We start from the raw sequence: 288,358 nt of genomic DNA on the forward strand, positions 1-288,358 counted from the left end.
AATAATAATAAAAGAAAATGAAGCCTGCTTTGAAATGCCCATCATTTTCTTTCATAATCTGACATAAACGTGTTTTTGTGGAATTCAGGCTCAAGTAGTTCCTGGGTATGTGATGATGAGTAATCTATTTATGGTATAGCCCAAACCATGAGAGACCTCTAGAGGACTGGAACAACAGCACACCTTTACCAAGAGCCACGTCACTGCTGCTGAATCATTGTAGGAACAGCAATGAACATTCGGCTCGAGGGTGAACAAAACATTAGATCAACTGATGGATGAGACGGTCTTTGCGTGGAAGAACATGACATTAGACAAGCTGTCACTCTTTGAGCTGTCAAACGATTGTGTAAATGTCAGTGCACTAAATGGAGCCTGTAGGTGCATTGTGGAGATAATATTGGTCATAATATATGATCTTAAGATCATTTATTATCATTTATTCTGTGGTGTTGCAATAAAGACAAGCATCCAAATGTAATTCTTTTGAACAAAGAAGTCCAGTATCTTTATTTCGTATGATCATAAATGATGCAGTGGCATGTCAACCAAGCATTGATAAATAAACACTGACAAAAATGAGTTCTTGTTTACGGTGCACTGTGACAACCAAAAAAAAAAAAAAAGGGTCATTCCACACATTTATGTTTTCCTCCAATATAGTCCATATTCAACAGAACATGAAGGTTTTCCAGCTTTGGGATGAGGAAGGGGGACGTGGGGAACGCAGCGATCCACCCAAAAGCCTCAAGAGTAGCTTGACGTCTTGCTGCCGACGTCATCCTCCTGCGTTCCCATACTCTAAAAGTGGAAACAGACCCAAATGAATGCTGGAATCACAACCTGGTTATAAAAGCTTTGATTCATTAACTTGTTCAAACTGGTACCTTTTGCACAAACTGGGGGTTAACGGTGATTTCTTGATCCATGGACTTTAGTTTTTCATCCAATTCTATACATTTCAGCATCTGCTTAAGAGTCAAAAACAGATAACAGTGTTTAAATATCTGCTAACACTACAAAATAACGTTCATCAACAAACAGAATATGATGCATAACATCAGTTGGGCATAAACGTATTAGTTTGCATTTAAAGTTTATCTCAAGTAGTGCAGAATCTGACATTTCTTCATATACATTACATTTGCAATAATAAAATAAAAATATAAGATTATATTAAAATAGAAAACCGCTGTGATAATTGTCATTGTAAAATTACACAACTATTTTTACTGTATTTTTGCAATAAATTCAGCTCAGTGAGCATGAAACATTAAAAAAGCTTAGATTTTTTAAAAATGAAATGCATATTTATGTGAATCAAACTAGTGTGTGTATATATTTGTTGAGCATTATATAATGGACTGATGTTTGTTATGCATGTTATTAAATTGTCTCTCAAATGTCCTTGAAAGAAATTATTAAGGAGATGAGAAAAATAATGAGGGTGTAAATATAGATTGCAAGTTCTCTGGTGGTATTTTAAGCTTCATGGTACTGTTCTCTTCCACATCAGCAGTGAATTAAGAAAAGCACTGTTTTATGATTACAAACCTCTTGGTCAATTTTGTGGAGCATTGCAGGGTTGTTGTATTTCTCAGGGTTGTCATGGAAACAGACCATGCCGTCTTTCTGGTTGATACTTGCATAAATCTCTCCATCCTCAATCTGGGAGATGAAAAAGGAAAGATTTGAGCACCAACAATCCTTAAATATTAAACAAATATGAAGCAGAGCATGCAAGACAAATTGATTAAATTAAATATTTCCAGTAGTCACCACAACAATTTCAGTGAAAGTCCAGTGATTCTCAACAGGAAATAATACAAATACTAGAAAAAAGATACTTTGTATTATTTTAAGTTAACACAGGGTTATATATGGAAGCTTGTTTCTGCCACAGAATAAAAAAAAAAGAAAGACTTTTTCCTGAATCCTGACTTTTTATCTCACAATTCTGACTTTTTTACTCTTGCAACTACGAGTTTATAACAGGATTATTATTATTGTTAACTAAAACTAAAACTATTAAAAAATTTTCTGTTAACTGAAATGAAGCCGAAATTTAAAAAAAAAAAAAGGACAAACAAACAAAAAATGAGAATGTTGAAGCACTAAAATTATTATACTGGAAATAAACTAAAATGAAGTTTTAAATGAAATGCATATTTATGTGAATCAAACTTGTGTTTCTATGTATATTATATTATATTATATTATATTATATTATATATTATATTATATAGGAAAGTATTCACACTAGGGCTGGGCGATGTATCGAATGCTTGTGTCACGCGCATTTCTTCAGTAAAGCCGGTTCCCTGATTACCGCTAAATCGCCATCACCTGCTTTCAAATGAAGCGGCATTTAATAAACAGAGCCGCGTTCAATATCGACGGCGATACATATTGATATTGAACGCGATATTGCGTGTCTTATCAGTGATCTACGGCTCTGTTTATTAAATGCTGCTTCATTTGAAAGCAGGTGATGGCAATTTAGCGGTAATCAGGGAACCGGCTTTACTGAAGAAATGCGCGTGACAAAAGCATTCGATACATCGCCCAGCCCTAATTCAGACCCCCTTCAATTTTTCACTCTTTGTTATATTGCAGCCATTTGCTAAAATCATTTAAGTTCATTTTTTCCTCATTAATGTACACACAGCACCCCATTTTGACAGAAAAACACAGAATTGTTGACATTTTTGCAGATTTATTAAAAAAGAAAAACTGAAATATCACATGGTCCTAAGTATTCAGACCCTTTGCTGTGACACTCATATATTTAACTCAGGTGCTGTCCATTTCTTCTGATCATCCTTGAGATGGTTCTACACCTTCATTTGAGTCCAGCTGTGTTTGATTATACTGATTGGACTTGATTAGGAAAGCCACACACCTGTCTATATAAGACCTTACAGCTCACAGTGCATGTCAGAGCAAATGAGAATCATGAGGTCAAAGGAACTGCCTGAAGAGCTCAGAGACAGAATTGTGGCAAGGCACAGATCTGGCCAAGGTTACAAAAACATTTCTGCTGCACTTAAGGTTCCTAAGAGCACAGTGGCCTCCATAATCCTTAAATGGAAGACGTTTGGGATGACCACAACCCTTCCTAGAGCTGGCCGTCCGGCCAAACTGAGCTATCGGGGGAGAAGAGCCTTGGTGAGAGAGGTAAAGAAGAACCCAAAGATCACTGTGGCTGAGCTCCAGAGATGCAGTCGGGAGATGGGAGAAAGTTGTAGAAAGTCAACCATCACTGCAGCCCTCCACCAGTCGGGGCTTTATGGCAGAGTGGCCCGACGGAAGCCTCTCCTCAGTGCAAGACACATGAAAGCCTGCATGGAGTTTGCCAAGATGGTGAGAAATAAGATTCTCTGGTCTGATGAGATCAAGATAGAACTTTTTGGCCTTAATTCTAAGCGGTATGTGTGGAGAAAACCAGGCACTGCTCATCACCTGTCCAATACAGTCCCAACAGTGAAGCATGGTGGTGGCAGCATCATGCTGTGGGGGTGTTTTTCAGCTGCAGGGACAGGACGACTGGTTGCAATCGAGGGAAAGATGAATGCGGCCAAGTACAGGGATATCCTGGACGAAAACCTTCTCCAGAGTGCTCAGGACCTCAGACTGGGCCGAAGATTTACCTTCCATCAAGACAATGATCCTAAGCACACAGCTAAAATAACGAAGGAGTGGCTGTTCTTGAATGGCCCAGCCAGAGCCCTGACTTAAACCCAATTGAGCATCTCTGGAGAGACCTAAAAATGGCTGTCCACCAACGTTTACCATCCAGCCTGACAGAACTGGAGAGGATCTGCAAGGAGGAATGGCAGAGGATCCCCAAATTCAGGTGTGACAAACTTGTTGCATCTTTCCCAAAAAGACTCGTGGCTGTATTAGATCAAAAGGGTGCTTCTACTAAATACTGAGAAAAGGGTCTGAATACTTAGGTACATGTGATATTTCAGTTTTTCTTTTTTAATAAATCTGCAAAAATGTCAACAATTCTGTGTTTTTCTGTCAATATGGGGTGCTTTGTGTACATTAATGAGGAAAAAAATAAAGTAAAATGATTTTAGCAAATGGCTGCAATATAACAGTGAAAGAGTGAAAAATTGAAGGGGGTCTGAATACTTTCCGTACCCACTGTATATATATATATATGTGTGTGTGTGTGTGTGTGATGTGTAGACTATTATTTGTTGCGCATTATATAATGGATTGATATTTGTTATGCATGTTGTTAATTTTTCTCTTAAATATCCTTAAAAGAAATGATTAAGGAGATGAGATAAATTAAAAAATGAAATATAAGTTGAAAAACTTTAACAGAAAATTAGAATGCTGAAGCACTAAAATTAATAACTGGAAATAACTAAAACTAAAATAAAAGAATAAATTAAACCTAAATAGCAATATTTAAAAATAATAATAAAATGACAAAGGCAAAGGCATGTTAACCCTTAAATGCATACCTCGGGTCTTTAGTGACCCGGGACGTCATTCACTACCCTCCTCCTCATTCATTTTTTAAAGTTAGACATCAACCTTCTTGGTATTCCTCAATCAATTCATTATAAAGAATATAACAAGAAAAAAATCATAAAATTATAAAAGAATGCCTATTTTTGTATTCATTTTTTGTCAAAATTGTATAGGGTCGCTAACGACCCGAGGTGTGTATGAGTGTACATATATTTTTTCTTCACAACAATAATTAAAACTTAGATGATGGAATAAGTGGAATTCACCTTTATTCCACAAGGTGGCAATGTCTGATACACAATGCTGAAGTGATGACTCATTCAGACAGAAAACGAAAGAATCAGAAAAACATGAAATTGCTCAGCGATTTACTGCAGAACAAGTACTGAACGCAATCAAATATGACTGTAACTGTTACTGGATGGATCTGGTGAAGCTGTTAGCGATCGAAATATTGATTTTGAAGATGTTGAAAATTATATAGTTTTGAGAATACGTTTGAGATCACGAATGGGCTCATGTTCGTGACCTCAAACATTAAACTAGCCCATTATTTGCCGAATTTACTGGGAAATGAGCTCTGACGAGGACAGTGATGATGGCATAAAACATCTGCTCAAACTGAGCCCTTTCAAGCTCCAAAAGGTAACAAAATATGCTTTATTTTATTCTTCTGTAATTGTTAATATCAGAGTTTTATTTTATCGCGACAGGTAGACATATTCTGTGGTGGAAACAAACTTCCGTAGTTATAGAGCAGCTGCACATTCCTCAGTTGCTTAAACATAACTTATTCTTATTAGGCTTTTTAATTGAATGCATATTTACACATTATCAAAAACTATTTTGTGACTGATTAATAATGCTATTGCAAAAATGACATTTTTCAAAGTTCCCACTGGCAAAGATTACAAAATAAACACATCTGATTGGGAGCTGTGTGTGTTGAGGCGGATTTCCTACCATATGTAGGACGTATTTCTCGGCTTCTTGAGCGCCGGACAGCTGAACTCGACTTGCCATGTCTTGTAAGGATAATGTCAAGAATGTCTGTCAATCACAAGAACAGAGATCACCGTTTCCGTTTATCAGCACATCTGCAATTCTAATCAGATTTGCAAAACATAAAATACATCTGATTATGGCAACTTCAGACCTTGGTTAGCCTCTGAATGTTCTTCTTGTAGAGTGAGGACAGGCATTGTTTGACCAGGCCGGTGTTGTTGTCTCGTGCGAACGTCTCGCTGTGTTTGTTGACCAGAAGGCGCAGCTCTGCGGGGTTGTTGGTGGCGTACACCTGAGCCAGCTCGTGGTAAGCATTACTGAGGGGCTTTACATCACAAACACACAAAAGATGATTAGCTTATGGGGCCTTTAAAGTGCTCTCATGAACACAGTCCAAGTCCAGAGTAAGAGCAGAAACACCACATCACATGTCGAGGCAGAAAGGCTTACCTTGATGAATCGGCCCACGATCTGAGACGTGTATTTGGGAAGCTGCTGGACTTTGCCGTGAAGGATGAGGGAAACCAGGATGTACTTCTTGTAAGCTTCTAACATGATGTGACTGACAGCCATTGCTGGAGTGGTTATTGCCTGAGGATAAGACAGAAAGACTCTCCTAAAAGGGGACATATCATGCTTTTCCCATATTTAAGTGCAAAATTGGGTCCCGGTGCATCTACCAACCCAGAAAATGTGAAAAAGGACAACACGGTAACTTTGTTTTGGTAAGCCTTTCTCTGCAAGCATGTGAACAAACTCACACCCAAATAGGGGCAAATTTGTCAAGCTATAATAAATGATCTGTGGGGTATTTTGAGCTGAAACTTCACAGATGCATTCTGGGGACACCAGAGACTTATATTACATCTTGTGAAAAGGGGCATATTAGGTGCTAGAAGAGTAGAATAGACAATTATTTACTGGGAAATTAGACATGATGAGCAAAATATACTGGATATTTACAATATGTTCATAATTTTCATGAATTTTAATGTGCTTTTTTATTTGGTCATCAAATTTGGTTCATCTCAACGAATCAATTCTGATTCATTAGAGCAATCATTCAATGATTTTTATGAAGTTTGCATGTGGCTTGTAATAAAATGTTTTAGTATGTAGAAACTCAAAATGATTAAATGTCAGTGTACTAACATATGCATCGTTGATGTAAACTATATGACTCGCGATATAGTTTTATCCAAGACTCAGCTTACCGTATTTAGAAAGTATAATTCACCCAAAAATGTAAATTCTGCCATCATGTACTGACCCTCATGTCGTTTCAAACCTATAAGATTTTCATTCAACTTCCAAACACAAATGAAGAGATCTGAGAGATTTCTATCCCTCCATTTAAAGTCAATTCCCCTAAAACTTAAAAGGTCATAAAGGCAGCGTAAAAATAATAAATCGAGCGGTCTAATCCGAATTCAAATCTTCTGAGGAGACACGATTGCTTCATATGATGAACAGATTTGCAGACGTGCGTGACACATGAAAACGACATGAGGGGGAGTAAATGAAGAGAGAATTTTAATTTTTGGATGAACTAAAAGTTTGGGAATAGTCATTTTGACACGTTTTGCGATTAGAACTGATTATCTGAAGCGCTGGAACGGCTCACCTCAAAGTGAAATTTACAGACATAATTTACAGCAGCACTCCTCAAAGTGAAAGCATCATTTAAATCACCATATCACGTTTTTAGTTTTGGTAGTATGATGATTCAAAGTGTTACAGATTAAACGAACACCTGCATTGAAAGCGCAAGTGTATTGCGTTAGAAAAAATGAAAGTTTACAGAGTTTCAGTAACAGCACTACAATAAACTACTATATTTATTGTTGAATATAATTTATAATAATGCAATGGGCCAATATTTTTGGGTCCTGATAATGCCGAATGTCTGATTCTACGTATCGTATAATTCTGTATTTTCAGGTTCAGAATCATGAATATTTTTATTACGGTGTCATCATTTGTTTTACTGCTTTAAGAAGTTCTCAGGTTTCTACGGAAGAGGATTAGGGCCAAGCAATAATAAAAAATTAAAACCATCTCGAGATTAAAGTTGTTAAATTTCAAGAAAAAACTTGAGATAAAATGTTGAGAATAAAGTCACAATTTAATGAGTTTTTTTTCTCGTAATTTAATGACTTTATTCTCAACATTTTATCTCGACTTTTTTCTCGAAATTTAACGACATTTTTCTCATAATTTAACGAATTTGTTCTTGTAATTTAACAACTTTTTTCTCGTAATTTAACAACTTTTTTCTCGTAATTGAATGACTTTTTTCTCGTAATTTAATGACTTTTTTTTCTCGTAATTTAATGACTTTTTTTCGTAATTTAATGACTTTTTTCTCAACATTTTATCTTGACTTTTTTCTCGAAATGTAACATTTTTCTCATAATTTAACGAATTTGTTCTCGTAATTGAACGACTTTTTTCTCGTAATTTAATGACTTTTTTCTCGTAATTTAATGACTTTTTTCTCGTAATTTAATGACTTTTTTCTCGTAATTTAATGACTTTTTTCGTAATTTAATGACTTTTTTCTCAACATTTTATCTCGACTTTTTTCTCGAAATGTAACATTTTTCTCATAATTTAACGAATTTGTTCTCGTAATTGAACGACTTTTTTCTCGTAATTTAACGACTTTTTTCTCGTAATTTAATGACTTTTTTCTCGTAATTTAATGACTTTTTTCTCGTAATTTAATGACTTTTTTCTCAACATTTTATCTCGACTTTTTTCTCGAAATGTAACATTTTTCTCATAATTTAACAAATTTGTTCTCATAATTTAACAACTTTTTTCTCGTAATTTAACGACTTTTTTCTTGTAATTTAATGACTTTTTTCTCAACATTTTATCTCGACTTTTTTCTCGAAATGTAACATTTTTCTCATAATTTAACGACATTTTTCTCATAATTTAATGACTTTTTTCTCGTAATTGAATGACTTTTTTCTCGTAATTGAATGACTTTTTTCTCGTAATTTAATGACTTTTTTCTCAACATTTTATCTCGACTTTTTTCTCGAAATGTTACATTTTTCTCATAATTTAACGAATTTGTTCTCGTAATTTAATGACTTTTCTCGTAATTTAATGACTTTTTTCTCGTAATTTAATGACTTTTCTCAACATTTTATCTCGACTTTTTTCTCGAAATGTAACATTTTTCTCACAATTTAACAAATTTGTTCTCGTAATTGAACGACTTTTTTCTCGTAATTTAACGACTTTTTTCTCGTAATTTAATGACTTTTTTCTCGTAATTTAATGACTTTTTTCTCAACATTTTATCTCGACTTTTTTCTCGAAATGTAACATTTTTCTCATAATTTAACGAATTTGTTCTCGTAATTGAACGACTTTTTTCTCGTAATTTAACGACTTTTTTCTCGTAATTTAATGACTTTTTTCTCGTAATTTAATGACTTTTTTCTCAACATTTTATCTCGACTTTTTTCTCGAAATGTAACATTTTTCTCATAATTTAACAAATTTGTTCTCATAATTTAACAACTTTTTTCTCGTAATTTAACGACTTTTTTCTTGTAATTTAATGACTTTTTTCTCGTAATTTAATGACTTTTTTCTCAACATTTTATCTCGACTTTTTTCTCGAAATGTAACATTTTTCTCATAATTTAACGACATTTTTCTCATAATTTAATGACTTTTTTCTCGTAATTGAATGACTTTTTTCTCGTAATTGAATGACTTTTTTCTCGTAATTTAATGACTTTTTTCTCAACATTTTATCTCGACTTTTTTCTCGAAATGTTACATTTTTCTCATAATTTAACGAATTTGTTCTCGTAATTTAATGACTTTTCTCGTAATTTAATGACTTTTTTCTCGTAATTTAATGACTTTTCTCAACATTTTATCTCGACTTTTTTCTCGAAATGTAACATTTTTCTCACAATTTAACAAATTTGTTCTCATAATTTAACGACTTTTTTCTCGTAATTTAACGACTTTTTTCTTGTAATTTAATGACTTTTTTCTCGTAATTTAATGACTTTTTTCTCAACATTTTATCTCGACTTTTTTCTCGAAATGTAACATTTTTCTCATAATTTAACGAATTTGTTCTCGTAATTGAACGACTTTTTTCTCGTAATTTAATGACTTTATTCTCAACATTTTATCTCAACTTTTTTCTCGAAATTTAACAACATTTTTCTCATAATTTAACGAATTTGTTCTCGTAATTTAACGCCTTTTTTTCTCAAAATTTAACAACTTTAATCTCGAGATGGTTTTATTTTTTTATTATTTCTTGGCCCTAATCCTCTTCCGTAGGTTTCAGCTATCCTAATTCTAATGTTATGTTAAAATTCTGTTTTATTGTGCAGTGACACACCTAGTCAATACAAATTAAATCTTGAAATATTGTCAATTCTTTTTTAAGTTGTATGTACAACAAAGTTAATGAAAATGAAGAAATAAATGTTTTAGTAGTTATTTGAACTTCAGTTTTATTTTTTAATTTTGTTCAAAATATCTTGATATGTATCGTATAATGAGCTGAGTGTACCGCACAGCAGAACCCCCAAAAAATGCATGCAAAAGACAAAGACTGTACAAAAAAAAAAAAAAATGAATACCTGTTCAAAAAAATACAGTGCCCGTTCAAAGTTCTTCAGACCCGTGTAGATCATGCCTCCATAGTAGTAATAACATAGAAAGTGCTTTGCATCGTACGCTCCGTTCTCCTTGCAAATATCCATCATGTCCAGCTCCAGGAACGGGACTGCAGGTTTGAAGCACTTAGCTAATAGGCATAACTGTAAATACAGAGCAGAATCATTAATTGCACAGTAAACATCAAATGATCTGAAAGTGTCTGTTTAACCCTCTGGAATTCATCACTAACGGTCCACCATCCTCTGCACTCAAAACTATTTTTTTCATTAAATTTATTAATTCACTTTATTTTATATTTATTCTTTATATTTATTTTTTATTTTTTATGGCACTATGGTAATATTTCCCTCTTAATTAGGCACCATTTACTTCTATATAAAATAATACCAAAAGACTAATCAAAGGGGCGGTTCCCTGGACAGAGATTAGAGGGTTAGTTCACCCAAAAATGAAATTTCTGTCATTAATTACTCACCCTCATGTCGTTCCACACCCCTAAGACCTTCATTCATCTTCAGAACACAAATTAAGATATTTTTGATGAAATCTGTTTTTTATCTCCCATAGAAAGCAACAAAATTACCACATTCAAGGTCCAGAAAGGTACTAAAGACATTGTTACAACAGTCATGTGACTGCAGTGGTTCAACCTTAATGTTATGAAGCAACGAGAATACTTTTTGTGCACAAAAACAAAACAAAAATAACCACTTTATTCAACAATCTCTTCCCTGTCAGTCTCCTACGCAGGTGATGCAGTAACGCAGTGAAGCTTCTGTGTTTACGTCTGAAAGATGGCTCAGTATTGGCCAAAGCTGATCACGTGATCAGCAGGATGCATGTGTTTGAGTCAGCCAATAATGAGTCGGCGTTCTGACGTAGAACCTGGATGCGCTGGATGTACACAACGTATGAAAATGACACAGAAGAGAAGAGATTGTTGAATAACGATGTTATTTTTGTTTAGTTTTTTGTGCACAAAAAGTATTCTCGTCTCTTCATAACATTAAGGTTGAACCACTGCAGTCACATGACTGTTTTAAGGATGTCTTTAGTTCCTTTCTGGACCTTGAAAGTCTTGATTTTATTGCTGTCTATGGACGAGTCACATACCTCTCGGATTTCATCAAAATATCTTCATCTGTGTTCTGAAGATGAACGAAGGTCTTACGGGTGTGGAACGACATGAGAGTGAGTAATTAATGACAAATTTTTTGGTGAACTAACTCTTTAAAACATCCCTGTAATATCATTACCACAGCATAATATGTGTTTACTGTTGACTCTGCTTACTACACTCCAGCTTACAACAGCTCCTCAATTGCATCTTTAATTATCTATATACATGTAACGACACAAAAACTGATTCCGACTCACCTGACACAGGTCTGCGTGCACTGAGGTAAGCTGGTTTGTGTTCATCTGCATCTTGTCTATGGCCTGTTTAAGTATACTTATCCCGCGCAAGGGCTGTGAAGAACAAGAAACTTAACATCACTCTTGTAATTTAAAGATAACAACTCCAAAATGACAGAAAGACTTGCCTGTTTTCTTTCTACCAGGGCATTTGTCAACTGGTGGCACAAACCAGCAACTGAAAGTAGAAAAAAACTTTAAAAGAGGAACACAAAACAAAACAGTGTGATGAAAACCCTGCATTTAACTTTATAGTGTTTACGTACATGTGTCTGTGGCGTATCGGATGTGCTCTCCGTTGCAGGTGCTGATGAAGAGTTGGACTTGGGAAAACAAGGTCTCAAAATCAGGGATGTTTGGCATGGAAAACTTCACAAACCTGCAAGGCAGTTAAAAGACACAGTGACTCTTTCAGATGGCCAAAAAACACTTCATGAACTCTCAGTTTAAAGGTGCAGTATGTAATAATTCTGTCCGCTAGAGGCCTATTCAAAACAAAAGCGTAGCTTGATGACGCCAAGTTTGAGAGAGGAATCTTGGGACATGTGGTTTCTACCTAAACGGACGGTGCAAAAGAACAGGGATTGGAGTCGGGAAGAAATCATGTTCATGGATGCGATTATTAACGTTACTGTAGTATGAAGCAGAGCAGGAGCGAGTGTTGTGGAGCTGAACGAGGAGCTGGAGCGATTGTGCAACACAAAACTTTATTATGACACAGTCGTCGGCGCCGCTTCTGCTTTTCCGGTCATGAGTATGAGGTAACGCAGCTCTGTTTATCATATTACTTACATTTAAGTGTGTTAAAAATGATGTTATAACATTACTCTGTGCGTTCGCTCAGCGGCTGCTATGAGACACTGTTACACACTGCAGTAAGATCGATTTTACAATGTCATATTAAATACGCTGGATGTCTTGTGTTGATAAATGGCATGCAATTAATTTGAAAAGGTATTGTATGATGAAGAAAATTATGTATTACTGTTACTAAAAATCAAGCTGCATCTGATTATGCTATGTTAGCTACTTGACAAAATAGTGTTTTTCAGGCATGGTAAAGTATGGTACTCGCAAAAAATCAAGAAAATTAGATTTAAACAATAAGACTAAACGTGTTGAGCTATATAACAATTAGTTTTCTGTCTATAAATATATCAAAACAGTTGTCTATTAAAACGTGTAATATATTAAAACGTCTTTGGTGTTTTCATGGCTTCTACCAAGGATAACGCGGGTATGACGCAATTGACATGCGACTCCTCACACGTCCCGGAGCCTTGGTTAAAATTGCAATTTTCTCACGATTTACAAATAGTTGGAAACATTTGGGATATTTTAAGTACTTAAGTGAACAAAATATATAACACTGGCCTAGTGGTTTTTGGATATTTTACTGCAAAAATATTACATATTGCACCTTTAATGGGACTAAAGGATTAGTTCACTTCAGAATTCAAATCTGATAATTTACTCACCCCCATGTCATCCAAGATGTTCAGGTCTTTCTTTCTTCAGTCGAAAAGAAATTAAGGTTTTTAAGGAAAACATTCCAGGATTTTTCTCCATATAGTGGACTTCACTGGGGTTCAACGGGTTGAAGGTCCAAATGTCAGTTTCAGTGCAGCTTCAAAGAGCTCTACATGATCCCAGACGAGGAATAAGAGTCTTATCTAGAGAAATGATTGGTAATTTTCTAAAAAAATAAATAAAAATGATACACTTTTTAACCACAAATGCTCATCTTGCACTGCTCTGTGATGCCCCACGCATTACGTAATCATGTTGGAAAGGTCACGCATCCATCCAACTTCAAAATCGTCCAACATCGTTGTTTTACCTTTTTTTTTGTAAAGGCCGTTCGCTTTATAGACACTTGACCTTTCCAACATGATTACGTAATGCGTGGAGCATCACAGAGCAGAGCATGATGATTATTTGTGTTTAAAAAGTATATCATTTTTTATTTTTTTTTAGAAAATGACCAATGGTTTCTCTAGATGAGACTCTTATTCCTCGTCTGGGATCATGTAGAGCTCTTTGAAGCTGCACTGAAACTGACATTTGGACCCCAGTGAAATCCACTACATGGAGAAAAATCCTAGAATGTTTTCCTCAAAAAGTTCATTTTGACTGAAAAAAGGAAGACATGAACATCTTGGATGACATGAGGGTTTGTAAATTATCAGGAAATTTTAATTCTGAAGTGAACTAATCCTTCAACAAGTCACTGACTTACAGAACAGCTAAAACACCAAGCGAGTGCTCTTGGATGTCCAACGCCCCAAGAACAGTGTCCAAATGGGAGAGATTCTTGGCCAGAAGCTCCCCGCTTTTATTGATCAGCTCACATAGTTGAGTCATCTGACCTGAGAAGAACAAGAGACATTAATATGCATGAAAACATGATATTCGAAACTATTCTAAAGTAAGTCCATTTACAATAAATCAGCATCGCATTCTGATGTATCGGTCATAATATTGATTTATTATTTTAAATAAATAGTTTAATAAAGAGTTTCTTTGACTTTATTGGGAATTGCATATTTATTAAAATCTGACCAGAATTTCTGAAAAAAGAGAAACATGTTTTCAACCTAATGACAGCATAAGAAATAAACAATTTAGCCCCCCCCCACTTGGCTAAGAACTTTCTACTATAAAAGCTGTTGATTTTATATCCATGTCAATGTCATCAGAGAACAAATTACGGGTTTGTAATTGTTATTTTATGCCATATTTTATAAATGACTCAGCTAACATGACACGTCTAGTCATTTCATTAATATAAAAGCTAAGCGGTAATAACGTGCAAATATTCCGCAGCGTTTAGATTTTTTATTACACGTTGGACGAACAGAATAAGACACACAAATAGCATGTGTTACTGTCTGAAATATAAACAACTAGCATGCTATCACGCTAACAGCTATTAGCAATTTAGCTAGTTAGCCCACATCCGTTATTCTGAGAGTTCACGAGCCGCGCAAATGTCCGTACCTTGAGCGGAAAGTTGCCGCACATTATTCACGAACTGCTCCAGAGCTGAAGCCATAGTTTTTGCGATTTTGGGAGGATGTTTTTCATTCAAATGTCAGAAGCTGCTTTCCTGTAAAGAAGGGACGGGCCCTCAGCCGCCAACAGTAATCAAATATCGCGAGGTTTGAGTGACAGCTCAGATTCCACGAGATTTCAGGCAAGGGATCGCTCCACTGGAAAACAAACTCCATAGCAGAGATACTTTTTAGAGATTTCACTTCACAAACACATAACTATTATTTATTTAGAGCAAAATGTGTTATTTACAACAAAAGGTCGCAGGATTCAGTCTTTGAAAAGTGACATGTATCTTTAAGAAATAAAAGGAAAATATCATTATTTTTTCTTCCGGTGCAAAACAGCAAAGATATTCTCTGACTGGAGAGATGATCATCTTCTCACCTTCCGAGCAACATATTTAGGGAATAGGTTAAAATCTCTGTTACACAACAATTTAATGTATTATAGGTTAAAGTCCAGATATTTTCCATCATTTTAGAGAAAAATGTAGGATAAAAAAATAAATAAAAAAAATTAAGCTAATATTTATTTCATGTATAGGTTTGGATATGATATGTGACATAATTTAAAACATATTAATTGTATTATTTACATACTTAAGATTGTATGTACATTTTGTAGGATTTCCAAAAGAGCCCACATTAAAAATTCTGTCATCCTTGTTTCTAGATTTTTAAAAAGTCTTTGTTATATAGTAATAAGCCATGAACCAAACCAACCAGCTACAAAATGAATCAAAACACTTTGATTTGAACCAAAAAAACAGACAAACATGATATAATGGCTTTAATGAGTTAAAGAACTACAATCCCATGAAGCACTGCACGTGACGTAATGAAACTATTCATTTAAATGTGTTGACTGTGTATATAGAAACAGTGCATTTTACGTTTATTACAAAATGTACAAATATTTAAGCAGTTTTAGTGCTTCATGGGGTCACGCGGCTTGATTATTTTGATTCCCTGATGTTGACTTTTTTTGCGGAATCATGGGTAATGTAGTTCTTCAGCAGACATTCACTGTTAAACATTATTAAAATCTATATTTATAAGTTGAAATAATGCGGACAGATACCATTAAATTAAAAACCTCGTAGCTTACAGTAGGTATTTCTCGGTTTATAATTTTCGTTAAAAAAAAAATGTCACTTCCGGAAGCCGACTGCGAGATCTCTCTTCTCGCGAATAGCTTCGGTTTGCTCGGTGACAGTGTAGCGCAAAAATAGTCTTAAGCATGATTTTGAAGACGTAAACAAAGTGCTCTGATTTAAACGACACACACTACTGTATTGATTTCGCAAACACTTCTCGTTTGACATTTGCACAGCTGTAAACAAATGCAGATACGGGAGATCAACACTGCAATTCAACACCAGCGACTGCTGGAAAAGCATGAGACCCTCTGACCCCTCAGAAACTAACAAAAGACTCCGCAACAAAGTCACACAATGTGCAAAACAATAGAGAGCCAACAGAATGAGATGTGCTAACAATCAGCATCACTCTGCTGCAAAACAGCACTCGAGTTAATGCACACTGCCAAGTGACTACAGTGGATTTAGACGATTATAAGGAGGTTTACGATGACTTTATTGCCGAGGATCGTACGGTGGCTCGAGAGAGGCTCTGTCTCATTGCACCTTCACTATCAAAGCAGCGCAAACATGTGCACGAAGAACAGAAGACTGAGGGTTCTGGTGGACATGGACGGTGTCATCGCCGACTTCGAGGGAGGTTTTTTAAAGAAGTTCAAGGCGAGGTATCCGAAAGAGCCCTTCATATCCTTAGAGGACAGAAGAGGATTCTGGGTGTCCACACAGTATGGAGACATGAGAAGTGACCTGTGTGTAAGTGTGACAGAATATGAAATAATAATAGACAGTTTGCTGAAATGGAACCTTAAAGGATTAGTTCACTTTCAAATTAAAATGTCCTGATAATTTACTCACTCCCATGTCATCCAAGATGTTCATGTCTTTCTTTCTTCAGTCGAAAAGAAATTAAGGTTTTTGATGAAAACATTTCAGGATTTTTCTCCATATAGTGGACTTCAATGGCCTCCATGGGGTTGAAGGTCAAAATTACAGTTTCATTGCAGCTTTAAAGCATTCTACACAATCCCAGATGAGGAATAAGAGTGTTATCTAGAGAAACCATTTCTCATTTTCTAAAAAGAAGAAAAAATGAAAATAAAAAATTATATACGTTTTAACCATAAATGCTCATTTTGAACTAGCTCTTCTTCTTCTCTATTAGAATTTCGGCAGTGTAGACACTGCTAAGTGTATTACTGCCCTCCACAGGTCAAAGTTTGAACTAATTGTTATATACTTGCACTAGCATATTGTATATGACAATTTAGTTCAAACTTTGACCTGTGGAGGGCAGTAACTTAGCACTGCCGGAATTCAAATAGAGAAGAAGAAGAGAGCTAGTTCAAGATGAGCATTTATGGTTAAAACGTATATAATTTTAATTTTTTTTTTTTTTAGAAAATGAGTGATGGTTTCTCTAGATAAGACCCTTATTCCTCGTCTGGGATGATGTAGAATGCTTTGAAACTGCACTGAAACTGTAATTTTGACCTTTTGGGGTCCATTGAAGTCCACTATATGGAGAAAAATCCTGGAATATTTTCATTAAAAAACTTAATTTCTTTTTGAATGAAGAAAGAAAGACCTGAACATCTTGGATGACATGGGGGTGAGTAAATTATCAGGAAATTTTACATTTGAAAGTGAACTAATCCTTTAAATAATAGTTACAACTTTTTAGTATGTTATTAAACTTTAACTAAGAAACTAGTATTAATAAATGCTTTATAAGTAGTCTGCCGTCAGTGCTGTGGGCGGAGCTAAAGAGTCACGAGCGCATGCAGCTTCTGCGTGGAGATCACATGCTAGCTGCGATGTCATTATAAATAAAAAGGGAACAAAAACTTTCATGTTGTTTACATTATATGCACTTGTGCACCGATTGCCAACAAAACACAGACATCTGATGCAGCTTTACTCACTGCCGCTTCCCTGATTACTGCGAAGTCGCCATCACCTGCTTTCAAATGGAGCGGCATTTAATACACAGAACCATAGATCACTGACAAGCTACGCAATATCGCGTTCATATCGCAGATGAATCGCCTTCGATAATGAACGCGAAATTGCGTGGCTTGTCAGTGAACTACGGCTCTGTCTATTAAATGCCGCTCCATTTGAAAGCAGGTGATGGCGATATAGCGGTAATCAGGGAACCGGCTTTACTGACGAAATGCGCGTGACAATCGCATGCGATATATCGCCCAGCCCTATTTACAAAGTATTCATCACCGAATTCCCGGGAACAAACAAACATAAATGTGCAACTCTGTTGCTGCTCGGAAAAACAATCTTCATCCTCTGTTCCATTAACGCTGGTTCTTTAGGAAGCTGAAAAAGGTCATCTTTCCCTCGCATCCAAAAACACATTCCTTTGTTTACAGGAGCTGCGTCTCATTTTGGAGGCTGCATCCTTCAGAGGTCCCATTTGAAGGCTGCATACTTCATCAAGGATGTCATATTAAAGAAAAGTAACCATAATAAAATTGACTAATATTCATTGTGAGGTGTGAAGTACTGTAATTTCTTTCTTACGTTGCAATCTAACGGTTATTTTTCTTAAATGAGACCGATGATGTATGCAGCCTTCAAAGCGTGCAGCCCCTGAATTGGGACACAGCCATTGTTGAAAAATCTCTCAGCTTCCGTATCCCGAACGAAGTGTGTTGATGGGCGTGCTCTTGCTCTTGCTCTTGCTCTGGGTGATGCGTGTGTTTGTGTGTGTGTGTGTGTGCGTGTGTGTGTGCGCATGGTTATCAGGGAAAAGTGCCTATACAAGGAATTCTGCTTTCTTTTGACGTCATACAGGACACACTAATAATTCAGAATGCATGAAATAGCATTACACCCCCCCCCCCCTTTAACTAATGAAGCCTTATTTCACTAAGTGTTACTGAATAATAAAAAATAATCACAACATTCTCAGTCATTATAGGGAAAGTTATAGTCCAGATTAAAATGTAAAAATGTTTAAGTTTGAAAATAAATAGCCTTTTAAGTCTTTAACTATTACGTATTTGGTGCTGTGATGAACAATAATGCAAATACAAAAAAACTAAATGGCTATTTGAGGCATTTTAGATACTGTTCAATAGCACAGTTGATTTGTTTATGGGGTTTCAGGGGTAACCGCTGCATTTCGGCTGTTCCATCAGCGCCCTCTGCTGTCAGAGAGTGAACGTGCACTTTCATTCAGCGCGTCTCATGTGTTTCTCGTGCACATTGGGCTTGTTTACATCAGTGCATGTCTCCCTTTGACACAGAATACAGCGGTGTTGTGCATTTTATATGGCTGATGGGGAAGTATTCTTAAAATGTGTTATAAAACTTTTAATAATTCGTAATAAATAATTACTCACAGTATTTTGAAGTGCCCACGGTAACAATATAGTGCATCGTATTACCGAATATTGGCACATATCTACATGCTCATCAGATATGTCTGTGATTGTCTGCAGATAAATGCTCCCATTTTCAAAGCGCTTTCATATTCAAACACTTCCATGCATTGATCATTGTAGCCAATCACAGACATATCTGATGAGCGTGTGAACACAAAGGCCAATCAGAGGTGTTTACGAATCCGCTCAAGCCCAAAGTATCACATTTGTAAAATTTTAGTACTGACTTGGTATTGCGGTCGGTACTGCACTAAATATACGCAACTAAAATATATATATATATATAATGTATATATATATATATATATAATTTATATATCATGTATATATAAATCAGCATATATTCAACATATATAAATGATGAAAACATTTTTTTACAACTTATAATCAAAGTTTGCACTGACTGCAGGACAAGGCCATCAGCATTTGGGAGTCAAAAAACTTCTTCATGGACCTGGAGCCTCTTCCTGGAGGTGTGGAGGCGGTGAAGGAGATGTCCAAGATGGAGAAGTAAGTTCAGCCAGATGTTTGGCATCTCTAAACGATTCCAGTCAGTGTCTGGGTTTATATACATACATACTTTATGTCAACTAATTATGTGATTCCTTTCATTTGTTGCTCTGGGTGACAATCGGGGTAAACAGCAGTCGAAAATGAAAGAATGTCTCTGATTCCCTACATCACCGTATTATAAATCACCACCCTCCAGAAGAACTTGCATAATAGACTGATAAGCACGGCTAGTAATAATAATCTCCCTTGAGTAAATGTTTGTCTGGATATTGCTAGCTGTAAAATGACTCTTGCTTAGTTTCTCTTTTCTTCACCCAGTACAGATGTCTTCATTTGCACCAGTCCAATAAAGCATTACAGCTACTGCCCGTATGAAAAGGTAAGATTCTCTTAAACTGAGGTTGAGCTACATTTCTAGATGCATGTTGGTCTGTTGGTTTAGCAGTGTGTGTACAGTCAGTGGGGTCCAAAAGTCTTCAGGATCAGTGACGTTTTTTTTTTTTTTTTTAGAAATAATAGTAAATTATGCATATTACATGCAAACCAATCCCTAAACTTATAGTAAGTACATGATGCTAAGCACTGTAACAAGGACACGTTAAAATAAAGTGACCCATTTTTTTTTCTATATGTATAATTATATATATATATATATATATATATATTTATAAATATATATATATATATATATATATATATATATATATATATATAAATAAATAAATAATATAAATTTATTAAAGGATTAGTTCACTTTAGAATTCAAATTTCTTGATAATTTACTCACCTCCATGTCATCCAAGATGTTTATGTCTTTCTTTCTTCAGTCAAAAAGAAATGAAGGTTTTTGAGGAAAACATTCCAGGATTTTTCTCCATATAGTGGACTTCACTGGGGTTCAACAGGTTGAAGGTTCAAATGTCAGTTTCAGTGCAGCTTCAAAGATCCCAGACGAGGAATAATGGCCATTTTCTAAAAAAATAAACATTTAAATACTTACAAATGCTCATCTTGCACTGCTCTGTGATGCGCCACGCATTGCATAATCACATTGTAAAGGTCACGAGTGGCATGACGTAGGCGGAAGTACCGCGGTAGGGTGAAAATCTCCATCTCATTTTCTCCTCCAACTTCAAAATCGTCCAACATCATTGTTTTACCTTTTTTTGTAAAGGCCGTTTGACTTAGTCTTTGCACGTTCGCTTTGTAGACACTTCCGCCTACGTCACGCATGTGACCTTTCCAATGTGATTACGTCATGCGTGGAGCATCACAGAGAAGTGCAAGACGAGCATTTGTGGTTAAAAAGTATTTAAATGTTTATTTTTTTAGAAAATGGCCAATGGTAGATAAGATAAGACTCTTATTCCTCGTCTGGGATCATGTAGAGCTCTTTGAAGCTGCACTGAAACTGACATTTGGACCTTCAACCCGTTGAACCCCAGTGAAGTCCACTATATGGAGAAAAATCCTGGAATGTTTTCCTCAAAAACCTTAATTTCTATTCAACTGAAGAAAGAAAGACATGAAAACAAGACATGAGGGTGTGTAAATTATCAGGAAATCCTTTAATGTTTTCGAAATGCATTTAATACAGTGACTTGAACACCTGATGATCAAAAATTCAAATTATTTTGATATTTTTCACAGTAGTTGTGATACAACTATCTATCAACTGTATCATAATAAAGAAATTTTAAACAAAAATCTTTAGTTATTCTTCTATTATTTTTTAGAATTTAGAGGAAAAATAGTGCAAACCTAAAACCTAAAAAAAGACCTAAAATAGTGCAAAATCAGAATTTTTTCTTTTTTTTTAACATAACTTTTCTTGAAATTTGAAATGTTTTCAAAATCCTACAACTTTACTTACTTGTTATATATATATATATATATATATATATATATATATATATATATATATATATATATATATATATATATATATATATATATATATATATATATACAGTACAGTCCAAAAGTTTGGAACCACTAAGATTTTTAATGTTTTTAAAAGAAGTTTCGTCTGCTCACCAAGGCTACATTAATTTAATAAAAAATACAGTAAAAACAGTAATATTGTGAAATTTTATTAAAATTTAAAATATCTGTTTTCTATTTGAATATATTTGACAAAGTAATTTATTCCTGTGATCAAAGCTGAATTTTCAGCATCATTACTCCAGTCTTCAGTGTCACATGATCCTTCAGAAATCATTCTAATATGATGATCTGCTGCTCAAGAAACATTTAATGTGTACAATTGTACAAAATATTTGTGTACAATATTTTTTTTCAGGATTATTTGATGAATAGAAAGTTCAAAAGAACAGTGTTTATCTGAAATCTAATCTTTTGTAACATTATAAATGTCTTTACTGCCACTTTTGATTGATTTAATGCATCCTTGCTGAATAAAAGTATTCATTTCTTTAATTTCTTTTAAAAAAAATAAAAATAAAATTCTTACTGACCCCAAACTTTTGAACGGTAGTGTATAATGCTACAGAAGCTTTGTATTTCAGATAAATGCTGTTCTTTTGAACTTTCTATTCATCAAGGAATCCTGAAAAAAAAAAAAGTACACAACTGTTTTCAACATTGAAAATAATCATAAATGTTTATTGAGCAGCAAATCAGCATATTAGAATGATTTCTGAAGGATCATGTGACACTGAAGACTGGAGTAACGATGCTGAAAATTCAGCTTTGCATCACAGGAATAAATTACTTTGTCAAATATATTTAAATAGTACACAGTTATTTTAAATTGTAATAATATTTCACAATATTACTGTTTTTACTGTATTTTTAATGAAATAAATGTAGCTTTGGTGAGCAGATGAAACTTCTTTTAAAAACATTAAAAATCTTAGTGGTTCCAAACTTTTGGACTGTACTGTATATATATGTGTATGTGTGTGTGTGTATGTATGTATATGTATATATGCATAGTTTGTCATCTTCACTATAAGAATAATTATTGGTAAATAAATAAATATTCAAATTATATTAATACACATACAGTTTTCATCTTCTCTATAAGAATAAGTGAGATTATTAGTAAATAAATAATCCATACATTAAGGATTTAAAAATAAATGAGATATAATATCCTTTTCTCAAAATCCTATAACTGTCTATTTATTTACAAGTTTAATATACATAAATTATATTTATATCCTGTTTTTAACAAACTCTGGTAATGCAACTGCATCACTGCATCATCAGAGTCTGTATTTCAGCCCATTTTCTCCCTGTTTCCATGGTTTCCTCCACTGAAGTGTGTTTGTCCACAGTACGCATGGGTAGAGAAACATCTGGGCCCAGAGTTCCTGGAGCAGATCATCCTGACCAGAGACAAGACCATAGTGACCGGAGACATCCTCATAGACGACAAACCTGATATCCTGGGTGAGTAAGAGCCGCCGGTCCAGGTCAGTATCACACGTAATGCTGAGCTTTGCGGGAACCACACATGTGTTTTCCCGTTGAAGGTGTGGAGCCCAATCCCTCCTGGGAACATGTCCTCTTCACTGCCTGCCACAACAAGCACCTTCCAGCGAACCCCTCGCAGCGGCGGCTGCTGTCCTGGGCTGATGACTGGAGGGCGGTGCTGGCCAGCAAACGCCAGTGAGAGATGACAGAACATCCCATCATACGGCAGGGAAACGAGCTGATTTGTGCTTTGATGGGTAAACAGTTCCTGTATCAGCCCTCATATTCAGTATTACTCTGTAAAAGCGTTGATTGATTTTGCAGGCGACGAGAAACAAACTGTGTTTTTATGTAAAATCACAAAACAGATTTAGTTTTTCATGCAAGACTTTTAGCATCAGTGTATTGTTCATTGTGCATCCACTGATTATCATCGTTTACATCAAGCATAAACTGCCTTTCTTTACAAAGGGGATTGATCTACAAGGGGAGAATATTTAAATACTATTTCCGCTCCTGTCTGATCGCACATATGCACACATGAACATGAAAACACTCTGAAAAATGCTGGGTTAAAAACAAACCAAGTTGGGTTGAAAATGGACAAACCCTGCAAATAGGTTGTTTTAACCCAGCGGTTGGGTTAAATGTTTTAGTTTTATTTAACTCAACTATTGTTTAAAAATTACCGTATTGCTTGCTTAAAATGAAGCTAAAGCATATTGGAAATGAACATTTATTAGTTTAATGAATAATAATTTAATTGCTTATTAATAAATGTTCAACTTTTGATTATTATTGTTTCCTCTATTCTGTCTGATTTTTAATTTCCAAGCTATTTTGGGTTCATTTTTTAGCCAGACATATGGTAATTTTTAAACAATAGTTGGGTTACATAAAACTGTCCAACAGGTTTGGCAAACATTTAACCCAACCGCTGGGTTAAAACAACCCAAATTGGGTTGAAAATAGACAAACCCAGCAATTGGGTTGTTTTAACCTAGTGAAATGGACCCCAAAAATGTTGGAAATTAACATTTATTAATATGTATAATAAATGAATAATAATTAAACAATAAACATTTATTAAATTTCTTATTAATAAATGTTCATCTTTTGATTACTATTGTTTCTTCTAGTAATTATGTGTCTGATTTTTAATTTTCAACATATTTTGGGTTCATTTTAAGCTAGACATGTAGAATTTTTAAACAATAGTTGAGTTAAATAAAACTACCCAGCATGTTGGGCAAACATTTAACTGTTTGCTGGGTTAAAACAACCCAACTGCTCTCCATTTTCAACCCAAATTGGGTTGTTTTTAACCCAGCATTTTTTAGAGTGAAGCATGTAATGATTTTTTTCACTGGTTCACTGTTAACATGAATGCATGTTTAATTTATTATGAAGTATAGTTTTAATTCAGGGAGAACACAATTACTCGACAGAACGAGACAGGTTTGTTTGTGTATCGTTACATTTCATAGGCTAAATTTGTTGTGAGTGTCACTGGTTGAGGAGACGTGAATGCCAGAGCACTGCATGTTGAGCTCATGTACTGTAATCAGACTCTCTGAAGGCTTATTACCACTCTTGACACTAGAGGTCGCTATGAGCACATGGAATTATTATAATGCCTCAGTAACATGTTGCTTTTTAATTTCGGTTAACTCTTTAATAGTTTGGAATGAATCTCTTAATAAACTTTTTTTATGCCTTGAGGATAGGTGTTTGGTTTATGGCTTTGGAAAGCGCGTTAACTTTGGGTGTCATGGATGAGAAAAGTTTGGGGTCTGTAAGATTCACAATTAAATTGACAGTAAAGCATTACAAAAGATTTCTATTTCAAATAAACGCTGCTCTTTTGAACATCCTATTCATAGAAGAATCCTGAAAAATAAAATGTATCACTGTTTCCACATAATAAGAAGCAGCACAACTGTTTTCAACATTTATAATCAGCATATTAGAATGGTTTCTGAAGGATCATGTGACACTGAAGATGCTGTAATGATGCTGAAAATCCAGCTTTGATCACAGGAATAAATTACATTTTAACATATATTTGCATTGAAATCAGTTATTTTAAATTGTAATAATATTTTCCAATTTTTACTGTATTTTGATCTATTTTTCCTGATTATTATTAATGTTGAAAACAGTTGTTCTGCTTCGTATTTGTGTGAAAACAGTGAAATAGAATCTTTTGTAACATTATAAATGCCTTTACTGTCACTTTAGATCAATTTAATGCATCTTTGCTGAATAAAAGTATTAATTGAGCAGAAGCGCAGATTAAATATTTGCAATTGCAGATGTGGGAGAAGTCTATTACTGTAGACCAAAACGTTTGAAACATTACTTACTGACTCAGTGACTGTATAATATTAAAACGGGTTTATCATGCATTTATAAGAACAAACAAACAAAACATAGCTAATCTCTTGTAGATGACATTTCATCGTGATGAATGGATGTTTAAAGTTCACTGCTCTTGATAATCACAGTCCCTCAAGCCGAGCTGATAATGGCGTGATTCATTCATTTCAGTTCATCATGAAAGTGAACAGGAGATCATGAGATTGTCAAGTACAGTGTAACTGATTTGTACACAGCTGCAATGAAGTCCAAAAGAGGTTAGGGAGGAAAAAACACTGTTTGCAGATTGTTACTATATCTTTTTATAAGTTAAACCTATCAGAGTTATATGATAGGGACTGGCAGCGCAGTGTAGAAATGTGCAGAATATCTCTTAAACTGAAGACACTCATATATGCATGTTCTTTCTTTATCCAATGATGATTCCATTAACTAGTTTGAAAGGTGTTGCATTAAGGGTTAAAGTTCACCGAGTTCACATGATCTCTTCCTGAAGGCTGAACTATTAATCCGGAGACCGTGAGAGATCGTTTCGGTTCTTGAGTGATGTTTGCCTCAGAAGAACATTAGTCACACTTTTTGTCTGTGCTTTCTTTTTTTACCTTTATACATCACAAAGTATTTTTTTTTTTTGTCATGCTTTGTGCCATGAAATTTAGAAGTAGATATGAATTAATTTGTAAACGTTCATTCAAAAATGAAGTTAACACAAGATTAATGATCAACAACTGGTGCTAGTGTCTCTTCACTGCGGTGAATATTCTGGACCTCGTCTTTGGCATGAATAAATAGCCATGAACACCAAAGCTATTGCCAAAGCATTGTGTTTTCATCATTATACAGTGTGTCTTTAGAAGTAGTTAGAGTTAATTTAGAGGTTTTTTTTTTTTTTTTTTTTTTATGTAAACAAGGACTTTTAACAGTTATCAAAAAGGTTTCAAAGCTTCTCCTCCTGCAGGAGTGTTTAAAGTTACATACATATTTATTAACAAGCGCCAAATGCAAGTAAAAATCTGTGTAGGCGAGGATATGAAACGGTGTCATGAGAAATCGAGTCCCCCCAGGAATCGGGTCTCCTTTAGGACCCAGGCGTTAATGCCTGATCAAAAGTTACACTCTAAAAAATGCTGGGTTAAAAACAACCCAAGTTGGATTGAAAATGGACAAACCCAGCAATTGGGTTGTTTTAACCCAGTGGTTGGGTTAAATGTTTGCCCAACCTGCTGGGTAGTTTTATTTAACTCAACTGTTGTATACAAATTACTGTATTGCTCGCTTAAAATAAACCCAAAATATGCTGGAAATTAACATTTATTAATATGTTTAATAAATGAGCATTTATTAATAAAATGATGAATAATAAACAATAAAAAATTATTAAATTGCTTATTAATAAATGTATACCTTTTGATTATTATTTTTGCCTCTAATAATTATGTGTCTGATTTTTAATTTCTCACCTATTTTGGATTCATTTTAAGCCAGACATATAGTCATTTTTAATCAGTAGTTGGGTTAAATAAAACTACCCAACATTTAACCCAACCACTTGGTTAAAACAACCCAATTGCTGGGTTTGTCCATTTTCAACCCAATTTAACTCAACATTTTTTAGAGTGTATTATTGTGATGTCTTGACTAATTATAACCTATTTCACTATTGCACTAAGTGCACAAACAACATGCTTGAAATTATTGCATAATAAAACAAAATGGAAACACAACCATGCTTTTTCATAAGGGTGAGGATTGTTGCAATGTGGTATAGTATCCGATAATAATTTTGTAATAAATTAATTATCATGCTAAGTACACACAAACATCATAATTTTAAACATGTAATTGGGAACTATATTGGAAGCAAAAAAACATACATAATATAATATAAGCTGTAGATGTATGACTAAAAACAGTAAGAACGAGAAATGCTTGATTTCACAACCTATAGCTTCAATTTAAAAGACATGAATGGTTATTATAATGCATATTAAACTATATAAATCATAACATGATTTTGCAGGAATTATAATCAGGTGCTAAAAATACTACCCATTAAAAGTCTGCTGAACCAATGGGATCACTCGGGTTCCTAAAGGAGACCTGATTCCTGGGGGGGACTCGATTTCACACCACACCGGTAACATTTTTACGAATTCCAACAATGCAATATTATGAGAAAATAAACGTGAACAAATGTAAACGACGCTCAGGACAGTTGACTGGCATCATCATAAGAGTTTAAACCTTGCAAACTGAAATATTCAAGCACAAGAAGATGCAAAAGGAAACTCGCACCAGAAAATCTGTGTCAGCTTGCGAATACTGAATTGAGTTCTCTTTCACGTTTTCTTGTGCTTGAACAGACATATTCAACAAAATTATGTCAAAATGCCAGTTATGTCTTAGGGGCTGTTTACATGACACTGTTTTCAACTAAAAACAGAAAACTGTTGATGTGTTTTGGCCATTTATTTAAACTACAGTAGTGTTTTGGGTGCCTGAAAATGCAAACATTTGGAAAAAAAAACTTTCAAATGAAACGTTTTTGAAAACAATACCATTATTATCTCTGTGTAAACAACAAAAACTCAGATCTGTGAAAACAGTGACGCCATCTACATTTGTGTTTAGTCTATAGGCATGCGTGTTTGGCATGAGTGTTCTGTAAAAGATTGTGTAAGTGCGCAGGCGCGTAGTCTTTTTTAAGTGACATCAACTACTGACCTGGCATGCTTCATACAGCGTTTTTAGTCATTTTCGCAGATCGGTGTGAATGGGGATCTTTTTGATATTTTTTGATACTTTTTGTCATCTGTACAAAGAAAAAACTTTCCCATTTTTAGTACATCGTTGTCGTGTAAACCTATCCTCAAGTGAACGTAAAGGGTTGGGAAAGAAAACGCATGTGTAACAGTATATTGCATCTGTGCATTAGCTCTTAAAGTGACAGCAGCCTAATATTATTATTTTTTTTTTTTTTGAATAACATTAAAAAAACAAATAAGAATTAATCTTTCACAGCTGGTTGAAAAAATATACATATTCTTAAGTCACCAGTCTTTGGCAGTTGTGGCAAAAAGTTAGTTTTAGGCCCTGTATAGGCTATATCAACGACCAGAGAAGTCGTAGAAATTCAGTGCTCAAAACTTTTGGGATCACTAAAAGTCCACAAGGGAAACCACAAGACATTGTGTTCAATTATCTGTGAAAAGAGAATGTATATTGTCACTCATCTTGTTATTGATTGTTGTATGATTCAGGTGCTCTACAGTCATATGGATGTCACGATGTTGTGTTTAAGTTTTGGAGGACTATATATAATCACATATGTTTTAATAAAGAATGACACTTCAAACCAAGGGCTTGTGTTTTTTATTTGAAACATCTGTGACAATGTGACTTCAGTTTCATTTCTAAGAAAGCTTTTAAAAAGCAAGTTTTTAATTGCCAAAATCTCTACTATGTTGTCATTTTTATAGATTAAGTTAATTGCAATGCTTTTTTGGGTTATATAGCATATATAACCCATAAAGCATTATGTAAATTCTTTTTTTTTTTTTTTTTCAGCTAGTTGTCCAACATTTCTCAATTTCATTTAACTTGATTTACTAAAATAACTAAAACTATAAATTAAATAAAAATTATAAAAATTATATAGTTAAATATAGTTATATTATATAGTTATATAGTTATATAGTTAAAATAAATAAAAAATAAAATTAAAATTGAAAATATAAAAACTTATTCAAAATATTAATAAAAAAGTCATAATTTTGGGTTTTGAAAAGTGAATCTCATGCTTAAATCCCCTTTATCCCTGTCGAAATACAACATTTAAATGGAAAATTTAAAAAATAATAACCCTTATCAAAATATTAATAAAAACTATAATATTATCTCAATAATATGATATAACACTTGTTTATTAGCTTTAAATTGCACGTAAATCATCTTAATCATTAAATTAGATGTAATAAAAATATAAATATAGTATGATATAAAAATGCATTTTTTCTAATTAATCCTGGTGTAAATGATCCCTGCTGGGGAATCGGAGCAGGAAGTGAGGTCATAACCTTAGACTGCTGAGAGCGGCATGTGGAAGTGCAGTTATCCTAGTTTGCCTTTCAAAATTAGGACAGTTTTGTTTAAAATGATTATCATGGAGGATAAGCAGCAGAAGGAACGTCTCCTTGTCTTGCTCTGAGAGGCTCTTTCCAGGAGTCTCACGATTCATTGAAGGCACTTTCTTTCTTCACAGCAACAGCCGTAAGTTTGTATATGTCCAGGCTATTAATAATACCTTCACACACAATCATGATTGTTTTCCTGGAACAGATAGAGAAAGTGCATGCGTCTGTTTTTGTTCCTCGCTAGAAGGAATAATACATGCAGATATTGAAAAACGTCAACATGAAGCGACATTCATAACCCATTAAACTCTTACATACCAAAATGGAGCTAAAACATACATGTGATTTGCAATGGCATTAAAAAAGGATGAAAAGTTAGAGCAAGTCGAGCAAGTTGCATTTAAAAAAAATGATTTGAAATAATGTGCACCGATAAATCATACCAGTAACATGCATAAAGAAATTGAATCGGGTCCATTTTTATACAGTTTGTTAACTTATGAAAGCTTTAATGTCATGACATTTAAAGAGACACTTATGTGATTGTTTTTATACTGCAGCTGCCTGACTAAAAAGATGCAGATGCATTTTCTTTCTTTCTTGACTGAATTTTAAAGAACTCTTTATGCCAAAAAGATTCTATATAAGGAAAAATGTCTTAAATGGTTGCATAATACTTTCATGTTTAACTGGTTATTTCAGGTTTTCTAATGTTTACAAGCTGTTGAATTCATAAAACTTAATTAAAATTGAAAATTATAACTAAATCCTTTTGGGAACCCCTGAACGCTTTAGGATTATATATATGTATATAGGACCTTTTTTTTCCCTTAAAGGATTAGTTCACTTCAGAATTCAAATTTCCTGATAATTTACTCACCTCCATATCATCCAAGATGTTTATGTCTTTCTTTCTTCAGTGGAAAAGAAATTAAGGTTTTTAAGGAAAACATTCCAGGATTTTTCTCCATATAGTGGACTTCACTGGGGTTCAACGGGTTGAAGGTCCAAATGTCAGTTTCAGTGCAGCTTCAAAGAGCTCTACATGATCCCAGACGAGGAATAAGAGTCTAATCTAGAGAAACCATCGGACATTTTCTAAAAAAATAAAAATGTATATACTTTTCAACCACAAATGCTCATCTTGCAATGCTCTGTGATGCTCCACGCATGACGTAATCATGTTGTAAAGGTCACGTGTGACGTAGGTGGAAGTACCGCGGTAGGGCAAAAAACTCATTTTCTGCTCCAACTTCAAAATCGTCCAACATACTTTTTTTGTAAAGGCCGTTTGACCTAATCTTTGCACGTTCGCTTTGTAGACACTGGATCTTGACTTCCGGCTATGCCGGAACGCGTGACCTTTCCAACATGATTGTAATGCGTGTCGCATCTCAGAGCAAAATTATTATTATTTTTTTTAGAAAATGTCTAATGGTTTCTCTAGATAAGACTCTTATTTCTCATCTGGGATCATGTGAAGCTGCACTGAAACTGACATTTGGACCTTCAACCCGTTGAACTCCATTGAAGTCCACTATAAGGAGAAACATCATGGAATGTTTTCCTCAGAAACCCTAATTTATTTTCCTCTGAAGAAAGAAAGACATAAACATCTTGGATGACATGGAGGAGAGTAAATGATCAGGAAATCTTCATTCAGTAATGAACTAATCCTTTAAGCTAAAGATGGAAACACCAGCAATCACTTGCTGCATAGTTTGCCAGAGAAAGACAGGATTGTGGAGGCCGAATGCGTCACAGTTCTGAGAAATCCCTGTGGCGTTATGAAATGTAGGAATCTGCGTAAGAGTGTTCTGGCAAAGACTTCACTGGACTTTCCTGCTGGATAGAACTCTTTTGTTTTTATACTGCTTTATCATGTCTCAACGTATACTTGGCCACAAATTTTTAATAAAAAATCATAAAAACATAAAACAAAAACATAAACAATTTTTTTGTTTTTGAAAAATGAAGGCTCTTCTGTTCACCAAGGCTGTATTTATTTGATCAAAAATACTGTAAAATGTGAAATATTATTACAATTTCAAGTAGTTGTTTTCTAAGTGAATATATTGCAAACTCTAATTTATTTCTGTGATCAAAGCTGAATTTTCAGCATCATTACTCCAGTCTTCAGTGTCACATGATCCTTCAGAAATCATTCTAATATGATGATTTGATGCTCAAGAAACATTTATGATTATTATCAATGTTGAAAACAGTTGTGCTGTTTCAGATTTTTGTGGAAACCGTGATACATGTCCATTCAAAAGTTTGTGGTAAATTAATATAAATTACAATATTATATTCACATAGAAAACAGCTGTTTTTAATCATAATAATATTTAAGTTTTTTTCCAGTATTTTTGATGAAATAAATACAGCTTTAGTGAGCATAAGACTTCTTTCAAAAAAAAAAAAAAAAAAAAAAATATATATATATATATATATATATATATATATATATATATATATATATATATATATATATATATATATATATATATATATATATATATATATATATATATATATATAAGAGCATGTCTGTCTCTGTTTTCTTGCTCTGGAGTTTGCAGAAATTAAAGGATTAGTTCACTTCTGAATGAAAATTTCCTGATAATTTATTCACCCCCATGTCATCCAAAATGTTCATGTCTTTCTTTCTTCAGTTGAAAATAAATGAAGGTTTTTGATGAAAACATTCCAGGATTTTTCTCCTTATAGTTGACTTCACTGGACTCCAGACGGTTGAAGGTCAAAATTACAGTTTCAGTGCAGCTTCAAAGGGCTTTAAATGATACCAGACGAGACATTTTATTTGAAAGTGGACTTATTCTTTAACCTGGACAGCAAAAAAAATCAGTTCACTATAGAAGAAAAGCCTGCAGGAACAAGAGAAAAATAAACATCAGCTTGTTACTTTCCAAGCATTTCTTTTCCCCCTTCTTTTTGTTTATGTTCTCTGTCTGTTTGTCTGGTTTACGACAGAATGGGATTCTGTTTCCAAGAGCTGACCAATCAGAGCGCTGCAGGCATCTGTCACATGACACACACACACCTGTGCACACAGCTCTCAGTTTCCAGAGCAGAGCTTCTCTAGGATGCTGATAAGAGAATCCCTATAATCGTTTACTGAAAACCAAACTAATTACTGACTCATATCCTCGGAAACCATGATAACCACGCTGATGTTAGCCGAGTAGGCTAATGGATCCCGTCTGAGGACATCATTTGGATTTGTTTGGGAACTGTAAGTGTCAATACTGACCATCAAACTTCCACATAAATCCAATCAGCTTCCATATTTTTTTCCTGAGAAACAAAGTGACTCAGTCTGCATACATAATAACTCAGCAAGTTTCAAGTGCACCTTTCCAGGAAACGGGCATACCTGTGCGCAAATACTACAGTAATGCAAGCAAATAAACCATAAAATGTGCACAATAAATCATGATGTTAGACACACACAGCCTGGCGAGACCTACGGTAAATACAAAATAACAGGACAGACGGATCAAATCGATCCTCATTGGCTGTGCGGGAAATCGAGTCTCGATTTTATTGTTTTGTTTTGGTTTTTTGTATCATTGAGATACTATTGTAGTTTTTATTAATACTTTGAATTTGTTTTTATTTACTGTTTTCAATTTAATTTGTTAATCTATTTTGTGTTTTTGTCAGTTATTATTATTATTAAATATGTCTTTTTTATTAATTGTTATTTCAGTTTTTAAGTTGTTTTACTACATCAGCTTAAACTAAATAAAAATAAAAAATGTTGCCTTGACAACTAGCTGAAATTAAAAAAATGTATATTTTATTTTATTTCAGTTTTACTTTTATATTTTCTGTTTTCATTTACATTTTAGTTACAATTTTAGTCATTTTGTGTTGTTTTTGTCATTCTTAATGTATAGTTTTCATTGATTATTTTTATTTCAGTTCTTATTTAGTACATCAATGTAAAATTAAATGAAAACCAGCTGAAATAAAATAAATAATAATTATTATTTTTTTAGTCAAATTTTATTATATTTTTAAGGGTTCTTTTAAGTAGTTTTACATTTTATTTAAAGTATTGAATCTCTTCGCAGATTTAGTTATAATCCCCATATCAATTCACACAAAAAGCAATAACCCAGTTTAGCACAATGTGATTTTTTGTTATTTCAAAGCAGCGATTCTGAAAACTTGGCAACTTCATTTAGCAAACATGACAGTCATGCTGGTTCTTTGAAAGCCAGAGGATTTTTCCATGTTTCCAATTGTTATTAATCAATGGCCTTTTCAGGATGCTCACTGTGGAAATTGTTCCCATAATAAATTATGTGGGTGAAAGAAGTTAGGTTAACATGAGAACACAGTCGGGTCATTCTTGGAAAACACTTTTCATTTGAGATGATTTATGGAGGAAAGCATCATAACAATATAAAGGGGAATGAGGAAACAAAACAAAAACAGAGACACTGAAGATATACAGTGGTGCTCAGAATTATTGGCACCCTTGGTAAATATATATGACCAAAGATGACTGTAAAAATAAATCTGCGTTGTTTATCCTTTTGATCTTTAACTCATAAAATGAGCAAAAATCTAACCTTTCATTGAAGGAAAAGAATTGAAAGTGGAGGGAAAATCACATTATGAAATAAATGTTTTTCTCCAAAACACGTTAGCCACAATTATTGCCACCCTTTTATTCAATACTTTTTGCAACCTGCTTTTGCCAAGATAACAGCTCTGAGTCTTCTTCTATGACGCCTGATGAGTTTGGAGAACACCTGAGAAGAGATCAGAGATCATTCCTTCATACAGAATCTCTCCAGATCCTTCAGATTCCAGCGCCATGTTGGTGCTTCTTCTCTTCAGTTCATTCCACTCATTTTCTTTAGGGTTCAGGTCAGGGAACTGGGAAGACCATGGCAGAAGCTTCATTTTGTGCTCCCATTTTTGTGTTGATTTTGATGTTTGTTTTGGGTCATTGTCCTGATGGAAGATCCAACCACAGCCCATTATTGGATTTTCTAGCAGGTTTTGATTTTTTATCTGTTGGTATTTCATAGAATCCATGATGCCATGTATCTGTCCAGGACCTCCAGCACAAAAATAGGCCCTCAGCATTATAGATCCAGCAGTATATTTAACCGTGGGCATGGGGCACTTTTTATCCATATGTGCATATGTGCATATGTGTTTTTAGTTTCATCTGACCATATAAGCATTGAACCATAGACCACTGTATAGTTCCAGTCGTGTCTGACAACTGAATATGCCGGAGATTGTTTCTGGATGAGAGCAGAGGATCACCGAACAACTTGTGGTAATGTAGGTGCTGTTTGTTAGGCTTTCTGAGACTCAAGACTCAACTAATCTCTGCAATTCTCCAGCTGTGATCCTTGGAGAGTCTTTGGCCACTCAAACTTTCCTCCTCACCGCGCATTAGGACGATTTAGACACATGTCCTCTTTCAGGCAGATTTGTAACATCTTTAGTTGATTGGAACTTCTCAATTATTGCCCTGATGGTGGAAATGGGGATTTTCAATGCTTCAGCTATTTTCTTACAGACACTTTCTATTTTTTGAAGCTCAACAATCTTTTGCTGCACATCAGAACTATATTCTGTGGATTTACTCATTGTGATGAATGATTAAGGGAATTTGGCCTTTGTGTTTCCTCATGTCTATAGTCTTGTGGAACAGGAGGTTATGGCTGGACAATTTCCTGTTCATGATCACCCTGGTGTGATAAAAAAAAATTATAAATACAAATGGGAATATACTTCAGAGATATTTTCTAGGGGTGCCAATAATTGTGGCCAACGTGTTTTGGAGAAAAACATTTATTTCATAATGTGATTTTCCCTCCACTTTCAATTCTTTTCCTTCAATGAAAGGTTAGAGTTTTGCTAATTTTATGAATTAAAGATCAAAAGGATAAACAATGTAGATTTATTTTTACAGTCATCTTTGTTCATATTTACCAAGGGTGCCAATAATTCTGGCCACAACTGTATTTTGGGTCTTTGAAAAGAAATAAACTGTATTTTTCAACTGTAATATATGATGACTTTATCAATGTGTATTGAGCTAATGTCTTTTCCTCTAAAAGCAACAGCGAAGCTACAAGTTTAACACTGGAAGTAAGTTGTTTGTCAAATACCTTTAACCTGAAGTGTAACAAAGGCACCATTACAGTTTTTTACAGACGCTAGGACACATTTCTCAATACTTAGGTCACTTTTGCAAAACTCTTCACACAGTTCTCATAACCAACTTTCATTTTGGCAAAGCAGTTCATTTCACATTCAAAATGCACTACAACTACCAAAACACTTTATTCAGATCTCAAATCAACTCATTCTTCCAGAACACTAGCAAAGGTTGACAGCTGACAAACACACTTTGTCACCCACAAAACAATGACCTAAAAAACACTAACAACATGTAGCATTATACAACGTTTTCTTGTGTAAAACAAGGACACATTTCTTTTTATAATTCACTGCAATATATGTTACTGGAATGAATCAGACATGATGCAGAATTCATCAATATTTTATGTTGTTTATTTATTTTTATAATTTTTTATAATTCCAAAATACAAGAATTTGTATACACACCATCCACTGATACAGATACAATTCAATTGTTTTTATAGCATTTAATTTTAAGATTTAAAATATATTTCACTACAATAGTCTTATTCAGTTTTGTATGATGTTATTGTTTTGAACATAAGTTTAACAGTTTTGAAAACAGTATGTAAGCGTGTGCAAATTGGCCTGTACGTACACAGAGTTTTGGCATTTGTTGTGTCTGAGTGAGAAAAGAATTCATGAAATTTGAGAGATGTAGTCATTGAATGCATTTTGTGCCAAAGCAATGATAATTAATCCTCAGTTTAGCCCACATAGACTTCTGTTGTGCTCACTGTGTGAAGAGTTTTGCAAAAGTGACCTAAGAATTGAGAAATGTGTCCTAGCGTCTGTAAAAAACTGTAATCATGATTTATCACACTAGATAATGTTTGCAAATTTCAAATTGGCTCTTAAATCCCTTCCGGAAATGGTGTTGTGACAGCTTGTAAAAACGTTTATTGCACAGCTGTTTACGCACTGAGAAAAACTTCAATTCACACCAACAAATCAAACCTGCATTGAGTTCTCAGTATAACATCTAAAAACAGGTTAATCAGTAACAATGAAAATGTGTACAGTATGGGAAAATGCTACAGTAAACAGTCCTGCCACTTTAATGTGATATTTTGGTGCAAAAACATATTTGTCTTGTTCAAAAAAGCAACTGTAATCCGGTTTAAACAGATGTTAAATGCATTGAAATAGCTCTACACATTGTACTTTTTTGATAACACTTTTTTTTAAAACACTCTATCTATCTATCTATCTATCTATCTATCTATCTATCTATCTATCTATCTATCTATCTATCTATCTATCTATCTATCTATCTATCTATCTATCTATCTATCTATCTATCTATCCATCCATCCATCCATCCATCCATCCATCCATCCATCCATCCATCCATCCATCCATCCATCCATCCATCCATCCATCCATCCATCCATCCATCCATCCATCCATCCATCTATCTATCTATCTATCTATCTATCTATCTATCTATCTATCTATCTATCTATCTATCTATCTATCTATCTATCTATCTATCTATCTATCTATCTATCTATCTATCTATCTATCTATCTATCTTTCCAATGAACAGTTGTATTTTTATTAACTAATGTTAACAAAGATTAATAAATATGGTAATCTTTTGCTCATTGTTATTTGTTGTTACTTAATGCATTAACTAATATGACCATATTACATTAGTTAACATTACTAACAATAAAAAAACACTTATTTATTAATCAAGTAATGTAATTTCAACATTTATTAATTCATTATTAAAATCAAAAGCTGTATCTGTTAAATGGGACCTACAGTATAATGCCCCTTTAACAAGGTCTCTGGTGTCTCCAGAATGTGAAGTTTCAGCTCAAAATCCCCCACAGATCATTTATTATAGCTTGTCAAATTTGCCCCTATTTGGCTGTGAGCAAAAACACGGCATTTTTGTGTGTGTCCCTTTAAATGCAAATGAGCTGCTGCTCCCGCCCCCTTTCCAGAAGAGGGTGGAGCTTTAACAGCTCAACAACAACAAAGCTGGAGAATCTCACGCAGCCAAAATGATGAAAGTGTTCAGCCTTCAAACCGGAGTCGACACTGATGGAAGAAGTTACAACTTTTAGACGTTTCTGAATGGTTAGTGGATAAACTGATGTAGTTGCTGTGGAGTTGATTCAACTCATCCACTAGCATGTGTCGTCATGTTCATCTTTTGTGTTGAATTGACCCTCGTTTGTGAAGCAGTCCGGCGTAAAATGACGGCATGACAACAACACTCTACTACAACAACTCTTCCTCTTCTCTAAAGCAGCCCAACATGGCCCCGCCCCCTTTGTTGAGTGTTCTCGGGGGCGGGGTTTATGTAAATTTTAGGATTAGTGATGTCACCAACCCAGGTAGAAGCTCGTTGTATTCCCTACCAGCCGTTTGTTGTAGTCCTTAAACAGTGATTTCTGTAAAAGAAAATATCTCCCTTTGCATTGAACTTTGAGTGTCATGATGCAGATGTTGTTTATGATCAAACAGCAACATTACACACTAACTAAAGTTAAAAAAAGTGAAATCATAATAAACCACCCCTTAAGATTATTTGAACTAACAATGAATAGCTGTATTTTTATTATCTAACATTAACAATGATTAATAAATACTGTACTGCTCATGTATTTAATAGATGCAAAAGTGCTGCTTGTTAGTTGTTGTTAATTAACGCATTACCTAATGGGATCTTATTGTAAAGTGTTAACCTTTGGTGAACTGGTCACTAAAACATCAGACAGGACATGCAAATAAATGTTGTTCTCAGCGAGTGTGAATCCCCCCCTCTTGTGTTTACAGGTTCTGTTGTCACGGCTGTCAGCGCCGGACGATTTGTCTCACGCTGGAAGGATGTCACAAACACAGAGTGAGACTCATGAAAGATGGAGTGCACTTCTAATGCTGTCATTTGTTCATTGAAAGGCAATGAGTAAATCATGCATAGGCTGTAAACTAATAAACTTGAGAGGAGATTTGATCAAAGGAGCAGTTGCTTTGCATAATAAGCTGTTGGTGTGTCTGATTGGAAGAGGAGCACAGCTCCTGAAACCAGGCAGATTTTCGAGAGCAGCAAGAAAATTATGAATATGAAAGTGTGTGTATGTGTGTGTGGCACATGCACATGTTCAGAGGGGATTTTTCACCACTATTACTCTGTTTCATGTTCTATAATAACTTCCAAAGGCACGTTTCTCTTCTGCCTGGCGCATGACTCAGTATGTCACTGTAATTCGTAACTGCTTGTGTTATTTCATGCTTTTGAATAATAAAATTTGACCTCGGATTGACACGTTCACGTAACGTGGAGTATTTTCACTCCATCTCTCCCTGCAGGCCGAGGCCCTCATGCACATGCATTCATGTGTCGCTGTGTCGTGATTCAAGCTTCGCTGTAGACATTTTCAATGAAACAACATTTGTCTTTTGCTTTTGTTATTTATGACATTAAAATCCATTGATCCACATAAGTAGATCTTTTAGAAGTGCAGGATACATTTTAATATGGAAGCTTTAGTTATGGTAACACTTTATTTTACAGTGTCCTCGTTACATAAGTTACATGTACTTACTATAGTAATAACAGTAAATTATGCATAATTATATGCAACTAACCCTAAACCAAACCCTAACCCTAATTATATACAAAGTACATGTTGTTAATTTCTATTACGCAGTACTTAAATGTTTAATTACACTGTAACAAGTAGTAATAAGTGTAACCCTTTATTTTAAGGTGTCTGTGTTACAGTGTAATTATACATTTAAGTACTGAATAATAATAAACTAAAAAAATAAATAAAAATAAATAAAAACTAAAACTAAAAAAAAAAAAACATAATCTGGACAATTATAATTATGACAAAAAAAATTAAATTCTCATTTTGACTTTTTGTCATAATTTCGACTTTTTATGTCATAATTTAGACCTTTTAAGTCTCAATTTTGACTATTAGTCATAATTAGTCAAAATTTCAATTTAGTATGTCATAATTTTGGTTTAGTATGTCATAATTTTGGTTTAGTATGTCAGAATTTTAAACTAAGTAATCATTTTGACTTCTTAATCTCATAATTTAGAAATCTGAGATCATAATTTCAACTTAGTATGTCATAATTTTGACTTTTTATGTCATAATTTAGACCTTTTAAGTCTCAATTTTGACTATTAGTCATAATTAGTCAAAATTTCAATTTAGTATGTCATAATTTTGGTTTATTATGTCATAATTTTAAATTAAGTAATCATTTTGACTTCTTAATCTTATAATTTAGAATTCTGAGGTCATAATTATGATTTATCAGAGCATTTTTTTTTTTTTTTCATATGTGGCAGAAATGGGCTTCCATATAAACAAAAAAAGTAATTGGGACTTTTTATCTCACACTTTTTTTTCCCTCACTGTTGTCAATTTATATCTCACAATTTTGACCTTTTGTGTTGATTCTCTCACAAAAGAAAAAAAAAAGTTAATTGCACAGAGATATAGGCCCCTATTTTAACGATCTAAGCACATGGTCTGAAGCTCATGGCACAGGTGCACTTAAGGCCTGTCCGAGTCCTCTTTTGCTGGTTTAATGATGAAAAAATGGTTGCCGCGCCTGGCGCATGGTCCAAAAGGATTGTCCCTATTCTCTTAACCCTCTGGCCTTCTTCGGTCATTTCTGACCGAAAGATTTTATATTTTGAATTGTTAAAAATCGTATCTTTGTCGGAATGAGATGACACTTGGTGACTTTTGTAGCATTACCAATATGAACACACAAAAAAATCAAGGACATGATTCGGACATGTTAAGGCATCGTAAAAAAAATAGTCACACTTACCTTCTTTTCGGTCAAAAATGACCGACATAGGAAATGAATGGGAAATACGAAAAAATACAACAACTCAGAGAATCTTTTGTTGGTACAAACTACAAATCAGACACTGTGCAGAAACAAAGTGTGCAGCACTGAAGGGGGACACTCTGAAATGCCAAGAGTGCAAAATAGACACAAACACCCCCCCACCCCCCTCCCCCCACACACATATATATGAACCAGCACGACTATAAGACAGAGCAAGTTTATGCAAATGTGTGAAATAAAAGCAAAAATTCAGCCACAAAGCAGTAAAAAATGAACTGCAAGAAAGGGGTTACACTCTAAAACACCAAGAGTACAAAATAGAAACACCCACTCACTTACACACATTCACAGACAAACACACACACAACACACCATTATACACATACAAATGAACCAGTGTGGCTGTAATAGTATGGTAAAATTGAGCCAAAACTCAAATAAGAGGATGAAATCAGATCAAACACAGATTTTTTTAAGCTGTTATAAAACACACCTGTTCATTTTTGTTATTTTTTATTGAATTTTGATGTTACGTGTAACAAAATGGCGCCCTGTATGTTCAGGTTTGACTGTAGTAAAATTAATGCAAAAACCGATGCTTCAAATCAACATAAAAAAAAAAAAATCTAAACCGTGACAAAAAGTAGTCTTTGAGAATGTCTAAGTTTAAATCCATATCCAAAACTTAATAAAAATAAGTGTTTGTGTCCAAAAACCACTAGAGAATTTTATATAGAGCTCTATGGGAATCTAGTGGTTACGACATGGCATTGCATAAGTTTTTCTTTTTTTACTCTCACCAAATGGCACTAATCTACCTTCAAAAAAATTTATTTTAAATGCCTTGTCTCTATTTTAACATGGAATACTGCTTTAATTGAAAAATAATTTAAAAATATGTAAAAAAAAAAAATTCTATTATTTTCAATGGGGAAAAATAGTTAATAAAAATTGTATAAATATTGCATAGTATCATAAAATACCCTCAAAATTTTATATAATAATCAAAAAATATTATAGAACAAGAATATATTACATTGGTTTTCCTGAGGAACAAAAAAGTTACTTTCCAAGGCTTCGGTCACTTTTGACCGTAAAGAAGGTAAGAGTGACACCTAAACGAAGAGGGCCAGAGGGTTAATGAGTCATGTGTTTTGGGCATATTGTGCATAAACCAATCAGAGTTATGAGTTAATGAGTTATGATAGGATCCATAATTTCAGATTTGTGAGATAAAAAGTCGCAATTACCATTTTCCATGGCAAAAATAAGCTTCCATATTTTAAACTGTGAAATGGATTTTTTCACTGTCTTCTGCCTTTAAAGAGTGAACAGTCACATGACAAATGTTCTCAGAAACAGAGTGCACATGAGTGAGTCGTGTATTGCAGAGTTCCTGTCACTGAGATGCTAATGGATAGCTTTCTCCTGCTATTATAGTACTTGATTTTCATAGTACTATATCTGCTGTCATCATCATGTGGCCAGATTATTAACCAGTCACTAATACACACACACAGATAGATAGATAGATAGATAGATAGATAGATAGATAGATAGATAGATAGATAGATAGATAGATAGATAGATAGATAGATAGATAGATAGATAGATAGATAGATAGATAGATAGATAGATAGATAGATAGATAGATAGATAGATAGAACAGGTAAGTTTGGATAGATAGATAGATAGATAGATAGATAGATAGATAGATAGATAGATAGATAGATAGATAGATAGATAGATAGATAGATAGATAGATAGATAGATAGATAGATAGATAGATAGATAGAACAGGTAAGTTTGGATAGATAGATAGATAGATAGATAGATAGATAGATAGATAGATAGATAGATAGATAGATAGATAGATAGATAGATAGATAGATAGATAGATAGATAGATAGATAGATAGATAGATAGATAGATAGATAGATAGATAGATAGATAGATAGATAGATAGATAGAAAGAAAAGGGAAACTTGGCAAATGTAAGGTCATCTATAGAGGATGATCTGGCCTTGAGTCATGTTTGTGTGTTTGCGGTCAGAAACGTCGGTCCCACTTTATATTAAGTGGCCTTTATTACTTATGTACTTACATAATAATTAAGTAAAATGTACTTATTGGGTTCCTATTGAATTGTAAGGCACTTCTGCTGCTATTGAGGTGGATACAGGTAAGGTTAGGGAAAGCTGTTTATAGGTATCTATAGGTTTATAGGGGTAAGGGTTAAGAGATGGGTCAAAAGTGATGTAATTACAGAAATTAATTAATTACAGATGTAATTACATGCATGTGTTTTTAAAATTTAAGTACAATGCAAAAACATGTATGTACACAATAAGTGCATTGTATCAAATGATTAATTTAAATGTAAGTACATAGTAGTTAAGGCCGCTTAATATAAAGTGGGACCGAAGTGTCTCTTATTGCAATAAAACAACACACACTCACACTCACACGGGGACACATCGTGGTTTACTCATGCTAAACATCCTGAATGAAACAAGAACACTTCTAAATAAATAATCCCTCGGAATAATAACGCTGTTCGATTAACCAGTGAAACACAGACACAGAAAAACAAATGAATGAGCCTGTCATGTTATAGCGGAGGCGAGCGTATGACAATGATCTGAATGACTTTCTATTCAGAATGATTATTTGTTTACCTCATGAAAATATTATTACACTTCGATAATAATAGTGTCTGTATTGAGAAATCAGGCAGCGGAACTTTCCAGAGGCGAGAAACGGGGGGGGGAAAGCATAAATTATGCAGAAGGGAAACCACTGTAGGCGGAAATGTGAAGAAATAAAGTCAATACATTTATGCTGTTGAGCTGCTGATGAGCTGTTATTTTGTTTATGTGTGTTCTGTCCTGGATAATGCGTATGACTTGAATGAGCAGATTGCAGATTGATCACAGTGACATCACAGCAGAGGCGTCACATGCGTGTACATTCACACATGTGTTTGGCATGTTTATATACAGACTGATCAAATATTACTACCATATGTCTGTATAATAACTCCCAGAGGCATGGAACAAACGTAACCATCCACAAACTTACAGATAGATGAGGGAGGAAAGCCCTGTTGACTCATCCTCATACCGTCCTACTCTCTGTTCTTAATACAGCCCATGATTTCATAATGTGTACGCAGACACCTGTGATGGAGTCCAAGCATCACTGAGATCAAAGAGACATCACTGCTGACGATAATCTGATCAAATCCTCTGACAAACATTTTCAGATGAAGCAAATATCTGAGGCTGATTCAGATATTGCGGCAATTGCTTTTCTTTTGAATTTATTTGCTTCAGACTAAGTTAAAGCTTCAATTTTAGACACTGTCGCACGCAGATGGGATGATGGCACAAGGCGAAGTCAGAAAAAGATGCATTATTCATATAATGTAGATGAAGTGAGTCGTGTGAACTTCAAATCTTAAAGTTACCATGAAATCAAAATTGTAGCACTTATTATAAATGATTTATCTGTGCACATCATTATTGTTCCTCGTAATCTTGAATCAGAATAACTTCGCCTCCCTCTTGCAGCGTGACGAGGGCGGGGCAACCTGTCACTCACATGAGATCCACCAATAGCAAACCACAACCGTCCAATCAATTCCCAACAGACAAAATCAAGTCCCGCCCTACATTTGTTCTTGTTTGAGAAGCAGTTTCACTCAGATATATGTCACTATATAATATCACAATCCATTTCATGCTGACTTTAAAAACCTGCAGATAATATAATATTACTGAAATAAAAGGCCACATACTGTAAATTGAGCTCTCAGGACATAAAAATCTCTCTCATCCTGTGAATGCAGCACCAGCACTAATAGCTCTATTTTCACGTCAAATGATAAACAGGGGTTTTATTTATAGAACATATTCCTCTAAAACTGAAACCATGGTTATTTTGCTAAAAATAAATACCTTTCCTAGGATTCTCTGCTTATTAACTTGAAAAAAAAAACTTACCATGCGCTGAATTTCTTGCTTTCAATTTACAAAATACCCTGACATGCCCTCTGTCTGTCCACTAGTCCTTAAGACTCTGAATAGAAATAAATAACAAATAGATGAAACCTGATACACTGAAAAGGGTGAATCAACCCTGTCATTTATATAAAGGGATTTTTATATTGGTCTAAAGTCCTGGTTTCTGGTTTAAACCTCTTTTGTTCAATTTGTTTAAAAGCAAATGACACTTCCATATAGAAATACAAACAGTTTTGTTTAAATATTATTTTGGATTGAGTGTGGATGTGCAGAAAACAAACTGACTGGTTTTACTGTATGTATAAATTATTTTAGGCTTATTTATTTATTTATCTTATTTTTACCAGTACATAAGTTCGTACATAACAGAAAATATGAAGCATACTTCACAAAAAACATCACAATAAACATTAAGGTCTTTTGAAGTTGTCTTTAAACTTCGCTATTCTCTTTAAGTAAATAAACTAAATTAAACATTCAATAACAAAACGTTTTTAGTTTTATCTTGAAAATTCTGCTTTCATATTACTGCTAATTTAGCTTTTGTTTATAGTGAAATTAAGCTGTAAAAAGACCCAACATTTTATAATGGCCCACATTAAATAACATGGCTTGACTCTTATCTAAAGAAAATATATTCATTGTATATGGTCTTCATATGTATCTTTTGTCTTTGGGAAAATAAATATTTTTTATTAATATTAAATCAATATATATATATACAATTTATACATTTGTTCAAAATATTTTTATTTTATTTCATGTGAAATAAAGAAACAAAATGTATTATGTATATGGTCTTTATAATAAATATAATTTTTTACTTTGTGTGAATGTTTTTGTCTTTGGGAAAATAAATATTTTTTACTAAATTTAAATAAATAAATACATATATACAGCCTTTATTTATTTATTCTTTTAGGTTTGTATATATCTATATCTATCTATCTATCTATCTATCTATCTATCTATCTATCTATCTATCTATCTATCTATCTATCTATCTATCTATCTATCTATCTATCTATCTATCTATCTATCTATCTATCTATCTATCTATCTATCTATCTATCTATCTATCTATCTATCTATCTATCTATCTATCTATCTATCTATCTATCTATCTATATATGTGTGTGTGTGTGTGTATGTATGTATGTTTTTGTAAAAAAAAAAAAAATATCCAAAATATCTTTCTCTTTTTTTTCCATTTTGTGCAAAATAAAGAAAATATATTCATTATGTATTTGGTCTTAATAATAAATATTAAATCAAAAATTAAGGTTTAAAACCTACCTACCTAAATAAATAAATAAATAAATAAATGAATGAATGAATGAATATAGGCTGTAAAATATGTATTTTGTAAAAATAAATAAATAAATAAATAAAAATCTTTTTTTTTCCCCATTTCTTTAGGGCAGTGCTTCTTAAATAAAGCAATAGACCCTCATGCTCAAAAACCAAGAAAAAAATGTGCATAATAAATTTCTGATCTCATAAAACAAAACCAGTCCTGAAACAAAACCACTTGAAAACTACTTTCCTAAGCAGCGTTGATTCCATATGTCGGCTAATGACATCAAACACTTAAAAATGTATTTTATTCATTGCTGATGCCACATCAAGACCAGCATATCATGAGTTAAGGCCAGTGTTAAGGTGTAAAATGCAATACTCATCCAGAAGATTCCCGGTGATAATGAACTGCATGAACGAATGTGGATTTACTAATGGAACAATATGAGAGTGGGAAAGACAAATCAAGTCACATGGATCTATAAGCCAAAAGTTGCTTGTATGTTCTATATATAGCCTAGCTCTATTTTTAGCTTCTGATAAGGTGCTTTTTCACATCCAGAAATAGCAAGCAATCTCATTCACACTGAGACGAAGATGGAAAAAGAACATTAGCTTCATCACAAAGCCTTCCGGGTGCGTATATATCACTCCAGTGACCCTTCAAACAAACAACAACACACGTTTGCCGCACAACAAGGCCTGCACATTACTAAAGCACCGTCATTTAAAACATGTTGCTGCTGGTTAGGCGAGTTCACCGAATGTTTGTTGCGTCTTTCATTCATCATATATTCTTTAAGTTGTTTACATGTGTTGATCCGGTTCATTGCAATCCGGCCTGTTTTGAATTAAGAACTTAATCATTGTATATATCACAGTACATATTTAATTCATGCCATCCTATTTCTAAACTAACTCATGGATGAGTGAATGCAAATGAAAGAGCTTATAATGTACATCAAGGGAAGTTTTATTTGATTGTTATATTTATGGAGTGTGAGATGATGTGTTTGTTAAAGCAAATACACTAGAATAACTTATGATTTGATAAAAATACAAGTAACTAAATGAAAATGTTCTGATGGCAATAATAAGATGATTAATTGCCTGAGGTCTGTGTTCACTATGTTCTGTTTATGCAGAGATTCACAATGAGGCTTTGTCCTAATTTAACAAAACCAAGAGATGCTTTTTGAACAGTTGTGCTGAGATCTGTTTGTTTATTCGGTTACAACGACCCAACATGTTCCATCTAGGCACTTTTTTGATGTGGAAAAAAAAGTAAAAAAAAAACAAACAAAAAAAACAAAACAATAAATAATAATAATAAAAAAAAACAGACCTGTGTGCAATTCTATTAAAAAATAGTTATATAAAAAATAATAATAATTATATTAAAAAATATATAATGAAAAATTACACAATAAAAGCTAGGCCAGCGATTTAACAAAATATAATATAACAATTAAATAATACAAAAATAAGACTTAAAAAAAAAATTAAATAATAATTATTCAGTAAACCCAAATGCTCAAAATAGTTAATTGGTTTGAGTAGGACAAACTTAAACTAAACAAATTTAATGAACTGTTATGAGTATTTAGAATTTTATTTTTCTTTCAAGTTCACAGAACTGACATTTTTTTTAAGTAAACGGAACTGTTTCATTATTTTGAGTTTTATTAACTTATTTCTTTTAATTTAGACAAACTTAAGTTTAACACTAATAAAAATATTTACATTGGGGTTGCATAATAATTTTAAGTTAAATGTACTAGTGTACTCAAACATTTCAAGTTAAGAACAATTAAAATGTATGAGTACAAAATAAAAATCTGTCATTTCTGCTCACTTAAACTTTGAATTTCTTAGCTTAAAAATTTTGAGGCAACTAATTGCCAACTTATTCGGCTTTACAGTGTGCTTTAAATTTTTTGAGTTGCATTAAATTAATGTTTATTTGTAATTTAAAGTTATTATTTTAAGTATATTCACAATAGAACATAGATAACATAACAAATGTTTAAACTAAGAAAGTTTTCAATTTTTTGCACAAAATAAGCTCATTTCAAATTTGATGCCTGCTACAGGTCTAAAAATAGTTGGCACGGGGGCAACAAATGGCTGAAAAATCAAGAAATTTTGAAAAGATTCAGCTGGGAGAACATCTAGCAACTAATTAAGTTAATTGATATCAGGTCTATAACATGATTAGCTTTAAAAGGGATGTCTAAGAGAGGCAGAGTCTCTCAGAAGTAAAGTTGGACAGAGGCTCTCCATGAGTAAAAAGATTGTGGAATACTTTAAAAACATCAAAAGATTCAGAGAAACTCGAGGAATCTCTGTGCGTAAAGGACAAGGCCGAAGACCTTTATTGGATGCCCGTGGTCTTCGGGCCCTCAGACGACACTGATTGTGTCACTGACATTACTAAATGGGCCCAGGAATACTTCCAGAAACCACTGTCTGTAAACACAATCCGCCGTGCCATCTGCAGATGCCAACTAAAACTCTATCATGCAAAAAGGAAGCCATATGTGAACATGGTCCAGAAGTGCCGTCGTGTCCTGTGGGCCAAGGCTCATTTAAAATGGACTGTTTCAAAGTGGAAAAGTGTTCTATGGTCAGACGAGTCCAAATTTGACATTCTTGTTGGAAATCATGGACACCATGTCCTCCGGGCTAAATGTCTATTTCAGGGAAGGCCTTGTGTATTTCAGCAGGACAAAGCATCCCAACTATTTTGAGACCTATAGCAGGCATCAAATTTGAAATGAGCCCATTTTGTGCATAAAATTGTAAAATTTCTCAGTTTAAACATTTGTTATGTTATCTATGTTCAATTGTGAATAAAATATTGGCTTATGTGATTAGAAAGTGTTTTAGTTTTCATTTTATTCAAAATTATATATATATATATATATATATATATATATATATATATATATATATATATATATATATATATATATATATATATATATATATATAGGTGCTGGTCATATAATTAGAATATCATGAAAAAGTTCATTTTTTTATTGTAAATTATTTATAAAAAATAAACTTTCATTTATACTAGATTCCCTACATGTAAAGTAAAACATTTCAAAAGTGGTTCCCAACCACATTCCTGGAGTATCCCCAACACTGCACATTTTGCATGTCTCCTTGATCAAGCACACCTGAATCAAGTCATCAATTCATTAGCAGAGACTCCAAGACCAGAAATGGGTGAGTCAGACAAAGGAGACATGGAAAATGTGCAGTGTTGGGGGTACTCCAGGAATGTGGTTGGGAACCACTGGATTAGAGCATACAGCTAATGTAAGTCCAAAATCCAGTATCTCAAAATATTAGAATATTTACATTTGAGTTTCATTAAATGAGCATCCCTACAGTATAAATTCCGGATATCTCTTGCTCTTTGAAACCACACTAATGGGGAAGACTGCTGACTTGGCAATGGTCCAGGAGACAATCATCGACACCCTCCACAACGAGAGTAATCACAGATGGTCATTACTGAATGTGGTGGCTGTTTACAGAGTGATGTATCAAAGCATATTAAATGCAAAGTTGACTAGAAGGAAGAAATTGGGTAGGCAAAGGTGCACAAGCAACAGGGATGACCACAAGCTTGAGAATACTGTCAAGTAAAGCCGATTCAAACACTTGGGAGAGCTTCACAATGAGTAGAATGAAGCCGGAGTCAGCGCATCAAGAGTCACCACACTCAGACATCTTCAGGAAAAGGACTACCAAGCCACTTCTGAAACAGAAACAACATCAGAAGCATCTTACCTGGGCTAAGGAGAAAAAGAACAGAGTGAACAATGGTCGAAAGTCCTCTTTTCAGATAAAAGTAAATTTTGCATTTCATGTTGAAATCATAGTCCCAGAGTCTGAAGGAAGACTGGAGAGGCACAGAATCCAAGCTGCTTGAAGTCTAGTGGGAAGTTTCTGAAGTCAGTAATGATTTAGGGTGCCGTGACATCTGCTGGTGTTGGTCCATTGTGTTTTATCAAGTGCAAAGTCAATGCAACCATCTTCCAGGAGATTTTGGAGCACTTTATGCTTCCATCTGCTGACAAGCTTTATGGAGATGCTGATTTCCTTTTCCAGCAGGACTTTAGCACCTGCCCACAGTGCAAAAACCACTTCCAAGTGGTTTGCTGACCATGATATTACTGTGCTTTATTGGCCAGCCAACATGCCTGACCCCTGAATCTATGGGATATTTTCAAGAGAAAGATGAGAAACAGTCGATCCAACAATATACAGATGATCTGAAGGCTCAATAGTGCCTCAGCAGTGCCACAGGCTGATCACTTCCATGCCACACTTCACTGATGCTGTAATCTGTGCTAGGAGCAAGTCATTTGCTGTAATATGTGCTGCCGACCAAGTATTGAGTGTACAAATGAACATACTTTAAAGAACTTGAACTTATCTGTTTTGCAAATCCATTTTTTGATTGATCTCAGGAAATATTCTAATATTTTGAGATACTGGATTTTGGACTTTCATGAGCTGTACGCTCTAATCATCAAAATTAAAAAAAATTTTTTTTTTGAAATGTTTTACTTTACATGTAGCGAATCTAGAATATATGAAAGTTTTAAAAATAATTAATAATTTTTTCACGATATTCTAATTATATGACCAGCATCTGTGTGTGTGTGTGTGTTTATATATATATATATATATATATATATAAAACAGAAATGTTTTAAATGTTAAAAAATACATTTGATTTTTTATTTTAAAATATTTAAAAAAATAAAAGCAAAATTTTAAGAATCTGAGCATTTCAAGGATGTGTTCCAGCCTCTGTTAAAGTCAGTCTGTGTGCTGATTGAGTCTTATCTGAGAAGTCTTGATTACGGAGGACTCGGCATTCCCGTGCGGCAGAACTCTATCCGAGTCACGCTTACAGCAGAGCGCTGACGCCAAAACAAACCCTCCGCCCCCTCTCACACGCACACACACACACACACACACACACACACACACACACACACACACACACACACACACACACACACACACACACACACACACACACACACACACACACACACACACACACACACACACACACACACACACACACACACACACACACACACACATCCATTTGTGACTCAAAAAAGGGCTTTAGCTGAATGTGCGCAGTCATGGTATCAGTCTGTGTGAATGTAAAGTGCTGCACAAGTCAAGTGTCCTGCTCAAGACTCTCTCATGATGATCAAAGCTGAGACACTTCAAAGCTCAAGATCTGGAGACGCTCGCTTCACTTTAGTGCCCTTCATCTGGAGCTGATTAAGGGTTTTGAGTATGATGACACCATATACTGTATATAGGCTAAATATAGGCTACACTAAATAAGTCTAATAATTACCACACTATCATATAATTAAAGCGATTTGAGTCTGAGGCCCTGTTTCCACCTGGTATTAAGATGTGTTTTGGATCACAAGTGGACAAGGCAGACACATACCTGTTCACACCTGGTGTTTTAATCTCTTTTGTCCACTTTCAACCACTTCTGTCCTGATTTCTTCAAGGGGAGGGTCTATAGATGGGTAAAAGTATGCTTCAGATGTTTTGATCGAACGGACAAAATAAGCTCACGCAATTTACATATGAAAAACAAAAATATTTCAGTTTATATAATCATTAGTAATTTCTGTGTCAAGCCAACCTTAACAGTTTGAGCAGCACATTTCAGAGTGTTTGTGCAACTTCAGAATAAATAATCAAATAATATATGAAATGACCCCTGCAAGATGGTCTCAGTATCTGCGTCTGCCGCGCTCACAGATCGACAGTACTGAGAGCTGATCATAGCTATTATCAAAGACTGTTCCTGCTGCATAATTGCTCGTTACAGAGACATGGATGATTCACAGGGCTAATTGTGGTTCCTGTTGACAAACTCGCTCTCTTAGACACAGACTGATGTATTTTACAGGTCTGATTTCACACTGGGCAGAGCTTCCCCTTGTGAAAAAGAAGTGTGCTTAATGGTATTGAATGCGCACTTTTAGGACACTGTTAAAGTTTGTAATTCAAATCTTAAAAGTCTACTTTAAAAAATAAATAATACTGGGCTACACTTTATTTTAAGGTGTCAGTATTACAGTGTAATTATAAATTTAAGTACTGAGTAATTATAATTAACTACATGTACTATAGGGTTAGGGTTAGGATTAGGGCTTGGTTTATGTAATTATGCACAATTTAAACAATATGTAACAATGACACTGTAAAATAAAGTGTTACCAAATATTTCTAATGAAACTTGTATGCCACCTATTTAAATATAATGTGTAATTGTGTAATAAACTACATGTACTTACTATGGGTTAGTATTAGGGTTTGGTTAATTGCATGTAATTATGCATAATGTATAGTTTTTACTACAGTAACTACATGTAAAGTGTAACAAGAACACTGTAAAATAATGTGTTACTGTACTTAATTGTAATTTTAACTGTAGCGTTATTTGACATAACATTTAAAGTAAATGTATATTAAATGTGCTAAATTGCAATTTTGTAATTACTCATTTGTAATAAATTAAATACACAAGTTTCGGTTACACATACATATGTTACATGTAGTTACTATTATAATAACTATAAATTGTGCATAATTACATGCAAGGAACCCTAAACCAAACCAAACCCTCATCCTAACCCTATAGTAAGTACATGTTATTTAATATTACTCAGTACTTAAATGTATAACTGCAGTGTAACAAAGACACCTTAAAATAAAGTGTAACCCACTATTTTAAGGTGTCCGCAATTAACTCATCCTAACCCTAACCCTATAGTAAGTACATGTAGTTACGGACACCTTAAAATAAAGTGTAACAAGATGTTTCATAACACACATTAGTACACTTTAAAGTGCATTTTGTAATAATGTCAAATCAAACAATTTAGCAATTGTAACAATTTAAGTACATTGTTTTTAAAGAAGCATTCTTATTTTGATGAGTTGACTAATATACTAAAACACATGTAAAATACATTTATGTGTGATAATAATTAACTACATGTACTTACTATAGGGTTAGGGTTAAGAATAGGGTTGGTTTAGGATTAGTTGCATGTAATTATGCACAATTTATAGTAATTACTATAGTAACTAAATGTAACCTGTAACAATGATACTGTAAAATAAAGTGTGCAAATATTTTGATTGAAAATTATATGTGATGTATTTAAATACAATGTGTAATTGTGTGATTAACTACATATACTTACTATAGGGTTATTATTAGGGTTGGTTTAGGGTTAGTTGCATGCAATTATGCATAAAATATAGTTATTATACAGTAACTACATGTAACAAGACCACTGTTACCGTATTTGATTGTAATTTTAACAGTATATTATTTGATATCACATAATATATTTTAAATGTGCTAAATTGCAATTTTGTAATTGCATATTTTTAATTATTTAAATACATGACATAAGTTTCCATATAAATATTTGGTAACTCTTTATTTTATAGCGTTCTTGTTGTATGTTACATTTAGTTACGGCTCTTATTACTATAAGTTGTGCATAATTACATGCAACCCTAAACCAAACCCTCAACCTAACCCTATAGTAAGTACATGTAGTTAATTATAATTACTCAGAAATTAAATGTATAATTACACTCTAACACAGACACCTCAAAACAAAGTGTGATCAAATATTTATTTTATTATAAATCCTTGTCAGTACATTCAGCAGTACACTTTAACCATATTGCAAAAACAATTTACAAAGATTTACTTAAGTTTTATAATTGGGTCATAAAAAACACTCAGCTAATTGCATTTAATATACATGTAAACTGTGATGCATTTTAACTCCATTGTAAAATATCATGCAATTGAGTGTCCTAAAACATTACATTCAGTTCGTGCTTAATATATTCTAGCCGATGATATGTGTCTGGTTATGTCAAGCTGTTGTTTGACCCAAATGAGCTTTTATTAATGGATGTAGGTTAATTATATTTGTTTTTTAAACACTCAGTGTGTGTGTGTGTGTGTGTGTGTGTGTGTGTGTGTGTGGGTGGGTGGGTGGAGGACGGGGGAGTCGACAATCTGTTGCACCAAGGGAAGGTTAGTAAGGGAAAGCAGCCTGTGCTTCAATTCTCTGGGTCATTAGATAAGTGACCGGCCTCCAACTGTCCATGATAACACACACACACACACACACACACACACACACACACACACACACACACACACACACTGATTCTCTCCTTCACTGTCTGGAGGAATAGATAATCATGTGAAACCAGAATGCAACTCTGGTTTGAAACATTAATTTTTGTGTACTTACTTTAGTGTAATAAATCAGCAAAGTAAATATGTATTCTTCTGCTGGCCCTTAAGCCACACCTTAAAGGCACAGTTCACCCAAAACTGACAATTCTGTCATCATCTACTTAAACCTGTATGAGTTTCTTTCTTCTATTGAACATAATAGAAGATATTTTGAAGAATGTGTGCAACCAAACAGCTGATGTTCCCTATAGTCTTTTTTCCATACTATGGAAGTCAATGGAGTCCATCAAATGTTTGGTTATGCATTTTCTTCAAAATACCTTCTTTTATGTTTTGGGTGAACTATCCCTTTAAGTACAGTCGGTTACATATCTGCCACTCCCATGATTGTAGTCTATTCAATTTCTTTTGTTTTGTAGATGCAGCAAAAATCTCATATCAGCATGAGAAAGTCTATCAGGCTCAAAGTTTTCTTTTTTTTTTCTTCCTGGTTTAGTGACATCACAAATGTACCCCCCAAGCTATAATAAATGATCTGTGGGGTATTTTGAGCTGAATCTTCACACACACATTCTGGGGACACCAGAGACTTATATTACATCTTGTGAAAAGGGGCGTTATAGGTCCACTTTAATTTACAATCAGTTATTGAGAGTGATGAATGAACTGTAAAGTAACCACAGTCATGATTTTTAACACCTCTTTTGATTACTTGAACTAACAAAAATCACTAAAATGCATTAAAAACTGCATTTATTTACAGTAGGATAACTAATGCCAGCCTGCAAATGCTTTCTGGATGATCATAATTTCCAAGCGTAGGTTGAGATGACTTTAATTCTTTTGCTATGTCAAAGAATGACGTGCAGGTCAATGCGACCATTTAAAACATCTATCTGTCCTGGATATTAAGCATGCCGAAAAGCAATAATTCTGGGCTCGTTTATAGCGAGGTGGATAGTATACGTCTGTTGATTTCTTATAGGACACGATAAGTGCTCTGTGACTAAAATGGAACTGAATTGGTTGGCAAGTCACATCATTTGACGTCCTCTGTATACGTACACATGAGTCACATGGAGCGACATGCTCATATTCATGTCCCCTCTCTCTTCTCAGAAATGCTTGATAAAAAATGATTGCTGTTGGTGATGTCACTTGTCTTGAGGATTCATTCAGACGGTGCCTCTAAACACGGATGATTCAATAATACTCAATAGGCCTATTCTTAGTTTTGCATTGTATTTATAGCTTAATAATAGCGTTTAGACGCCCAGCCTGTCCTCGACTAGACAAACAAATGCAAATATAGCATGAAATAATCCAATTTATTTGCGATACCATCGACCATTTCAATCAGACAAGCACATGGACAGGCCCACACACGTTTCACGTGGAGAAACCCTCCCTCTGAACACTGTTACATAAGAGTTTGCAAAGAAAGACAGATGTGCAAGAGGAGCGGAGAACAAATTGGGAACATTAATAAAAAAGGCACGCGATGAAACAGTAACAAGACTTCACAAAGTCCTGATTTTGCATTTTTCATGATTGAAAAGATTAATTTTTCCATTATATTTTAATGTAAATGATTTTCAACGTCTCTTTTGAATCTTTATTTGAGGAAAGAAACCAAAATAGTTTGCAGTTTTAACATATACGACATCTTAAACTAAAAGTTTCTGTGTGTTTCTCACCTGGTCTCATTGATTAACATTAGTTAATGCATTAACTAATCATGAGCAATATGTGTTTTATTAATCTTTAACAAAATGGATGTTCAATGTTAGTTCACAGTGCATAAACTAATGTTAACATATACAACTTTTGATTTTAAAGGGGCCATGACACGAGAAGACAAAATTGCTATATAAGAGGTCTTTCACTCTAAAAAATGCTGGGTTAAAAACAACCCAAGTTGGGTTGAAAATGGACAAACCCAGCAATTGGGTTGTTTTAACCCAGCTGTTGGGTTAAGTTTTATTTAACTCAACTATTGTTTAAAAATTACTGTATTATTTAATTAAAATTAACCCAAAGTATGTTGGAAATGAACATTTATTAATGTTCAATAAATAATTATTAAACAATAAACATTAATTAAATTGCTTAATAATAAATTTATATTAATAAACTATTAAATTTATATTAATAAAATATTAAAGCTTATTAATAAACATTCACCTTTTGTCTATTATTGTAGCATCTAATTGCATCTGGTTTTTAATTTCCCAACTATTTTGGGTTCATTTTAAGCTAGCCATATAGCAATTTTTAAATAATAGTTGGTTTAAATAAAACTACCCAGCAGGTTGGGCAAACATTTAACCCAACCGCTAGGTTAAAACAACCCAATCGCTGGGTTTGTCCATTTTACAACCCAACTTGGGTTGTTTTTAACCCAGCATTTTTTAGAGTGTTGTATCATTATTACATCCTGCAAGTTTCATAACTTAAAACATCCTCATCATCAATGAAAAAGCATTTACATAATCAAGCTGTAAAAAGCCTTGTTTGGAACAGAGGTGTCATGTGATGTCATGTGGCACAAGCATTTGCATATGACTGCCTCTGGAGCAAGACAACCACGCCTTCTTTTACATCATCGCATCGTTGGCCCCGCCCACTGGTGTTCATTCGATGAGCAGCAAGTGGATCTAAAGAAGTTAAAAATTATGTCAAATTTGTTGTTCCTGGCTGTGGAAAAACAAATTTTGCATGAGCTGCCGAAGGATACTGATGTCAGAGAAAAATGGATTCGGTTTATTTTTAACGAACATCCTAGTCACGTCAGTGCTGACTTGCATGTTTGTACTATACATTTTACAGGCGACTGTTTTGAGAACAAGTCGCAATATGAGACTGGCTTTGCCCAAAAACTTTTGCTCAAAGATCAGGAATCAACTGTTCTGGAATCAGCAAACTGTAAGTAATGTATATTTTTAAACCGGTAATGAGAGTTATATTCATAATGAATAATCCTGGTATTTTTACTTCAAAGAACGCTCTTTTTATAATGGCTGAATCTGTCGATCACGCAGCGCGAGTTTATCTTGTCAATTGCCAAAACTCCCATAATAGTGACACTCTTACAGTACACAACGAATCTCTTACTGTATTTACATCATGTTTGCATTGTTAGTTATGGTGAAAGCTTTTCGAGACAGTGCCGAAATTGTGTTGCAATGATTCACGCGATCAACAGACTGTCATCTGCTCAATGCTCATCACTGCAACCTTTCATGTGATGGAATAGATCTAAACATAATGCAATTATCAACAATTTTTCACGATTCGTTAATCTCGACAGCTGTAATAGTAAAAATGTGGTAAAAGTATTTGAAAGGATTCCACATGTAATACTTATTTCAATTGCAAAGTCAGCCAATCACAGCAGTGGGCGTTTACACTGCAGTCTCACAGCAGACACGCCCCTTAAAACAGAGCACTCAAATCAGGGTAGGAAAAATGCCTTTTATTTCTAAATTATGTCAATTTTTGATGTAAAAATCATGCTAACATTATAAGTGCACCACAGAAAACATAAAATAATTACAAAATATCCAGTTCATGACCCCTTTAATAATGTTGAACACAAAAGAAGATATTTTGAAGAATGTTTGTAACCAAAAAGTTGATGGACCCTATTGATTTCCATAGTATATAAAAATATACTATGGAGCGTCTGACTGAACATGAGTGTCTGGTTTGCAGTCGAAGGCTTCAGTTTGTCAATGGTAATGATTGGAGAGGGTTTGATCGCCTCGTCTCTCTCCTCGTGCGAGAACACGAGAGTCACACGCCCTTCAACACATCAGCACACGACTCGCCTCGCTCTGCTTCTTTATTCTCCTTCTCTATGGGCTTGTGCACCTGATAACCTGTTTGACAATTTCAACCATCACAAAGAGAGGTAAAAAGATACTATTAATCAGTATAGATGAACAGAACAGTGACTAACCTGACTGGCCAAAGTACTGAAATCCTTACTTAAAGTATGCACTGTTCAAAAGTTTGGGGTTGATATTATTTATTTTAATGTTTTAATCTCTTTTGCTCACCAAGGCTGCATTTATTTAATCAAAAATACTGTACAAAAAAATTGCAAAATATTTTTACAATTTAAATATCTGGTTTCGATGTGAATATATAGTAAACTGTAATTTATTCTTGTGATCAAAAAGCTGATTTTTCAGCATCATTACTCCAGTCTTCTAATATATCATTCTAATATGCTGATCTGAGGCTCAAGAAACATTTATGATTATTATCAGTGTTGTAAACAGTTGTTCTGCTTCATATTTTTGTGGAAACTGTGATATATTATTTATTTTAGGATTTGTTGACAAATATAACCTTCAAAAGAACAGCATTTATTTGAAATATAAATCTTATGTAACATTATTATCAAGGTAACACTTTAGTTTAGGGTCCAATTCTCACTATTAACTAGTTGCTTATTAACATGTATATTACATTACGTATTAAGCACATATTAACGCCTTCTTCTGCATGACTTTATTCTACATCCTTTAATCCTACCACTTAAACCCAAATTTAACATCTACCTTAATAAGCAGTAATTAGGAGTTTATTAATGAAAAATTCATAGTTGATAGTGAAAATTGGCCCTTAAATATCTGGTTTTAATGTGAATATATAGTAAAGTGTAATTTATTCCATGTGATCAAAGCTGAATTTTCAACATTTTCAGCATAAAGTGTGACCTTACTGACCTCAAACTTAGTGTAATTTTTTAAGGGACTTTCATCGTTACCTCTTGCATACATACATGTGCTTCATTTCAAATACACACACTCTCAGCTGCAAGAAGACCTGGAAAAATTTCTCGATTACAGTGCCAGACACTGAAAGTCTGCTCACACACGTCATGGAGAAGCAAAAGGAGAGTCTGAATACAATCAGACAGTGTGTGCTGTAAAGGTGCCTGTGAAGGCTGGCATGTCCGTTGGCCCTATCTGGCACAACACAGATCCAATTTATTGTCTCTTAATGGAAATTATGGAGAAAAGCTCCGGAATCTGGCTTGGGTGAGTGAGTGCTTATGTAACAGATAGTAATTACCCTGCTGGAAAAACAGCAGCACAAGTGTGTGTTGAGCTCAGGATGCTGGTGTCCATTTTTTGCTGGTGATCTAAATTTCTTAATGCATTTCTCAAATATTATTCAAGTAAATCCATAAAAAAATCCATGCATATCCATCCTATAATCAGCATTAAAACCCATGCTGGTCTTTTAGGCAGGAGTGTGTGCTCAGACCCACAAATTAACACTTACTGACTGCCAAATGTGAGTAAAAATTGGCTTTGGAAAGTCAATAAAATGGCAGTAACGTAATGAAGATTTAAGCTGAATTGCAAGAATGATTATCTCACTCTTTTACTTAAGTTAGTGACTAAATCAATACTGCAGGAAACATGACAGTGTTGGTGGTAACACAAGTAATTAGATTTCTTTTTTGATGTAATGATTAAAGTAACACATTACTTATATATATATATATATATATATATATATATATATATATATATATATATATATATATATATATATATATATATATATACAGCTATGGAAAAAATTAAGAGACCACTCCAAGTTCAGAAATCAATCTTATTTTTTTTAATTTTCATTTTTGGTTGAACTATCCCTTTTATCCAATGCACTTATGTTGGATCAGTTTAACTTCTAAACCATCATAGTCAACAAAAATTTGTACAACTATTCCAAAGCACTGTGTTGAAACTTTGGATGCATATTCATGACCTTACATGAGAAAAAGCCACTAAATGTCAAGAAGAAACTAAAGTTTTAAGCAAATGTCAGTCAAACTGAACTGCAACACAAGAGCTGTGTTATTTTAATATCATTGAGAATGCTAATATAGTTTTAGTTTTCATCTGATGATAATAACCCTGAACAATAGGAGGATTAAATACACCAGAAGAGGGCAAGTGTGTCATCCGGGTTTTAAACTGCATAAACCAGTGCATTACAGACTGCACAAGTTCGTCAAAGATTGACAGGTGCCGTTAATGGAACAAATGGTCACTAATGTGGTCACTATGTTTAGCTGACCTGTCAAGACCACAGTTTTCTTGGACCTAAAGGGTCAGGAAGCGGATGTTACAAACCACTGGAGTGTGAAACTGCAAAGGTAGAACATTTCATAAGAGAGAAAAAAAATCACAGTGACTAGACAGAACAACTTGTATTTTGTCTCATTTATATCACGATGACCTGACCTGAGACTCAGCCCACACTTACAAACATTAATTGGCAAGATGAGAGTATACACGTGGGGTCTTATGAACTTTTTGGCAATACACATTGCACTAAATTATTAATATGGTTGTAATTCCATTTGTATTGCGTAACAGTCATTTTCCAATAAACAAAATTCTTTCCTCAAGGTTTCCTGTGTTCCTATTGACTGGAAAATCTCCCAATAGATTTTTCTCGGGCGGTTTCAACAGAACAGAGTCTCTCCCTCCAAAACAAAAGACCAGCATGATGTGATAATCTAGGCGTGAACTAAAAGAGTTTAACTCAAATGTCACTGAAGTCAAAAGAGAAGGACAATATCAGTACAGTACAGTCTGTATCATCAACTTTTCATGCTACTGACACTCCCTTGAGCTTGAACTTTTGCAGCAAGATTCATTGACAAACTAATTTACAGTTTACCATTAAAAAAAAAAAAAAAAAAAAAATATATATATATATATATATATATATATATATATATATATATATATATATATATATATATAGTTTTAAGAGAAAATTGATGTAAATGCTTTTATAAAATTATAAGCTTTTGCAATTCTGCTTTTAAATCCTCATACAAGTGGCCACATTCACTTCCATTGTAACTTTGATTTTTATTTCTGCCTTTTTTGTTGTTGTTAAAGAAAGCAAGTATTCATTTGTAGCACGACAACACACTATAACTGGCCTTCAAACAGTGTATGATGTACATGATTTTATCATCTCAGCATGACTTGATCTTCTCAATGGCCTAACAAGCAAACAGACTAAAGTATCGATTGTGCGTTTCAGCGGAATGGATCGGACAGAATACTGCAATGAGGAAACGTGATTGGCAAACAATGTGCTTCCATCAAAACATCCTGTTAATGACCACCCAGTGTGTGCCAGCAGTGTGAGAAATAATGGAGGCGGCTCGTGATTAATGAATAATAACTGATGGACCACGTGCTGCAGAGGGATGGTAACTGTCCGGTCAGAACAGTCAAGCTGTTCAAGCATGTCAGAGCTGAACAAATAAAACAACACCTTACTGACAGGATGTGCACACACACACACACACATACATAGACACACACACACATGCATAGACATGCACACACTCAAACACAAATGCACAGACACACTCAGACAACCACACACACGCACAGACAGACACATACATGCATAAACATGCACACACCAAAACACACACACGCAGACACACACACTCACTCACTCACTCACTCTCACACACACACACACACACACACACACACAGAGACACACACACACAGGCACACACATGCACATTCTCAGAACGTTCTTTAATAGAATGTTGATTGGAATGTTTTTTTTTTCTGAAATGTTTTAGTTTGTCTAACATTTTTTAAATGTTACTTGTTTCGGAATGTTCAGAGAACATTCAAAAGTAACATTTCCATAAAGTTTGAGGAATGTTCCCTTAACGTTCATATAACCAAGAAAAAACATTTTTAAAACATTCAAAAAACTGGATGTTTTGAACGTTAAGGGAAGATTCAGAAATAACATTTTTATACAAAATGTTCTTAGAATATTTATTGTTAGCTGGGCTAAGAATTTTGGTTAGAATTTTTTAAAAACCTTTTAACATTCTTAAATTAGATCTTAAATTTAATCCAAAAATAATCAATTTCAGATTTTAGATCAGGTTGGGGCAAGTTGTCACATGTTTTATATGTTGCACTCAATTAAGTATGATTTCTGTTATATTTTTGTATACGACTTCATTTTATTGTTGCAGTTTCATTAATTGTTTTGTTACATTATTGTTTTAATGTTTAATGTTTATATTTAACATTAAGTGATCTTAATTTTTTATATTCACTGAGAAAAATAGATGATAACAGAAAATATTTTAAATATGGTTGTACAACAAGTAAGTATGCAAAGTATGTTTAATAAATACATTTTGAAAACAACACACATATTCTTAAGCTTATTCTACAGCCTGTTTGGAAATTGTTTTTCTTGATTGTCAGGAGCTTTTCCTAGAATTCCTCATACAGCATCTAAACAACAATCACTTTCAGCTGCACACAATAACTACCAGGCATTCTGAGTAATGCAAACAATCAAGACTAAGATTAAAAGCTAATTTTAGAAAATCATGTTTACACTAATCACTATAAGATAAATGTGTGTTTTCATTTGACCACAAATTCAGTTAAATGTTATTGTGCCATGAATAAATGTCTGCTTCATATGTGTTGATTAGAGTGAAACAGACTTACGTAACAAAGAAACGAAAAAACATGTTTGTCATCTTTTATTAGTTAAGCATAATAAAATGAAAGCAGGATACTAAACAAGGCCTGCAAACTGAATTTAAATCCTTCTTTCTCATGCATACTAAAACATTTCAAAATACTTTATTGTGTGGTCTGTTTGTCCAAGCATTCGATGCTGCATTAAAGAGCAGGGAAATTTACCAAAAAGGCAGAAGTATTAAATATACCTCAAGTTATAAAGGTGATAAAATATATAGTTTTAAATTGACTATTTATGCTATTCATTTTAATTCTTTAGCAGCCCAAATATTTATGTTCTTTCCTGTTTTGCAAATTTAAAATGTTTCTAGATGTCAGGTCACTGCAAAAGATGTATTAGAACATTAATAATCATGCATGCATATTCAAATAGTAGAAGTCACATGCTGATTGATGCACAGCACTGTGAATGTTTGAGAAGGTATAAAGACGCTGGTGCGGTTTCTAGGAACCCATGAGAAACTGACATGAAAAACAAAACGTTTATAAGGATACAATGGCCATAGATCTGCCATATGCACAAAACTACAATACACTGACAAAAGGTGTACAATTAACTTTTTCATAGCATTCATATCTGGGACACAGGTTATGAAAATCAATAATACAGAAATGCCAATGCAAATATTTCCAAATCTACAGGAATGTGGTTTCAGGAATTAGCCTATCATGAGGCCATTTAGTGTGAATAAACATATTGAGAACAAAAGGGCAGAGGGTGATGATGGTTAACAGAGGACAAAAAAACAACAACAAAAAAAAAAACATTTATCAATACATGTAATAGATATTAGATTTCCTGGAATGTTGTATGTATTGTATTTTCCTTCCTTATCAGATGACCAAGACATAAATAAACCAATAAGTATCCTTTTAAAAAATTTGATCAAATAATAAGAGATGTTTCTTTCTATAGACCCAGTAATGCTGTCTGGACTTAAATGTACAATCATGTGTTGAGCATTTTAGCTTTAAGTTTGAGGTCAGTAATTGACAAGTACTAGATAAACTAGATGAGTCATTCCATGAAACCGGTACAATTTGGACTTACACATTTTTAGATTTTTTACCAAAATGTATTACTTTTCTGAACACCCCAAAACAATAAAAGCAATATTTAACTTTCAGAACAACATATTTTCCCATCTCAGGCATCAAATCCCTATTATTATTGTTCATTATTTTAAGTTATGGACACTATGGGAGCTCTCTGAATATTATTATAAAATGTATTTGTGATCAAATCAACATTTTCCTCTTAATCAGATGTCCCTCACACTAATTCAGTAACTGCAAATATAAAAGTTACAAAAAATCTCACACTTTTGCATTACTAAAGCCTGAAATGGAAACTTTTTGTGACAGAAACCTCATCATTTTTGATTAATCAAAGGCTTAACTTCAGAATTTGAACTAAAATCAGTTTTCTTATGATTGCTCTGAACATTTCAGTTCAGAACCAACTTTAAGTTACTTTTTCATAAACTTAACAAAAAAATAATAATAAAAATGTAGGTGTGACAGGGTTGTGATTTTTTTGCCCATTGGCCACTGCTCTAAATCTAGTGAATAATTAAGATATATTAAGAAATAGATAATATATTAGAGCACATGGCATGCATGATATTAAGAAATCATGAATAATGTTGAAATAACAAAGATAATTTTCTCAAGTAATAGTTTTCTATCCTTAATTGATGTAACGGGGTTGAGTCTTTAAGCTCGACAAACACAATTTCACAACATAATTTAGTTATAATTATTAAAGAAGGTGGTAACTTGCTCACAGTGTTGTTCAGAAGACTTCTATGATGTCACTTCCTATTAATGGTGTCACATAAGTATCAGTTCATTATGGTTTATGTAACGGGGTTGAGGGGTTACTGAGGTACGGAACTACATAATGTGATTTTAATGAATAGGCTAATCATGAATTTACTTAGAAAAAAACATTACAGTACCAGCAAAAAAGCACAGATGATATGGGAATGGATAAAAGTATGGACTTTTTTCTCATTTTATTATGCATATCACAAGTACACTTTCATAGAAGGCCTTGAGGGACATTTACAAAATAGGTGGTGTCAGCTCAAAAAACTAAATAATTTCTAATATGAAGATAAAATGTATGTCATGTTTTTAAACAGTATTAAAGGGAGACATTTCAATTAATACAAAAAGCTTTTAAAAATATGTTTTGGTGGCCCAATAGATAAAATACACAGAAAAAAGTCAGAGGGACTCAAATCATACCGGTTTTGTGGAATGACTCAGATATTAGAGCCGAATTGTTATGGGCGAGTTAGATTAGGCTATTACTGCTAAACGCACAGTGTGCCATAGATCAGGCAGTTTTCAATCTTTTAGTGCTACAGACCCATTTTATACTGTGAATATGTATGTTATAAATATGGAAAATATTATTTATAAAATATTTAGTTGACACTGTGTTATATTTACTACTTTGTTTCTACTCACTGTAGTAGCTAGCCTACTGTATTATTTATGTAAATCGTTTATTGTATTGTTTTGTTAACTCTTCCATGACCCCAGTTTAAACCCCAGCTTAGACGAATAGAAACATCATATTGACAGACAAATGTATAGATATATAATTTTATAGATAGATAAAAAGAGTAATCATCATTACGTTGTTTACACAGAGACGCAGACGCACGCTGATGACGTAACAACCTCTCAGCGCAAACATGGCGACTGCGGTACCGGTGGTAGAAGAGGCTGAAGATTACTCCTTTTTACCCATTATTCACGACGTAATAAAATGGTAAGAAGTAATCATTCTTCTGTTTTATGTTTTAAGGAACAGAATGATCATGTCGCGATGTTGGTTTCGTTCAAATCCGGGAATATCTCGGGATGTTCGCTTTACTATCTGCTCTCTGTAAACAACATCAGTTTAATGTTGCGCAATATTAACGGCCTGTCTGCATCCACCTGTCAATAGCATGGATAAGGAAAGTCCAGACGTACATCAGGAGCTGAACAAACTGAAGACGAAGATTCAGGAGGCTCGGGAGCAGATCTCAGCCATGCCGGGGATCGACATGAGTCCTGCGCTGCAGGAGAGCAGACTGCAGACCCTCAGAGAGCAGGTCCAGACCAAGAACCAGCTTCTGCAGAAATACAAGAGCCTGTGCATGTTTGACATCCCCAAACCTTCATGAGAGGACGCATGGATGAACACACGGACACTTGTTTACACCGGAAGAGGCGACAGTGATTCAGCCACGTTATTTTTGTAATTTTTGTGTATATATATATATTGTTTTTACTTTGGGCATAGCATTTGCAAAATCATGTGTTTTGTGTCGGTGAATGGTTACTGTGTACTTTGTCATAGTTTGTGCATTAAATTCAATCACTTCTTCGATAGAGGTTTTTACTTGCACTTAAAAATGAAACCATTTATTTACCAGACCTGAGACAGTATTGTCTTAAACCGGATAAATGACTGAAATAACAAGCAATTTTGCTTGAAATCAACATAAGACAGTTTTTAGAAGGTATATATATATTATATGGAATATTTATACACAAGATGAACTTTAACGTTAAGTTCAGATAAAACATTTTTTATAATTAATTTACATTTTTTATAATTTTAATTAAATAAATTTTTATAATTGTCGTTTTTATAATTATTTATTTTTTAAATATATACTCTGATACAATATTGGGGCCTCATTTCAAGCCATAATAGATTAGTTCATTACAAGCCATGCTTGCTTGGTGTCAAGTGTGCTCAACATACAAATGACAATTTTCTGTGCACCATAGAAGGTATTTTGAGATTTTTCTGCATTTTTAAAGAATATATCTTGAATATTTATCCTTGATGGACTTGCAGTAGGTAGATATTAGGAGAATTATATTTTAATGTGCTCATATTGAGGCCTAATTTCAAGCAAGATGAATAAATTGTAAGCTGTGTTTTCTTGGTGTCTAGAGTGTGCACAGCATACAAATGTCAAAACTTGAGCATCCTAGAAGGTATTATCAGATTACTGCTTCTTTAAATGCATATATCCGGAATATTTATATTCAAGATGAGCTTTAGGGGCAAGTTTAGATAAAAAAATTTTTTTTTAATACTCTGTGTTCTGAATTATTAGGCAAGTTGATTTTCTGATCATTTTTTTCCAGGCACATCTTGCAAATTCCAAATCACATCAATCTTAATAACTACTATTAATTTTGTATTTAATCATTTATAAGTGATATATAATTGTTCATGAAGGCTGGAAATGAAAAACGCCTTATATTCAGGTGTGCAGAATTATTAGGTAGGTTTTCTTTTACAGATAAAATGAGCCAAAAAAGAGATTTAACTCATTTAATAAAAATTTATTAAATGCTTAAGAGAAGGATGCAATACGTGCGACACCGTTTTCCAGAACTGAAACCTACCTGGTGTCAGGATCTCAGAGACTTAAGTTAGGTAAAGAATCCTAAAAAATGACCCGCACTTAATAAGAATCACAAGCTGAAGCGTTGTGAAATACTAAAGGGTTCCTGATGGTTTCACACTTATTTCTTAATTCTTTTGCAGTTAACGTGTCTTTTCTTCTCCACCTATTTTAATCAGACCCAGCTGACCCAATGAGCATTTCACTGTCCAGTGGTCTTGCCTTAACTGCAGTTTCTAGTATTGCATTAGTATAGCATCCTTCCCATGAGCATTCAATAATGTTTGACTTTTCAGTCTGAGTTAAATCTCTTTTTTGGCTCATTTTTATCGAAAAAATACTAAATAATTATAAGGAATCTTTTATTTCCAGCCTTCATGAACAATGATATATCACTAATAAATGATTAAATACAAAATTAATAGTAATTATTAAGATTAATGTGGTTTGGAATTGGTAAGACGTGCCTGGAAAAAAAAAAAAAAAAAAAGATCAGAAAATCAACTTTCCGAATAATTATGCATGCAGACACAATATTGAGGCCTCGTTCCAAGCCAAATTAGTTAATTACAAGCTGTGCTTGCTTGGCACCAACTGTGCACAACATACAAATGACAATTATTTGGGCCTCTTAGAAGGTATTTTGAGATTTTAAGAATATATCTGGAATATTTATCCTCGATGGGCTTTAGCAGATAGATGAAACCATATTTTTCAGACTCAGACAGTATTGGAGCCTCATTGCAAGCCATAATAGATCAAATACAAGTGGTTTTTGCTGGAGTGAAGTGTGCATACAAAAATGACAATAGTTTGTGCATCCTAGAATTTTTTTTTCTTTAGATTACTACATTTGAAATATATTTGGAATATTTATACTCATACAAAACTATATTTTTGATCATCCTAAGGTATTTTTTAGGTTATTCTGCAGTTTTGAAGCATATATACTCAAGGTGGGCTTTAGCTTCAAGCTTTCAGATAGAAGAGAGTACATTTTAAATGTCCTAAATTAGGCAGATTTTATTTTTTTATTTTATTTTTTTTGCTTGGCATCAACTTTGAGTAGAAGTTATTTCCAGATTAGTGCAGTTTTAAATGATATCTGGACTATATTAGATGTAGCTACTAGTTTTCAGTTGTAGGTCTGTAAGAACATATATAAATGTGTTTGGCTACTTGAAAAGTAACGAGGAAACGTGCATATTCTTGACAAAAAAATTGTTTATTTTTCCACGTGTTCAATTCAACAATGACATAGAAGAATAAATATACATTAATTGACAATAAAAAATTGTTCCAAATGCAATAAAACATTCAAGTTGATTTATTTGTGATAAAGTTTAACCAAAAAAAAAAAAAAAAAAATGTAAACAGCTGACATTGCAACTCCCTTCAGCACCCAAAAAGGCAAATGTTCTAACAAAGCACATTTTTTAAGCATGGAGCTGATACTTGTAAGCCACATCACAGAGCGCTCAGACTGAACAGAACAAAGTCCATATTCTGTACAGGAGATCTCGCGAGCATTACATGCGCTTCCACGTCGCGAGGTGAGAGCTCAAGCCGATGACTGACTTCAACCGCCGGCGCGAACGCGCTCCTTTCGGAGTCACCGCAATAGGCACAACAACAGTGTGCGTCTCATAATGACCGCAGCAGTGCTTTGGACGACTCGGTTTTAGCTAATGATGCATCGCTCTTTGTCCTTGGTCTGTCCGCCTCCTATCGCCTTCTCTTTGATGTACATCAAGTCACTGTGTACGCTCGGTCGGCGCGCGAAAGGCGCAACGATGCCGTACGCGTCGCCGTCCTTCACCTTCTTGTTTCTTAGAGACTTTTTGTGCAGAATGTCACAATACTGCACGGAAACCTTGCGGTGGAGGTCCGGGCTCATCTCGTTGGGTAGCTTGGCGAGAGCAAAGAGTCTCTGAAACATCAGGTCGACGTTCGTGTTCCTCTTGGCGGAGATCTCGAAGTACGCGCACTGCTCGTCTCCGGCGATCAGCTGCTCGATCTCCTCGCGCTGAACCTCGCGGTAGAACTCGCGGTCGCCCTTGTTCCCGCAGATGACCAGAGGCACGTCCACGTTCTCTTTGGTCTTGTTTTTAAGGCAGGACTTGGTCTCGTAGATCTGCTGTTTGAGCCGCTGCACCTCGTGAAACGACTCGCGGTTGTCCAGACTGAACACCAGGATGAAAACGTCACCTGTAGCCAAAAGAGTAGAGGGAATGATTAGAAATGCAGACTACTGTTTAGTTAGAAAAAATAAATAAAAATTAAAGGTTCTTTATTTGCATGTAAATCCATTCCAAAAAGTTCTTTAGATTTTTTTAAAAATGTTCAAAAAATTATTTTTTAGAACTCTTCACAAGGTTCTTTATGGAAACAAAAAATGCTTATTCTATGGCATCGCTGTTAATACACTGAGTTTTATTTTATGGGATTATATAGTCTGATATTTACCTGTCAGAATAGACAGTCTCCTCATAGCTGGGAACGGATGATTCCCTGAAGTATCCAAAATGTCCAGCTGATACACATCTCCTTTGATGCTGTAGAGTTTCCTGTGAAAGTCCTCTATGGTCGGCGTGTATTGCTCCTCAAAGCGTCCGTTCAGAAAGCGGGACACTATCGCCGTTTTCCCAACTTTTGTGGATCCGAGAATGACCATCCTGTAGCAGTTCTTCGCAGGGATGTCAAACTCATTCTCTGAAGGACTCATTTTCTTAATCATGTTTTTTTGCGCGTGTGGTTTTGAGTCTGACTGGTAAAGAATAGCTGGTTGTTTCTTAGTTTGCAGTTGCTGCTTCTGAACCTTTTAACGATGGAGAGCGGCTATTTAAACGCGCTCGCGCTCCTCCTCCCGTGCGCGTCACCGCTGAGTGACTGATGCGTCAGTTTGTGTGGATCAGAGCTTTCTGGTGCAGCTAATACCAGGAACATTTGCTGAGAGGAAAAGTACTTTCACGCCGTGTATCAAGTTACCTATTAAAAAAAAAAAACAATATGTAATTTAACTGTAAAGTACTGTAAATTTTGTTTTGTAGAGGTCAGTATGCACAGGCTATTTGTACTGTAAATATGTTTAAAATAATGCTTTTATGTCATAGGCATATATGTACTGTAAAATATTGTCAAAATGATGATTTTATGTCATAGGCATATTTGTACTTTAAAAATATTGTTTTATTATTTTTTATTACTTCGAAGAATTCCCTTCACGAAGCACCACATTTGCTCAGATTTCTTTTTATTGCTCAGTTGTGTATACATTGAGGTGTTTCACGCTAATGTTTATGTTATTTAGCCTCTGATAGTAGGCCTATTTAGTGTTATTAGTGACCACATAGACTAGGTCATGTGACTTTCCATTGTATTAGTTATTTATCACTACATTTCACAGTAACAACTGAGATTTAATAGTTCGAATAGGTTGTTTACTACGCCTAATTCATTGAAATATAAAATAGGATTGTAACATCAAATTTTTGGCATGTTCTGCTGCTTTTCCCCCCCTTTAAATGCATCAATCTTTTAAACTAAAGCTTTAATGTGCAGTATAGTGATGGTATTGATACTTGGTTCTGTATTGCTAATGTTTACACTTGATCACAAATTTGGAAACGGAAAGAGGCGAAATGGCTGGATTGAAATAATTTTGATCCGAATGTGAGAGTATTACTAAAAACAAAAAAGAGATTTCGATATGGTCCAGTGCTTGTACGGGAGCTCATGTTTTCTTTTACAGGCTGCAGTCTATCTAGTACAGAAGCGCGCGCCCGCGCAACGCCACACCGCGGCGCAAGTGTTGATCTGAGGAACGCCAGCACGACGCATTTATACCAGCGCACTCTGGAATGCTTGATTCTGATTGGCTGACAGACGTTTTAGGGCGTCGTTGATTATCTTTTTTTTTTTTTTTTCCTCCAGGTCTTGACCGCATTAAAGTTTCAAATCATGTCAGCTGTTTCAAAGAGCCTTAAAATATATCACAGCAGAAGAGCTAGAAAAAAAAAAAAAAAAACACAAAACACAAAGGCACTGGTTAAGCAAATGCATATGACAACCTGTCAGGTAAAATGAACAAATGTAGTCCAAAATTAATTTTAAAACGTTTCCTCTCCTCTTTCTAAATCATTAAAATACCTTTGCTATACTAAAAAGCATTAATTTTGTAGTGAGGCAGGTTTCTTTGAAGTATTGCATAGACTTATACCTTAAATGATCTGGTAACACTTTACAATATGGTTGCATTTGTTAACATTAACGCAAACTAACAATGAAAAAAAAAAAAAAACATCTAAAACATCTTAGTTTATGTTAATTTCAACATTATTAAAATCAAAAGTTGTATCTGGTAATATAGCTAATGGACCTGAGCTAACATGAGCAACAATAATTAAATCATGTAACAAATATATTGCTGATATTGTTACTGAAATTAATGCTTCTGTGTTTCGGATATTACCTTTCATGTAGTGTGTAAAACAGCTGTTTGTGAATATAAAAGCTCTGCAAAGTGTCAAATATCAAAGTGCTGAGAAATGGAGTCGCTATAGGCCTAAGTATTCATCGACCTTTTTTATGCACATTTTGGGATATTGTATCAAAAACTGCTGGATGGAAACACCAAGATGCACATACATTCTAAAAACGCGCATTAAAATGTATGTGCTCGTTTGATTCAGAAAAAAGGTTTTATCCAATTAGAAAAAAATGTTTTTCCTCAGATTTTGAGCATTTGTCAGCAATTTCACAAAATCTGGAAGCGAGTGAAAATCGGGGCTAAATTCGTGCAGTGTGAACTCAGCAATAAGGAATAAATTCCTCGCTGCACATAGAAAAAACGTGTCTGTTATGGGGCGGCATAAAGCCCAAAATATACTTCACTTTTAATGCCTACGCGAGGGTCAGCGTACAGTGTGCGTAATGCGAATTTCATCATCAGAGCAGTACGCGTGTACTGTACACTCACTGCCGGATTTTTGTAAATGTGTGCTCAGGTCGCACATGCACATTTATTTTATTTTTTTTTGCAGTATTTAGTTCATCCACATGGTGGCAACCATGCCCTGGGGGCGTCGATTCACAAGGCAGTCGAAGAAAACCTGCATAAACAGAACAGAGCGGAACACATGCAAATCTTACATGACTGCATTCTGAAACAATATATTTCACAGAAATGCATTTATTGTGTTTTGTCTGTGTGCTCTGAGGAGCAAGTACTGTATTATAGCCTATTATTATACACAAAACATAGTTTTCTTAGAGATATTTAGCACCAGTTTATCAGGAACACATGGACTAATTGGATGGAAACGATGCTTTATTAAAATCACAATTTTGAATGGAAACATAGCTAATAGCTGGGTTTCCATCCAAACCTAGAGCGAGTAATTTTAAAGTTCAAAAAAAAGAAAAAAAAATTGATTTCCTAAATTGTGCGCAAAATTTACTATTTGTTCCCTCGATTTGCTAAATTGTGCATGATTTACTATTTTGTTCCCTTGATTTTCTAAATTGTTCGCACAATTTACTATTTCATTCTTTCGATTTGCTGAATTGTGCACGAGATTTACTATTTAAATCCCTCAATTTGCTAAATTGTGCGCGCGATTTACTATTTTGTTCCCTCAATTTACAAAATCGTACGCGCAATTTACTATTTAGTTCCCTCAATTTGCTAAATCGTGTGTGCAATTTACTATTTAGTTCCCTCAATTTGCTAAATCGTACGCGCAATTTACTATTTAGTTCCCTCGATTTGCTAAATCGTACGCGCAATTTACTATTTAGTTCCCTCGATTTGCTAAATCGTACGCGCAATTTACTATTTAGTTCCCTCAATTTGCTAAATCGTACGCGCAATTTACTATTTAGTTCCCTCGATTTGCTAAATCGTACGCGCAATTTACTATTTAGTTCCCTCAATTTGCTAAATTGTACGCGCAATTTACTATTTAGTTCCCTCGATTTGCTAAATCGTACGCGCAATTTACTATTCAGTTCCCTCGATTTGCTAAATTGTGTGCGCAATTTACTATTTTGTTCCCTCAATTTACAAAATCGTACGCGCAATTTACTATTTAGTTCCCTCAATTTGCTAAATCGTGTGTGCAATTTACTATTTAGTTCCCTCAATTTGCTAAATCGTACGCGCAATTTACTATTTAGTTCCCTCGATTTGCTAAATCGTACGCGCAATTTACTATTTAGTTCCCTCAATTTGCTAAATCGTACGCGCAATTTACTATTTAGTTCCCTCGATTTGCTAAATCGTACGCGCAATTTACTATTTAGTTCCCTCAATTTGCTAAATCGTACGCGCAATTTACTATTTAGTTCCCTCGATTTGCTAAATCGTACGCGCAATTTACTATTCAGTTCCCTCAATTTGCTAAATTGTGTGGGCAATTTACTATTTAGTTCCCTCAATTTGTTCAATCGTGCTTGCATTACTATTTAGTTCCCTCGATTTGCTAAATCGTACGCGCAATTTACTATTTCGTTCCCTTGATTTGCTAAATCGTACGCGCAATTTACTATTTAGTTCCCTCAATTTGCTAAATCGTACGCGCAATTTACTATTTAGTTCCCTCGATTTGCTAAATCGTACGGGCAATTTACTATTCAGTTCCCTCAATTTGCTAAATTGTGTGCGCAATTTACTATTTAGTTCCCTCAATTTGTTCAATCGTGCTTGCATTACTATTTAGTTCCCTCGATTTGCTAAATCGTACGCGCAATTTACTATTTCGTTCCCTTGATTTGCTAAATCGTACGCGCAATTTACTATTTCGTTCCCTTGATTTGCTAAATCGTGCATGCAATTTACTATTTAGTTCCCTCGATTTGCTAAATTGAGCGCATAACTTAGCCTACTATTTTTGCATGAAATTTGCAGGGCTCCATACCTCTCCCATTATTCCTAAAACTAGTCGTCAGTAAGTCCAGTCTCACTTTCAGTTACATAACTGAAAGTAAACTTAAATACCCTTTTCATTTAATGAGAAACGGGTAGTCTTTTAAACTCAAAATTTCTTGTCAAGGCAACTTAAGATTGTTTAGCATTTAACAAGCATGTTTTTTTCATTTTCTTGGATTTTCAAAGCTAACTACAATAATTTAATAAGAGTGGCCACTTAATTTGATCAAGCTGCAATGCATGCAGGGAACAGGCAGAACACTGTTCAATGTAAAATTGTTTGTTCAGATAACTTTCCAAATTGAGTTAGAACAAGTTTTGGACAAATACTTGAGAATCTAAAAAAGGTAAACAAAACAGCTTTTGTTAGCAACATGCTTAGAGCATTCTTGATTAGATTACACAAGATAAGATAACTTGCTCATCCTAAATATTTGTTCAAGCTACATTGTAAATCTGAAAGAGTTTGATTCGTCTTGTTCATGTCAAGAAGATGCTGTTTTCTGTGCTGTGAATCCAGTTTGATGCGCTTCAAATAGAAATAGGAATTCAAATTCAGATATGCTAATGGACCTTTTCGTTCAATCAGAGCAGAGGAGGCTCATGGGAAGGCGGGGTTTAGAGAGACTGAGAACTGATGCTGCAGTGCATATTATGAGAAAATTACCCAGGTCCTGTTCATTTAGTGGTCACACTCAGCTCCTTCGCAGCCAAAAGTGACCGCAGCCTTGAAATGTAACTTTTTTTTTTTTCAGGAAAAAAACAATGTAATTTATTTTTGTTCAATAATATTTTTTGATTATTTTTTAGAATTTTAAGGGTATTTTATGATACAATGCAATATTTATAACATTTTTATTATCTATTTCTCCCCATTGAAAATAATACTTTTTTTTTGTAATACAGGGTATTTTAAATTAAATTAAAGCAGTATTCCATGTTAAAATAGAAACAAGGCATTTGAAATCCAATTTTTAAAGGTAGATTAGTGCCATCTGATGGGAGTAAACTTATGTAATGCCATGGTGTAACACTAGATTCCTAGTTCTATAAAACGTGGCTTATAAATTCTCTAGTGGTTTTTTAGACATAAATACTTATTTTTATTAAGTTGTGGATTTATACTTAAGCCGAGGACACACTTAACAATTGTAAGGCCGATTATGAATGTAAGTTGATACTGTTGTTTCAGCTAACGTTAAATGTGTGCATGGCTTTAGACATTCTCAAAGACTACTTTTTGTCAAGGTTTAGATTTGTCTTTGTTTGAAATGCTGATTTGAAGTGTCTGTTTTGAACTCTCGACATTTTATAGTGTCACCCCTTCATTTCTGCACAGTGGTTGATTTGTAGTTTGTACCACCAAAAGATTCTCTGATTTTTCACATTTCCCATTCATTTCCTCTGTCTTTCATTTTTGAATGTGAAGGAGCCAAGTGTGACTTTTTTTTTTGACCCTTTAACATATCCAAATCATGTCCATGATGTTTTTTGTGTGTTAACTAATGCGACAAAGGTCACCAAGTTTCATCCCATTCCGGTGAAGCAAAAAAATAAAAAAATTCAAAACATTAAATTTCTGAAGAGGCCCAGAGAGTTAAAGTGTTTTTGACCTTGGATGCATGTCTATTACCTATTTTATAGGAGACACCAAAACAAAATCAGGACCTTTTAAAATAGCACAATAAGGCACTTTAACTAATGGGACCTTATTCTGAAGTGTTACCTATAATCTACTTTGTAGGAACAGAATGTTTGAGAATCATGAACATTTAAAGCATTTATTTTAATGGAAAATTATCCTCGCATCTCAAAACCCTGGTCCTGTCCTGACAGAGCTCTTTATCTTTTGTAGTTGTTTTCTTCACATACAGCCACAGGTCACATATTAAGGATATCATTAAGAGCATTATACAGACTAGCGAAACAGCCTTGAAGCTGAAAGTTTCAGAGCGTGAAATGACAATTCGATGCAACAGTAGAGCAACTGAAAAAGCAGGTGATTATAATGAGCTTTTCTTTGAAACAGGAGTGACAAAAAACCAAAGGAGCATAAAAACCTGGTATGGAAATGCACACAGCTTCGGCTCATTACAGGAGTGAAACAAAAGTGTGGAGAGAGAGAAATACCAGCATGCATCTGCCATCGTTTCCATCGCCCTCAAAGACTTGGCCTTAAACAGCAGCGATGGTTCTGTTTCAAAGTACAGAATGGATGAAAGTCAATGCACGACACACAGAAGAAGGGCCATAAATGAGAGAAAGAGAGAAAAAACCTGTGCAAATAGGACCCCTATAAACCAACACACTTTCTGGATGTCCATGATGAGCACTGAGTGTTAATGACATTTACAACCAGAGAGAACTCTGAATATTTCTACAACGCGACATTCAAATGATGCGTCCAAAAGCCTGTGGAGTGCTGCACTCATCTTTCATTTCTCATCAGAGAGGGTTTAGGTATGCTGTTTCATACTCAACAATGAAGTTTCAAATCTTTGTGTATAGATAAAGGGCATTTTCAAGTTGAATGCTGAAGATGAGTATTTTGAGGGTTTATCTGGACTCCTCTTAAAATGTATAAATTGAGGAGCAAATCAGCAGGATCATGTGACACAGAAGACTGGAGTAATGATGCTGAAAATGCAGCTTTGATCACAGAAATAAATTACATTTTAACATACATTCAAGAAAATGTCTGATGGTTTCTCTAGATTAGACTCTTATTCCTCGTCTGGGATCATGTAGAGCTCTTTGAAGCTGCACTGAAACTGACATTTGGACCTTCAACCCGTTGAACCCCAGTGAAGTCCACTATATGGAGAAAAATCCTGGAATGTTTTCCTCAGAAACCTTCATTTCTTTTTGACTGAAGAAAGACATAAACATCTTGGATGACATGGGGGTGAGGAAAAATCAGGAAATTTTAATTCTGAAGTGAACTAATCCTTATCCTTTATTATCATATAGAAAAAATATTATACACAATGATGTTATGGACTAAAATAGGTTAAGTCATGATTCAGAGTTAATGGTTTTAAATGCATTGCAATTGAGTTTAAAATTGCTTTTCCCAGGAACTTGACTTGATAAGTGGTCTGAATAAGGCTAAATGACTAATAAAATATGTAGGAGCCTGCAGCGGTCATTATTACAGTCCTGCACAATCAAACGTTCAGACCTGAGCCCTGACATTTATGATGACCCTGAGAGGTTTGATTGTTAGTATGCATTTATGCATGTATGTCAATGTCGCTGTAATTTAATCCATAAGAGTTTATTAGAGGATGAGGGCAAAGTGTGCGTAAGGAGAGAGAGAGAGAGATGAATGCGAGTGCAAGAAAGTGTCAGTGCAGTCATATAACTGACCTTTACTGTCTGTATAACACTCTTATAGAAAAGCAGTAGCTGCATGGAAAAAGACCCACCTGGATATGCTTTTGTAACATGTTATTTTTATTTAAATACACTTTATTAAAATCATAAAATAAAAATAAAAAATAGAAGAAATGTAGAAGAATAGAAGAATTGTAATGCTAGCCCCGCCCACTGGTGTGTCAGTGAGATGAGGAGGAGAGAAGAGCGATGCAGGACTAAAATAACATTACCTTTCAAAGGATCCTAATGCAGGAATATGCTTATTTATTTTCAACAATGTGAATGTCTCAGTTGAGCTTTATTTATTTGTATTCGGTTCATTTCACTCTGGATTCTTTGGTAAATCAATCGCATTTCGGCGCAGGCTTTGCAAACAGACTTTTACAATATGGACTCGACAGTAATGCAACAACATGTCAGTAACTGTGTTCATTCTAATGCCTGATCTGATATAAATGATTCATGTACAGTCAGATGATCTTTGTCTGTGTGTCAGTAAATCAAACCAGCGACTAAACGCTCAACTTCATGTTAATTCTCCTAGGAGGATGAAAATAATCTGTTTTTTAATTTAAACGGTGATTAAATTATATATAGAAAGTGATCAAAGAACGCTCCCTTTACAATCGCTGGAGCTGTCAATCAAACAGCGTGAGTTTATCAGTGACTGAGACCAGAACTCCTGCTTTAAATCAACGAATCTCTTAGTTACATCCAGTTTGCACTGTTAGTTATGATGAAAGCATTCGTTAGTGTGCAGAAATTGAGTTGCAATGACGAGATCACTGCTTTCATGTCTGTGATTGGCTACAATGTTCATCACTGCAACCTTTCATGCCACGATCTAAATATAATGCCATAGATCTAAATGTAATGCAACACTTTTCACGATTAGTTAAACTTGAGAGCTGCAATAGTAAAAATGTGCTGAAAGTTTTCGAGAGTAATACTTAGCTATTTCAAATGGAAAGATGTCAGCCAATCACAGTGGGCGTTTACACTGAAGTCTCACAGCAGACACGCCCCTTAAAACAGAGTGTTCAAACCAGAGGACTAAAATTAGGGTAGGAAAAATGCCTTTTATTTCTAAATTATGACCATTTTTGATGTAAAAAGCATACTAACGTTATAAGTGCACCCCAGGAAACATAAAACAACGCAGTTCATGACCCCTTTAACAGTGAGAATTACACCCTAAACTAAAGTGTTATCCCTATTTTTAATTTTTAATTAGTACTCTAAAGTATGCTAAAGTGTATTTCATTTTCACAAGGTATAACACAAAACAAGTTATCAAAATTCAGATGAAGGTTATTATATAATAATTCTGTGAGTTGCTCATTAAAATGATTCAAACTATGCAGGTCTTTGTGAGTCATTTTGATCGATTCATCTTAAAACCGGCTAATTTCTGCATGAATCTGCACTGGTCTTGCGGTTCGTTTTTGTGTGAAGCCAGTAAAAAACAATGCAAAAGAAGATTGTTTAGCCTTTAACACTTTGCAATGACTGCAAGTTCACAACTCGGGTGAAATATGCTTTGTTTTGTCATGGCGTGGGAGACTGAGCAGCACAGGAAACTCTATCGTATCTAGACATCCTCTGAGCTGAATGATGAGGAGGACTCAGAGGTCAAATATTATAGTTTACATGAATGAACAGGAACTGGAACAGAGGAAGAGAAAAGTTATTACAGCATAAATTAAAGAAGAAACAAAGCATAAAATTGGATGCATTTCTATTCCTCAAGCCTATAGATAAGCCAGTCCAGTTCATAAAAGAACCAAAAACAAACCGTAAGACAACACAGAGCGGGTTTGGCAGGAAACCCGATAACTACAACATTAAATATTGTTGCATGCAAATGGATATATTATACGGATCCCTTTTCTTCCATTGTATATAACAAGAAATTCAGAAAACGATTTTTGGCACAGAGCGCAAATAAATGGATTGATTACTTTGTTTTTTGAAACACAGTCTGATCTGGAGCCTGTGTTATGTAACATCTCCATGTGTAATATTTTCTTAGAGAGATTGTCAAGCAGAGATATGACGTCTGAGATCTGCACGAGGTTCAAGCAGATTGATTCGGTTGTGTTATCATGCTGACGACGTCAAATAGCAGACGGCTCATGGGATCCTTTAGGACTAAAGCAACCCCAAAATCTTTGAGTCTGTTTTTGTGTAACAATAGACCTTTGGCTTGGTCAAGAGGTAAAAGGTTGACTGGTTAACATGTCAAACCATGAGGTTACACTTTATTTAGACATTCTAATAACTATAAGTAACTTTGAAACTACATGTCAACTAACTCAGAGTATTAGTAGACTGACAGTTTAAGGTTAGTAGAATTAGTTTACATGTACTTGCAAAGCTACTTATAGTCAGTATCTGTTGGGAGCATCAAAATAAAGTGTCAGCAGATATTAATCAGACAGTCTACTAATACACTAATGACTGCTAGTTGTCATGTACTTGCAAAGTTACTTATAGTTAGTAGTGGACCTTCAAAAGTGTTGCACGCCTGCTAGTGCATGCTTTAACTACACCAGTCCACTGCCAAAAAAGCTGTAAACTACATGTATTATATAGAAACAATTCTTACAACACAGAACTAATTTCTGTGTAAATGTTTATAAATGTGTTCTTAGTATAAACAACATAAGCATGGAAACGCCATATACACATCGTTTTTATAGGCCTAAATGGGTCAAGTGTTTCAGAATTAAGTTTTCAGTCTTAAACAGTGTTGGGAGTAATGCATTACAATGTAATTCCTTTTTTTCGAGTAACTAGTATAGTAATGCATTACTTTTAAATTTACAACAACATATCTGAATTACTTAGTCAAATAAGTAACGCAAGTTACATTGTTTTGTAGTTCTAGACTAAATGTGAGCATGCATGCCATTTACTCATCTCACTTGCACTACAACTGATTCAGAATTCCTCAAAATGAATAAAAACAGTGAAATGCAAACTCAGAATATTACACAAACTTGCAATTATTAAATATGTTAAATAACACAAATGGGTCATTCCATGTCAACTCAATCAGAGTTGTTAATGTTTTTTTTTCTGTAGATATAAACATAAATAGTGATAAAAACCAAAATATTAAATGTCACAGATGTATATTTACTGAGTAATCCACTATTTTGTAGAGACAGGTCAAAATGACCATTTTCACCTGAGATTTGGAGCCAAATTAGAGCGGTATAAAAATGACTTTAGAAAGATGGAGCATCATTATTTTATTTTCACACAGCGATTGGTAGGTCTATTAGTAAAATCTGTTGACTTTATCAATCTTTGTTTCATTATATGCAGTGACAGTTCAAAAATGGCAAAAAGCACTTCTGTTTTTTTGCCTCAAGTTTGCATGCCTGTAACTCAAGAAGTATTAAAGATATCTTAATATCCTTTTAGATTCTGGTTATTGACAAACTTTCCTTTTGATATCTTCATTTCGAAGGCCCTCAATGGCTTATTCCCAGAGATATGGAGATCTTAATGTGGCTCCGTGAGTAAACTGGTAAATTGTGAACATTTTCAGTGGTCAAAAACCAAATGTGGATCACTTTGCAGACAGCTGATTTTATTTTAAAGAATTATAAAGCTTATACTTTTTGCATTTAAAGAGGAATATCTGAAGAATAAATAATGTTTAAACTAGAAATGTATCTTGTTTCCCTCTATCAAAAGAATGACATAAAACATAACTCTCTGAGTAGCATTTTTTTGTGCTTTTTGCCTCAAGTTTGCATGCCTGTAACTCAAGAAGTATTAAAAATATCTTAATATTTTAGATTTTGGTTCTTGAAAAACATTCCTTTTGATATCTACATTTTAAAGGCCCTCAATGGTTCAATCCCAGAGATATGGAGATCTTAATGTGGCTCCATGAGTAAATTGGTAAATTGTGAACATTTTCAGTGATCAAAAACCAAATGTGGGTAACTTTGCAGACAGCTGATTTTATTTTAAAGAGGAATATCTAAAGAAAGTTCAAATTAAAAATATATCTAACTTTTCTATAAGCTCAATATGTGAATGTATGTCCAGATTGTTGAATTTTACCCATTTTCAACGGTCAAGAACCAAATGTAGGTAACTACAGCTGATGTAGGTAAAAACAGCTGATAGTTAAAGTGTTTAAAGAAGATTTAAGATTTAAAGAAGATCTTCATTTTTAAGGCCCTATATGGTTTAATCTCATAGATGTCAATGCGGTAATGTGTAGTTACGATGCTGCGTATTTGAAATCTTGGTAGCTTCGCTGTTAAAATGAACAAAATCCCATATTCTAAATATCCCTAAAACTGATTCATATATAGATTCTTATAAATACACTTATGAGATTAAGTTAATTAACTATTTTCAGTGGATTTTTGTTACTCAAGAGGGTTATGTTTTATGCAATTCTTTTGATAGAGGGAAACAAGATACATTTCTAGTTTTATTTTTCAGATATTCCTCTTTAAATGCAAAAAGTATAAGCTGTGTGCAAAGTGATCCACATTTGGTTTTTGATCACTGAAAATGTTCACAATTTACCAATTTACTCTTGGAGCCACATTAAGATCTCCATATCTCTGGGATTAAGCCATTGAGGGCCTTCGAAATGAAGATATCAAAAGGAAAGTTTTCAAGAACCAGAATTTAAAAGGATATTAAGATATCTTTAATACTTCTTGAGTTACAGGCATGCAAACTTGAGATAAAAAAAAAAAAAAAAAAAAAAACATAAAAAGTGTTTTTTGCCATTTTTTTTTTTTTTTAATCTAAAGTGAAAATTGTGATTGAGTTCAAAATACTGGATTACTCAGTAAATATGCATCTGTGACATTTAATATTTTGGCTTTAATTACTATTTAGGTAAATTTGGTGAATTAGGTAAAAAAAAGGTGAATTATTGAAATATTAATTTATATTCTCAGGTGGTATTCTATATCACGCTAACAGAAATGTCTGGGAATCCCTGATCTGTTAGAGTAAGAAGGAAAAGGAAGAAGAATGTTTTCATACTGAAAGACAAAACAGGAAGCATCCATTTATTTCACCTTTGGAAAGAAAAACCTGAATCCTCACATTAAACAGATCAAAGTACATTCAATCTCTGAAAATGAATCAAATGGACCCGAAAACAGCTGCTTTCAGTCTGGACGTGCATTAGGAATGGATTGAGGAAATAAAAACAACCATTTATGGTTACGATACATGATGTCAATGAAGAGCAAACTACAGATTACAATTGAAGATTGTCATTGCATTCACAGTTTGCATTTAAAAGAAAAGTTTAAACATTGCGGTAGTGTTAAAGATCTATGTGCTATATATCCACCGGTCTGCAGCCAGGAGCTTGCAGTGTCAGCAGCGCTCCTGCGGATCGGGAATCTGGGTGTCATCTTTACACAAGCGCGCTCCGTCTTTATTTGTGCTTGCAGCGCTGGCTCCTCTGCCGATAGATCTCCTCAGTGAACGGTCTGCAAACATGACGAGGTGAACACACACACACATCATAAATCTCAAGGAGCGTACCAGCCTGTGCCTGACACCCTGTGTGTGTGTGTGTGTGTGTGTGTAAGAGATGGCAGAAATAGGGCAGAAAATAAGGCCTGCAACTCTTAGTCAATGATGACACTACTAATTGTCAGTGAAATGAGGGGCTTAACCATCATAAAATGTTAAGAAAACATATGCGCAGTTTTATGGTCTACTCATTAGGCTATATAAACATTTTTAATGTTTTTGAAAGAGTCTCTTCTGCTCATCAAGCCTGTATTTATTGATCAAAAAAAAAAAAAAAAAAAAAAAAAAAAAAATATATATATATATATATATATATATATATATATATATATATATATATATATATATATATAATTACAATTTAAAATAATGGTTTTCTAATTTAATACACTTTAAAATATTTTCAGCATCATTACTCCAGTCTTCAGTGTCACGTGTTCCTTCAGAATTCATTCTGATATGATGATTTAATATCAATGTTGGAAACAGTTGTGCTGGTTAATAATTTTTAGAACTTGTGATACTTTTCCAGGATTCCTTAATGAATAAAGATTTTCAAAATAAAAGTAAAACAACAACAAAAACACTTTTTATCACACATCCTTGCTGAATAAAAGTAGTAATGTCTTTCAAAAAGAAAGGAAAAAAATGACTGACTCCAAACCTTTGAAAGGTATTATAACGGTGTATATTGTTACAAAAGATTTCCTTTTTAACCTTTTAAAATAAGTGCTTAATAAAACTTTTTATTCATCAAATAATCCTGAAAAGAGTATCACGGGTTATAAAGAAATATTAAGCAGCACAACCACATCAATAATCAATCATCATATTAGAAAGATTTCTGAAGGATCATGTGACTGAAACCTGGAGTAATGATGCTGACAAATGCTGATAATAAATTATATTTTAAAGTATATTAAAACAGAAAACCATTATTTTAAATTGTAATAATATTACTGTTTTTTTCTGTATTTTTAAGAGACTTATTTCAAAAACATTAAAAATATTAATGTTTATATATATATATATATATATATATATATATATATATATATATATATATATATATATATATATATATATATATATATATAAAGATTTGGGACATAATAGTCTAAATACAGTTTTTAATGTTACATACATTAAGTTAAAAATTAAACACATTATTTAAAAATAAAATAAATAATAATAATAATAATAAAATAGAATAAAAAATAAAAATAAAAAGTGTTATAGAAAGTTCCAAATGATGCTACTACCTTTTAAAAAGAATGCATATATAGTTTTTTATTCATTTTATTTCAGTTTTAGTTTTAGTTATTTTAGTACATCAACTTAAAATAAATGGAAATGAGAAATATGTTTTAATTTTTAATATTTGATTTGATTTGAGTTAAGGTTTATTGTTTTAGTTAACTCTAATTATTCTGATTTGTACACTCTAAAAAATGCTGGGTTAAAAACAACCCAAGTTGGGTTAAATATGGACAAACCCAGTGATTGGGTTGTTTTAACTCAGTGGTTGGGTTAAATGTTTGACCCAACCTGCTGGGTAGTTTTATTTAACTCAACTATTGTTTAAAAATGACTATATGGCTAGCTTAAAATGAGCCCAAAATATGTTGGAGATTAAAAATCAGACACATAATTACTAGAGGCAACAATAATATCAAAAGGTGAACATTCATTAAAAAGCAATTTAATACATGTTTATTATTTAATTATTATTAATTAAACATATTAATAAATGTTAATTTCGTTTTTGGGTTCATTTTAAGTGATCAATAAAGTAATTTTTAAACATTAGTTGAGTTAAATAAATCTACCCAGCAGGTTGGGTTTAAGATTCAACCCAACAGCTGGGTCAAAACAACCCAATCGCTGGGTTTGTCCATTTTTAACCCAACTTGGGTTGTTTTTAACCAAGCATTTTTTAGAGTGTACCTCCATCTGTATTTTTATCAAATGTGTGGATCCACTCATGAGGAAATCACAGAACAGATTTTCATTGGCTGGTTTTTCTTTCACTTTCTGGTTTAAAGCGGTGTTGGCGCCCTGTGATTATGTGGGAGACAGAGTTCTGTCTAATTTAGCGCATTAGACAGCTCATTCTGCTCTCCTATCATTATCGGTCTGTATGCTCAGACCAGACTGCTAAGAAGCTGTTGTTGTTTTAGTTTTAGTGTTATTAAAGTTCAGTTCTGTGACAGCCTCCTGTCGCCATAGAGACTTTACAGTGTTTTAGTCCCACGTTTATTCCTGTCTAAAAAAAAAAAAGGAAAGGGAAAAAAATGTATTCCCATCACTATAGAAGTTGGCAGGTTTTCTGCTTAACCTTTTTATTGTTGAGTGGGCTGACCTTTCTTCCATCAATTTAGTGCATCTCAGACTGGGTGTGTGCCAATAGCATGCATTTTACTCCATATCTGCACTGCTTTCATTCAAACTTTACACTAGAATTTTAATAAATTCACTAACTTAAATCCCCCTAAACTGCTTGTTATGCTTTTATGGAATTATTTATATTTAAAATGTTTGATTTAACCAATAAAAGCTATTTCAATTCAAGTTGGAGACAGAAGAGACCAAATTAATTGTTATTATTACTGTTATTATCTTAAAAAATATTTCTTGATTTTATGACATCTTTAAAACAATCTGTAGCTTTCAAAAAAAAAAAAAAAAAAAAAAAAAAAACATTGTAAAAAATGTTTATTGAAACTAAGCTGCATAAATGGCTTCTTAAACACTTCTGTAAGGTTTTTCATATGTCTGAACTCATGACCACACATTGATTTGAGCTGATTTTTGAATTAAGAAGGAAAAAACTGTATATTTGAGCAGCACATTTGTGTGGGTTGTAATTCAGACTTTGCAAAAACACTGTTTTTGAAGGATAAACTTTATCCATTTTAAACTTTATCCATTTTATTTTTAACATAATACTGTGTGTGGCCATTTGCAACTTGAATGCGGTCATTCACTTCCAGCTATTTTCTCTGTACAGAAGCAATCCGTTATGCTTCTTGATACTGCAAACTGGTATTTGCCAAATTAATTATCATATCATAAACAAACTGGTTTGTAGTGCAAATAGTTTTTCTACAAGTAATTTCCCTATAGCGGCTAATGAATCAGAAGTGTCCCTACACTGGCTTCCCATAAAATGGATTTTTAAATTTTGCCCTGTGTTTATCTGGTCTTGCACCTCAGTATCTTTGTGTCATTCTTGTCCCTTACTCTCCTACGAAAGTACTTAGGTCATCTGACCAACTTCTGTTGAAAGACCCTCGTTGTTGAATTGAAGGGGGATCATGTATTTGCTAAACTCTGGAACAAGTCGTTGGACAGTTTTAAATCTGCTTTAAAAGCACATTTCTATTCCTTAGTTTTGACTAAGTTTTAAATATAGATATAAGATTTTAGAGTTGGGTATTTATTGTTTTTTATAAACATTATATTATGTTAATGCACTTTGGTTTAACTGGTTGATTTTAAAAGGTTGAGTTGAGCTTTAAGACAAATCTCACCATTTCATGACACAGAACAAATGGATTATGAGTGAAAACTGATACTGATAACACACTTACCCTTCATATGCAATAGCTACTGTGTAGGACACGCCCACCACTGCGGTCAGGACCACCCCTATAGGACTGGCATTCCTAGTGCAAAGAGAAAAACACACCACATATTCACTTAAGGTAAGACACAACAGACTGAGCCAGCGGTTCTTAACCGGTTTGGCCACAGGACCCAAATTTTCCCACAGTCATTAAACCACGACCCAAATTTTTAGGAATTTGAACCAAGCAAATTTATAACACACACACAAGTACCAAGTATGAGCCACCACAGTCATCAAAAATACTGAATTTTGGCTTAAGGTTACAGAAACCAGTTACCATGCTAAATACACAATACCAAGGCAGGAACCATGTCTTGAACATTGGGGGAGCCAATTTTTTATTTTTTTTTTATAAAGCAGAAATAAAAAACAGTGAAGGAAATTCTAGGTCCAGTTGGGAAAAAATCTATTTGCAAATAATATTTGCATTAAAATATGCACATCTAGTTTTATTTGTATGCCTAATATGTCGAAAACGTAAAAGTGTCTCATCACACTCAGGAATTACATGAATCATGAAAATGAATATTTACAATTCACAATTCAGCATATTTGAGAAAAAAGTCGAGTAGTTTGCATCACTGATGTTACTGTCGGTCTTTCAACATTTCGGTCCCACTTTATATTAATTGGCCTTAACTACTATGTACTTACATTTAAATTAATCATTTGACACAATGCACTTATTGTGTACATACATGGTTTTACAATGTACTTATATTTTAAAAACACCTGCATATAATTACATCTGTAATTAATTTCTGTAATTACATTTATAATTACACTGTTTACCCATCCTTTACACCTTACCCCTACCCTTAAACCTACCCATACCATCAAAGCTTTCCCTAACCTTACCTGTACCCCAGCTCAATAGCTGCAAATGTGTTTTGCAATGGGGGTATTTGGCCATTTCTAATTATTTGGGGGGACTCGCTGCATTTTTAGAATGCCATGTCATGAGCGAGACGCTGTAAAAGACAAGAGACGCGAGCGCAACGGTCAAATGCGTCTGTCTAGTGCGTTTATGTAGAAAAACTATGGAAAAATGCATTCTGTCTGACAGAAGAGCAAAGTCTTTGAAGAACAGTCAACAGCTTTCATGCACGTCTTTCAAAATAAAAGTCTTGCATCAGAAAAAACTTTTAGAAATAAGTTTTGTTGTTGTTTCTTTGACTACACACTCCACGATCAAACCTTCCAGCTGAGAAACAATGGGCTAAACCATTGTCTTTTCATGCACTGGTCAATTTTGAGATTTTGGGTTATTTTGGGCTTCTTTAGTGGAAAGTCTTTACTTTACTGCACTTTATCTATTTGCATCTGTGGATTTTAATTACAATAAATGCCTTCAAAAGCGTTTTTTTTCAAGCACTGATTTGGAAATTTTCAGTAGCATGATGTTCAATTACACCAAACTTTACAGTTTTATGAACATTTTATTTTTAAAAACATGGTGAACATTTATTTTTTCTTGATTACATTATATTTCATTTACACCTCCCATATTTTGTTTTTTATGTTTTGCTGTCCTTGTGGAAAAAGTTAAAAGTGCACTGTATTAGACTTTATGCAACTTACTGAATGTAATCAATATTATAAAAGCATTGACTGTATCAACATTAAATAATAAAAATGGCTTGTTACCTAGCATATTTTGGTCTCAGTCTCACCTGACCTGATTTCTACTATTGTTGAGCATAAAATACTGTCAATTACTGCTCATATTGTTGTATTCTCCTCTCTTCTGAATTCATGAAAGCACCTTTTGATAAAAAACGTAACTGAAAACCATTTGTACGTCAATGCAACAACTGCAGTGATAATGTAATACGACCAGACAAATGCTTGACAGAAAGGCCAGTGTCACACATTTTTTGTCAACCAAAGGTGCCATCATAAGAAAAAATCTGAAAAGATGCAAAGGAAACATGAAGAAAATACATTTTAGGTGTAATTATTTGCACCTTAAGGCCATAAACAACAAGTCATAAACATGATGCAAAGGTTTTTAAAAATACGCTGCGTTCAAATATTTGAGGAAGGATAGATTTTTAAATTGTTTTTGAAAGAAGTCTCTTCTGCTCACCAAGCCTGCATTTATTTGATCAAAAATACAGTAAAAATTGTGAAATATTATTCCAATTTAAAATAGCTGTTTTCTATGTGAATATATGTTAAAATGTAATTTATTCCTGTGATCAAAGCTGAATTTTCAGCATCATTACTCCAGTCTTCAGTGTCACATGATCCTTCAGAAATCATATTAATATGATGATTTGATGCTCGAAAAGATACATTTCTTTTTTTTTTCTTCTGGATTCTTTGATGAATAGAAACAGAATTTATTTGAAATAGAAGTACACAATCAATTTAATGCAAAGTATTACTTTCTTTCAAGAAAAAGAAATCTTACTTACCATATTTTTGTGTGAATTGAGATCAGAAATTGAATCAACAGATATATACAAGAAACTAATAATTAGAAAAAGGACTATTTCAGTAGCATGTGTAGTTTGGAAGATATATCCATGTTCAAATGTCATATAGAGGCTTGAATGACTTTGGTAAAGCGATGGTACTTCTGACTTGATTGTGAATCAGATTTTACCTTTAACTGCACAGAGACGTCATTATGTGTGAATGAGGAGCTCAGCGTGAGTTCTAGATCATTACACTCATCCTCGAGGACTTTGCACATTTAAGATCTGAATTATGTATCGAGTGCTGACACTGAAAGGCAACATGCATGAAAAATGAAATTTCCATTGAGTCTGACTATTAGCCTGAAGTAGTGCAAGAGCTGTCGTCATTCAGCAGGTCAGTATGTAATGGCACAGACTGTTATTTCATTCTGCTGATAAAGGCAAGAGATTGAGAAAGCATGAATAGCATATTGTGTTTGATGGATTGACTTTAAGGACGTCAAACAAGGAATCAGAATATGTGTTGCGTTGCTTTTATGCAACAAAATACACTAGATGACCTCACCTTTATAAACATTTAACTGAATGTATTCACCATGAACCAATAAACACTTTGCACACATTAATACCGAATTTTGTCCAGTCTTTACTATCTCTTTTATAATATAATGAATATAACATGAATTGCCACCCAAATTTAATAAAATTAACGAGCTTCTAAGTAACAAATCAAACACTTACTATCAAAACACACGTAATTATCTATATAAAATGTTTGAATTAACAATAAAGTCTTGTGACTTCTCTTCTTGTGACTTCTACTCTTCTTGGTGAAAACCTTTACTGGATGCCCGTGGTCTTCGGGCCCTCAGACAACACTGCATCACTCATCTGCATGATTGTGTCACTGACATTACTAAATGGGCCCAGGAATACTTCTAGAAACCACTGTCGGTAAACACAATCCGCCGTGCCATCTGCAGATGCCAACTAAACCTTTATCATGCAAAAAGAAAGCCTTATGTGAACATGGTCCAGATGCGCCTTCATGTCCTGTGGGCCAAGGCTCATTTAAAATGGACTGTTTCAAAGTTAATAAGTGTTCTATGGTCTGACGAGTCCAAATTTGACATTCTTGTTGGAAATCATGGAGACCATGTCCTCCGGGCTAAAGAGGAGGAAGACCTTCCAGCATGTCATTAGCGTTCAAAAGCCAGCATCTCTGATGGTATGGGGGTGCATAAGTGCATACATTATGGGCAGCTTGCATGTTTTGGAAGGCACTATGAATGCTGAAAGGTATATCAAAGTTTCCAGATGACGTCTATTTCAGGGAAGGCCAATGTGTACTTCAGCAGGACAATGTAAAAGCACATACTGCAGCTATTACAACAGCATGGCTTCATCATAGAAGAGTCCGGGTGCTGAATTGGCCTGCCTGCAGTCCAGATCTTTCACCTATAGAGAACATTTGGCACATCATTAAACAAAAGACGACCACAAACTCTTCAGCAGATGGACACCTATATCAGGCACGAATGGGACCAAATTCCATCACCAAAACTCCAGAAACTCATAACCTTGATGCCCAGATGTCTTCAAACTGTTTTGAAAAAAAGATGAGATGCTACACCATGGTAAACATGCCCCCGTCCCAACTATTTTGAGACCTATAGCAGGCATCAAATTTAAAATGAGCTCATTTTGTGCATAAAATTGTAAAATTGTTTAAACATTTTTTATGTTATCTATGTTTTATTGTGAATAAAATATTGGCTCATGTGATCTGAAAGTCTTTTAGTTTTCATTTCATTCGAATTTAAAAAATGTCCCAACATTTCCAGAATTCTCCTCGCAGGTGGCTGGATGTCTGAGAATAATGGGAATTACAACAATAACTAAACTAAACAAAACAAAACTAACTAAATAAATAAGAATAATAAAATTATACAAAATGTACAGTTGTTTCTTTTGATTATTGGGTGAAATGAAGAAAAGAATCTGTCTCTCCCTGACAGATTCTTATCCTCGGAGAGGCGACACCTCTCACATCCTCTTAATTATTAGCTAAAACTGATGAAGCACAAACAATGTGACCTGGTTAAAGTTCCCTTCTGTAATCAGATCATTTGAGTTGTACTCTTCACATTTACGGTCTGAAATTCAATCAACTTTGTAGTTTGTTCTTCATACTTATGTCCCTTGAGACAAATTTCTTGCCATTGAGAGTCTGATGAAACAGACAGAGTGGTGTCTAATTCACCCTAGTTATTTGCAATGAAATGTGAATTATTAAAAAGCAGAAAATGATTCATTAGTGAAGACATGTATATAAACAAGCATGAAAATAGCCTATGACTTGATTTTAATAATTAATAGGACTCACGTGCAGAGTTGGAAGAAGAATCTGTTTCACTTTTAAATATAACAACGAAACTCATATTCTTTTCAGCTTAACCTTACATTTCCCCTAATAGAGAGTTAACTTATTCAAAAGAATGGATATGGCATGATTTTACTTTTTCCTTTAACTCATTTCAAATGCAAGCTTTTTTATGCAATGTTAAAGAGCACCGAAGAGCATTATATAACCTTCTGGGAAATATTCATTAAACTGAATATGTCGGTAATAACATTTGACTTTGTGTGCCCTTTAATAAATGACTACCTACATGCTCTTCACAAGCATCTGATTTGAGTCATTTGGCTTAATCACATTCTTTCGGCCAATCACAACCGGACTATCTAATTAAAACAGTGATGTCAAGTTCCTTCGTCTCAATGCTTGTGCCGCTGGGCGCAGTAGAACATGATATAGATACGGTCATTATGAAAATGGCTGCCTTCATTGCAAAAAGAAAGTCAGTCTCAACACAGCTGAAGCCTCATATAGGGAATAATATATACTGGAGGGAAACTGGGTTAATGTGGTGGGAGATGAAGCTTCTGCCATCATTTACTCATCCTCATGTCGGCCCAAACCTTGATGACTTTCATAACAGCGATCTAATGCTGAGAAACGGATCACAGTCGATGAGCTGAACTAGAAGTGGATCATCAAGATGAATCATGAATGAATCATTTGAACCAGTTTTGTGAACTGGATCAGCTGAAATTGTTTTTTTTTTTCAACAATTGCACATCGCCTGTCAGTCTGTTTATCACAGACTGTTCGTCCTTGTTCACTGTACACTACATACAATATATAAGATATGCAATTCAAATACTTAATATTTTTGAGTGTATATAATTGCATTGTGATCTATGTGATTATGAGAGTGAGTGAATAATGACAGTTTTCATTTTTGGATGAACTTTTCCTTTAGACTAATATGAGAGAGTAGAGCAAACCAGGGCTGCAGAAAGGAAGTGACAGAAATCTAAATATACTGATCTTAGCTTCTAAGTCACTCCTTTCTTCTTTCTCTACAGATGTCTCCAATGCCAAAACCACAAACTATCACACTAAAATTAACAATTCTAATGATTCCTGCACACTTTTCAAAACCTTCTCTTCTCTTCTTTGCCCTCCTCCCCTCCCTCCCTCCCACATCAACTCTTACAGATGATGACTTTGCCACATTTTTCACACATAAAAAAAACACACAAATTCTCCCCTCCTTCTCCATGCTCTCTGAGGCAGATGTTTCCAAACTCATCCTTTCCAATCACCCTACTACCTGTCCGCTTGACCCTATCCCGACTCATCATCTTCATCTCCTCCTCAACTGTACCTGCACTCACTCACATTATCAATTCTTCTCTTCACACTGGTACATTTCTCACAGCTTTTAAGCAGGCTAGGATTACCCCACTGCTTTAAAAACCCACTCTGAATCCAGTACTTTTAGAAAACTACAGACCGGTATCCCTTCTTCCATTCATTGCAAAGACACTTGAGAGAGTTGTGTTCAACCAACTGTCTACTTTCCTCACACAGAACAACCTCCTTGATAACAACCAGTCTGGCTTCAAGAGTGGCCACTCAACTGAGACTGCCCTGCTCTCAGTTACTGAAGCCTCAAAATCATCAGTACTCATCTTGCTGGATCTGTCTGCTGCTTTTGAAAAGTTATCCACCAGATCCTTCCGTCAACCCTCATGTCGAAGGGCATCTCGGGAACCACACTCCAGTGGTTCAAGTCTTACCTCTCAGGTAGGTCCTTCAGGGTATCTTGGAGACGTGAGGTGTCCAAGTAAAATCATCTTGCTACTGGGGTACCTCAGGGCTCCGTGCTTGGACCGCTTCTCTTTTCCATCTACATGTCATCACTAGGATCTGTCATTCAGGAACATGGTTTCTCCTATCACTGTTATGCTGATGACACACAACTCTACCTCTCATTCCAACCAGATGATCCGATGGTTTCTGGTTACATTGCAGCCTGCCTGACAGCCATATCTTCATGGATGAAGGACCACCACCTTCAGCTCAATCTTGCAAAAACGGAACTACTTGTGGTCAGTGCCAATCCAACACTTCATCATAACCTTTCCATTCAACTTGGGTCGTCAACCATTACTGCTTTCGGGACAGCCAGGAACCTTGGAGTGGTGATGGATGATCGTTTAAGCTTCACAGATCATATCTCTACAACGGCCCAGTCCTGCAGATTTGCCTTGTATAACATTAGGAAGATTAGACCCTTCCTATCAGAGCATTCAACACAAATTCTTGTCCAAGCTCTTGTTTTATCCAGACTGGACTATTGTAATGCTGTCTTGGCAGGCCTTCCAGCATGCACTGTCAAGCCTCTACAACTGATCCAGAATGCTACAGCAAGACGGGTCTTTAATGAGCCGAAGAGAGCACGTCACTCCTCTCTTCATCAGTCTGCATTGGCTGCCAATAGCTGCTCTGGGGCCGTATTCACAAAACATCTTAAGGCAGTGTTTCTAAACCCTTGTCCTGAAGGACCCCCAACACTGCAGGTTTTGTCTTTCTCCCTAATTAAACACACCTGATTCAACTCATCAGCTCATTAGAAGAAACTCCACCACCTGAAATGAGTGTGTCAGACAGAGGAGACTTTCAAAATATGCAGTGTTGGGGGTCCTCCAGGACCAGGGTTGAGAAACACTGTCTTAAGGCTAAAAGTAGCTCCTAACTTGCCGAATTAGGAGAAGCTCTTAAAAATAATGGGCGTGTCAGTCCTAATTTTAGGAGGGAGTCCTAAATTTTTGCTCTAAGAGTATTTCACAAAGCATTTTAGCGATAAAACTAGCTCCTAAATCTGTGAAACGTTAGTAGTCAAGAGGACTCCTAAATCACTAAGACCAAATCACAAATAGTCCTAATCCACTCAAATACACTGTACACCATTGAGGCAATAGAGGATAGAGCCTTGGGTGCCGCAACTTTTCTTCATAAATGCAACATATTTTGATTTATAGATTTAAATTAGGATGAGACGCCAAGGGTACTGAGGGCTCCGAGATGCAAACATCCAAGAGGCGGTCCACAATTCACTGTATAGTTTAATTGGTGATACTGAGCCTACATTTTAAAACCTTTATTTGAATATGGCAACATTTTTATTAAAAATATTTATTTGAATAGGGCAACAATTGTATTTTAAAACCTTTATTTTAATATGGATGCATGACACCTCATTCTACAATATTTCTATGATTAAATCGCTGACTCCTCCCCATCAGCCAATCACTGTGTGTATACTCCATAGCAACGAGGTCAACCCCGCCCTTACTCTTAGCTTAAGACTTCAGTCTATTCCTTAGTAAAAGTTGGTCTCAGCAGCTTTGTGAATAGGTTTTAAGAGAAAACTCTTAGCTAAGAACTTTTACTGCTATTTAGGAGAACTCTTAGTGGTAAGATAAAATGTTTTGTGAATACGGCCCCTGATGTTTGCCTACAGCAACAACCACTGGCTCTGCACCACTATACCTGAACTCACTAGACTTATGCGCCCTCCAGGAGCTTGCGTTCTGCAAGTGAACGACGCCTTGTGGTGCCATCACAAAGGGGCACAAAATCACTCTCACGGACCTTCTCCTGGTCTGTTCCCGGCTGGTGGAATGAGCTGTCATGCTCCATCCGAGCAGCGGAGCCTTTAGCCATTTTCAAATAACTGCTAAAGACATATCTTTCTCGTCAACACTTGACCCAGTAATAGTAGCACTTACTTTTTATTTATATTTTACTTTACTTTTTTCAATTTCTTATTTCTTTCTCCATCTACTTATATAAAAACTTGCTACGAGCACTTTGCTAAAACTGACCTGACACGGCACTTACATACCATTGTACTCATGTCAATTTGATTGCTTCTACTATTCTCATATGTAAGTCACTTTGGAGAAAAGCGTCTGCTAAATGACTAAATGAAATTGTTCTTTTCAACATTTCAACATCATCTTTTATAATTCTTGTGCACACTGACCCACTTCGTAAGCACCGGATGCAGATATACAGACCGGTTTTCAGGAAAAGAGTCATACAGACACACTCACAGGGCTGTAAAATAACTACCAAAATTGCTTTAAATGGCCTCCTGATACTCGTCCTCATGTCCGTTCACAAACGCACGTAGAAGTTACCTAACAAATGGCTCTTCTGCATCACTAGAGGACAGAGGAAGGAAGTTAATTTGATGCAGATTGGTGTCCGATCTCTAGCACGTCAACACCTGCATCTCTGCTCAGGTTATGTTGTGCTTGGAGGCAAACAGGCAGAATCTGCAGACTTTTTCAAGTTTTAAGAGCTGATTTTGGGGCTATTTTTCTGCCCCCAAATTTTCACTTTAATATTTTGTAATTTGATGGGATTTCGTTGTATTAAACAATATTTACTTGTAGATTATTCACAATTTCCTTTTAAAATAATAAATAAAATGACTAAACACCATGGGTCTCATTCATGAAACAAGAGCAGAACGAATTTTTGTGTAAATCGTGTGTAAAGTGGTTCTGGCGTAAATTTTCGGATTCATTAAAATGTTCGTATTTTCCAAATGTTAGTTGGTATGAAAGAAATCTACACCTGCTCCCAGTCACGCGTAAATAGTGCGTTTAACATCCGAATGTTTTGCTCATTAATAAGGCTGCATTTTAATTCACCTTAATAAGGTACATATTTACAGCATTTTGAAAAAAAAATATTATATATAGTAATCACATACGTTTTTTCTTTTTACTTTTGTTGTGAGAGCCAGTAATAAGCTGCGTTCACGTCACCTTGTATTTACCGCTATCTTGAAATGACGTTATATTTGGAGCTGTTCACGTCCTTTTGGTCCTTGGACTGGAAATTATGGGTTTCATGGCACCACTATCAACGCCTAATAAATCAATCTACAGCGGTCAGGTGGTATAGTGGCCACATGTTACATGTGGGAGCTTTCAGAAAACTCCCAGCTTACAAACTGTAATTACGAACTCTACGAGGACGTGAACGCTTTTTACAAGCTAGAATCTTGTAACTACAGGAATTACGAGGCCGCGTGAACGCACCTATAGCATCTGCAAACGGAGCACTTTAATCAAATAATGAATTGATTTCAATAGGGCTGGGCAAACTATGGAACTTGTTTCCTATAAAATGGCCAAAATCCTTCATTTGGTGTCATAATATGATGCCCATATATAGTTGTCAGTCGGATTTAATGGGCGGGATTTATGGTAATTGAGAATGAGCGTCCCATTTACGACTGATTGGAATTCATTAACACACACACACATTTCACTATCACTTCTGACGTTTACGAAGTATTTGTGAATCAGGAGGAGAGTTTTCGGGAAAGTCTGTTTACGCGCAAATCACTCACATATTTACTCGTATATTTACGAATGTTTCATGAATGAGACACCATGAGTGTAACTTTTAAACTACAATAAACTACATTTGTTTCATTAATATTTTGTATGAAACAATATTTACTTATTCACAATTTTCATTTAGAATAAAAATATCAAAACCCCATACGTTTTTATTTTATTCACAATAGAACATAGATAACATAACAAATGTTTAAATTGAGAAATTTTCCACTTTTATCCATTAAATGAGCTCATTTCAAATTCGATGCCTGCTACAGGTCTCAAAATAGTTGGCACAGGGGCAACAAATGGCTGAAAAAGCAAGAATTTTGAAAAGATTCAGCTGGGAGAACATCTAGCAACTAATGCATCTCACTGCGGAGACTGCAAGCCAGGCCTTCTTATCCAACATCAGTGCCTGACCTCACAAATGCACTTCTAGAAGAATGGTCAAAAATGCCCATAAACACACTCCACCTTACCACCGTGTGGAAAGCCTTCCCAGAAGAGTTGAAGCTGCTATAGCTGCAAAGGGTGGGCTAACTCCATATTAAACCCTACGGATTAAGAATGGGATGTCGTTAAAGTTCATGAGTACGTAAAGGCAGGCGTCCCAAAACTTTTGGCAATATAGTGTAAGTGAATTTAGTATATTTGTTTTTGATAAGATTTTCACTTTGATATTCTGTATTTTTAGGGGATTTCATGATACTAAATATTTATTTCTAAATTATTCACCATTTACATTTAAAATTATATATGAGAAAAAGCACATTTTATACTATTTTTTCAATTGATTAATTTAAAATTTCATATCATTCTGATAAATAAAATAATTAAAACTTGAAAATTTTCAGTCTAAATGGACTAAACAACAGTATCATTTATATATCCCTGGGTCTGTAGCTAAAGGCATATTTAATCCGACCAAAATGAGTATGAAAGGGATGAATATATTATGTCCAGCAGGATGCTGTGAGTGACAGCTGCTGAAACCTGACAGGGCTTTCAGCAAAGGTCTGTGGACACAGATTGCATCGCTCACGCTCCACTGAAAACACAAAGCAAAATGCATCTCACTGCGTCACAGTTACTGATACACATCTACTGACAAACAGATGCAATTTGAATTGCTTTATTGGAAAAAAAAAGGTCTTGCAACCTCTTGTTCTTAAACAAAGAAATATTCCTCTCAGTTTCAGATAAGACGTTGAGTCTCCTTCAGGACAAAATCCTACAACTGCTGGACGCTGTTACCTGAGATCCCAGCTGGCACAAAACACTACACATTATCTCCATATTTCAGATTATTAGTCTAATACTCAAGACAAATGCTGTTCCAAAAGTTATATTCCTCATGGATGGTGTATAAATTTACAGTATATGTACATCAGTGTGAGGAAAATCAGGGGAAACGTGGAGAAAGATGATAAATATAAATCAAAATAAATTTATATAATGAATGCATGCAAAACCCCTGAAAATTAATAATTAAAGACAGCCAAATAATACTATTAAAATTCATGAAAGCATGATCAGAAAATTATGAAAATAAAGATTTGATGGCCAATCAAAAACATACATTATTCCTACATTTTCTAAATTCAACTGGCATTAGCAGGTGTTAAAAAGTTTTTAATGAATTAAAAACTTTTTTGCATGATATTATTTGATAGAATAGTCAAATATAAACAAAAATAATATCAAATAATGTATAACATTTTACAGTAAGGTCCCATAACATTAGTTACAACCAACATTAGTTACAGACAGTATTTATTAATCTTTTTTAATATTAGAGATACAAATACAACTATTAAATTTAGTTTAAATAAGTTAACATATTGAACGGATGCTAACAACCTTGAAATGAATAATAACAACAAAATATGATCTAATAATATGAAATAATATAAAATTCAGGGCAACAACATTAAAACAATTACGATTTGATGGCTACAAATGAAATATTAATGATCAATACATTTTCTGAATCCACCTAGCATTGGCAGGTGTGTCAACAAAACAATATTGGATAACATTAGTAGGTAAGTAAACAATTTCTCCCAACATAATTATTTAAAAGCGTTAGGATGTAAAAGTGTGTGTGAAGGCACCTTCATTAAGCGTGGGCTTAAGAGGTACTCTCATCTGACATTTCATGGAAAGTAGCAAGTTTCTTTTCACTAATGCATGTGAATGCAGAAGTACAAACAGGAGAACATGATCTTCAGTTCACCTGTACATGTGGATGGATGATTAGCACAGAAAATAAACAGTACAGAGTGTTCATGTGCTCAAATAAAACTGATCATGGACACTGCAGACGACTCAGATTTGGTTTAAAAATCCAGTCATTAGGACTGACTATACACATTATTGCTTCTATTATGCAGCTGATCGTGTGTTTTAGTACTTTTCTGGCATGGTTGCATGATGTAGGCTTTTAGCACATTGCCAAACTGAGATTTCAGGGGAGAGCTGATGGAAAGTGGGAAATTTATGCTCTGCTTATGTACAGCCCTGATGCTGGAGGGCATGAGCTTCTTCATTTCCTGCGACCGCAGCACCTGCATCCCTGCACAGCTCTGGCTGCATGCTGTACTCTGATGACATCAGCCGATTTACCAACTATTGTTACTTTCTCAGCCACTATTCTTGACCACTATGCCGCATGGAGTATGACGTCAGATCTGTGTCTGGACCAGGATGATGAAATAAACCACCTGCACTGCCAATGAAATCTGATCTCAAATCTGACAGAAATGGGCTTCATATGGGATTCGTGAAAACAGGATTTTTTCCACTGAGAGTGAAAAGACTCACTGTTAAAAATTATTTTTCATTGTAGAACTCCAGAAATAATTCCAGGGATAATGGATAATTTCTGCAAATTAGCGTGGGAGCGCAATTCCACAAATGCATCGATGGGAGTGGCAAGTTTTATGCATGATCTACTGCTGAAGCACAAATTAAAGATCATAAACGCAGTCAAATCATTTACATAATGACCAAATCTACTAAGAGCAATGCAAATTAGCGTTGGAACGCAAATAAGCAGAGCCGATGCTCTCATCAGGTGCGGGTCGACACAGGCGCAGCTTGTAATCTGGCAAACACTTACACACATACATTCATATTATATATATATATATATATATATATATATATATATATATATATATATATATATATATATATATATATATACACAGTGGGTACGGAAAGTATTCAGACCCCTTCAATTTTTCACTCTTTGTTATATTGCAGCCATTTGCTAAAATCATTTAAGTTCATTTTTTTCCTCATTAATGTACACACAGCACCCCATATTGACAGAAAAACACAGAATTGTTGACATTTTTGCAGATTTATTAAAAAAGAAAAACTGAAATATCACATGGTCCTAAGTATTCAGACCCTTTGCTCAGTATTTAGTAGAAGCACCCTTTTGATCGAATACAGCCACGAGTCTTTTTGGGAAAGATGCAACAAGTTTGTCACACCTGGATTTGGGGATCCTCTGCCATTCCTCCTCGCAGATCCTCTCCAGTTCTGTCAGGCTGGATGGTAAACGTTGGTGGACAGCCATTTTTAGGTCTCTCCAGAGATGCTCAATTGGGTTTAAGTCAGGGCTCTGGCTGGGCCATTCAAGAACAGTCACAGAGTTGCTGTGAAGCCACTCCATTATTTTAGCTGTGTGCTTAGGGTCATTGTTTTGTTGGAAGGTAAACCTTTGGCCCAGTCTGAGGTCCTGAGCACTCTGGAGAAGGTTTTCGTCCAGGATATCCCTGTACTTGGCCGCATTCATCTTTCCCTCGATTGCAACCAGTCATCCTGTCCCTGCAGCTGAAAAACACCCCCACAGCATGATGCTGCCACCACCATGCTTCACTGTTGGGACTGTATTGGACAGGTGATGAGCAGTGCCTGGTTTTCTCCACACATACCGCTTAGAATTAAGGCCAAAAAGTTCTATCTTGATCTCATCAGACCAGAGAATCTTATTTCTCACCATCTCGGCAAACTCCATGCAGGCTTTCATGTGTCTTGCACTGAGGAGAGGCTTCCGTCGGGCCACTCTGCCATAAAGCCCCGACTGGTGGAGGGCTGCAGTGATGGTTGACTTTCTACAACTTTCTCCCATCTCCCGACTGCATCTCTGGACCTCAGCCACAGTGATCTTTGGGTTCTTCTTTACCTCTCTCACCAAGGCTCTTCTCCCCCGATAGGTCAGTTTGGCCGGACGGCCAGCTCTAGGAAGGGTTCTGGTCATCCCAAACGTCTTCCATTTAAGGATTATGGAGGCCACTGTGCTCTTAGGAACCTTAAGTGCAGCAGATTTTTTTTGTAACCTTGGCCAGATCTGTGCCTTGCCACAATTCTGTCTCTGAGCTCTTCAGGCAGTTCCTTTGACCTCATGATTCTCATTTGCTCTGACATGCACTGTGAGCTGTAAGGTCTTATATAGACAGTTGTGTGGCTTTCCTAATCAAGTCCAATCAGTATAATCAAACACAGCTGGACTCAAATGAAGGTGTAGAACCATCTCAAGGATGATCAGAAGAAATGGACAGCACCTGAGTTAAATATATGAGTGTCACAGCAAAGGGTCTGAATACTTAGGACCATGTGATATTTCAGTTTTTCTTTTTTAATAAATCTGCAAAAATATCAACAATTCTGTGTTTTTCTGTCAATATGGGGTGCTGTGTGTACATTAATGAGGAAAAAATGAACTTAAATGATTTTAGCAAAGGGCTGCAATATAACAAAGTGAAAAATTTAAGGGGGTCTGAATACTTTCCATATGTATACACACACACACACACATATATATATATATATATATATACATACATGGCTTGGCAAATTATATGTTCGGATCTTTCTCTGGCATTCTAAAGAAATTAACACAAGTGGAAAATATTTTCTCCCTTCTCGCGCTCTCTCCTCCTAGCAGCAACAATTGCAGCCATGTCACAAAATGGGTTAAGACATGCTTTTTTGGGTGTTAAATAATGGTGGAAATACCAGAAAATTGACTAGCGCAAACATTAGTAAATTGCATTGCGTGATTTAAATACTTTCCTCCCATAAATTTTGAGTATGAAAGGAAAACTCCTACAAATACATATGCAATAAGGTCAGCCGCAAAAACATCTCAGTCCACATATGAATATTTAAGAATGAGATGTGCATAAGAGAACAAAACAATCACATCCAAGGACATTAGCGTAAAATAGAAATGGAAGATGTACATGTGGCGGAAGCCATGTGACTCTTAATAAATATAATTAATAATTTTTGATGAATTGTTTATTTATGTGATGTTTTTGATGTGCATTAAGTACACTACTAAGTAAGTTTGGTTTTTTTTTTTTTCTTTAAAGAAATTAATACTAATCTAATACTAATTAATACTAATCATACTTAATCAAATTTGCAATACATTGATAAAAGGTGACAGTAAAGACATTTATAATGTTAAAAAAAAGATTTCTATTTCAAATAAATGCTGTTCTTTTGATCTTTCTATTCATCATATAATCCTGTAAAATCATGGTTTCCATAAAAATATTAAGCACACAACTGTTTTCAACACTGATAATAAGAAGAAATGTTTCTTGAGCAGCAAATCAGCATATTAGAATGATTTCTGAAGGATCATGTGACTCTGAAGACTGGAGTAATGATGCTGAAAATTCAGCTTTGATCACAGGAAATAATTATAGTTTACTATATATTCACATAGAAAATTGTAATAACATTTGACAACTTTACTGTATTTTTAATAAAATAAATGCAGCATTAGTGAATGTTCAAAAACATTAATAAATCGACCCCAAACGTTTGTAAAGTAGTGAATATTATTGGTATATTCCACTATAAATGCTTTATATTAATTTAATTAAACAAACACACACACACACTACAATGTTCTTCGCATCAAGAAAGAAGATCAACAGCGCGTTTGAAAATGGCTGAAATGTAGAAATGATTGTACGCCTTTGTATTGAGGCATAAAGGAACATTGGCCAATCCTCCAGTGAACGCACAAAGATTAGATGGAAAAGTGGAGAGGATGAAGCAGCGAGTGAAGGAGGAACAGCATGAGAGGTCTTGTGTGCCAGGTGTTGGCGTAGTGCCTACGTGGTTCTTCCTGAGCAAGAGAGGTTAGACGACATGTACGGGGGCTTGGAAACATTAACAGCGAGTGTGTGCGTTGAGCATGTATTGACGTCGATTAATGGAAGAAACCTTATTAGCTTCTGTTTTTTTCTTTGGTCACTGAAATGTACTAGTGGAGGAGGATTTTAGCAATGCAGGCTCATTGGAAAAAAATGTACCTCTACCTACATTTGTGCAAAACTTAAAAAATGTACCTATACATACAATTTAGTGCAGTTTCCAGCTGAAATGAACAGTAAAACCTTTATTCATTTTCAAACAGATGATTAGAGGAGCATATTATTGATTGATAATGACTTATTTTCATGCAGTTCCTTGCAAAATACTATATTATGAGCTCAGAACACTTTCCCCATAGTGCATGATGGGTAAACTAATACATTTTGATATTTGCATCACATAATCAGCTCCATATGTATGTCTTTTCTGATGTAGTAAACTTGCTCTGCAGCTCACCTGATGCAGCATTGCTCTTGTGATGTGAAGCGCTCGGGTATGAGTCCCGTGAAACACGAGTCATGATAAAAGAGCTCAAAGACTTGCAGAAGCAGCTGAAATGACATGATGCTTCAGCAAATGTGTTTTAATTTCATGTTTGCTTTTGTTAACACTATTGGTCAGGTTTAGTGTTGGTGCTACGTGAAACGTGCAAGAAGCAACGTAATATTATTTTGGAAAAATGTCGCCACAAACATGATTTTACAATAAACTTTTTACAAAAATCTTTGTCATCTCAAGCACAAAGGTATGTACTCCTCAAAGAAAATAATTAAATAAACAACAGAACAACAATAAACTAAACTCATTTATCTAAAGTGGCAATGTCCAAAATGAAAAATACAAGTCAAAAGTCATGTGAGGAGGTCACTGTGATTGGCTCTCTCAATCACAATAATGTCCACAAATGCAGAAGTCCCAAAAATCGCAACAAAATGTGAATGTAAATGGAAACATTTGCATTAAGAGATGAAAACTTTTGAATTTGAAGATCAGGGTAATTGTTACTTAATTTGTCTTCTGGGAAACATGTAAGATCTTCTGTTGCTTCTGAAGGGCAGTATTAATTGAAATATGTATATATATATATATATATAAACAAACGAAAAATTTGGGCATTTTCATCCTGTACAAAAGTTTTCACCCCCGGCTCTTAATGCATCATTTTCCTTCTGGAGCATAAGTGAATGTGAATGTGTGCTGGAAAGGGTTCAAATCATAGACCGTAAAAAAAGATGGACGGCGCGACGCCGCTTCCTTCTATTGTAACGAACTGAAGCCAAAATGGGCTGATGAATGGGCGCTGACACGTTATGCAATACGTCAAAAAAAAAAAAGTTTGGAGCCTGGGCATGCGCAGAAGGAATCGTCAGTGGAGCCGGAGGCGGAGTCGCGATATCAAACTTCTGCCAAGATAACTGCGTCATCATTCATGTGTTTTAAATAGACTATAAAAATTATACACAATTTAAAATTCTACCTATAAAATAATAGGCTATTCTGTTTCTAGAGCAATAATATTTTTGAAACAGCAAATTCAGTAGATAAACTCAATATAATATGCCACTAGAAACAACTCTAAATCGTCATAAATGGTCCTGCCATTTTAAATCAAGTTCAACTAACATTGCAGGAGATTAATTGCTGTAATTAGAGTACGCTATCATTAGTTTTTTCCTGCTAATTATTATTTTATACCCATAATAAGTAACTGCCAGATAATGATCACCTGCTTTTTCCTGACATGGTTAACATTAGGTGTGTTATCTTAACTAATAACATTTATTAATTGGCTTATGAAGCCCACATTTAATGTTACAGAAAAAAGTTCAATGATCCGTCAGATCACTGCTGAATCAGACAGTTTACTGCTGAACAGCTCATTTTGTTTGTGTTAAATAACAAAGAAATCGAAAATTAATAGTTAGTTATACATCTTCAATCTCCCCTCGAAGCTCCGACAGTCCTCAGACACGCTGTCAATCAACTGCGAATCATGACGACACGGCCCTTTTTATAGCACCAAATTGCTAGCTAAAATCTAAATTATCACAAAAATGAACAATTGAATATGTATCAGCGTGATAACAACTACTTTAAATGACCAAAAACATCTTTCGGAAAGTTTTATTTGAAGCAGAATTTATTTTTAAGTTTTCATTGAAGTCTTATTCGACTGCATTGAGAGGGCGGGGTTTATGACCTGTACTGCATCCAGCCTCCAGGGGGCGATCAAAGCGCCCGCGGCTTCACTTTTCAGGACGTATGAGACACACCCGGTTCAAATATGCAAAAGATGCTGAAAAACTGAAGAATTTGCAGGATCAGAACGTCAGTTTAACTATTTAGGATAATCAAGAGACTGATGAACAACCATCAAAAGTATTAAAGTATCAAAAGTAGAAAAAAAAGTATTAAGAATCAAGGGTGTGTAAACTTTTGAAAAGGGTCATTTTTATAAATTCAGCTATTTTTTTGTTGTTGTTATATTTTTGTTTTGTGAACTATATGTAAACATATTTTATAAAATATCTTATTCAGGACATTATTAAATAAAAATTAAAATGCATTTTGTATGATCCCTCTTATTTTGTTAAAATAATGAACATTTTGCAGATTTTGCGAGGGGTGTGTAAACTTTTGAGCATGACTGTATATTAGCAACTTTATATAAAGAGCTGCGAGATAATCTAGTAACATTTTGTGACGATATAAACAATCAAGCAGTTGATATTGGCTATATAGAATATATATCGCTTTACGTGATTGTACATGGATAAAGTTGGATATAACCAACATTATATATAGAGAGATGTGTAATGATATAGTTTACTATATTAATATACACATACGAAACCATTACAGTATTGGTTGCTGACCATTAAATCATCACATGAATTCACTCTTTGACCAATTAACCTTTACATCCCAGCTCAACACGCTGCCACGCTGGTCTTTTCAGCTGGTGACTTGATGATTCATGTCCTGACGTAGTGTACATACACGTCCAGACAGACGCTGGCTCAAACATGTGAGGGTCAATGGGCTACACGTGTCCAAATTTCTCAGTCCACTCGTGGTTGGCAGACTCTTTCATCCCTGGGGTGTCTGACGCACAATCAACTGGGCAGAGACCACACTGGACTGGGTCGATTGTAGAAACCAACAGCAAGCTGAGACGCAGACACAGACTGAGTGGAGAACAGTGAGGAGGTTTATAGTTTAGGAGACCATTGGCCATTTGCTCCATCACCGGTTGCCTAGCAACCAAACAAGCCTGGTCACTGTTGTCAAGGTGACCACACAAGTTTTATAAAGTCTCCACAACCAAATAAATAAATGCAGTACTTGTTCAGGCGTCAAGCTGCAGCTTTTTCCTAGGTGGCGTCAAACTGTTGTGTAAATTCGGTATCAGATAGAGCCGCTTATTCTATCATGTTCAGCCGTTTTCAAATTAATTACTCTATCTATCTATCTATCTATCTATCTATCTATCTATCTATCTATCTATCTATCTATCTATCTATCTATCTATCTATCTATCTATCTATCTATCCGTCAGTCCATCCGTCTATCTATCTATCTATCTATCCATCAGTCCATCTATCTATCTATCTATCTATCTATCTATCTATCTATCTATCTATCTATCTATCTATCTATCTATCTATCTATCTATCTATCTATCTATCTATCCGTCAGTCCATCCGTCTATCTATCTATCTATCTATCTATCTATCTATCTATCTATCTATCTATCTATCTATCTATCTATCTATCTATCTATCTATCTATCTATCCGTCAGTCCATCCGTCTATCTATCTATCTATCTATCTATCTATCTATCTATCTATCTATCTATCTATCTATCTATCTATCTATCTATCTATCTATCTATCTATCTATCCGTCAGTCCATCCGTCTGTCTATCTATCTATCTATCTATCTATCTATCTATCTATCTATCTATCTATCTATCTATCTATCTATCTATCTATCTATCTATCTATCTATCTATCTATCTATCTAACTATCAGTCCATCCGTCTATCTATCTATCTATCTATCTATCTATCTATCTATCTATCTATCTATCTATCTATCTATCTATCTATCTATCATCTATCTGTTGGTTCATCCATCCATCCGTTCGTCCATCCTCCGTCCGTCCATCTATCTATCCATCTGTCTATCCCTCTGTCTATCTATCCATCTATCCATCCGTCTGTCTATCCGTCTATCTATCTATCTATCTATCTTTACATCTATCTATCGTCTATATATCTATCCGTCTGTCTGTCTGTCTATCCGTCCGTCCGTCCCTCCATCCATCCATCCATCCATCCATCCATCCATCCATCCATCCATCCATCCATCCATCCATCCATCCATCCATCCATCCATCCATCCATCCATCCATCCATCCATCCATCCATCCATCTGTCTATCTATCAACTTCAAAATATTTTAATCTAAAAAATTACAGTTATGGATTTAATTAAATTTCAATTATTTTTAGTTCTACTTCTTTACTGAATTTAAACAGCGTTTTAAATTCAATTCTGAACAACACTGATGCAACACTATAAAACAAAAAACAATACTAAAAAAAAAAAAACACCTGTATTTTGTGATTTTGGCACGACATACACAGCTTTTATAATGGCAAAGACACGAAAAATGTCTCAGTCCACCAATTTCTTGCTCCTTTGTAAAATGTCCAGTAAAAGCCGACATAGTGCTAGCATGACGAACATCTAAATGCGTAAGTTTGGTATAAATAAATCTGATTCTTGCATCATTTTAAGTTGTTTCCCAATTGCACACATTGCTTTCTCGGCGGGAGGCTCTTTCAGCTTTTTTGATTAGCAATAGAGAGTTTTATAAACCTTCGAGACAGCGTTCACAGCCGTCTATGTTATTTAGGCGAGAAAGTAGCCAGAAATAGCTGCAGATGGCTCCTGAGAAATCCATTAGAGCAAATAACATCTGCTTTGCTCAAACTCAGAGAGTCTGCTCTCTTTTTATACAACACAGTTGTGATGGGATCATGGAGGGAGAGAGATGGGGGATCTGGGGATTTTGGGAGCGGAGTGTACTTTATTAACAAGCAATATATATATAGATATATATATATATATGAAGAGTTTGGTTCCAAAACACAATAACTCCATTTTGATTAATTTGAGTAAAAAGGTGTTTTCTTTACTACAAGAGAGTGGCAAGATGAAAACGTCTCGGGTTACGAGTGTAACCCCTGTTCCCTGAGTAAGGGAACGAGACGCTACGTCGAATGACGTGATGGGAACCCTCTGTATTTTGTGTTCATGAAGCACCTCTGTATCCAACCAATGAAGAGACGTGACGTCAGAGGCGGGTGACGTCACGGATCAGGAAGCTATAAAGCACACCTGAACACAAAGCACGCCAGCTTCTGTAAAATGTCTGAAGCAAGCGCACCAGGTATGCAGGAGATACGGCCACGTGACGTAGCGTCTCGTTCCCTTACTCAGGGAACAGGGGTTACACTCGTAACCCGAGACGTTCCCTTTCGTGGGAACTATCGACGCTACGTCGAATGACGTGATGGGAACGCAATCCCAACTACGCCGTGTCTCCGAGTGCCTGGCTGCTATCTTGTAGGACCCTGGCCCCCGAAGTGATATTAAGATTAAGATTATAAAATCTGATGAAGGTGTGCTGGGATGACCATCCAGCCGCACCACAAATGTCGTCCATGGAGACTCCAGATAAGAGAGCTCTGGACGCGGCCATACCTCTCGTGGAATGAGCGCGCACCACTAAGGGGCACGGACATCCCACTGTCTCATATGCAAGTGAGATGGCCTCGACCACCCACTTGCTTATCCACTTTCTTTCCTGATCCGAACTCGTAAAAGGAGGCGGGCAGAAAGCCTCGAGTACAATGGGACCTGGGACCCTCGTCGGAACCTTCGGAACATAGCCCGGCCTGGTATGCAGAAAGGCTTTCACCATACCAGGCGCAAACTAAAGACAAGATGGAGCGACTGACAGCGCTTGTAAATCACCAATTCTCTTCAAAGAAGATACGGCAAGAGAAAGATAGTTTTAAGTGTCAAGAACTTGTCGGACACCTCCTCTATTGGCTCGAAGGGAGCCTCAGCCAGCCCTTGGAGCACAATAGTGAGGTCCCAGGTCGGGGTCTTTGTGCGCACCACAGGTCTCAACCTGAGTGCACCACGGAGGAAGCGTACTACTAGGGGGTCTCGACCCAGCGAGGAGCCCCCTACAGGGATATGATGAGCCGAAATAGCGGCCACATATGCTTTCAGCGTGGAAGGGGTTAAACCTTCCGAAAACTTTTCCTGAAGGAACTGAAGCATGTCAAAGACAGAAGAATGGACCGGGTCCAAATTATGATGTTCACACCACACAGAGAACAATTTCCATTTACATAAGTACAACTTCCTCGTGGAGGGAGCTCTGGAGTGAAGGATGGTCTCTACAACCTCGGTTGAGAGACCAGTTCCTATGAGCCTTGCCCCCTCAGGGGCCAGGCCCACAGTTTCCACATTTCTGGGCGGGGATAGAGAATCGTGCCGCCCGCTTGAGACAGGAGATCCTGCCTGAGAGGAAGCTCTAAGGGAGAGCCTTGAAGTAGAGACATTATGTCCAAAAAACCATATTCTGGTCGGCCAGTACGGGGCCACCAATATTAGGTCGACCTTCTCCTGGCGAACCTTCTCCAGAACTCCCAGGAGCATTGAGACTGGGGGAACACATACAGACGTAGCCTCGGCCACGTCTGTAGCATGGCATCCAGCCCTATAGGTGCTGGGTGCTGAAGTGAGTACCACAGAGGGCACTGAGCTGACTCCTCTGTGGCAAATAGATCGACTTGAGCTCGACCGAAAGTTTTCCATATCAACTCCACCACCTCAGTGTGGAGTTTCCATTCCCCCGGTCTCGCGCCCTGCCTCGACAGGGCGTCCGCTCCCATGTTCAACCGCCCGGGGATGTAAGCTGCTCTCAGCGAGAGGAGCTTTCCCTGGGACCAGAGGAGGATGCGACTGGCCAGCCTGAATAACAGGCGAGACCGCAAGCCCCCCTGATGGTTGATGTATGAGACCACCGCAGTGTTGTCCGTGCGGCCCAACCCATGGTGATCTCTCAGGTCTGGGAGGAAGTGTTTTAATGCAAGAAACACCGCCATCATCTCCAGCCGATTTATGTGCCAGGAGCACTGATGGTCCTCCCAGAGACCCTGAGCCGAGCGACCACTCATGATCGCCCCCCAGCCAGTGAGGGAAGCATCCGTCGTAAGCATTACGCGACGACGAGAAGTCCCCAACATGGGTTCTGGGACAGGAACCAAGGCTTTTTCCACATGACCAGAGCACGAAGGCATCGCCGCGTGACTTTGATCATGCAAAAAAGGATTTCCCCTCGGGGAAAACCCCTTGGTCCTGAGCCACCACTGTAGGGGTCTCATGTGCAGAAGGCCAAAAGTAATAACGTTGGACGCAGCTGCCATAAGACCCAACAGTCTCTGAAACTGTTTTACAGTGAGTGACTGGTCATAAGAGACCACCGTCATGTTGTCCGTATGGACCAACATGTGGTGGCCCCTCAGGTCTGGGAGGAAGTGTTTCAGTGCTAGAGACACCGCCATCATCTCCAGCCGATTTATGTGCCAGGAGCGCTGATGGTCCTCCCACAGACCCTGAGCTGAGCGGCCACTCATGACCGCTCCCCAGCCCGTGAGGAAAGCATCTGTCGTAAGCATTACACGACGACCAGAAGTCCCCAGCACGGGTCCCTGGGTTATTAACCAAGGCTCTTTCCACATGACCAGAGCACGAAGGCATCGCCGCGTGACTTTGATCATGCGAAAAGGATTTCCCCTCGGGGAAAACCCTTTGGTCCTGAGCCACCACTGTAGGGGTCTCATGTGCAGAAGGCCAAAAGTAATAACGTTGGACGCAGCTGCCATCAGACCCACCAGTCTCTGAAACTGTTTTACAGTGAGTGACTGGCCTAACTTCACCCCTTTCACGGCCCCGAGAATGGAACTCAAACGAGCAGGGGACAACTGCGCCTGCATCGTGGTGGAATCCCAGATTACACCTAAATAGTTTGCAACCTGACTCGGGACCAGCACACTCTTTTTGGCGTTGAGCCTCAGCCCAAGCCACTTCATGTGCGACAGGACAACATCTCGATGTTGAACTGCCAGTTGTTCTGTTTGAGCTAATATCAACCAATCATCGATATAGTTCAGCACGCGGATGCCCTGGAGTCTCAGCGGAGCCAGCGCTGCATCCACGCGCTTCGTGAACGTGCGGGGTGAGAGGGATAGGCCGAACGGAAGAACCCTGTGTTGGTAAGCTTCGCCCCCGAAAGCAAACCTGAGGAACTTCCTGTGTGAAGGATGGATGGATACATGAAAGTATGCGTCTTTCAGATCTGTCGCTACAAACCAGTCCTCGGACCTGATCTGAGGGATGATCTGTCTGAGTGTAAGCATTTTGAGCTTCAGCTTCTTTATGGATCGATTTAGCACACGTAAATCTATGATCGGACGCAACCCTCCATCCTTCTTCGGAACAATGAAGTAGCGGCTGTAAAGCCCGACATTTTGCTGGGAGGGGAAACCCTTTCTATAGCCCCTTTTTGCAAAAGCGTCGTTACTTCTTGCTCCATCATCAGAGACTGCTCTGGGGTTACCACCGTAGGAAGCACCCCATTGAACTTGGGCGGTCGTTAACCAAACTGAATTCTGTAGCCCTGTTCTATCATGAGCAGCACCCACTTCGAAACATTCGGGATTTTTCCACTCTTCCAAATATTCTACTAAGGGAACCAGTCTCTCGAGACTGGTCTCTGGTGTTTTTTGAGCACTTGGCTCGTCTATCTGACGCGGCGCACCGGCAGACAGACGAATCACGTGCTGGCCGACTCTCCTCGGAGGATCGGTGGAAACTGCTGTGCCCTGACTCACGCTTGGTGGCAGGGTTGACAGAACGGTCCCCTGAGGGCACCGAGGAGGACCCGATATCCGAACCCCCCCGGAGGGGCTGCCCTCGAGAGATCCTGCACTATGTCAGGACCTCTTCTTTGAAGCCTTCCGAGAGATAATGACGGTCCTCAGATCCATCCTAGTCCGGAGGCTTTTAAATTCCTCAGAATTTAATGTATTCAATATTTCATTTAATCCTCAAATTAAATGCAGCCAGTTCTTATATTTTTGAACAGACTGAATATATTTAGAATACAAAAAAGAATTATAGCTCGTAATAATTCGCAAGGTATTTTAGGGAAATAGAGAAAGGGAACTCCCGTCTACTCAGATCCCTTAATATATACATACACATACACACACATGCATAATTACGGACACGTGATATATGCGCAGCCTCGGCAAACGCAAGACCCGAGCCGTATTTTCATTCTTGCAGACTTAATCTACGCGCTGCCTCGGCAACGCGAGATCCGAGCCATATATTCTTTAATGAAAACTCAGTCTACGCGCTGCCTCGGCAAGCGCGAGATCTGAGCTATATTCTTTAATGAAAACTCAATCCACGCGCTGCCTCGGCAAGCGCGAGATTCGAGCTTTGCAATAGACTTTTATTCCCTCGAGAATAAAGCCAACAGGAGTGGAGCTACAAAACTCCCGCTAGTGCATACTTTTCTTCGGGACATTTTTATGAATGAACACGGTCACTGTCAGTTGTGAGCTGACGTGCACGCTCCACTCCCAGCAAACAACACATAAATCGTGTGTATCCCAACTCGCTTTGTAGTGTAGCACAGGGGGAAAAATCAAACTGCTGTTCACGATTGATTTGTTATAAACGTGTGATTTTGAAACACGATATGTGTGTGTGACTGTGAGGTGGCGATCCTCAGATCGATATCACAATATCCACCTCCTCAGAGCTGGACATGTGAGTATCGGTGCCTCAACCCGGGGGAAGAAACCGCAGAGCGTGCTTCCACCTGGGAGACGGCGCTGAACCTGGCTGGTGAGGGCAGAGAAAAGGCGCGCCCGTCTCTAATCCCTCTGTCAGATCCATTTGTGAAACCCATGAACGGAGCCTCCGCCCTGCCTCAGCAGAAGCGGGACCCGATCCGCGGGGAACACTGCAGCAGTGTCCTGAGAGCGAGTTTTTACAGTGCACACAGACGCTCCCTCGAGAGCTGCCTGGGCTCACTCCCATTTCACTGCTGTTTCTCGCCATAATACGTGTCTTTTTTATATATAAATATATGGATTGGTGTGAGATACTCTTGTCCTCAGACGAAGAGATCTTGACTTGTTTATATGTAATAAGACAAACAACACCAAATAAGACACACAAGATACAGAGAGCGCTTGCTGAAGACAACAGAAGCTGGCGTGCTTTGTGTTCAGGTGTGCTTTATAGCTTCCTGATCCGTGACGTCACCCGCCTCTGACGTCACGTCTCTTCATTGGTTGGATACAGAGGTGCTTCACGAACACAAAATACAGAGGGTTCCCATCACGTCATTCGACGTAGCGTCGATAGTTCCCACGAAAGGGAACCACTACTTTCTGTTTCAAACTTTCACATAGCTTCTTTTGGTTATAAAAACATTAAAAATTCAAATCTAAATTTTGATTTTAAAGGTTTATTATAAAAACTGGTAATTTTTTCCCCAAAATGCAATAAATCCATGACGCTTTTTTTTTTTTTTTTTCAAAATGCAATTAATCCATCAATATAAGTTATTTTTTACAAGTAATTTTTTTTAAATTGAAAATACACAACAAAGTAAGTTGATTCACACATATGTATATATATATATATATATATATATATATATATATATATATATATATATATATATAGGGCAGGACTAGTTTTTTTCCCATTGGTTGTTGGTTGTAAGTAGAGATGTGGGCGTAGCACTTTAAGTGTATGCAGATGAGCGTGAGCTTGCAGGGGGGGAAGTTTATGAGGACTAAATATTAAAAGATCAAGGTATGACATTATGATTAATAACTATCAAGGCAAACCTGGCAAACAAAACACATGCAATGGATGAATTCGCAATAAGATCAATAATATGCATTTACAGAAGAAAATACATGGGGTGAATTTCCATTTCATGCTGACCTAAAGAAATATTTAATATTTCTAGGTCACTAATCAAATAAGTACATCTGTGACATCGATCATGTGATGTTATTCTCAAATCATGGATTCTCAAATACTATAACATTCTGAAATTGTTTATCAATTCAAAATTTCACTCAAATTATGCTGATATGCAGTATGATAATATCATATAATATGATAAAATAGTAAAAAAAAAAATTTGAATGAAAAATGCATGTAGAAGTATTTTCACTAGGAATGAACAGGGTTATGAATGGAGTGGCGTTCATCAGACTCACATTAAGGCCAAGCCCAGGTAGTTTGCAGTGCTGCCCCAGTACATGGGGTTATCCATCACATTAAAAGGGAAACTGGTCACCTTCTGGTCCTTGAGGATGCCGAAATAGTCACCTGTTTAAAGATAAAAAAAGAGTTTGAATAATTCCAGTGATGTCTGCACCATCTTTATATTCTGCAGAGACTTTATATTCTTTCTTCTCAGAACTCTAATTAGCCTGTAGTTAATATTACGCGCAAGAGGACATGAAAGAGAGTTCATTTCAATATTCACGCTCTGTCTGAGACATGTGCTTCAGATGTGTGGGCACTACAGGTCTTCTCTGGTCCAAAAATCTGACCCGAATTGACCCAAACCACTTCTTACCTGAACCTGACATGCATATATATATATATTTTTTTTTAAAGGTGCCGTACAATGGAAAATTTAATTTTCCTAGGCATAGTTGAATAACAAGAGTTCAGTACATGGAAATGACATACAGTGAGTCTCAAACTCCATTTCAGAACAGGCGAATCTCAACATAACACTGACTGTTACGTAACAGTCGGGATCATTAATATGTACGACCCCAATATTTGCATATGCCAGCCCATGTTCAATGCATTAGACAAGCCAGTATTAACGTCTGGATCTGCGCACAGCTGAATCATCAGACTAGGTAAGCAAGCAAGAACAATAGCGAAAAATGGCAGAAGGAGCGATAATAACTGACATGATCCATGATAACATGATATTTTTAGTAATATTTGTAAATTGTCTTTCTAAATGTTTCGTTAGCTTGTTGCTAATGTACTGTTAAATGTGGTTAAAGTTACCATCGTTTCTTACTGTATTCACAAAGACAAGAGCCGTCGCTATTTTCATTTTTAAACATTTGCAGTCTGTATAATTCATAAACACAACTTCATTCTTTATAAATCTCTCCAACAGTGTGTAATGTTAGCTTTAGCCACGGAGCAAAACCTCAAACTCAATCAAAATCAAATGTAAACTTAAAAATAAACACTGTACTTACACGATTAGACATGCTGCATGACGAACACTTTGTAAAGATCCATTTTGAGGGTTATATTAGCTGTGTGAACTTTGTTCATGCTATTTAAGGCAAGCGCGAGCTCCGTGGGGGGGAGCACGAGAATTTAAAGGGGCCGCAGCCTGAATCGCTGCATATTTAATTATGCCCCAAAATAGGCAGTTAAAAAAATGAATAAAAAAAATCTATGGGGTAATTTGAGCTGAAACTTCACAGACACATTCAGGGGACACCTTAGACTTATATTACATCTTTTGAAAACACGTTCTACAGCACCTTTAAAGAAAAACCCGACCCGAGACAGACCAGATGAAATTAAACCCAAGTCCATCACGACAGCATTTTGATTCGAACGATAAGTAAAAATGGAGCAATGGAGTCTAATTACAGAAGCAACCATGCATAAAGTCCACTGAACGTAGAAGCGTGGATTCAGAGTACTAAAAATTGAGATAATGTTGTCATAGAATTGTTTTAAATGATAAAATTTTGTTGAAGCCGCAGCTGGAACCAGCTTCCAGAAGAGATCAGGTGTGCTCCAACAGTAGCCACATTCAAATCCAGACTCAAAACACATCTTTTTATCTATACATTTGCTGATTGAGCACTGTGCTATGTCCGAACTGTTTGCACTTTATTTTATACGTATTATCTTTTTATTCTTTTAATTCCTTTTCCTGTTTTTATTTCATTTTTAATGTATTTTATATCATCTTGTTATTCTGACTTTTAATGCATTTTAAATATTGCTGTCTGGTTGAAAGGACTGGGAGAAACTGAGACTTCCTAGCTCTTCCATCCAGATAGCAAAATTCTCTGTTTTTACTGTTATTTCTATTCCTTATGTTCTATTTTTATTATTCTTTTTTATGTAAAGCACTTTGAATTACCATTGTGTATGAAATGTGCTATACAAATAAAATTGCCTTGCCTTAGTTTAAACATAGTTTAAAATAATTTGTGTCTTCTATCTTCTTTGAAATGACCCGAGACCTGAGGCCACAAATACCGAACCTAACCCGTGTCTGAAGCACTCGTCGAAGTTTTGGACCCGAACCGGCTCAGGTCTTGGGTCGGACCCAAGTGGACCCGTGAAGACTCTAGTGTGCACACTTCTTGCACTTGAATATTTAAATTGGCAAGGCTTAAACTTTCGTGATGTTGCAGCGCTGCCCCATTAACTGTCCTGAGCGTCGTTCACATTTGTTCACATTCATGTTCTCACAACATTGCAATGTTAGAATTCATAGAAATGTTAACTGTCGATTGACACCATTTCACATACTCGCCAACACCGATTTTTACTCGCATTTGGCACTAATTTTAGGCCCGGCATATATATGACATAATATGGATGTTAATTTTTGTTTTACCTTTTTATTTCTAAACCACCATAAAATCATGTATAATTATCTAGAATAAATACAAGTGTAAATGGAAACATAAATTGAAAAAAAAAAAGCAAACAAACAATAAAATGATATTTATAAATTAATTTACCAATACTTATTTCAACTGCTCTGTCAGGCACCATTTTTATTCTTTCTGCCAACTGCTTAATCAGACAAACAAGATTGTGTGATATCACAGGCGGTGAAGGATCCATCTGTGCCGTTTCAAAAACTGACAGGCATCGCATTAGACAAGATATTTCAGGAGCGCTGAATGAGGATCTCTAGCAGTTTTGATCGAACAGGGCTGGAAATTAAACTCTGCAGGAAGACAGATTTCCAAGAACACGACTGATCTCCCCTGCTTCAAGCAAATCATTTACACGAAAATTCAGCGGTTTAATGAAGAATTATGATTCGGCCTGTGCATGTCGACGACTCGTAACTTAAGTATATTCACCCAAAACTCAAAATATTCATAGAGAGATGGTAAAATAAATCCAAATGCATCAGGTGGCTTAATCCAAGTCTTCTGAAGAGATACAATCACTTTATATGATGAACAGAATTAATTCAGGATTTTATTTACATATAATCAATGATCTGTGAACATTAACTTCTTCACCGTATCTCTTTATGAATGTTCTGAAGCAATCAATATAGGGACAGAAATCCAATGATGAATGAAAGTCTTATGGGTTTGGAACGACACGAGGGTGAGTAATTAATGACAGAATTTTAATTTTTATGCGACCCAACCCTTCAACCCTGTGCTAACTACCTGTGCTTTTTCCAGGTCATCCTTAACAAAAGCCCCGTTTGAATTTGTCATCTATTTCCACTATCCCTGCACCACCCTTAAGACAAGTAGAGCACCTTTTATCATCAGGACTATGTAACCAGACCCTTGGTTTTAAACCTTCTTTCCAACTTCTATCTGACCCAGTTTAGCACAAAAGATCTGTTGACAACATGCACCTGGTTGTCCGAGTTCCTAGCGCTTCTTTTATTTAGGTTTCATTTTTTGGAGCATGCATTTATCTGTGTTACATAAGCTTGTACATTGCAGAGCCTTTCAATTGCTCATATGAATACAAGATTTACTGCACACCTGTTATGAATGGAAAATATGCTTCATTCACAAGTAAAAAACAATTGCTAACCTTGAAAACTCAAGCAAAAACCAATGCAACAGGTGAAAGAGGGGCTTCTATCTATCTATCTATCTATCTATCTATCTATCTATCTATCTATCTATCTATCTATCTATCTATCTATCTATCTATCTATCTATCTATCTATCTATCTATCTATCTATCTATCTATCTATCTATCTATCTATCTATCTATCTATCTATCTATCACAACATACATGGCTTTTATAATGGCAAAGGCACAATAAATGTTTCAGTCCACCAATTGCTTACCGTGTTGTAAAATGTCCAGTAAAAGCTGCCTGACAGCAGGACCTACATCTAAACTCTCTTCTCTGAGTTCTGTAAATGTTGCTTGATTGTGATTGGTCAGACACAGGTGTTAGATACCTGGCAGTGCTGTCCGTGAACTAAATTAGAGGTACATTATGGTCAGAATAGGTCAGGTGTAGAGGTGTGAACAGTAGTAAATCCTCACAGAACATTAAGTACCTTTTGGACATTGTTAACCTCGGGTAGAGATGGCACTGTCCCCTAAATAAAGATGACCCAGTTACTCATTCTTAGGCAACTGGAACTACGCTGTAAAAAAATATTTTTTGAAGCTGTAAACAAAACACAGGTTATTGGTGTATGTTTTACACCAGTATTTTTATAAAATACTACTTCAGTCTTAATATATATATGGGTCATTCACGAATAAAGTTTTTAAAAGTGTAAAAAAACAAAAAAAACATAATGGAGATATAATTAATTTTGAAGTTTTAATAATGAGATTATGTGGTTTTTATAATCAATTAACTCTGCGTTTGTCATTTTTTACAAGATGGACAAAATTTGTCACCAAAAAAGTCATTCAAAATTTCGGTTTTACCGATTGACACTTTTGGTTATACCGAATGATGATATTTTCAAACAATGCTAACAGGCTGATATCTAGCTAGCTAGCAAAAGAACAATCAAACATTTTATATTTAATACAAGTTTTTAAAATATTACAACATTTTCCATGTTTTATAGCGGTTGCACCGAATGACCTGATGTTTCAGGACATGCGTATGAACAAGTGAAAACATGAATTTTTCAAATAGTTAAGAGAGACTTAGTTTGCTTCGTGACCATGTGGTCCTTTGCAGGTGTCTGAATGTTGTCACATCCTGTCACATGATACTGACCACATGACTTGATCCAAAATGGTCTCTTTATATTAGTTACTCCGAATGACATCAATGAAATTTATTTTTCCAGACATTATTTCTCATAACAAAGCAACGACTTCTACACATAATGTTGATACCATTTTGCACTATGTTGATATATGATGTTATAAAATCATGCCAGAATAAAAAATATATACATTTATTACATTTTAAGATATTTTAATCACTAATGAAACTCCTTCGGAGAGTTAAACCTTTTGACTTCAAAATCTTTAAAATACCTTTATATGTAGCACAATATAATTAAAACCTTTTGAATTCAATAAAAGAGATCTAGTTTATTTATCTAACCTTATTATTATTAAGGCCTTTGGACAAAAAAAAAAAAAGACCTGTCACGTCACTGACCCAAATATATAAATTGTATAAAATATTTTTTGTAAGTTTACACAAAAATATGAAGAAGAACAACAGTTTTCAACATTGAATATTTCTTGAGCATCAAATCATCATATTAGAATGATTTCTGAAGGATCATGTGACACTGAAGACTGGAGTAATGATGCTGAAAATTCAGCTTTGATCACAGGAATAAATTAAATTTTAAAATATATTCACATAGAAAACAGTTATTTTTATTTGTAATAATATTTCACAATTTGTACTGTATTTTTAAGCAAATAAATACAACCTTGGTGAGCTTAATAAGACTTTTTTTCCAGAATATTTTTTCTTTCAAATCATACCAACCACAATCTTTTGAACGGTAGTGTATATGTACATGTATGGAAGGCCAGAGAGCTGTAAGGTTGGATGTGGTGCAGAAGTATCAGTAGATGGATTTACCCAGGAAAGTGCCAGTAACGCCCAGAGCCATGAAGCTGCTGATCACAAACAGAGAGCCCAGTGTCATGAGAGCTGCTCCTGCATAGTACACTTGTACATTATCCAGCGGCTCCCAGCGAGGCTGTCCCTTCATGGCAACTGTAATACTGAGAGACATAACAGAGATAGAAAGCAAATATCAGTGAGTGAAAAATCACTAAAACACATTTGATTCTAAATATAACATTCCAGCCAGCATTTGTTTGGTCATGTAATATATAACAGTGTGTGAATAAAAAGAAGCAAATCATCCTAACACATGTTCACAGGTCCTTTTCCAAATAACACACTAGGGATGTAACAGTAATGGGAAAAAAAAATTAAATCGTACCATTCTCCACACTTGTGAGAGCAGCTGTCCTGTCATCTGTGGGTATGTTAATGTATGGCTGATTAATGTATTGCTTTTCAGCATGTGAAGGAGACAAACCGCTGATAGAGCTGCTGTGTGCATCATATAAATCTCCTGTCTGGGAAGTGGGAACATTCTGGCTTCCCGATACATTACAACAGCATTGTTACTCTAATATGACCATTAATTTGACCATCATCACCACGATATTTTAAAGAGCAAATATCTTCTGATTGGTTGTGACTGTAATAAAATGAAAATTCTGTTATTAATTACTCACCCTCATGTCGTTCTACACCCTTAACACCTTCGTTCATCTTTGATGAACACAAATTAAGATATTTTTGATGAAATCCAAGAGGTATTGGCTTGTCCATAGACAGCAATATAATCAACACTTTCAAAGTCCAGAAAGCTACTAAAGACATCATTAAAACAGTCATGTGACTGCAGTGGTTCAACCTTAATGTTATGAAGAGACAAGAGTACTTTTTGTGCTCAAAAACATAACAAAAATAACTTTTTATTGAACAATCTTCTCTTCTGTGTCATTCTCATAAATTTTTTATGTCCAACGCTTCCAGGTTCTACGTCAGAATGCCGACTTATTATTGGCCGAATTAATGTGCATGTGTTGTGTTGATCACATGATCAGCTTTGGCCAATACCAAGCCGGCATTCAGACGTAAACACAGAAGCTTCACTGTGTTACTGCATCACCTGCATAAGATAATGACAGGGAAGAGATTGTTGAATAAAGTCGTTATTTTTGTTTTGTTTTTGCACAAAAAGTATTCTCGTCTCTTCATAACATTAAGGTTGAACCACTGCAGTCACATGACTGTTGTAACGATGTCTTTAGTATCTTTCTCGACCTTGAAAGTGTTGATTATATCGCTGTCTATGAGTCATATACCTCTCAGATTTTATCAAAAATATCTTAATTTGTGTTCTGAAGATGAACAAAGGTCTTACAGGTGTGGAACGACATGAGGGTGAGGAATTCATGATTTGGGTGACTTTAGGTGTCCATGTTACAATGTAAGTACACATTTAAGTACTGAGTACTTACTATAGAATTAATTACATTACTAGTTGCATGTATTTATGCATAATTTACTGTTATTACTATAGTAAGTACATGTAAAATATGTAACAAGGACACTGTAAAATAAAGTTGTTTTCCCTTTGAATAAAGTTTATTTTTCTGACCCAGTTGGCAGATATATTTTTCTTGTTTTATGTATAAACTAACTTAATTTTGATATTTTATTCAGAAAACAAGACTTTATATTTTACATCATCTTGATTTAAGAATGTTTAAGATGTAACAAGAGAAAATGAGTAAGAAACAGCTGAAAAAGAGCATTTATTAAGAGATTGTGTCCCACTGCTCTACTTCCTATTATTCTCCCCGCATGAAAAGAGAGGACCACATAAACACATCCGGACCTTCAGTTGACTGCTCTATTAGCGTGGGGTAATTTTCACCATCAGCAGGGAAGTTCTTCCTCACAGTCCCACATCTTTTCAGACAGGAGAAGAGTGATTATTCCCTGCACCTCTCTTCTGCATCTCTCTTTCAGACCCTTACACAAAAGCGGAAACCAAATAATTGGGACTTCATTGCACATTACACTTATTGAGTTTTTTTTTTTTTTCCCAGAGAAAAAGGTCAGTGTGTTACGAAAGTGAACCACAATGCCTGTTTTCAAGGCCTTTGGGTAATGGCTACATGAAAAAAAAAAAAAAAAAAATCACCATGAAATCAAAATGAACCATTCCTATTTTTTATGGAATATTGCAGTATTTATTATAAATGATTTATCCATCCACATCATTATTGTGCCTCATAATCTTGAATAAGAATAACTTCCCCTCCCTCTTGCAATGACATCTCTGATCTGATGACGACAACCTGTCACTCACATGAGATCCACCAATAGCAAACCACAACCATTCAATCAATTCCCCACGCCCTACATTTGTTCTTGTTTGAGAAGCTGTTTCTTCTAAAAAAGACTAACTTCCGTTTCATGTTGAATTTACTTCAACAGGGATAAAGATGCACTTTAAAGGTAAAGCAAAGGTAAAGGTAAACAACTAACAACTCTTTAATATCTCATAATTCTAATAATAATTGCATCTCAATATAAAAATGGTCTCATTCATTTTAGGAGAAACATATGAGGCACGGATGATACTATATGACAGTATAAACTGTTCACAAATGTGACCCGTCACGGAAACCAGGGACACAAGTCGGCCGCACAACTATTGAGCAACCTGAGAAAGAAGCGTTTTTTTTGCAGAATCTGTTAGTTGAGATCATGAAGAAGCATCTCCGTGTTTTAGATAGCAGTATTGGTTTATTTAAAAGCGTACATTTTGAGGTTGAAATCAGCTTGTTTTTCTGGGATTCTATCTCGCAGTAGGGGCATGTCATTGTCTGTTTGTATTTCCATACTGGAATCGGATACGCCGGCTTTTGTTTCTTTTGTTATTGCTGCCGCCCTCCAACGGAAGCGTGGCTACTTATTTATGCAGCGCTCTGGCCGGCTCTAGCTGATATCAAAATTTAATGAAGATGGACGCCGCAAAGAATATCGCAGACGAGCTGAACCGTGGCCGTTACACCGAAATTGTTTTGAAGTACAACATACGGCTGGATTCTTTAGCTGTGAAAAAAGAGTGTCAGGACATGCGAATTATTGGACATTTAGAGGCAAACAGATGCATAGTGCAAACTTCAGAGATGGTTACATCCACAAAGAAGACCCCGACAAAGAGAAAGTGTGCCCGAACAACTTATTTCATTGGAGGCAACAAGATCTTTTCTGTTTCTTATGGGGTGAGTTTCCATAAACATCAAAGTTTGTCGTTTTGTGTTCGTTCTAAGAACACGTAGGCTACACGTTATCTCATGTGTCTTTTGTTATTAGCTAGCTCAGGACTGTCGTTTTAATTGTACATTACTATAATGGGCTTTTAGATGGTAATGTTAGCATGTTAATTTGAATAACGCTTCAACTGCTTGAATTGACTGGTGTGAATGACTTAGCTCATGTAAACCTTACTATTCTTGAATTGAATGTGACGCTAATAATTTTAGCCAGTTAAAGTATCCGTAGCCGTAAAATGTGCGTTATAAGTCAAAAGTAAAAGTATTGAAGAGTTTAATGTACAGGATTTTTTTAATCCTTTGACTCAAACCAGGTCTAACCACTAACTGGTCTAAATCAGGAATATACGGTTATCACAGAATCCTGTTCAAAAAGTTCTAATGTCAAAAAAGATAAATTACTGACATTTACAATGCACATTATCCTTTATTATTAATAGTATGCGGTCCCATCGCGTCTGTCGTTGCTATGCAACCATGCAGCTTTACAGGGGGCGTGGCTTATCTAAATGAGATGTAAATGAGCCCTATTTTCACTCCCAGCAGGTGAGAACAGGCGAGAACTGCAAAATCTTTAGGTCATTTTCTGCCCTTTGAGCTTTTTTGAGTGCCTACCTTCAAATGGCCACAACTTCTCCAAATATTATCAGATTTCCATGTGTTACACATCGTTAGAAAGCTTTGAGACTACACTTTCAGAATCTGTGAATAACTCAAAATGCCCCAGAACCGACTTGTGTCCCTACTTTCCGTGACTGGTCACAAATGTATCTTGGATGTACAATTATACAATCAAAAGCATACAATTTTCTGCAGTTGGGTATATAAGTATATCCAACTTTATCTGCATACAAAACACGACTATAATGCATAAAGATATTACTCACCTGTGGTTGAATTCTTGTTAAATTAGACATTTGTCGTCTAAAATTTAGCTTTGCTCCAGAGACTTTTTTGCATCAACCTAATTTGAGTAAAACAGAAAAATGCGTAATCTAATATTATTAACCTTACTTTCATGTAATAAGTTAAACAGATGTTAGTCTTGTCAACATTTGGGAAAAATTTTTTGTGTTCATTGTGATATTGTTTAAAACGTTCCTTTTCAAAGGGGGTGTACTCATTTACGCCGTGCACTGTAAGTGGACAACAATCATGGAAGTGTTGAAAATCCACCACAGTGAGTGTGTTTTAATGAGATGTTCTCCACAAATGTTCTCATTTTGAACCCAAAAGTTCAGCTTTTGTCTCAATGCTGGAACAGGCCTTCAGAAAACCTGAGAAAGCCACAAAGTGTCTTTGAAGAGCTGTTTTTTTTTTTTTGGGTCTGTGGAAAGCCTCTCATAAGAAACCTGTTCAGTATTTTTCTCATAATAGCAGCAAGAGACACCAGAAGACATCTTTGTGAGACACCCACACCAGCGACGGTGCTAAAGGTCTTGCATTGGTAAGCTACACCTGACTGTGCTGATAAAGGCTTGAGAAATCCTTTTGTGACTGTTATGAACTTCAAGAACCTCTGTTGATCAGGCTTTATTTCAAGCAAGCATGTTTTGTTGTGATTGCCTACTGAAGAGGTCAGGGCAAACCCACACAGGAGCTTACTGGAACGTGTGATTTCAATGTCTGCGCTTGATTAGAAATCTCAGAGGTCACAATATGCCGTACCTACATGTACTTCTGAAGCTCACAAGACTACAGATGCCTTCAGTAGGAATCGCTCTGAACGCTGGACATTTTCAATAAAAACACCAATAATTGAAGTGATTCAAGTAGTCAGGCATAGTATTATTTCTTATGCATGTGCAATATAAATAAACTTGCCTTGCCTAATAATTTAACAATACTGTTTTAACCTGAATATCGACTCTCACTACACTCAAACACACAATCACACACACTCACACTCCCTTAAACTCAAACTCACAATCACACACTAGGAATGTAGGAACAGTATGTCCAGTAGGTCAACAAGCACGATCTACCTTCATCAAACCCTCAGAGACCATCAGAGAAAACAGACGAATATCGACTGCCGTCCCGTGTCGCATTGTGTTCACGTGCATTCAATTTCTGAAAAGAGTTTTAATGTGCACTCTCCAGAAAGACATGATAAAGATAGTAAAATTATCATCAAGGAGGGCTTGTTATTGATCATTCTGAGCATGTGCGTCAAACATTAAAGCTCTTCCTTTTCATTGACATGTCTTAAGAGATGAGGACAAAACACTCCAAGGAAATCTGCCTGTGAAGACTCTTGTATTTTGATGTTTATGTGTTCACACAGTGCTTTATTTTCCCAAGATAGACACAACCGTGATGTGCTGACTCAACCAAACGACAGAGAACCACTTCACAAGCTCGTATTCGCTCAGAGAGACGGAACAACACACCAGATAAATGTCTGATCACATGATAAAAACGTGCCGAGTGGGCTTCTTTAATACCGCACAAGTGGAGGAAATAATAATTGATTTCTTTTTTCCTCTAATCCTCTTCATTTATTATCTTCATATGAACGTCTTACACTTTTAGCTACAGATAAACTTTTCAATTTCTTGTATATTTCATGTTATATCTCAGATCTTAAAGTGGTAAAAACTTCATTTTAATTAATTAAACTTTTAATTTTAATTTGTTTGGCTGTCAGGCATTAATACAGATTTCAAACTGGATTTAACCAGTTAGGAATGTTTTTGAAAAAGATTTAATCTTCATATAGCTGTGAATTTTGTGGACTGGAAAAAGAAAGAATTTTGTCATTGTATTTACTCAAGATTATTTTGAAAGGATTTAGAAACCTATATTAATAGAAAACTGGAGTATATGACAGCAATGTGTATATTTGTTTTGCTTTTTTATTTTCAGAATGAAGTTTTGGAAAGTAAAGAACAATATATTGTACAATTATCCTATTTATTTTATTAGGAAAATATCATACACAGTACATGGGCTCTTTGCAAACCAAATGTGTCACATTTTATAAATGAGATTAAATTAAACTTAAAGCTCTGAAAACATGCAATGTCATAAAAGCACTGACATTTATGTCTGCTGGCAGCTAATTCTGTTAAAAACGTGACTGTGTAAGGCTTCTTGCTCTTTTGGCATTGAATAAAAGTAAAGGAAAACAAAGAGTTTGACTTTTACAGGTCTGTAAATTAAAGTTAGTTAAACTGCAGCTAGTTATCCAGCCATGAACAGTGTAGGTTTCAAAAAATAGACCCCCTGCTTTAAAGTGAAGGGGAAAATATGATCTCAATGACTCAAATTGGGTGACATCAGTGCGAAAAACAGGACAGTATGTACTGATGACCCATTTAGCTGATTAGATGATCATCTTCTGTTGCTTTCCTGAAAATGCTCACTTAGATGTGCGGTGAACCCAGAGATAAAGATAAAAATGGCGTGAACGTTTTATTTTTCATGAAAACATCACCTACATCATCTTTCTTATATAATTTTTCAAATAAATCCTGTGAGTGCAGATGTAGGATGGATGAAACCGTATTAATCTCTGACACTCTACGCAGGTGTGTAATTGGCAAAATGAAGGTCAGTGAAATAAATGGCCTACATTTTCAGGTACACACACACACACACACACGCGCGCCGCTTGTAATAGCAGCTGGCGAAGACGCGGACGCAACTGAGTCTGAGTCAGATCTGCTCTATTGAGGTCAGATGTTGGCATCTCATGTTAGGTAATGGTGACTGATGAGGTTTGTGTGGACGTGAAATCACAGCGCTGCTTTCAGAACTCTATATAAGAGCGAATGAAATAAGACAAATGTCTGATGAGAAAGAAAGAAAAGGTCATGTTCGGGTTATGGAAAGACACAGCACAGTTTTTCCATCAGAAATTACTATTAAAGTGAATGAAAGCTCATGTGGGAAAGGATTATATGAAGGAGTTTATTGCAGCCCTCCAGAACCAAACACGCAGTATCTCCTCCACAACATTTTTGTGTATTAAAGGGGTCATGACATGAGAAATAAAACTTGCCTTGATCTTTTGACATCTTTGTACCATTAAAACTTCCTGCAAGTTTCATTTCTCAAAACGTTTTACTCATTGTAAGTATTTCATTCAGCTCCAAAAAGTTTCGTTTTGATATTGCAGGATTTGTGACGTCACACAGGAAGATATATTTGCATATGCCCGCCTCCAAAGCAAGACATCAACAAATGGTTATACATCATCACACCATAGGCCCCGCCCATTGGCATTCAGTCAGATACAGTACACAGATGCACGTTCAGTTCAAATGTGCCACACAAGTCCTGAAAAGTGAAGCCAAAGCATCTTGATCGCCCCCAGGTGGCTGCATGCAGTATAGATCACAAACCCCGCCCTCTCCATGTATTGTAATGGAACGTGAGACAAACTAACCAGTCAAATTACACATCAAAATATGATGGTTTATGTCATTTAAGTGTTCGTCCTTTAAATAAGTTTGTTTTTAGTTAGTTATTGATGCTATAAAAACACAGGTTTTGACATCATGATTGACAGCTGAGGTTGACAGCTTCTCTGAGTGAAGTAGCCACTGAGGTGCCAAAAGACTTTTGGGAGGAGACTGGAGCTTTAACTTTAATTTCCACATTTCCAGAACTGTTTATTTCACACCAACATAATGAGGTGTTTTGAGTTTGGGCGGGACCTTTATATCGCGGCTCCACTTCGCGCTCACTATGCGCAGACTCGAGATGTCCGCGCCATATTGGCACATCGGCAGCTTCAGTTACTACAATGGAAGACAGTGAAGGTGCGTCGTCCATCTTTTTTGTCTATGGTTCAGTTTCTCACAAACTCCACGCACTCAAGTCTGTTGACAACAGGACAAATGGAAGAGTGAAAGAACATAAAGGAGCTCCGCCTTAAAAAGGATCATTTCACACATATATATATTTTTTGTGTGAAAACTTTAATAAAGGTGGAATGGAATTGAAAATTGAATTTACCTCGGCATAGTTGAATAACAAGAGTTCAGTACATGGAAATGACATACAGTGAGTCTCAAACTCCATTGTTTCCTCCTTCTTATATAAATCTCATTTGTTTAAAAGACCTCAGAAGAATCTCAACATAACACTGACTGTTACGTAACAGTCGGGATCATTAATATGTACGACCCCAATATTTGCATATGCCAGCCCATGTTCAAGGCATTAGACAAGGGGAGAACGTCTGGATGTGCACAGCTGAATCATCAGACTAGGTAAACAAGCAAGAACAATAGCGAAAAATGGCAGATGGAGCGATAATAACTGACATGATCCATGATAACATGATATTTTTAGTGATATTTGTAAATTGTCTTTCTAAATGTTTCGTTAGCATGTTGCTAATGTACTGTTAAATGTGGTTAAAGTTACCATTGTTTCTTACTGTATTCACGGAGACGAGAGCCGTCGCTATTTTCATTTTCAATTTCACTTTAGCCCATTAACCACGGAGCATAGCCTCAAACTCAATGAGAATCAAATGTAAACATCCAAATAAATACTGTACTTACATGATCTGATGCATGCACCACAAGTGTTTACAAAAACACTTTGTAAAGATCCATTTTATATTAGCTGTGTGAACTTTGTTTATGCAATGTATTAGAGTCGCGAGCTCGTGAGCGGGGAGCACGAGGATTTAAAGGGGAAGCAGCCTGAATCGGTGCATATTTAATGACGCCCCAAAATAGGCAGTTAAAAAAATGAATTAAAAAAAAATCTACGGGGTATTTTGAGCTGAAACTTCACAGACACATTCAGGAGACACCTTAGACTTATATTACATCTTGTGAAAAAGCATTCTAGGGCACCTTTAACATTATAAGTGAACCTCAAGGAACATATTAAAATAATTTTAAAAATCCATGCAATGATCCCGTTAAAACAAAACCACGCTGCCTTTAAAATAGTACATGAATTTATTTGCAGCGCCATCTACTGGTGCAAAGCTATAGTCAAAAACATTGGTAAACATGCACTTAGCTTTGCTTTTCCTTCTGTCATATTTGCTGTTGCCAGTGTTTTATAAAAACGCTATGTGCGACTGAAGCCATACAGGTCAATTCTTTGCATGTTTTGGCTAAAAACAGCCTTGAATGCTGGGTTAAAACAAGTTAGGTTGAAAACGGATTGGGTTGTTTTACCTAACTGTTACGGGTGGCTGGTAGAGAGATGAGGCAGATACGGATTTCCACGATAATAGAGACTTTACTTCAAACAATGGCAATGAACAACAGACAGACACCTTAACAAAACAGAGAACGGACGAGGAGTGCAGGGAGTGAGTGCATTATATAGGAGTGCTAACAATAGAGTCCAGGTGCAGGTGATCTGTGATGATGAGGAGCTGACGAGGGAAGTGAGTGCAGGTGTGGAGAACAGGAGGAACATGGGAATTGAAGTCCAGGGAAACAAGGGTTCTGTGACATTACCCCCCCCTCCCGGTAGGCGCGTCCTCGCGCCGTAGATGTAACAACCGGGAGGGGGGCGGGCGCCCTGGAGACCTCAAGCTGGTGCAGGGGGAGGAGCAAACTGGAGTGGAGGTCTCCAGGGCAGGTTCAAAAGCCATGGCAGGTCAGGGCTGAAGGCAGCCATGGCGGGTCAGGGGCTGAAGGCATCCATGGCGGGTCAGGGGCTGAAGGCATCCATGGCGGGTCAGGGGCTGAAGGCAGCCATGGCGGGTCAGGGGCTGAAGGCAGCCATGGCGGGTCAGGGGCTGAAGGCAGCCATGGCGGGTCAGGTGCAGCGGGCAGCCATGGCGGGTCAGGTGCAGCGGGCAGACATGCAGCAGGCATACATGGCGGGTCAGGTGCAGCGGGCAGCCATGGCGGGTCAGGTGCAGCGGGCAGCCATGGCGGGTCAGGAGCCGAAGCCTTCGAGGCGTTGAGCCCAGGCGTCGCTGAAGGACTGGCGGGTGATGGCGGAACCGAAGGCTCCGCCGACCGAAGCGCAGCCGGGGCTCCAGAAGGCCGCAGTGAAAGCAGAAGGACAGCCAACAAAACGAACACCGGGGGGAGTGAGGAGGCCAACTGAATCCGAGGGACGGAGTGACGGAGCGGAGACGGAGGAGTGAAGTCCAGAGGGGAGGGCAGGCTGATGAATGACCAAGGTGTGAGTGGAGGCAGGATGGAGACTGGTGAAGCTGGAGGACTGATGGGCAACGGTGGAGCAGAGGGAGGTTGGAGCCGGGGTGAAGGTAATCGCCCAGAGGTCCGAGGTGGAGATCTGGGCGAGGGGGCTTGAGGTGGAGGTGCAGTATAGACATGACTTGGAGGAGGCGGGAGAGGGAGGCAGGGAGGGAAAACAGTCTTTGGGCTGGAGGGTTCAAAAACACAGTTCATAGGAGCAGTAGGTTCGGCGGCGGCGGCTGGAGCGGCTGGCTCGGCGGCGGCGGCTGGAGCGGCTGGCTCGGCGGCGGCGGCTGGAGCGGCTGGCTCGGCGGCGGCGGCTGGAGCGGCTGGCTCGGCGGCGGCGGCTGGAGAACTTTGCTCGGCGGCGGAGACTGGAGAACTTTGCTCGGCGGCGGAGACTGGAGAACTTTGCTCGGCGGCGGAGACTGGAGAACTTTGCTCGGCGGCGGAGACTGGAGAACTTTGCTCGGCGGCGGAGACTGGAGAACTTTGCTCGGCGGCGGAGACTGGAGAACTTTGCTCGGCGGCGGAGACTGGAGAACTTTGCTCGGCGGCGGAGACTGGAGAACTTGGCTCGGAGGAGACTGGGGTTGAGGGCCATTTCATCCCCTCAAATACAATTAAAATCCCCACAGGCACTGGAGCTGGCTCTGTGGGGACTGGAGCTGGCTCTGGAGATACTGGAGCTGGCTCTGGAGATACTGGAGCGGGCTCTGGAGATACTGGAGCGGGCTCTGGAGATACTGGAGCGGGCTCTGGAGATACTGGAGCGGGCTCTGGAGATACTGGAGCGGGCTCTGGAGATACTGGAGCGGGCTCTGGAGACACTGGAGCGGGCTCTGGAGATACTGGAGCGAGCTCTGGAGATACTGGAGCGGGCTCTGGAGATACTGGAGCGGGCTCTGGAGATACTGGAGCGAGCTCTGGAGATGCTGGAGCGGGCTCTGGAGATACTGGAGCGGGCTCTGGAGATACTGGAGCGGGCTCTGGAGATACTGGAGCGGGCTCTGGAGATACTGGAGCGGGCTCTGGAGATACTGGAGCGGGCTCTGGAGATACTGGAGCGGGCTCTGGAGATACTGGAGCGGGCTCTGGAGATACTGGAGCGGGCTCTGGAGATACTGGAGCGGGCTCTGGAGACATTGGGGCCGCTTTCTTCCTCCTCCTCCGCTTACTGGGCCCAGTAGCGGAATATGGGTCCAGCCTGGGGCAGGCAGGGAGTTCGCTGGAGCGGTATGCGGAGGAAGCCGGAGGTTGACTGACTGGCCCGGCCAACCGTGTTTCTGGATGGACCGGACGACAACACTGATCCTGAACCTCTTCTACTAAGAAATTGGAGCCATTCAACCACAAAATTAAATTGATAGTGTCGCTTAAGGAGAAACAAAAAACAGGTTCATCAAAACGGATAGTGTCGTCATCCAATCCATCCAAAAACAAGGAGATCAACTGAGCATCAGGCCAGTCAGATAAGAAAGCAAGCTCCACGAACTCCTCCACATACCTCTCCAGCGAACGTCCTACCTGCAGGAGCCCGATAATGCGTTCGCTGGCTGTTAGAAGAGTGAGAGGCGCTGGAGGAGCAGGAGCCAGGGAGCTGGTGGAAGTCTCCATTTTTTTTTTCGTGGAAAATCCGGTCGGTTTGGGTCCGTTCTTCTGTTTCGGGTGGCTGGTAGAGAGATGAGGCAGATACGGATTTCCACGATAATAGAGACTTTACTTCAAACAATGGCAATGAACAACAGACAGACACCTTAACAAAACAGAGAACGGACGAGGAGTGCAGGGAGTGAGTGCATTATATAGGAGTGCTAACAATAGAGTCCAGGTGCAGGTGATCTGTGATGATGAGGAGCTGACGAGGGAAGTGAGTGCAGGTGTGGAGAACAGGAGGAACATGGGAATTGAAGTCCAGGGAAACAAGGGTTCTGTGACACTAACCTGCTGGCTAGGTTTATTTAACTCAACTATTGTTTAAAATTTACTGTATTGCTTGCTTGATTTGAACCCAAAACATGTTGGAAATTAACATTTATGAACATTTATTAATAAGTTCAGTGAGTAATAATTAAACAATAAACATTTATTAAATTGCTTATTAATAAATGTTCACCTTTCAATTATTATTTTGGGTTCATTTTAAGCCAGCCATACAGTATTTTTAAACAATAGTTGGGTTAAATAAAACTACCCAGCATGTTGGGCAAACATTCAACCCGACCTCTGGGTTAAAACAACCAAATTGCTGGGTTTGTTTTTAACCCAGCATACATACATGCATTTTTTTTCAATGCCTACTTTTTTTTTTACTAGAACAGAACAAATGAGTTTAACATTGTGTGAGAACATAGTGATGGGTCTAAAATTAGAGAAATGAAGTGATAAATACCCTTAATTCCTTAAATGAAATAAATGCACTGAGTTCCATGTGTGATTAGGTGCTGAAATTGTATTTTGGCAGAACAAACTGCACGTAGAACAGTCTAACATTATCATGAGATTAATCAATAATAACCCTCATAGGGAAAGTTATTTGTGCTTTCAACGTGAAATACTGCTTAAAAGGCATCAGATAGCAGTGGTGTTCTGAAACGAGGAGGCAAAGTCCTCTGTTTTTTTTAATAAATCAAATGTACATTCATGTCCCGGTTACACTTAATGTAGAGATGCAGGAGAGATGCGGACTCCCGCTGTTGGACAGTGTTAGAAAAACAAGCAATTTAGACACTTTGGTCATATTTGCATTGTTTTATTTTTGTTTTTTGAGGAGGCACTGCCTTCCTTGCCTCCTCGGAAGAAACGTCCCTGTCAGATAGATAGTTTGTTTCATTGTCGAAGGCGTTACGAACCTTCCAATCCTCTGAGACTCTATGAATAGCTTTCATCCGCTGCCTTTCACTACATCAATTCTTGGAGGATTTGTGAGCAACCACAGTGTAATGAATCATACACAATAATAAAGATATTATGCATGCAATGATTAATCACTAAAGTAAATGTAATTATAAATGGAATGTGGCTAAATATAATAGATGTTAATCCATATGCTAATAGCTTTAGATGGGTCTGTTTGGGGGATTGGAAATGTGTCCAATGTACCGTCGCAGAATCTGTCCCCATAGACAGAAGCCTAAAAATGAAAAGACGTGATTGTGCATAATTCCCTTTCTGAAAGTCTAGCCTCCCCAGAGACTGTAAGCAGCATACAGTTAATCATCTTCTTTCAAGAAAGAGATGTGATTTTCAACAGGTTGCATTAATTATGCCTTGTAATGCACCTTGTAATGCATTGTATAGACTTATGAATAATTGTAACCACAGTTATTCATAGCTATACCTTTAGAAAGTACAATGCATTTCAGATGGTAAAATATTATAATGCATTTTAACTTTGGTTACAATTATTTATGAAAAGATGTAATGCATTACATCCAGTGTTGTAAAATAATGTGTTACTCCCTAAAAAGGTAACTAGTTGTGTTACTTATTTTTATGGAAAGTAATGTGTTTTGCATTAATTTAAATTAAATAAATTATTATTATTTTTTTTTTTTTGCATTAACTCTTCCAGGCCATGCAGGTATCAATTTTTACAGAGAAGTTTAAAGCAGTGATGCATTCAACAACAGAGCCTATATAGCATACATTTTTTTTTTAAAAACAAATTAAGAACATTATTATTATATTCTGGGAACTTTTACTATTTCCTGACCCCTAGAGCGATGTATACTATACAAAACATCTCTTAACATTATGGTTTATATTACCTACTGTACTACTCTTTTAATTTTTATTTTAAGTTTATTTTACATTGTTACTTTTGTACTTTCCGTCTGTTCAAGCACGCATGAGTGTAAATGTCTACGTAATGGAGAAGAGAATTTTACTTCAGTAGTTTAAACATGTTTAAATTATTAAACTGAAAAGTAATGTGCATTACTTTTTTAAAAAAAAGTACATCAAAAAAAGTAATCTGATGATGTAATGCTCATTACTTGTGATAAATTACTCCAACACTGATTACATGTAGTTTCATGAATACCTTTATAATGCATTATACATAAAGGCTTTGAGAAAAGTATTAGTGCACATGTCAGCTGAGCATTATGTGAAAAAGCATTCGGATTGGCTCTGTGGCCACTTATCGGAGTAAATCTGACTGTTCATCATTCTGTTCTAGGATGAAAGCAGCACTCTTGATTGCTAAGAGGGAAAGAATAAATGCCAACATTTTTCTGAAGTATATTTTTGTCATGCAATCCTGTGTCTTTTTCTGAACTGGTCTGTAAAGCTTCACTTCAGATCCTTAATGCATTCTGGCTATTTCTCTCTTTCTTTCTTTTCTTCCTGTCTCATTAAGAAACCCTCACGTGGAACAGTGAATACACAGATGGCCATTTTCCATTGGCAAGGAAAAATTAGCATACAGTCACTGTGACAAAACCCTGTTTTGTTGCCATGCAAGTGGTACATACATAAATTAGGAAGGTGGAAAAAACAGTAGCCCAAGAAATGCTGCCTTCTTAACAAAGAACTGGAAATTTCCACAGACTTCTTAAAGAATCCACATATGGCCTTTTTTTCCATAAACAGTAATCAAAAAGAATGTCTAATTAATCTAAATAATTGACGAATAATTTATTGTTATTGTTATTATTTTACAATGAAAGGGCCCTATGAAATGTTTTATTTCTTCAGAAATTCTGTGTTGCCTGTTTTCATTTTTTTGGATTTATTTCCTTTCTTCTGACCAAAGCTATCAATCTTTCTATATTTTTTCCCTCTTTTTGAAAGTCATAGGAATATCCCGGCCTTCGGTCACAGACTCAGTTGTCTTGCATCATTGGAATGCTTGGCTCAAGATGAACAAAATGCATGTCTTAAAATTCTTTGGGTATTTTGAATTTTGCCATCTAGTCCTAGGTTTATCGCCTGAACCAACCGAGTGATTCACTGTAGTCTGATTGTCAATAATTATTGAAAAAAAAAGGTAGAAATTCCATTTCACGTCCGTGACGGGATGCCAAAACATTCGGAGCATGCGTGGCGGTTTGCGCTGCAGTGCTTCCTGGTCTCATACCACAAGAAATACAACAAACAATGCTAATATACACACACAATGTGGTGTAATACTACAAAAAAAAAAAAAAAATGATAATCATAACCTTTATCTCCATAGCAAAATTCCAGATGGCCAGACAATGATTCATCTTTTATAAATCGTTAAAATATTAATGTCTGTGATGCTGTGAGCATGGAGACTCTTGTATAGACTGTAAGTATTTAAAATGTTTAACTTTTTAAAATGTTTGATGTTTGATATGAATAAATAGTGCTCATAAACGGCTGTCAATGGCATTTGCAAGTGAAAAGAGTTGAGGCTTGGTCCCAGAAACGGCGTTATTACGTCACAACTTAAAGGGTTAGTTCCCCCAAAAAATGAAAATTCTGTCATTTATTACTCACCCTCATGCTGATCCACACCCGTAAGACCGTTGTTGATCTTCAGAACACACATTAGGATATTTTATTTTAAATCCGATGGCTCAGTGAGGCCTGCAGAGGGAGCAATTACATTTCTTCTCTCAAGATCCATTAATGTACTAAAAACATATTTAAATCAGTTCATGTGAGTACAGTGGCTCAATATTAATATTATAAAGTGACGAGAATATTTTTGGTGCGCCCAAAAGAACAAAATAACGACTTATTTATTGATGGCCGATTTCAAAACACTGCTTCAGGAAGCATTAGATCATAAATGAATCAGTGTACCAAATCATGATTCGGATCGTGTGTCAAACTGCCAAACGGCTGAAATCACGTGACTTTGCCGCTATAATCAGCAGATTCGACACACTGATTCATTTATGATCTGATGCTTCCTGAAGCAGTGTTTTGAAATCGGCCATCACTAAATAAGTCGTTATTTTGTTTTTTTGGAGCACCAAAAATATTCTCGTGGCTTTATAATATTAATATTGAACCACTGTACTCACATGAACCAATTTAAATATGTTTTTAGTACCTTTATGAATCTTGAGAGAGGAAGTGTCATTGCTCCCTATGCAGGCCTCACGGAGCCATCTGATTTCAACTAAAATATCTTAATTTGTGTTTTGAAGATTAACAAAGGTCTTACGGGTGTGGAGCAGCATGAGGGTGAGTAATAAATGACAGAATTTTCATTTCTGGGTGAACTAACCCTTTAACAAGTGGATACTAAAATGGCTATCACTCTTGGTCACGTGAAAAAGGACAAGGCAACTGGCCACTTGGTGGCGCTATAAAATGGGGGGGGGGAAACACAAAAACAGCTATGGCTACGCAACAGTCAGTCCGATGAACTTGAAAATTGGCATGCAATGTCTTTGTCCAAATTCCCATGATTGTCTCTGAGGACATTCATGTATCGTGAAAAACACGGCTGCTGTCGGCCAATGAAATTTGAGCACCTATTGGACAAGGTTAACAGAGGCCGATCAGAACGAAACTTGCTGGGCCTGTTTGACTGTGAGAATTCAAAAGAAATTGGCCAACTCTGCCTCTATGACCACTGCTGTCAGTCAAATCGCTAGTTAAATATTATTCGAAAAATGTACATTCGTGAACTAGTCATAGGATTTTTCGCTCAACCTCAAAATAAATAGATAAATAAAATATGCAGTCCAATTCTCTGGACACTCTGGTCAGTTATTATCACAAAAATCTTGGATTCTGGCATTTGGATATAACAGGGTCATTTAGAAAATGGGCGTGGCCAAGTGTACACAAAAGCCTATCATTCCTAAACGAAAACTCTGAACTTAGAAACATTAAGTGAGCACATGCAACATATGATTCTAAAGATGCATGCAACATTTATGGCGATCGGGCCATAGGTGGTGCTATAACTGTGGCTATAACTAGTCCATCTATAATCTAGGTGCTTACAAGTTTGTTAAATAAAACATAATACCAGCATGTGCTTAAAACCCTTAAAGGGTACCCATTATGCAAAATTCACTTTTATAAGGTCTACAGTGTGTGTAAACAACCAGCCTATAAATGGTAAAAAAAAAATCAACCCAATATTTTTCTTTTTTTATAATCCCCATAAATCATAAACAGTCTGCAATGTCATGTGAGTGTGGCCACAATAGAGATGGTACTCAAACCCAAACAGATGTTGTATTTATTTTTATTGGAGGCACAAGTTGTACAGGCTCCGCCCTCTTCTGTAAAGTGGGGCGTGGATCAGCAGCTCATTTGCATTTAAAGACACATGCACGAAAACAGCATGTTTTTCCTTCCACTCTTTACAACATGGTAAAATAAATGATCTGTGGGGTATTTTGAGCTGAATCTTCACAGACACATTCTGGGGACACCATTACATCTTGTAAAAAGTGGCATAATAAAGTTATATGGTTGAGTTTGATCATACTTCTGAAAGTCTGCTATACCTTTTAACAGAAATACTTCCTTGCATATCAATTTTGGTAAAGTTGGCAAGCTCAAAGTGTACAGCGTAACAGGACTGATCCTGATAGCGATCGAGCTCAGTAGCATATTCAGTGTCTGTTTGTGCTGCAACATATTCACACTCTCAGAACGGGGTAGAAAATAGCACCAGCCTGTCTAAAACACACACACACACACACACACACACACACACACAGAGAGAGCTGCTGGATGTCACATGCAACGTCGATGACACCAGCAACTGCAGCACGGAGACGAAGGCTGCCATGGCAACGGCGAGATACTCATGAGAATCAACTAAATGAAATAAGCACGGCGAATGTGCTGGTGGTCAGATGACCACGTCAGACAGATGTCGCAGTATTATTATTGATGAAATCAATAAAAGGCTGCAGAGTAAACAGTGCATCTTTGGTCTTATGCAAATTGGTGCAAAATGGGTCAGTTGATCAATTTACAGCATTATTTATTACGATACAGAGTTGACCCATGACAATAAATAATACAAAGGCAGTGGTGGATGTTGTTACCTGTGGCTACGGTAAACATTGAGGAGCAGGATGAGAACAGCGAGGGAATAACAGGCCACGTATGGACCGCCAAACAGCCGGGTCAAGCCTCGTGTCCTGTGCTCCCATCTGGCAACCTGAAACATGAACAAATGCAGTCATACAGCAGACGCATATCCACATACACCAATTTTAATGAAGTTCAGAGACTCATTCATTATTATCAGAGGAGACTGGAGGGTAATTATAACATTTCATACCATTTCTTTACCTTCTTACAGTGAATCAGAGACCACTGCAAATCTAGCTGTCATCTATTGGTGAATTAAACATTTATATGTACAACCAGGGCCTAAAACGTTTTGCCACCCCTGTCAGTGGCCAGTGACTTTTTTTTACCAGCCATAAAGCAAAACAGGCAGTTATGACACCAATATTTTAGATCAGGGGCGGTTTCTTTATTAGGGCAATAGGGCGACGCACCACCAAAGTGAGAAAAGGACGGATTTTTCAATCACGTTCAACCACAGAGTTACGCTAGCTGTCACTGCTAGGCTGTTTGTTCTGCCTCTGGATATAGTCCACTCAGCGTCGAGTCACACTTTGTGGAGTACCGCCTCTTTTTGGGCAATTTCAGTCTGGTGGAGATTTGCCCCGAGTGCTCCCATAGACTTCCATTCAAAGAACTTTTTTTTAGAAATTTTTTTTCGAGGCGTGGACGAGCCTTCAGCAAGCACAAACGTCCGTGAATGAGCTCTGCCGCGCGCCAAACAGGAGTTCAATCTGAGTAAAATACATTTTGCTTAAAATATTTGTTGAAAATTTGTTTTTGTTGGCGAACATAATTATACCATATGTAGAATTCCGAACCTACAACTAAGTGTATTTGTATGATAGCAGTAACTGTGTAAAGTGACTATTCTAGGGTAATCAAAATAATAATTATTATCAGTCTGTTCTTTTGTTTTTATTTATTTTCATTTTTAGTTTAGTGTATTTAATTTCTGCTTCAAAAAAACATTTTGTTTTTAGATTATAAAGGTACAATTTTAGAATGTAGTCTAGGCCTAATGTGATTTGACCCCTTTTTTGCATATAATTTATAGCATATACTACACAGTTACATTCATGTTTGGTTTTATAGCCTTCAATATGAACATTGTTTCTAGGACAATATTGGGCAGGATCTTAAATAATTTGTTTTTTTTTTTTAATTAAATACAGATTTTTTTTTTTTTTTTTTTTTTAGATCTCAGCCCTATGGCATGCTTTAAATACAGAATTTTCCATGTTTTAGATAGGTACATTATTATATCACTTGTTAAATGGATATTTAACAATTAGTCTATTCATTCCTTCACAATCCTCTATTCCAATTTTGATACCACAGCTAAAACTACTAGGTTAACATAATTTTAATTGCATACATTTAAAATTATGTTAAATTATATTAACTAGGTTAATATAATTTTAATTGCATACATTTTCAAAGACAAGTTTTAACGAGATTTAACATGCATGTTTGGTGCTTCGTTGCATACTTAAATGTGTTTCTGGGAGTGAATTACAGTGCAGAGCATGTTATTTCCTGTTGCCAGCAGGTGGCGCTATGACTAACTGAATATTGGCGTATCTTTAGGCCAGGACTCTTATCATACATGTGAAGTTTGGGGCAAATTAGATTAGACCGACCAAATATGAAGGCGGCAGATCCTTTACCTATTTAGCACCTAAACTCTGGAACAATCTTCCTAGCATTGGAGAACCTGTGTCTGGACCTGGCTACTGACGTAGCCCAGGAGACAATGGGCCTACAGACCCAGTTCTGGCTGCATCTATAATTCAGATTTTTAATCCCCGTATCCGCTTGCATATATTTATATATAATCTATTTTTAATCTCTATAATAAAAATGTATAATTCAGATTTTGATCTCCATATCCATTTACATATATTATATATATCTTCCAAGGGGTTTTTTCCCTCCTAGGACTTTTTTCCCAGTGCTAGCACGCTGGGTTTTTCTCCTAGGGGGTTTTTTCCACCCCTGGGAGTCAGCCGACATTGGCTTAATGTAGCACCATCTTGTATATGTTACATATTACCACGCTTGGTTGTACAGCTTATTTTTAACCACTTCCCTTTTTCTGTGCTTCTAATATGTAAAGCTGCTTTGAACAATTACCAATTGTAAAAGCGCTATATAAATAAATTTGACTTGACTTGACTTGACTTGTTCTGATTAAAGCTCTAGGAGGAGTTAGTTAAAATACAACGACTGGAAATGGCAAAAACTGCACAAATTTTGCAGAGAAAATTCAAAATATCTGACTTCCAGTTCAGTTTTCAGAATTTGCACCCATGGGCTTTTTTGTAGGTATTGGGCTGTTACATCTGTCTGAATTTCATACTTGTACGTGAGAAGGGTGCTGAATTGAAATTGTTTAGGTGGCGCTATCGAGCCATTTGCCACACCTAATTCTGAAACCCATATCAGAGGTACATTTTCAGCACTTCTGACACGTGTGCAAAGTTTCATGAGTTTTTGAGCATATGTTTTCTTTCTCAACTGAAGACATAACCAATTATGTTTACTAGTCTACTACTTGCCGAGACGGGCATTTTTTTGACATAATTTTGCATGAAAATTTGTGTCTGTTCAAGCACAGAAAGGCATGAAAGAGAGTTCAACTTAGTATTTGTGAGCTATCTGAGACAAGGTGCTCAAGGGCGCGCACTTTGGATGTTTTGAATGTTGAAATTCCCACATAGTGTGTGAGTATATCGAATTTCCTTTTACATGTTCTAGTGCTTGAATATATGTACAGTGGAAAGGCTCAAACTCTTGTGATGATGCAGCACTGACCGTCAACTGTACAGAGCATCATTCACGTTCATGTTCTCACAGCATTGCATTGAATTCATAGAAATGTTACCGGACATCTGGCGACTGACACAGTTTCATATACTCGCCAAACACTCATTTTGGTAATTGTTAATTGGCATTTGGTGTGTGGCGAGTGTTAATTTTAGGCCAATCTTTAATGAGAAAGATTAGACACTTTAAACCGTAATATATAAAGTTCTCCCATTATGCTATTTCAAAGTTTCCTAATTTTGTTTTGGAGACTCATACAATAGGTTTACATTCATGCAAAGTCAAAAACACAAAAACACACAGCGTCTAGATAATTAAAAGATAACAATATCATTGCAGTGGCCGAAAAAACCCAAGCCACAAATAATGTTTATATCAGATTATCCTATGGACTGCTTTTTTACCATTACTGTTGACTCATTTTTGGTTATTATCCAGTCCAATCAAATATTTTTTTTAAGGCACTTATAAAAACAAAGGTGGTTCAATGAAGAACCTTTTAGCATCCATGAAAGGTTCTTTAGGGAACTTAAAATGGTTCTTCTATGTTGTTGCTGTGAAAACCCCGTTTTGAAACCTTTATTTTTAAGAGTGTAGGAAATTACACTGCATTCCAAATTATTATACAATTGACATATCAGTAAGATTTCAGTACAATAAACATTCAGATTTTAGTTTTTCTAAGAAAATGTTTGTTTGTTTATTTATCCATGTCTTTTTAGATAACCAGTATCAATCTCAGACAAAATAATTTCCAAGGTCTATGGAAACCCTACTTAGAGGATGTTCCACATTATTAAGCAAGTCACGGTTCTCATGCAATATGGGGAGGAAGAAAGATCTTTCTGAAGATGAAAAGCATGAAATGGTGCAATGTTGTGCAAAAGGCATGAAAACAACTAATATTGTGTGAAACTGAATGGAGATTATCAAATTATCATAGGATTTGTGAGTGATTAGCAGAACTCATTTTAGCCACTCTGAACCAAACCTAACAAAGAGAAACATTTACAGTGGGTGTAGAAATACAAACAGTTTTATTGCTGTGGTGTTTTTTTGCAGCATGGGATAGTGCATAGTGCATTGTACAGTAGTGAGTTGTACTATGCACTATCTTCCTTTTTATACCATAGCTGAAAATGGCCAGTTATGAACTCCACATATCTTGCAAAAGTCATTTTAATACCCTCCGTCTCACTTCCCAGTATTCCAGCCCAGATCATCACCCGCCAGCTCCTTGCTGATGTCGCAGTCTTATTGGAACGTGGTGGCCATTCACCAACCATCCAGAAATCTAGACCATCCATTGTAGTACGGCATTAGTCAGTGAATAAAACTTTTTAAAAATGAGTCTTCATGTATTTCTACACCCACTGTAAATGTTTCTCTTTGTGAGGTTTGGTTAGTGGTGGCTGAAATGCATCTTTACGCACAACTGCCAGCCTGAATGGAGGGTTTCTTGATACTCCAGAGACACCAGGAGCTTCAAATACCTGTTTGCTGCTCAACACTGGCTTTTTTATAGCTGCCCTTTTAATACAATTAATTTTTTTGACAGGAACTTTCCTCAATAAGCCTTTATCTGACCGAGTTCTGCTGTGCTCTAAATTACGCACAAATCTTATGATAATTCGATAATCTCCATTCAGTTTCACACAATATTTGTTGTTTTCATGCCTTTTGCACAACATTGCACCATTTCATGCTTTTCATCTTCAGAAAGATCTTTCTTCCTCTCCATATTGCATGAGAACTGTGACTTGCTTAATAATGTGGAACATCCTCTAAGTAGGGTTTCCATAGATCTGTTCATGAGGTTGATACCAGTTATCTAAAAAAACATGGATAAATAAACAAACAAACATTTTCTTAGAAAAACTAAAATCTGAATGTTTATTGTACAGAAATCTTACTGATATGTCTCTTGCATAATAATTTGGAACGCAGTGTAGTTTTGTGTATTTTTTTTTTTTTAAATTATGCAGTCACACTTAATGTTATAATACAGAAATATACAATATTTATATATAATATTAAATATAAAAATTATATTTTTTATGTATATATGGCCGAACCTGAAGTTAAATATAATATAATATATATCTTGTTTAACCGCTAAATATCTTTGCAATCATTTGAATATTTTATAAAGAATTGATGCCGTGAATATTCAGCAAATCAGATCATGTTTTTCCAGCATATTCTTTTAAGCATCTCTCTCACAATAATTAAAGCGACCTGTCCTCACACAACCTGAGTTACCTTTACTTTTCCTACATGCATAATGTGCAAACAACAGCCTGTTTTCAGCTTTGAGAATTATTAATGCTTTCTTCTTTCTACAGAGCCCCCCTCTTCCCTCGCCTCTTTCTTTCAGGAGCCTCTCAAAACAGACGCTGGGGTTTTGTTTGTAATCACTCTCCTCACTGTATGGATATTCATAGTCCGTGCCTGTATCGTGGGCAGATGACAACCTGTTAGAAGAGGAGCTCTTAGCTGAATTAGAGCCCAACCTAAACCCTGCTGAACCACATAATTAATGAGCAGAGTCTCTCTTCAGCTATTCCCAGTTCAGCCCAGGTCACCGGCACCCACGATTACAGCAGATAAAGTGATTAAGAATATCGCGCAGAGCCTAATTAAGAACTTTTGAGAGGACGATGAGAAGCCAGATGGTGGTTATGTACTGAAACAATTTTACTGGCAGATAGAAACACTGGCAGAAATACGCACTTGTTTTGCTTTGCAAATCCTGTAGGTCAATCCAGGTGACTGAGTCTGCTAATTGGGGAAAAATAAAAGTTTTGACTTTAGCATGCTCTCAAATAGACACGCTAATGCAGACACTCATATTTCAAAGGATGGAATAAATGAGGCAGAACGTGGAATAAAACAGCAATTTGTTTGAGGTGTTTTGCCAAATATATAAATGAAACCACCAGCTGTAAATCAGCTCAGAATGTAGGTTAAGACAGGGTAAACCATTAGGATAGGGTGAAACATTTCATTTTCCATGACCAAAACATCTCTTTTATTAATCATGAAAATCAACATTTGTGAGATTTATTACATGAACTATTTTGAGTTTAAATAATCAAATGCTTTGACATGGGATAGTGATATGAGAATTTATTTTATGTTGGATATAAAAGCTATTAAATATTATTAAGATATCAATCATCATCCAAATGACCAACCAGATTTTGGGGCAGAAAACCCCACAGCTGCATGTTGTTGCTGGTGTTTTTATTGTTTTATTTCATAATTGTTATAATTCAAGGAGTTTTTAACGAACATTCCATGAATAAGATGTGAATTTCAAACATAATTCAATCTGAATTCATAGGCTATTGTAACATCTTTATTTAAAATATATATGTGCGTGTGTGTTTGAAAGCCTCGTCTGCTCACCAAGGCTACATTTATTTAATTAAAAATACAGTAAAAAACAGTAATATTGTGAAATAATATTACAATTTAAAATAACTGTGTACTATTTTAAATAAATTTGACAAAGTAATTTATTCCTGTGATCAAAGCTGAATTTTCAGCATCATTACTCCAGTCTTCAGTGTCACATGATCCTTCAGAAATCATTCTAATATGCTGATTTGCTGCTCAAGAAACATTTATGATTATTTTCAATGTTGAAAACAGTTGTGTACTTTTTTTTTTTTTTTTTCAGGATTCCTTGATGAATAGAAAGTTCAAAAGAACAGCATTTATCTGAAATACAAAGCTTCTGTAGCATTATACACTACCGTTCAAAAGTTTGGGGTCAGTAAGAATTTTATTTTTATTTTTTTTAAAAGAAATTAAAGAAATGAATACTTTTATTCAGCAAGGATGCATTAAATCAATCAAAAGTGGCAGTAAAGACATTTATAATGTTACAAAAGATTAGATTTCAGATAAACACTGTTCTTTTGAACTTTCTATTCATCAAATAATCCTGAAAAAAAATATTGTACAAAAATATTTTGTACAATTGTACACATTAAATGTTTCTTGAGCAGCAAATCAGCATATTAGAATGATTTCTGAGGGATCATGTGACACTGAAGACTGGAGTAATGATGCTGAAAATTCAGCTTTGATCACAGGAATAAATTACTTTGTGAAATATATTTAAATAGAAAACAGTTATTTTAAATTGTAATAATATTTCACAATATTACTGTTTTTACTGTATTTTTAATTGAATAAATGTAGCCTTGGTGAGCAGACGAAACTTCTTTTAAAAACATTAAAAATCTTAGTGGCTCTAAACTTTTGGACTGTACTGTATGTTAAACTATAATTCATTTCTGTGATCAAAGCTGAATTTTCAGTATCATTACTCCAGTCTTCAGTGTCACATGATCCTTCCTTCCTATCAAAAACATAAATAAAATCTGAATTATTACAAAAGTTTTTACAGGTAGTATTTTATTTTATTATTTTTTGGGTCATATAATAATTATACAGTGTAATTATATTAACTTGACTGGGACTCCAGTCAGACATCAAACTAATTTGAAACCATTATCCAACACCTGGGCAAATGCTTTGGGAAACTATTGGAAATGCTTAGGCTGAAAACTGGAAACAGGACATGATTACTTTTGGTCGTTCTGTTCCAGAATGAAAGTGGCAATTTTGGCACATGGACTATACAGAAACAGTTGTGCAATGTGTTCGTTTTATAATCTCAATCAAGGGTTTTCGAGATTACCGTAATAGAGTGCACTAAATGGAAATTATTTGATATTTCTGAAGAATTTATGGAACACTAATATGCTTGATCAATGGACTGAATGTCCTGTATATGGAAATCAAAGCCAGTGGCGGCTGATGATATAAATATAATAATAAAGGATTATTATTAAATTTTAAGCAGCTGGACAGAAATCCATCCAGCGGTGTGTGTGTGTGTGTGTGTGTGTGTGTGTGTGTGTGTGTGTGTGTGTGTGTGTGTGTGTGTTTGTGTGTGTGTTAGTAGAGTCCAGGCCTCATTAGAAGTGTATTATGCACGCCGGCGCTCAAGAGAACAGAACAGAACATACAGCGACAGTGTAAATGATGTCAGGACGGTGCCACCATGATGTCCGTGTTAATAAAGCTGTTGCTTTCGTCTGCAGAGAGACACTTTTGACCCAATAAACATTAACGTGCTGCTACAGATGTGTGTAGTAATTATATTACTGACATTTCTCCCTTTCAATTTTTAATCACTTTCAGCTTTCAGGCACAAAGACAAAGTTACACCTATGAATAATTATAGAAAAATTATAGTATGGTAATTCTATTTTGCACATATGAAGTAATGGCCATAAAGAAAAAAAATGATATCTTCACCTTTTTTTTGTAAAAATGTTTTAAGCATATTGCACAGTTATGCTTGAAGTCAATTGTTTTATTTGTGAAACATGACAAAGTGTGTAGACAAGTTTTGGCTAGCTAAGATATGTATTTAAACCAGATATAAAATGTCCATGCATTTTAATGACTTCTTTTTAACATAAACTAACTAACTATAACTTACCAAACTAATAACATGATATGATGCAATTCAGTCATGCATAAAGGACACAAGTCTCAAAAAATAATAATCATGGCATAGTTCATTATTAACTATTTTCATCTATTTGATTTAAAGGTACCATAGAATTGAAAATTTAATTTACCTTGGCATAGTTGAATAACAAGAGTTCAGTACATGGAAATGACATACAGTAAGTCTCAAACACCATTGTTTCCTCATTCTTGTGTAAATCTCATTTGTTTAAAAGACAGAAGAACAGGCGAATCTCAACATAACACTGACTGTTACGTAACAGTATGTATGTACGTCCCCAATATTTGCATATGCCAGCCCATGTTCAAGGCATTACACAAGGGCAGCCATTAACGTCTGGATCTGTGCACAGCTGAATCATCAGACTAGGTAAGCAAGCAAGAACAATAGCGAAAAATGGCAGATGGAGCGATAATAACCGACATGATCCATGATATCATGATATTTTTAGTGATATTTGTAAATTGTCTTTCTAAATGTTTCGTTAGCATGTTGCTAATGTTCTGTTAAATGTGGTTAAAGTTACCATCGTTTCTTACTGTATTCACGGAGACAAGAGCGGTCGCTATTTTCATTTTTTCAACACTTGCAGTCTGTATAATTCATAAACTTCATTCTTTATAAATCTCTCCAACAGTGTGTAATGTTAGCTTTAGCCACGGAGCACTATCAAACTCATTCAGAATCAAATGTAAACATCCAAATAAATACTATACTCACATGATCCGACGCATGCATGCAGTATGAATGACGAACATCTTGTGAAGATCCATTTGAGGGTTATATTAGCTGTGTGAACTTTGTAAATGCAATGTATTATAGTCAAGAGCTCGGGGGGCGGGGAGCGCAAGGATTTAAAGGGGCCGCAGCCTGAATCAGTGCATAGTTAATGATGCCCCAAAATAGGCAGTTAAAAAAAATAACTTAAAAAAAATCTATGGGGTATTTTGAGCTGAAACTTCACAGACACATTCAGGAGACACCTTAGACTTATATTACATCTTGTGAAAACTGGTTCACATATTTTCAAAATGCATTTTCAAAATGTTTACAATCATCATAAATATGTTCATAGTGAAAACAATTAAATACATTCATGTAAAATTCAGTAACGTGTTTTTGTCATTTTATTAGTTTTTCACTTTTTTAAATATTGCTATTCAGGATTCATTTGTTTTATTTCAGTTTTAGTTTTATTTAAAATTTATAGTTAAAACCAGTTACAATTTTTAAATTAGTTTAAAAAGGAGAATGTTTTTGTGTGGTTCCCTTTAAATGTAAATGAGCTGCTGCTCCCGCCCCCTTTTCAGAAGAGGGCGGAGCTTTAACAGCTCAACAACAACAAAGCTGGAGAATCTCATGCAGCCAAAATGAGGATTGTCAGTAATGGTGTTCAGCCTTACATTGTTCAAACCGGAGTCGACACTGATGGAAGAAGTTACAACTTTTAGACGTTTCTGAATGGTTAGTGGATAAATTGATGTAGTTGCTGTGGAGTTGATTCAACTCATCCACTAGCATGTGCCGTCATGTTCATTCTTTGTGCAAAACCCGTATGGACGGGACGCCAACTATACACAGTGTACCTGTTTGTCAAACAGCCATACACACCAGGCTAACGTTTATGATTGCTATCAAATGCTGTTAATGGTCTCGCTCGGACAGAAACACTCCTTTTTTAGCAATTCAGCTTTTTTTCTTTTTTGTGGGCCATAATGGAGCATAACGTATCCCTCTTACCACAAAAACTCAAAAGACGATGCCAAGTTTAACCCACGATGCCTGAGAGGAATGTGAAAAGATAGGTAACAATCTCAATCACTATAAACACACAATCTCAAAGGTGAAACGTCATAAACAGTGGCATTTTGACACCTCTCTTGAACTCAATCCTCTAGTGACGCACGCACCATCCAGCCTGCAGTCTGTAATTACACTGAAAATATCCTTAATTAAAGTCTCGTTACGAGACTGCATATGATGACTCATAGCTACATTTTCCACTCTGAAACCAACAAAGATTGCAGATCTATTAAGAGTTTTTGTTAATTAAATCGTTCTGTAGCTTCAGAGAATGACAAGCCCCCCACGCAGAAACACAAAATATGTACTAAACCACTTAGGATCCAATTAGGATTTACTAAAAATGGAAACTGAATACCAACAGTACGTTAGAGTAAGTAGCCGACAAAATGCTTTTACGTCCATATGTGGAATAGAGACAACATAACATGCGTCTTTGTTATATAAGACATTCTGCTGAGGAAATGACAAAACTTTTAGACGTCTATTACAGAAGCGGCTGGCAAACACTTGCAGTGAAATGATACAGCTTACAGAATGTCAAGGGAGAACCTGGTAGTATTAAAACTAACTGAAGCGGTCTGTGAGGGGTTCTGTATCCATATTACATCTGATTTAAGTGTTAGTAGGAGCTTTTATTTGTGGCAATCTTATCTGACATCAGGGTAAAGTATGTACTTGATGCACCAGCCCCTGTAAGTGCACTGGCATCATGATTGCATCAAACATTGATGTAACTGTAATAAGTTGACTGCCAAACACTGGGGTTTTGTTCATACTCAGAATAACAGATCAACTCTTGATAAAACTTGCATATGTGGAAGATTCCTGTAGCGAATCTTCAGTCTCTCTCTCCCTTTTTCTGCCCATCTTTCATCATTGGAGGAATATAAAAGAGTGTCTGAGTGCAAATCTGAGGAGGAAGGCATATTATCTTTTAAGAGATGCATACGTCCACTCGGAAAAAGTCCGGACTGGACTGGACTTAGTAAACATGCCAATCTTTAAGTTTGGACACTTTAGTCACACTTTAAAATGTATGAATGTTAGAAATAAAATAGCACATCAATTTCACTGAAACAAAACAAAACAATTATATATATATATATGAATATGAAATAAGACTTATTTTATTTCAGCTAGTTGTCAAAGCAATATTTCTCATTTTTATTTAGTTAACTTGATTTAATAAAATTACTAAAACTGAAATTAGTAAAAAAGGAAAGTGTATGAAAAATATGTATTTTATCATTTAAATTGACTGAGTGAATAAATAAACAAATAATTGAAATAAATAAACAAGCAATTGAATAAATAAATAAATTCATAATTAAATGACCTACCTAATAATCAAGTAAATGACTGAGTGAATAAATAAATAATTGATTGATTGCCTATATAAATAAATAAACTAAATAAGTAAATTAATGACTGACTGAATAAATAAAATAAATAAATTCATAATAATGATTGAATAGATAACTAATTAAAAGACTGATTGACTGACTGAATGAATGAAATAGTGTTACTTGTTTTGATATATATATATATATATATATATATATATATATATATATATATATATATATATATATATATATACATATACATATACACATATACATACATATATATACATATATATACATATATACATATACATACATTTATACATATACGTATACATACATATACATATATATATATATACATATTCATATACATATTCATATACATATATATATATATATATACACACATATACATACACACATATATATGAATCAAATACATTTATACATTTTTAAGTGTGGCTGATGTATAACAACCATCTCCTCTCTTTCCTCGCTCCCTCTCTTTCGTTTGCAAGCCACTCCTCACCAATCCATCCATTTGTCCATTTATCCCCCATGCTTCTTTCATCCATTTTCCTCTGTTTTTGATCAGATTTTAAAGGCTGGAGCAGGTGGTCATTCACGGCGCTCATCTGAGGCTGATTTGTGGCCACTTCAGGCCCATCAGGTGGGCATCCCCTCATCTCCAGAGCTCAATAAAAACCCTTATGTAACATAATCCTGCTGTCTAATTGGGCGCACAGCAATTCTATCCATCCTCCCCGTTGTTATGTCCATCAAAGGCACCTGTGAAGCCCTTAGCGGTAAGTTTACAACATTCCTGTAAAGGAAACTCAGCAAACACTACAAAATACTGCATTAATATCAGGCTGAAAGAGCCATTTGATGGAAAGCACATCAGCGAAAGCACACTGGATGCTTCATCAACACCTCTCCTGTTTATGAACTATGTGTATTACAGTGCTTTACTGGACTCTACATTATGTAATATGCAAAACAAGAATTAAAAAACACAACCATGCATTAAATATCAGCACCACATCAGAGTATATTATACTGGTGCTATGCCTAAACTCATTGAAGCATCATAACTTTCCAGAGACATTGCCAAAAAAATGACATTCTAGTTTTTACAGTTTAAAAAAAGTACAGATCTTTAATATGTGCCAGTATCAGCCATTAAATGATGTTTATTGGTTTCTGACAGAATTTTATTATGCTGGTGCTGGTCATATAATTTCATATATTCTAGATTAAAACTTTCAAAACTTTTTTTTTTAGATTATAAACTTTCATATATTCTAGATTCCCTACATGTAAAGTAAAACATTTCAAAAGTTTTATTTATTTATTTATTTATTTTCTTAAATTTTGATGATTAGAGCGTACAGCTCATGAAAGTCCAAAATCCAGTATCTCAAAATATTAGAATATTTCCTGAGATCAATCAAAAAATGGATTTGCAAAACAGAAAAGTTCAAGTTCTTTAAAGTATGTTCATTTGTGCACTCAATACTTGGTCGGCAGCACATATTACAGCAAATGACTTGCTCCTAGCACAAATTACAGCATCAGTGAAGTGTGGCATGGAAGTGATGGGGTCAGGCATGTTGGCTGGCCAATAAAGCACAGTAATATCATGGTCAGTAAACCACTTGGAAGTGGTTTTTGCACTGTGGGCAGGTGCTAAAGTCCTGCTGGAAAAGGAAATCAGCATCTCCATAAAGCTTGTCAGCAGATGGAAGCATAAAGTGCTCCAAAATCTCCTGGAAGATGGCTGCATTGACTTTGCATTTGATAAAACACAATGGACCAACACCAGCAGATGTCACGGCCCCCCAAATCATTACTAACTTCAGAAACTTCCCACTAGACTTCAAAGCAGCTTGGATTCTGTGCCTCTCCAGTCTTCCTTCAGACTCTGGGACTATGATTTCAACATGAAATGCAAAATTTACTTTTATCTGAAAAGAGGACTTTCGACCACTGTTCACTCAGTTCTTTTTCTCCTTAGCCCAGGTAAGATGCTTCTGATGTTGTTTCTGTTTCAGAAGTGGCTTGGTAGTCCTTTTCCTGAAGATGTCTGAGTGTGGTGACTCTTGATGCACTGACTCCTGCTTCATTTTACTCATTGTGAAGCTCTCCCAAGTGTCTGAATCGGCTTTACTTGACAGTATTCTCAAGTTAGTGGTCATCCCTGTTGCTTGTGCACCTTTGCCTACCCAATTTCTTCCTTCCAGTCAACTTTGCATTCAATATGCTTTGATACATCACTCTGTAAACAGCCACCACATTCAGAAATGTGAATTAAATGTTTTACCTTTTGAAATGTTTTACTTTACATGTAGGGAATCTAGAATATATGAAAGTTTCATTTTTTTAAAATAATTTACAATAAAAAAAATGAACCTTTTCATGATATTCTAATTATATGACCAGCACCTGTATAGTGCATCCCAACTAAATGCATATGTGAATTTAGATACAACTAGAAAAGATGCATACTTGTTTTGTCAATACATTTCATTATTTGAAAGTTATGATGACACTTTACAATAAGGTCCCTTTAGTTTACACAAGTCAATGCATTAATTAACATTAACAACGAGCAACAGATCCGTTACAGTATTTATTAATCTTTGCTAATGATAGATAATAAAAATACAACTGTTCAATGTTGTATTATGTATAAATAATGTTAACAGATACAACTTTAGATTTATTTTCTGACTTGCATGCATTTTAAGGTTCTTGTGCTGAGTGTTTCAGTGTGTGATAATGGTTCAAATGGAGCATTTTGGCATACTGTGGATCAGTATGAGACTGAAATTGCTGATAAATGTTGCATGTGATGCATTAGAACACAAGCAGAATGACCAAACACACACATAAAATCACACTGCCAAATGATTTCAGGCCAACAAGAACAAACACAAAGGCTTTGTCACACAACACAAATACTGGAATGACCTTATGATGTGAGAATCTCAGTGGAGGCAAATGTGCTTAAAATTATAATATTATAAATAAAATCAAAAAGTTAAATTTGTTTACGGCAGAATTTATAAACAAACTTAGGAAGTCATTGGTAACACTTTACAATAAGGTGCTCAGTCATGATAACTAATGCATTAATGTTAACAAACCTTATTGATTAGTGTAAACAAGTGGAATAAAGTTTACATGCAGAGATCTTTTGTTTAATACTGTATTTTATGGCAATACAGCAAAAAACTCTGTGTACTAACATCATCATCATCATGTGAATCTGTGGATTCAGTTTGACCATCTTGAACTCAAAGATTCCTCACATCTTCTTGACCGTCTAATGTCCTCAAGGCTTTTTCTAGTGTTTTCGTGTTGTCCATGCGCACGAACAGCTGACGATGTGTCACACACTCAACATGTGATAGGGTTAATACACACTTTTGCCAGAGATATTTCAGTTAGTGGTGTTTTCCTCTAATGAGTTGACAGACAGGAAGACTCCAATGTGTCTACTGGAAATCTTGTTATCAATGATCATTTAGGAGATCAGGAACACAAAACTGAATAGAAGAGTGCTGCAGATGGAGAGACAAAAGAGTGATAGTTCTTTGGAAACTCAACTTCTCCTGCACTTTATCACTCAAGTGTTTTTTACATTCATTGCAAAAACACTTGTCATATTCAACCAACTCTCTGCCTTTCTCGCATAGAACAACCTACTGGACAGCAACCAGTCTGGCTTCAAAAGCAGCCACTCAACCGACACTGTAATTATTGAAGCTTCCCAATCATTAGTACTCATCTTGTTAGATCTCTCTGCTGCTTTTTATTAAAATAATTCTCATTTTCTTAGATTCTGCAAGGGGTTCACATACTTTTTTATGTCGCTGTCAGTCCTTGAGGGTGTATTGGAGGGGCGAGATGTCTAAGTCTCTAAGTCACATCTAGCTACTGGGGTGTCTCAGGGCTCAGTGCTTGGACCAATTCTCTTCTCCATTAACACGACACCACTAAGGGTGCTTTCACACCTGAGCGTTTGTTTCGGAACCTGGTGCATTTTCTCCCTTGGTTCAGTTCATTTAGGCATAATGAAACATGACAATCGCATTCGGATCCGCACCAAAACAATCACTCCAAGACCGCCTGAACAAGATGGTCTCAGCCCGATTGCAAACAAACTCTGGGGCGGTTCGCTTGTGGTGTGAAAGCAATCCGACCCAACAGACCAACAAACCAAATGATATCACATTTCATAACGGGAAATGTGTTATATAAAATGCAGCAGTGTCAGATTCTGTGAGTGAGCATGTTAGTTACTGCAGTTAAAATCCAAAGAGCACCTCTTCATCTTAAAATGTTGCGTAATTGCACTTCTCCGTGCATGAATGTGGTCCCCACGAAGCCTTAATTCCCAATCTAGCTGCATTATAACATTCATATAGTCTTTGCGTGTGTCTCGTCAAAGTTAGCCTACTACTAATACAAATGTAGTATATGATTTAACTGCCACTCCAGTGGTTCAAGTCTTAACTCTCAAGTAGGTCTTTCAAGGTGTCTTGGAGGGGCGAGATGTTAAAATTGCAACATCTAGCTATTGGGGTGCCTCAGGGCTCAGTGCTTGGACCAGTTTTCTTCTCCGTCAACATTACATCAGTAATGGTGCTTTCACACCTGAACGCTTGTTTCAGAACCTGGTGCATTTTCCCTCTAGGCTCGGTTTGTTTAGGCATATGTAAACATGACAATCACACTCGCATCCACACCAAAACAATCGCTACATTCATATAGGGTTTCCATGTGTCTTGACAGTTACAAAAAAGCCACAATAAGCTCATGAACGAAGCATTTTAATGGATGACGTAGAGGAAACTCTGACCAATAAGGGGACAGTTGTACACTCATGTGACTTGCATAAACACATTTTGGTACACTTTAAAATCTTGTGAAAGCGAACCGAACCAAGAAGAAAATTCAGCATTGTAACAAATTAAGTCCCTGTTTTGGAACAATGCAATCGATCTACAGGTGTGAAAACGCCCTAAGATCTGTCATTCAGAAACATAGCTTTTCCTATTACGGATATGCTGATGACGCAAAACTCTGCCTCTCATTTCAACCAGATGATCCAACGGTAGTCGTTCACATCTCAGCCTGCCTGACAGACATTTCTTGTTTCTTGTAATTGTAATGCTCTTCTGGCAGGCCTTCCAGCATGCACCGTCAAACCTCTGTGACTGATCTAGAGTGTGGCAGCAAGAGTGGTCTTCAATGAGCCGAAGAGAGCACGTCACACCACTCTTCATCAAATTACACTGGTTGCCAATAGCTGGTTGCATCAAATTCAAGGCACTGATGTTTGCCTACAGAACATCTGTAGATCTGCACCCCTGTACCTAAACTCACTGCTGATGCCCTCCTCCAGAAGCTTGTGTTCTGCAAGTGAACAGCTCCTTGTGGTTCCTTCCAATAGAGGCACAAAATCACTTTCACTGACCTTTACTTTGACTGTTCCCTGCTGGTGAAATGACCTGTCTAACTCAACCCAAGCATTTTCAAAAATGATACAGACATGTTTTTCATTAACACTTGTCCCATTAGTACTAACACTGTTTATTCTCTTCCTATTCTTATTTTTATTTATCTAAATAAGACCTTGCTATGTGTACTGTGCTAGACTAACTTGTCACAGCACGTATTGTTGCCCTTTTGTTGGTTTAACTGCTTCTGTTGTTCTCTTCATTTATCATTTTGGATAAAAGCGCCTGCTAAATCAGGCTTTTCCAACCTTTTTTGCCACGGTATGGTTTTAAAAAGTAATTAAAAAAAAAAAATTCCATGGCACGCCACTATAAAAAAGTATAACAAAATTGCACAAACATGCATTGCTTCAAATGACATATAAAAACTAGATATTATATAATAGTACTCACATTTAATGTGAAACTTGAGCTTAAGTCAGGTAGGAACATAATAAGGTCATAGTATGACGTTTCGTAGAATTTGGTATTGTGGCACTTGCGCGTGTCATTATAATATTAACATTTTATGAAAATTAAGCTCAAATTGTGTTAGGAGGTTTTTGACCAGCGATTGACAGATTTTGTCTGCCGCATCTGAGGCAGTAAGTGCATCGGATTACGTCTTCATCAACGTACAGGATATAAAGTTTATTGTAGCTATATGGGCACTCAGTTTTTCTTCTTGTTGAAATCTCTCATGATAATCTCAATCTCACAATCAAAGTCTTATGATACAAAAGATGAACCTCTATGCACAGGATATTTAAAACAGTATACTAGGACATTTTCTTGAGTAAACAAAACACTGTACTTACGCAAACATAATTTATTTCTTTATTTATCCATGCATTGCAAACAAAGAGAGATCTCCGACTCCAAACCGAGCACGGCACATTCTAAATGGAGGCGGTGTGGAGTTGTGAGGTTTGACTGACAGTTTGAGGAGCCAAAGGAATTACGAGGTTTCCTGCATAATTAAATACAAAAGGCACAGTAACACTTAAAGTTGTTGACATGTTAGAGTGATAAAGAAACATGCATGAATGAGGAAATAAATCAAGGGATGTACATGATGTTAAAAAGGGTTATTAAGCACAACGATCCATGAAAAAGAACTCAATGCTGTACTTGAGCTGACTAACACACACCCAAAGCACAAAGTTTCCTCTCACAGACAGAAAGCAATCCTGAATTCAGATATCTTTCATGGCTTATTATGCTTATAGTCAAATACACACACAATTTTATCAAAATGCCCATCGTGTGGAAGATTCATGTAAACCCAGTCGGTTGTGTCCTAAACCAGGGATTCCCAAAGTGTGGTGCGCGCACCCCCAGGGGTACGCAAGCTGCCACCAGGGGGTGTGCGAGAGGAAAAATGTAATGACGGTCTGTGGGTTTTTTCCATACAATAAAAAAAACTCAACAGTAAACATTTCCTTTGTAAACGCTTTTATTTTAAATAAAAAACTATAATTTATTAGTTTTTGATAGAAAAGTAGAAGAAAACAGCTGCTGTCTTCTTCTACGCACTGCTCTTCTTTTATGCACTGCAGGCTATATGCGTGCCAACTTGTTTCATTCATAGCCTATTGCTGCAATGTTTCTTTTACGCGGCTGAAAATAACCGTGCTTTCTGTTACTGACTACGTTTACATGGACAGCAGTAATCTAATTACTGACCTTATTCTGAATAAGACAATATTATGATTAAGGTGTTACATGAGTTGCTTTTAGAATATTCTATTCATGTTCCCATTTTACATGTTATAGAACATAGATTGATTAATGACAAACGTCATTACGTCCAGACAGCACGCTGTCCAACGTTCTCTGCAGAATTTCACGTATCATCACCACACAGTTCGTGCCATATACAGTTTTGGGTGTTTTCATTTTTAATCTTACGAAATCTTCAAGTGCAGTTAATTATTTGACATGCAATACATGCAAATATATATACGGAGCCCGCACATGACATGCAAGAATAAATAAATAAACTGTGTGCATGATTTACTAATTCGTTCCCTCGATTTATACATAGAGGGAACAAATTAGTAAATCGTTTGCACGATTTAGCCCAGGCTACTATTTATTTTCTCTCTCATGTGTGGGGCTCTGTAAATAGACAACGGTGGATACAAATTCTCCAGCAACAGGCCTCCTGTACTTTAATTCAGTAACTTTTATTCATGCCACCATGATAAACTCAGAGGTACTGGATGAGAGATGAGATGAGAGGAATTCGATTTGGGGCTTCTTGCTTGACGCTTGCTCTCTTGTTTGCCGTCAAAACGGTTGACCACTGCCGTGTGTGTATTATGTGTCCTGTGGCAAAATGTGGCGAAAACTCCCACATGACGTTAATAGTGTGATTAAGGTGTGTACATGTCTACAATGCACTCCAATAATGCGATTAAAATATGAATACTCCACCTGTCTTAATTCGATTTGTGTTTACTTCGAGTATGACTTTAGTCGGATTAAGGTAATAAAACATTGCTGTTTACATGGTCCTTTCTTAATCAGACTATTGTCTTAATCATATTAATATCGGATTACTGCTGTCCATGTAAACGTAGTCACTGAGCCTGTGTCTGTCACTCATCCTCTTAAAAGTGGAAGCTTGTGCGTAGATTTGTTGCATTATATTTAAACTTTGTTGATGTTGTTATTGTCATGCGTGTTCTGGTTATTTGTGCATGATGAAACATGATCTTTATATGGCGATAAAACAAAGCTTTGTTGCATTTTTTTTTTTTTTGAAGTGGGGATTGGGGGTGCGCCAACCCGGTTGGGACATAAAAGGGGGTGCGCAGGAAAAAAAGTTTGGGAACCGCTGTCCTAAACGAACGTAAACAGTTGGATGAAATCTGGATGTGTATATTTGATCCGTGCATTCAGTCTTAAAGCGACAGCAGCCTAATAAATATCTTAAAATACCCTTTATTTCATATCTTTGTCCTTTTGTTTTAAATTTGCTTCTTTGTTCGTATTGTTGTGGTCACCCTTTACATCGGTCTGTGGGTTTTGCAAATATTTAACCGATGAAAAGTACTAAAGGTGCCCTAGATTCAAAAACTGAATTTACCTCGGCATAGTTGAATAACAAGAGTTCAGTACATGGAAATGACATACACTGAGTCTCAAACTCCATTGTTTCCTCCTTCTTATTTAAATCTCATTTGTTTAAAGGTGCCCTAGAATGAGAATTTGAATTTACCTCGGCATAGTTGAATAACAAGAGTTCAGTACATGGAAAAGACATACGTTGAGTTTCAAACCCCATTGTTTCCTCCTTCTTATGTAAATCTCATTTGTTTAACACTCTGAGGTCTGACGGTATCGCCGGCGATACCACCGTGGTTTTTTTCTTATCAGTGTGAAAGAGACTCAAAATACTCCGTCAATGTTGCACATACAATTAAGAGTTATACACCATTTTAATCTGTGGAATATCTTCTTTCATTTGTGTACACTCAGAGTAAAAACAGAATTTTGTGCTTTTTGTAAAATAAAGAAAACTAACATGATGCGTGATTTCTCCTCTCCCTCTGAACGAACTCCAATCTGATAGTTCTCAGAAAATGAACTGTAACTTAGTGAATACTAATGACAAAAAAATTACACTTATGTCTACGTTAAGATGTCAGGTTTTAAATCATGTAAGTCAAATCGAAAACAAACCTTCTTTGTTAATGTAATCTGTATGAAAAGAGAGCCATGTCAGAAGTCTGTGATTCAGCTCATTATCTGCTAATGCGGCCACGCCCACGGAGCCAGCGCTATTCAGACGCTAATTCAGTCAATACATGCATTTATTATCTCAATCGTGTATTTATTGTCTTGAAAAGTGTTTATCTGGATGTAAAAGTCATGGTTAGCGATCTCTAGAAGACATGCAGTTACTTCCTGTTTACTTGTCTTCTACAGATGAAGTTTAGATGAGTTTTTGTTTCTTTAGCGCCCTCCTGCTGCTGTATGTATTGGAAACTCCATTCATGGAATAGCCTCTTCTTCTTTTAGATGAATTTGTGGACTAAAATGCACAGAGCGCCCTCCGACTTCAAGGATGAATTGAAAACACCAGCGCTCATAGTAATGACAGTGAATATTAAATAAAAATAACTCCTCTGTATAGAAAATTGACATAAGCATATGAGAATCCAATATTTCTCCAAATGTGCATGCTTTTAAACTAAAAGCCTATATTCAGACTCTTTGCATCACAGAAATACATTATATTTTAAAGTATAATATAAAACCATTACTTTATATTGTAATAATATTTTTCTGTATGTTTCATATATCATAATGAGCTTGAGACATCACAGAAGGTTTTTTTTCACAGCCTACCTGACTGAAATGCCTCATTAATATGCAAGTCATTTCAGCTCATTACTATCCAATTCTTTTGTCTTCTCAGGTGAGAATGGCCCATTTTCAGTGGTGATTCACGCCTCCTTGCATACTGTGTTTCTTGGCAAAAAGTGTCTTACAAAAACTAAATCAATATATTGTTAAATATGAAGGAGTAGGCAGCATAATTTTTACATAATTTTGAAGCAAAAACTCTAGTCTACAACCTCCAATACCCTAAAGTCTTATGAACACAGATTTATTATACTTTTTTTGGCCTTATTTCAGTGACTTAAGTTTTTTGTTTTTTCAACAACCACGCATAAATGTTATTCCTTCAAAAACACAAACATGTACATACATGTTCCTCACATATTATTGTAGCCTAGTTTGTGCTGAATACAGTGTAATGACACTTTTTCCATTAATATGTTTATGAACAACTGAAAAAAGCACAAATGTCAGGGCATGTCAAAAGTTCTCCAGGCCCCAAATCAGCCTCAGACTCCAGAGGGTTAAAAGACTTCCGGAAAACACTTGGATCTCAACATAATGCCAGCCCATTCGATGCATTAGACAAGGAAAGGCAGTATTAACGGCTGGATCTGTGCACAGACAAGGTAAGCAAGCAAGAACAACAGCGAAAAATGGCAGATGGAGCAATAATAACTGACATGATCTAGGGCTGGACGATATGGCCAAAATTTATATCACGATATAATTCTTAATTTCGGTCGATACGATACAATTCCGATATCGATATGAACTATATAATAGCCTCAGAAAAACTGCCAAGAACAACCAGAACGGATGTCTGTACCTACAAACGTCTGAAAAATGAATTTGCCAAATCTATGAAATATAAAACTATAAAACTAAATAATATTTTAGAAATAAAAACAGTACAAATAAATTTATGTTCAGCTTTTATTTGTATTTAGCCTTCATAAAAACATAAAAATAAACAAAAGACTCACTCAATTCAGTAATATTAATATCTTTAACATTAAACTATAACGTAGGCTGATTTTATTATTCTTAAAGGGTCATAAAACCCCAAAACACTTTTATTTGAGATGTAAACAGATATGTATAGGCTGCACATCATTAAAAACACTAAAGGTACTCAATGTTATTCATAAGTGAAAAATAGTTATTTTTGCATTTTTCATAGCGATTTCTGTCTTCCTGTTTGAAAAGCTGAGTTGGAGCAACGTCACAAAATCTGACATAATCGTGTACTTTCGGCCCAAGTATGGGCATGGTCGAACATGCTGACGTAGACCGTTTAGAGCGAATCTCGACATAATCCTATCACTGCGCTGTAGTATGCATAAGATTATAATTGCAGTATTATGCATAAGGAAGCATCACTTCTCTCGAAAGTGGATTGTTTTGCTGTAATCTACCAGCACAAATGGAAAATATGTTCGCATGAGATCACATTACAGCGGAGAAATCAAATGTCACAAAAGTGCTGTTCATTCACCTCTGCCTGCTCTAGCTGCGTTCAAATACGTGAGCCGTAGGCTGTTTACCTCAGCACAGCAAGTGTGTGTTGTTTGTATTTTGCTCGCGATGCGGTCAGAACTGGAATTTGAATACGAACACATGAAAAATACGATTGTTTTTATGATGATACAGGTGGAGCGCGCATATGCTGTTTCAGCGCGGAGCTCCACAATGAGTTTAATAACACTAGCCACGTGACACATAGCTCATACAGAATAAAGTATCCGTGTTTAAAGTTTTTATTTCACACATTCTCCTGCACCAAACATTAACCAGCACGGTGTAGTTATGCACACATATTTTTATCAAGTTGTGGAAGCTTGTTCCGTCGCATTTGCATCAGGTGTACTCATTTTGTAAAACTTGCCGCGTTCGCGTTTAGCGTACAACTGTTGAGCACTGGTGGCTGCCATAGGTGGCTGCATGTCTCTGTGGTCTACGTCATCACGCAAATGGCCAATCGCGTTCTGCTCTTTCTAACGGCTGCGCCTCAAGTCAGTGATGCTGTAATGTATATCGAAATACCGGAAATGTGTTTAAAAATCATATCACCGTTATCGAAAAAAATTATATCGCGATATATATTGATATTGAATTATTGTCCAGCCCTAACATGATAACATGATATTTTTAGTGATATTTGTAAATTGTCTTTCTAAATGTTTTGTTAGAATGTTGCTAATGTACTGTTAAATGAGGTTAAAGTTACTATAGTTTCTTACTGTATTCACAGAGACAAGAGCCGTCGCTATTTTCATTATTAAACACTTGCAGTCTATATAATGCATAAACACAACTTCATTCTTTATAAATCTCTCCAACAGTGTGTAATTAGACGTTAGCCACGGATCACAGCCTCAAACTCATTCAGAATCAAATGTAAACATCCAAATAAACACTGTACTTACGCGATTAGACATGCTGCATGACAAACACTTTGTAAAGATCCATTTTGAGGGTTATATTAGCTGTGTGAACTTTGTTCATGTTGTTTAAGGCAAGCGCGAGCTCTTGGGGCACACACCCTGAATCAGCTCATTTCTATTGATGCCCCAAAATAGGCAGTTAAAAAAATTAATAAAAAAAAATCTATGGGGTTTTCTGAGCTGAAACTTCACAGACACATTCAGGGGACACCTTAGACTTATATTACATCTTTAAAAAAAAATCTCTAGGGCACCTTTAAAAAGAGCTGTGACTAAACCTCATAACTGATCCTAAAAATGTCGGTTAAACCTCATTACTCCACCCGCCTCTATGTGAATGAAGTGCAGCACATAGTTTGAACCATCTCTGCTTGTTTGTAGTGCAAGGGTAAATAATCAACTTGTTCATTGAATATGCACAATGTTTTCTTTACTCAACAAACTATACTCTTACTCAACAACTATATATAACCGCCAATGTTTTATGTATTTGAGGAGTGGAGTAGAGTCTCTTAGTACAGCATTTGCCATCGTGTCAGTCAGTTCTGACTTAAATAGCCTGTGTGTAACACTTTGTCTTTAATAACATGAGATTTTAACCAAATGACAGAAAAACTGAGCGACCACATATAGCTACAGTACATTTTATAACCTGTAAGTTGATGAAAACATAATGTGATGCACTTACTGCCTCATATGCAGCCTCAAACATGTATGTCCGAAATTCAGTAGTCAAAAAACTTTTAAAACTACATTTGAGCATGATTTTGTTAAAATGTCTAACCATATATAAAGCTACAATATCAATTTTGACAATGCTGTGTTTAATTATTTAATTTCCTGAAAAGTAGCATTTTTGGAGATACAATATTATATTATACTAATATATATATATATATATATATATATATATATATATATATATATATATATATATATATATATATATATATATATATATATATATATATATATATATATATAAAAATCACAAATTTCCCATAAAAGTCTGGAAATTGCTGCCACAATGTCATGCAACTATATAGTTATAATGTAACTGAAAGACCACTGATATCAGTGTTACTCATCGAGCAGCTGTTCCTGGAATCATTGTAAGGCAGAAATGTTTCATTTATTCACATAGAGCCGAGCTCTCATTTCTTTTACCTCTGTGAGGCAATCAGCAGCTCTTCAGTGACATTCAGTCATTTGAGGTCAGCTCTGATCTCATCACTTTTCCTGTTTTGTTATTTGTTCTTTTTTTCTTTTCTTTTTTTTTTTGTTTTGTTTGTAGTAAGCTAGTCTTTCAAAATGTCTCATTAAAATCTTTAAAGACTGCATGAAATGGCTTGATGAGCACATGGGTGGACGTAAGTCCTATTTAAAAAAAAAAAAAAAGACATTGGTGCAGAACATATCAGAATGGCATGCATTATAAAGATGCATGGTTTTGAGGAAAGGATCAAACTGGATTTTTTATGATAAAAATGTAAAATTTAAATGAATGATTAAAAAACATTCCAGGTTTTCTCTGCCAGGGCTGCACAATTTGCACAACATTTTGGGATTATACATAAAAATGGCTATAAAAGATTATGATATTATTGTTATTATTATTAATAATTATTATTTTAATATATAAAAAATATAATATATATAAAATAAATATAATAATTATATTATATTATTTTAAATATTATAATAAATGTAATAATAAAAAAAGAATTATTACTATTGTAATATTTAACTGTAAAATAAAGTATTTGATAAAAAGAATATAATAACTTGATTTTACAATACTAATACTTGTAGCATTCTTAAAGGTGCTAAAGAGGATCTTTTCGTTGACTGAGAATCCAAAGACTTTTACAGAGTTTTTGAAATGAGCGCATGCGTAAGAACAACCCCCCTCCTTCACAGCTCGTTTCGAGGGAACGCCTCCCAAAAGTCGTGCACGAGTATTGGAACACGAGTGTTTACCACCGGCATTCGCTGTGTCTTGTTAGTGGATTCATTATGTCAGACTCACCGCAGGTATATAATAATCTGCAGTTGTTACTCCTGTCTCCTGACAAAAACATTGCATGCGGCGCCTGTGGAGTGTGGAAAGTTACTGGAGCGCACAGCCGCGCGTCTCTCACAAGGAACATCATGGCAGTGATTGACAAGCCAGGGGGCCAATCGTTTACGCGATTGGCTGATGTTTTTAAGGCCCTACCTCATGCACAGATGATGTATATTAATATTATTCCTTTCAGTGCACCTAATAAATAGTATTTTATCAGTTAGTAAAGACAGTTTCAAGTAATATTGCAAAAATGTATAAAACAAAACATCCTCTGTAGCACCTTTAATTTCTTAATTTTATTATTATTGTTATGATTATTATTATTATTAAATAAAAAAATTATAACTAAAAAAAGAGAAGCATTACTATTGTAATATTTTTTGTAAAAATAAGTATTTAAGAAAACTAATATAATAATAATAATAATAATAATAATAATAATATAATTTTACTGTAAACTTCCAAAACTAATATTCACGGCAGTCTTAATTTTTTAATTTTCAAACGTTAAATCATCAAACTTTTATTTTGGGAGCTTTTCTTTTGTTGCATTCACAAATTCACATTAAAGTGCAGATGCAGATGGAGTTTGTGTGAACTGCAAACTGAGCTGCTCTGAGAGGCTGAACCACCAGCGGCTCATGATCTGCTCACATGTACATGAACACTGAAGCACACAATGCATACATTTACTTCATTAAATCACAGCCATAATCATGGTTTGGTTTATTTCTGATGTGCAGCCCTAATGAGGATCTTTAGAATGGAATTTTACACAATACAGTACAAGTTACTTTTTTTTCTTTTTTTTAAATGACTTTTACTTAAATTGATCCAAACATACTCTAGGACTAGATTTTCCAAGTGTCTCTTCCAGAATCCAGTGCATGACGCAGTTTATGCCCATGTAAGGTTGTTTCAAGGTTGCTGCACTTGCATCCAAAAATAGGAACCTCTCCACATCTACTGAGATGATGACATCCAAGAAATCAATTAAGCCTCTGTCAGTCAAATAAAGTACTGTAGAGTGCCAATTAGAACTTTCATATCACTGCCTGGCCATAATTTCTACCACAGAGAAGGGAATATAATGAAAAATATGAAGCTAAATATAGACGCTGTGGTTAGAAATAAAATCTGATTCATGTACTATCTAAAATTAAAAATTGTAAAAAATTCTGAACGCAATCTCAGATCTCTATCTGTTTCCAGTGCAGGCAGACTTCCTGTCCTACAGACCTAATTACTGCTCAAATGAAATGAGATCGAGTCCCTACTGGTAGTGTAAGTGTGTTGGAGGAAATAAAGAACAGAGCGATGATAAACGGATGTGCAGGCTGTAATAATCAGTGCTGTGGCCCACATAAGAGACACACACCGGAAATCTCTGGCCACAGCAGGGGTTTGAAAAAATCCTAAGAAAAGATTCCATACTGTTTTCAATATGCAATACTAGAAGTGTAGAAAGGATGTTACTATTAGAGGCATAAAAGTCATATTTTTAGGACACTTTCACACTAGAGCTCTAGGTGTAGACACCAGTTTGACGTCAGAGTTTTTTTTAGGTGGTGTAAAAACGTCTGAGAAGATGCTGCGATATAATTAATTTACACCAGTAATTGTGAATGATTTAAAATGTTTAAATTTCAAGCTTAAGAGTTCAATATTTTTCAAGCTTAATACACATACACTTTAAGAAGCCATAAATCCACATTGGAAATGAAATCATAGAATAAAATGTACAATGGAAAGGATTTGTAAACAAATATTTTTAAATATTTAAATATTTTTCTTTTTGGCTGTAGCCTACTGTTTTTAGTCCACTTCCCATTAACACTATATGTTGTATAATTTAAATCATATATTATTTAATTATTATTATTTTTTTTTTTTTGAAGGTTATTTTCATCAAAGTTTTTTTTTTTATATAAAGAAATGTTTTATTCATACAATAAAATGTACAATAAATGGAATCACGTAAATTACATACATACACACACACATATTTTTGTCCACTTCCTATTAATTTATAACATTTATTTTTTTAATATTTATTTAATATCAAATGAATTCATACAATGAAAGGTACAATAAAAAGAGTTTTAAATATTAAAATATTTTTCTTTTTGCCTTACTATTTTAGTCCACTTCACAATAACACTGCTGTTGTATTTTATAGCAGGGTCATTGACGAATGAGGTTTTTAAAAGTGTAAAAAACAAAAACAAAAAACTAATGGAAATATAATTTATTTTAAAGTTTTATTAAGTGTTAAAAATGAGATTATGTGGTTTCTATAATCAATTAACTCTGCTTTTGTCATTTTTTTGCAAGATGGACAAAATTTGTCAGCAAAAAAGTCATTCAAAATTTCGGTTTTACCGAATGACACTTTTGGTTATACCGAATGATGATATTTTCAAACAATTCTAACAGGCTGATATCTAAAAAGACAATAAAACATTTTATATTTAGTCCAAGTTTTTAAAATATTACAACATTTTTCATGTTTTATAGCGGTTGTACCGAATGACCTGATGTTTCAGGACATGCGTATGATCAAGTGAAAACATGAATGTTTCAAATAGTTAAAAGAGAGTTAGTTACTTTGCTTTATGACCATGTGGTCCTTTGCAGGTGTCTAAATGATGTCACATCCTGTCACATGATAATGACTGCATGACTTGATCCAAAATGGTCCCTTTATATTGGTTACTCTGAATGACATCAATGAAATTCATTTTTTTCGGACATTCTTTCTTATAACAAAGCAACGACTTCTACACATAATTTTAATATCATTTTGCACTATGTTGATATATGATGTTATAAAATCATGCCAGAATGAAAAAAAATATTTACATGAAGATATTTTAATCACTAATGAAATGGCTGTATTGGCCTTTGGACGGTTAAACCGTAAAAATCTTTAAAATAACTTTATATGTAGCAAAACAAAATATAATTAAAACCTTTTGAATTCTTGAACCCAGACTGTATTATTTATTTTACAATTATTTAATATTTTTAATCAAATATTACATTTTATTTATACAGAAATGTTAGAATAAAATACTTTTTAAAACAAACAGGTGACAGAATTACATGAATATTTTAAAATATCACAGTTTATTTTTTTTATTTTATTATTTTTAGTTCACTTCCCAATCCCAATAACCACAAAGGTGGTCAGTTTAACCCACACACCTTCATTTCCCATGTTTAATAGTTTATTTTGTTTACCGCAGTACAAACGGCTCAAATCAAATGCACATGGACTAAAAGCCACAAAATGTTTAAAAATGCACAATAATCCCAAATAATCGTAATTAAATTAAATAATTGCAATCGGGCGATTATGCAATAATCACAACTTGCCCTGTCTCTGCTTTAAGTGCATATGCCAACACGAGGAACAGCGCGGCTCCTGTGAGCTGCTGCTAAGCTAGGCAGGATCTGTGTGAAACGAAAAGGTCACGCCGAAGGAGAGGACATTTTGATCTCCCTTAACATACTCTTTCTACTCCGGCAGGAGAACACAGGGAAACAGCGTGTTCCCCACACTGCAGGAAAATGAACCTTCATGTCCATGTTTTTCCACATAAGCACCTTCAGTTCAACTGCATTATCCTGCAGGACACATTTTTCAGTGCTGGTGTGTGATGACGTGCAGCATCACTACTGCTCAGAAAGTTTGGCACACATCTCGTCCTGCACCGTTGCACCTGTGCTACAGAACGACTCCTCGCGGTGTGCAAATCCTGCTTCAAAGGTGCCAAAACAAAAATTGTGCATTTAATATTTTTAGGAATTTGAATTGTATGAAATAAAATAAAAGTTAAAATATATAATCACTATATAATTACAGGTTTTAATTTTACATTATCTAATTTGTATATAATATTATAGAATTTACACTACCAGTCAAAAGAGACATTTCTGATTTATTTTCAGTTTTTGCTGCTTCATATTTTAATAAAATCCATAATAAACAACCATTCAAAATTTGTGATCAGTAAGATATATACAAAAAAAAAGAAATAAGTACATTTATTGAACAAGGATGCATTGAATTGATCAAAAGTGACAGTAAAGACATTTATAAAGTTACAAAAGATTCCATTTCAAATAAATGCTGTTCTTTTGAACTTTATATTCATCAAAGAATCATGAAAAATAAAATGTATCATGGTTTCCACAAAATATGAAGCATCACAACTGCTTTCAACATTGATAATAATCATAAATGTTTCTTGAGCATCAAATCATCAAAAAATTTCAAACTATTGTTCCAAATAATATGATTATAATATGATTTCTGAAGGATCATGTGACACTGAAGACTGGAGTAATGATGCTGAAAATTCAGCTTTGATCACAGGAATAAATTACTTTTTTATAATATATTCACATAGAAAACAGCTATTCGAAATTGTAATAATATTTCACAATATTACTGTTTTTACCGTATTTTAATCAAACAAATACAGCCTTGGTGAGCAGAATGGACTTGTTTAAAAAAAAAATAATAATAATAATAATTCCAAATTTTTCACTGATAGTGTATAATTTAATATTTATTTTTAAATATTTAAAATATATTTTTACATTTTTCAAACATAATTTTTTTTTTTTTAATTAAATGTAAGGAATTTTGGAACAATAGTTTGAAATTATAGTTATTAAAATCAAACAGAAACCTCAGATTTGTCTGTAATTTTCAACTCAAAAGAGAAACTATTAACCTAATTTATGTCAGCCAGCTAGATCATTTCACCTGACAATGTTGATAAGCAGAACCAAAAAATAAAAAGAACCAGAAAAGTTTGCGAGGCATAAAAATGAATATAGTTTGTGTAAGGTACAACACTTGGCCAATTATTCTAAACACTCACAGGCATTGGTTTTAAAAAAAAAAAAAATCTTGTTTTTTTAGTTTTTTTATTGTTATCTCACCTGGTAGCTCCTACATGACCTGCCATATACTCTGCTGCAAGCCTCTCGCACCCATTACCTCTGAAATAACACTGCATTTGTGCAGTAATTTCTTTAAAAGGAACCCTAATGTTTGCTTGAGAGTGCCGAAGGCTGTAACTAAAAAAAAAAAGGCCAAAACTTCTTTAGAAGGACTACACACTCTAAATGGTGTGCGCTTATAATGCAGCATGAAAGCAGGGAAAGTGCTAAAAGAAGAAAAACAACAAACAATTGCAGATGAATGTTGGAGGTGCTTTGGGAGAGGTCCATTGAAAGCTTACCTGCCACGCCGTGGTTAAGTGTGTCTGAGTGAGTGTTTGGTGTGTGCGGATACGTCTGGTTACCGCCAAACAAAGAACACCATTTGCAAACCTGCATGCATAAAAGACCTGCTGGTCTAAATCTACACAACAGATCCAAGATCAGCTCTTAAATCACCACTGGATTTACAGCATTTGTGACCGTGCACAAAATAAATTTGACTAAAATTTGACTTGTTTTAGTTACAGTGAGGCATTTACAATGAAAATGAATGTGGCCAATTCTTGGAGGATTTAAGTTTATTATTTTACTAAATCTCATTATTTTTGTTATTAAAATGTGTGTTATTTAAGCTGTGCAGCTGCTTAAATCATCATTAAATATACATTTTGATAAACAATATATATTAAAAGTAGGTCTAAATTTCTACATGTAACACACTGCGTTTTAATAAGAGCAGTAACTGTAAAGAGAGGCTACTGATGGGTTATTAATGTATTATTATTTCTATTCATTTCTATTCTATGAGTGAATGTGTTGACTTACCAGTTAACTTTATGTAATGATTTTAGACTTAGAAATCGCTTTTTAAGGATTACAACAAACGGCTGGTAGGGACTGCAATGAACTTCTTCCCAGGTTGGTGACATCACTAACCCTAAAATTTACATAAACCCCGCCCCCGAGAACACACAACAAAGGGGGCGAGGTCATGTTGGGCTGCTTTAGAGAAGAGGAAGAGTTGTCAATTCAAACGAGGGTCAATTCAATGCTGGATTTGCACAAAAGATGAACATGACGGCACATGCTAGTGGATGAGTTGAATCAACTCCACAGCAACTACATCAATTTATCCACTAACCATTCAGAAACGTCTAAAAGTTGTAACTTCTTCCTGAGTCTCTCCATCAGTGTCGACTCCGAACGATGTAAGGCTGAACACCGTTACTGACAATCCTCATTTTGGCTGCGTGAGATTCTCCAGCTTTGTTGTTGTTGAGCTGTTAAAGCTCCGCCCTCTTCTGGAAAGTGGAGCTCATTTGCATTTAAAGGGACACACACAAAAACAGTGTGTTTTCACTCACACCCAAATAGGGGCAAATTTGACAAACTATAATAAATGATCTGTGGGGGATTTTGAGCTGAAACTTCACATTCTGGAGACACCAGAGACTTATATTACATCTTGTGAAAGGGGGCATAATAGGTCCTCTATAAAAATAAAATCAAACTTTTAGGCTACTTTTAGGATACATATTGTGCATCGCCATTCAGCATAAAAATATCAGATTTTACCCATGGTTCATATGACCCAACCCGTCATTGTAATGACAATGACTTTAAACAGAAAAGGTTAATAAGTGATTTTTTTTCACACTATAATAATGTTAACACCAGGGTTATTATAGTAAAAAAAAAATGAATATATAAATAAAATCCAACTTTTATGTCAGCAATTTATGTCAACATTTCTTATCTTCATTTATCTTGATATACTAAAATATAATATATATATATATATATATATATACAATATAACAAAATATAATGAAATTGCTAATATTAAATTAAAATTAAAATTGAATATATAAAAATTACAAAAACACACAATAAAACTGTAACCAAACTTGTTTTTTTTTTTAAAGAAAAGAAGTGGAAAAGAGTTTGTGGTAATCAACATTTTGCCACACGTATGCTGTCGATTGAGATTGAACCCAGAATGCTCCTTTTAAAGCATCCCACCGTTACCCACTTTTCGTTCCAGATGGTGTAGTTACCAGCATCTACCATGATGGGATAACTGGGTCATGCTAACCACCCCAAAACGGACCACTTGTCCTACATCTATCTCAACCAGATCCTGGATCAGACTTTGAAAATCAATAACTACCATAGCAGCACAACCTCCATGCACGCTGACAGCAAAACAACAGGAAGCTGTCTTGTCCATAAAGCTGATCCACCTGGGAAAGGGACAAAGAAGCCACCCAGAGAGAGTGATTCTGATAATAAGCAGCTTAAAGATTAGTCGATTCCCACAATGCACCTGGCAGACAATAGAATACAGATCTGTATTATCCACAATGACAGCCCAGCTCAGCATGACATATGACTCATATTCACAGATAATAAAGTCATTTCACAAATGCAGCAAAGTAGAGGAAGGGAAATCTCTGAGATATGATGTGTTAATGTGACGTGGTGTGAATTTATCCAAATATAGCAAACATTAGGTGACTGAAGTATGAATTATAAATGTGTAAGATCATTTTGTAGATGGCGTAGTTATGAGATATTTTGAAGACAGAGAAGATTAACACTTTACCAAAGCAATGTATAGAAGCCTTTTAAAAACCTCACAAAGTCACAATTAAAGGTGTAGTTACTCTGAAAAACACGAATACTAAAACGAATACTTGTTCAGTGTTTGGTCATGTTTACTAGTGTAGTTAACAAATAAAACCTTACTATAATGTGTTACCAATAATATTAACATGGACAACTTCTGATTTTAATAATGTATTAGTAAATGCTGAAATTAGACTTGTTGTATAGTGTAACTTTTATAGTGTAACCCTGTAGCCCTGTAGCCCAAGACTGGTTGCCCACTGAAGCTAAGCAGGGCTGAGCCTGGTTAGTACCCAGTATTGAATTGAATTGAATAACACCCCAGTATAGTGATGGGGACACTATACTGACAAAAAGCACCATCCTTCGGATGAGATGTTAAACCGAGGTCCTGACTCTCTGTGGTCATTAAAAATCCCAGGATGTCCTTCGAAAAGAGTAGGGGTGTAACCCCGACATCCTGGCCAAACTTGCCCATTGGCCTCTGTCCATCATGGCCTCCTAATCATCCCTATACACTTCCTCACTCTGTCTCCTCTCTACCAATAAGCTGGTGTGTGGTGGGCGTACTGGCGCAATATGGCTGCCGTCGCATCATCCAGGTGGATGCTGCACATTGGTGGTGGTTGAGGAGATTCCCCCTTCAATATGTAAAGCGCTTTGAGTGCCCAGAAAAGCGCTATATAAATGTAAGGATTATTATTATTATTATTATAGCAAATACACACACTTAAAATGTAGTTTTTCCCCTCTAGAACACATAAAAATACTTTAACACAGGAAATAAATTTGCATATCAAATTATTTCATGGGTTTTTTTCCATTTAGGCTTGTGCAAAACTATAAATTTTTATAATCAACTAGTCGGTGGGTTGTCTGAATGACTAGTCGGTGTTAAGTAAGTACAATTAGGCTGTGTCATGCATACAAGCCCCCCATCAGACGTGTTTCTGAGGGATTAATGCAAATCCTTCAATAACATCCTCTTTGAAAACGCAATTTGTTTAGCAATTAAATTAATGGAACATTTATTATAGGAAAACACATCCTATATGACTTTTAACTCAAAAGAGTCCTTATCACAGCATGCAAGTCCTGGACAAAAGAAATAAAGCTGCCACAAAAACTGCCACGACCATGAAAAGAAAATACACAATACTCCCTTTTGTAACTTCTTTTATATTTTAAAAATGCATCTGTGCTACAACAACACTCATTTACATTGTCATAATAGAACAGCTTTGTGACCTTAGTTCTGCCTAGGTCTGTGCTTTCCTATTTCAAACAAGAGCAATCAGTATAGCATTCACCATTCTCAATGGTTTGTAATCGTTTTTAAAATTGAGCCTGCAGTGAGACAACCGAAGTCAGACCAACATTTATGAATGTTATGCAAGAAAGACTTGCTCACATAACAGCATTACGTGAGAGTCATGCAATATGTAATAAATATATGCTGATGGTGATTTAGTCCCTTAAAGTTAAAGAGACAGCAATAGTGACTCACCACATTCCAGAAGAAAGGATTGAAGATGATAGCAATAACAGCCACGCAGAACCTGGGCTCTGTTAGGTCTATTAACCTCGACAGCTCTGTCAACAGAGACATGTCCATCTGGGGAGACAAAACAAAACATGAAAATATAGAACATGCATACCTGCAAAGTCATCGCCTTTCAGCGGAATTCACTGTTTTGTCATTGAAATAGGCGCGATTCATGCAAATCGAGGATTTTTTTTTTTTTTTGTCTTTTTTGTGGAGGGGGGGTAATAAAAATATATATTTTGAAGGGAAGTGAGTGTCTTGAGAAAAGATTCAATGACATTATTCCATCTAACCTTCGTATAATACCTAATAAAGTAATTCAAAATTGCAGTGCTGCTTTGTGTAAGGGGTAACCGCTGTATTTCTAAAGTCAGAGATTTGCATTTTTATTCAGCCTGTCGGCCGTTTTGGTTCAGACCTGTTATATATAACATACATACATAATCAGTTATTAGGATGAAATATGAGATTTATCAATTTATAAATCCTTTTTGTTTTTTTGAAAACCTTTTTGTATTATGTGAACTATAAAGTTGTTTACACTATAGTTTTTTACAGTTTGGAGTGTTATCATAGACATCAGTGTTGTTTTAGAACATAAACAACATGTACTTCAAATATAATTGTCTGACACAATTTCAACTGCTGATTCCAATAAATTTTTAAAGGGTCAAATTTTCCGGTCCAGAGTTTGCAGGTATGAACATGGATGATCGATTGCTACACCACTAGTGACATCAAACTATGTTGCCAATTGCATTTTGTCTTCACATTTCATAAATCTTGTGTGCATTTGTGAAGATTATCGTGATAAACAAAATGTGTCAAATCAACATTTGTTGGTCACAGAGCTTATTTCTGCAATAAAGCCAAGCAAAAAAAACCCTACTGACATTTTGTCACACACACAAATCCCTGCACAACTCTATACTGTCCCTTCCATCCCATTCCCATTAAAAGATACTTATCTTATAGTAGTTTGAGACTTAGCAGATTAATTAGATATGCATGAGCAGAACTAAATATTTTGCTGAGCGAAAGACAAAGACACTCAAACAAAGCACCAAAGTGTCACATAAACTCAACATAAAATTAGCTGCCTGCACATCAAACTACAGTGGAAGACATCATTATTGAAAATGTAACATCAGAAAAATTGCACTCTGCATTTTAAACCAGATGTAATATTGAAGATTTTTGGGGTAAGGTGAAGTACATTTATGTTTCAACCACAGCTGGCAAAAGAGAGGGCAGAGTTTCATATTGCACTTTTAAAACTGAACATCCATTACTGACATTACAATCATAACATGCTGACTGAGCAACTACAACTGTCAGATCTGAACGCCACACCTGAAGCCTTGCAGTCTTTGTCTGCAACATCAGGTTAAGTTCATTAAAACTCATTCAAATTAACAAATGAATGAATTACTAAATGTTTTACTGTTACTTGATCATTTTAGCAGTGACTGTGTAAAGAGACATGCCCTGTATTAATTACAGTGGCAGTTTTCACTACTAGTCAAAATAAATCCATTTAATCTGACACATGTGTTCACAGACTTCATTTTGTCGCAACCATAGCATTATGTTCTCTGGGGATTCTTGTATTATGCAACAAACTGTGATTTATTGACGCCACCAAGTACACAAGGCCATTCGAAAGGAACAAAACAGCCTTTTAAACACTTGCTGTCTGAAGACTGCTCTTTGTTTATGGAGGGGCTGATATTGCCCTGAGCAGTCTCCTCTTCATAGTCTCAGTAACACTTATTAGATAGGCCAACATCATAAAAGCCTTTTGACTGCATTTACAAGCACAAGAAATGTCAAATTAATCAGAACTTGGTCATGGTCTGATTATGCAATGTAACTCATTGACCTGTCACCTGACAGCCATAGACAGAATCAGATTAAAGGGTCAGTTCACTCAAAAATGAGAATTCTGTCATTAATTTTATAAAGCATAGAGAATACATTTTGTGCACAAAAACTAAAGGAAAATAATGACTTGTGAGCAAAAAGTATTCTTGTCTCTTCATAACATTAATGTTGAATTACTGCAGTCACATGGACTATTTTAAAGATGTCTTTAGTGCCTTTCCGGAGCTTGAAAGTGTTGATTATATTGCTGTCTATAGACGAGTCATATACCTCTCAGATTCCATCAAAAATATCTTAATTTGTGTTCTGAAGATGAATAAAGTTCTTATGAGTATGGAACGACATATATATATATATAAGCTCCAACACGCCCGTCTGGAAGTTTCCAATCCTGAAGACCTGGTTCAGATTTTAGAACTAAAGTCTGCAGGACTGGACACCCTTAACTTTAATTTCATTCAAATATTTATTTATATGTGCATATCTAAACAAATGTAATTCTGGTGATATTAGATACAGACAGTGAAAAGTCAAGATATTGATTTTTGGAGTGAGATCTTACTGGATCTTAGTACTTTTAAAAACATTGAAAGAAATGTCATTGCCGACACTTTGCAAATCATAACCCTCTTGAGTCTTGTGAAAATGAATGAACTGATTATAATAACTAAATGGCAAGAGCATAAAAGACTTGCTTGGACATAATAAATATTAATTATAATAATCAATAATAATTATTATTATTATGTCCAGGAATAAAAATGATCCTGAAGACTATTGTACCACTATTGCTCATAGGCGTTTATTTTTAAATGAGCCATTTATATGTTTTTTAGCTATATTTTTTAAATGTCCTGTTGGTTTTCATACAGATTTCACTTGTTTATGGCTTTTTGTTAAATGTTTATTTTGAATTTCATATGATTATACAGAATATTTGACATTAAATAGGCCTATACGTCACATTCTCTGTATTATTTGTAACAACGTGAACATATACAGTCAAATGGGAAACACTTTACAATGTTACACATTTATTAATATATTCTATATATTTAAAATAAAACAAAGTTGTCTGGTTGTAGCTTTTAAACTAACAATAAAATATTGTGTTTGTAACATTAAAGTCCGCGTGAACCGGAAGTTGCAAACGACTTTTCTCCAGTGTTGTGACGTATTTCCAAGTGAAACGGTATATTGAATAGAGGGCAGAGTTTTACTCCATCTCTCGCTCAGACTGGTCGCAGGGGAGTGGTTTAAGCATTTTCAACCCAAGCCGTCAAACTGACGTCATCCGAGAAGCAACACCAGTAACTTACCAGAAGTAACTTTTCAGATTTTGATTAAAGATTAGGCCATCCTTAAAAATATTTTGGTTTGCAGTAACAGTAAAAAAAAAAAAGGGTCGGTAGGTCGGTCTATATATTTTTTTTCAAGTTTCAATGTAAAAAAAAAAAAAAGTACAATTTTGGTGATGGGGATTACATAGGTATGAATTTAAACAAATTAGCATATCGTGACGTCACTGACGGGGTCTTTCAACCTGTGCCTTCGGGGGCAGCCGTGTTTCCACTGTCGGGCCTAAAGCGGGCGTGCTAGTGCATGCCAGGGCCAGTCGCGTTTCCACTGTCACTTCCGGGGCTTGATCGTGCCTCATCGGGGCTTCCTCGGGGCCAACGGCCCGGGGTTTTTCGGCCCGCCGAATACATTGGTCCAAAGCGACCAGCTCGGGCTTGAGGAGGGAGTGGTTACGAGCAAAGGCGGAGTTTATCTGTGTGTGGAGACCATAGACTGTAAAAAATATGGACGCAGTGTCCGTGACGTCACCCATAGAGTTCTGAACAGCAGTTTTGATGCAAAAATGAGGCCGCGGCCATCTTAGTTGCACGTGACCACACGTCACTCACGGATAACTGAAAATGGGCAAAGAGGCGGGACATAGTTGGAGCCCATGCGACTTGTTGCTGAAACCACGCCCGCCTAGCATATCTATCTTAGATACTATCTAAAATATTAATAAAGATAACAATATCATTAGAAAGTACTAAAGGTTTACTGTCAATCTACGGTGATTTTAAGATATAACGTTATAGATGCTCTAACACCAGTAGGCTAATTAATTTGTGTGGGGTGTGCAAATAACAAAAATCAAATGGGATTTCATACCTTTATAATGAAATAGAGATCGCGAGATGAATCCAATCCGCTGCACTTGGTAATGTCCATTTCAAAACATAAAACATCGTTTATAATGTAAAACTCTATACGTACATATATAGGTAACGTACCAGATATCTGTATAACTTTCAAATGTTCTCTCAGACTAATGAACACGTGTCCAAAGTATAATTTTTCAAAATAGTGCAGCAGTTTTAGTCTGGTATCCAAGCAGTGCTGTCGGAGTTGTATATCCTCCTGGTAATGTCATTATTGTAAATCTCAGGAACAAAACTTTTAGCCAATGCCACGACGATCCAACAACGTGTGTTCCGCATGCGAGCACATGTACACAGACTGACATCTGTCTCAAGTATGCAGCAAGCCATATATTGTATAAAATAATCCAGAAAAAAGCACAAATACGACTGAGATGCCAAATTCAGTGGCTGAAATGAGCTGCTGAGGTAACATGACGGCTCACAGACAGCAGCGGCATACCTGTCACTCAAGTGACCACGCCCTTAGTTATGCAGAACTTTAAGGCTTAATATAATTTAAACGGATGAGTTATAAAAAAATTCACCCCCCTCAGAGTTGTCATGAAGGGCAAAATTAGCAGTATAGACCAAAACATAATGTGAACCAGAGTGTAAACATGTTTTTTTCTGCTCTAAACTTGGCTGTTTTAACATGATGGTCAATGAGATTCTGCTCCCTTTTGCAGCCTGTCCCTAGCGGCAAGTCGATGAATCGCAGTTTAAGTTACTTCCGTATTGGCTTCACAAGAAACTGGGGGAGGTTGCCGCTTGGTGGAGACGGAGGCGCCGATGATTAACTTACATGTAGGTTATCAGCTAACACCAGCATTAAAGACTTTTAAAATCATTTTAGCTCAAAACTCACTTTCAGACAGCAGCAAGTGTTTTAAATAACTTATGTTTGTGATCCGATGTGGATTCTGATCACCAAGACTATGCGCGCTATTACCATAGTAAACATGGTAAATACGACAGCTTGAAGAAATCAGAGAAATATACGTAGGCTATCACAATCATGTAATTATTTTATCTATCAGCACGTGTCGTCTCTCAACGGGTTGAGACGAAGTGAACGCACCGGCCATAGGGCCCTATAATACACCCGGCGCAATGCGACGCAAGGCGCAGCGCAAGTGTGTTTGCTAGTTTGCGTCCGGCGCCGTTCGCGTTTTCCCGTTCAGCGCCACGTCCTTAAATTAGTAAACGCATTTGCGCCAGTTAGTGCGCCCATGTGCGTGCTGGTCTAAAAAAGAGGTGTGTTCAGGTGCATTGCTATTTTAAGGAGCTGAAAATAGACTGCGCCATAGACCAACTCAAACCTTGTCTAAAGTCTAAAGTCAGTGGCGCAATATTTTTTTGTTAGAGCGCGTTGGTAGAAACTGCACCTCTGGGAGCGTCCACAGTGCGCGTTGACTTTGCTTATTACACACAGGGATACGCATCACACAAATATGCCAAATATGAAAAACAAAAGGATTACAGTGTAAAAGAATATTATTGTGTAGGCTACATAAATATAAAAATGTAATGATGAATAGTCATTGCGTGTATTAGAATTAGGATACCTATTTTCAATTCAGCCTATTACTACTTATAATGATGAACGAAACTGGCTAATTAATTGAACAATCGTGCCAATACACACACATATTAACTGACTGATCGCGCGGAGCTATTTGAAAGCCTGCATCCAACGCAGACGACTGAAAGAATGACTGGCCACTTAACAGGTAATTTCAGCAAAACATCACTCATTGAACTCCTCAGTTGAATTTCAGTGTTTAATAAGTCAGTGTATTTTATAATGTTATATGTTATATAATATATAATTATATATAATGTTATATCCTGCTTGTACGGTAGATGATCTGCTCGCGCGCTTTAACTTCGCGCATGAGCAGATCAGTTTCTTCGCTTGAAAAGCGTTCAGCTTTTCCGCCAACAAATTCCGGCATGTAAATAGCAATCCGCCATGGCGCGAGTGCATCTCGCTCTTAAAGGGAATGGGAGATGACACTCTGATTGGTTTATTGAATGTTACGCCCATTACTCATTAAGAGAATAGGGACAACCCATTTCAAAAATGCGCCCAGGCGCACGGACCGTTTTTCTGTCGTTAAAATAGCAAAAGTGGATTTGGACACGCCCTGAGTGCAACTGCGCCATGCGCTTCACACTTTGCGTTTAGATCGTTAAAATAGGGCCCATAGTGTGACATCCGTTAACCAATAGTGTAAACATAGATGACAATTTTTAATTAAAAGAAAGAACGTAGCCTTCGTTTGTATGTAGGCCTAGGCTATTTATATATTTACAATACTTACTAAAATATAATTCATATTATTTTATTGCTTTTGTATTAGTTGTTTGAAGAGTAAAAAAAATAAATTGGTCGGTCTTAACGCAAATTTACAACCGGCAAGTCGGTCGGACTTAAAGCAAAAAATAAATTAAAATTTGAGTCGGTCCTAAATTGACAGGGTCGGTCGGGTTACGGCAAACAAGAATATTTTTAAGGAAGCCCCTTACCGCGACAAACTATTTTTTTTCTGTGTTTTAACTTGCACGGATTAATTGTTTACCACAAGACTAGTAATAATGCACTAACAAAGTAAATAAGGTTGATTTCATGTGTACTTTAAACATGATTAATAGACTATGCTTTAAAATATTGCTCATTGTGCATCATGATATCTTATGCATGTATGTACATAAAATTGACTGTATTGTTGTTAAATATTGTAGATAATAATACAATCAAATTCCATGTGAAAACAGCTCATATTTAATTAAAAGAACATCACATGTTTAGGTATGTCAACTCTGTGAACTGTATAAGCTCCGCCCCTTCTTCTGTTCTGACGCTGCTGCGGTTCTGCAGATGCTAGCTGGATACTATTGGGGCTCTGAAAATCATCAGATTGTGATGACAGTCTGTACACCTGTTCAAAGCACGTGCAACATCAGCACTCACGTGCACAAATAATCAATGAACGTTTGTTAATATTTTTCACTTTCGATTAAGCAAACAATTAGATTAGAAAGAAATGCCACGCCGCAGTGATGCTGATTAATGAGCACTGCCTTGCTGCTGCGTGAGCAGACAGAGGAACTAAAGGCTGCTGCAGTGAGATCTGACCTGACTGTAATCCACGTTATTCAAGCCTCCGCAGCAGTCCAGTACGGGGTTTCTGTCGAACAGCGACTCTCCGCTCATGAAATGACCGTGTATCACAGAGACAGTCTGCTCTCTTTCAGGAACATGTCGCCAGCATGCAAAATAAACGATACACACACTTTTATTGCCGTAATTGTTGAGGAACTTTCAGCATACAACACAGCAGACAGACATGACAGTTTACCTTTGACCTACTTAAGTCGCCTGGAACTGTGGGAAATGGAGTTTCTAGTTTTCTTTCTTTTTTTTCTGTAGGGGTTTAATGACATTTGTTTAATGATAGACAGATTATTAGAGTCATTCCACGAAACCGGTACGACTTAGACTTGCATATTTTTTAGATTTTTTACCTAAATGTATTCTGAACACCCCACAAGATTAATGACATATTTAACATATTTTCCCATCTCAGGCATCAAATCCCTATTGGTCATTAAGTTATGGACACTATGGTAGCTCTACGAATATTATTATAAAATGTATTTGTGATCAAATCAACATTTGCAAATATAAAAGTTTCATAAAATCTCACTCTACTAAAGCCTGAAATGGGCACTTTTTGTGACAGCAACCTCATTATTTTTGATCAAAGGCTTAACTTCAGAATTTGAACTAAAATCAGGATTGCTCTGAACATTTCAGACAGAATTCAACCAAATTTAAGTTACTTTTTCACTTAAAAAAAAAAAAAAAAAATTATAATAATAATAATGGTGGTGTGACGGGGTTGTGATTTTTTTTGCCCAAATTGTCCACTGCTCTAAATCTAGTGAATAAATGGAGAGCACATGGCATGCATGATATTAAGAAATCATGAATAATGTTGAAATAAAGATAATTTTCACAAGTAATAGTTTTTTATCTTTAATTGATGTAACGGGGTTGAGTCTTTAAGCTCGACAAACACAATTTCACAACATAATTTAGTTATAATTATTAAAGAAGGTGGTAACTTGCTCACAGTGTTTTTCAGAAGACTTCTATGATGTCACTTCCTATTAATGGTGTCACATAAGTATCAGTTCATTATGGTTTATGTAACGGGGTTGAGGGGTTACTGAGGTACGGATCTAAATAATGTGATTTTAATGAATAATCATGAATTTACATTACCAGCAGAAAAGCACAGATGGGTATTTATGATAATGTCAAAATGTATGGACTTTTTGTCTCATTTTATTATTCATATCCCAAGTACACTTTCATAGAAGGCCTTGAGCGACATGACAAAATAGGTTGTGTCAACTGAAATAAAATGTATGTCATGTTTTTAAACGTTATTAAAGGAGACATTTCAATTAATGCAAAAAGCTTTTAACATATATATTTCGGTGACCCAATAGAGAAATTACACTGAAAAAGGTCAGAGGGACTCAAATCGTACCGGTTTCATGGAATGATTCATTAGTTCAAGGTAGCACTGTATTGATATTCATCATTCTGAGTTCGTATTGGTCTTTAAATACTGAATTCAAATTGGTCTACTTTCTTGTATCTATTTGAATAACGAATAGTGATTGGTCGTGTACACACCGGGCACAGAAGCTGCATTTATCTCTTCATATTATCAATTCATATTCATTGTGTGAATATGAATGGTTGAACTGAATAAATTTACTTTCACTGTAGCCTATATATCTTCAATCTTTGGGTAAAACATATTTCTTAAGATTCACTTTCACATATGCAGTATTTATAACTAATAGTTCAGTTGGATTGGGTTGTATATTTACACAATTTACAGTGTTTTCATGATTCAGCCTTATGTATATAAACAGCATCTCTAACTTGGCATATACTGTGATGACAAATTTCTGTTGAGAAAAAACATCCACCAAACCTTCCTCTGTATTTCAAGAGAATCTGTAGTAGGCTATTGGGTGATTATTAGTTATCATTTTTGATTACTTTATTCTCTCGAGTGGGTTATGTGAGCATGTTTTCCTCCATATAAATTCAGGACAGAGTCATCGATGATCCCCTGTGAGTCACTCATGTGAGAATAGAGATACAGACGGGAAAGAAGGATAGAGCTGTTCTTCTCACAGGGATGTGGGTTTGAATCCAGTGTGCGTCACGTCCTACTGTCCTGATCTTCTACTCTTTTGTAAACATCAAAAAACAAAAAACATAATAATAATAATAATAATAAAAGAAGATTCTGAAGGATAAAGTCATGTTGACACAACATCTTATGAATGTGTGCTGGTCAGAATCTGTGATAGAGATGAAAAATTTTGTTAGGATTTTTAAAAAAAAAATGTTTTATATGGTGCAAGCTGGAATGTGGATTATATATTAACCATGCTTATAACTTTTACTGTTCAATCTCATTTAACTAAGCTACCTTTGTCTCATTCCCTACTATATGTTCCTTAAAAACTGAGAAATTAAGAAACCAGTGATACAACTAATTGAAAAACAATGAAAAATAAAGGTCCAGCAGGGTTATTATCATTAACTAAAACTATAAAAACATTTCTGTTCATTGAAATAAAGCTGAATAATAATAATAAAAATAAAAAAATAAAAAAAAATATTAGTTGAAATAACTTAAAGTAAACAAAAAATGTTGCCTTGGCACTAAAATGAAATGAGTTTAAGTTAAAGCACTAAAGTTATTAACCTGAAATAAAAATACATTAATTAAACATAAATAGCAATTTTTAAAAAACAAACAAAAAATGAATTGTGTCAAAAGCACATAACATGAAAGCTAAAAATAAAAGCTAATTCAAAATATTAATGCAACTAAATTAAATAACTAAACATGTATTTCTGTAATTAAGTGGATAAAGATGCACAAATAATGCTCATTTTTTTCAATATTCACTATAATCTACCTAAATTGTAGTCAATGAATTGTTGTTTACTTCCATAATTTGATGTAATTCAGAGTGAACCAGTATATTCGATGAGTAAAATTGTAAGGATTTATATTATTAGACTGTGACCGTTAATTAGTAATAAATACTGTTATAAACAGTGAAGGTAAAAAGCACATATAGTAATAACTCTCTCTAGAGTAATGATCCTCAAAACGTGATAAAATGTGCCTTGATCAAAGAATGATGATAATTCTGCACTCCATTTCGCAATAAGATGAATAATGATATCAGTCATTTCTTCTTTCTTCTGGGAATATTAAAGGTGCCCTAGAACGTTTTTTCACAAGATGTAATATAAGTCTAAGGTGTCCCCTGAATGTGTCTGTGAAGTTTCAGCTCAAAATACCCCATAGATTTTTTTTATTCATTTTTTTAACTGCCTATTTTGGGGCATCATTAGAAATGCGCCGATTCAGGCTGCGGCCCCTTTAAATCCTCACGCTCCCCGCCCCCGAGCTCTCAACTATAAAACAGTGCATAAACAAAGTTCCCACAGCTAATATAACCCTCAAATGGATCTTTACAAAGTGTTCGTCATGCAGCATGTCTAATCGCGTAAGTATAGTATTTATCTGGATGTTTACATTTGATTCTGAATGAGTTTGATAGTGCTCCGTGGCTAAAGCTAACATTACACACTGTTGGAGAGATTTATAAAGAATGAAGTTGTGTTTATGAATTATACAGACTGAAAGTGTTTAAAAATGAAAATAACGACCGCTCTCTTGTCTCCGTGAATACAGTGAGAAACGATGGTAACTTTAACCACATTTAACAGTACATTAGCAACATGCTAACGAAACATTTAGAAAGACATTTAATGGACATTAGAGACGTGTCTCTTATGATTTCTCACACATTTTGGATGTCTCCAAAGGAAAAAAAATAAAAAAAGCATGTATTCTTGTGTCTCAGGACTTTTTATGTTGAAGTATTTTTGTTTTCCTGTGTGCAGTTCCTGATTGCCTTGTGTCTTGTTAGTTCCCATAGCTACCCTCATTTGTACACCTGTCCCTTGTTAGCCCCTCATTTATGGAGTTGTTTTTGTCAGTCATTGATCCTGTGTGTGCGTTCCGAGCTGTTGCTCATGGCTTCTTCTTGTGGTTTACGTTCATGAGTCATTCGAGTGGATTGCACTCTTGTTCCAGGACTAGATAATCTATTCTATGTTTATTTTTCAAATAAACTTGTGCTCACACTTGGATTCTTGCCTTTCCCTGTCCCTGCTCACAAGACAAAAGAAATGCATTACACATAGAAAGCAGAGTGACGAAGAATACAAAATGTCACTCTGAAAGAAAACAGAAAAACAGGGCTAATGTGTCCACTAAAACCATCATTTTCATTTGAGCCGAGCAACCCATTTACAGGCAATCAGTAGAGGTGCTGCCACCCATGAAAGGCTCTATTTTGGGGATCTTTAGCTGTTGCTATAGCTGCATGAGTCCAATAAGAGCCTAGTTCAGGAGTGGTGGGTCGAGGACTGGACCTCATCAGGCTTTAGGCTTCACAGACATCATGTGGGGACTGGGGAAAAGATGCTGGCAAAAGCCTTTCAGTTCTCTTGGTTTGTCCAGTCAGTGCAAGATGGTTATTTTTTGAGGAGATTATTAAAGGTGCCCTAGAATCAAAAATTGAATCTACCTTGGCATAGTCGAATAACAAGAGTTCAGTACATGGAAATGACATACAGTGAGTCTCAAACACCATTGTTTCCTCCTTCTTATATAAATCTCATTTGTTTAAAAGACCTCCAAAGAACAGGCGAATCTCAACATAACACCGACTGTTACGTAACAGTCAGGATCATTAATATGTACAAGTCATGTTCAAGGCATTACACAAGGGCAGAACGTCTGGATCTGTGCACAGCTGAATCATCAGACTAGGTAAGCAAGCAAGAACAATAGCGAAAAATGGCAGATGGAGCAATAATAAATGACATGATCCATGATATCATAATATTTTTAGTGATATTTGTAAATTGTCTTTCTAAATGTTCCGTTAGCATGTTGCTAATGTACTGTTAAATGTGGTTTAAGTTACCATCGTTTCTTAATGTATTCACGGAGACGAGAGCCGTCGCTATTTTCATTTTTTCAACACTTGCAGTCTGTATAATTCATAAACTTCATTCTTTATAAATCTCTCCAACAGTGTGTAATGTTAGCTTTAGCCACGGAGCACTATCAAACTCATTCAGAATCAAATGTAAACATCCAAATAAATACTATACTCACATGATCCGATGCATGCATGCAGTATGAATGACGAACATCTTGTGAAGATCCATTTGAGGGTTATATTAGCTGTGTGAACTTTGTAAATGCAATGTATTATAGTCGCGAGCTCAGGGGCGGGGAGCGTAAGGATTTAAAGGGGCCGCAGCCTGAATCGGTGAATAGTTAATGATGCCCCAAAATAGGCAGTTAAAAAAAAGAATTAAAAAAAATCTAGCTGAAACTTCACAGACACATTCAGGGGCTTATGTTATATCTTGTAAAAACTGGTTATAGGGCACCTTTAAAAGCCCACTTTTACATTGTAACCAGCCATGTGGCATTAACAGGGGTGTAACGATACATGCATTCATCCCAAACTGTCACGGTACGGATGTCACGGTTCGGTTTATGCAGTTAGACGATGAATGCAGTCAGTCACAGGTGATCCACGCTCCAAAGGGGGCACATGCTGTAATGCTTTTTAGCCTAACCAGTTTTAACCAGTTTTAACCAGCATTCACCACTAATAATGGCAGGAAGCTCTGTATTTTGTTACTTTCGATAATAAACAAAGTGCCATCTTTCAAATTTTGTCCATTTTAAAAATTTGTCCATTGTATAATTTTTTTAAAATTATAATTGAATAAATTTAAAGACGGAGACTCAGTTGTTTTAGTAAAACATTGTTTAATACAAAAAGAGCATTTTTTTTTTTCTCCGAACCATGATTTCAAAACCGAGGTACGTACCGAACCGTCATGTTTGTGTACCGTTACACCCCTACGCATTACTGATTTTGAATCAAGCTGCTTGGAAAGAGTCATCTGCCAGTATCTGTGTCGCCTGGTCAATGTCATGACGTATCACTTAAAGAAGTCTCCATTTATTCTAAAAGTATCTAGTGTTTTAGTCAAGATCAAGACCAGTGTGTGAGACCAAAACAATTCAATTGACATTTATTTGTACATGTTTAGCTCTTTTAACAATACATCTCATTTCAAAGCAGCTTCTACCATACAATTTAGAATAATTTGTTATCAGAGGTGACTGTGTCAAGTAATGTCCATAATGTACAGTTCTAAGATAATACAAATCATCATTTAGGCAGAAACAATAAGCTCATTAAAGCAGTTATTACAAGTTGTGATCATAATGACTACAATATATAGAAAATTTAGCAGTGGAGCATGTTGGTTCAGAGATGCCGTCGTCTGTCTGAAGTTCTCGCAGGGCTCGGCGTCATCTCTTCACAGGTGTTGGGCATCTGAAATCTTCATTATCCAAACTGGAGCTGGGCATCCCAATGTAGAAAACAGAAAAGCAAATGGAGAATACTTAGCAAAGCTGCTGTTCATAACATTTCAAGCAAAAATTTGGTAGATGCCCTACCAAAAGTCCAGAGTTTTGTGACCTCAAAGAGCGTGATGGATTGTAGGGCGATGGAAGATTAAAGGTTAAATACACAGGAGTTGAACCATTTAGGGTCAGTAGCAATACTTTGTAGTCGATACTGAACTTAAAGGGATAGTTCACCAAAAAATGAAAATGATCCTATACTCATCCTCAAGCCATCCTAGGTGTATATGACTATCTTCTTTATGACAAACACAACTGGAGTTATATTAAAAAAATATCCTGGCTCTTCCAAGATTTATAATGGGAGTAAATGGTGACTTTTTTTTTTTTTTTTTTGAAGCCCAAAAAAGGGCATTCGTCCATCATAAAAGTAATCATATGGCACCAGGGGGTTAATAAAGGCCTTCTGAAGCGATGATATGCATTTTTGTAAGACAAATATCCATATTTATAACTTTATAAAATATAATCACTACACTCTAAAAAATGCTGGGTTAAAAACAACCCAAGTTGGGTTAAAAATGGACAAACCCAGCAATTGGGTTGTTTTGACCCAGCTGTTGGGTTGAATCTTAAACCCAACCTGCTGGGTAGATTTATTTAACTCAACTAATGTTTAAAAATGACTTTATTGATCACTTAAAATGAACCCAACATAGGGTGGAAATTAACATTTATTAATATGTTTAATTAATAATAATTAAATAATAAACATGTATTAAATTGCTTTTTAATGAATGTTCACCTTTTGATATTATTGTTGCCTCTAGTAGTTATGTGTCTGATTTTTAATTTCCAACCTATTTTGGTTTCATTTTAAGCCAGACATAATAGTCATTTTTAAACAATAGTTGAGTTAAATAAAACTACCCAGCAGGTTGGGTCAAACATTTAACCCAACCACTGGGTTAAAACAACCCAATCACTGGGTTTGTCCATATTTAACCCAACTTGGGTTGTTTTTAACCCAGCATTTTTTAGAGTGTACCTTCCATCCGAGAGTTGAATCCGGCAGAAGAGTGACCTCGGACACGACACATGACGTATTGGCAAATGTGGAAGCGCCGGGGATAGAGTAAAACAAAACACCTGTCAAAAATGCATTGCTTTGCTTCAGAAGGCCTTTATTAACCCCCTGAAGTCGTATGGATTACTTTTATCATGAATGGATGCACTTTTTTGGGCTTCAAAATTAAAAAAAATAATAATAATGACATCATTCACTCTCATTATAAAGCTTGGAAGAGCCAGGATATTTTTTTAATATAACTGAGAAAAATGAGAATTAGTCCTCAGATGCCATGTCTGTAATTTATAGCAAAAAAATCTTGCATTAATTCAATCTCAAATGGATTCAATAAAAGAAGTTATTACTCCACCACCTGCATGACATCATTCACCAGCGTGATTGAGCGACAAATTTGGACAATAGTGGATTTCTTCAACTATGCATCATATTAAGATGTGAGTTATGTCACTGTATGGGAAACTCACCCCAGAGTGTTACTGACTCAGGAAGAGAGGTGCTGCAACAATGTCAAAAATGGGAAAAATAATGTGTTATTAAACATTCAAGCATGAAAACCTGTTCAAGTAGAGCAAAAAATCAAAACTTTAAAAAAGGTCCTCTTTAAAAATTGCACTCTTACTGTGTACACAGTTGGTTTTCTTTCTCCAAAACAATTTTATTAGAAACAACTGAGACAAAGTGTGAAAAACCATTATAATAAATCCCGAACTATGAAGAGTAACCTCTTTGCAAACCTTGCACAAGGTGAGTATGCAATGAAAGTATGTTTTTTCTGTCAGAGAAATGTCTATTTTCTAGATCCTAATGTTTTTTTTGCTCATTTCACACTGATTTTTTTTTGTCTGAATATATATAACATAATCCACCACTGCAATCCTCTTAGGTCCTTAGTATTAATCATAGAAAGACAGGTCTTGTAATGTCTGTGATTTTAAAACAGACCATTTGTCACATCTATTCATGCAAACAAGAACTTAACCCAGATAAGAAGCTCTTAATGCTTGAACAGACTGAATCTGTAATTCAAATGAGTCCGGTTTTATTTATATACTTATTTATTTATTTAGTTATTTTTGAAAAGGCATTCATCCATTAGCAATTATCTCAGAATAAGACTTCGGGGACTAAATTAAATACTAAATTAAATTAACTAAATTAAAGCTCTATCTAATACAATGACAGATATTGCATTGGTCCAAATGCTTCTTTTGAATGTCATTTGCAAAGATTTTTTACCTCATTTTTCAAGTTAGCAGTGCTCACCTTCAGCTTTATTCCTACTGCGCCAAAAAAAGAACTGGACAACATGTGACGTCAGATCTGGAGGATGGCTGTCATGTTTAAACAATGCTTTTTAAAGTTCCTAATGTTTTCTTTTTTTTTTTTCTTTCATCAAGACAGACACAATTATTTCCCTAGACAGACATATCTTGTGTTGCTGAACAAGATGGAAGAAAATATGTACTGTAATCCAAACAGATGACAGAAGAAACACACATGGTGCACTTCACAAATGGGATGCTCTTTCTTTCTTTCTTTCTTTTTCTCTCTTTCTTTCTTTCTCTTTTTCTTTCTTTCTTTTTTTCTTTCTTTCTTTCTTTCTTTCTTTCTTTCTTTCTTTAAATAAAAAAACATTATAAGAACAGTTTGATGGTTTTTTTTGTTTGTTTTTTGTTTTTTTGATGTGAGAACTATTAGCTTTGCCTTAAGACAAGTTGAGAAAATTAGTAATCAAATTTGACATACCTGAAGTTGACGTAAAAAGTGGTCAAAATGAAGTCATGCTGCAAAAATAGACACTCAAAATGGAAACTTTCTAAATCTGTTTGAGAGCGCGTGAAGATGTCGAGAAGTCATTGAGATGACAGAGAACCCACTTTTCTTTTCTTTCTGTTGACAGTATTTTCTTATTTATAGCATGATAAACAGAGAATACATTATCCCCTCTGTAAAAAATTATAACTCTAATATGTCAGCAAAAACTATTATGAACTCGACTTCATCCACTGTTCAGACCTCTCTCCTGGAAATGCATGTAAATTAGTGCATATTAACTTACATAATGCTTCATTTGCATATTTAAACGACATTCCAGATTGTCTTAATGTACTGTCTGTGATTAATTAACGGTGAAATTATGACAATATCTATTTTTAATTTTTTACCCTATTCCCCTTGCATTACAAACATCACTCCACTTTTGTATACAACTTGAAAATTCCACTATTAATTTTGTGTATTTATATGCACAAATACGTCTTTGTACCCTCTGTTGTTTAATAATTAAAGGTGGTTATAAACTCTATTGGTCATATATCTCATAAAGAGGCAGTGATGCCAGAGGAGCGCACTGACGTTAGCTATGCCTAAGGATAGCAGCTTGCGTTCTTCCCCGTAACCATGGTAGAGCCGCTCATCATTTCCACAGCAACCTTGAATCAGACAGCAGCATAAGTGTAGAAGCAGATAAACTAGAGAACGCACTTTTTCAATTTTAAAAACAGGAAGAGATTGAATGAAAACGGTCATCAGTCAAACCCACTCTATGTAGGCAGCATTCAAAAACTGGCCTCTTATTTATGCTGCCTTTTAAGATACCTTCCTTTCATCTATTGTAATATTGCATGTACCTTTCACAAACAAATCAATCCCAGAATGCACAACAAGCCCATAAAAATTATAATAAACCATAATACATTTCATTCAATACTGAGGTATATTGATGAAACAGTATGCTATTTTTTAATGGATTGTTTTACCCAATATTTGTGTATGCTATGTATTTTTGCAATTTAGGATCATTGGAAAAACATGCCTCGATCTATATTTGTGCAAAACTCCAAAACACTACCTATACATACAATTCAGTGCAGTTTCCAGCTGAAATTAACACTAGTGACAGTAAAACACCAACAACTTTTATTCCTTTTTGCACAGATTATGATTAGAGGAGCAAATTATTGATTTATAAAGACTTATTTTCATGCAGTTCCTTGTGCAACACTATGTTATGAGCTCAAAACACTTTCCCCATAGTGCATGATGTGTAAACTAATACATTTTGATATTTGCATTACATAATCAGCTCCATATGTGTGTCTTTTCTGATGTAGTAAACTTGCTCTGCAGCTCACCTGATGCAGCATTGCTCTTGTGATGTGAAGCGCTCGGGTACGGGTCTTGTGAAACACGAGTCACCATAAAAGAGCTCAAATACTTGCAGAAGCAGCTGAAATGACATGATGCTTCAGCAAATGTGTTTTAATTTCACGTTTGCTTTGTCAACACTATTGGTCAGGTTTAGTGTCGGTGCTATATTATTTTAAAATGCGATTTCATTTCATATCATTTCAAAATTGCCACAGTATGAGCAACAACCAACATAATAAAAAAATCTGACAGATTGATATTCATCTGTTTTGAATAAAACCAAACATGCTTTTAGCACCACAACATGAACAACATGCAACAAGCAACGTAATTTCATTTTGCGTGTTTTTCCCATGAGACTTATTTCTGCCACTAAATAAAAAAATAAATAAAAAAAAAGGTAATTGTGACTTCTTTTCTCGCAATTGCAAGAAATAAAGTCAGAATTGAGAGTTATGATGTCAGAATTGCGAGATATAAATTCACAATTCTGACTTTTTTCTTGCAATCATGAGCTTACATCTCACAATTCTGTCTTCTTTTTTCAGAATTGCGAGATATAATGTTATAATGTCAGAATTTCAAGACAAGCTCACAATTACAAGAAATAAAGTCAGAATTGGAAGATATAAATTTGCAATTCTGACTTTTTTCCCACAATTGTGAATTTATATCAATTCTGACATTACAACTCACAATTGTGAGATATAAAGTCAGAATTGCGAGATATTAAGTCAGAATTGAGAGATATAAAGTCAGAATTGAGAGATATAAAGTCAGAATTGCGAGATATTAAGTCAGAATTGCGAGATATAAAGTCAGAATTGCGAGATATAAAGTCAGAATTGCGAGATATAAAGTCAAGCTCACAAATATAAAGATATAAAGTCAGAATTGCGAGATATTAAGTCAGAATTGCGAGATATAAAGTCAGAATTGCGAGATATAAAGTCAGAATTGCGAGATATAAAGTCAGAATTGCGAGATATAAAGTCAGAATTGGAAGATATAAATTTGCAATTCTGACTTTTTTCCCACAATTGTGAATTTATATCAATTCTGACATTACAACTCACAATTGTGAGATATAAAGTCAGAATTGCGAGATATTAAGTCAGAATTGAGAGATATAAAGTCAGAATTGAGAGATATAAAGTCAGAATTGCGAGATATTAAGTCAGAATTGAGAGATATAAAGTCAGAATTGCGAGATATAAAGTCAGAATTGAGAGATATAAAGTCAGAATTGCGAGATATAAAGTCAGAATTGCAAGATATAAACTCACAATTACAAATATAAAGTCAGAATTGAGAGATATAAAATCAAAATTGCAAGATATGAACTCACAATTGCAAGAAATAGTCAGAATTGCGAGATATAAACTCAATTACGAGAAGTAGACTTTTTTCTTGTAATTGCGAGCCAGTATCACACAATTCTGACTTTATAACTTGAAATTGCAGGTTTATATTACACAATTAGAAGAAAAGTCAGAATTGTGAGAATCAGTCGCAATTACCTTTTTTATTTTTTATTTAGTGGTGGAAACAAGCTTCCAATGACTATGGCTTAGGCCTACATCTTAAAAAGTGCAAGCAGCCTGCTTGATTTTACTTTTACAGAACAAGAATAATCACGTCTCTATCAAATCTCATCTGTCTTGTCTCGTCCAGTACACTTACCCTCTGCAAAAAAATTACAGCTATGAAGCTTAAAAACCATGAAACAGACAGCGAGAAAATAACAGTTTGGGATCAGCCACCTGTGGTTGATGATTCACACGCAGGTCAGAAACACACTCTTGTTCTCTGTGACATTGCTCATCTTCCTCTGTATATTCAGCTGATAGCGACACACACTGTGCCAATTGCATCACAATATTAACAGCGGCGTGTTAGAGAGCCGGATCCCAATGGACTGACCAGCGGGACGTAATTGGATCTGTACAGAGAAATATTCCAATCCGAACTCAACGATCCTTCCCTACCATTCCATGCGTGACGCAAACACCAAAAACAAAGTTCCCTGGAGGGATTTGAACATGCATCTTTTTTGGCAGTGCAATGTCCTTGGTGCATATTGATAAATGTTTACTTAGAATTACATTTTGTGTACTAATGCTTTTTCGTAGACAATATTCAGTCAATGTGCTTTTCTGTGTCTTTTCAGCAGTTTGCTGTTTATAACACAACAGAATCCCCCTTATTTTACCTCAAGGCAATGGGAGAAAACAGAACAGTAGCTTGTTAATGTTTGTGTGAAATCAATTTAAATACAAGTGTGACTCCACAAGCCATGGGAGAAGTTTTGCTGGGAAAACTTCATCACAACTATCGGGCAACTATCACCCATATCAACTATTAGTCCACCCACATATGTAGCCATAGTAACTTCTATTTATATGCATCACATGAAGATAGAAAGAACAACCTGAATCCCTACATGTTTTTAGTATGGTGGCTTGAAATGAATAATTTGTTCCAGCATATCATGTTGTGGTCAGCACGGCACTTACATGGAACCAAAAGCCAGGACTTTGTCTTTCTGTTCCAGACTGTCCAAAACATTATCAAGGACAGAAAGACGTGACACAGGCAGCTGAACATGCCTAAGGCTGCTCACAAACAAAACTAGATTAGCACTTTCTGAAATGAAAAACGGCGTTCGTTATTGCAGTGTTGCAAAGCATCATAGGTCCACTTTAAATCTTTGCAACTGGTAGATCACTTCAACAGTAAAACAAAACATTACGAAACATCAAACACCCCAAATTACACCTGCTGTATAGGATATACCATCTAGAAATAGCCTCACTTTTACTTGTACATTTTGATCAAAATTACCTACTACTTTTAGCAAATGAACTAAACTAACTGACGTATAACTGTGAGACATGTTATAAAGTGATACATCAGACACACTTCAGTACAAATGAATCTGAATACAATCAGTTTAATCATCCTTACAGTTGATTAATCATATCAATGTTGGCACTTTTTGTCACATATGTAATTATAGTGTTTATTTACACCTTTAAATCAATAAACTCACGGTCAACTGCTTCAGAACCTCTGGAATAAAGCTGTAAAATTTATTTAATTAACTGCTTTCTAAGAGAAACTCATTTGTAATTCTCATACATCAACCAATACATGTTAGTTCGTTTTAAACAAGTGCTGGTTATCTGCGTCATAATAATCAGTGTTCTTGTAGACAAAGAGCAAATGCCATCAAGAATTACAGGGATGGAACTGGTAATTGCCATCCAGAATATATGAATACTGATTTCTTTATAAATCTTTACAAGCCCAAGCAGTCACAGGCATGATATGCGTGTGAGAAGCTGCTATCAAACAGACATTCATCACGGAGAGCAGAGAGACAGGTGCAAATTAATGATTGATTGGGATTGGCCTTTTCATCACTACAAGAGCCCCTGACGAGCGTGATCATTTCTCATTGTGTGCCGCAGATAACAGATCTCTGAGTGTGAGCCAGACTGAAGAGTTAAGAATATAAGGGGTTAAAGATAGGAATCATCTCACCCAACTGCAGCGCTGGGCAGAGAGGAGAGAAAGACTGCAAACATGTCTCAATATTAATGTCCGGATATTATAGCATACGTCACTATATTCTGGATCAGATCTTGTCAATTCATTAGAGTTACCTATGTATTAAACTTCACTTTTAACTCACTGCACATCACATGTGCGGCATGAATTATATCTCAAATCATGCCTGGTTGAAGACAGGTGTGCTATTACTTTTCTAAGATTTTCGCCCGCACGATAAAAGAAGTGGAAAATCACATAAACTAACATCTGTACCATATGTAAAGACCAAAATATCACATTAAAACACACTAAAAGCCACTCTTAGCAATGAATAAATTGCATCAATGACAGCTAGGGCCCTATCATAAACCCGGCGCAATGCAACACCAAGGTGCGACGCAAGTGCTTTTTGCTAGTTTCAGCCTGACGCAGTTGTCATTTTCACATTCAGGGCCCACACTGTTTAAATAGCAAATCCATCTGTTCACCTATGGGTGTGCTGGTCTGAAAACGAGGTGTGTTCAGATGCATTGTTGGCGTGTTGCTATTTTGAGGCAACTGAAAACGACTGCGCCACTGACCAAACTGATCTAAAGTCAAAGGTGCAATATTTATTTATTTTTTTAAAGGGCGCTTTAGTAATATGTGGTGCAAAACATGCAAACACTCATGCAAACAAACATGCCAAATATTAAAAATAAAAGGATTACAATGTAAAAGATTATTATTGTATACATAAAGATAAAAATGCTTGCATGTCATAATGGATAGTCATTGCATGTATCAGAATTACCTTTTTGCAGTAATAGCGAATTAAATTTTGACCAAACGTGGCAATATACACATGTATTTATATAACACACGTAGGCCAGTAAGAGCTGTGCATTTAAACCTCACTCCCCTGATCTCAAGAGGTGCTTTGCGGTCTTTAGCCTCCTTGTTAGAGCACCCAACTCCCGTGCAGACGGGCCTGGCTTTGAGTCCACGTTACACCCAAAAGCATTCACATGACACACAACCATTTTGGACCATGCACCTGGTGCACTGACCATTTTTTCCGGCTTTAAAGGATTTGGACACGTCCCAAGTGCATCTGCACCATGCACTTCGGACCATGGGCTTAGATCGTTAAAAAAGGGCCCCTAATCTTTATTATTCACATTTAAAAGCATAATGTGGCTGTTTAAAATCTTACAGAAACGTACTTAAAAGTCACTCTTTGAAAATGAAAAGGCACTGGTATAAAACACATTCGCACATTGGCAAATTAAAGTGTGTGTGAAATGTGAGCAAGTCATTGATGAGGTGTTCAGTGTATGGTTTAGATATGAAGAGCAAAAGAAAGACAGAAGACTGAGACTGTGAATATGAAAAGGAACTTCAGTTGTTAGCAGGATTAATAGAGCAGAAGCGCTTCTTTCATTCTGGAGAGAAAGAAGCAGCCTATTATTCAGGACGATAACAGTTGACAAAACCCATGACATTCACCAGACGTTCTTGTTTATCCTGCCTGATTCAAAATAGTGCTTTCATTTCATAATGTACATTCTGAATAAATCAACAATGCCTTTCAGCTTACGTAAACATATCAACAAAAGTTCACACGTGGTCCTTCAGAACTCTTTTCGATTCTTCCGTCCATCAGCGTTGATTTTCCTGTCTGAGTGACTCACTGATTTAAGAGACTCATAGATGTTCTGTTTTCTGATACTCGCCCACAGATGTTTAGAGAGCTCTCTTTTATGTAACCCTTCTGATTACTGAGCTCAAGGCCACATGCGTCTTCTTCCTGTGTTTTTCACCTGTGTTACTGTAACACAAGCTAAACTGACTAATTATTAATTACATAACTGCAATTGCACCGCACTCATCCTCCAACATTGGCATTTAACAATCAGCCAGGCAGATTCAAATCATCCATATGCTCATCTGTAAGAGCGCCGCATGTCTTTTGAAGCTCCTTATCTCTGTATAACAATGCAATAATTATGTCTTGCTTTGGTAAATCTTAATTATGACATACTAAGTCATCATTTCGACCTTTTCTGCCAGGTTTCACAGATAAGGCTTAAGCTAGTCCTGGACTAAATGCATGTTTGAGCTGTTTTAACTGAAAGCAACTTGAACTGGCATATTTTAAAATATATCAGTGCCATCGTTTGTCTCGAGATGCACACCGGTAATGATTTTTTAATGTTGTAAGGCACTTTTATATTAGCTACTAAAGCATCTAAATTGAACTAAGGCCTAATCCTGGCTTAATCTAAATCCTGTCTGTGAAACCAGGCCTATATGTCATAATTCTGAGATAAAATGAAATTATGACATTAAGTCACAATTATGACTAAGTAATATGAGATAAAAATTGAAAGTTGACTTGTCGTCACAATTTTGACTTAGTATGTTTATTTTGTCATAATTTAATTTTTAAGTCATAATTTTGACTTTTCATATCATAAATATGACGTAGTATGAAATTTTCAACTTTTTATGTCCTAATTATGAGATAGAATTTCAAAATTATGAGATTAAAAATCTAAATTATGACAAATCATATTTATGAGATTAAGTCATATTTATCTGATGAAAAGTAAAAAAAAAAGTGACTAAGTCAGAACATAAGTAATATTTATGAGATTAAGAAAATCTAAATTATGAGAAAAAGCTAAAATTATGACTTTGTCACAATTTTTTCACAATTTTGACTTTCTAAGTCATTATTTAGACTTTAATGTCATAATTATGACTTTTAAGTCATCATTTCAACTTTTCATCTCATATATATGACTTAGTATGTCATAATTTAACATTTTCATCTCATAATTCTGATTTGCAAAAGCATGATTTATTTTTTTATTTTATTCTTTATTTATTTTTTGTTATGTGGTGCAAATGGGCTTCCATGAATAATAGGTTAGAAATGCACAGACTTATTTTATAAATAGCTGCTTTTTTGATGTGTGATTAACACTCATTTACGTAATAATTTTAGAAAAGACCTAAATATTTCACCTAATGCTCATTTGATTTCATATAATGGAAAAAAAGGTTCTTTCGAAAATAATAATGTTCTTCACTTAAAGAACAAAATGGTTCTTTTAAGAAATGATCACTGAAAGGTTCTTTGTAGAACCAAAAATGATTCTATTATGGCAACTATTTATTGTGGAACATTTAATTTTTAAGAGTATGACTGGAAAATGAAAACATTTTTTTTCTATGAATCATGGATTATGGGTTAAGGAGTTTTATAAATGGCAAACACCACTTATCAAAATCGGCCTTGTTTTGCTTCCAGTCTGTGACAGAACATTGACAATATTGACATTTACTGTTTGTTACAGTGTTTCAGCGATTGCCCTCATGCCCCACAACTGACGCAAAGCAGCACAACCGCTCTTTTGTGCTTCTATACAACAGTTCATCCGAACACCTTTAACATCTCTGACAACACATAATGAGATCTCACAATAGCACTGGTGTTCAGATGTGGCCTCTGGCAGCAGAGAACATGGAGTTGTCGAGTCAGATGAAAGGTGGCTGACTGCATCAACTGCCTGTGATTTCTGCTGGTTCTGAACTCAAGAAGATGCGGCACACAGATCAAACGATCACACAGCTGATACACACTTGACATATTCAGACTTCAAACTCTCTGCTGATTTGCTTGGCATAAATTTGAACTTTCCACAAAATATGATGAAGAAAGCAGCATGAAAGTCACGTAAAAATGACATTATAATAGTCTCACTTGTGGAGATGATGTTCATAATCTTTGAGCTGCAGAACTGACCTGATCGGTGATCTCATGCACCGTGCTTGATTTGAGAACATTTACAATTGATAAACAGATTATTTTAGGATTAGATAAGATTTTAGGATAATAGATTATTAATACAATTAAATAAATTAAACAATCTATATACTTGCTTGTTTTATTTGTGCACAAATTGTTGATCTATCAATATTCAATAAGGAAATAAGTTTTAATTATTGTCATATGGATGAGATACACATATGTACACACGATGGATGGATGGATGGATGGATGGATGGATGGATGGACGGACGGACGGACGGATGGATGGATGGACGGACGGATGGACGGACGGACGGACGGACGGACGGACAGACAAATCAATATGATGGATGGATGGATCAATATGATGGATGGATGGATGGAGACAGAAAACAATGGATGGATGGATGGATGGATGGATGGATGGATGGATGGATGGATGGATGGATGGATGGATGGATGGATGGATGGATGGATGGATGGATGGATGGATGATGGATGGACAAATCAATATGATGGATGGATGGATGGATCAATATGATGGATGGATGGATGGGTGGATTGACAAATATTATGGATGGACTGATGGATGGACTGATGGATGGATGGATGGATGGACAAATCAATATGATGGATGGATGGATGGATGGATGGATGGATGGGTGGATGGATGGCTGGATGGATGGATTGACAAATATGATTGATGGATGGATTGACAAATATGATGAATGGATGGATCAATATGATGGGTGGATGGATTGACAAATATGATGGATGCATGGATCAATATGATGGATGGATGGATGGATCAATATGATGGATGGATTGACAAATATGATGGATGGATGGATGGATGGTTCAATATGATGGATGGATGGATGGATGGACAAATCAATATGATGGATGGATGGACGGACAAATCAATATGATAGATGGATGGATGGATGGATGGATGGATGGATGGATGGATGGATGGATGGATGGATGGATGGATGGACAAATTAATATGATGGATGGATGTATGGACAAATCAATATGATGGATGGATGGATGGATGGATGGTTGGATGGATGGATGATGGATGGATGGATGATGGATGGGTGGATGGATGGATTGACAAATATGATGGATGGATGGATGGAAAAATCAATATGATAGATGCATGGATGGATGGATGGATGGACAAATCAATATGATGGATGGATGGGTGGGTGGATTGACAAATATTATGGATGGACTGATGGATGGATGGATGGATGGATGGATGGATGGATGGATGGATGGATGGATGGATCAATATGATGGATGGATGGGTGGGTGGATTGACAAATATTATGGATGGAATGATGGATGGATGGATGGATGGGTGGATGGATGGATTGACAAATATGATGGATGGATGGATGGATGGATGGATGGATGGATGGATGGATGGATGGATGGATGGATGGATGGATGGATTGACAAATATGATGGATGGATGGATGGATGGATGGATGGATGGACAAATCAATATGATAGATGGATGGATGGATGGATGGATGGATGGATGGATGGATGGATGGATGGATGGATGGATGGACAAATCAATATGATGGATGGATGGACAAATCAATATGATAGATGGATGGATGGATGGATGATGGATGGGTGGATGGATGGATGGATTGACAAATATGACGGATGGATGGATTGACAAATATGACGGATGGATGGATTGACAAATATGATGAATGGATGGATGGATGGATAGACAAATATGATGAATGGATGGATGGATGGATAGACAAATATGATGGATGGATGGATGGATGGATGGATGGATGGATGGATGGATGGATGGACAAATCAATATGATGTATGTATGTATGTATGTATGTATGGATGGATGGATGGATGGATGGATGGACAAATATGATGGATGGATTGACAAATATGACGGATGGATGGATTGACAAATATGATGAATGGATGGATGGATGGATTGACAAATATGATGAATGGATGGATGGATGGATAGACAAATATGATGGATGGATGGATGGATGGATGGATGGATGGATGGATGGATGGATGGATGGATGGATGGATGGATGGATGGATGGATGTATGTATGGATGGATGGATGGACAAATCAATATGATGTATGTATGTATGGATGGATGGATGGATGGATGGATGGATGGATGGATGGATGGATGGATGGACAAATATGATGGATGGATGGAAGGACAAATCAATATGATGGATGGATGGATGGATGGACAAATCAATATGATGGATGGATGGATGGATGGACAATATGACAATTTCTTTCTTCATACATTTACCTCAGCATACACAACGTTTGATTTGCGGCTTCTTTTCCTGTATCTGACACTTGTTTAGAGAATTGTCTTTCCTAAACCTGCTGACAGTGTGACTGAGTGTAAGTACTATCCTTCTGAAACAGGACTTCACCATGGGGAATACCTTATCAAGGGAACATGTCCCAAAACATAAGGACACCTGACCGGAGTTCAGGCCACAAGATGTCCTTGTCCTGAAGCACAGTGATTTGAGTCTCTGTGGCTGGTGTGGAACAGAGAGCAGGGACAGATGACAGATATGGACAAAAATCACCACATTTGCTCAAGAAATGACTGACCATTATTTCCTGTCCATTCAGATAGATAGATAGATCACAAGCTGCTAATCCATCAATATTCATTTTCATATACTTTATAGCATGAGAAAAATATGCCCCATTTAAGCCTATTTTAAGAGACAGTAGTGATCATGTTTCCATGCGCTTCAACTTGATCTCCACAGTAAATCACCATCATCAGCTCCCATCTGCTTTTCTCCGAGTCTCACAGTAGTATTGATTACACTGCTGCGTGTCTGATGACAGCGGTGTGTCAATCACGACGCCGCAGCAGCTTGTGGACCGAAGATCATCAGGGTCTCTGAGGACAGAATTAACCGAGATGAGAGGGACAGAGCAGGTGCTCCCTGGTTACTGATGAACTAATGCTCGTGATCTTTTGTTTGCTAATAAAAAGGAGCTTGTGGGGGTGGGGATATATCACTGCAATAAATCACATATACTCTGATTTATAACAGTGATATATTATAATACAACAAATAGCCATAATATTATAATATTATGATATGTATACAAATCAGATCAGCCAACTGTGAGAGTTCTTCCCAAGACCTTTGAACTAGACTTACACTGTATTTATTATTTAAAATTCACTGCTTCCTCGTTACCGCGTAACATATTGATTCAGAGAGCGGTTAATGAAGACACTTATGTAATATTGTGTAATACACATATTTATGATTGATTTTTATAATTGATATTTACCTACGCAATACAAACAATTCCTGTTATGCATCTAAATTACAGCAGGAACAAAAATGGTTGACAAATGATTCTGGTTCCTTTAATGAGTCTTTTAGCACTTCATATAGGAAACTAACACATCCACAAATAAAAAAAAAAAGTTTAAAATATATAAAAATACAATCATTTTACAGCATTTTTGCGGTTATTACATACAATATTTGAATTTGTTCTGAATGTGTAAGTAAAGAATCACTTTGACCAATTCAGTGAGTCGTTACGCTGATTCAAACTGATGTTTGAATCAGACTTCACTGGCGTCGAATGTTTATTTTTGAGACAATGCTGTGGAAAACTTTTTTTTTTTGGCATTATTGTGCAAAATAATGTTTTTTTTTATTATTTTCAAAGAAATCACCCATATATTCACTTGAGCTATAATGATTTTCTTCTTTAAAAAGCATTGACAGTGTACTGTACATCAGAAATGACTCAGCAAGAGCCATTAAAGGAATCATTCAGTTCCAGTATTTTTGGACCGGTATTTTCTCATCTCCACTAATTAAAGGGCCAGTCCCTCTGGTGTTAAAAATGCTTGGAAAAGCATAACCTGACATTTCTTGCAGTTATCCTGTTATCAGCGCTACCGCCACCCACAAGTGGTTTGATGTCCTTTAAGATGCTGCTCAGGGGAATCAATTAGCAAATGTACATGCTTCACATTTGGAGCCATTTGCATCATGTGAGAGTTTCACAGCGGTGACATGGCTTCATGTCTGCTGACCACTGGTGTTTTTTGCAGAGGTAATAGCAGGTTTTCACAGTCATGAACTAGTTTTGAACCAGTGATTATCTTAATCACGGAGCGTTCGAGGAACAGTCTCCTTTCAGCACAGTGTGAAGTTGTCAGGCATGTGATTTAGGTGACATGAACAAAACCGGCCATCGGTGGTTTACTTTTGTTTGTTTATCCAGTGTGCAAATGTTCTGTTAGTGCTTCCTAATAGAAACGGGAGCTTAGATGTTCCTGGAAAAGCCTGACAGACTCCTCCCTCTCCGCTTCTTATACCACACAGAGTCATCACACATGGCAACAGCTGCGGTCTGCGCATCCCTCACTATACGCTCTCCAGCACCTGACCAATGAGCCTCAGGTTACGCTTCACCCTCGACCTCAGCCCGGGGTCAGCGGGTTTGACTGTGGCCGAGGGCAGAAACATAATACGCTCATAACGCAATATTTAAAATTCAGTGTTTTTACTCCCAATGTCCTCACTGACCTGAAGAGACATATAGCATCTCTCTGAAATACACGATTCAGGTTAGAAAGCTGTGGCAAAATTAAACATTCAAACTAAAATAAAAGATAAATATTAGTTAAAAATTAGAAATGTTACCTTGGCAAAAATTGAAATGAGGGTTGCACTTTATTTTAAGGTGTCCAAGTTACATTGTAATTACACAAGTACTGAGTAATATTAACAGCATGTACTTACTATAGGGTTAGGATTAGTTGCAAGTAATTATGCATCATTTACCGTTTTTACTACAGTTAGTACATATATGTAACAAGGACACTGTAAAGGCCATGTTGGGCTGCTTAAGAGAAGAGGAAGAGTTGTTGTAGTAGAGTGTTGTTGACATGCCGTCATTTTCACAAACGAGGGTCAATTCAACACAAAATATGAACATGACGGCACATGCTAGTGGATGAGTTGAATCAACTCCACAGCAACTACATCAATTTATCCACTGACCATTCAGAAACGTCTAAAAGTTGTAACTTCTTCCATCAGTGTCGACTCCGGTTTGAACAATGTAAGGCTGAACACTTTCATCATTTTGGCTGCGTGAGATTCTCCAGCTTTGTTGTTGTTGAGCTGTTAAAGCTCCACCCTCTTCTGGAAAGGGGGCGGGAGCAGCAGCTCATTTGCATTTAAAGGGACACACACAAAAACGGTGTGTTTTTGCTCACACCCAAATATAACATCTTGTGAAAAGGGGCATTAAGTCCCATTTAATCTCTGAACACACTAAGCTGATACAGTTATATGGCTGTAATATATTATCCAACAGGGTGTGTCAGTGTTTAAACAGGTTTAATTTTTCATTAACTTTGTCAGAAAGGATCTCAATTAAGTGGCAGGGGAAAAATCAATAGCCTATCAGTGACTTAACAGAGAAGCATTCAAATACAAACATCTAGTTGGCGGTACCTTTTTATGCATCACTGAGCAATTGCATTCAATTAAACAATAAGTGTGTGTTTGTAAAATACAGTTTCAATCAGCGTGACATACAGCTATAGATATTCTCTTGGTGTTTCTACTGGCTGCTTCACATAACCTTTGACCCCTGAGGGAAACCTCTGTCAAAAATCATCTTCTCATGTGACTGTCTTGCCGCATGTCTGTGAGTGTATTTGCACTTAAAGCTTTAGATGAATCATGTATTTTCATTGAGTGTATTACTGTTTGGTTACTTTGGAAAAACAAATATTCTCAGCGGATCGTCCTCTGTGGATTTCCACGGAGCATGATGACCTTTACTCAAACCAAATAATGGAGAGGAAAGAGCGATGTGTGTGTTTTGGTAAAAACCCGAGTGCTCGCAGGAAGTAAAAGATACAAGGTGGTGGGCCGAAAAAGCATTAAAGTAGTATAACGATGGAAACCAGTCAATTTAAGTCAAGTCACCTTTATTTTTAGATGGTTTCAAAGTCGCGTCACAGTAATAAACAGGAAAATAACAATCAATCAAAATAGCAAATCAATCAAACTCCATCAAATAGTAATATTTAATATTGTGTGCATTTATCGTGCGCTGTTGCATGGATTAAAAAAGTGTTTATGCATTAAAATATACTTTTTTTTTAATGAACCAGTTGTTCATACTCTATGTCCCTGCTGAAAATACGCTTAAACTAGGCTAATATGTTTAGCTGGTTTAGGCTTCAGAAACTAGGAGACCAGCTAAGACCAGCAAACCATCTTAGGAATTTAAAGGGACAGTTCACCCAAAAATGAAAATTATCCCATGATTTACTCACCCTCAAGCCATCCTAGATGGCTTAAACAAATAGGACTAGACAACAAACTCAGGCTCCTCTTCTATTGTATCAAAATCCTCTGACATTTCTCGTTAAAGATTCTCGTTAAAGGTTTTTCCTACAAAAACCCATCGCTTCACTTCAGAAGGCCTTTATTAACCCCCTGGAGCCGTATGGATTACTTTTATAATGGATGGATGCACTTTTTGGGGCTTCAAAATCACTCCTCCCATTCACTACCATTATAAAGCTTGGAAGAGCCGGCATATTTTTAAATATATCTCCGATTGTGTTCGTCTGAAAGAAGATTTTTCATTTACATCTAGGATGGCTTGAGGGTGAGTAAATCATGGGATAATTTTCAATTTTTCTGTGAACTATCCCTTTAAGCTGCACTTTTATACTCATTGAATACACTCAGCATCCCTCTCACATTTTGTAATGGACACACATATGAGCAGAAGAAACGTGCAAGACCTTTCTTATCTATTTCTGCATTTCTAATCGCTGACTTTTACACGCATGTGTGTGTGAAGAATAAAAACAAAGTGCATGTGATCAGAGGAAAAGCAAACACTGGTGTGTTATGGAGACGGAGCGCTCTGTGCTCAAAAGACCTCCTCCTCCTCGTCGTTAACCTGAGCAAATAAACAAACCAGCGGCAGTCCGACAGACAGAGTGACACGGCTCATGCACACACACACACAGGACACACACCGAATCATAGCATGCAACATGTTTACTCTTTATGCATCATCAAAAAATGGATTAAAAATGCATTAAAAACAGAATGCACAAGATATGAAAAATTATTATTTGCAAGCGCATAAAAAACATGGTTTTGCATGTCACATCTAGTATATGTTTGCACCAAATGCAACTGCGATTGATTTTGGACTTTGAATACTGTAGAAAGAAATAATGCTTGCAAGCTGAGCACTGTCATATCTTACAGAAGTAAGAAGTGCTGTTGTTCCATGTGATTTGATGGGCTAGTGAAGTGCCTTGTGTCAGTTTCTCACGTGCAAACGAGTGAGTGTGTGTTTGTTTAAGATGATAAGTCTCTCTTTTCACCACAGAAACTCTAATTTCATGTAACCAAACAGGTGTAGCTGTGCTAAACCATTAGGTAGAGCACATTTGGAGTTAAGATTAACTGTAATCAAACCCAACTTGACCGACCAAAACACACACACAGTCAGTCAGTTATATACTTGAGGTTTTTTAATACTTTTGAAAGACTCATCTGCTCACCATAGCTACATTTATTTGATCAAAAATACTGTAAAATCAGTAATATTGTGAAATATTATTCCAATTTAAAATATCTGTTTTCCATGTGAATATATGTTAAAGTGTAATTTATATCCTGTGATCAAAGCTGAATTTTCAGCATCATTACTCCAGTCTGCAGTGTCACATGATCCTTCAGAAATCATTCTAATATGATGATTTGATGCTTAAGAAACATTTATGATTATTTCTGATGTATTTATTATTATATATACACATTATATATAAAATATACAATATTAAATATGCCCTAGTACCTTTTACTCTAAAGCAGACAAATGGTTCAAATCTTCAACTCTTGCTGCTTATATCTGGGCCTGTTTTAAAATAGCAGTTCAAGAACAATTGAGATTATTGGGCAACACTGCCCTCCTGTGTTCAACTGAAATATGACTGTCATCACTATCAGTCACATATAGATTTGAAAATCATCAAATATGTAATTGAAATTTTTCCTACAACAGCTCATCAAGGAGGCATTTATACAGGAATCTTCATGAACAGAAATGCTGTAATTTAATAATAATAATTTCCTGTAACAAAATTCCTATCAACCACACAGCTAAAGGAAGAGGATGTGATGTATCAAGAGAACTCAAACATCCCTCCATCAGCGATATGAGATGGCAGCGTGACCCTGACGGAGATATCTTGATGACTAGTAGCTCCTGCTTGACATGTGGTCATGAAACCCACAGCGCTTTTTCCTCTTAAGTACATGAAAACATGAAACATGAAAACATCTCAGCAGCAGGAACTTAAGTACTCCATCTGAGCAGAACACCACAGAGAAAGATCTTGACAATGCCGGCGTTCAATAGAACACATGACTATGTAAGGAAGGTTCCCAGGTAAAGGTGAACTTGACCCTGACCTGGAGGAAAATTGAGTGGTAAGACCATTTGCTCTCTGTGGCAAGATTACTGTCAACATGAAATGTCAATAAATGTGGGAACTTTTACTTATATATATATGATTTGTTCCTTTACCACAGAGCACTCACTCCAGAGTTTGCCTATGTTTGTCATGTCCTCGCCAACTCTTAAAGTCACTGATGTAACGTTAACTGGTAATGGAAACACTCTGCCTAAATATTTTCATGCAACATAAGTGTTCATTTATTCAGGCTAGCAAATCTAGGAGCTGCTCGTCTGGCATATGCTTCAGAAGGTTTACCTTTGTACACGTACAGGATGGAATAGAGCCAATCATCCTTAAATGCCATGTGATCAATCACTCTGAAAATGCACAGCATCACAAATTATGAAGAAGTACTGGTCTGAGATTTTTAATCCCATCTTTGGAGTTACTGACTTTGTTGCCTGTTCTTATGTAATGTTTACTATGTTCTTTGAAAAAAAAAATTCTGGTCTGAGTGTTTTGGAAAGATTTAAACTGAACATTTCATATATCTGTGAATTTTGTGAAAAATAAACAAATTTGCATTTTTTTTCCCCATTGTATTTACTCAAGATTGTTTGGGAAGGATTTAGAAACCATTGTGAAAGGTGCACGGCTAAAAAACAAAACTGCATGCATTTTGCGGAAGATCACTGTTTTGGTTTATCTGTGATGAATGTGATTATCCTACTGCTCATAAAACATTCACTATTACCCAGGTGAAAAAAAAAGTACATTTCAATAATGTTCTTAAAGTGCTCTATTTTCGCACACTAATTTTGTACTTAATATACTAAAAATTCTTCTTTAGTACTTCTTAAGATCATCTTAAGAACATCTAAGTGTCCTCAACTGTGCTATTTTGAGACACCATGAAATATGAAGTAAAATGTGCTTTTAATATACAATCTCTGTATTTAAAAATGTATTTAGTTACCACTTGTAGTACACTATGGGTTAAAATGTACTATAAATAGTATCTAAATCCATTTTTAAATACAGAGATAGTATATTAAAATACTTGTTTCTTGTACGGCGTGCAAAATCAGCGCGAGAATGACAGGTGAACAGCACCTAACTTTCCTTCTGAACCGACAACAAGTGGCACTGGAAAAGTATAGACCAAAAGAAAGACAGTCTTAGAAAGGGCTACAACGAAAAAAGGCTGGACAATTAAAGAGCTAAAACCCCAAATTAATATCGGTGTTGCTTTTCCACGCTGGGGACCAGGTTTAGTTAGTCAAAGGAACTGAAATATAATGCCATGGTTGCAGTAGTTCTTTTGGACAGGTAGGTACATGGTATAACTGACGTGTTTTGATAGTAGGCTAACGCCTAGTGTAGCATAAGCAGTTTGTGTAACTTTGTTAATTAGCTCAGCACCCAGCATCTAATCGGGAACTATTTTCATGTTTTAAAAGTTATAATTAAACTAAAATATCCACACCTTTGGTGCATGGATTCATAAGGCCACCACCACCAGACGTTTCAACCGTTTGCTTTTGAGTCTTGTTACAAACAATGAGTAAAACGTCTTGCATCCCTGCGGTTATTGAGCATGCCGTCATTAGCACGAAAGAGCATGTGTTGTTCCTTCCCTTGATATTACCCTTGTGAAAAAAAGTGCACTTTAGTATACTTTTATAAAGTGTACTTATTGCACAAATAATATACTTTAAAAGAACACACTTAAGTGTGAATTAAATGTAATGTTTACATCGCTTAAGTGCATTCTATTTGTAATTCATTTCAAATGCATCACAGATTAAGTTCATATTAAATGCAATAAGTTTTGAGTGATTTTTTTGTACAACTTAAATGGGACTTTAATACAATTTTATGATAACCTTCATAATTGCTTCTAGTATCTTTAAAATATAGTTGAAGTGCACTGCCCAATGTACTAACAAGCAATTAATGTGAACTAAAATATATTTTAATATTAGTTATCAATACACTTAAGTGTGAATTAAAGGTAAAAAATATTGTCATTAAAGTATATTCTCTTCAAGTACACTTAAGTGGCCTTTAATTTTAATGATATTATATTATCTGCAAGTGCATTTGAAGTACACACAAAGTACACTTTCAATACAATTAAGTGCACTTCTTTTTCACAAGGGCACTATCACCTTTCTGGTTATAAAGACAGTGATGTGGTTTATTTTGTGCTCAATGCTGCTAGTTTTTCATCAGTTGTCATGTAAAAAAATTCCAGAATCCATGTTTACATTCATTATTGTAGTACTGTTATTGACTGTACTGTAAAGTTTTCTCACCAGAGAATGAAAATGTGATCCAACAATGTTGTTTCTGGTCGTCAGCTTCAGGTCTGTGCGCGTTCATGTATTTTGGAGTGGCGTGGCTTTGGACGGCGATTTGTGCTAGCAGGCTAAAGTTAGCATTTTCCCAGAACACCTACTACACCTTTAAGACATTGTACTTCCTTGAAAATAAATTCCAGCACAGCGCTAAAACCATAATGAAATGATCTTCACAAGATAATGCTTTACAATGAGCGCTGTATGGTGATTTATCTGTTCAATAAAATACTCACCTGTTGAGTAACAAAAACGCCATCTCCTTTTCGCTTTAACTTTTCAAATCCCTCAGTTCTCGCCATCTCCAAAAAGCCGAGCCAGTGCTGATTCTGGGTTTATCAGGAGCTCTGTCACATTCTGTTTTTGCCAGCAGACTTTCCTCTGATTTCGCGATTTAGCTGCTCCATGCCTTTTCCAACCTTGCTGGAGCAACTTTTCTATATTACGGATATGACGAGACTCACACAGGCAAGTGACGAATGCACGCAATTTCCCGCGAAATCCATCCCGCCCGGTCTAAAATATAAATGCTTATAAAAGGCTCACAGTGAATCAGGGCAAGACAAAACAATGTTTTGGAAGTAGTGGTGATCAGGTATTGTCATTATTAAATTTTGAACAAAAATATTATAAAGTGCACCTTTTATAGGTTAGCCTACTGTACTATATACTTACCATATGGGCCTACATAAAAATAAATCCGCTATCTGCAAACCAAATTTATTAGCTTTTATAAATGCACTGATAACGATTTTCTTGGATTTTTAGTTACTGCAAGTTACTGTATTTTGATTTACAGTAATTGTACTGTAATTCAATTTACAGTACACAAGAACAGTACTGTAATTCTACAAAACAGTACTGTACTGTATTTTTGCATTACTGCATTTTCTACTTTTAGTTTGCTTCTGCTCTAATTAATAATACAGCATTGTACTGTAATATAAAAATGCAGTATTGTACAGTAGGTTTTTACAGTAATGTGCTGCTAAATCTACAGCAACATTTAACAGTGTGACTTTAAGAAAGGATCCTGCCAATGCTGTTCAAGAAGCCATGCTCTCCTTGTTTATCATATTTAACCTGCTGAAAGATATTTTTATGAAATAGAGATGCAAATGACCTGAAATGAGAATAATTGTTTAATTTAATTACTTCTGATTGTATTGTTCTCTTCTTTGTAATTGGCTTTGCATAAATAAATTAAGGCTATATTTGATATCACACTTCTCTCTGTGAAATCTGAAGCATCATTTAGAAAACAGAGGCAATAATAACTGAAGTAGTTATGGCATGCTGGAGGAACTTTGATTTGCATGTTTATTTTTGTAAGGAAGGAGAAGCAATATGATGTCGTGTCCAGGAGGGGGCGCTGTGAGATAATATTACTGAGACTACAATGCAGAATTCACTTCACTGTCCGATTTATTGTTGGGAATACAATACACGTTACATAAAAACCTTGAAAAAAAACAACAACAGCGTGGAGGTCGTCAACACTTTGAGATAGAAAAAAGTTCTGTATATCATTGCTTGTCATTTCTGTGATATTACCTGTTCATGTCATTTCTTCATAGAGGGGAAAATAAACTGAGTTTACCTTATATACATTAACTGATATGTGGTCAAAATTCTCTGAGCAGCTAAAAATGGCACATCAGTACAAATTTTCTGACAATAAAATATTAATTTCAGGCTAAATACTGGTATTTCATTAGTTCCAGGTGATATAAAAAAATAAGAAGAACAACAACAACAACAACAGAAAAACAACAAGAACAAAAGTGCAAAAGGCATAGTACTCTCCAGGTGAAAACTCTTCAAATGAAAATATTTTTACAGCACGATATATTAAACGATCTACAGTACGCATAGTATCTTGACATAACATCAATTTGGCACATTCTGACCATCACTTAAAGCAACTAATGTCTAGTTAAAGCTTTCTATATATTTAGCGTACAGGACAAAAAAATGTAAAAGCATTCAACAAAACATCAATCATGTATTATGCAAACTAAGCGCAAACTGATATTTTTCACATGTATATTACATACATTCATATTTTATGAAAAGACACTGATGAGAGAATATGGTGGCACTTTATTTTACTACTTTTATGCTTATACAAACTATGAAGGCTACTTATTATAACTGGGTAATAACCCTAACCTTAACTCTGAAAAAAACTAATTGTTGGTTTAACTTAAAAATAAACATAAGTTACCAGGTTGCTTTAAATTGAGTTCATTAAAATTAAAAATTTGAGTTAATACAATGAAGGCAATTGGTTCAATCAAAATATTATGTCATCTGAACCACATTAATTATTTAAGTTGATTGGACAAAATAAAAAAAAATTGTGATAAATAATATAAATTATTATAAAAAGATTTTTTTTACAGTGCAGTAGCCTATTTTCTTAGGTTAGTATACACACATAGTGTATAATAAAGTGCAACCGAGAATATGATTATGGAGCGTCAATATGTATTTTTTTTTGACTATCTTAAACTTACCATTCATGTTAAAACATTTTATCATGTCACATGATCTGTTCATAAGCCATAAAATGATATGAAAGAGAAAGAGAAATTAATCTGAGAAGAGACTCACTGAAAGAGAAAATCTGGCAAATTTAACCTTAAAACCATGAAAGATTAAAAAAAGTCACCCAAAGATAAAAAATAATCAGCAATAAACATAAAAAGCCGTGTTCTGGGCGAGAAATAAAACAAGAAAATTAAGTCTCTTTCTTTTAATAAAAGAACATTTACAAAGAAAAGAAAAAAAACAATTTCTCTAATGTAATTTGAAAGCATTTCCACACATATTTCAATGTGTGCATCAGGTCTCATTTTGCAAGAATGAGACAAAGCACAGAAAGCTCCATTTTATAAAAAGATAAGTCTTTGTTAAATATGATTTATCACACACAATTAATTCTCTGTTTATCTTATAGCGACACAATATAAGTTAGTGTATGACTGGGTTCAAGTGAAGCTGCCACAGAAAAGCTCATCATTAACTTGGGAATGAATGATTTGTACATGATGCGAGGTCTGACACAACGGACCATGAGTGTTGAACATACATTCACAGCTGCTTGGAGAGGTGGGTCAGGAGAACAATTCGAGAGTGTGATGAAACATCTGCATTTATTGGGAGTGTAAATATTTACGCATTCTGACGACTGCTTCTCTGTTCGCTTTGTGCCGTTCGCCATTGTTTGTGAGCTGTGAATTGCATGAAGGTCAAAAGAAAGAATACAGCGTTTGAAAATGAAAGTCTCCAGAGACACGGAATATCTGACAGGCATCTAATTTATGCGAGAGAAGAGGATGAAAGTGGAAAAACACACAAACAGACAGACAGACAGAGTTTAGGAGCGACAGCAGCCGACTCCCTTCATCTCCTTGTTAACATACTCCTGCAGCTGAAACTTTGGCTCGTTAGGCTCCTTCATCTCCCTGTGCTTCAGTTCCCTGAGAGATGGGGAGGGAGACATCAGTTTCCTTTTTAAACTCAGGGGGAATTCACTAAAAATGACTTGTGCCTGCTGTTTATTTGCACATGCTGTCTGTGCTGTTTAAGCACAAGATTCAATGAAGGAATTAGACAAATCTGGTAACGACGCAAACACTCTGTGATCTGATGCACTTTAAAGGGTTAGTTAACCCAAAAATGAAAATTCTGTCTTTAATTAATCACCCTCATGTCTTTCTACACCTGTAAGACCTTTGTTCGTCTTCAGAACACAAAGATATTTTTGATGAAATGCGATGGCTCAAGTGAGGCCGAGCAGAAAGCTACTAAAGACATGTTTAAAACAGTTCATGTGACTACAGTGGTTCAATCTTAATGTTTTTTGTGTGCCAAAAAACAACAATAAAGGAAAAAAAAAAACACCTTTATTCAACTGTGACAGGACAGTCGTCAATGATTTGTGCTTTTCCTATTTTGTTTTGCTTGTAAATGGAGCGTTTGAGAGAGAGCTTTTTCCAATCCGGTTATGTTGTGGATTAGACGCTAATTCAGGGCATTATATGTAACGTTAGTATGTTTTGAGGAGGGTTTCAGGCCCAGCAAATTAATGTTGTTTTTCCTTTTTTTTTTTTTTTTGGTTGAACTTTGGATCCAGATGATGTTTTTCTTTTTTTCTCATGCCCGTTTTTCTCTTATGTGGCTGCCTTTCTTCGTGATCCCATGTTTCAAACTTTAGTTAGTGTGATGTTGTTGTTAGAGTATAAATAAAATCTGTAAAATTTTAAAGCTCAAAGTTCAATGCCAATCGAGATATTTTATTTAACAGAAGTCGCCTACATCGAACGGCCAGTTTGGACTACATCCCTCTACTTCCTTCTTTAATGACATCACTAAAACAGTTTTCTCCGCCCACAGGAATACACAAAAAAGGGGGCGTGGTCTTGTTGCGCTCCCACGGAGAAGAGCAAGAGTTGTGTTTGTAGAGTGTGTTTGTCGTCAAAACGCTGTTAGTTTCATCCCGCAGTCCAATCACCTTTGTTTGGCCTTCCCAGGGACGCTGTACTTAGAGATCAATGGTTACAATTTATGTTTAACTCGGTTCCCGAAAATTATAATTGTGGTATCCTTACTGCAATAGTTAATGTTGGACTGCAGTGCACATAATGGCCACAAGAGGGGACTATGTTTATTAATATGGCTGTTTTCCGTTTGAGGTACTCTTCTGAGTGAGTGCTAACGTTGTACATTTTCTGTCGCTGCTTGTGGAGATTAAAGAGTTCAGTCTCTCGGGAATTATTGTCTTTTGTGTTCATTCGGCACAACACCACAATAATCCACATGTAAAACTATGTGCGGCACACGTTATGGTAAGAGGCGTGACCTTTCCGGGCAAGAAGCGCTAAGCTGCTGTCGAATCACAACACAGGAACCGCTGGCACAATCAGAACTCGTTAAGTATTTCTGAAGGAGGGACTTCATAGAACAAGGAAGTCATCAGCCCGTTTTTATGACAGTGGAAACAGCGGTATACAGATAAGTAAATTATGTGAAAAATACTGTGTTTTTTTACACGCGAAACATGAACACATGTTATATTGCACACTATAAACACAATCAAAGCTTCAAAAAAACATGAAAAACGGGACCTTTAATGCATTTTGATTCATTCTTGTTCCTGCATAAGATTTATTGCATCGCATTTAAAGGTACAATTTTGTAAGATATTCGCAGTAAAATATCCAAAAACCACTAGGCTAGTGTTATATATTTTGTCCAGCTGATTACAAACAATATCTCTAATGTTTTCAACTACTTGTAAATCATGAGAAAATTCCCATTCTAAACAGTGACACGGGGCAGTGCAGTCGCCTGTCAATGACGTCAGTTACCTTTGTTACCGCCTTTACTGACGTAGAAACCACATGACAACAGTGTCGTGGACAAATGCGGAAGTAGTGTCTAGCGTCCAGCAAACCACTAGCTAGCTTCAAGCAGTTCCTTATTTACTTCTTGCACGTTTTATGGTGGATTGTGTTACTTATTTATGGAACATAATTACTGTTTACCATCTGCCGCTGGTTCTGTCGACAAGGACAGCTCCCGTAAACGTAAGCGTACGGGCCAACCAAACGACCAAAGAAGAGTTTGGGACAAGAGGAGAGAAAGAGCGAGGATCAATATCGGTCTTGCATTTTCTAGATGGAGAGAGCTTCGCGACAAACTTCACCTAGAAAGAGATGCCGATCTCGCTTGTGTTTTACTCGACAGGTGAGTTGTTTTGATTCGTATCTTTACAGAAAACGTATGCCATTATAACGATCAACACGATTAGTATTATGGGGCGTACACACCAAACGCGGGGTATCGCGTCTCTAGACCCGCGCGAGGACGCGTCTGATCCATAGTCTGATGGCGTCTTTGTATGTAATCTACTCGTGCAAATCGTTGAACTCGCGTTTGCTATGTATGCCCAATTATTGTGTTTATTAATTTGATAATTTATTGTCAAACTATATTTGCTGTATTGTATTGCCATATAGCATGACGCAATATGTAATGGTGGCATGTGAAAATTGCTTTTTCAGACACTCACTTTTTGTTAGTTACTGTAGCAGCTACAGTGTAGTTATCATAATTTTACATCATAACCTCACAATAAAAATTGTGCTGTCAATACATCTGATACATATGGTAAAGCGGAAGCAGCGCCGGCGATTGTGTCACAATAAAAGTCCCGCTGCTCGTTCAGCTCCACAACACTCGGTCCTGCTCTGCTTCATACTACAGTAACGTTAATAATCGCATCCATTAACATGTTTTCTTCCCAAGTCCTATTGCACTGTCTGTTGAGGTTCCACACTCAAAGATTCCACACTCAAACTTGCCATTATTAAGCTACGCCTTTGTTTTGAATAGGCATCTAGCGAGCTCTAGCGGACAAAATTATTACATACTGCACCTTTAATTATCTGAATTATTTAATTATTTGATTTATCTGTCACTCATTTATTGTTGTGAGGTAACTAAAAGGTAAATGTTTCTGGGCTTGAAATTAATAGTTGTGATTTATGTGTTTATTTTTCCACTCTATTTTTCTTTTTTTCTTTTGAGTTGAATATGATGTACTGACTTGTAATGTAATATGATTGGAGTTGAACTTAAATAGAAAACATTTAAATCAACTTCCTTGTGGTTCCTTGTTCTATTTGATTCATATAATCGGGTTGATAATGTCATTCCTATATGTAGTGTCTCTGATGATGAAATTAATTTAATAATTGTGGTGGCCAAATACCGTCACACAACAATATAGTGATGGGCGATTTCAAAACACTGCTTCATGAAGCTTTACGAATCTTTTGTTTCGAATCAGTGGTTCGGAGCATGTATCAAACTGCCAAAGTCATGTGATTTCAGTAAACGATGCTTCGTTACATTATAAGTGTTTCGAAACATTTTGAAATTTCAATGGTTCACATGACTTTAGCAGTTTGATACATGCTCCGAACCACTGATTTGAAACAAAAGATTCACAAAGCTTCATGAAGCAGTGTTTTGAAATCGCCCATCACTAGATATTGTTGAATAAAGTTTTTTGGTTTTTTTTTGGTGCACAAAAAGTATTCTCATCCCTTCATAACATTAATGTTGAACAACTGTAGTCACATGAACTGTTTTAAATATGTCTTTAGTAGCTTTCTGAGCATTTGAAAGCCATTGGATTTAATCAAAAATATCTTAATTTGTGTTCTGAAGATTAACAAAGGTCTTAACGGTGTGGAACGACAAGAGGTTGAGTAATTAATGACAGAATTTTCATTTTTGGGTGAACTAACCTATTAATGGGAATGTTGAGCATCTGTGATCCGACACCTAAATCAGCTGTTTAAATGGCAAAAGCGGCATGTATAGATAATGCTTTTCTCCATCATACATCAGTTACTTCTGCCAAACCTGCAACATTAATCTAATTTTGGGAATAACACACTCAAAAACATGACATTTTTTAATCATTTACAATAAAAGGTGTGTTTGCACTTAAACAGAATTTATATATGCATTTTGTAAAGCTATACTAGCATGTTTCAATGTTGTTAAATTGGATTACGGTGGTTTATGAATAAAGCCCAGTGCACACTGCACAATTTTGGCCCTGATTTTATTGAGACGAATTAAAATGCAGCTTTTTGTGCTGAAATACTGACACACTTTCTCATTAAATCTTGTTCAAAATAAATCCCCCTAAACCTAATGGCACATTATTTATTCTTAATTATTTATTTATTAAAATGCTAATTATTCCAAACTTTTGCATTGGCATTTTAAATGTAAATACGTTTTTTAGATGGTATAAACTCATATAAACTGGTTAAAGGGTTAGTTCACCCAAAAATGAAAATTCTGTCATGAATTACTCACCCTTATCTTAATTTGTGTTCTGAAGATGAACGAAGGTCTTACGGGTGTGGAATGACATGAGGTGAGTCATTAATGACAGAATTTCATTTTTGGGTGAACTAACCCTTTAAATTGGATTACGGGTGGTTAAAGTCCCCGTAAAGTCATTTTAAAGTATGTGTTTGTCACACAGCAGAAAAATGTGTTATTGACCACCCAGCCAAATTGGAATGATTAAAAAAAAAAGTAAATGAAGCAAGTAAATGAAATAAGTTATCAAAATCTCGAAAAACACTGGGGGCGTGTCGTTGCTGTGCACGGCAACTTACACTCATTGGTGGAAGCGTACTGCCGACTGTTGTCGTGTCGACAAATGACGGTGCAGCGAGATGGGAGGATGAAGGCCAGGACGGGAGAGACTTCTGATTAAACTCTGTAAAACTATCCGTTGTAGAACGACCACTTTAGATACAAAATTAATCCATTTCATCATTTTAGGAAATTGAAATAAGGAGACCGAGCTGAATGTATATTATAAAAACCATGTAACGTGTAACGAAGGCATTACTAGCTACATGTGCAAAGGGCTGTATAAATGTAATGACACTCGAGATTGAGCAAGTGAGCCACTGTAGCGTTAGGGGCGACGCCACGCACACTCTGTGCATCATCGACAGTTATATAGTGTTAGAGGCGGGGCCATGTTCGGGGGCTCCGGTGCGTCATCTAGGGCTGTCAAACGATTAATCGCATACAAAATAAAAGTTTGAGTTTGTATAATATATGTGTGAGTAATGTGTGTAATTAATATGTATATATAAATACACACAAATTAATGTATATTTAAGAGAAATATGTTATTTATGTACAAAAAATGTTTTTATATATAATATAAATTATATAAAAATATAAATAAATACATATACTTATGCATGGATGTGTTTGTATTTATATATACATAATAATTACACACAGTACACCCACATATATTAGGCAAACTCAAACTTTTATTTTGTATGCGATTAATCGTGATTCATCGTTTGAGTCATCGGACCCCCGTTATAGCTCCACCCAAAAAATCCTGAAAAACTGTTTAACGCTCTAACTTCACAATTAAGCACTACACAGTTTACAGTCTTTGTAATATATTTCAGCAATACATTTGTAACATTTAAAATGTGTTTAGAAACAATTCTCAGAATTGACTTTACAGGGACTTTAATGGACTTTTAAGATGCTGCTTTTTGCACATGCAAAAAATCTGTGTTTTCACCAACAGGACACACTTTTCCATAAAATCTTGTAAACGTTTTGTGTTTGAAAACTGTTGTGTCCCATGGTAAAGATAGATCATTGCATCAGGCCCACACAGAATGTCCTGAATTTGGAATGGCATCGCTTGCCGCGTGTGTGTACGTTCATAAGATATTGTGGCTAATGTTTTCAGCTGCCAATAAGAGTGTGATACTCTCAGCTCTATTTTCCCAGATGGAATCTGTGCCTGAAAACGAGTGACTTACTTGGCCACAGCAGTGAAGGCCAACTCCACATTCAGACCTGATTTAGCACTGGTCTCCATGAAGGGAACGCCATACTCCTTTAGAGAGAAAGAGAACACTTGTCTTATTCCTTCCTTACAATATGCAGACACAAATGAACCCTAAACATAATGCATATTACATTTACAAACAGTGGGATCAGTGCTTCAGGATTTCCTTAAAATGTCCCTATTTTAAAGGTTGCTATTTTTTTGTCTGCATGACCCAGAATGACCGTGTGAGTGTTTATGTGTTGATATAACACACCTTGGCCAGTTTCTCACCCTCCTCTCTCTTCACGACCCTCTCATGTGTGGCATCAGCCTGAAAAATCAATCAATCGATCAATGGATCAATCAATAAACAATGCAATATGTACTAGCTTTAATCAATATTTTCTAAATAAATTATTTATGAATTGATGCCATAAGTGCACGGAGAGTCCAAAGGTCATAAGGTTTCAGATGTCGAATAAGTGAAGTATCTTTAATTTTGCAGGAATGTTTACTCACCTTGTTACCCAGAAGCATGATCACTACATTCTGCTGAGCGAACTCATGAATCTCTGTGAGCCAGGCCTGCAAAAAGAGAACAACTGACAGCAATTGTATTGTAAATTTACAGGAAATTACCATAATCTCAGATGCAGGACTTAAATTACTCTATATCTAGTTTAGGGTACCAATAAAGTTCACACTTGAATCCCTGGAAGAAAGAAAAAACAATATTTTCCAATACAGCAAGAGAGGGCAGGTCATTTCAAGGAAGGTTTAATCAATAAAAATTGCTGGGGTGAATTTGCAGTCACCCTAGAAAAGAGATATAATAAGGAAAATGGCATTCAGGAGAGGAGAGAGAGGGTGATGAATCTCTGTGGACCTCAGCTCCTGTTAATATTGAGAGCAGGGAATCATAGCAGTAATAAAATTCAATGACACAGTAAGGGTCAGACACTTCCTGAGTCTCATCATCACCATCACCACACACACATACACACACACACACACACACACACACACTCAGAGTAACATGTTCAATAATTAGAGATGTTGTTATTGCTCATACTACAGTTAACTCCTAACCCTCAGTTTGTCCTGCACCGATTATAACCACAGGCGTCAATTATACCTTAAATCAGGGATTCCCAAAACTTTTTGCTAGCTGAAACCTTTAGACATAAAATAATTATTGCCAAGTATTCTTTCACATTCAAGGAATTTGTCTTGGAGACAGAAGCTATTACACTCGATATATAAAGAATTAGGTAACACTTTAGAATAATGGTCCATCATTAATAATTAATTATGCAGGAAGTACTGCAGGACTAATGAGTAGAACTACATTAACACTTCAGCTACTTCTATAGAAACAAGCTTAACTAATCAGTAAGTAATATTAAATTTAGAAGATAGTTCCTTATTAGCTTATCAATAATTACCTATTGAGATTACCATCATTAATAACTATTAACTAACGGACAAATTGTAAAGAACATTATCATGTTTCTGAGACGTAATCAGTCATCATTTTTACTCTTAATATAGTTATAAAATGCATCATTAATTATTCAAGTGTTAGCTAGACACTATGCAGGAACTACTAGTGATCAGGACCATTATTTTAAAGTGAAAGACATCTTTTTCACTTTAAAATGGTCCAGATCACTAGCAGTTCTTGAAGAATGACAAGGTACTTGAGTAATTAGTGATGCATTTTATGACCACGTTGAGAGTAAAAAAGGACAATCTTCAAGAATCTGGACCATCATTTTAAAGGTGCCCTAGAACCAGTTTTCACAAGATGTAATATAAATCTAAGGTGTCCCCTGAATGTGTCTGAAGTTTCAGCTCAAAATACCCCATAGACTTTTTAAAATTATTTTATTTTAACTGCTTATTTTGGGGCATCATTAACTATGCACCGATTAAACGCGCGGCCCCTTTAAATCCTCGCGCTCCCCGCCCCCGAGCTCTCGACTATAATACAGTGTATTTACAAAGTTCACACAGCTAATATAACCCTCAAATGGATCTTTACCAAATGTTCGTCATTCATACTGCATGCATGCATCGATTCATGTGAGTATAGTATTTATTTGGATGTTTACATTTGATTCTGAATGAGTTTGATAGTATGATCCGTGGCTAACACACTGTTGGAGAGATTTATAAAGAATGAAGTTGTGTTTATGAATTATACAGACTGCAAGTGTTTAATAATGAAAATAGCGACAGCTCTCGTCTCCGTGAATACAGTAAGAAACGATGGTAACTTTAACCACATTTAACAGAACATTAGCAACATGCTAACGAAACATTTAGAAAGACAATTTACAAATATCACTAAAAATATCATGATATCATGGATCATGTCAGTTATTATCGCTCCATCTGCCATTTTTTGCTATTGTTCTTGCTTGCTTACCTAGTCTGATGATTCAGCTGTGCACAGATCCAGACATTAATACTGGCTGCCCTTGTGTAATGCCTTGAACATGGGCTGGCATATGCAAATATTGGGGGCGTACATATTAATGATCCCGACTGAATGTTGAGATTCGCCTGTTCTTCGGAGGTCTTTTAAACAAATGAGATTTAAATAAGAAGGAGGAAACAATGGAGTTTGAGACTCACTGTATGTCATTTCCATGTACTGAACTCTTGTTATTTAACTATGCCGAGGTAAATTCAATTTTCCATTCGATGGCAACTTTAAAGTGAAAAAGATGTCTTTCACTTTAAAATAATGGTCCTGATCTAGGTAAAACTTGAATAATGATGCATTTCATGACCATGTTTAGAGTAAAAAAAAGACAACTGCTCACATCTCAGGCACTTTAATGTTGTGATTAGTAATTAATTAGTAATTCTTTATAATTCGTCATAGTTACCTATTAGATCTTAATGATGCTAATCTCATTCTCTAATTATTGATTAGCTAATAAGGAACTATCTTAGTCCTATTTTTGATATTACTTACTGATTAGTTAAGCTTGTTTCTATAGAAGTAGCTGAAGTGTTAATGTAGTTCTACTCATTAATCCTGCATTACTTCCTGCATTGTTAATTATTAATGATGGACCATTATTCTAAAGTGTTACCAAGAATTATTATGTCAGAATTGTAGGATATAAACTCACAATTGTACGTTATAAACTCAATTGTGAGAAATAGTCAGAATTCCGTGATATAATGTCAGAATTGTGCATTATAAACTCACAATTGCAAGAAAAAAAAGTCAGAATTGTGAGATAAAAAGTCACAGTTACCTTTTTTTTTCTTTTTTTATGGCAGAAACAAGCTTCCATACAGACATGCACTAGTTTTCTTTAGCAAATGTAAAAATGTATTACAAAAATGGACTGTCTTGCAACAACATGAAGCAACATGACAGGATACAAAATCCATATTTCTACAAGACACTTCACTTACAATATTCACTTTAACTGCCTTTTCACCCTTTCATAAACATATTCTTTTATGATTATGTAACACTGTGAAATAAGTTTTCAGCAACAAGCAATTTGTCTGTCCACATGACCAAAAAAAACTTCTAAACGACATGACAGCCAATCAGAGGATAATTGGGTAATACTTTTGTTAACATTAGTTAAGGAGGACCTATGATGTTTTTTTTCCATCTTTATCGTTCTTTAGTGTGTAATGTTGCTGTTTGAGCATGAAAAAGCTCTGCAAAGGCACACAGTCCCTCCAGCGGGAGTTATTCTCCACATCACTGTTTCTGAACTCCCTGAAATGCCTCCTTTGTAGTCTTGAGTTTTCATCACATTTTTCCTCATTTAAATAATATAAAGGGGCGGGGCCTGGTTGAGTTAGTTAGTAGTGTGTTGAAACTGGCAGTTATGGTAAGGGGCGGGACAAAACCCAAACATGCTCGAATTGCTCGACCAATCACAACACACTGCTACAGTTGACCAATCAGAGCACGTTGTGCTTTTCAGAAGGAGGGGCTTCATAGAGACAGGAACTAAACAGAGTGTTACTGACAGACTGGGAAGAGAGGAGCTGCAACAAGGGAGAATATGAGGAAAATAATCAACATTCAAACACGAAAACCTGTTCTAGTAGACTAACAAAATCAAGACCTTGAAAAAAAAAATCATCTTTAATTCATTATCTAATGTTAACTAACAATAAGCAATGCATTTTTTCAGCATTTCTTAATGTTAATTCATAAAATTGTTCTTAGTTTGTTCATTTGAGTTCATAGTGGAATAAAATGTATTATTATTGATGAATTATCCTTAACATTAAGATTATTAAATGCTGTAGAAGTATTGTTCACTGTTACGTTTATGTTAACTAATGAAACCTTATTGTAAACCCGTATAATTGTGTATAATATCGATGTGTGGAGTTGTTTTGGACCTGTTTTGAAGTCTCTTATCAACTTAAAAGGATTGAAGAGACTGTTCATTATCAGCTTATTTCATGGCTGTCAACTGAATAAATGAATGCGAGGACACGCACATCTTCGAGCTCTGCAACAAGTGTTCACAGGCGGATTCATCACAGCATGGGTTTTTCAATCACATGCGTTTGTGACAATGCATGCAGAAGACCAAGTCTGGGTGAAATCTCGTCAAGTGATTCTGCCAGATCCTCTGTTTCGGTTTGTCCCAGATCTCGTCGCTTTTGCTTGTGCAGAACGGACCCTTTGGTCTAAATAAGTCCGCACTCCCACGCTCTCTTACCCTGACTCATCATCACAGACTCTGGAAATGGGTCGCTCTCTCCACGTCTCTGAAACTCTCTCAGCCTCATTTGCATTTAAAAGGCGTAACCGTGCTATTTAGCAAAGGCTTGTACTATATCAGTGCACATATTTATTCCCCCCCGGGCCTGAAACAAGCGAAAGAGAGGCGTTTGATCCCCCTACTATGTTTGTTTCATGTTCTGCTTCCAGGCTTTATTAAAGTACAATCAACATCGGTCCATAGATGCGCTTGAATTTCTTTCATATAGGCCAAAAATATATTAATGAATGCAGGAAGGCTGTCTTGAATGTTTGATTTGTGTTATTCTGTCTAAAAGGGACACGGCACATTTCAAGAGCCTTTTGGTCAAAGTCATATCACACAAACTTTACAGGGTCTGTTTTGTTTTCATAGTTAAAACACATTATTTTTAAGTTTTTACATTCAAAATAGTTCAAAAGATTTTTGATTACATGATTATGCACCTTGAATGGAAGTCTCTTTGGATAAAAGTGTCAACAAATACATAAATGTAAATGTATTTTTTAATTTTGTGGTTTGTGGCATTAATAATGTTCTCAGAATGTTGACATTATCTGTACATCATTCATGGAATGTTTTTTTCTGCAACACAGACCTTCTTCTAACACTTCTAAATGTTACTTGTTTCAGAATGTTCAGAGAACATTCAAAAGTAACAATCCAATAATGTTTGCGATTAATAAGGCTTGGAATGTTTCCTAACATTTTCATAACTTAACAGGAATGTTAGCAAAACATTCTCAGAACATATTTTTGTTAATATTAGTTTTTTTTTATATTTTATATTTTTCTTAAGATTAGTTTTCAACCCAAGGGCTGGGTAAATATAGAACAAAACACATGTTGGGTTAATTTTACCCAGTATATTGGGCTGTTTACTTAACCCAGCATAATGAGTTGATTCATTTTTACTATATTTATTTATTTATTTATTTATTTATTTATTTATTTATTAGCTTCATACGTGAATTAATGTTTACGGATGAACTTAAATCCTCAACTTTTTTTTAAATACTCCACACAACCACTGGTTTGCATGATAATTCCTTTATTTTCGTTGATATTTTATAGTATAGTATATTTTATTTCGTTTTTAACACATATTACAAAAACTACCCAAACACTGGAAGACATATAATAATAATAATAATAATAATAATAATAATAATAATAATAAAAACCCAAAAGGCTCAACCCAGGACTTGGGCAGAAAATATAACCCAAGATTTAGATTCCCTTTGTCGTCATCTAACGCTCCCTAAAAGTAAATCTGTAAATACACTAAAAATATAATAACAGTGTTAAATGTAATCCTTAACAGTAATCTTTACTGTAATCTTTAATCAGAAAATGTATTTTTAATATTGTACATTATAATGTTGTGATGCCTAAATTCATGCATTTAAAAAAAAATAAAAAATGATTTTAGTTAATTCATATTTATTCTTACTTCTAATAAGATGCAGACAAAACAGTTTTGCATTATAATATCTGCCATATATCAGCTATCGGCCATGAAAATAATTAACAGCTCATCAGAATCAGCAAGATTTTTATTATCAGTGCATTGCTTTTAAGATTCACTTGTAGAATATATGTATATTGTGAACATTGTGTTTATGATTTAATGTGTGGTGTATTTGACGCATATAGTTCGTTACTCTACGAGACCTTGTGAATTGCCCTTCGGGGACAAATAAAGTGTTTGAAATGAAAATTGAAATGAAATCACTACCAGAAGAATATGTGAAGTAACAATACAGTTCAGTTCTTTATCAGAGATTTTCTTTTGCTTAGAGGTGACCGCAGCATCTGTGTTTGTAGCGTGACGGTCAAAAACTCTCCTGTTGGATCACGTGTGACTGATAACATTTAATGGCCTTCACCACTTTAAAGCACTTTCAGAGTTTCACAACAGCCTGACACAGTTGGCAGAGCCTACACTGTAAAAAATTACCGTGATTTAACAGTAAAAGACTGTAAAAATGCTGCGGTGAAAAACTGTTAATTGGTTTACAGAAAGTTTCCGTACTATATACGGTGAATAACTTTAATAGATCTAACGGTACATTTAATGTAATTTTACGGTAAAATACTGTTAAATTCACAGTTTTTGGAAGTGAAAAATAATTCATTGTACAATTTACAGTGAAAAAACGTAAATTGACATTCCCATGATTCCCTGCGTGACACTTCACATTTGATATATTTTCATTGAAATAACTCTGTTTCTCTGTTAGTTTTTCTCATTTTTTTCTAATTAGTTATGTACATTAGGGTTTTATGTTATATCTAATGTTGTTAAATTAATGTTTATTGCATTTTTAAAATTTCATGCATGTTACCATGATGGTGTTTAGTGTGTGTGTGAATGACACTGTGTGCTCCTTCTATATGTTAGTGTTGTCCTTCTCAGCTTGTAGAAAATCTGCTCGTGAAGAACTTTGATTCATCATGTGACTCTCATCACCACTGTGTTTGGTAACTGTCAGTGTATTATAAAGATACAAAACAGATATTAGTACTTCATTAGGTTGGTAAATTAACATTATATCAGTTATTGAAATACGTTATTTTACCGTAAATTTTACAGGGATTTTTTTTACAGTGTACTGAAATCCAATGTTAAATATACATATTTAAAATGTAAAATTCACATGTAACTCCGTAAGTATGTTTACAGTTTGATGTAATTTTTACAGTATACAGCTGCCGGTATTTTTCTGTAGAAACAATGGGATTTTTTTTACAGTGTAGAAAACAATGTAAATGAATACTGTCTGTTGCAAAATTCCCACTCGATTAACATTGCATTAGATGGAAAATAACACATTAAGTGGAATTTATTTTAAAGAAAGCAAGCACAAACTCTTTTCAAGCAAAATAAAATTGTTAAATTGTTAAAAATGTACACTCTAAAAAATGCTGGGTTAAAAACAACCCAAACTGGGTTGAAAATAGACAAACCCAACATATGTTTTCCCAACCTGCTGGGCAGTTTTATTTAACCCAACTATTGTTTAAAAATGACTATATGACTATATGGAACATGTTCATAATGAATATGAAAGTAAATGTAAAGTAATGTGTAAGATTCTATAATATTTACTTACTGACTTCAAGTTGCACTTCTTCAAAGTCATATTTAAAAACAAAAGTAACACAGTTTCAATATCATATTTAATTATTTCCCTTCACAACTTTGGTAATAACTTGAAAACTCATCTGCAGTTTCTCACAGGAGACACAATTGGATAAGTGGTCAAGCCTTCAAAAACCTGGATAAATAAACCTTCTATAAAATTTTATCAGGAAATATAATATGAGCTGTGTCCTGTGGCAGAAACAGCAACAAAGACACAATTTAAAATCATATATGTTCTGTTAAAAAAAAAAACAAAACAAAAAAAAACACTAAATTTCAGCCAATGCTATATAATAAACTATATTATCTTTGTCTCAGGAGAATAGAAGTCTCAAATTGCTCTATGATCTAATTTCATTTCTGTTGAGAGTTTTAAATTACATTTCATGTTTTAGATAATATAATTATATAATTTTTTTTGCAATTATAATTATGTAGTGGTAAATAAATGTATGCCAGAACAAGCACAGTCTGTCAGAGCCACAGTAACTAAAGTCTCAGTCTTCTCAAAAACCGAAGAGAATCAGCTAGTTATCATTTACAGCAAAGTTATTCTGTATGTTCATTACAAAATAAAGTGAATTATGTGGTTTACCATAAGTTTACCTGATGTGACAAAAACGCTAAAGGTTGAGTCATGAATGTTCGTCTGTTTTCAGCTGCTTAGTAAGAGTGATGCATTGGCATTGTGTGTGTTTGCTCACAGTCCTGTTCACACAATAGTGCCAAAGCAGCACAGCCAAGTCAAACTGCTGAAGAACAGATTCAACAAGCACTGCAGCAACAACTTACAAAACACTTGTGATGCTTTACAAGCTCTGCTGTACACAGAGTTTCAAAGTGTACTTTGCGGGTGCATGAAAGAATTTTATTGATTTCTTTGTACAGAAACCATTTCTGATTCCATTCCACTCATTCCAGCCAAAATTAAAGCAATATTTACTACTTACGTTTTTACTTTTATAAGACAGAATTGGAAATGATAGGAAACTAAAATGTAGCTCAAACAGTAGATTGGTCCTGACAATGCCAAGGTCATTGGTTTGATTGCCAGGGAGTGCATGTATTGAAACAAAGTCAACCTTGAATACAATGTAAGTCACTTTGGATAAAAGCTTCTGCCAAATGTGAAATGCTAAAAACTTTGAGGACCACTATAGTAATTCTGGCCAACTTTTCTTTGATAAATACAGACAGCAAACCCTCAAAACATTCCTCAAAGTATTTCCTATGCAATGTTTGATTTCAACGTTCAGAATTATAGCTGTTTGCAATACCCTCTCTTCAAAACCAAACAAAAGGCATGCATTGAAAAAATACAAACCTTGAATGCAATTGTAAAACACTTTGGATCAAAGCATCTGCCAAATGTTATGCTAAAACTTTGAAGACCACTATAGTTAGAAATTTTGTCCAAATTTTGGAATTTTTGCAAAATTCAACCACATGCTCTCTTTAAAAATGCCTGCATTGAAAAATCGTAAGTCACTTTGGATAAAAGCATTCGCCATATGCATGAATGTAAAATGCAAACATTTCTGAAGACCACTTTTCTTTGATATTACATAAATACAGACAGCACAGCTATTTGAAAATTATGTTCAAACCTTTGAGCATTCCTCAAAGTATTTATGCAATGTTTGATTTCAAAGTGCAGCATTTTCATGTAATACAGCAGTTTAAAGATGCTGTGAGTGATTTCAACCACATACAGTACCCTCTCTCCAAAACACAAAACAAAGCAAAAATACATGCACAGAAAAAATGCAAGTCTTGAATGCAATGTAAAGCACTTTGGATAAAAGCATCTGCCAAATTTGTAATGCTAAAACTTTGAAGACCACTATAGTTAGACATTTTGGAATTTTTGCAATATTCAACCACATGTCCTCTCTTAAAAACCAAACAAAATGCCTGCATTGAAAAAAACTTGAATGCAATGTAAGTCACTTTGGGTAAAAGCATTTGCCATATGCATGAATGTAAAACGCTAAACATTTTGAAGACCAATTTTCTTTGATATTGCATAAATACAGACAGCACGGCTATTAGAAAATGATGTTCAAACTCTTAAAGCATTTCTCAAAGTATTTATGCAATGTTTGATTCAATGTAAATCAGCGGTTTAAAGGTGCTGTGAGTGATTTCAACCACACACCCTCTCTCCAAAACACCACAAAACAAAAAAAATACATGCACTGAAAAAAGATGCACTCAAACCTTGAATGGAATGTAAATCACTTTGGATAAAAGCATCAGCCAAATGCATAAATATAAACTGGAACATTGGAAATGTAGCCTAACCTTTCCTTGATATTGCATAAATACAGACAGCTATAAGAAAATGATGCTCAAACCCTCCAAACACTGCGTCAGAGAGACTCACTCAAAACTGAATGGTTGCGTGAGGGTTTCAGAGGTGTGACAGATGAGGATGTGCATATCAGGAATCTTAATGTGATGGAGGCAGACGCTGCTCCGTGCCACACTAACCAAGAGTGATGGATGAGACTTATTTACCAAAACCTCCAATAAAACATGACAAGAATATAAATGGAGGAGAAAAGGGATGTGGCAAGGATGCAGACAGATGAATGGAAGGATAATGTGAAGTTAATCAAAGTAAATGGAGATAAATACAACTGAGATGAAGAGAAGAAGAAACAATTATATAGAGTGTAATTCATCGTTTATAGATGTTATACCAAGAGCGATGGAAAGAGAGAAATGAGTAAGATAAACAGAGGAAGAAGACAGAAAGAGCGAATGATGAACACTAGGCTCAGATCGAGCACCTGAAGATACGGACTGATCTTATTTAGCAACGCAGAAGGTGAGTAATGAAAGCGGCTTGTCAAACTGTAAGCTACTCATGATTCATTAAGTGGTTCAACTACAGTCAAGCTACAAACAAACAGTAGCAAACTATTACGAATATCAGAGCAGAAGATCTCAGGCTCAAAAATATATAATCAATATCAGTATAAATACACAAAAATATATCCAGTTAAATTATGGTAAAAAAAAAAAAAAACAGCAACATAAGAAGCAACAAAGATATTAAAATTGAATCTATTGTAGGAATATCCTCTTTTCATTATATGAAAATCTATAGTATTTACTACACAAAAGAATTGCTGGTTTAACTTAAAAAAGTAAGTTACCTGATTGCCTTCAAATTGAGCAAATTGACAAAATTTAGTTAATACAATAAGGGCGATTAATTTAATCAAAATAAACTCAAAATATTGTTATCTGAACCACATTAATTATTGAAGTTGATTTGACAAAAGAAAAAATGTTGTGGTGATAAACCATAAAACATTTTTTACAGTATCAAAAACTATTGCTAGAAAAAAAAAAAAAAATTTCAGCGATTCTCTTGCCAGTCAGATCGTTCTAATATACTGAATATTAAATGCATTTCAATGAAAAACAGCAGTGAGCGTAAACAAATCAAATGCATTTACAATTTACAAATTGCATTGGCTGAAAAAAAGGGCAGCAGATCTAAGTGCCCATAAGCAAAGATGGCAGATTTCAGATCACGTACTTCCTGCCATTGAACTGAATAGGAATGCTATAACGGACAAATTTCTCTGGTAAACCCTTGGCTTAGGGAGCCTAAGACTGTCCCAGATCCAAGCATCATTTTAAGAACAGATGTTTCTGTGATATCTGTCAGGTTATTCCCCAAAACTGTTTACAGCTCCTGTACGACATGAAGATCCAGTGACGATCAGTATCAGTGCATCAAATGCATTATACAGCAGGCTGTTTAGTAGCAGCAGTGGCCAAAAGTGATGTCCGGCCTACTCTCTAAAAAATGCTGGGTTAAAAACAACCCAAGTTGGGTTGAAAATGGACAAACCCAGCAATTGGGTTGTTTTAACCCAGTGGTTGGGTTACATGTTTGCCCAACCTGCTGGGTAGTTTTATTTAACCCAACTACTGATTAAAAATGACTATATGTCTAGCTTAAAATGTATCCAAAAAAGGTGAGAAATTAAAAATCAGACACATAATTTCTAGAGGCAACAATAATAATCAAAAGGTGTACATTTATTAATAAGCAATTTAATAAATGTTTATTGTTTATTATTCATTATCTTATTAATAAATGCTCATTTATTAAACATATTAATAAATGTTAATTTCCAGCATATTTTGGGTTTATTTTAAGTGAGCAATACAGTAATTTACATACAACAGTTGAGTTAAATAAAACTACCCAGCACGTTGGGCAAACATTTAACCCAACCACTGGGTTAAAACAACCCAATTGCTGGGTTTGTCCATTTTCAACCCAACTTGGGTTGTTTTTAACCCAGCAATATTTGTTTTCCTACTATGGAAGTCAATGGCTACTGTCTGGTTACCAATATTCCAACGCTATCTCACGACCAATTCGTACTTATTCTACGAGGTGGCTATTTCGTATAAATTCATACGGCCCCACTCGTGCGAATTCGTACGATTTGTCTAAACCCCAGTGACGGTTAGGTTTAGGGGCGGGGTTTGGGGTAGGTCATTCGTATGAATTCATACGAATTTGTCAACTCGTAAAATACATACGATTTAGCAAAAAACGTATGAATTAGTACGAGTGAGGTCGTATGAATTCATACGATTTAGCCACCTCGTAAAATACGTACGAATTGCCGTGAGATCAGGTTGAATATTCTTAAAATATCTTCTTTTGTGTTCAGCAGAAGAAAGAAACTCATACAACTTGAGGGTGAGTAAATGATGACAATTTTTTTTATTTTGGGGTGAATATCCCTTTAACCAAGTTTAGTGTTTTGTCCTTCCCTCATATATTATTTTATTTTATTTTTTTTTTTTTAAATCAAATATTTTCCGGACATTTTTGCAAGTTTAATCAAACTTGTTGGGTCATTAAAACCAAATATTCCCTCCAGACATCATCACTTTTTAGCACTTCTGTGTATATATATGAGTTGTGATGAGTTCATCTGTCAATAATAAAGAGGAAGACTGCGTCTCACTGACTCGATTGACATTTACTTCCACCTCTGTGGCCACAATCGTCGCTGCATGGCTGGGGAATGTGTCTGCTCATGCGTTTGGCTCTGAACACTGAATGCATGAAGTGAAGATGTGACTCACTCTTGGTTTCTCCCACACGTGTCACACTCTCCATGACCTCCCATCTGTTCTATACCTCCCAGTCTCATGCTGTGGTTCTCGGTCTCTGATTTCTCACACGGCTGGCGTCCAGGTTTCAAGGTTTCCGCTGGGCCTCCTGATGCCTCATGGCGGTGGTTTGGATCAGTGTATGTGAGTGGAGCGACAGTGTTTTCCTCTCCTCATCTTCAAGCACTTTACTCTGAATTCAGCCCAGGGTTTCCATTTCTTGCTTTCACTCTCTGCTCTCTGAGTTTGATTCTTAGCGACATTTATGGCCCGTTATAGCTTTGTTTGTCCACACACACACACCTTCACTCTTTCTTTCTTTTCATTTTTTTGTCTTTCTGTAAATGTCCTTTAAATATAGTCAATATGTTTTATTCAAAACTGGCCTCATTTCTATGCCTTAATAAAACAAATGGATATATAATACAAAATAAAAATACATTCCCATTCAAAAGTTTGGGGTGTTTATGCTTTTTTAATTGTCACAATTTTTTGATCAAAAATACAGTAAAATACAGTAATATTGTGAAATATTATTACAATTTAAAATAGCTGTTTTCTGTGTAAATATATTGTAAAGTGTAATTTATTCCTGTGATGCAAAGCTGAATTTTCAGCGTCATTACTCCAGTCTTCAGTGTCACATGATCATTCAGAAATCATTCTGATATGATGACTTGTTTTGTTTCTCAACATTTCCACTCAAACAGTTTTGCTGCTTAATTTTTTTTTTTGTTTTTTTTTTTGTTGTTTTTTTGTGGAAACTGATACATTTTATTTTTCAGGATTCTTTGATGAACAGAAAGTTCAAAAGAACAGCATTTATTTGAAATAGAATCTTTTGTAACATTATAAATGACTTTACTGTCACTTTTGATCAATTTAATGTGTAAATATAAAAGTATTAATGTCATTACTAAAAAATTATATAAATATCTTACTGACCCTAATCTTTTAAACAGGAGTGTATACATGTTTCATGTTAATATTGTTTAATTTTTGTCTATTTTACTCTCACAAAAATGCTATAGAACTTTTGCTCAATCTGTAATTAACCAAATTGATCAAAATTTTCAAACATTTTTACAAATATTAATATCGCAGAATATTTAATTGGTGAAGCAAGAGGAAATTTGGTTACACTTTATTTCGATGGTCCACTTTAGACACTAACTATAAGTAACTTTGGAACTACATGTAAACTAACTCTCATTAGAGTATTAGTAGATGGTTAGTTTAGGATTATTAAAATAAGTTGACATGTAGTTGCAAAGCTACACTCTAAAAAAATGCTGGGTTAAAAAAAAACAAAAAAAAAAACAAGTTGGGTTGAAAATGGACAAACCCTGTGATTAGGTTAAATGTTTTCCCAATCTGCTGGGTAGTTTTATTTAACTCAACTATTGTTCGAAAATCACTATACGGTTGGCTTAAATTAAACCCAAAATAGGTTGGAAATTAAAAAACAGACACAATTACTGGAGGCAACAATAATGATCAAAAGGTGAACATTTATTAATAAGCAATTTAATAAATGTTTGTTTAATGTTTGTTTAATTATTGTTCATTAAACTATTAATAAATGTTCATGTCGTCATTTTACGCTAGACTGCTTCACAAACGAGGGTCAATTCAACACAAAAGATGAACATGACGGCACATGCTAGTGGATGAGTTGAATCAACTCCACAGCAACAATTTTCAACAAGTTGGGTTGTTTTTATCCCAGCATTTTTTTAGAATGTACTTATAGTTAGTAAAATAACTAAAGTGGACTATTGAATTACAGTGTTTCAAAAAACCCAAATGCTACTGCTAACTTTTTTTAAAAAAACTTCTTCTCTCCAAAATGACCCAACTACACAACCCTCACATACTCTAATTAGGAGGATAAGAATGGATAAATCATCCTTCACTATCAAACTAGTTTGCAGCTTTGCCATTTCACACCCACACAATCCCATTACCCCCTTTTCAAATAAGCCAGCACATACAGTATATTATAACAATAAATGTGCTGGCATCTAAAATATTGTTATGGTATAACCTTTGGGTGAGACAGAATGAGGAAGAACCAGTGAAATCAAGCAGCGGTGCTGTGGATCTAATGGTTATTGTGTTTAATGGCTCTCAGTGTTACTGTAATCAGCCGCGTTGTTCGGCCACAATTGTGCGGCTGATTGCACAACATCTGAGAGAGCCGACTGAACTGATTTGCTAAAGTTACAACTGCAGTTTCATCATCTGAAGAAAATTAGACCTCTCGATTACAACCTGGAAATGAACACAGCCAGAAGAATTCATAGTAATAAAACGAATTAAAACTTTGTACGAAAACAGAAGTGAAGAAATGATTAAAATGTGTGTATGTGAGATGAATTAACATATGCAATTAACTCTCCAAACCATATAATCATAATCTGTGCCATTATGATTACTGAAATATGTGACCATGGACCACAAAACCAGTCATAAGGGTCAATTTTTTTGAAATTGAGATTTAAACATCACTGAAAGCTGAATAATTAAGCTTTCTATTATTGTATGGTTTGTTAGGATAGGACAATATTTGGCAGAGAAACAACTATTTGAAAATATGGAATTTGAGGGTACAAAAAAAAAAAAATCAAAATATTGAGAAAATCGACTTTAAAGTTATGCAAATGTAGTCCTTATCAATGCATATCCACTCACAAAAATATGTTTTTGATATATTTATGGTTGAAAATGTACAAAATATCTTTATGGAACATGATCTTTACTTAATATCCTAATGATTTTTGGCATAAAAGAAAAATTGATAATTTTGACCCATACAATGAATTGTTGGCTATTGCTACAAATATAGCTATGTGACTTGACTGGTTTTGTGGTCCAGGGTCACATATGTATACTGTATACAAAGTTGTATAACAGATTTATTAATGAACTAAAAAACTCAAAACTTGTTTTCAGCAGCTCAAGAAACATTTCTTCTCATGAATCTTAAAAACAGTTCATATTTTTGTGGAAACTGTGTTACATTTGTTCAGAATAATCTGATGAATAGAATTCTGAATGAATTCTACTGTAACATGAAAACTGATTGACCTCAAACTTTTTGAACGGCAATAGTATATATATAAGGTTACTTATCATACGATCTTAACTTGATTCACCCAGTCAACATCCTCAACACAACCCAATCAAAACTCCCCATCAGTCACGTCAGGGTTAAATTACCAGAGCCAATTACACTATTCAGACTGACCCAGAATTTGGGGTTAATTACAAGCAGCGAGAGGAAGCAGAACAGAGAAAACAAATGGGCTCTTTCCATGCCAAGTCCAATAGCCGCTTCTCCCTCAATCCTGCTGCCGTTCGCTATAATCCATATTAATGTGAGCGTCTGCTGCCCTTACAAGCCACTGCGCTCTGCCTCGCAATAAAGGAGCTGAAGAGATGCATTGATTTTCTTTTTTAAATGGCAAACAACGGACAAAAAGGAAAAGTACAACAAATGACAATTTTGGTCTGCCCGTTGGGGTTGGAGGGAAGAAAATGCGGTTACAGCGGTCTCATTAAAGACCTGGAATGGACTCTATATGCACAATTCTCATCTCAGTGGCTACTGCAACATCCAGTGCCGTGCAAAATGAAGCAGAAAATGAAATCTTGAGCAAGAGCTACATGACAGGACAATGCAATATTGATACAATGCACCTTCACACAGATTTTAGTGAAAATAGACAGCTAGTATACGGAGTTCATTGTTGTTGGCAAGTACAGACTGTAAAAAAAAAAAAAAGACATTTTCCCAACAATGTTGCCATCTTTGATGTTATGCGAAATACTCCTTGGAAATAAAAATTAAAAACTATTAATAATGCATAACATAACACTAACAGACTCGGAAAAAGTCAGAAAACTGGACATGGTCACACAATTAACTTTATCTAATTTATATACTAATATGGTTTTTCAGATATTACCTTTCATGTAATGTGTAATATAGCTGTTTTGTGAATTTAAAAGGTCTGCAAATAGAATAATAAACTGAGTTTTTGACTCACTGGCCATCTGAACAATCAGAGCAGAGTAGACCAATCACAACAGGCCCACACTGTAAAAATGCTTTTCTTATTTACATTTTTTGTCTTGTTTCCAGTCCAAATATCTAAAATTCTTAAATCAAGAAGCATTTTCTAGACAAGTAAAAATTATTTTCTTGTTTTCAGAAAAATAAGTCAAAATTAAGTGAAAAACAAGCAAAATAATCTGCCAGTGGACTAAGAAAAATAATCATATTTCAAAACAAAAACAAGATTATTTTTCTTACCCCATTGGCAGATTATTTTGCTTGTTTTAATTTTGACTTATTTTTTCTGAAAAAGCAATAATTTTTTTAAGGATTTTTAGATATATTTGGACTGGAAACAAGACAAAAAAGTAAGAAAGCATTTTCTGCAGTGACCAATCAGAGCAGAGTAAACCAATCAAAACAAACAGCCATCTGACCAATCAGGAGGGATTTACAGAGACAGAATCCGAACGTTTTCAGACACATTAAGAAATGATGTTACGTGCAATATGTAGTATAATATAGTATATTATGAGAAAATTAAAGTGTTTTTGACCTTTGATGCATGTGAACCTATTGTAGGAGACTCCAAAACAACATTAGCATCATGGGGCACTTTAATATAATGTACTGCAACAAGTGGAAAAAAATATTATAGATAATTTCTTATAAATATGTCATAATAATAATTAAATCAAACCTAATCTAACATGTGTAGGTTTATGCTCTAAGTGAGTTTGTCTAAACTCAAATGACTAATAAAACATGAAAGCGAGACAAAACAGTCAATCTTTTTTCTCACTGAAGATCATGAACAACTCTCTACGACAAGCGTTTAATTCAGTCTGTAGGCGTCAGGAGCTCAGAGAGAGATATCACAGTTGGTCGTTTAATCTGTCAGTCAGCGGAAATAGTTGTGTCACATCCACTACTAAAATCATTTAGAGTTAGCTTGCCATCAGCGATGGAGCCCGAGGCAGAGAGACACTCGTCCTGCAGGCGCCGTCTGACCGCCAGACTCAAGCAGCCGTGAAGGTGAAGTTATCTGGCCTGATCCGGCAAAAGACTGACAGTCTCAGATTCAGTACCATCACGATTTGCATTTTAAATAACACGACTAAACTCCATTCAGAGAGAATTGTTTGTTCTTTTCTATATCTGGAACATCGTGCTGTAAACAGACTCTCAGAAACCCCGGTGGTAAACAGAGGAGGTCGGGTGTGCAGTCATAAGATTAGACAATGGAAACAGATGAATGACAACCTTGAAAACTGATTATAACTAGAGCTCCTCCAAATGACTCTGAGGCTCATGATCTACTGAGCATTGCTGCGGTTTATAAAAAAAAAATATCTTCAGCATAAACGCTTCTCATATGATGTGGTGCCATCATGATGTCATTTTCCTAGAGTGATTAGTCACATGACATTTACGGGTCAGGTGATTGGCTCAAAAACCCAAAAACCATGAGCAAACATTTAATATGGCAAATTTCATATTTCCAGGCATTGTGTGCTATGAACGTTTATTTAAAAATCAAAGTAACTTTTCGATAGCACCACAAAGACAGTTTGCTCAACAGATTACTTATAGTTGCCTCTGCGTATTATTTTAGTATTGTAATTTTATCTGAAAAATACAGTTCAGGACAGAAAAAGCATATTAAGATAAACTGCAAGAAAAAAAAATCAGTCGAAAGGTCTGTATTGTTGTCGACTTTTCTTAAGTTGTATAGACATTTTGAAGTTCTTCTTAGTGATATTCAAAAAAAAAAAAAATCAACATCATCCACAGGATGTCAGAATACTTGTGCATTTCAATGCAAAGGTCTTATAAATATTTGATTATTTCAACACAACTTTCCACTGCTGCGTGTCAATCAAAGGATGTGAATTCTTCAGATGGCCAAACACTTCAAAAAGGTGTTAGAAAGTTTGTCTCTTTTCTCCCAAAACCCTGAGAAGTGCTGATACACTGGGTGAAAACTTAATGTCCCTGCATTTCATTTCAAAAGTGCTGAATCAGAATGTAACATCTGGAGCTGCTGGATTTATACTGTTCTGTGCTATGTTACGACCCTAGAAAAAGTCAAGGTTTGGCTGGTTAGCAGCCTGTTAGTTCCTGCTGACAGATGACTAATGAACGAATGAACAAGTGAGCAAGCAAATAAACCAATGCATAAATAAATAAAAGCATAACTAAATAAAAGCATAAATAAATGCAAAAATAAATAAATGCATAAATAAATACATGGATAAATTAATGAATAAATGCACAAATAAATAAATGCATAAATAAATGCATAAATAAATACATGCATAAATTAATGAATAAATGCAAAAATAAATTAATGCATAAATAAATGCATAAATGGATGGATGGATGGATGGATGGATGGATGGATGGATGGATGGATGGATGGATGGATGGATGGATGGATGGATGGATGATGAAAGCAGACTCTTTTGTTTGTTTTTTTGTTCTCTCTCGGTTCGCCTCTCCAGCTTCATGTGTTGCTTTTTTATCCTCTAGGCCTTTAAAACTTTGTTTTATTTTTATTCTAACTACATTTTTATGTAGGACTCCCGTTATGTTGCGTTTGGGTCAAAATAACTACATACGACACATAAAACAAATGCAAATCAAGCAGTGCTTCCCCAGTGAGCGGGAAACCGAAGAACTCTTCGGCATGAATCATTGTGATTGGATGTTTTTGCAGAACGCTGGTTTTGTTTTCAGACATAACATCATGCACTGCAAAACATGTTAAGTTACGGTAACTCAAACCATTTGAGGAAACTGATTGCCTTAAACCATTTAAGTTTTAAAACCAGTACTGTAAACTCATTCACATTAAGTTAAATTCACTTATATTTTAGTGTTGGTTTAGTCAATCATTAGAGTAAACTCAACTTAAAGATTTCAAGTTTATTCCATTCATTCAGTTTGAATTCAGGTAACAAAGTCTCAACAACTACATAGATACTTAAATGGTTTGAGGAAACATGGTTTAAGTGATCAAACTCAAAGTAATAAAGTTACATAAGACTAAGCAAAAACTAACACTGGTACTAAGCAATGATGACAGAACATGATCAAAACATGATTTAACTTTATAAAGCCTACACTGTTAGCCCGGATAAGTTGAATTTACTTAAAAAATTTGAGGAAACTGGTTGCCCTAAAAAAATTAAGTAATGATTAAGTAATATGAACTTAATAATTCAAGTTCATTTAACTTAAAATGTTTTGTAATATTAATTACTTTGTAGTTATTACAACTAGTATATTTAAGTTCAATGTACTAAGCAAGTTAACTTGCCACCAATCAAAATTCATCCATGCCTCCCATCATGCATTGCTGCATGAATAAATTATGAGCTGAATTGTCTTAGTAATTTTCTTTATTCTCACTATTTAAATTTTGCTGTTTTTCTGACTTTTTAGTAGCTTGTTTTCTAATGTTCAGAGTTGATCTGTTTATCAGAACATGTTGCTTGTCACCGTCGTTGAGATTCACAGGCTGATTCTTGATGTCTGTATGTGCCTAAAATATATATATATATATTTTTTTTGTGATAAGGACATCTTAAAAAAAAAAATTTATTATGGAAGTTGATCATCCGCTGTAGAATCACAGTGCTGCTGTAATCAATAATGTAACTCTAACTCAGAGATTGGGCTCTAAATGAGTTCAGTGATTCAGATCAAATAAAGATTATGTGAAAACATAACCAACATCAACTGATCATCTTTTAACTTTGCTTGTCTGGTTGGTTTTATTGCAGTTAAAACTGCCCAAACAAAATCTAATATTAAAAAGTCAAGGGTCAAGAGCTCAACTAAAACAAACCCTGACCCTCGATGATGGTAACTTAAAAATTGTGATTTTCTCCTTTGGTGAAAAACTATAAAAAGGTAAATGTTAGGAAAAAATGTCTGTAGAACAGCCAAAACAAATGTTCCAACTGCTCATCAACAGCTCCTTGAATTCATACACACCACGACAAAATGGCGTCATTACTTGCCGCAAACCAGTGTGAAGGAGGCGTGGTCAGGAGAAAAACTTCATAATTTAAGTGCATTTAACTTACATTTATTAACACATTCAAATACACCCACAAATTAGTAGAATTTACTTATATTTTATAAGTAATGCAACCAAACTTAAATATTTTAAGTATATTGTAATTATATTTTTAAGTAAATATAAAATCCGGGCTAAGAGTGTACTGTATCATATTTAATATGCACATTTCTAAGGCCTCTAAATGATCAACATGAACTTTGCTGATAAACCTATATCACGATCTACCACATGCTTCTTTTGTCTGATTTATAGACTTTTTTAGCAAGTAAAAGCATTTAATTATAATTGTACATAATTGTACAGTACAATGCTTACATAATTGTATAATTAATTATGTACAGAAATGTATAATTGCTTGTGGTTCACGTGTCTTTTTGCTGTGAAATCTTTACTGATTTTCTCATCAAGTAAATGTAAGAGTAACTTTGATGTTGTTAGTAATATTTCAATTGGACTGAAGTAACTGGTTTACTTGATTATCCACAGATCAATTTTTAGAAAAATCATGAGATGATCAAATATGATCATCAGGCTTTTGAGGAAGGTTTATTTGTTCTTCTCTCAATCATCATTGTATTGCATTGCATTATATGTTTTAAAACTACAGAGCTTTGATCATAAAACTAAGCATCTTACTAAGACATATTATTGGCAGATATTGATATTTATGTACATTTTATGTAAGTATCTGCTATAATGTTATAAAGATCTCACTGATTTACATTACAAAGCATCAGAATTTCATCTTTTTGTCCATTTAAATATCTGATTCTGCACCAAATTGCATATATTTTGCTCAGTTTAAGTCTCTAAATAAAATTGAGCCATATTCTCACTATATCATACTATATATAAGCCATAAAAGCCTGAGATATCAAATATGATGATTTTCTTTTAGATTTTGTCTAAAGCCTTTACAGGGTTAACATTGAATAAAGGAGTAAAACCTCCCTAGAAGAATGAAACACAGCAACTGTCTATTGATTCAGTTCTCTGTGGTTTCTCTCCAAGCCTCTCATGAAAAATGCATTGACTAACCAAGACGCCAAAGTTAGCTCGGCCTGAACTGCTTTCAGGTATTTTCAGGTAACACTGATCTGATTCTTATGCATGAGCATGAATGTGTGAACAAGCTCAAATCACTGACAAAGTAATAGAAACTTCAAAATAGTACAAAAGTGACTAACATTTATATCATGTCCTCAGGGTTTTAATATGCAATGTCATAGTTTTCACTGGATGTGAAGGAATGGAAATGAGTGACTTGTACACATTTCGCAATACAGTTGATTTTATCACCGAAAATTAACCTGAATGTGTGCACGTGTGCTCTGAAACCTCAAAAAGCATCATCATAGTGATGATGACAGTTGTTTCAAATCTCTCAGGCGAAGCATTAGATTTCCTTCGACCTCCTGCTAAAAGGGTCAGAGCGCACCCGGTGGTGATGTCGGTCTGATCACTGAAATCTGCCCTTCACAGACGTCTGAAGGGATTGTAGGCTATACAGCCAAAGAGACTTGCGTCCTGCTTCAGGATAAATGAGATAAAACATGTTAAAATAATGTTTGATATCAGTGGGAATTGTGTGTCATCTTTCATTTCATCCCATAAAGGAAATTAAAAGATTTAGCGTGTGATCTTTGGCTTAAGAGTGTCAGAGTGTGTAAGTGCGTCTTCAAAGGGACTTTCAGACTCTGTAATGGTTCAAAACCATTACAGAGTCAGCATATTAGAATGATTTCTGAAGGATCATGTGACACTGAAGACTGGAGTAATGATGCTGAAAATTCAGCTTTGATCACAGGAATAAATTACTTTGTTAAATATATTTAAATAGTACACAGTTATTTTAAATTGTAATAATATTTCACAATATTACTGTTTTTACTGTATTTTTAATTAAATAAATGTAGCCTTGGTGAGCAGACGAAACTTCTTTTAAAAACATTAAAAATCTTAGTGGTTCCAAATTTTTGGACTGTACTGTATGTATATATATATATATTTGTTATGGTTATACTGTTTTTACGGTTCTGTACATTTATTTTTATATAATTTTGTGAAAATTAAATGATGTTAAGGTGGAGGCTTTAAATAAGTCCGTACAGGTTTTTCACCTCTAGTTGTACTGTATATGAATTGTACAACAACAAAAAAAGTATCAGTATTTTTTTTGTTTACAAATATTTAAACATTCTTAAATAGAGATATTTTTATTTGAGAAGCAAACATGAGTTTATACTTAAAATGAGAAAATAAATTATATCTCCTAGAGGGGTTAGAAAAACAAAAAATTCAAAGAGAAATTTTTGTATTTCTGACCCCATTTGTTGATATTTGGTATTTTTTTAAGCACTTAATTTTGATAAATAATTCAGAAAGCAAGACTTTCTCTCTTATTTCACTTTGCTTCTTAAGTAAATGTTTCTTGATTTAAGAATGTTTAGATATTTTACTGAAAAACAAGCAGTGATGACGGGCCCAAGCCCTGGTGCCACCGCCACCCTGGTGGCTTAAGGAAACCTGTACATAGTGGGCACAAATTAAATTTATTTTAATTTAAATCAAACAATGATTTTACACGATATGAGACTCTTCCTGTTTCCCTTTTTTGTCATTAATTCCTCACCCTGGCAACACTGTTTGAAATATCCTATAGTTGTTCGCAATTTAGCATCTTCAGTGTCTTGTTGACCAAATTTTGTGGCACCTGCATGAATCTTCTACGAGGAGTAGTTAAAAACCTAGTTAATTATTCAAAAAATCCACGTTCAAAACAAAATATCTGACTTCCTGTTGGTTGGAGCTAATGACTGTAAATTAGAAAGTTGTCTGATTTGATAAGAACAATATATGTACCGAGTTTGGTGACTGTACATAAGACTAACCCCCCAACTTTTGCCAAAAGGTGGCGCTATAGAGCCCCTCCTCTGCACCCACTACTAAGGCTTTGCCCATGTCTACTGGCCTACAACTTTGACATGTGTGTTGAGTTTCATGCAATTTGAAGCATGCTAAGGGCCTCAAAAACACCCAAGAATATTATAAAAGTTTGACGTTTTGCCATGGCAACAGTATTTAAGATATCAAGAATCTTTTCACATGCGTTTTTAAAGCATTTTGAATGCGACACACTTCCTGCTGCCAGTTGGTGACTCCCAATAATCACATACACGTCACATCCAGTCGCATCCAGTCCCATCCACAACACATTGCTGAAGTTTCATCCAAATCAGTCAGTGTATGCAGAACAATAGGGCCTTTGCCCTAAATACATATTTATATATTTACTTTTTTGCAGTGCATTTTCTTGACTTTTATTCTATATAGGTCCTATTAAAAAAAAAAAAAAAAAAGGACTAAACGAAGACTAATTGTCTGACCCAAGACTGTTCTTCATTATCCATCACATAAAGCTCCACAAAGAGCCATTGTTTCCTGAACAAAGTTTTCCTGAAGGTTTTTCGGCTGGTAATACTTCTAACTAGATCCATTTGTCATCCAAACCACCCTTGAACTTGTTTTTACAGTGTCTGCAAGGCAGTATTATATTTATATCCCTCAGACATTGTGGTTTTTGGGGTTTCTTCTAAACTTCTAACACTAAAGGTCTGATACAGTTCACATAATTCTTCTCTATTCTACGCCATTTGGTAATAAGCAAAACCAGTGAGAGGAAGTGCATCTGAAACATCATTTCCTTTCACTGTTTCCACATACTAAAAAAAAATTAAAATTTTCTTTTAAAAGAGCATATGCTAGATGGCCGAGTGCATGCTGAAAAGTGAGCATATTTGAAGCAAGCCTTTAACATTCATCTGCTGCCTTGCAAGCACTGATGTTTACTCTAGCATATGCAAATCTAATTGAACACACCTTCTGTAACCCCGAATATTCAGAGCTGCAGTGGTGCCAAGGATGCACAGCTTTTACATATGAAATCTAAATTAAAATCTAGCCCACACTGAAAGTTGTCCAATTGCATAAAAACCATGAAGCAAAAGTGGCACTGTGCCAAACAGATTCTATTTCATCTACTGGCCATGAAGGAGGGTAAAGTTGGTCAATTAGGTGGTTTGAGGCCTCAGAAGAGCACTGATGCATTGCTGTGGGTGTCTGTGTCGACAGGAAAATCACTCTTCATGGCCTCTTTAGAAGAACACCAAAGATTCTCTTAAATGAACTCTTGTCACTGACCGTCAAGGCAGCAGAAACTTTATGTCCTCAGATGACTATTTCTGCTCCAGCATTTACACTTGAGCTCAAATTGAATCTCTCTAGAGAAGCTCTTTGGAAGAAGTACAGATCGAGAAACACCCGACAAACCAACATCCACATCCAAAGTGCACAACACAGGACGAAACAGCAAAAATGTACTGTAAAAAAAAAAAATGCAATAGTAATTAACCTCGTTAACAGTATGATACATCTTACCACACTCTAAAAATAATCTTGGGATATATTTTTCTACCCAACTTTTTTCCAGTTATTTTTCCAGTGTTTGGGTAGTTTTTGTGTTACTCAGATCCTGGGTCAGACGTAACAACCCAGGGGTTGAGTTATTTATTGGAGACTTTTTGCGCCCTCTTCAGGAGAGAGCAGTGCAGCTCCATCAAAATGGTGCATGTCTTCGGTAAAATATGGTTCTGTCTTTTTGCGTGATGGAAACGCTTGATGCCTTGCACAAAATGTTATGATTTTATTCAAAAAGATACAGAATATAAATACTTAGGATGTTTAAATATGTTCTCAGAATTGTACATTGATTATTTATGGAGGTTATGGAGTCAGTCGCAGCATTTTTCGGCTACGAATGAAACGCAGACGGCGGTCTGAAGTTAGCAGTTCCCCCGCCGAACGCGAGCAATCTCCGTCAAGAGATCCAGTTACGTTACGGCGGAAACAGGACAACAGAGACTGGTCCATTATATACACAGCTGTGTTCAAAATTATTCATAACCTTTGTAAATATGACCAAAGAAGGCTGTGAAAATAAATCTGCATTGTTAATCCTTTTGATATTTTATTTTAAAAATGTACAAAAATCCAAACGTTCATTGGAGAATAAGAATTTTAAATGGGGGGATTTTTTTCTCTAATACACCAATTAATCATTCCCTTTTATTCAATACTTTTTGCAACCTCCTTTTGCCAAGATAACAGCTCTGAGTTTTCTCCTATAATGCCTGATGAGTTTGGAGAATACCTGACAAGAGATCAGAGACCATTCCTTCATACAGAATCTCTCCAGATCCTTCAAAATTCCCAGCTCCATGTTGGTACTTCTCGTCTTCAGTTCACTCCACTCATTTTCTATAGGGTTCAGGTCAGGGGACTGGGATGGCCATTGCAGAAGCTTGGTTTTGTACTCAGTGACCCATTTTTGTGTTGATTTTGATATTTGTTTTTGTATCATTGCCCTGATGGAAGATCCAACCATAGCCCATTATAAGAGTTCTAGCAGGGACAGTCAGGATTTGATTTATCTTTTGCTGTTTGATAGAATCTGAACAAGATGTCCCGGACTTCCAGCAGAAAAATAGGCCCACAGCATTAAAGATCCAGCAGCATATTTCATTGTACATATGGGGCACTTTTTATTCCTGTGTGCACCAGACCCATCTTAAAGGGGTACTTCACCCCTGGAAAGATGAATGTGTATTTAAAATTGGTCATTTATGTAGTAAAAAATGTGAAATTATTTTTGAATTTGGAGCTTTCTAGACTGAGAAAAGGCAGAAAATGTATTTTTGACTAATGTGGATGAAAGACAACAACTCCCAGAATGCACTTGTTTTGCTGCCCTTGCGAGGCCACGCCCAAACCACGCCTATCGGTTACCGGCGGCATTACCAGGAAAATTCAAACAAATAAATCATGAGTTAGTTCATACATTTACAGCGAAATGGTGCTAAATTGCTTTGTACCTGGATGTACACCCAAAACCAGGAAAGGACAAGTAAGTTTCCATCATTTTCCGATTAAGTTAAAGATTTGGAGCGATGTAAACAGTGGCTCCGGGCCATCAAACACCCGAAGTTTGGAGATGACACCGTTATAGAAAACCTAAAAAAAACGCAGAATGTGTAGTCTCCATTTCAAGCACGAGGACTACGAACCAAATATCTTTGCAATGAAGAGAACCATTCTGAAGGACACCGCAATACCATCTATATTCACTTTCCCAGAGGATGAACAGCCTGGGCATCTGGCACTAAGCGTATTCGCCTAGAGGTAAGACTCACTGATACTAGACTGATAACACAGTAGCCTATATGTAGTAAAACTGCAAACTTAGCAAAGTAACGTTAGATAGACAATTACATATAAGTTGACTGTTATCAAAGTAAAGCCACTGTTCTGTAAAACTGAGTTTATTTATCTATTTATGCTAACGTTACCACAAAAGCCTGTTGCTGTATTGGTTGAGATGACTGCAGAGACCGATAAATTTGCGAGATGAACCACTGATGTAGTGCAGACAAAACAAAGTTAATTACTGTAAGCTTAAAAATATAATTGACACCCACTTTTGATAAAATCTTTGATCTGTGTCCGTGAGTAACCTCAAATGCGCATATGTATGGGCGTGGTGAAAAAATGCGGAACTACCTGCTATTACTGGCTGTAGTTTTAAGCCTCTGGCCAAAAAAGCCTCCGATGACGCAAAAATCGTCATTTTGCGTCATCGGAGGCTTTTTTACAGAATAAAAATGCATAAATCATCTCGGGCTGATATGAAGGGGGAAAGCACGCTAATTCGAAAATACTAGTGGTATTCTACTAATACAAAGCTTAATGCTAAATCCTGAAGTAACCCTTTAAGTGTTTGCTGCTAAAAAAACTCATTTTTTGTTGTGGTTTCATCTGACCATATATAAAGGTAACACTACTGGAACTTCAAACAGAGTGGGTTTTATGGTCAGATTAAACAAAAAGAGAACTTTTATAATCATTGCCCTGATGGAAGATCCAAATAATGAGATTTCCCCCCATTTAAAATTCTTAATCTCCAATGAACGGTTGGATTTTTTTGTAAATTTTTAAAATAAAATATCAAAAGGATTAACAATGGAGATTTATTTTCACAGCCTTCTTTGGTCATATTTACAAAGGGTATGAATAATTTTGAGCACAATTGCATTTTTTTTTCCTTCTATCGTCTAAATTAATCTAATTATTGCATTATTAAATGGATTTAATAACTTGTCATGGCTGCTTTAGGTTTTTATCTGATTCTGTGAGTGAATCACTTGACCTGACAAACCAGCAGCCAATGATTATATAAAATGGCTGTATTTTAATCAAAGACATTGTCTGTAATTATGCATTCAGGCTGTGCTTCAGTATTCAAAAGAAGATTGATCAAAACAATAGCAGCTCAGATTACACACACAAACACACCGATAATAACCGGATCACAGTCACGGCGGAGACAAAGGCAGTGAGCGAACTGCACACAACGGGACACTTTTTGACACAAAAAAAATCATGAAATGTTGGAGAGCCCTCCTTTTCAATCATACGGTAGCGAGGGCAAAAATCCAATCAAGGATTGAGTGACATGTAGAGCTCAGTTGCCTCTGGTGGACTTACAGAGAGCACAAATGGAGTGAGACTGGCTATTTCTCAGCTCAAATCACTAGCTGGAGGAACCATCAGCCGACACAACAAGACCCTACTGCTCTATGAGTGTGTGTGTGTGTGTGTGTGTGTGTGTGTGTGTGTGTGTGTGTGTGTGTGTGTGTGTGTGTGTGTGTGTGTGTGTGTGTGTGTGTGTGTGTGTGTGTGTGTGTGTGTGTGTGTGTGTGCGCGTGTGTGTGCGCGTGTGTGTGTGTGCGAGCGTGTGAGTTAGAGAGAGAGAAAACAAACCTGTAGATTCTGTGATATGAGAGGAAGATGCAACCGAGCGAGAGAGAAAATAACGTTATGTGTGATGAGAGGAGGGTGAGAAGAACTGCAAAGCAAGAAATGCTATTAAATATAAAGTGCTAAAAACAGACTAATAGTTGAGCTGCTGTTTGAACAGACAAACAAAAACAAAGTGGAAGTCAGAAAATGCACCATTAAAGCAGTGGAATAATCCGAGTGAAATTGGTGCGCCAATGTTTTTGGCCTTATAAGGATTAAACATCAAGGCAGAAACAAACACAAAATGGCCAACTTGACTAGCCATGAATAAATATATAGAGTTCACAGGATGATCAAGATACAAGTTAATAAGCAATAAGCCATGCAAAGCTTGCGTTACCATGGTAAAAGAGTGTCGTTAAGCACAGCGTGAATTCTGAGACACTTTTAAAATTGTGGCAACTGCAATATAATGAAATAGAACAATGTTCAATAAATACTTACATTTATTAAGAATAATTATAATATCACATTTAACAAATTATCCTATCATTTAAGATCACATGACCCTGCACATCTTTACAATTCATTTTGAAATTTGATGTAATTTAGGTTATTTGATATTTATTTATTTGAAATATTCCTAATTTACATATTTTCATTGGTTTTTTTTTTGCTTTGTTTTTTACCAAATTCCACAAAAACACAAATTAAAATGATTGATTAAATAGAAAGTTCATTAATTATGGATTTTAATTAAATTTAAAAAAAAAAAAAAGAATAAATAAATAAACAAACAAAAACTTTAGAGAGGACATTTTGATATTTTAGGTAATTTATTTGAGATGATGCCCAACAGGAAATATTCCTTCTTTTTTACCAAATGAAAAACAAATACAAATTAATTTAATAATAATAAAAAAGATTTACATATTTTAATTAAACTTAAATAAATAAATAAATAATTTATATTTCAATATTCATTTAAATTATGCATTAATTCAATTTAAATAAATGAATAAATAATTTCCCAATGAAACACAATATAAATGCATTTATATTGAAATGCATCAGCGCCATCAAACTTGAAAACGTACAATATGCTCTTGTGCAGTTAATAAACAGACTCAGACAGTGCCTCAACAATCCCTATCAGCGCAGTGAATACAGTCAGAGGTGCGGTTGAGATTGTGTGTTACAGTGTAGAAACTATTATCATGCTTCTCCAGTCTGAAGTGCCAGTCTCATGAACCGCAAGTCACTTGGGCAATATTTCAAAGCTGTTGACACTCTGCGGCAAAAACGAGAGAGACATTCACAACACGCGAGCCGGGAGCCCAGAGAAAGAGAGGGTGAGTGAGATGAGGAAGAGCTGGAGGGAGCAATGAATACCAAGTGAGCGTTATGTGACTGCAACATGCAATCTTACAGACCACCTGGCTCGAGGCAGCACCAGAAGGCTTAACACTTATAATATAAAAGTCACATTCAGGCAAATTGAATGTTTCATCAAATAGCAGACACATGCTTGCAATTTTAAATATAGAGCTACATACTCTATGTGTTGAAATTGAAAAAAATACTACCATTGTGCCCTGTTCACAAAACTAATCAGAGCATAGAAGCAACTGCAGTTCTATTGCATAAAAAAGACACCTGTTTGAGCACATCCCTGTTTAAGGTGTGAGTTTATATAAATTATATTTTTAGGTGTATGTAACTTGAGTACTAGGGCTAGGTGATGTAGCCAATAAATATATCTAGATATCTGTTTATATTAGTATATTAGATAAGAGTGAGTCATTAGTCAACAACTAATTTAACAGATTTGTTAAAAAAATTAAAAAAATAAAGCAATTGCCTTTATGAGTATAAGTCACTGAGGCAGTCACTGAATCATTCACTCAATCGATCTGTTCAAAAACAGTGATTAATTCTGGAAATTCATTAATTCTTAGTAAGTCATTGAATCATTCATTCAACATATTCGCTCAAAGCACTGATTCATTCTGGATCAAATCAACTAATTGGCTTTTGTGATTCAATCATTAACTTGATCGATTCGTTCAAAAACTGATTAAATCTGGAAAGAACAAATGACTGTCTTTATGAGTGAGTCACTGAATCATTCATCCAACATATTTGTTCAAAGCACTGATTCAATCAGGAACAATAACACCGATTCATTCTGGAAAGAACTAAATTACTGTTTTATTAGTAAGTCATTGAATCATTCATTCAACATATTCGCTCAAAGAACTGATTCATTCTGGATCAAATCAACTAATTGGCTTTTGTGATTCAATCATTAACATGATCGATTCGTTCAAAAACATTGATTCAATCTGGAAAGAACAAATGACTGTCTTTATGAGAGTGTTACTGAATCACTCATTCAACATATTCGTTCAAAGCACTGATTCATTCAGGAACAAATCAAGCGATTGCCTTTATGAGTCAATAATTAACTTGTTTGATTTGTTCAAAAACACTGCTTCATTCTGTAAAGAACTAAATGACTATCAGTCACTGAATGACTCATTCAACAGATTTATATAAAACGCTGATTCATTCAGGAACAAATCAAGCAATTGCCTTTATGAGTCAATCATTAAATAATTAACTTGATCGATTCAGTCAAAAACACTGATTCATTCTGGAAAGAACTAAATGACTGTCTTTATGAGAGTGTTACTGAATCACTCATTCAACATATTCGTTCAAAGCACTGATTCATTCAGGAACAAATCAAGCAATTGCCTTTATGAGTCAATCATTAAATAATTAACTTGATCGATTCAGTCAAAAACACTGATTCATTCTGGAAAGAACTAAATGACTGTCTTTATGAGTGCGTCATTGACTCATTCATTCAACATATTCATTCAAAACACTGATTCATTCAGGAACAAATTAAGCAATTGGCATTTATGAGTCAATCATTAAATCGTTAACTTGATTGATTTGTTCAAACACTGACTTATTCTGGAAAGAACTAAATGACTGTCTTTATTAGTAAGTCATTGAATCATTCATTCAACATATTCGCTCAAAGCACTGATTCATTCTGGATCAATCAACTAATCGGCTTTTGTGATTCAATCATTAAATCATTAACTTGATTGATTCATTTAAAAACACTGATTCAATCTGGAAAGAACAAATGGCTGTCTTTATGAGTGTGTCACTGAATCAGTCATTCAACATATTTGTTCAAAGCACTGATTCATTCAGGAATAACAACACTGATTAATTCTGGAAAGAGCTAAATGACTGTCTTTATGAATGAGTCACTGAATCATTTATTCAATATTTGTTCAAAGCACTGATTCATTCAGGAACAATAACACTGATTCATTCTGGAAAGAACTAAATGTCTTTGGAAGTAAGTCATTGAATTATTCATTCAACATATTCGTTCAAAGCACTGATTCATTCAGGAACAAGTCAAGCGATTGGCATTTATGAGTCAATCATTAAATCGTTAATTTGATTTGTTCAAACACTGACTTATTCTGGAAAGAACTAAATGACTGTCTTTATTAGTAAGTCATTGAATCATTCATTCAACATATTCACTCAAAGCACTGATTCATTCTGGATCAAATCAACTAATTGGCTTTTGTGATTCAATCATTAAATCATTAACTTGATCGATTCGTTCAAAAACACTGATTCAATCTGGAAAGAACTAAATGACTATCAGTCACTGAATGACTCATTCAACAGATTTATTTAAAATGCTGATTCATTCAGGAACAAATCAAGCAACTGCCTATATGAGTCAATCATTAAATAATTAACTTGACTGATTCATTCAAAAACACTGATTCATTCTGGAAAGAACTAAATGACTGTCTTTGTGAGTGCGTCATTGACTCATTCATTCAACATATTAATTCAAAACACTGATTCATTCAGGAACAAATCAAGCGATTGGCATTTATGAGTCAATCATTAAATCGTTAACTTGATTGATTTGTTCAAAAAGCCTGATTGATTCTGGAAAGAAATAAATGACTGTCTTTATGAGTGAGTGAGTCACTGAATGACTCATTCAACAGATTTGTTCAAAGCACTGATTCATTCAGGAACAAATCAAGTGATTGTTTTCATGAGTCAAGTACAGAATCATTCACTTGATCGATTTGTTCAACAACACAATTATTCTGGAAAGAACTAAATGACTGTGTCAACTGCTAATTCAAAACACTGAATCAAGAAGAAAATGTCACTACTGTGTGTGTCGCTCAGAACGTCTTTTAGTTCTTAACTATTTTAACTATTGTATCTAAAATGCTGTTTTTAACAGTTATATACAGCAATATTGTTAAATCATTTCAACCAAACTGCAGCCAAGTGCATGTTTAAAATAATAGAGGCATGTTTTCCAATGTGTTTTTCAATGCACTTTGACTTTGAGCCCTCCATATTTTCTAATGAAATTTAAGGTACTACTCTTACACTCTTTAATGGGAGTCGCAAGACAAGGATCATGAAACTATCTAATGTCAGTATTTAGGAAACTTAGGAAATCTCCAAACAAGTTAAAAGAATCACAATATTACCAACAACTCATGTGATCACTTATCTGTGCATGCAAATCACCTTCACCCTCTCAAATCCTTAATTTATGTATCTCCTGATTATCAATATCTCTTGGTGGATTAAAAATGTTGGCCTGATGTACACAAGCACCCTCTTTTGCATGACCTACATGCCACAACAATGTTAATTTTCTCACCAAACAATTGTGTGTAAATTAGTTAAAGTGGGTAAAAAAAAAACTTTAATGAGACTCCAATGAGCCACAAGAGGAGATTTAGCCAGCGCTTATTATTGACCATGTGGTTGATTCATTAAAGTCCTACTTAAGATGCTGATGCAACCATGTGAAATTCATTTCTCCTCCCTTAATCCAATGTAATCCTATTTAGCACTGAATGTGTCAATTATCCGAGAGTAATGAAAAAGGTGCTGCCAGCAATAGCGCAGCACTTCAACTCTGCATTACAGACAGCTGATGTTTATTCAGTGAGCCACAGACCTTCACAATAAAGAGAAACCTTAATGCCATGGAGCGCGCGGCTTGAAACATGGCTGTTTGATGGTAAATGCACCAGTGAAATTACAAAGGTTATTCCATTACTGTTCAAAAGTTTGGGTCAGTAAGACTTTAAGAACTTTCTACTCATCAAAGAATCCACAAAAATATGCAGCAGCACAACTGTTTTCAACTTTGATATTAATCAGAAATGTTTCCTGAGCATCAAATCAGCATGACTGAATGATTTCTGAAGGATCGTGTAACACTTGAAGACTGGAGAAATGATGCTGATAATGCAGCTTTGATCACATAAATAAATTACATTTGAACATATATTCACATAGGAACTAGATATTTTAAATAGTAATAATTTTGCTTTTTTTTTTTTTTTTAAAGGTGCCCAAGAATGCTTTTTCACAAGATGTAATATAAGTGTAAGGTGTCTCCTGAATGTGTCTGCAAAGTTTCAGCTCAAAATACCCCATAGATTTTTTTTAATTAATTTTTTTAACTGCCTATTTTGGGGCATCATTAACTATACACTGATTTTGTCAGCGCCGCCTCTTTAATTCGCCTGCTCCCTGCCACACGAGCTCTCGACTATAATACAGTGTATTTACAAAGTTCACACAGCTAATATAACCCTCAAATGGATCTTTACAAGATGTTCGTCATGCATGCATCGGATCATTTCAGTAAAGTCTTTATTTTGATGTTTACATTTGATTTTGTATGAGTTTGAGGCTGTGCTCTGTGGCTAACGGCTAATGCTACACTGTCAGAGAAGTTTCTAATGAATGAAGTTGTGTTTATAAATTATACTGACTGCACATTTAGAAATGAAAATAGCGACGGCTCATGTCTCCGTGAATACAGTAAGAAACGATGGTAACTTTAACCACATTTAACAGTACATTAGCAACATGATAATGAAACATTTAGAAAGACAATTTACAAATATCACTAAAAATATCATGATATCATGGATCATGTCAGTTCCCTTTCGATACTCTCACTCATACTGCGTATGGGGAAAAGCTCCTTTTTCCTCCTTGCTGAAGCCTTTTTCAATAGCGCAGTGTAACTGCACATCTATTGGCTCAAATGAATGAAACTATCGGCGTAGTCGCGCGAGCCTATAGCGAAACAGCGCGCCAACAAGCCCGCCAAAACGGGCGTGGCTTATAGCTATATAAGCCGGCGTTTCGCCATGGGATTCAGTTCTCTCTCCTTCAGCGACAACTACGCCTCGCTCGATCCTTGCTGATTGCCTTCGCAGCTGGAACGAGCTGTCCGCCGTAGAAGAGGCTTCGCAGAGGACAGCTGAAGACCACCACAGACTACTGCTCAGAGCATCGCTCTCGACCGCCCGCCGCGAGCTTCCGGTTTCGCTCTCAGCGAATCTCCTGCTGCCATCCGGCGAGTTTTGAAAGCGCCTTCAAGCGGATTCTTCCGCCGCTGCTTAAGAGCTTCTTCCGCGGTCTTTACCGCTCTAAAAGAGCCCACCCAAGCGGCGTTTTTACGGCGGCGGCATTGTTTTAAATGCCGTGCCATGCTTGTGGCACCTGCAGAGCCCCTCTGCAGGACGATGACGGCCATGGTGAGTGCGTCGGATGTCTGGGCAAGTCCCACGCGGAAGCCGCGCTCACCGAGACTTCATGCCCACACTGCGAGTGCATGAATCTCTCTTCTCTCCGCGCTAAGATCGCTTTTCCTCACTGAAAGCGGCTCCGCCTCCTGCGCCTTCCCGTCTTCTTCCTCCCAGCTGGCCAGGAAGAGACAGTGAGGCAGAGGAGCTCAGCGCCCGGAGTTGGGGGAGCTTACGCTAGCCCAGCGCCCGCCTACCTCTCCCTCTCCCGCGAGAGAGCCGTCCCCTGTCCTCTTCACACGACCGGAGCAGCATCCCTCAGCAGAAGCGAGTGACCTCGTCTCTTTTGGCGGCTCGGAGGATGAGCAGCTCGACGACTCCATGTCGCTCGCAGCGTCTGAACCGGAGGAGTGGGCCGGCGAGAAGGAGCCCGCCCCCCTGCCGTCACTAGAGCCCATTGACTCCAGGCCAGGAACGGACGCCGAATTACTCAGCAGTGTCCTCTCCAAGGCTGTCAAGGAGCTCGACCTGGAATGGGCTACACCTGAAGAGCCAACGCGCAGTAGACTAGATGAGTGAGGGAGGTCCATGGCCAATTTGGTTGTTTTGGAGCTTAAGGTTTGGAGCCACGCCCCTATCGCTGGCCAGACGGTGGGAAGAAATGGCCTCATTGTCCGTTTCTTAAGAGGTGCTAGGCGTCTTAACCCTCCTAGACCACTTACCGTTCCCTCTTGGGACCTCTCCACTGTCCTCGCAGCCCTCAAGGGCCCGCCCTTTGAGCCGCTACAGTCAGCTGATGTCCGGCCCTTGACGCTAAAAATCGCTTTGCTACTCGCACTGGCATCGGTTAAGCGCGTCAGTGACCTGCAGGCCCTCTCTGTGAGCCCTGCATGCCTTGAATTCGGGCCCAACGACTCTAAGGTCGTTCTGAAACATGGACATGGCTATGTCCCCAAGGTGCTCTCGACCCCGTTCAGAACACAGGTCATTTCCCTCTCGTCGCTACCTCCTTCTTTGGATGAGCAAGAGGTGCATTTGCTCTGCCCTATTAGGGCATTGAGAGTCTATATTGAACCGTTCCGAACCGTTCAGGCAGTCGGACCAGCTCTTTGTCTGCTTTGGAGGCCGCACCAAGGGGTCTCCGGTCTCAAAGCAACGCGATTGCTCTATGCTACTCCTCTATGGGCCTGGACTGCCCCATAAGAGTAAGAGCCCACTCCACTAGAGGCATGGCCTCATCCTGGGCGTGGTCTATTGGTATTTCTCTCAAAGACATCTGTGACGCAGCCGGCTGGTCCTCGCCGACCACTTTTGTCAGATTTTACAACTTAGACATCCCGACCTTACATGCTCGGATCCTCTCGGTGTGATACGACGGCCTCTTCGAGCCCCGTCGCCACGCCTCCTCAGGGGTTTTTACTGCTCCTGTACCTAGGGTTCGACGGCCTTGGCCCCTCACATACCCTCTGGGCCCCCTCGCGCCCATGATATGTTTTGTCGTTCCCTGTCGTGGCACGGTGTGATTGTATTAATTCCCCATACGCAGTATGAGTGAGAGTATCGAAAGGGAACGTACTCTGTTACGTACGTAACCTTGGTTCCCTGAGATACGGGAACGAGTACTACGTTTTATGCCATGCCTCGACACTGCAGCTCAGTGTCGTCGCTTCAGTCAAGTTTTAACTGAATCCCATGGCGAAACGCTGGCTTATATAGCCATAAGCCATGCCCTTGTTGGCGCGCTGTTTCGCCATAGGCTCGAGCGACTACGCCGCACCGTCATTGGTTCAAAGAGTTTCATTCCTTTGAGCCAATAGACGAGCAGTTACACTGTGCTATTGAAAAAGGCTTCAGCAAGGAGGAAAAAGGAGCTTTTCCCCATACGCAGTACTCGTTCCCGTATCTCAGGGAACCGAGGTTACGTACGTAACCGAGTACGTTATTATTGCTCCATCTGCCATTTTTCGCTGTTGTTCTTGCTTGCTTGCCTTGAACATGGGCTGGCATATGCAAATATTGGGGTCATACATATTAATGATACTGACTGTTACGTAACAGTCGGTGTTATGTTGAGATTTTCCGGAAGTCTTTTAAACAAATGAGATTTACATAAGAAGGAGGAAGCAATGGAGTTTGAAACTCAATGTATGTCTTTTCCATGTACTGAACTCTTGTTATTTAAAGGTGCCCTAGATTCAAAAATGTTATTTACCTCAGCATGGTTAAATAACAAGAGTTCAGTACATGGAAAACACATACAGTGAGTCTCAAACTCCATTGTTTCCTCCTTCTTATATAAATCTCATTTGTTTAAAAGACCTCCGAAGAACAGGCGAATCTCAACATAACACCGACTGTTACGTAACAGTCGGGATCATTAATATGTACGACCCCAATATTTGCATATGCAAGGCCATGTTCCCAACATTATGAAAGGCATTAGACAACAGCAGAACGTCTGGATCTGTGCACAGCTGAATCAATAGACTAGGTAAGCAAGCAAGAACAGCAGCAAAAAATGGCAGATGGAGCAATAAAAACTGACATGATTCATGATAACATGATATTTTTAGTGATATTTGTAAATTGTCTTTCTAAATGTTTTGTTAGCATGTTGCTAATGTTCTGTTAAATGTGGTTAAAGTTTCTTACTGTATTCACGGAGACAAGAGCCGTTGCTATTTTCATTTTTAAACACTTGCAGTCTGTATAATTCATTAACACAACTTCATGCTGCATGACGAACACTTTGTAAAGATCCATTTTGAGGGTTATATTAGCTGTTTGAACTTTTTTTTATGTTGTTTAAGGCAAGCGTGAGCTCTTGCGGCGTGGAGCACCAGATTTAAAGGGCCACACACCCTGAATCGTCTAATTTCTAATTATGCCCCAAAATAGGCAGTAAAAAAAAAAAATTAATAAATGGGGTATTTTGAGCTAAAACTTCACAGACACATTCAGGGGACACCTTAGACTTATATTACATATTTTAAAAAAAGTTCTAGGGCACCTTTAACTATGCAGAGGTAAATTTAAATTTTGATTCTAGGGCACCTTTAAATTAATATTGAATAGTAGTGTACAAGTGTGTTTAGTCAGGTTTATGCTTATAACTCTTTTCCTGCCAGCATTTTTTTTTTTTTTTTTTTTTTTTTTCAGCATTTCAGCCACCGGCAGCATTTTTTATCATTTTCACACACACACAAAAAAAAAAAAACATGGCTCCCAGAATATATTGTTGTATGAATATCTGAACGTGCAGTACATCAAAAGATAGAACAGAAACTCTGCTTTAAAACAATCAAACAATCAAAAAACAACAAAAAATATGATTCTTGCTTCATGCTTTTTCAACAACACTTGAATGTGGGTAAGTTTAATTAAAAAAGCAACATTTTGAAAAAAAAGCAGAAAAAAAAACCTTTTTTGTCAAAGACTTCATCCAGGTGGGATTCAAAATGATGATCAAAACACAGGTGGAGTAGATCGAGTTCATCAACACCCCCAAAGCTTCACAGGTTCAATTCTTCGACATTTCATTCAGTATCATTAAGCAGTTTTCATTTATATGCTGTTGAATGTTTAATAATCACACTATTTGTGCATGAGCAATGCCAGACAGACCCTTCTCGAAATTCCTGTATTATAATAATAATTAAAAAAAAAATAATTATTATTATAATTATTATTATTAAATACACATCTCAGGAGGATAAGAAAATACACAATTTAAAACTTTTCTTTTTAATTGTATTTTTTTACAGGAAAACATGACAAAAATACTGAAGAAGAAAATTATTTTTTGCAGTGTGACATGAAGGCTTTGGCTTTCCGAATCTCAGGCTTTTGTTCCTGGTTCGTCATGGTGATTAGCATGAATTTACACTAATTAACCCGAACAGGAGAGTTGAGGCTTGAGTGCTTCTGTGCAAATGAACAAGTGCTGTGTTAGTGCACACACACACCCTCATAAAGTCCCTTATGATTAAGAGTCCGATAGCAGACAAAAGCTTCTTGAGATGCAAATGGGCGTGAGCCGCAACCTTTGGTCTGAGAAACTGCACATGTGAACATGTGATTGAAGTTGAGGTTGTTTGTGCACGTTTTTGGTGTCTGTGTGCATGTACAGTAAAAGAGACAGAGAGAGAGAAATGTGTGTGGGAGAGTGAGGGGGTTGTGTGTTTACATGTTCACATATTAATAAAGATCTTTAAAAGCCTGGGGTGATATCTGTCCCCCTGCGCCTCAACTAATGGTTATAAATGGTGCAGTACTTCATCATGTATTAATAACTGGGCCTGCAGCTGTAAACCTGCAGGACAGATGGCCTCAATAACTCAACATCTTTGATGCTCAAGTCATTCTCACAAACACAAAATCATTAGCTCAAAACTTTTTGTCCCCCTTTCTTAAAAGTCCATGTAGATCGACGTGTATGAAACCCACGTACATTAAACACACAGACCAGAGCACAACACAAAGTGAGGTCAAAGTCAGATGCTTTCTTCTGTATAAGTGGGTTATTCCAGATATGCATGGATGAATCATTTGCAATAATATCAATAACATGCATTATTGAACAATTAGCAAATAGATAAAGAAAATATATTTTCATAAAGATGCATAAGTAAAAGTGCGGGAAAAAAAAGTGTGCATGAAAAGTGGCATGGACCCTGGAGACTTTTACACATTTATTATTAATACGAAACTGTTAAATTACAATGTCAAATTTGAGTCTTACCTGTATGCTGTCAAAAGAGGCTTTATTCGTCACATCGTAGAGAAGCAAAAGAGCTGAAAAGACACACAACAGTCACATGAAGTCTGAAAAACAACATCAACTCAGACACTTGGTGTCTCTAAAGTCCGTTTGCACTCTTCAAAATCTTTATTTACTAGAAGACAAAGGAGTTTGAAAGTTTCTAACAGAGGTGCATGTCATTTTAAGCTGAATGGTGCTTTCAGTCTGTGTGTTGGTTTATGGATTCAGTCCTTTATTTGGGGTTTGAAGGAGACGGGTCTGTGAAGGGCAAACATTAAAGGCTAATTACTATCTCTGGTTCGAGGGAAGCAGCACAGACGGAGGAACAAACAGTGTCTGGCTGTGCAGTCTGTTACACACACACACAGTAGCACGCCGTTATCCAGAATGGAGAAGGTCTGAATGTAAATTTATCAGCTCGTAACAGTGACAGTTTGCCTGCAAGGCGCTTTTAATTCTTCATTTTATTTGCAAGAAAATGGGTTGAAGTCTTTCAAACAGAATGCTTCATGCAGCGTTTGCTGAAGTCCATCCGAGGCCCGTGTTGAGTGACAGGAGCCGAGCCGCGGGAAGAATGATAGGAAATGACAGCAGCGCGTCGGGGTCCAGTACAATCACTACAGCGCGCCTGTGCGTCTGAACCCAACGAGACAGCGATTCAGCTGTGCAGACGGAAATAATTGACAGGTTGTTCGTGAGCATCTCAAAAGCCAGGTGTTCTACATTTACAATGTCTGAACAAATATATGTAGGGGGAATTTCAACAGAGCAGAAGCACAAACCACTGTAACCTTGAAACAATTTACTGCTGACTGTAGAAGCTGACAGGTTACATATACTCTAAAAAGATTTTCAGGGCACCTATTATCACAACTTAGGTTAAGCATGCAAATTTATTGATTTAATTAAACCTGTTGAATGTCACTACTGTCTTTTTAAAGATGACACAGATTATTATGGAAGCTTGTTTCTGCCACTGAAAAAAAATAAAAAGGTAATTGTGACTTTTTATCTCACAATTCTGACTTTTTTTCTCAGCACTGTGATATAAACTTATATAGTCAGATATAAAGTCAGATTTGTTTGATAAACTCGCAATTGCGAGAAATAAAGTTAGAATTGTGAGATATAATCGCAATTGCAAGTTATAAAGTCAGAACTGCGAGATATAAACTCACAATTCTAAATTTTTTAATACAATTGCGAGTTATAAAGTCAGAACTGCAAGATATAAAGACAGAATTGTGAGTTATACAGTAAGAATTGCGTGATATAAAGTCGCAATTCAAACTTTTTTCTCAGAATTGCGAGTTTATGTTGCAATTCTGACTTTTTTCTTAGAATTGCAAGATATAAACTCACAATTCAAATTTTTTTAACAATTGCGAGTTATAAAGTCAGAAGTGCAAGATATAAAGACAGAATTTTGAGTTATACAGTCAGAATTACGTGATATAAAGTCGCAATTCAGACTTTTTTCTCAGAATTGTTTATATCTTGCAAATCTGACTTTATAACATGCAATTTCGAGTTCTTAAGTTAGAATTGTGAGTTATGAAGTCAGAATTGTGATATAAACTCACAATTCTGAGAAAAAATTCAGTCTTTTTTCCTCAAATTGGACTTTATAAACTTGCAATTGCGAGTTTATATCTCGCAATTCTGAGAAAAGTCAGAATATAAACTTGCAGTTACAAAATATAATGTTAGAACTGCGAGATGTAAACTCGCAATTGTTAGAAAAAAAGTCAGAAATGTGAGACAAAAAGGTCACAATCATCTTCTTTTTTATTACTATTATTCAGTGGCGGAAACAAGCTTCCTAAATCAGCTTCAAAAATTAAATGTTATAGAAGTTTAAGTTTACTGTAAAGCAAATGTACACATTTTTTAGATTTTACAACATAATTTGAACACTAAAATACTATAAAATTAAAGCTATATGTGCAGGTTCACAAAAAGAAATTCCACAGATTCCATGGTAACAATGTTCAAAACTGTTTTCACAGGATGGATTTGGAGTGTTTAACTTTTGATGTATAATTGTAAATCTTGACATAAAAATGTTGATCAGTACAACCACTTCATATTGTATATAAATTAAATTTGAACTGAAACTGACAAATTTGACTTTTTTTTTTATTCATTAAGTTGTATTAACTCAATGAAATTTTCTTGATAACTGAAAAGCATGTTTCGCCTAAAGAGAACAAATGTTGAAAATAAGAGTTATTTTATTTTTATTTTATTTTGTTTGTTTGTTAATAAAGGTAAAGAGGTTTTTGTGGTTACCATCATGCTGAAGAGTACAGCTCGTGGTTAAGGTTGTGGGTGGCTAAATAAAGATATATACACTAAGTAGTATCTTATTTGTTCATTAAATTTGCATGCTAAACATTTTACATGTTAGCTTTTAATTTGAACTGATGTAGCTTAATTGGTTCCAGCGTCACCACACAATTATGTTGCTTTTTTAAAATCAACTTTAAAATGTGTGGTTATGCTACAAATTATTAAGTTCCAACGCAATGTTTGTTGGGTAACACTTATTTCGACAGTCAAAACATTTGTTTCAGCCATATGAACTCCAGAAACTTCCTTCACTCGTCTCACATGTCAGTCCAGGAAACAGCACTTCCCAGAGAGATATTGACCCCTGCAGATTCAGACAACCTTCGAGTTTTAATTCTGCAGTGTTGATTATTCATGCCATTCATTTGTGAATGTAGAGAAGTTTGGAACATTTTACATAAACCCGTGAAGCAAACGGATTCACTGCATGAATTGCATTTTTTTAAAGCAAGTAAACTAGGTCAGAAAAAGAATATCTGTAAAGCTAACCATTTAGCGTTACACACACCACATGTGTAATGCATATTGCACATTTTATTATATTGTATTGCCTGTGTTTTAAAGGCAGTTTTGGTCCTGTGGACTTTTTTACTTAGAAAATAAATTCTCTTAAAACACTTTGCACACTCTCACTAACTGATTAGTTTGTATTCATTTAATTAGCCTACTAAGAGTGTACATACATACATACATACTGTACATCACAGGAGTATTCGGTCATTTGACATTTTCTTGACATGAACATATTGTGTTATTTCCAAGACATCTCATGTCTACTACAGTTCAAAAGTTTGGGGTTGATAAGATTTCTTAATGTTTTTGAAGAAGTCTCATACTTTTTATCAAATAAATGCAGCCTTGTGAGTTTAATAAAAACAGTAATATTGTGAAATATTATTTCAATTTAAAAGAACTGTTTTTATGTGAATATATTGTAAACTGTAATTTATTCCTGTGATCAAAGCTGAATTTTCAGCATCATTACTCCAGTCTTCAGTGTCACATGATCCTTCAGAAATCATTCTAATATGATGATTTGCTGCTCAAGAAACATTTATGATTATTAATGTTGAAAACAGTTGTGCTGCTTCATATTTTTGTGGAAACTGTCATACATTTTATTTTTCAGGATTCTTTGATGAATAGAAATTTCAAAAGAACAGCATTTGAAATGGAATATTTTGTAACATTATAAATGTCACTTTTCAATTTATTTTAAAGCCATTTTGCATAATTTGTTACATTGACAGCTTTAATGGAAATTACATGGCATCAAAGGAATAACAGATTTTTCTGTTTTCTTCACGCATCACACGTCTCTCAGTATTTAACCTCACACTCTTCACTGATATAAATGACATACATGAAATAAATATAATACCATATAAATCGTTTTCAGTAGCAATTTAATGAAAATCCTCATAGGTTTTGAAACAGCCATAGCTTGAATATTTTGTCACCCACTGCGTCATTAATTAAGACGGAAATATCAAGCCCTTCATGTCTCCATGTAAGACGTCATATGTCTGTTCTTCTCCTATATGTATATGCAAAAGCTGGAACAAAAGATGCTTCAAATGCATATTGGCCTGAATAAACAACAAAACTGGAGCAGGGGAACAAAGACTCCTCACAAAGTGCCTTTTCAGAGCCGAGTTAGACTGACAGTGAGTGGCACTACAATAATGACTGCAATTAACAATCATTATGTCAAAACCATTTCTGAAGCCCATTATTATCTCGCTCTCAAAACCCTGCCCAAAAATACTATCATTTATTACTGACCCAGAAAGGTGGGAGAGAAGAAAGCGGAAGAGGATTGAGCCGTAACAAACTGTTACGGCCAAAAACCACAGCACCTTCAGCTCGGAAAGCCAATTAATCTTTAATATCACCTTTGCAGTTGGTTATAAGGTGGCTGAAAATCAAATTAGGTAAATAAGACTGAGCGTTCAGCTAATATAAACAGCTCACTTATTCTAACGAATGAATCTCATGCATCATTGAATTCATCTGAATGGGTTTCAAAGCTCCTCTCAAGAGCACGTGTGTCCTTTTCCCTTCACATTGTGTTTGTTTTATCTGATGAATAGCAGATAATATATATACTTTAGATCTGGTTATAGTGCAGGTAAACAGAGCTGGGATCATCATTTCTCATTCGCACTGTATGTTTCAGGTTTCAAACTGTTCACATTCCCTCTGAGGTCTAGGTCACATTTAACCCTATACAGTCTAAAGAAATTATAATTTCTTAGTCCTATTTTGTCTTGTTTTGGGGGTGAAATTTGACACATGAGATACAATCTTTAACAACAATAAGAACAAATAATGGAAAATTGTTGTATTAAACTGTCATACCATGGTTAGAAACTAATGGGGCTTAATGCAATATTGGCACTAAAGTGATTAAAAAAATGCCATCAAAATTCAAGATAGGAGTTCCTGCTTTATTACACAAGCATGTCAGCACGATTGTAACTGTGATATTGATTTTATGCAACAGTTCCATAAACGAATGTGACTTACATCTTATACACAATATTAATCAATATTGTCTGTTTTTGTTCTATTTCACCAAGAAAATAGTTTCGAAAAAAGTGGATCTGTTGCAGTGTTTTGTTACTAAAAGGAATTGTTCTCGTCAACGATTCAATGATCAGTTCAATCACTTGCTTTGTTTCTGAATGAATCTGTCCTCTAAAAATGATTTAAACTATTCAATTGCTCGCTCATTAAGACAGTGTAATCAGCACTCAAATAATAAAAAAAACAAACAAACATGTAAATTGCACATAACGCAGGTTATGGAAGCTTGCTTCTGCCATCGTTTCTGACTTTGGATCTCACAATTCTGACTTTTTTTTAAATCGCAATTGCATGTTTATATCTCAGAATTGTGAGACATAAACCCACAATTGCATGTTATAAAGTCAGAATTCTGTGTTATAAAGTTAAAATTGCGAGATATAAAGTCAGAATTGTGTGATATAAACTAGCAATTGCGTGATATAACTGCCAATTGTGAGGGAAAAACATTTTTTCTCAGAATTTGCGAATTTATATCTCACAATTCTGACTTTATAACTCGCAATCGCATGTTATAAAGTCCGACTTGTGAGATACAATGTCACAATTCAGACTTTATAAGATGCAATTGAGAGTTTATATCATGCAATTCTGACTTTATAACTCTCAATTGTGAGATATAAATTCACAAATTCACAAGAAAAAATGTTTATCCCTCACAATTGGACATTATAACACGCAATTGTGAGTTTATATCTCGCAATTCTGAGAAAAAAAAAGAAAAAGTGAGATAATGTGAGATATAAAGTCACAATTACCTTTTTTATTTAATTTATTTATTTAATTTATTTATTTATTTATTTATTTATTTTATTTAGTGCGGAAACAAGCTTCCTAGGTTTTGCATTAATTCCTTAATCTAATTATAAAATTATTTTTTGCAATTATTTTTCTACTCTAAATTTAAACATATATTAAATAATTAAGACATTACTAAAGTAAACATATTGAATATATAAGCTATAGAGTGCATATATTTAGTGAAATGTCCCCCTCTAGAGTTTTTCATTTCTCTATTGAAATAACATGCTGTGGACACTAAATGACTTCCCTGAAGTAAATGTAATGCTGCGTGAAATATTATCATCAAGCTGTTTTATTGATGTCTTTCTGCAGTTGAAACACTGGTTGAGAGATTACATGTGAACATCGCTATGCATAGATCATCTGTCGTCTTCTGCAATTTTTCCTGTTGTGGCTTTTAGCAAACAGCTTTGCATTACTGCACACGCCCCCTTCTGGATTGGAGTGTAGATCGCTTGTGACCGAATGTATTCGTCATTTGACTGTATGTACAGTGACGTTCAGGTTGAATACATGCACTGTTTCACCACTAGTGTAAATGCATTCATGCCACCTCTGATCTGCATTAAATAGTCTGTGTAAATAAATCTAAAAAAAAACTTTGCCCTTTCCCTAGAAATTAATTTAAGGGGACAAATAGCATCCCTTAAATTGAAGAGTCAATAAATATTGCTATATATCACAGTACTTAATGATTATGTCATGGTATTACTTCAAAGAATAGCATGCTCGACCATTATAATAAAAAGGCTGCATTTCAGAAGATAATACTTTAAATGCATTCATCTCCAAGATCTCATATGAAGGTGTAGTTTCATCTGATCTATAGCAGGCGCTACAGTATGTTGTGGTGCAGTGCCATGTCTCTCCGTGAGCTAGATGGCACACAGGCACGGCACAGATGGGAGAGGCAGTCTGTGGGCGTCAGGAGTACAGTAGAGTGCCTCTTCTCACATTGATTCACTCAGCCTCACATGCACCCTAATAAAGCACCATACATGCAGGACAATATGAGTGCCACCATGCTTAATGTCTAAGGTGACTTCTCTGGGATGTAATTACTCTGGATCTGTATGCACACGTTTGCATGTGATATGTGACAAGCTCTAGAAGGAAAAATGTTGGCCGCAAAAAAAGTGTGCATTATTGCATCACCGTGCATCAATTTAAATGCCAATCAAACGCCAAAGCGCATGCAGCGAAACAGTGTGAATGCATCAGAACCTCATTTAAAAAGGTCATAATAGCCGCTGTTTATGATCCAATCAGTCTTGTTTGAAAGTGTAAGTACGTGGGCTGGTGTGGGTGGATCGCACATGCTCTCAGAAAGCACCACTGAAAAATTAACAATGCACTAAAACGGTTTTGAAACTGCGGGAACGCAAAACAGCTACTCTGCCTACAGGAGCATGCATTTTGTCATTTGGTTCTGCTTTAGATGGTTGGTACTTCAAATCAACTGCATTTCACTCCAGCACTAAGTGCCTCTTTCTGTTCCAGGTTGGTTGAAACGGCAGAAACGCAAGCTTACATAATTGAAATTCAGTAGTGCATCTCTCCTAACATATATATTTGGTACAATGTTTTATATATCCGAGAGATATTTATTCTGAACACGTCTTTCTGGTTTGGTGTGTTTCGAAGGATTTGCACAGAAAAGGTTCAACACCATCTTTGCAGTGAAAAGACTTCAAAGACCCTTTAAAATATGTCATGCCCTTTTACAAGGTCTTGATTTTGTTTTTGGGCTCTACCAGACTAGGTTTTCATGCTTGAGTGTTCACATTCAACTCCATTGTTGTAGCAGTCTGTCAGTAACGCTCTGTTTAGTTCCTGTCTCTATGAAGCCCCTCCTTCTGAAAAGCACAATGTGCTCTGATTGGTTGGCTGGAGTAGTGTGTTGTGATTGGTCAAGCACTTAGAGTGTGTTTGGGAAATGCCCCGCCCCTTATCATAACCGTGAGTTTCAACACACTACTAACTCAACCAGGCCCCGCCCCTTTATTTAGCATATGCCTTGGTTGGGAATTCACGGAGGGAAACTCAAAACTACAATGAAGCGAGTAAAAAAAGTAACATCTTAAAACAATTGGTTTAATGTTCTTAAACAACCATCAAGAGCCAAAATTCTCTCACGTTTCCATGTCATTAACATTATCTACTGCGGAAAAACAAAACCTTTATGTTAGGCATTTTTTCTCCCATAGAAATCCATTATAAGGTATAAAAAAACATTTGCACTTTATGGATGATTTTATGGATACTCATACTGCCTATGAAAGTTGATGAACCCAGAATATAAACGCAATATTCTTAACATTTCTCCATAATGGTTTTCTATGTGGAAGAAAAGGCTTGTTTTTGGATTCTGGTGTCGTTTTGGCAGTAGATAATGTTTGTGATATGCTAGTCATATATGAGTGCTTAACTGGTCTGTTCTGAAAGGGTCGTGAACAGCAAGAGAAAAAATACTGAATGCAATTGATAAAATGCAGCTAACCATATAATTATGCACAGTTAGGATGGCACAATAAATATGTTTCAGAATTTCCCATCTTCTGCTGTTCCCATATCTTTTGTTGTTAACATCAAATGGTAGTTTTAGGACAAATTCATCTGCCGTGTTTGCTGAAAAAGCCACATTAGACAGATGCGTGACCTCTTGAAAATACTCAGACTTCATCAAAAATGGATTCACAGGTAAATCACAGCTCTGCTGTTGGGTATGCATTTAAAGAATATTATTATTGCTACTCAGTTTAAAACAAAACTATAGTCTGAATCATAAAATATCCATCAATAATGTGATCACGATGTATTTATAAAATTTCTATTTTCTTCTTTATTCCTAACATCAGGTTTTGTTGCAGTTCATAGTAATATTCAGAATTCAGTTCATAATACATTTTTAGAGGTATTTTAGTTTAATTGTATGATAAAGCGTTGGGTCGCCACTTAATGTCTAATGTCAATTCTAAACAAAACCAGCTGAGAACTGCATAACGTGAAGGAGAAACAGAGAAAGCAAAATAGAGTGATAAATGACTTAGACGTGCCATTTTTAGAATTCTATTAATAAAAACACTAAATGCGTCATAGCAGGAGTTTAGACAGAGACACACTGACAAACCATTTCCTACTCAGAACATGTTTGCAACTTTAACACTGTCTTTAATCTGTCTTGGTTTCCTTTAAAAATATCATTAAGACTCCAGATTTTGTTTATTTTTCATTTGCATTTAAGCAACCTCACCATTTTATTTTTACTTTTTCTTTATTTTTTCTGTACAGAGCCCTCACATGACATAGGAAAAAATATGTTTTGTGGCCATGAATTATGAATTAATTCCTCATTTTATTAATCATGCCTCGTTTTAGTAAATCTTCAAAATTATTTTCCCTCATTTTATTAATTTGTTCCCTCTTTTTAATAAATCATGGCCACAACTTACTAATTCGTCCAATTGTTTTAGGTAAAGTGGTCATTTGATGCTATTTTAAGAGTTCATCATTTTCATTATTGGGAGTAATAGAATAGGTTAGCATTTAATGTTCAAAAACACTTTTTTCATATATAGCTCCTCTATTATTAGTCTGTTTGAAACGCTCTGATTTCTACAAAGCCCCTCCTCCCAAAAGCTCAGAATGCATTGTGCATTGTGATTGGCCAAACACCTTATGCGTGTCTCACATGTAATGCACCTTAATTGCGAACTTCAGCTTCCAAGGCTTTAAGCAACTGTAAACACAGTTAATAATGTCAGATTCTGAAAATGTGGATGATCAAGTCAATCAATCGGAGCCAACTTTACAAGCTCGACTTGAGCAGAACGTTTCACAGAGCTCAGTAGTCTTTGTGTATAGCCAGTGTTGAGCTCTCCCAGGTTCAGGGAGCTGTCCTCTTTAAAATATGCTGTGCACAAGCAATCCTTTGGGTTGTACTGCTCAGGAACAGCTTTATAAATAAATCTTAACCTCTGAATCCTAATTTCATCCATTTTCGGAAGAACAAAGAGAGTGGGTTCGCTTTCACATGCAAACACACAGGGCCCTTTCATACACTTGGTGCAATTCGACTCCAGGTGCGACGCAAGTGTTTTTTGCTAGTTTCAGCCCGACACAGTTATCATTTTCACGTCCTGTGCCACATTGTATAAATAGCAAATACATTTGTGCCTAATCTGTGCGCACATGGATGTGCAGGTCTGAAAACCAGGTTGTGTTCAGGCGCATTGTTGGCGTGTTGTTATTTTGAGGCAAATGAAAACGACTGTGCCATTGACTAAACCTGGTCTAAAGTCAATGGCGCAATATTTTTATTTATTTATTTATTTTTTTTAGTAATATGCACCTATAGGCAATTGCACAATGTGTGTACACTCTGCTTATTACACACACAAGGATGCGCAGCAGCACACAAACATTTTCAAATATTAAAAATAAAAGGATTTCTCTCTGGAGAAGCATTCTATGGAAGCCCGTTTCCGCCACAAAAAAAAAAAAAAATCTCAGAATTCTGACTTTTTAACTCGCAATTGCGACTTTATAGCTCACAATTGCGAGTTATAAAGTCAGAATTCTGAGATATAAACTCGCAATTGCGTGATAAAAAGTCAGAATTCTGAGATAAAAAGTCACAATTGCGTGATAAAAAGTCAGAATTCTGAGATAAAAAGTCGCAATTGCGTGATAAAAAGTCAGAATTCTGAAATAAAAAGTCGCAATTGCGTGATAAAAAGTCAGAATTCTGAGATAAAAAGTTGCAACTGCGTGATAAAAGTCAGAATTCTGAGATAAAAAGTCGCAATTGCGTGATAAAAAGTCAGAATTCTGAAATAAAAAGTCGCAATTGCGTGATAAAAAGTCAGAATTCTGAAATAAAAAGTCGCAATTGCGTGATAAAAAGTCAGAATTCTGAGATAAAAAGTCGCAATTTCGAGTTATAAAGTCAGAATTCTGAGATATAAACTCGCAATTGCGTGATAAAAAGTCAGAATTCTGAGATAAAAAGTCGCAACTGCGTGATAAAAGTCAGAATTCTGAGATATAAAGTCGCAATTGTGAGAAATAAAGTCAGAATTCTGAGATAAAAAGTCGCAATTGCGTGATAAAAGTCAGAATTCTGAGATAAAAAGTCGCAACTGCGTGATAAAAAGTCAGAATTCTGAGATATAAACTCGCAATTGTGAGAAATAAAGTCAGAATTCTGAGATAAAAAGTCGCAATTCATCAAGTGTTTTTTTTTTTTTTAGTGGCGGAAACGGGCTTCCATAGCATTCAGTCTTTCCGCTTGCAAATTCCGCCATGTCAATAGCGAATCCACCATGGTGCAAGCGCAACTGGTTTTTAAAGGGAATAGGAGATGAGACTCTTCATTGCACATTACACCCAAAACATACCTGTTACTCATTAAGAGAATAGGGACAACCCTTTTGGACCATGCACCTGGCGCACCGACCATTTTTTCCATTGTTAAACTACCAAAAGTGGATTTGGTGTAAGTGTACTCGCGCCATGCGCTTCAGACCATGTGCTTAGATCGTTAAAATAGATGACAACAATACAATTCACTGAAGCCTCGTCTTCTTTCTTGGCTTATGCCTTTGGGTGGCATTATGCTAATATTTCACACTGTGACATAGATGTTTGCGGAAGTAATATCTGGACTTGGATCGAGGCGTTTTATGCAGATCTGAATTCTCTGACAGTTTGAATAAATCCTTTTGTGGGACACTATGAGATTTGTAACTTTGCAGATCATATACATGCACAAACAGATACATTAATTTGTGGCCATAATTTAATTTTAGTTAATTAAATCAAAATGAAGAGGAAAAATTAGTACAACGTGAACATGGTTTACTAAAACAAGGGAACAAATTAAAGGGTTAGTTCATCCAAAAATGAAAATTCTGTCATTAATTACTTACCCTCATATCGTTCTGAACCCCTAAGACCTTCATTCATCTTCAGAACACAAATTAAGATATTTTTGATGAAATCCAATGGCTCAGTGAGGCCTGCATTGAAAGCAAAGCCACTAAACCTCTCAATAAAGGTACTAAAAAAATATTTAAAACAGTTCAGTGGTTCTACCTTAATATTATAAAGTGACGAGAATACTTTTTGTGCACCAAAAAAACAAAACAAATTATCTAGTGAAGGCCGATTTCAAAACACTGCTTTGGAGCTTTACAAATCGAATCAGTGGTTCGGAATGGAAAAAAAAACAAAACAACTTAATTTCTTTTCGACTGAAGAAAGAAAGACAAACATCTTGGATGACATGGGGGTGAGTAAATTATCAGGAAATTGTAATTCTGAAGTGAATTAATATTTAATAAGCAGTAATTAGGGGTTTATTGAGGCAGAAGTTAATAGTGAGAATTGGACCATAAAACTAAAGCGTGACCATTCGTGACCCCAAAACAGAGATTTTTTGCAGTCGTCATGCAGTACAATGCAACTCACCATGGGCGTCTCGGTAATAAGCATGCGTCACGCTCCTGAATCGCTCCTGTCCTGCCGTGTCCCAGATCTACAGAGCAAGAGGAGACACAAACTTAACCTGCTTCATTCATACATTCAATCACACATATCAGATCTGACTGTAGAAGTGGAGCAGAGAGGCAGAAGCTTTAATTAGCCTGTGTGGTAATGACGTGAGGCAGAAGACAAGAATGTCGATTTATGGCTGAGGTCAAGACCTATTACACAGTCCCTGTCCTGATAAGAGCAGCCTGTCACCACACACAGAGACCTGTCGCAGGGTCATGTTTCACGCTGATGAAATGATGTGCAGACATGAATGCTGATGAGCAGGGCAGCCTAACATTAATAAAGACCGGGAGCACATGCACACACACACACAGATATGGCAATAAACAAAATGTATATTCTGTCATTATGCATGCATCCTCATGTCTTTTAAAATCTGTGTGACCTTCTTTCTTCAGTGGAACACAAAAGGAGAATATGCACAATTTTTATATATATACACTAGCGTTCAAAAGTTCAAAAAGAAGTATCTTCTGCTCACCAAGCCTGCATTTATTTGATTAAAAATACAAACAAAAACGGTAATATTGTGAAATATTATTCCAATTTAAAACAGCTGTTTTCTATGTCAATATACAGTAAAGTGTAATTTATTTCTGTGATCAAAGCTGAATTTTCAGCATCATTACTCCAGTCTTCAGTGTCACATGATCCTTCAGAAATCATTCTAATATGATGATTTGATGCTCAAGAAACATTCATTATTATTATCAATGTTGAAAACAGCTGTGTACATTTTTTTTTTCAAAATTCTTCAATGAATAGAAAGTTCAAAAGAACAGCATTTATCTGAAATAGAATATTTTCTAACATTATAATTGTCTTTACTGTAACTTTTGATCAGTTTAACTCATCCTTGATGAATAAAAGTATTGATTAATTTTATTTCTATCCCCCAAAAATTAAAATTCTTATTGACCCCAAACTTTTGAACGGTAGTGTTTAATGTTACAAAAGATTTAGATTTCAGACAAATGCTGTTCTTTTGAACTTTCTATTCATCATAGCATCATGAAATAAAAATGTAAATAACTGTTTTCAACATTGATGCTCAAGAAACATTTATGATTATTATCAAATTATCATATTAGAATAATTTCTGAAAGATCACGTGACACTGAAGACTGGAGTAATGATGCTGAAAATTCAGCTTTGATCACAGGAATAAATTACACTTTACTGTATATTGACATAGAAAACAGCATTTTTAAATTGGAATAATATTTCACAATATTACCGTTTTTGTTTGTATTTTTAATCAAATAAATGCAGGCTTGGTGAGCAGAAGATACTTCTTTTAAAACATTAAAAAACTTTTGAACACTAGTGTATATATATTGCAAGTAAATTGGCTCCAAAAATGACAAATAAGCACTAAAAAAGCATTATAAATGACTCCAAGTCATATGAAGCCATGCAATACTTTGTGTGACAAACACACTGCGATGTACTGTAAGTCATTATTCATTGAAAATTTAATTTTGTATTTTTTTCATATATATTAGAAATTTTAATACATGCTACTGTAGCTCTCAAAGAATGCTCTTATTTCACTGAAGAGTGTAACTGCTATTTGCCATTAATCAAATTAATTATTTAAACTAATTTAATTAACAAATTAAAACTAAATCCATATATGATCCCATAATGGGAACATTTAAAAGATTCTATATATGAAGCACCTGACAGAACCCTTTAAGATTCTATAACATTTTCTTATAAGAATGACTTTTGCAAGAAATCACATTCTGATTCTGATTTGAGAAATTCTATTTTGGCTGAACTATTGCTTTAAAAATGAGATTCTTGAACACAGTCGCCCCAGTAATGAGGCTCAGAGTTGATGTGTGAAAACACAGATTCACAGTGAAAGAGTGGAAGAATTATTCTGCTTATTTTGAGAAGTTTGCCCAATTTGACCTGACAGTGAGCACTGCAGTGTTTTATAATATCACTCACTCACACACACTTGTATAAGTGGCTTACAGGGACTCTCCATAGGTGTAATGGTTTTTATACTGTATATTCTATCCCCCTACACTACTCCTACCCCTAAACATACCCCTCATAGAAAACTGTCTGCATTTTTTGAATTTAAAAAAACACAGTTTAGTATGTTTTTAAGCCATTCGGTTTACAAAGACACAGGAAGTGTAAACCATATGTAATACCCATGTCATTATATGCATTTGTGTCCTCATAAACCATGTATACAAGAACACACACACATTGACCTACTGACCGCTCACGGTCCACAATAATTACACTAACAACCATAAAATCCATCCAACTACTGTAACAGTATTCTCTGATAAGAGTGTGGTTCTTCAGCTGTCTGTCTGGTTAAATAAACACAGTCAAGTCTCTGTGTATCTTTCACTAGTGCGAGCCGTGCGGCTAATGGAGCGTTAAAGATTAATGACAGCCTCGTTAAACTCTCATTAGAGCTGATCCTCAAGATGCGCATTCATTGTTTGCTTTGTCAATATTAGCCAGAAGGAGCAAAGCAACATCCAAATGTCTCACCTCAGTATTTAAAACTGCAAAGATATAATTGGAGTTGCTTTGAAATGAGATAATTAAATCACCTAATTACTTAAGGGATTATTGTGAGAAAATAAGTGCCAACAGATGGTATCAAACCTAAAAGCTTGTTACATTGAAATTAACTGATGAATTTATTACAAAAAGTAAAAATGGTACGTATTTTAGATGACATTTACACTGCAAAAAAAAAAAAAAAAAATTTTGTTACAATAAATGTAACAATATTTTTGTTTTGTTTTCCAGTAAAAATATTTACTTGAGAAGCAAAATGACTAAAGATATTAAGTCTTGAGGGAGTTTTTGCTTAAAACAAGAACAAGTATCTGCCAATGAGCTCAGAATAAATACATTTGTTTTGCCTCTGAATTAAGTTTATTTTTCTGACCCCACTGGCAGATATTTATTCTTGCTTTAAGCACTTTTCAGAAAACAAGCACTTTTTCACTTTTTTTTTAATTTCCCCTTGATTTAAGAATGTTCAGATATTTATACTGGAAAACAAGACATGTAAACCTTGTAGGAAAGGCTGGCTTAGATCAGCAAGAGGTTCTGTTCTGGTCTATGCTGGTTTAGCACTTTTCAAAACACAGATAGTAAAGCGGTTAACTGGCATCTTGAGAAATCATTAAAAAGTTGCATCCAAGAAATGACGCTCACCTGTAGTTTGACCCTCACACTGTCAATGTTCAGCACCTTATTCTGCAATAAAAGAGAAAAGAAAGAAAAGATCAGTCTTGCAAGTCATGGATTTGAACTGCTCCCTGCAGATGTCCCATTACCGTTTAACTGTGGGTCACTGAGCAGAAGTGATTTGGCTTGCCTGAAAGCAGCACAGATCCATCACACTCTGAAGGGGAGTTGTCAGCAGAGAGAGTGGCAGCTTTGACTTTCAACTTTTATCAAATCTCCAGAGATGCTAATGCTACATGTTCTGCACAGCTCTGTTCGGCTTCTTTACTTTATTTCGATGGTCCACTTTAGACATTCTGCTAACTAACTTTGCAACTAACTCTCAGAGTATCAGTAGACAGATGTGATGTAATGTAATGTCAAACTTTTATGTTAGATGCAATTAATCGTGATTAAATGATTTGACAGCACTAATATATCAAATCACATCTGACACACATATGGGTCAATGACAAAGAATTTGTCTAAAATGTCATTTGGTTTAACCATCTGAAGGCCAATACAGCCATTTCATTTGTGATTAAAATAATTAAAATGTAATAAATGTATATATTTTTCATTCTGGCATGATTAACATCATATATCAACATAGTGCGAAATGGTAAAATTATGTGTAGAAGTCATTCCCCCGGTTTCACAGACAAGGCTTAAGCTAGTCCTAGATTAAATGCATGTTTGAGTTGTTTTAACTGGTTTCATATCTTGAAATGAGTCAGTGCCATTGTTTTGTCTCAAGATGCTCACCAATAAAGTTTTCTTTCTAGTGAATGTTTATAAAAGTACTTAAATGCCCTAATTGAACTAATCTAGGTTTAGGCTAAGCCCTGTCTGTGAAACCATGCCATAGTTTTATTATGAGAAAGAATGTCCGTAAAAATTAATTTCATTGATGTCATTCGGAGTAACCAATATAAAGGGACCATTTTGGATCATGTCATGCTGTCAATATCATGTGACAGGATGTGACATCATTCAGACACCTGCAAAGGACCACATGGTCATTAAGCAAAGTAACTAACTCTCTTTTAACTATATGAATAATTCATGTTTTCACTTTCATGTCCCGAAATACAACATGGAAAATGATGTAATATTTTAAAAACTTGGACTAAATATAAAATGTTTGATTGTTCTTTTGCAAGCTAGCTAGATATCAGCCTGTTAGCATTGTTTGAAAATATCGTCATTCGGTATAAAAGGTGTCATTCGGTGAAAACAAAGTTTTGGTTAAACCAAAACCATATTTTTGGTGACAAATTTTGTCCAAAAAAGCAGTGATAATTTATTATAAAAACCACATAATCTCACTGTTAACACTTAATAAAACTTCAAAAATAATTATATCTCCATATATATCTCCATTATATATGACTGAAATATAAATCTTATATTTATAATATAAAAATATATAATATATAATATATAAATTCAATATTTCTGTTCTATTCATCAAAGAATCCTGAAAAATAAAATATCTCATGGTTCCCACAAAAGTATGAAGCAGCACAACTGTTTTCAACATTGATAATAATCAGAAATGTTTCTTGAGCAGCAAATCAGCATATCAGAATGATTTCTGAAGGATCATGTGACACTGAAGACTGGAGTAATGATGCTGAAAATTCAGCTTTGATCACAGAAATAAATTACATTTTACAATATATTGATATAGAAAACAGCTATTTTAAATTGTAATAATATTTCACAATTTTTACTGTATTTTTGTTCAAATAATTACAGTCTTGATAAGCAAAAGAGACGTTAAATGGTGTGTGTATTTATATATACACTATACTTAAAAGCACATATTATAGATACATACTGATGCTCTGCTGTACCCAATTACAGTTAGTGTTCATTTAAAACTGTTATTGCTTATGTTGCATATAGGATTTCAAGTGTCATATATAGCTAATTTAAAATATAAATGTAAAGCTTAACAACAACAACAGGATGACAGCATTTTGAAGATTAACAATGACAGAGACGTTTACATCCCATGCTTGCTTTCTGGGTGTGCAAAATGAATATGAAGTAACAGTAAAATGTACTAAATATTTTGTACTACTTTCCTTTAAAATGAGTTTTTCACTCAGTTCACAGAGTTTGTTCTCAGTGCAAAAAAGCCCTACTGAATGATAATGAAATTTGGCTTTGATTATTTTAACAGTTTGTCAGTTGATGCAGCTTTGATGATAATTAATAGAAAACTTTGAATTTCATTAAAGCCTCTTGTATTACATTCAGTGTTGAAAAACCTGTGGAAAATTGGCACCATAATGGGTGATTTCCTCTTGTCATGCTTTAATTGCGAAAGGGTCTGTTTATAGGCCTCCTGGGAGCTGATCTTAATCTAAGCAGATATAGAGTTGATCCACACATTCTAATGAGTGTGAATACTATATGCTCTCATTACACCATCACTGTCACACCTAATGATGAGTGAGAAAATGAGCACCACATTTAAACACACACACAAACAAACAAACACATCAACAGTCCTTTGTTGTCAGCAGTTTGCTGACACGTTGAGATCAGGACTAATAAAGTCATGGCCAGTCTGTTTTATTTATCTTTCATATCTACTGTATCTTCTTTTGTTGCAGCCGGTGACGACCACAGTTGTTTTCTGCTTGAGTAGTGCTAAAAACAACAGCAAACAACTGCACTGTCATCTTCAGTGCCAAGGACAAACTCCTGGCATGTCTTGACATCAAACTGCCATTGTCACACTGCTGAAGCACACACTAAATTGGAAGGTGTGACACTTTCCTAAAAAAGCTCCTTCTCTGCTAAAACAGCAGGACCTCAGGACGTGGGTCAGTACAGCTGTCATTGCATTAGAATATGATGGTGGCCATGCATTATAATAAACCTGCTGTCACAATGAGCTGGTCGAGCAGCAGAAACTCATATGGCATGCCAAGAAAGTTTAATTCAGCAACAAAGCAAAACTACAATAGCAACATGAGGGAAGCAAGAGGCCACACATTACAGTGATTTTACCATGGTAAAGTGCTTAAAAAACAGTGATAAGAGCAATGATGCACAATTATTATATGTGATTAATCATGATTAAATCATTTGACAGTAATATAATATATATAATTAATTAATGCTGCCAAATCGATTAATCACAGTTAATATAAAAATGTATTATAATATCATATCATAATTCAGTTTGGCCTTATGTAATTAAAAAAATATATATTTATTATATATTATAATATATTATATATTTATATATATATATTATATATATTTTTATTACATAAAAATCTGGCTAATACGATAAAAATTCTTTTTATGTTATGGGCCAAAAAAAATTAATAATAATAATAATAATTATATTATATTATATTATATTATATTATATTATATTATATTATATTATATTATATTATATTATATTATATTATATTATATTATATTATATTATATTATATTATATTATATTATATTATATATATATATATATATAATATATAATATATATATATAATATATAATATATATATATATATATATATATATATATATATATATATATATATATATATTATTATTATTATTATTATTAAATATTAGTGATGCATAATATTATATATATTAATAATAATAATAATAAAAATATTATATATATATATATATATATATATATATATACATATATATAATATTTTTATTATTATTATTATTATTATTATTATTATTATTATTAAATATTAGTGATGCATAATATTATATATATATATTATTAATAATAATAATAATAATAATAATAAACATATTATATATAATATAAAATATTATTATTAATATTAAATATTAGTCATATATATATATATATATATAATGACTAATATTTAATATTAATAATAATTATATATATATGACAAATATTTAATAATAATAATAATAATAATAATAATAATAATATTATATATATATATATATATATATATATATATATATATATATATATATATATATATATATATATATATATATATATATAAAGTAATGCTGTCAAATTGATTAATCATGATTAATATCATATCATATCATATCATAACACATCATAAAATCATATGATTCAATTCTGGCTATATTGTATTTTAAAATTCTGGCTAATATGATAAAATAACAATTCTTTTAATGTTATGGCCCAAAAAAAATATATATGGTCAGAATTTATTATATTATATTTTATGCGATTAATCATGATTAAATCATTGGACAGTAATACATGACTAATATTATATATTGTATACTGTATAATATATGCCTACATAATGACAGATATAGATTAACAAAATCATTTGTGCAATAGCCTCAAAACCGGATCAACCAATTAGAATGTAGAATCAGAAACTCGTTGTCCTTGTTTGACTTTATGTGAAAATAGACTGATGTGGTTCACTATAGCTTTAGTGAAGATGCAGGTAACATTGGGTGAATTCATTGAAGGTGCTGATACTTCCAGTGTGTTAAAGGTGTGCCTTGTTAAAATGGCCGGAAAAGGAAGAGGTCCCAAGGCTCTTGTTAGTTTGGGTCATAAATAGGGAGGACAGTGGAGACATCACATGACTCATGGCGAACACCTACACTTCTTCTCTTCTGACTCAGAGCCCAGCAAATTACGGTGAGAGGAGCAGCTTATGTAAGGCGCGATTCTGAATTCACTTTGTCATCACATTTGTGCAGGGACACAGCCAAAACCTTCAAGACAAACACTTGTGAAAACGAGCAGTTTTTAGACTTGAAGTGTGATTAAACCTGTGACAGGAAACCAGACCTACATTATAAACAGTCTCCAGAGAAACTCTGCAACACAACAAGGAGCTGATTTAATTTCCGCTCATTTTAAATTAAGCACATGAGTGGATTTTGAATATGCATCAGCATTATTATTAGACCCAAAGCAAAGCACAAGTAGCGTATGCTTTTACAGGCATCTGTGCACTTTGCATTAGGAAAGACTAACCGAATTAACCTAATTCAATCACAGATGAATGCTTTGTTTTGTGGTCGGTTGCTGCTGTCAGTCAGTGTCTGTAGGGAAAGGTTTAGTTTGTTGTGTTCAGGACTTTCAGCTCAGCAGGTGACACTACATTCAATACTGACAACTACATCAGCTGTCATTGTAAGGCTCATTTTTTTAATGATAGTTTCGCCTCTCTCTGTCACCATACAGGTTGATTGATTGGTGAAATGAGAGCTGTTATAACATCAAACTGTGAAAGTGAGCAGGGGATGATGCACTACACTGATGGATTGATATTAGCTTTTTACTTTGGTAGTCTATTATACTTGTATTATTTACTTTTGGTATTGTTTGCATTGTTTTTCAGATTTACCCAACCTGAAGAGCACACGGAAACAAAACAAACTATGGTTGGTCTCTTTAGTGTCAGTCACAGTCATTTCCTGTAAGTGGGCGGTTCATGGAATAAACTGGAAAGTGGACCAGGCCAGTGCATTTCCCAAAAGCATCATTAGCCAACTATGGTTGCAAATTCCGGTGTTACCAACATAGTTCAGTGTTTCCTGAAACCATAGTTCCCACAAACATTCACAAACAGAATTGCAAAGTTGTGTGGTCGGAATCCACAACTGAATCAAACATCTGGAAATAAAGCAAAACATCAGATAACAAAAGAGTCTTATTTTGATATTCCTTTGTCTTGCTGTTATTTCCTGTGGTTTAGTTCCCGTTAGCCTTTGTTTCCATAACTGTTTTGTTTGTTTCCATGACGACTCATTACCCTGATTAGCCTCTTGTTTGCTTATTTATTTATATATATATATAAAATATATATATATATATAAAATATATATATATATATAAAATATATATATATATAAAATTATATATATATAAAAAATATATATATATATATATATAAAATATATATATATAAAATATAAAATATATATATATATATATATATATATATATATATATATATATATATAAATATATATATATATATATATATATATATATATATATATATATATATATATATATATATATATATATATATATATATATATATATATATATATATATATATATATATATATATATATATATATATATATATATATATATATATATATATATATATATATATATATATATATATATATATATATATATATATATATATATATATATATATATATATATATATATATATATATATATATATATATATATATATATATATATATATATATATATATATATATATATATATATATATATATATATATATATATATATATATATATATATATATATATATATATAAAATATATATATATATATATATATATAAAATATATATATATATATATAAAATATATATATATCTATATATATAAAATATATATATATATATATATAAAATATATATATATATATAAAATTTATATAACAGTTCGTTCTGGTTCTCGAATCTAGTTGGCTGAGAGGTCTTTCAAGCCATGTGATACTCAACCAGTATCACCACAGGAACCATTTCACCTTTTGAATCACTCCGCTTTCAGCATTCTCACAGCGAGTGTCATGGCAGACAAGCAAACACACCATATTTTTATAAGCACTGCTGTGATTTTGTAATGGAATACAGTTTTAAGACTTTTTCAGATGAGAATATAGTTGTTTAGACGTCAGATATGCCACACTGTAAAAAAAAAATCCCAGTAAAATTTACGGTAAAAAAACGGCAGCTGTGAACTTTACCGTAAAAAATACAGTAGCAACATTAAAAAAAAAAACCTGTTAAATTTACGGTAAAATAACGTATTTCAATAACTGATATAATGTTAATTTACCAACCTAATGAAGTACTAATATCTGTTTTGTATCTTTATAATACACTGACAGTCACCAAACACAGTGGTGATGAGAGTCACATGATGAATCAAAGTTCATCACAAGCAGATTTTCTACAAGCTGAGAAGGACAATACTAATATATAGAAGGTGCACACAGTGTCATTCACACACACACTAAACACCATCATGGTAAGATGCATGAAATTTTAAAAATGCAATAAACATGAATTTAACAACATTAGATGTAACATAAAACCCTAATATACATAACTGATTAGAAAAAAATGAGAAAAACTAAGAAGAAACAGAGTTATTTCAACGAAAATATATCAAATGTGAAGTGTCATGCAGGGAATTGTGGGATTGTTAATTTACGGTTTTTCACTGTAAATTTTACAATGAATTGTTATTTTTCACTTCCAAAAACTGTGAATTTAACGGCCTTTTACCGTAAAATTACATTAAATGTACCGTTAGATCTATTATAGTTATTCACCATATATAGTACAGAAACTTTCTGTAAACCAATTGACAGTTTTTCACCACAGCATTTTTACAGTCTTTTACTGTTAAAATCACGGTCATTTTTTACAGTGCATTTATATGTAAACATATTTGAACCTATTTGAAAATTTGTTGAGATGCTTTTGGAGATATGAGCTTCAGGCCGTCAGTGAGCGATCAGAGCTCATTTACCCACAGAGAACAGCTTCATCTCGGCCAGTACTTCAGGAATTTGCCACTGGTTCTTATGTAGATAGCATTTAAACAGGAGGTATAATTTGTTTTAGGTATATCAAACGGGCAATCTTTGGTCTTATTAATCTAATACTTGTTCCAGAGCTAATAGGCTTAAGGGCTATATTAAGTTTTATAACTTTATATTTACATTGAAATTAAATCCTGTACTAACTAGAGCACTGCTTTTGTACATTTGACTGAACTGCTTGCTTGTTTTTATTTCTTATTTTACTACCTAAACTGATATAATGGCTATTGTTAATTTAAATATTATTGTTCAATAAATAATATTTTATACAAATAACATGCCGTATTTTCTGGTATTGAGAAACAGTCCGTTAGTGATTTTGACTTCAGTGAAAATTACATTAACACACCATAAGATGGTGGCAAAGACTGTCTTTATAGGTGAGTCAGTCAGTCGCAAAGACTTTTATATTGAAATGGACTGAAACAAGGAAACAAGGACATATTTTATACTTTAAACAACATCTTACGAGACGCAACTGACAATTGCATTGACTAGCGCTGTCATGGGAAATCCTCTTAAATGTTAAAAGGACAAAGACAAAGATATCGCTTTTCCTTAGTGGAAAAAATGATTTTGTGATTATGAATTTTAAGATTGACCTGAAGAATATCAGATAGGTGCAGGTAATGCACTCGCTCAGGTGATCTCTCTCTCTCTCATAATAATCTACATATTACAATGAGTTTCAATGAAGTGACTCAATGTTCCTTCGTTACTAGCTCTAAATTTTATACATTTTAGAATTAGTAACGGAGGATTGAGCTCAACTGTTAAACTTGAGTTTTGAATCCATGGCAGAAGGAAGTAGTTCCTCACAATAAAGGGTTTTTAAAGACAATCCATCGTTGTTTCTTATTTATCAAACTGCAATCTCATGCCACGGCCGAATGGCCCAAATCACAATCATCCAAGAAATGCAGCCCAGGTCAAGTGTATCTACAACAAACTAACCCTCATATAAATGATTAATGTCACTGAATAATATTCAATAGTCCATTAGCCACAGCACAGTAAATGTTCATCTTTTGCAGAAAGGTGATTAAATCCATTAAATGAAGAAGGCCTTGATAATATAGTTAAATGCTCCACATATAATGATAATGGGTCTGTTAAGGGTAAAGGATTCATTTAAGGAGTGACTGAGACGGATTCACTCAGGGATAAAAAGGCGTAATCAGTAATGCCAAGTGACCTTACACCATAAATACATCCACCTTCAAAACTTCAGTTCCGCTGCAACCTTACATTAAGTATAATCAAAATGGCTTTACACGTCATTTTCACTCATTCTTTCAGGTTATTTAAAATATATTGAACTGACCTAAAAAAAATAAATAAAAAAAATGTAGTTGAATCTTATATAACTAACTTTTAAGTAATGGAAAAACATATGTTGCCATAATTTTGAGCATATTTTAAGTATGTGCAAATTGTGCAAATTGGATACACAAATAATTTCAACAATCTTTTTCCCAATGAATTTAAATAATATGAAATAGACTTAAAAAAAAAAGTTAAATTGCATATAATTGCAAAAAACAAAGTAGAAATTGCTTAAATTATTATGATTTTTGCATTTGCACATTCATACATATAATAAAATTTGCTGTTCAAGTCATTTTAACATTTTATTTTTTTATGTTTTTATTTATTTATTTATTTTCATCTACATTCTTTCAATTGCATTGACTTAAAAAAAATCTAATTCAATTTCATATTTGACACTGGACCACAAAACCAGTCATAAGTCGCATGGGTATATTTGTAGCAATACAACAATACATTGTATGGGTCAAAATTATCAATTTTTCTTTCATGCCAAAAATCATTAGGATATTAAGTAAAGATCATGTTCCATGAAGATATTTTGCAAATTTCCTACCGTAAATATATCAAAAAAATATTTTTGTGAGTGGATATGCAATGCATTCATTTGGACAACTTTAAGGGTGATTTTCTCAATATTTTGATTTTATTTTTTTATTTTTTGCACCCTCAGATTCCAGATTTTCAAACAGTTTGTATCTCGGCCAAATATGATCCTATCCTCACAAACCATACACCAGTGGAAAGCTTATTTATGTATAAATCTCAAAATATTACCGTTATGACTGGTTTTGTGTTCCAGGGTCACATATAATTGAAAAAAATGAAAAAAAGTAGAAATTGTTTCAATTATTTTGATGAGCTAAAGTAATAAAAAAACATATGTTGCTGTAACATTTTGCACATTTTCAGTATAATCAAACTGGCTCTACAAGTCATTTTTCCCCAGTACATTTAAATTACATCAAAGTGTCTTGAAAAATCAAGTTGAATTTCGTATTACTTAAATGTGCAAAATCTGAATTTCTAAATTTGCAGTTCAAGTAATTTCAACATTTTTCCAGTATTTAAATTATATTAAACTGACTAAAATCTAAAATCTAGTTGAATCTCTAATTACTTAAAAATAAAATGTTGAAATTGGTTAAAGTAATGTTTTCTTTTTTACAGTGTACAATGTCAGGATTTAATGATCTACACCTAAGGTCCGTTCACTGAATCCAGCTCAAGTACTCCTCACACACGCAGCGATCTGCAAAGATCACGCCGTCAGGATCTCATCAGCATCCGTCAGGGCAACACTGACTCCACCCTGTATGCTCACACTGACATTAGGGCCGCAGGTGGCAGAGAGCAGCTCAACACTTCCATGGTTTAATTACCATCAGAGCACCTGGGCTTCCCAGCGGCAGGAGACACATATACACAATTTATGCAGCTCCACTTCAGCCTGTCATATATCTCAGATAAACTACCCCTCGTACACACGTATTTCACTGTAGCTTATATATATATATATAGAGTAGTATCTAGGTGTAGGGACGTTTTCCTCATAATTTTTGTTCTCGCATGCAGAGCAGTGTTATTTTAGTATAATTTACCATTATAGTTTTAATTAATATTTTGAATTAGTTTTTTTTATTTTAGTTAAAGTTTAGTGTGTTTTTGTCATTTTTATTAGTGTCTAAATCAGTCTAAGGTTTTATTCATGTTTATTTCAGTTTTAATGGTGTCAGTTTTACTGTATCAATCTCATCCTTTAGAAGTGCATCAAAGTGGATTTGCTTTGGCAGCAGAAAACAGCGTCTTCTCGACATGAACAACACAAACCAAACTCTTTCAGTCTCAGCTACTGCTATAGTGTTTGAGGGCGGGGCAAAGGAGATGTTGTTTACGTTCAGCCAATGAAGAGGCATTATGCAAATTAGTTACAAACCTACATAAGGTTCAAACAGAATGACTGAAATTACTGACGGCAGTTCAGAATCGCTATTTTCTTTATCTGCACTTTGATCTTTGAAACTTTGCAGACCTTTTACATTCACACACAGCTGTATTACACAAAGGTAATATCTGAAAAAGCATAATAGGGGCACTTTAAATTAAATAAAAAGTAAGATTGATGCATTGGCAACTAGATGAACTAAGGTTTAAAAAATTTCTAGTAACGAAAAAGTTTATGATTTTAGTTTTAGAAACTATAATAAAAATAATAACCCCGACATGCAGCTCGCCATCTCTCTCTGAGAGCTGAGTGGGTTTAAATTGGTTTTAGGCAGTACTAATAATGAAAAGGGAAAAAAAAAAACATGAAAAGAAAGAATAAAAAAAAAAATGCTCAAAAGCTCCTGCGATTGTTGCATGAGAGAAAAGTGAAATTGCAACCTGAGCTTTCATTCATGAACTTTCATTCATGTTTGGCCCTTTAATTACCATTTCATTCTTTAAAGAGATCTTCAGGAGGGCAAGTAAAGCCCCTACCATTCATTTAAAACATATTTTGGGTGACTATATTAGGGCTGGGGAATATATTTAATATTCACAATGACTTGCTGGCAATATAAAGATAAGCAACATCATTAATAATTTACTGTGTAATGTGCTCTTTATTTGCCCATTAAGTTTCCATAAGAGCATGTCATTACATTAGTTTCACAACTCGTGAGCATGTGATGGCATTTTAATCATTTTAATAGCATATAAACTTATGAGGCAAAGACTGTGCTAGAGTTCATTGGTAAGTAAAACAGTTCTGAAGTGACTGAATGCTTCAAAGAATCGAAGCAATGAACATTTTAATTTGCATAATTTTGGTAAGATTGTTTAATGTTTTTGAAATAAGTCTTTTGTGCTCAACATGACTGGATTTATTCGACCAAAATCTAATTACACTGTTGACAACCCTTAAACACTATACCTGACCTAATCTTACCCGTATCTCATAGCAGCAATAATGTTTCAATACTTTGTAGCAAATGCAAGTACATAGTAAAGACACCTAATATAAAGTGTGACCATTTTAAAGAACTGTTTTCCATTTACATATATTTGACTTTTTTCATTAATGGAAAAGCTGACTTTTCAACAGTCACTCCAGTCTTAAGTCTTATATTTTATATCTATATTTACTTCTTGCATCATACAGTTTGAAACGATTTGACTACAATGACAAAAATATCACTCTTTCAGGCAAACATGTAAATATAAAGATATATATTTAATATACTGAATATATACTACTGTCAAAAGTTTGGGATCGGTAAGATTTTTTAATGTTTTCCAAGAAGTTTTTTCTGCTCACCAAGGCTGCATTTATTAAATTAAAAATAAAATAAAAACAGTAATATTGTGAAATATTATTACAATTTAAACTAATTGTTTTCTATTTGAATATATTTTACAAAAGTAATTTATTCCTGTGATCAAAGCTGAATTTTCAGCATCATTACTCCAGTCTTCAGTGTCACATGATCCTTCAGAAATCATTCTAATATGATGATCTGCTGCTCAAGAAACATTTAATGTGTACAGATGTACAAAATATTTTTGTACAATTTTTTTTTTTCAGGATTATTTGATGAATAGAAAGTTCAAAAGAACAGTGTTTATTTAAAATATAATCTTTTGTAACATTATAAAAGTATTTACTATCACTTTTGAATAAAAGTATTAATTTCTTTAATTTCTTTTCAGAAAAATAAAAATAAAAATTCTTACTGACCCCAAACTTTGGAACAGTAGTGTTAATAATGTTACAAAAGCTTTGTATTTCAGATAAATGCTGTTCTTTTGAACTTTCTATTCATCAAGGAATCCTGAAAAAGAAGTATATAACTGTTTTTAACATTGAAAATAATCATAAATGTTTATTGAGCAGTAAATCAGCATATTAGAATGATTTCTGAAGGATCATGTGACACTGAAGACTGGAGTAACGATGCTGAAAATTCAGCTTTGCATCACAGGAATAAATTACTTTGTAAAGTTTATTCAAATAGAAAACAGTTATTTTAAATTGTAATAATATTTCACAATATTACTGTTATAACTGTATTTTAATTAAATAAATGTAGCCTTGGTGAACAGACAAAACGTCTTTTAAAATCATTAAAAATCTTACCGATCCCAAACTTTTGAACGCTAGTGTATATCAAAAGACTGACAATTGATGTGATTTTTTTTAGCTA

At 35.4% G+C, this 288,358-nt stretch overlaps 6 protein-coding genes across 7 annotated transcripts in view; 2 read left to right on the top strand and 4 right to left on the bottom strand.

Annotated features, from left to right (window-relative positions):
• Nucleotides 1–469: 469 nt before the first annotated feature.
• On the bottom strand, nt 470–14,741 carry cops3 (COP9 signalosome subunit 3). 2 transcript variants are annotated; one of them, XM_067369466.1, is made up of 12 exons: nt 14,584–14,741; nt 13,823–13,952; nt 11,850–11,962; nt 11,712–11,761; nt 11,545–11,637; nt 10,128–10,307; nt 5,947–6,087; nt 5,648–5,821; nt 5,455–5,541; nt 1,555–1,668; nt 888–968; nt 470–801 (listed from the first exon to the last, which is right to left on the bottom strand). In XM_067369466.1, the coding sequence occupies exons 1-12, from the start codon at nt 14,636–14,638 to the stop codon at nt 748–750; spliced, it is 1,272 nt and encodes a 423-aa protein (XP_067225567.1). In that variant the 5' UTR covers nt 14,639–14,741; the 3' UTR covers nt 470–747. The 2 variants fall into 2 exon arrangements, with proteins under 2 accessions (XP_067225567.1, XP_067225566.1); XM_067369465.1 differs by having other exon boundaries at nt 888–971.
• Nucleotides 14,742–15,852: 1,111 nt separating this feature from the next.
• Nucleotides 15,853–23,642, top strand: LOC137007803 (5'(3')-deoxyribonucleotidase, mitochondrial-like). The gene is made up of 5 exons (XM_067369467.1): nt 15,853–16,492; nt 19,550–19,650; nt 19,972–20,032; nt 22,956–23,070; nt 23,154–23,642. The coding sequence occupies exons 1-5, from the start codon at nt 16,229–16,231 to the stop codon at nt 23,291–23,293; spliced, it is 681 nt and encodes a 226-aa protein (XP_067225568.1). The 5' UTR covers nt 15,853–16,228; the 3' UTR covers nt 23,294–23,642.
• A 41,890-nt stretch (nt 23,643–65,532) lies between these two features.
• On the top strand, nt 65,533–66,703 carry med9 (mediator complex subunit 9). The gene is made up of 2 exons (XM_067369845.1): nt 65,533–65,645; nt 65,826–66,703. The coding sequence occupies exons 1-2, from the start codon at nt 65,569–65,571 to the stop codon at nt 66,043–66,045; spliced, it is 297 nt and encodes a 98-aa protein (XP_067225946.1). The 5' UTR covers nt 65,533–65,568; the 3' UTR covers nt 66,046–66,703.
• Nucleotides 66,704–68,626: 1,923 nt separating this feature from the next.
• On the bottom strand, nt 68,627–70,087 carry rasd1 (RAS, dexamethasone-induced 1). Its single transcript, XM_067369436.1, has 2 exons — nt 69,754–70,087; nt 68,627–69,495 (listed from the first exon to the last, which is right to left on the bottom strand). The coding sequence occupies exons 1-2, from the start codon at nt 70,022–70,024 to the stop codon at nt 68,969–68,971; spliced, it is 798 nt and encodes a 265-aa protein (XP_067225537.1). The 5' UTR covers nt 70,025–70,087; the 3' UTR covers nt 68,627–68,968.
• A 12,608-nt stretch (nt 70,088–82,695) lies between these two features.
• On the bottom strand, nt 82,696–181,073 carry pemt (phosphatidylethanolamine N-methyltransferase). Its single transcript, XM_067369679.1, has 7 exons — nt 180,868–181,073; nt 173,608–173,715; nt 138,570–138,685; nt 120,144–120,289; nt 114,558–114,669; nt 86,722–86,796; nt 82,696–83,082 (listed from the first exon to the last, which is right to left on the bottom strand). The coding sequence occupies exons 1-7, from the start codon at nt 180,943–180,945 to the stop codon at nt 83,028–83,030; spliced, it is 690 nt and encodes a 229-aa protein (XP_067225780.1). The 5' UTR covers nt 180,946–181,073; the 3' UTR covers nt 82,696–83,027.
• Nucleotides 181,074–211,226: 30,153 nt separating this feature from the next.
• Nucleotides 211,227–288,358, bottom strand: part of LOC137007614 (ras-related protein Rab-26) — a 108,999-nt gene continuing 31,867 nt past the window's right edge. The window contains exons 3-9 of the mRNA XM_067369188.1: nt 275,192–275,233; nt 271,901–271,967; nt 259,664–259,716; nt 219,735–219,800; nt 219,490–219,546; nt 219,205–219,281; nt 211,227–213,285 (exon numbers count right to left, since the gene is read on the bottom strand). Coding sequence (XP_067225289.1) covers nt 213,183–213,285; nt 219,205–219,281; nt 219,490–219,546; nt 219,735–219,800; nt 259,664–259,716; nt 271,901–271,967; nt 275,192–275,233 — 465 coding nt within the window. The 3' untranslated portion in view covers nt 211,227–213,182. The remainder of the gene's footprint in view (nt 213,286–219,204; nt 219,282–219,489; nt 219,547–219,734; nt 219,801–259,663; nt 259,717–271,900; nt 271,968–275,191; nt 275,234–288,358) is intronic.

This window comes from Chanodichthys erythropterus, chromosome 19 (genome assembly GCF_024489055.1).
Source record: "Chanodichthys erythropterus isolate Z2021 chromosome 19, ASM2448905v1, whole genome shotgun sequence".
NCBI lineage: Eukaryota > Metazoa > Chordata > Actinopteri > Cypriniformes > Xenocyprididae > Chanodichthys > Chanodichthys erythropterus.

Excerpts from the sequence above, each read along its gene's own strand:
- cops3 (XM_067369465.1), bottom strand. The coding sequence starts at position 14,638 with ATGGCTTCAGCTCTGGAGCAGTTCGTGAATAATGTGCGGCAACTTTCC. Across the intron at positions 11,762-11,849 it reads CCGATACGCCACAGACACAT|TTGCTGGTTTGTGCCACCAG; the intron begins GTACGTAAACAC and ends TTCTACTTTCAG. Across the intron at positions 802-887 it reads ACCCCCAGTTTGTGCAAAAG|AGTATGGGAACGCAGGAGGA; the intron begins GTACCAGTTTGA and ends TTCCACTTTTAG.
- LOC137007803 (XM_067369467.1), top strand. The coding sequence starts at position 16,229 with ATGACTTTATTGCCGAGGATCGTACGGTGGCTCGAGAGAGGCTCTGTC. Across the intron at positions 20,033-22,955 it reads GCTACTGCCCGTATGAAAAG|TACGCATGGGTAGAGAAACA; the intron begins GTAAGATTCTCT and ends GTTTGTCCACAG. Across the intron at positions 23,071-23,153 it reads CGACAAACCTGATATCCTGG|GTGTGGAGCCCAATCCCTCC; the intron begins GTGAGTAAGAGC and ends TTCCCGTTGAAG.
- med9 (XM_067369845.1), top strand. The coding sequence starts at position 65,569 with ATGGCGACTGCGGTACCGGTGGTAGAAGAGGCTGAAGATTACTCCTTT. Across the intron at positions 65,646-65,825 it reads ATTCACGACGTAATAAAATG|CATGGATAAGGAAAGTCCAG; the intron begins GTAAGAAGTAAT and ends ACCTGTCAATAG.
- pemt (XM_067369679.1), bottom strand. The coding sequence starts at position 180,945 with ATGAGCGGAGAGTCGCTGTTCGACAGAAACCCCGTACTGGACTGCTGC. Across the intron at positions 173,716-180,867 it reads ATAACGTGGATTACAGTCAG|ATGGACATGTCTCTGTTGAC; the intron begins GTCAGATCTCAC and ends TTGTCTCCCCAG. Across the intron at positions 120,290-138,569 it reads AATGTTTACCGTAGCCACAG|TATTACAGTTGCCATGAAGG; the intron begins GTAACAACATCC and ends TATGTCTCTCAG.
- rasd1 (XM_067369436.1), bottom strand. The coding sequence starts at position 70,024 with ATGATTAAGAAAATGAGTCCTTCAGAGAATGAGTTTGACATCCCTGCG. Across the intron at positions 69,496-69,753 it reads GAGACTGTCTATTCTGACAG|GTGACGTTTTCATCCTGGTG; the intron begins GTAAATATCAGA and ends TTTTGGCTACAG.